The 217,224-nt window shown below is 38.4% G+C and overlaps 16 protein-coding genes, 1 non-coding gene and 1 pseudogene across 28 annotated transcripts; 9 read left to right on the plus strand and 9 right to left on the minus strand.

Moving 5' to 3' along the window:
- Nucleotides 1-9,732: 9,732 nt before the first annotated feature.
- On the plus strand, nucleotides 9,733-22,114 carry LOC137952653 (agamous-like MADS-box protein MADS4). 4 transcript variants are annotated; one of them, XM_068799721.1, is made up of 4 exons: nucleotides 9,733-10,060; nucleotides 16,231-16,309; nucleotides 21,361-21,489; nucleotides 21,566-22,112. In XM_068799721.1, exons 1-3 carry the CDS (start codon nucleotides 9,876-9,878, stop codon nucleotides 21,439-21,441), a joined length of 345 nt encoding a protein of 114 aa, XP_068655822.1. In that variant the 5' UTR covers nucleotides 9,733-9,875; the 3' UTR covers nucleotides 21,442-21,489; nucleotides 21,566-22,112. The 4 variants fall into 4 exon arrangements, with proteins under 4 accessions (XP_068655822.1, XP_068655819.1, XP_068655827.1 ...); XM_068799718.1 differs by having other exon boundaries at nucleotides 21,361-22,114; XM_068799726.1 differs by lacking the exons at nucleotides 21,361-21,489; nucleotides 21,566-22,112 and adding an exon at nucleotides 16,412-17,264.
- Nucleotides 18,095-19,833, minus strand: LOC137959361 (AP2/ERF and B3 domain-containing transcription factor At1g50680-like). The gene is made up of 2 exons (XM_068806762.1): nucleotides 19,787-19,833; nucleotides 18,095-19,154 (listed from the first exon to the last, which is right to left on the minus strand). The coding sequence occupies exons 1-2, from the start codon at nucleotides 19,831-19,833 to the stop codon at nucleotides 18,095-18,097; spliced, it is 1,107 nt and encodes a 368-aa protein (XP_068662863.1).
- Nucleotides 22,115-23,250: 1,136 nt separating the features above from the next.
- Nucleotides 23,251-24,871, plus strand: LOC137949397 (AP2/ERF and B3 domain-containing transcription factor At1g50680-like; annotated as a pseudogene).
- A 37,677-nt stretch (nucleotides 24,872-62,548) lies between these two features.
- LOC137952673 (agamous-like MADS-box protein MADS4) lies at nucleotides 62,549-77,649 on the plus strand. 2 transcript variants are annotated; one of them, XM_068799740.1, is made up of 8 exons: nucleotides 62,549-62,875; nucleotides 69,470-69,548; nucleotides 73,915-73,979; nucleotides 75,677-75,776; nucleotides 76,204-76,245; nucleotides 76,333-76,374; nucleotides 76,812-76,951; nucleotides 77,332-77,649. In XM_068799740.1, the coding sequence occupies exons 1-8, from the start codon at nucleotides 62,691-62,693 to the stop codon at nucleotides 77,408-77,410; spliced, it is 732 nt and encodes a 243-aa protein (XP_068655841.1). In that variant the 5' UTR covers nucleotides 62,549-62,690; the 3' UTR covers nucleotides 77,411-77,649. The 2 variants fall into 2 exon arrangements, with proteins under 2 accessions (XP_068655841.1, XP_068655849.1); XM_068799748.1 differs by having other exon boundaries at nucleotides 73,918-73,979.
- LOC137959393 (AP2/ERF and B3 domain-containing transcription factor At1g50680-like) lies at nucleotides 71,400-73,636 on the minus strand. Its single transcript, XM_068806788.1, has 2 exons — nucleotides 73,551-73,636; nucleotides 71,400-72,459 (listed from the first exon to the last, which is right to left on the minus strand). Exons 1-2 carry the CDS (start codon nucleotides 73,634-73,636, stop codon nucleotides 71,400-71,402), a joined length of 1,146 nt encoding a protein of 381 aa, XP_068662889.1.
- A 6,262-nt stretch (nucleotides 77,650-83,911) lies between the features above and the next one.
- On the plus strand, nucleotides 83,912-87,591 carry LOC137963113 (uncharacterized). The gene is made up of 2 exons (XM_068810292.1): nucleotides 83,912-84,678; nucleotides 87,413-87,591. Exons 1-2 carry the CDS (start codon nucleotides 84,312-84,314, stop codon nucleotides 87,442-87,444), a joined length of 399 nt encoding a protein of 132 aa, XP_068666393.1. The 5' UTR covers nucleotides 83,912-84,311; the 3' UTR covers nucleotides 87,445-87,591.
- Nucleotides 87,592-88,137: 546 nt separating this feature from the next.
- LOC137963117 (succinate dehydrogenase subunit 5, mitochondrial-like) lies at nucleotides 88,138-92,621 on the minus strand. Of its 2 annotated transcripts, none has more exons than XM_068810296.1 (5): nucleotides 92,331-92,621; nucleotides 92,020-92,129; nucleotides 89,373-89,689; nucleotides 88,725-88,910; nucleotides 88,138-88,466 (listed from the first exon to the last, which is right to left on the minus strand). In XM_068810296.1, the coding sequence occupies exons 1-5, from the start codon at nucleotides 92,411-92,413 to the stop codon at nucleotides 88,407-88,409; spliced, it is 756 nt and encodes a 251-aa protein (XP_068666397.1). In that variant the 5' UTR covers nucleotides 92,414-92,621; the 3' UTR covers nucleotides 88,138-88,406. The 2 variants fall into 2 exon arrangements, with proteins under 2 accessions (XP_068666397.1, XP_068666399.1); XM_068810298.1 differs by having other exon boundaries at nucleotides 92,020-92,126; nucleotides 92,331-92,615.
- A 533-nt stretch (nucleotides 92,622-93,154) lies between these two features.
- LOC137963124 (uncharacterized) lies at nucleotides 93,155-94,313 on the minus strand. The gene has a single exon (XM_068810304.1). The coding sequence runs from the start codon at nucleotides 93,798-93,800 to the stop codon at nucleotides 93,591-93,593; it is 210 nt and encodes a 69-aa protein (XP_068666405.1). The 5' UTR covers nucleotides 93,801-94,313; the 3' UTR covers nucleotides 93,155-93,590.
- Nucleotides 94,314-94,908: 595 nt separating this feature from the next.
- Nucleotides 94,909-95,511, plus strand: LOC137963132 (uncharacterized). Its single transcript, XM_068810307.1, has one exon. It carries the CDS (start codon nucleotides 95,086-95,088, stop codon nucleotides 95,293-95,295), a length of 210 nt encoding a protein of 69 aa, XP_068666408.1. The 5' UTR covers nucleotides 94,909-95,085; the 3' UTR covers nucleotides 95,296-95,511.
- A 1,310-nt stretch (nucleotides 95,512-96,821) lies between these two features.
- On the minus strand, nucleotides 96,822-101,997 carry LOC137963134 (uncharacterized). The gene is made up of 2 exons (XM_068810309.1): nucleotides 101,619-101,997; nucleotides 96,822-97,296 (listed from the first exon to the last, which is right to left on the minus strand). The coding sequence occupies exons 1-2, from the start codon at nucleotides 101,813-101,815 to the stop codon at nucleotides 97,062-97,064; spliced, it is 432 nt and encodes a 143-aa protein (XP_068666410.1). The 5' UTR covers nucleotides 101,816-101,997; the 3' UTR covers nucleotides 96,822-97,061.
- Nucleotides 101,998-103,007: 1,010 nt separating this feature from the next.
- On the minus strand, nucleotides 103,008-103,100 carry TRNAY-GUA (transfer RNA tyrosine (anticodon GUA)). Its single transcript has 2 exons — nucleotides 103,064-103,100; nucleotides 103,008-103,043 (listed from the first exon to the last, which is right to left on the minus strand). It is a non-coding gene; the product is annotated as a tRNA-Tyr (tRNA).
- Nucleotides 103,101-105,071: 1,971 nt separating this feature from the next.
- On the plus strand, nucleotides 105,072-111,544 carry LOC137952689 (CBS domain-containing protein CBSCBSPB1-like). 2 transcript variants are annotated; one of them, XM_068799761.1, is made up of 15 exons: nucleotides 105,072-105,440; nucleotides 105,576-105,768; nucleotides 107,126-107,294; nucleotides 107,382-107,514; nucleotides 107,642-107,812; nucleotides 107,986-108,064; nucleotides 108,160-108,273; nucleotides 108,413-108,479; nucleotides 108,558-108,663; nucleotides 108,767-108,825; nucleotides 109,519-109,628; nucleotides 109,711-109,844; nucleotides 110,232-110,317; nucleotides 110,422-110,511; nucleotides 111,112-111,544. In XM_068799761.1, exons 2-15 carry the CDS (start codon nucleotides 105,644-105,646, stop codon nucleotides 111,289-111,291), a joined length of 1,623 nt encoding a protein of 540 aa, XP_068655862.1. In that variant the 5' UTR covers nucleotides 105,072-105,440; nucleotides 105,576-105,643; the 3' UTR covers nucleotides 111,292-111,544. The 2 variants fall into 2 exon arrangements, with proteins under 2 accessions (XP_068655862.1, XP_068655857.1); XM_068799756.1 differs by having other exon boundaries at nucleotides 105,073-105,374; nucleotides 105,478-105,768.
- A 686-nt stretch (nucleotides 111,545-112,230) lies between these two features.
- On the plus strand, nucleotides 112,231-117,164 carry LOC137963137 (uncharacterized). Its single transcript, XM_068810311.1, has 5 exons — nucleotides 112,231-112,420; nucleotides 113,364-113,855; nucleotides 114,508-115,755; nucleotides 115,850-115,956; nucleotides 116,623-117,164. Exons 1-5 carry the CDS (start codon nucleotides 112,280-112,282, stop codon nucleotides 116,987-116,989), a joined length of 2,355 nt encoding a protein of 784 aa, XP_068666412.1. The 5' UTR covers nucleotides 112,231-112,279; the 3' UTR covers nucleotides 116,990-117,164.
- A 10,329-nt stretch (nucleotides 117,165-127,493) lies between these two features.
- LOC137952703 (calmodulin-binding transcription activator 4-like) lies at nucleotides 127,494-178,300 on the plus strand. Of its 3 annotated transcripts, XM_068799767.1 has the most exons (13): nucleotides 127,494-127,727; nucleotides 129,304-129,429; nucleotides 129,591-129,706; nucleotides 137,319-137,407; nucleotides 144,448-144,493; nucleotides 153,513-153,945; nucleotides 154,942-155,087; nucleotides 155,226-155,303; nucleotides 167,084-167,602; nucleotides 168,012-168,706; nucleotides 175,244-175,829; nucleotides 176,355-176,666; nucleotides 177,748-178,300. In XM_068799767.1, the coding sequence occupies exons 1-13, from the start codon at nucleotides 127,712-127,714 to the stop codon at nucleotides 177,841-177,843; spliced, it is 3,258 nt and encodes a 1,085-aa protein (XP_068655868.1). In that variant the 5' UTR covers nucleotides 127,494-127,711; the 3' UTR covers nucleotides 177,844-178,300. The 3 variants fall into 3 exon arrangements, with proteins under 3 accessions (XP_068655868.1, XP_068655869.1, XP_068655875.1); XM_068799768.1 differs by lacking the exon at nucleotides 155,226-155,303; XM_068799774.1 differs by lacking the exons at nucleotides 127,494-127,727; nucleotides 129,304-129,429; nucleotides 129,591-129,706 and adding an exon at nucleotides 130,512-130,576.
- Nucleotides 178,301-186,023: 7,723 nt separating this feature from the next.
- On the plus strand, nucleotides 186,024-189,555 carry LOC137952723 (non-specific phospholipase C6). The gene is made up of 3 exons (XM_068799785.1): nucleotides 186,024-188,047; nucleotides 188,203-188,379; nucleotides 188,973-189,555. The coding sequence occupies exons 1-3, from the start codon at nucleotides 186,967-186,969 to the stop codon at nucleotides 189,266-189,268; spliced, it is 1,554 nt and encodes a 517-aa protein (XP_068655886.1). The 5' UTR covers nucleotides 186,024-186,966; the 3' UTR covers nucleotides 189,269-189,555.
- Nucleotides 189,556-189,727: 172 nt separating this feature from the next.
- On the minus strand, nucleotides 189,728-193,373 carry LOC137952731 (nuclear transport factor 2B). Of its 2 annotated transcripts, none has more exons than XM_068799798.1 (2): nucleotides 192,983-193,373; nucleotides 189,728-190,033 (listed from the first exon to the last, which is right to left on the minus strand). In XM_068799798.1, exons 1-2 carry the CDS (start codon nucleotides 193,277-193,279, stop codon nucleotides 189,959-189,961), a joined length of 372 nt encoding a protein of 123 aa, XP_068655899.1. In that variant the 5' UTR covers nucleotides 193,280-193,373; the 3' UTR covers nucleotides 189,728-189,958. The 2 variants fall into 2 exon arrangements, with proteins under 2 accessions (XP_068655899.1, XP_068655893.1); XM_068799792.1 differs by lacking the exon at nucleotides 189,728-190,033 and adding an exon at nucleotides 190,095-190,419.
- A 2,511-nt stretch (nucleotides 193,374-195,884) lies between these two features.
- On the minus strand, nucleotides 195,885-201,474 carry LOC137963145 (mediator of RNA polymerase II transcription subunit 30-like). Of its 2 annotated transcripts, none has more exons than XM_068810317.1 (3): nucleotides 201,080-201,474; nucleotides 197,312-197,440; nucleotides 195,885-196,518 (listed from the first exon to the last, which is right to left on the minus strand). In XM_068810317.1, exons 1-2 carry the CDS (start codon nucleotides 201,371-201,373, stop codon nucleotides 197,342-197,344), a joined length of 393 nt encoding a protein of 130 aa, XP_068666418.1. In that variant the 5' UTR covers nucleotides 201,374-201,474; the 3' UTR covers nucleotides 195,885-196,518; nucleotides 197,312-197,341. The 2 variants fall into 2 exon arrangements, with proteins under 2 accessions (XP_068666418.1, XP_068666421.1); XM_068810320.1 differs by lacking the exon at nucleotides 195,885-196,518 and adding an exon at nucleotides 199,713-199,770 and having other exon boundaries at nucleotides 197,349-197,440.
- Nucleotides 201,475-205,005: 3,531 nt separating this feature from the next.
- Nucleotides 205,006-212,374, minus strand: LOC137952747 (histidine kinase 3-like). Of its 2 annotated transcripts, none has more exons than XM_068799813.1 (12): nucleotides 211,430-212,374; nucleotides 210,959-211,318; nucleotides 210,116-210,397; nucleotides 209,561-209,730; nucleotides 209,049-209,261; nucleotides 208,759-208,945; nucleotides 208,597-208,648; nucleotides 207,584-207,813; nucleotides 207,399-207,497; nucleotides 206,085-207,217; nucleotides 205,624-205,995; nucleotides 205,006-205,512 (listed from the first exon to the last, which is right to left on the minus strand). In XM_068799813.1, exons 1-11 carry the CDS (start codon nucleotides 211,430-211,432, stop codon nucleotides 205,734-205,736), a joined length of 2,991 nt encoding a protein of 996 aa, XP_068655914.1. In that variant the 5' UTR covers nucleotides 211,433-212,374; the 3' UTR covers nucleotides 205,006-205,512; nucleotides 205,624-205,733. The 2 variants fall into 2 exon arrangements, with proteins under 2 accessions (XP_068655914.1, XP_068655908.1); XM_068799807.1 differs by having other exon boundaries at nucleotides 210,878-211,318.
- Between the last annotated feature and the right edge of the window lie 4,850 nt (nucleotides 212,375-217,224).

A 217,224-nucleotide genomic window follows, 5' to 3' on the forward strand; every position in this document is an offset into this window, starting at 1 on the left:
CCAGAATCATCAAACAGGAGGGGTAGTGGCAACCGGTAAACGATATGGTGGGTTTTATGTGCCGGAGCGCGGCAACTCTGCTTTTCTTTATGTTCTTAGAAATAAATCTCTACTGCTTCATATGATTTATGGCATGCTCGTCTTGGTCATGTGAATCACTCTGTTATTTCATTTTTAAATAAAAAAGGACATCTTTTTCTTACGTCTTTATTGCTTGCTCCCAAACTATGTAGTACCTGCCAACTTGTTAAAAATCATTGTTTGCCTTATTCTCGAAATGAACGCAGGGCATCTAATGTGTTAGACCTCATTCATTGTGATCTTTGGGCTCCTTCCCCCGTCAAATCAATTTCGGGTTTTCTCTATTATGTAATTTTTATTGATGATTATTCTTGATTCACCTGGCTTTACCCTTTAAAATTTAAATCTAATTTATTTGATACTTTTCTTCAATTTCAAAATTTTGTGGAAACTCAACATTCTAGTTGTATCAAGATTTTTCAAAGTGATGGTGGTGCCGAATTTACTAGCAATTGCTTCAAAGCCCATCTACGTTCTTCTGGCCTTCATCATCAACTCTTTTGCCCGTATAGACCTGCTCAAAACGGTCGTGCTAAAAGAAAACATCGTCATGTGACTGAAACTGGGCTAACACTTCTCTTTCACTCTCATCTTCCTCCTTACTTCTGGGTTGACACTTTCAACACTGCAGCTTATATCATCAATCGGTTGCCCACTCCGCTTCTTGGAGGTAAGTCACCTTTTGAACTTTTATACGGCTACTCTCCGAATTATGAAAATTTTCATCCTTTCGGTTGTCATGTTTATCCTTTTTTGCGTGATCATATGCCTCGCAAACTTTCTCCCTACAACATTCTTTGCATTTTCTTACGTTATAGTCCCTCTCACAAAGGATTTCATGGTCTTGATCCTCTCACCTCTAAGCTGTATATCACCCGTCATGCTCAATTTGGTGAAACTCACTTTCCTACAATCCCTAGCTCTCAGGCTCAACCCCTCACTTTTCTTCACATTTTCAATTTATTGGAATCACGTCCTCACCATATTGAGCCACACACCCCTTCCTCTCCTCCCCATTCCCAGCACATTCGTCGATCCAGCTCCTCACCGTGTAATATTTGTTCTGACCCTTTGGATGAGTCTGTGCAAGTTGATATTCCTCTTGCAGGTGCTTCTTTGCCACCCTTGGCCTCTAGTCCGTCTTCTATTGAGACCGTTGCCCCTCCTTCGGGCTCTCATCCTATGATCACCCGAGTTAAAGCTGGTATTTTTAAGCCTCATCATCCAGCGCATCTTAGTGTCTTAGGCTCCTCTGGACTTATTCAGGCTCTTCTTACTTCTACTGAGCCACAAGGATTCAAATCTGTTGTTAAGAATCTTGCTTGGCTTACTGCCATGGATGAAGAAGTTCAAGCTTTACAACAAAATGACACTTGGATTTTGGTTCCTCGTCCTGTCAACACCAACATTGTGGGCTCTAAATGGGTATTTCGCACTAAATATTTTCCAGATGGTTCTGTTGAGCGTCTCAAAGCTCGCCTTGTTGCCAAAGGTTATACTCAGGTACCTGGTTTGGACTACACTGACACTTTCAGTCCGTTTGTCAAAGTTACTACTATCCGTGTTGTGCTTTCTCTTGCTGTTACAAATAAGTGGCCTCTTCAGCAACTTGATGTCAAGAATGTCTTCCTCAATGGCAACCTTTCTAAACATGTTTATGTGGAACACCGTCCTGGGTATATTGATCCTCATTTTCTCACTCATGTTTGTCTCTTAAAGAAAGCTCTCTATGACTTCAAGCAATCGCCTTGTGCTTGGTTTCAGCGTTTCAACTCCTTTCTTCTCTCACTTGGGTTTTCTTGTAGCAGCGCTGCTGACACCTCTCTCTTTGTCTTCCATCAACAGTCTAGCCTTATGTATTTGCTTCTTTATGTTGATGACATTATTGTTACCGACAACAATCCATCTTTGCTTGACAGCTTTACTCGTTAGCTTCATTCTGAGTTCGCTACAAAAGATTTGAGCTCCTTCAGTTGCTTTCTTGGTCTAGAAGTTTCGCCCACTCCTAATGGTCTCTTTATCATTCAGTTAAAATATGCTCGGGATATTCTCACTAGTGCTCAGTTGCTCAACAGCAAACCTGTTCACACTCCCATGGTTATTTCCCAACACTTGTCTGCTGATGGTTCTCCTTTCTCTGATCCTACTCTCTATCGGTCTCTAGTTGGCGCCCTTCAGTATTTGACCATTTCGCGCCCCGATATTGCTCATGCTGTCAATTTTGTCAACCAATTTCTTCACGCCTCTACTGACGATCATTTGTTGGCTGTTAAGCGTATTCTTAGCTATGTTAAGGGCACCCTCCATTTTGGCCTTATTTTTTGTCCACCCATTGTTCCCAGTGCGGTAGTCGCTTATTTGGATGTTGACTGGGTTGACTGCCCTGATACTAGTCGTTCCACCTCGGGCTACTTTATTTATCTTGACAAAAATTTGGTTTCTTGGAGTGCAAAGAAGCAACTTACTGTCTCACGCTCCAGTTGTGAATCTGAGTATCGTGCCCTAGCAATGACTGTTGTTGAAATTATTTGGCTTACGCATCTTCTGCATGATCTCAAGGTTCCCGATTCACGACAGCCTCTGCTCTTATGCGACAACAAAAGTGTTATCTTCTTAAGCTCCAATCATGTTTCCCACAAGCGGGCTAAACATGTTGAATTAGATTACCATTTTCTTCGGGAACTCGTTGTCGCTGGCAAACTACGCACCCAATATGTGCCCTCCCATCTACAGGTTGCTGACATCTTCACCAAAAGTGTTCGTTGACCTCTTTTTGAATTTTTTCGATCCAAGCTTCACATTCGTTCCAATCCGATGCTCAGTTTGCAGGGGGGTGTTGAAGATACTTGAAGATACTTCACCTTGATTCAAGGCTAATCTTTGTATGATTTTCGGTGATTGTAATTAGCCTCAATTACAGGTTCTTCCATTGTAAACTTTCCATTTTAGTTTTAATCAATTACAATATGTAATCTTCTGAATATGAAAATGTAAAGCTTATAAATATATCATACTCACCCACCTTCGAAGTGTGGTGGTTTTATCGAATCCTATCATTCACTACAGGTAATATTCTCTCTCTCTCTCTCTCTCTCTCTCACGATAACGCTACTAATAATATTGAAACATTTATCTCGATAACGTTACTAATAATATTGAAACATTTAAAAACTATGTAGATGGTGCTGAATATTACAATAATTTGGAAAGAAAAGAAAAAAGAAAACATAAATTAGATAATGTTTCAATGTGTCAAACAACATATAAAGCGGGATGCTTCAACTATGGATCATACGTGAATAGAACTTGAGAAGCTCATTGTGTGATGACGTCCTTTACAACAATTTGAAAATATATAACTAGCCTTTATAATATCTTCTCATCCAAAATCATACTTGGGAAAGGGCTTGGGCTATCGTCCATAAACTTTTTGCATCATTCAATACGTTTTCAATTTCGGAGGTACCAAGGTTCCAGGGATCCCATCATTGAAAGTGATCGATTCATAACAATGTCGGATCCGTATCCGTTTCGCCCATGACTTGCCCTATCTCACCTTCTTCCAACAATGCAAAATAACTACAAATAGAACAGTAAGCGGCTCCATCAGACGGAAGTCGGCAAACGTTGCCAGACAATCCATCGACGAACTTTCAAATCAACCTTCGTAGTATTGATCTCAGCGAGAACTCTCAAATTTTGAAATATGGTTCATCAGAAACAGAGATGAAATTTCTCTCCTCTCTCCTCCCATGGAGACAAACCCTTCTCCAAACCGGTCGAAACTTTTCACTCGCAGAGCAAGGCCGATTGCTCTTTGACTCTCGAGCTGTCTGTTTCACCTCCGCAGTAGAAAAGATCCCTCCCCAGCGAAGAAGAACAAATTCGAGTACAAACTGTAAAATTCTTTATTTTCGATCAAGAAATACATTCAGAATACGTTTACATATAAGGGAACGAATCCCGTTTGAAATTAAAATTACAGATCCGTTATTGTCGGATCATGACCAGTTAATCTTGAATCGTCAGACCCGTTATGTTCAGATCTTCAACACTCCCCCTCAAGTTGGAATATATGTTAATGATACCCAACTTGCCGAGTAATGCCTCAAATTGGGATGAACTCAACGCCTTAGTAAATAAGTCTGCAGTTTGGTCGTTGGTTCGTATGTGGGTTGTCTTAATAATCCCTGCTTGGAATCTTTTCACGAACTAAGTGACAATCAATTTCGATGTGCTTGGTTTGCTAATGGAAGACCGGATTTGAAACGATTTGTAGAGCAGCTTGGTTGTCACAATACAACATGGCTGGTTGAGTACGTATGATTTTCAATTCTTTCAAAATATTTTTCAACCAGGTAATTTTGCAACATGTAGCAGCCATGGAACGATACTCTGCCTCGGCAGTTGATTGAGCCACCGATTTTTGCTTCTTTGTTTTCCACGAAATGGGTGATTATCCAAGCAATATACAATACCCTATTACTGACCTTTTTGTGTCCCTACAACAAGCCCAATGTGCATCACAAAATGCATTTAATTGGAGTGTACTTGTAGAGGATAATAGAATACCCTGTCCTGAAGTTTGTTTCAAGTATCGAAGAACTCTATGTGCTGCCTCAAGGTGTGGTGTACGTGGTTTTCCATAAATTGGCTTATAACATAGATGACATATACCATATTTGGTCTAGTGATGGTCAAGTAGATCAATCTTCCCACAAGACACCTGTATGATCAAGGATAATTTAGGAGTTCACTATCGAATTGTGTAAAAGCCAAATTTTGCTCCATTGGAAACCTCGTTGGTTTTGCTCCTAGAAATCATGCATCTACTAATATCTCCAATACATATTTCCTTTGGGAGAGGGTAATCCCCTTTGAAGACTTTACTACTTCTATACCCAAGAAGTATTTGAGCTTATCAAGATCCTTAAGTTTGAACTGCTTGGATAATAATTATTTCACTTCTTCAATATGTTGTAGAATATTACCTGCCAAAATCACGTCAACAACATATACAAGTATTGTTGTGAAATTGCCTCTATGGGATTGGACGAATAAAGAATAATCTACCTTTTACTGATGAAACCCTGCAATCTTGAGGGTTGTGGAAAACTTCGAAAACCACTGTCTAGAAACTTGTTTCAAGCCATATAGGGACTTCTTTAGTTTGCACACTCGAGTCTCCCCCTTTCGTCCAAAACCAGGTGGTAGTGACATGTAGACATCTTCATCAAGATCACCATGTAAGAATGCATTGTTGACATCGAGTTGGTGAAGATGTCATCCTTGAATAGCAGAAACACTGAGTAGGACACAGATAGTAACCAGCTTGGCAACTAGGGCGAACGTCTCTTGATAGTCAAGTCTTTCAATCTAGTTGTATCCTTTGGCAACTAAGCGAGCTTTGTAACGCTCAACGGTGCCATCAGATTTTTGTATAGCCATTTACATCCAATGGGTTTCTTGCCAGGTGGAAGAGAGATGAGCGTCCATGTGTGGTTAGCCTGGAGGGCTTGAATTTCATCATGCATTGCTTGACACCATTTAGGATCCTTCATGGCCTGTAAGAAACTAGTGGGTTCTTGTGTAATGGTTAATGAAGTGGTAAAAACTTAATGAGATGGGGATAACTGGGCATAAGAAAGAACGTGAGAGAGGTCATAAGGTGTACCTGATGTGGTGAACACGTTGGAGGTAGAAGATTGTTCGGGTCATGACGGTAGGGTGGTTTCCACATGAAAATCCTGAAGGAAACTGGGTCACTTAATGGGCCTGGTAGAGGGGCGACGAGTAGGAGGTGGTATGGTAGTAGGAGAAGGTATTTGGGGGGAAGAAGTATGATCAACATGGGAAATGTCAAGATTTGGTGACTGAGGAGGTGTGTTTGATAAAGGTATATCTGGTAGAGAGTCTACATAAACAGCAGACATTATAGGAGAAGGAAACATGAGACTCTTATATGCAGCAAAAAAATGTTTAAAAGGGAATTCTTTTCAAAGAAAGTAACATCTCGGGAGATAAATACTTTATTGAGTTGGAGATCATAAACCCTATATCCCTTTTGTCCATAAGGGTACCCAAGAAAAATGCAACGGATGGCACGTGCATCAAATTTGGATGGTTTGTGGGCGTGAGAAGAGGCAAAAAATAAACATCCAAAAACTTGTAAATGAGAGTAAGTGGGGATAATATGAAATAACTGTTCATAAGGTGTTTTACCTTGCAAGACTGGGGTGGGTGTCCGATTTATGAGATAAACAGCTGTTGAAATGGCATCCCCCCAAAATCTTTTAGGAAGATGTGCTTGAAAAAGTCATGCTTAGGCCATGTTTAGAAGGTGTCAATGTTCGCGTTCGGCTACCCCGTTTTGTTGCGAGGTGTGAACACAACTGGTTTGGTGGATAATGTTTTTGGGCTAAGAGTAAGTGGCAAGAGTGAATTCAGGGTCATTATCACTACGCATAACTTTCACCTTGGAAGCAAATTGGGTTTCTACCATACTAATAAAATTAGTTAGGTGAGTTTGAGTTTCAGATTTGTGATGCATCAAATAAATCCATGTGCATCTAGTAAAATCATCAACTATAGTAAGGAAATATCAGGCCCCAGAAATCGATGCAATATGGTAACCCCCCCACATATCAACATGTAATTTTTCAAAAGATAATGTGCTAGAAATTGTGCTCAAAGGAAATGACAATCTAGTTTGTTTAGCCAAGGGGCAAACTAGACAATTGTTTGAACTACATGAATTTTTAATCAAAAATGGAAATGAGACAGATACTTGATGTGATGGATGTCCGAGACGTTGATGCCAAATACCAGATGGAGAATGTACGGAATAACATGATGATGGTTTTGGACGATCAAGGTAGTAGAGACCCTATCGTTCAGTTCCCGTCCCTATCATCTTCCCCGTGCGTAGGTCCTGTATAACACAAAAATGGGTAAGGAACACGGTGATGCAAAGAGAATGATGAAGAAGCTTGCTGATAGAAATGAGGTTTAATTAGAAAATTGGGACACATAAAACACTGTGAAGAACCAAACTAGAGGAGAAAACAACTTGACCAACATGTGTGACATAAACATGAGAACCATCTGGTAATTCCACTGTTTTGTTCGTAATAGCTCGCCAAGACGTAAGCAATGTATGACAACAAACAATATGGTCAGTGGCTCCACTATCTAGGATCCATGTGGCTTGTTTATTGGGAGAGAAGAAGTAAAGTGATTTACTTGAAAGTTCGTCGTGAGCAGAGGAATTACCCACATGATTTGCCATTGATGGCTTGTTATGACTAAGCATTTGTAATATTTGTTGGCATTGTTCCTGAGTAAAAGGAAAGGAGTTGGATATGTTCTTCTTCTCTGTGGGTTTAGTGGATTCTGCAAACTTGAGTCTTCGACAAAAATCAACGGTGTGACCCTTCAAACTGCAATAAGTGCATTTCAAATGTGCCCGACAATTTCCAGCATGGTGACCGTCTTTGTGACATTTTTTACAGGTGGAGGAGCCACCTTTCTTGCATGAATTTCTGACAGCGAAAGCTATTGCGTCAGGTTGAATGATGCTCCGTTTATCAGATACATCTTTCTGTCGTTCATGTCTGAGTACTAGAGAATAAACCTTGCCAATCTTAGGTAAAAGGTCTATTGTCAATATTTGTCCACGTACGGTAGTAAAAGATTCACTTAATCCCATGAGAAACTTGATGATTTTCTGTGTTTCTTGGTAGGATAGTTCCTTTTTCATAGAGCCACAACGACAGTGTGAGATATGACAAAGAGAATCTCTCTCATCCCACAGTCCTTTGAGTTTTGTAAAATATGAGCTAACAGAGATATTATTCTGTATGCAATCATGTATTTCATTCTCAATGTGAAATAATTGGATGTTGTTTACCTAAGAAAAGCGGTCGCACAACTCATTCCAAACTGCTTGTGCTCCATCACAATAAAATACGCTTGCTGCAATATCTCTGAAGATTGAACTTAATAACCAAGTTTTGACAAGGTTATCACAACGAATCCACTGTTGTAATTCATTGTCGGTATTATTGTATGGTCGTTGGAGAGATCCATCAACAAAATCAAATTTGTTTTTGACTGTGAGGGCCATAGTCATGGAATGACGCCATGTGTTGTAATAATCCTCAGTGAGAAGTTGTGGTACGAGAACCAACCCAAGCTGATCTGAATGGTGAAGATACAGTGGGTGATTCACATTAGCAAAGTTGGATGTCATACTAGCGATATCCTTGTTAGAAGCTGGTGTGCGCAGACTGTGACTCTGGCTTCGGCTCGGGACTTCGAGCTAGACTCCTCAAGTCCTTTTTCTTATGTGTATCAGAACCTTTTTATCACTCGTGGGGCAACCTTTCTTAGGTTATACCTCACCAAACCTAAACCCAATGTTCTTAGTGCATAAAACTAGCTAATGACTAGAATGGGGAAACCAGAGTAACGAGTTGTATATTTTTAGTGGCATGGGAAATCACATTGAAAATTTTAATGGGGGTTAACCTAATTAGGGATTGGAATGGCCCTGGTTATTATCTAATTGTGACTAAACAACTTATAAGCATTAACACAAGAATGTGTGATTGCGTTATCTACACATTTACTTGTAGAAGATCTTACTTAATCTACTTATTTTAGTGCATTTGCTATTAATATGCCAAGAAATCATATTTTGTTTGAATTTAGTTGCACATTGAAGAGGTTTTATTCCCAAATGCAGTGAATTGTCCAATGTTGAGGGTTTGTTTGGAATCCCTAGAAAAGAAAATAAAATAAAATATGAATTTGACCATTATCATTCTCAAAAATATTTTGTAAAATTATGATAATGATCAAATTTTTATTTTAATTAACTATTTTTGGTAATAATAATAGTCAATTTTTTTTCTTTTCTATGGAGTTCCAAACAGACTCTTAAGAACATTGCTTAATGTCAACGAAGAGACCCATCATAAAATTCTCGAAAATCTATAACCCAATATACTGAGCTTACCAAACATGATTAAACAAATAAATCGGTTGTTTCTATATTTTATATGTTATATTTTAGTCACTAGAATATAAGTTTAAAAGTTTTTCTTGAAGGAATCGAAAATTTGATACAAAAAAGAGAAAAATGATAAAAGATATTTTAGATATTTTAAATATCTCTGATTAATTTATATAAATATTTATTAAAAATAAGTATGTGTAAAATTAAAATATACTTTCTATTTGTAAAAGGACGGATGACCTTTCATTTGTCTGTATATAAGTTGGCACTCAAGTTCCGGTCACGTGACTTTCAGGAAATACCAATAGTTCCGGCACGCAGTCCAGCGGCAGACACGTAGCAGTTTAGGGACCCGTGTGGCGAATGTGAAACTTCACCTTGCTCGGCTGTTGCTCCGCGTCTTCCTCCAGTATGCATTCCAAGGCTTCCTTCCCTCCCTCGGTAGTTTTCACTGCTCTGCCCATTTTTTTACACGTCTTATACTTTGACAATAATGATTGAGTGATGTCCGAAGGAGTAACGGGAGGCCAAGCTTCGTCGGTAAAAGAAAAAATAAAAGAAAAACCAAAAGCGAAAGTCCACTGAAGCCTTCCAGATCCTCAAACGACTATAAATACCCAACCAAACCCTCACATCCAGAGCTCTCTTTCTTTTCTCTCCCGAGTCTGATCGGCTTTCTTTCCAATTTTCCATCTTTCGCTCTGATTCGAAATTTGTTCGTTTCTTTCCCGATCGGTTTTGGAAGTTTTTTCTTTTTCCGTTTGGAGGTGACGAGATGGGTAGGGGTAAGGTGGAACTGAAGCGGATAAAGAACAAGATCAACAGGCAGGTCACGTTTGCCAAACGGAGGAACGGGCTTTTGAAGAAGGCCTACGAGTTGTCGGTGCTGTGCGATGTGGAGGTGGCTCTCATTGTCTTCTCTAATAGAGGGAAGCTCTATGAGTTTTGCAGCAGCTTCAGGTAACGCAAGAAATATTTCTTTCTTTTCTGTTTTATGCCTGCTTTCTGCGCCGTTTTTACCTCTCTCTCTCTCTCTTTTATGATCTCTTGCAAAAACAAGTTCATTTTGAACTTTTCCCCCCCTTCGTTAGTGAGGCGTTTAAAGAGTTTTATATCTCTCAAGTTGTGGCCGGTTTCGTGATTGCTGTCTTCATGTTTATTTGAGCCTTTTTCGGAAGGTTACTTCTGGCTAATTGCACTCCTTTTCCTAGATCCTTCTGGAACTAGATCAGTGGATAAAGCAGTTCGATTTTCAGGTCATTTTTGTCTAAGCCATCGACGTCAAAAGAGGAAAAAATCATAAAAATGGAGAAACCGAAATGAAAAAGTCTTCAGTGTGATGTTTAAGCGGCGTTTTGTTGAGTACGTTTCCTCTGGATCAATCTGACATGACCGCTGCTTGGACGGAGCTGTATTTCTTGTGATAAGTTTCAGCCTCTTCATACAAGTATCCTTTCCTAGTATCGTCTGTTTCGAAGATTGTGTCGATCTTTGATGACAATAAGGTCGATCTTTGATGACTATAAGGAAAAAAGAAAAACTGCGAAGCGATCATTTCACCTCAAGTATGGCGTCACCTTTGCATTTCGATCGTCTCACCCTTGTCCTCGAGAACAGGAATTGATTTCTCGAAACTTTCACGATTAGACTCAAATTTCTCAAAGTGACCTAGTTTTAATGAAACGCTAAACTCTTTGATTTTTTGTCTTTTTCATGCCTTCTCCGCTGTTTAGAGTTCCAAACTTCCTAATACCGAAGTTTCTTCGGTCCTCCTTTTATTTTATTTTTCGTTCTGGAAAATAATGTTCCATGCCAAGCTTCAGAGGTAGAATACAGCTCCCTCAAAATCTACAAGTGTAATTCTGTTTCGTTCGCTAAAGTTCTTATTATTAGTTACTCTTCATAGATTATATTTATGCATTTTCTACTTTCAGAGATCTAGAAAAATATAGTTTTTACTGTAAACATGGAAACCCTGAAGTGCTTGCATCTGCGTGATTTCCCTTCCATTCTATTTTCATTAGGTATTTTGTTACTAAGTTTTTCATCACATGCTAAAACACTTCTCATTCCCTGTGCGACTTGGTTGGAAGAATACTTCCAACAACTCCTACAAACTTTGCAACTAGAGGTCACTGGTTCTTTGTCCCCGTCCAATGGCAGAGAGCGTAGTGCATATTTATGTCTCTTCTGCGTGATTGAGGTTCTGGCTGATATTTGCCCGCCCTCGTTGAGTAGTCATTTCGTCGATTAATAATTTATTCCTTAAAACTTTTGTACTTCGTTGTCCTTACTGCGACGGCATTCGTTGTAATGCAGAAGCTGTCTTTTTTTTTTGTGTGTGTGTCAGGAGTAATTTTAATTTTATCCTCTGATAAAAACTTGTAAAACCTTCGTTTTTACCACGTCACAGGCAGAGGAGGAAGATGGTTCCTATTAATTCGGTTGTAACACAAGACAGGGTCCCGTACAACTGACCGGATAAGGAACAAAAACAAAAAAATAGTAACCAAAAGTGATTAAAAAAACCAAAAATGTGACTTTCTTGAGAACTTAAAACGTCGAGAAACAAAATAAAAGAGAAGGTTGTTGCAAATAGGAGGAGAAAACCTACAGGAAATGCCCAAATAGAGAATAATTCAAGCTGGCTCTCTCTGTGACTGCATTTTGTTAATCTCTCTCAACAAATGATGTTTAATTGATACTTTAGTTTGGCAACTTGTGGTAGAGAACAAAATCCAACAGTAAGTCAAGATTTATCATGCCTGCTCATCTGTGCTTGTTGATGTTTACATAAATCACCAAGATTGATGAACCTTTGGACCAATGAAAGGTAACACCTGTGGTCGATCCCACCCTTGCTTCAGGTGGGATGGAAGCAGATCACAGGCACACATACTTGTATGATAGGACCTAATCCAAGAGTTGGTCAACTTATTTCTTGACTACTTGTCCTCTGATCTACGAAGTTTGCACAAAATACCAAATATGTGCATCTCATGGGAGTTTGGATTAGCTTCTTGGAATGAAGCACTAACCTTGCTTTCGACAAGCCACAGTTTGCCTGCCTGAATGGGGGAATGTCAGCCAATTACAGGTGGTGACTCTGATTGTTCCCAAGAATGAATTTTCCCACCTCCAGCACAAGTAGTTTAGTGGCCCATAGGTAATCGAAGTCTATAGATCAATTCCAGGAAGATGTAACAAAACTAACCATATTTGAATGATGTGAATTTTACTGAAAAAAAGAAAGAAAGAATACAAGCAGCAATGGAGGAACGATAAAAGTCAAACCCCACCTAAAAGGAAGAAAAACAATAAAACTAAGGGAGGGACAAGCCAACAAGTTAGGCAATAATCTCCATCTCTAGCTCTCCTCTCCCAACAGAATTTTCAAGGTTATTGGTAGATCTAACATATATTGTTTCAAGAGATTTGTAGTGTACTATGTAAATATTCTGATTACCAAATTGTAGACCAAGGATGTCAAAGTGGAACTAAGCAATTCTCTTAATAGTGGCCAAAGAGTCATCTTTGACCTTCATTTTACGCAATAACATCACTTTAAATATTCTCAAGCTAGCGGCAGTTGATTAAAGGTCTCAACTTTGCCTCAGCAGAACAATTGATGCCCAAGGGACTCGAGTAAATGAAGAGATGGATCAGGAAAATTCCCTCTATTACATATAAGTCTTCTTTTATTTCTCCTATACATGAATCACTTGTAGGTGGAGACCTATTGAACTTGCTCAGAAACCATCTTCAATGTAGCCTAGGTCTTTTCCGAACTAACTAGCAGAAGTTAAGTGACAACTTTGCAAATAAAACACACAAAACCTTCCTAGACCTAGGTCAATATAAGAGTATGACTCCTTAATAGTCTCTAGGTCCGATACTTAATGCCTTGGAATTATTTTGAGAAGTAGAAGAACTTCTAAAGCCAGAGCTTCAGAAACCTACTGAATCTGAATTTGGTAAACTCAAAATTCCTATATTCACTAAAGGTAGCTGCCACTTAGACACAAAGTGCTTTTCAGAAATTGACTCCTGTTGAACTCAAAATTATAAATATGGAGCATTTATTGACCCGCACAAATTTAAACTTAATTGCCAATGGTATTGACACTTCAAGTTCAATTGACTCCTTAAGTCAATTAGTTGTTGCTCCAAGGCTGTTATCTCTGTTCTTCTCCTTATAAGAAAGATCATAAGAGAGAGGAGCTTTTATCTTTTGAGAACCTCTTAACTTTTGTTCCTATCGAATAGTTCAAGACTTGATTATGTGGTTTAAAATGACTAAAATAATATAGGATTTTATAGGAACCCATAGGACTAGGATTAGGTTATAGATGCACGGGATTTATCTCAATGAGTCCTATGGGTCTCTTGATTAAATATTTCAAGAGAATCGTGATTCAATAGTTCATGAATAGATGTTTTCCCTTCTCTTTTGCTTGATCAACTAACTTTCTTGTGCATATAACAAACTATTAAGTAGTAATTATTGGTAGACTCTTACCTCGAACTGATAAATATTCAGTAACTTATTTTTATTAATGAAATATTTAACTCCCATTGCTGAAACAAAAAGGACAAGGATCTCTTTCCTTTCATCTACCTGTTGGAAGGGGACCCCTCCCTCCCTATGTCTGGAAATTCAACATTGCAGAAGGGACTTTCCCACTTTTATTTGCAAGTTGGGAGGGCAAGGGTTCTTCCCTACTTCAAGAAAGAAAGAGGGAGAGGGTTGAAGCTCTCTCTCTCTCTCTCTCTCTCTCTCTCTCTCTCACTCTCAAACACACACACACACACATTGAGAGGCCAAGAAGAGGGGAAGCTCACATATCATCAATGGGTGAGGCTCATATACCATCAATGGATGAGGCTTAGATATCGTCAATGGGTGAAGTGGCAGAAAACCTGGCTAAACCAGGTTCGACTTGACCTGTTCACCTTTCAGACTGATTAGCCACCGGCTGGTTTTAATCACATTGGATTGATTAGAAATTGTGCAATTAAGTAGATGATTAAGCGCCTCATAGGCACACAAATTTCACTTATTTTCTCTTGTATATTTGTTAAAATTCTTTTTGGCTTAGAGTTCTTACTAACACCATCCACGTTATTGAGTAATGCCTTGAATTACATTGATGCTCAATTTCAAGATGCACCAGTGAATTAAGTGGAATTAAAGCCTTTTGTTATTCATCTGAGATTTTTGGTGGTAATGGAGGGATTGGGCCACTAAGTACGGGTCCATTTATCTTATTAGGGATCCGTTTATCTCATTAAGTGGGTGTTGTGGATGCATTTTGTTTTTCTGAGTTGAGACGAACGGCTAGGACAAAAAATTCTCTTATGTAAACACTGCCAAATAGCTTCTGTAATTTCCTAGATTTGATAGGGATCTCTTCTCTTTCTTCACTTGTGGATATAGGTTACGTTGGTCGAACCACTTTAAATCTTGTTTCTCGTATTCTATTTCTTTGCTTCTATTTTTCCTTCTATTTGTATGAATCTTGCTTACATTTTTTCAACACACTAAACGAGAGAGTAAAGTTGGACAATTTGAACTCTTTGTAAAACTACCTGGATATATCAATAGACCAGTCAACGTCAATAGCTGAAAAGGCTTCGATAGGTTGATGTTCGATCAATCTGAGAAAGTCCATGTTAGTTTCAATAAATTGTACCAAGAAACCAATACCACAAATCATTTAGTGGATTTATGAAGAACCAAGGTTGTCATTGAGAGAACATAACCATTGTCGTGCAGTTAAGAACCTTAAGATCTGTGGGAAGTGGTGAAACAATTTTCATTCCTGTTTAAATTAGTGAAATGTCTCAGGTGTAGGACCTAGGAAGAACACTTCGGTACTAGGGAGCCTTGCTTCTGATTTTTCAGAAGGAGAGATCCTCACGTTTACTTCTGGCATATTTTTCTTTATTTGGTCACCTTGTTTCATGGAATGAGGGGAAGTTTGATTGTGGAGCTCACTCTAGCAACCTACATGATGGTCCCTCATGTGATTTTGAAGCTGGAAACAAAATTTTTTGTTTACCATCACATATGGATTTGAATGGATTATATCTTTTTAGGTAAAAACTTCACATTCCTACGCGTGGATGTTGTTTTCTGAAACGTAGTCTCCCTAAAGACCTGAATGAGAACTCCTAAGAATGCGGAGATGATGTGTCCTTTGATAGTTCCTACGTTGGGTTGCACAACACAACCACTAGAATGATTTTAATCTTGCATGAGTTCCTGTCTTTACCTTTCAAATTGTTCATATGTTTATTCTCTGGCTAGTGCACTTTGGCGTGAAACTCAAACAGTATCCTTATCTCTGTCATTGGCCAGCCCTGATACCGCCAAGATGCAGATCTCTTGAAAAACTTAGTTAACGATGGATTGATCCACAGTGTTATATGATAACCATATAAGGAGGAAGTGAAAGGATTTGTAAGGAAAAAAAAGGCAGACTTCTATGTGGCTTCCTAAATAAATTAAGTGCTAGGTGGTTGTTTCGTAAAATAACAGGTTATCCTCATAAGATGAAAAGGAGAAACCAGGATTACAAGATGACAGACTGCAAGGAGTTCCTCTAGATATAGACAAAAACTTGAGCGAATAAATTCATCTACAGTTCCTGGGACCAAGGCCTGAGGCCAGGTCAGACGTCTGAATGGAAAATTTTCGTGTAAATAATGCTAGGCCTTTACACCTCATTTGTAAACTAACATTAAATTTGTTATGTTTGGACATATTTTGCTCAGAGTACAAAGATAAGATGTAATGGTGCAAAATAGGTGTGCAAGAAAACTAGTACATTCAATATTGTGAATGAATTAGATTGAACACCCAAAGAGTAGTATTAGTTTGAGTGACAGACATTGTTAGTTGAAAATCAAATAGACGCCAGTGATCAAGCTCGTTTTTCTTAATTTTATCTGAGATTTATTTCAGCAGGTGATAGGTTCATTCTAGTAAATAAACAGACATCGTTATGATGCATGCAGTCCTTGATAATAAAACGTGTACAATGTATGCTAATGCAAAAAAAAAAAAAAATGTCCCAGTCTATAATTACTCCTTTCGACCTACATTTCATAAATTTTCTCATCTGCAGCATGTTCAAGACGCTTGAGAGATACCAGAAATGCAACTATGGAGCACCAGAAACAACTGTTACAAACAGGGAGACCCAGGTTAGTCAATTCTTTCCCCATTAGCTTTCACTGTACAGTAGACTTTACTTAATACCAGATTATTATCAAAGTAAATTGGTATATACCCATAAACACACACAGAAAAAAAGAACAAAAAAAGGTCAGCCTAGAATGAACCTACTGAGGTTCGTGATGCAGTCGCATGGCTAGGTTGGCAGCTTACTTGGAACATAAAGCGTGAAGGAACTAGAAAGAAATCTGTTTCTGGTTCAACAGAGTTGAGCCTTTGAACTTAGCACTTCACTCAGGTTCTTGGAACATTGTACTCGGGACCATGTCACATATATGACATACTAAAATATTTTTTACTGATGCAATATAGACTTTGACAAAATATTTTTTACAATCATGAAAGAGGGAAAGGATTCCAAAATCAAATCCAGCTGACGTTGGTTATACCCAATTTTTTAAAATCATTTTATTTATAAAATCACCGTTATCTTCATTTTATCATTAAAATTTGATAAAAATTATAAACTGAATTCAACATCAATCATGAATGCATGGGATACGAAAAATAAATTCCTAATGAGGATTCCAGTTTTAGATTCCATGCTTTGCCCATTGCATTTATTACATATTTTGGCCTTATACATAATGACATACCTTGTTTTTATTTCTAAGTTCATTTTATTTTATTTGCCCAAATATGTAAGTCCGTGTCCTACATACACCTGATGGTCTTGCTACAACAGTCAAATCCTGCATACCAAAGAATTGTAGGTATAAAAGAGGCAAGTTCTAATCTGAAAGTGTAAGTTTTTAAGGAACTTTTCTAGATGATACTTTTAAATGCAGAAAGTCTTTAGAGAATTATTAAAAAATTAATTAGACGTTAACATTTCTAAAGAACTGTAGATAATGTTTTATTTTCTAAAACGCAAAAACCAATTAAACAAACATTATTAGGATCTACGCTACTTAATAGAAAATATTTTTTCAACCACTTCCTTTTATAATTAACTAATAAAACATAAATTTCTGTTTATAAATAATAATCTAACATAAGTTTGTGTGCCTAAATAGAAATTCAACAAAATAATGTAATTTTTTTCCCTTTTAGTCTTTTTAATTTTTTAATTGAAAAAGTTTAGTCGTTTTTCTTTGTACTAGCAATTAGGTATAGGGTAAGTAGATAATTTATATGGTTTCATGAAAAGAAACGTTGTTATCCTATATTAGGGCGAACATATACCTCAAAAATTAAAATTTTCTTCTATTTGGGCTTCTATGAAAAGAAAAATTATTTTATCTTCTTCTCGATATGGATGTTTCTTGCTCTCTGAGCAGTTTTAGGTGTCCAAGGAAATAACAAGGATTTTGACCCAAAAAGGGGCCTCTATATGAATATAAGAATGAATGTAGAAGTGGTTATCGAGTTTTGAAAAATATTCCTAGTTTCGGTAGCACTTGTTGGAATAATGTGATCAGAAGTAGGTCCATGTTACCAATAAAGCTTGTTTCCTAAGCGTCGAAGATCTTTTCTAGGCATGGAAGTAGCAAATTGCTTTTGTTAAGATTGTTTTGGTTAAGATCACTGAACATGGGAATTGTCCCCTGGAGTGCACGCTTCAAATAAATTACTGTGAAAGATATCAGATCACAGCCTATTCTCAATGATTGAGGATGCTTGTCAAGTTTATATGAAGAAACTAAGCTAAATAAACTCTAGAAGCCTTTTTTGATATTTTGGAAACACCCTAGGAAAGAAAAGAAAAACATTAGAAGCTCTCTGGAGTCATGACCACCAATAACCAGGGACCTCTAGCCGATCGTTACCCCGAATAATCTCAGACACTTCTTCTTTGCCAACGGTTGCCGGACTATCTGTTGGACGTCCTCATCCTCTTCTCCTTTTTCATTATCCTCATCGTCAGACTTACTCGTATACTGCCTCCCTAATGCTAGCTCCAGTCCCACCATCATTTCATGATTGAAGACCCCAACTGTATTTACATTAGTTTCATTGTTGTAGTTTACGTCAATCATCCAGGATCTATCCACCCCCTCTAACCCTTTCCTGTATTCGCAGTTATAGAATGTAACCAAGTCCTTGGCTTTTAGTTCCTTATCCCTCACAAACCGGTTCCATCCCCTTGTAAACACGTAGCTTTGACTACTCTTCCAATAACAATACCTAAACTTCCACGACCTCAGATACTTATCAAAGAAGACCAACTGAATGTCCTTCGTCTCCTCGCCTTCTTCTGTCTCCGAGACGGGAGGGAAGAACTTAACTGCGTGTTTCTTCGGAATCACTAGTCGGTTTAGCTTCCCGACGTCGCTCGGCGTCAGCTCCTTCAGAAATAGCTCCTGGCATATAACTCCTCCTTGGCTGGCGGGACCACTTCCATTCGCAAGATTATACCCGGCGCCGCTGTTAGCAACCGTCGTTGCGTTCTGGATGGTCCGGATGTATTCAGCAAACTTAGACTCATAGGACCCTTCCTTGATCATGCCCAACACGTCCTCAGTGGTGAAGAGGTTTTGAAAGGCGTGTTCTCGATCTGAATGGGTTGTCCATGGGAAGTTGCGGTGGCAATCGCCACTCCGAAGCTTGATGGCAGAACTGTCGTAGGCCATGGCTGCAGCCTGCTCTGACTTGAATGTCCCGAGCCAGATTCTCTGGTGGTGGGCATAGATTTGGGCTCCCCAGTGGCCATTTTGTTGGAGAACCACACCCTTGAATCGGGATGGAGCAGTCCCACTCTCGTGTCTCTGGCGTTTATATGGTCGATGAGCGCTAGTGGAGTCAGAACTGTCAGCAGCTCCGTGTGTTAGTGGATGCGGAATTACAGCTAACATTTGGTCGTCGCTTGAAAACCTGTGAGGAATGAAGCAGTCATGACCTTTACAAAAGGACAGTTTTTACGACGGGGTGGTTGATGAGAACATGTAAGAATATTTTAAATTACCACTGAACATAAAGCATATAGAATGCAAAACAAGAAGATGAAGCCTCCAGAGCATATAAACAGAGAATAACTTATTTTTGATACGGATTCTGGTTTTTGTTCTTGGAGCATAAAAACGAATGAAGAAAACTGATCAAAGAAAGAGTTCGGTGGCTTTGTAAAGAAAGAAGATGAAAACGTGAAACACAGATACAATATCTATCTGTGTTTCACGTTTTCCGAACTCTTTCTTTGATGGCTCCGGGACTAATTCATCGCGTTCAACACATTTTTTTGGCGTAGTGTAAGCATCCGGCACAAAGATACTCATCCAATGACCGATCAGGAACCGAAATCGTAATTCTGTTTCTTATTTTCAATCCTAAGTAAATAATGCTTGGGCGAAAACGAAAAAGATTATTCAAGAAAGGAAAAAAGGTACAGGCAACGTATAGAAACCAGGAAAGAATTGAAGAAGAAAGGAAACAAGATCACCTTACGATCTATGAATACGAAAAGGAGAAAATGGCGGTTCATGAACAAGTAAACATATCTTACACACCTTCGGGCCGGGCTCTCGATTCCATGGCGGTTGCTGAGGAGCGACATGAGACCTTTGTACTCCTCCCGAAGCTGACCGACACAATACCTCCCTCGCCAGAACTCTCACTCGGAGGCATATATATAGGCCACATGGGATCGAAGCCTCCCGGAGCCATTTCTTGGTAAGTGCTCCTAATTTCTTGCACATGGACAGTGCTCCTAATTTCTTGCACATGGTAAGGATCTCTTGGTAAGTGCTCCTAATTTCTTGCCCATGGAGATACTGAAAGAGGTACTCTCTCCTCTCCCTCTATGTGTAGGGAGAGGAAGTGGGGAGAGGTGGACCCTCCCCTTTTTGCATGTCACAAATGAAGCAAGATGTGGGTGCATTTTTTTCTTAAAATAATCCTGAAAAAAATTATATTGATTCAGAATAATCATTTAATACGATACTTAAAGTTCAAACTATTTAATTTAAGTTCCTAACTCTATCATTTAATTTGCACTACAAGATGACAGTTTCATTTAAGTTCTAAATTTAGAACTTACTGATACGGTAAACTATGATCAGTTAGATTCCATATTTTCTAGATAATCTTTGCAGTGAAAATTTAGTGCCCACGTGATTGTGCCATTAGTTTTAGCTATCATAAAAGTTATATAACCTGCGAAAAATAGCAGATAAGGCATTTTTTTTAAATGTAATAGAATAATTCCCTCTATTTAACAGTTACTATAATGATTTAAACAAAACTAAATTAAAATTTTTGCCATATCTGAATAGTTATATTATCCATAAAAAGACTATTTCAATTAGTTAATATCAAATTGAGCCCGCTGTATTCTTGTTCTTGCCGTTCGTCTCAAGATACTATACTAAGTTCACGCATCAATAAGTACAACTGCGAGATTGGATATTTTGAAACAGGAATTCAGGGTGCCTCTCAAACTCAATGAGCAAATTGGTCTCGTCAATGGGACTGAAAGAGAATGGATCCTAATGACGCCACGAGTCTGTCGTGAAAGGGTTTAGAGGCACGATATGACCTTGTTTCGACAAATCCCACTTCCACGGTAACTAAATAGTAAATAGGTAGCATCACGGTCACTATATTAACTAAATAGTAAATAGCAGTTCATGTTCTCTAAGATAAGAAGCGAAGTAATATGATACGTAAGACATGTCAAATAGCAGCATCTCACCTCTGGGATCGCGGTAGAGCCTCCACACCTGCTTTCAGTTTCAGGTACTCCTGGTGACTGCTCTGCTAGATCATCACGTAAAGATTAACAGAATCGAATAACAGACATAAGATTGATTATTGGAGATACTATAAAACCCTATTTCTGGCAATTTTGACCCAGAAACCTTTATGAAAGACGACAGGAGAGATACAAGTGTTAATAATCAAATCTTTATTTCTTTTTTGGTTTTTTGCTCTTTCTAGTTTAAAACTCAATAAATCTGGTTTTGATTTAGTAAAACTCGTATGGAATACCTGATGGTTCTGCTATTCCATGCATAATAATGGCAAAAACACTCAGTAATGACTGTCGCATCGTACTTTGAAGCAGTCATTCTTATTTATGCAGAGGTTCTTGTCGATCCTATTAGTGTGGGAGCTGATAATAGGTTCATTTCAAACTGATAAAGAAAGCTGCAAGATAGGATAAACTATGAAGACTCGAGTCCTGACGAGGGAATGGCAACGGTCATGAAAGGTCTTGATTCATATATGACTTGGACAGTTCTATTACAGGCTTGAGATAATCACGCTCTCTCATTTCCTGTTTTCAGCATGGTCAATGGATCTGCCCTAATATAGGTGGGTTTTTCGTCGGCGCTAGATGATAGCCACTACGGGCGCCCGTCCTACGATCTGTTAAAAAAAAATGGTCCATTCGCGGAACTGATGTAGACCCAAACGAGGCATTTAAATTACGAAAAATCTGATACGTTGTCAGATGAAAAAAATAAAAGACAGCATATGTTGTGGAAGAAATCGCACATGTGAGTTTCGCAAGAGAGGAATTATTAAAAAAAATAAAAAATAAAAAATAAATAAAAATAAAAAATTCTTCTTTTGGACTATGCGATTCCGTCTGTCCCAGCCGTTATCTTTCTACTAGACGATGCAATTAGGGGTGGCACCGAGCCGAGTCGAGTCCGAACCTGCTTATGTTCGAGTCGAGCTTGATTTAAATATTTCGAGTAGAGCTTCGAGCTGAACCTCATCTCGAGCTTAAAATTGTTATTGAGCTCGAGCCCAAAATTTTTCACCGAGCTCGAGTTTCAACATACATTTAAAACTTTTCAAAAAATATATATCAAATAAATTGTATATAAAATTATGCATACATTTTACATAAAATTGGGCACGACTTCAATATAAAATTGGGAAAAACCTATATATATAATACAGGTATAAGATTGGGCATGACCTCTACATAAAATTGAGCATATGTATAAAATTAACTCATGTTAAAAGTATTACAACTTCAACTATCAAATACTTATTCAAAAAAATTTTATACTGTTTTCTAGCCCATCTTGGTAGAAAAATTTTACTTAAAAAATTATATGATTTTTAATAAGAATTTTCAATTAGAAAAAAGTTTCCAAAAAACATGACGCACTAATAGTCCCAAGAAACGTATTTTTACTAAAATGTATTTTTAATATTTTTTAAAAAACCCACTAATAGTCCCCAAAAATATATTTCTACTAAAATGTCTTTTCAATTTTTTCAAGAAAAATGAGGAAGAGATAGCCAGAGTTTAAAAAAGAGTTTTTTTTTTACTTATTTATAATCTCGCACGTGCGAAATTGTCCTCTCGCATGCGGGGGTCCCCCTTGTAACTTATGTATTTGGTTTTCGATTTTCGGTTTTCTCCACTGAGACGACGCCGAGGGAAGGGGTCTAGCGGCATAGGATCTGTCGGTGGCGACGGAAGTGGCGGCGGTGGCTGCGGCAGTAACAGAGGCAGCGGCGATGGAAACAAAGGCAAAGTCAGACGAGGGGAAGAAGAAATCGAAGGAAAAAATGGAACCAAGCGGCCTGCGAAGGCGGCCGGCAGCTGTCGACGATGGCAACAATAGCGGATAGAGGGCTCGATGGTGACGAGGGGAGGAAGAATTCCCCCCCTCGCTCTCGCTCTCGCTCTCCTGCTCTCACTCTCCTTCTCCCCCTCCCCCGCTCGTTAAATTAACGAGCCAGCTCGCGAACCGTCGAGCCGAATCTGGCTTCGATCAAGCCAACTTTGGATCTTGAGCTCGGCTCGAGTTCGAGAGATACCGAATCGAACCGAGCAGGTTCCAAGCCGAACTCGAGCCGCTCGCGAGCCGGCTTGGTTCGAAGCCACCCATAGTAGCAATTATGTCCACCCCAGTCGTTGCTCCACCCGCCTCCGCTGCTCTACCACCTGATAATGAAATTTTGTCCACACCAGCTGCCTCCAGTGCTACTGCTCTACCACCTGACGATGACATTCCACAGTGTCGCTGCTTTTCCATTGGACAGTGCAATTCCGTCCGCACCAGCCGCCTCCAACGCAACTATTCTTCCACCAGACGATGTGATTCCTTCCGCCCCAGCCGCCTTCAGTGCTGCTGCTCTACCACCTGACGATGAAATTCCGTCCGCACCAGCCGCCTCCAGTGTCGCTGGTCTGCCACCTGACGATGAAATTCCGTCCACACCAGCCGCCTTCGGTGTCGCTACTCTGCCACCTGACGATGAAATTACGTCTGCACTAGCCGCCTCGAGTGCCACTGCTCTCTCCAAACTACTTCCAAGAATATTCTTTTTGAAGATCAATATTGGACTCTCTTGTCGAAGCTCCATCTTGCAGGGGCATGATAGAGATACAGATAAACATAGTGATAGATACAATGATAATGATAGAGATAAAGATAACTAGTGTTTGTATTAGAGATAGACTCAGATTGTAGAGTCCTAATCACCTACAATCTCTTTGTGTAATTCTATAAATAGTTTACACATGATCAATAATAATCATGACAATATTATTCTTCATTCTTATATTCTATAGTTCTTACATGTTCTCATAAAACCCGCCGTAAAAGTTGTCCTTTTGTAAAGGTCATGATTGCTTTATTCCTCACAGGTTTTCAAGCGACGACCAAATGTTAGCTGTAATTCTGCATCCACTAACACACGGAGCTGCTGACAGTTCCGACTCCACTAACGCTCATCAGCCATATAAATGCCAGAGACAAGAGCGGGACTGCTCCATCCCGATTCAAGGGTGTGGTGCTCCAACAAAATGGCCACTGGGGAGCCCAAATCTTTGCCAACCACCAAAGAATCTGGCTCTGGACATTCAAGTCCCAGCAGGCTGCAGCCATGGCCTACAACAATTCCGCCATCAAGCTCCGGAGCGGCAACTGCCACCACAACTTCCCATGGACAACCCATTCAGATCTAGAACACGCCTTTCAAAACCTCTTCACCACTGAGATCAAGGAAGGGTCCTAGAGTCTATGTTTGCTGAATACATCGGGACAATCCAGAACGCAAAGACGGCTGCTAACAGCGGTGCTGGGTTTAATCTTGCGTATGGAAGTGGTCCCGCTAGCCAAGGAGGAGTTATATGCCAGGAGCTTACGCCAAGCGACGTCGGGAAGCTAAACCTACTATTGATTCCGAAGAAACATGCAGTTAAGCTCTTCCCTCCTGTCTCGGAGACAGAAGAAGGCGAGGAGACGGAGGCCATTCAGTTGATCTTCTTCAATAAGTATCTAAGGTCGTGGAAGTTTAGGTATTGTTATTGGAAGAGTAGCCAGAGCTACGTGTTTACAAGGGGATGGAACCGGTTTGTGAGGGATAAGGAACTGAAAGCCAAGGACCTGGTTACATTCTATAACTGTGAATACAGGAAAGGGTTAGAGGGGGTGGATAGATCCTGGATGATTGACGTAAACTACAACAATGAAACCAATGTAAATACAATTGGGATCTTCAATCATGAAAAGATGGCGAGACTGGAGCTAGAGTTAGGGAGGCAGTATACAAGTAGGTCTGACGAAGAGGATAATGAAAAAGGAGAAGAGGATGAAGACGTCCAACAGATAGTCCGGTAGCCGTTGGCAAAGAAGAAGTGTCTGAGATTATTCGGGGTAACGATCGGCTAGAGGTCCCGGGTCATTGGTGGTCATGATCCAGAGAGCTTCTAAAGTTTTTCTTTTCTTTCCTAGGGTGTTGCCGAAATATCAAAAAAGGCTTCTAGTGTTTATTTAGCTTAGTTTCTTCATATATACATGACAAGCGTCCTCAATCAATGAGAACATGCAGTGACCTGATATCTTTTACAGAAATTTATTTGAAGCGTGCACTCAGGGGACAATTCCCATGTTCAGTGATCTTAACCAAAGCAATTTGCTACTTCCATGCCTAGAAAAGATCTTCTTCGACCCTTAGGAAAATGGCTCTATTGGTAACATGGACCTACTTCTGATCACATTATTCCAACAAGGGCTACCTAAACTAGGAATATTTTTCAAAACTCGATTACCACTTCTACGTTTGTTCTTATATTCATATAGAGGCCCTTTTTTGGGTCAAAATCCTCGTTATTTCCTTGGACACCCAAAACTGCTCAGAGAGCAAGAAACATCCATATCAAGAAGACGATAAAATTATTTTTCTTTTTATAGAAGCCCAGATAGAAGAAAATTTTAATTTTTGAGGTATATCAGCTCATACTTATAAAATAGATTATCCATTTTTTGCTCTATTCGTCCTAATATAGGATAATGACATTATTTTTATGAAACCATATAAATTATCTATTTACCCTATACCTAATTGCTAGAACAAAGAAAAACGACTAAACTTTTTCAATAAAAAAATTTAAAAGACTAAAAGGGAAAATATTACATTATTTTGTTGAATTTTCTATTTAGACACCCAAACTTATGTTAGATTATTATTGTTAAACAGAAATTTATGTTTTATTAGTTAATTATAAAAGGAAGTGGGTGAAAAAATATTTTCTAATAATGTTAATCTATGTTCTAATAATTTAGTGTAGTTCCTAATAATGTTTGTTTAATTGGTTTTTGCGTTTTAGAAAATAAAACATTATCTACAATTCTTTAGAAATGTTAACGTCTAATTAATTTTTTAATAATTCTCTAAAGACTTCTGCATTTAAAAGCTTTGTCCAGGTATCATCTAGAAAAGTTTCTTAAAAACTTACACTTTCAGATTAGAACTTGCCTCTTTTATACATGCAGTTCTTTGGTATGCAGGATTTGACAATTGTAACAAGACAATCAGGTGTATGTAGGACACGGACTTACATATTTGGGCAAATAAAATAAATGAACTTAGAAATAAAAACAAGGTAGGTCATTATGTATAAGGCCAAAATATGTAATAAATGCAATGGGCAAAGCATGGAATCTAAAGCAGGAATCCTCATTAGGCATTTATTTTTCTTATCCGATGCATTCATGATTGATGTTCAATTTAGTTTGTAATTTTTATCAAAATTTAATGATAAAATGAAGATAACGGTGATTTTATAAATAAAATGATTTAAAAAAATTGGGTATAACCAACGTCAGCTGGATTTGATTTTGGAATCCGTTCCCTCTTTCATGAATGTAAAAAATATTTTGTCAAAATCTCTATTGCATCAGTAAAAAATATTTTAGTACGTCATATATGTAACATGGTCCCAAGTACAATGTTCCAAGAACCTGAGTGAAGTGCTAAGTATAATGTAAAATTTTTTTTTTTTTTGGCAATAGTATACATTGTACACGATTTATTATCAAGGACTGCATGCATCATAACGAATGTCTGTTTATTTACTAGAATGAACCTATCACCCGCTGAAATAAATCTCAGATAAAATTAAGAACAACAAGCTTGGTCACTGGCGTCTATTTGATTTTCAACTAATAATATCTGTCACTCAACTAATACTACTCTTTGGGTGTTCAATCTAATTCATTCACAATATTGAATGTACTAGTTTATTCGCTCAAGTTTTTGTCTATATCTAGAAGAACTCCTTGCAGTCTGTCATCTTGTAATCCTGGTTTCTCCTTTTCATCTTATGAGGATAGCCTGTATATTTACGAAACAGCCACCTAGCACTTAATTTACTTAGGAAGCCACATAGAAGTCTGCCTTTTTTTTCCTTACAATCCTTTCACTTCCTCCTTATATGGTTATCATATGACACTGTGGATCAATCCATCGTTAACTAAGTTTTTCAAGAGAACTGCATCTTGGCGGCATCAGTGGCTGGCCAATGATAGAGATAAGGATACAGTTTGAGTTTCACGCCAAAGTGCACTAGCCAGAGAATAAACATAAGAACAATTTGAAAGGTGAAGACAGGAACTCATGCAAGATTAAAATCATCTAGTGGTTGTGTTGTGCAACCCAACGTAGGAGCTATCAAAGGACACATCATCTCCGCATTCTTAGGAGTTCTCATTCAGGTCTTTAGGGAGACTACGTTTCAGAAAACAACATCCACGCGTAGGAATATGAAGTTTTTACCTAAAAAGATATAATCCATTCAAATCCACATGTGATGGCAAACAAAATTTTTTGTTTCCAGCTTCAAAATCACATTGAGGGACCATCATGTAGGTTTCTAGAGTGAGCTCCACAATCAAACTTCCCCTCATTCCATGAAACAAGGTGACCAAATAAAGAAAAATATGCCAGAATTAAACGTGAGGATCTCTCCTTCTGCAAAATCAGAAGCAAGGCTCCCTAGTGCTGAAGTGTTCTTCCTAGGTCCTACACCTGAGACATTTCACTAATTAAAACAATGAAAATTGTTTCACCACTTCCCACTTATCTTAAGGTTCTTAACTGCACGACAATGGTTATGTTCTCTGAATGACAACCTTGGTTCTTTATAAATCCACTAAATGATTTGTGGTATTGGTTTCTTGGTACAATTTATTGAAAATAACATCGACTTTCTCAGATTGATCGAACATCAACATATCGAAGCCTTTTCAGCTATTGACGTTTACTGGTCTATTGATATATCCAGGTAGTTTTACACGAGTTCAAATTGTCTAACTTAACTCTTCTCGTTTAGTGTGTTGAAAAAATATAAGCAAGATTCATACAAATAGAAGGAAAAATAGAAGCAAAGAATAGAATACGAGAAACAAGATTTAAAGTGGTTCGACCAATGTAGCCTATATCCACAAGTGAAGAAAGAGAAAAGATCCCTATCAAATCTAGGAAATTACAGAAGCTATTTGGCAGTGTTTACATAAGAGAATTTTTCATCCTAACCGTTCGTCACAACTCAGAAAAACAAATTGCATCCACAACACCCACTTAATGAGATAAACGGATCCCTAATAAGATAAATGGACCTGTACTTAGTGGCCCAATCCCTCCAGTACAACCAAAAATCTCAGATGAATAACAAAAGGCTTTAATTCCACTTAATTCACTGGTGCATCTTGAAATTGAGCATCAATGTAATTCAAGGCATTACTCAATAACGTGGATGGTGTTAGTAAGAACTCAAGCCAAAAAGAATTTTAACAAATACACAAGAGAAAATAAGTGAAATTTGTGTGCCTATGAGGCACGTAATCATCTACTTAATTTCACAATTTCTAATCAATCCAATGTGATTAAAACCAGCCGGTGGCTAATCAGTCTGAAAGGTGAACAGGTCAAGTTGAATCTGGTTTAGCCAGGTTTTCTGCCACTTCACCCATTGACGATATCTAAGCCTCATCCATTGATGGTATATGAGCCTCACCCATTGATGATATGTGAGCTTCCCCTCTTCTTGGCCTCTCAATGTGTGTGTGTGTGTTTGAGAGAGAGAGAGAGAGAGAGAGAGAGAGAGAGAGAGCTTCAACCCTCTCCCTCTTTCTTTCTTGAAGTAGGGAAGAACCCTTACCCTCCCAAGTTGCAAATAAAAGTGGGAAAGTCACTTCTGCAATGTTGAAGTTACAGACATAGGGAGGGAGGGGTCCCCTTCCAACAGGTAGATGAAAGGAAAGAGATTTTTGTCCTTTTTGTTTGAGCAATGGGAGTTAAATATTTCATTAATAAAAATAATTTACTGAATATTTATCAGTTGGAGGTAAGAGTCTACCAATAATTACTACTTAATAGTTTGTTATATGCACAAGAAAGTTAGTTGATCAAGAAAAAGAGAAGGGAAAACATCTATTCATGAACTATTGAATCACGATTCTCTTGAAATATTTAATCAAGAGACCCATAGGCCTAATTTAGATAAATCCCGCGCATCTATAATCTAATCCTAGTCCTATGGGTTCCTATAAAATCCTATATTATTTTAGTCATTTTAAACCACATAATCAAGTCTTGGACTAATCGATAGGCACAAAAGTTAAGAGGTTCTCAAAAGATAAAAGCTCCTCTCTCTTATGATATTTCGTATAAGGAGAAGAACAGAGAAATATTTTCATTTGTCTGTCCTTGGAGCAACAACTAATTGACTTAAGGAGTCAGTTGGACTTGAAGTGTCAATGCCATTGGCTATTAAGTTTAAATTTGTACGAGTCAATAAATGCTCCATATTTATAATTTTGAGTTCAACAAGAGTCAATTTCTGAACAGCACTTCGTGTCTAAGTGGCAACTAGCTTTAGTTTAGGTTTAGTTAATATAGGAATTTTGAATTTACCAAATTCAGATTCAGTAGTTTTCTGAAGCTCTGGCTTTGAAGTTCTTTTACTTCTCAAAAGTTTTCCAAGGCATTAAGTATAGGACCTAGAGACTATTAAGGAGTCATACTCTTATATTGACCTAGGTCTAGGAAGGTTATGTGTGTATTATTTGGAAAGTTGTCACTTGACTTCTTCTAGTTAGTTCGAAAAAGACATAGGTCACATTTAAGATGGTTTCTGAGCAAGTTCTGTTGAATTGGGTCAAATGCCCTATCCCAAAACTAGCCACTTAGAAAACCTCTTTTGCCAACTAATAAATGTAAGATCTTTATACTCACTAATGTATGTGGGACTATCCTTAATACTCCCCCTCACGTGTAGGCTCGTGGATAATTTGGGTAGAGGTCCTCACCTGATAACCTTGTTCTGATATCATGTTGAATAGGGTCGAAGGCCCTATCCCAAAATGACTACCCACTTAGGAAACCTATTCTGCCAACTAATAAATGCAAGATCTTTTTACTCACTAATGTATGTGGGACTATCCTTAACAAGTTCAATAGGTCTCCACCTACAAGTGATTCATGTATAGGAGAAATAAAAGTAGACTTATATGTAATAGAACAAGTTTTCCCAATCCATCTCTTCATTTACTCAAGTCCCTTGGACATCAATTGTTCTGCCGAGGCAAAGTTGAGACCTTTGATCAACTGCCGCTAGCTTGAGAATATTTAAAGTGATGTTATTGCGTAAAATGGAGGTCAAAGATGACTCTTTGGCCACTATTAATTGGTGATGGAGGTGGGAGAATTGCTTAGTTCCACTTTGACATCCTTGGTCCACAATTTGGTTATCAGAATATTTACATAGTACACTACAAAGCTCTTGAATCAATATCTGTTACATCTACCAATAACCTTGAAAATTCTGTTGGGAGAGGAGAGTTAGAGATGGAGATTATTGCCTACCTAGTTGGCTTGTCCCTCCCTTAGTTTTATTGTTTTTCTTCCTTTTAGCTGGGGATTGACTTTTATCGTTCCGCCATTGCTGCTTGTGTTCTTTCTTTTTTTTTCAGTAAAATTCACATCATTCAAATATGGTTGGTTTTGTTACATCTTCCTGGAATTGATCTATAGACTTCGATTACCTATGGGCCACTAAACTACTTGTGCTGGAGATGGGAAAATTCATTCTTGGGAACAATCAGAGTCACCGCCTGTAATTGGCTGCATTCCCCCATTCAGGCAGGCAAACTGTGGCTTGTCGAAAGCAAGGTTAGTGCTTCATTCCAAGCAGCTAATCCAAACTCCTATGTGATGCACGTATTTGGTATTTTGTGCAAACTTCGTAGATTAGAGGACAAGTAGTCAAGAAATAAGTTGACCAACTCTTGGATTAGGTCCTATCATACAAGTGTGCCTGTGATCTGATTCCATCCCACCTGAAGCAAGGGTGGGATCGACCACAGGTGTTACCTGTCATTGGTCCAAAGGTTCATCAATTTTGGTGATTTATGTAAACATCAACTAGCACAGATGAGCAGGCATGATAAATCTTGACTTACTGTTGGATTTTGTTCTGTACCAAAAGTTGCCAACCTAAAGTATCAATTAAACATCATTTGTTGAGAGAGATTAAAAAAATGCAGTCACAGAGAGAGCCAGCTTGAATTATTCTCTATTTGGGCATTTCCTGTAGGTTTTCTCCTCCTATTTGCAACAACCTTCTCTTTTATTTTGTTTCTCGACGTTTTAAGTTCTCAAGAGAGTTACATTTTTTGTTTTTTTAATCACTTTTGGTTACTATATTTTTGTTTTTGTTCCTTATCCGGTCAGTTGTACGGGACCCTGTCTTGTGTTACAACTGAATTAATAGGAATCATCTCCCTCCTCTGCCTGTGACGTGGTAAAAATGAAGGTTTTACAAGTTTTTATCAGAGGATAAAATTAAAATTACTCCTGACACAAAAAAAAAAGAGCTTCTGCGTTACAACGAATGTCGTCGCAGTAAGGGAAGAGACAACGAAGTACAAAAGTTTTAAGGGAAGAGACATATATATATGCACAATGCTCTCTGCCATTGGACGGGGACAAAGAACCAGTGACCTCTAGTTGCGAAGTTTGTAGGAGTTGTTGGAAGTATTCTTCCAACCAAGTCGCACAGCGAATGAGAAGTGTTTTAGCATGTGACAAAAAACCTAGTAACAAAATACCTAAAGAAAATAAAATGGAAGGGAAATCACGCAGATGCAAGCACTTCAGGGTTTCCACGTTTACAGGTAAAAACTATATTTTTCTAGATCACTGAAAGTAGAAAATGCATAAATATAATCTATGAAGAGTAACTAATACTAATAACTTTAGCGAGCGAAACAGAATTACACTCGTAGATTTTGAGGTAGCTATATTCCAGCTCTGAAGCTGGGCTTGGAACATTATTTTCCAGAAAGAAAAAAAAAAGGACCGAAGTGTTGAAGATACTGTTAAAGATATCTCGCCTTGATTCAAGGCTCTATTTCTGTATATTCCGTTGAGGATAATTAGCCCTGATTACAGGCTAATTCTTTGTATAATTTCCATTCTAGATTGATTGTAATATTCTGTATATGGCATTGTAAAACTTATAAATTGATCATCAACTCCACCTTCGATGGGTGGTGGTTTTTATCAAATCCTCTCATGGTATCAAAGCAGGCGTTCTACCCTGTCTCTGTCGAGCGATTCTTAATTTTTTTTCTCTCCGTCGAGTTTCACTACCCCTTTATTTTTATTTTTTTTTCACAGCGTCCCTGTTCATCGTCTCTGTCATCGTGGCCGTTGAAGAAAGACGACAACTTCGCTTTCTTGGCGGAGCCAGTGGCGGTGCATCCCGTTGCTATTCATCTCCCCTGTTCGTTGTCTGCTTCCTGCAATCCGACGCGAACCAATCTACCGTCGATCGCTGTCTGATCGCCGTTTACCGGTTTCTCCCTCACCAATTATTTTCGGCTTTGCTGTTTCTCGCTTCGGTATTTACAGAAGACGTCGTCGCGCCTCCTGGTGAGTCGGCTATCATCCCTTCGTATCCTTCTTCGCCCAAATTTATTTTTCTTTGCTTCGTCCACATTTATTCGCTTCGTCCAAATTTCTTTTTCGCTTCGCTGCTTCTTTCCTCTCTTACCTCTTTGATCAAAGTCAAAGTCAAAGTCAAAAAAAAAAAACATCGCTCGGCTTCTCCCATGGCTTCCGAATCTTCTTCTCATCTTCTCCCTTTTAACACTCTAATCCACATGATCACCATCAAACTTTCTTCTTCTAATTATCTTCTCTGGAAAAGCCAATTTTTTCCTCTCCTTGAGAGTCAAGAACTGTTAGCTTACGTCGATGGTACTCTTGTTCCGCCACCTCGATTTGCACCAGCCACCTCTACCACACTCAACCCCACATTTCTTGCATGGAAATCAGCCGATCAAAGACTTCTTAGTTTATTGCTATCCTCTCTCACAGAGGAAGCCATGGCTGCTGTTGTTGGCCTCTCCACTTCCCGTGATGTCTGGGTTGCGTTGGAGAATACCTTCAGCCATCATTCGAAAGCCCGTGAACTACGACTCAAGGATGATTTGAAACTGATGAAACGCGGCACCAAACTAGTTGCTGAGTATGCTCGTACTTTTAAAACCCTCTGTGACCAGCTCCATGCCATTGGTAGACCTGTCGAGGATATTGACAAAGTGCACTGGTTCCTTCGTGGCCTCGGCGCTGAGTTTTCTAGTTTTTCTACCACTTAGATGGCTCTCACCATTCTCCCCTGTTTTGCAGATTTAGTTTCTAAACCTGAAAGTTTTGAGTTGTTCCAGCGGTCCCTTGAGCCTCCTGCCACCACTGCGGCGTTCACAGCTACTAATCGCAGTCGTACCAATACCCATGGAACTTCTACTGCTTCCCGTGGTAACCACCAAGGTCGTACTCATTCCCACGGCCGCAACTCTTCCAACCGAGGACGCACCCACTTTGGTCAGGGTCGCCGTCCACCCTGCTGCCAAATTTGTCGCATGGAGGGCCATTATGCTGATAGTTGCAATCAGCGTTATGCTCAGACTGACTCCTCGGCTCATCTTGCTGAAGCCTTCAACACATCTTGTTCTCTCTCTGGATCCGAGGCTGCTGACTGGTTTTTGGACACTGGGGTTTCCGTCCATATGACCACCGATCCATCTACTTTGGAACAGTCCAAAAATTACATGGGTAAGGACTCTGTGATTATAGGAAATGGTGCATCTCTACCCATTACCCACACTGGTACCTTTTCTCCTGTTCCAAATATTCACTTATCAGATGTTTTGGGTGTTCCTCATCTCACAAAAAATCTTCTTTCAATTAGTAAATTAACTTCTGATTTTCCCCTCTCTATTACATTTAATAATGCATTTTTCACTATCCAGAATCGTCAAACAGGAAGAGTGGTGGCAACCGGTAAAAGAGATGGAGGGCTTTATGTGCTGGAGCGCGACAACTCTGCTTTTCTTTCTGTTCTTCGAAATAAATCTCTGCGTGCTTCATATGATTTATGGCATGCTCGTCTTGGTCATGTGAATCACTCTGTTATTTCATTTTTAAATAAAAAAGGACATCTTTCTCTTACGTCTTTATTGCCTTCTCCCAAACTATGTAGTACCTGCCAACTTGCTAAAAATCATCGTTTGCCTTATTCTCAAAACGAACGCAGGTCGTCTCATGTGTTAGATCTCATTCATTACAATCTTTGGGGTCCTTCCCCAGCCAAATCAATGTCGGGTTTTCTCTACTATGTCATTTTTATTGATGATTATTCCCGATTCACCTGGTTTTACCCTCTGAAATTTAAATATGATTTCTTTGATTTTTTTCTTCAATTTCAAAAATTTGTGGAAACCCAATATTTCGCTCGTATCAAGATTTTCCAAAGTGATGGTGGTGCCAAATTTACTAGTAATTGCTTCAAAGCCCATCTACGTTCTTCTGGCATTCATCATCAACTCTCTTGCCCATATACTCCTGCTCGAAACGATCGCGCTGAAAGAAAACTTCGTCATCTGACTGAGACTGGCTTAGCACTTGTCTTCCACTCTCATCTTCCTTCTCACTTCTGGGTTGACGCTTTCAGCACTGCAGTTTATATTATCAACCGGTTGCCCACTCCGCTTCTTGGAGGTAAGTCACCTTTTGACCTTTTATACGGCTACTCTCCGAATTATGAAAATTTTTATTCTTTTGGTTGTCGTGTTTATCCTTGCTTGCGTAATTATATGTCTCACAAACTTTCTCCCCGTAGTGTTCCCTGCCTTTTCTTAGGTTATAGTCCCTCTCACAAAGGGTTTTGTTGTCTTGATCCTCTCACCTCTCGGCTATATATCACCCGTCATGCTCAATTTGATGAAACTCACTTTCCTACAATCCCTAGCTCCCAGGCCCACACCCCTTCCTCTCCTCCGCATTTCCCGCACATTCCTCAATCCAGCTCCTCCCCGTGTAATATTTGTTCTGACCCTTTGGATGAGTCTGTGTAGGTTGATAATTCTCTTGCAGGTGCTTCTTTGCCATCCTCGGTCTCTAGTCCGCCTTCTATTGAGACTCTTGCTCATCCGCCTTTTCCCTTGGGCTCTCATCCTATGATTACCCGCGCTAAAGTTGGTATTTTGAAGCATCGTCATCCAGCACATCTCAGTGTCTTGGGCTCTTCTGGACTTCTTCCAACTCTTCTTACTTCTACTGAGCCCAAAGGATTCAAATCTGCTGCTAAGAATCCTGCTTGGCTTGCTGCCATGGATGAAGAAGTTCAAGCTTTGCAACAAAATGGCACTTGGATTTTGGTTCCTCGTCCTGTCAACACCAACATAGTGGGCTCTAAATGGGTGTTTCGAACTAAATATTTGCCGGATGGTTCTGTCGAGCGTCTCAAAGCTCGCCTTGTTGCCAAAGATTATACTTAGGTACCTGGTCTCGATTACACTGACACTTTTAATCCGGTTGTCAAAGCTACTACTGTCCGTGTTGTGCTTTCTCTTGCTGTTACCAATAAATGGCCTCTTCAGCAACTAGATGTCAAGAATGCCTTCCGCAATGGCAACCTTACTGAACATGTTTATATGGACCAACCTCCTAGGTATATTGATCCTCGTTTTTCCACTCATGTTTGTCTGTTAAAGAAAGCTCTCTATGGCCTCAAGCAAGTGCCTTGTGCCTGGTTTTAGCGTTTCAGTTCCTTTCTTCTCATACTTGGGTTTTCTTGCAGCCGCGCCGACACCTCTCTCTTTGTCTTTCATCAACACTCTAGCCTTATATATTTGCTTCTTGATGTTGTTGACATTATTGTTACTGGCAATAATCCATCTCTGCTTGAGAGCTTTACTCATAAGCTTCATTCTGAGTTTGCTACCATGGATTGGGCCTCCCTCAACTACTTTCTTGGTCTTGAAGCTTCGCCCACTTCTGATGGTCTATTTATCAGTCAGTTAAAATATGCTCTGGATATTCTTACTCGCGCTCAGTTGCTCGACAACAAACCTGTTCAGACTCCCATGGTTGTTTCCCAACACATGTCTGCTGATGGTTCTCCTTTCTCTGATCCTACTCTCTATCGGTCTCTGGTTCGCACCCTTCAATATTTGACCATTTCACGCCCAGATATTGCTCATGCTGTTAATTCTGCCAGCCAATTTTTGCACGCCCCTACTGAAGATCATTTTCTTACTGTTAAACGTATTCTTCGCTATGTTAAGGGCACTCTCCATTTTGGCCTTAGTTTTTGTCCATCTACTGTTCCCAGTCCGCTAGTCTCTTATTCGGATGCTAACTGGGTTGGCTGCCCCGATACTCGTCGTTCCACATCAGGCTACTCCATTTATGTTGGTAACAATCTCGTTTCTTGGAGTGCAAAGAAGCAACCCACTATCTCCCGCTCCAGTTGTGAATCTGAGTATCGCGCTCTAGCTATGACCGCTGCTGAACTTATTTGGCTTACGCATCTTTTGCATGATCACAAGGTCCCAGTTCCACAGCTGCCCCTGCTCTTATGCGACAACAAAAGTGCTATCTTCTTAAGCTCCAATCTTGTTTCCCACAAGCAGGCCAAACATGTTGAATTAGATTACCATTTTCTTCGGGAACTTGTTGTCGCTGGCAAACTTCGCACCCAGTTTGTGCCCTCTCATCTACAGGTTGCTGATATTTTCACCAAAAGTGTTTCTCGCCCTCTTTTTGATTTTTTTTTATCCAAGCTTCACGTTCGTTCCAATCCGACGCTTCGCTTGCGGGGGGTGTTGAAGATACTGTTAAAGATATCTCGCCTTGATTCAAGGCTCTATTTTTGTATATTCCGTTGAGGATAATTAGCCCTGATTACAGGCTAATTCTTTGTATAATTTCCATTCTAGATTGATTGTAATATTCTGTATATGGCATTATAAAGCTTATAAATTGATCATCAACTCCACCTTCGATGTGTGGTGGTATTTATCAAATCCTCTCACGAAGAAACTTCGGTATTAGGAAGTTTGGAACCCTAAACAGCGGAGAAGGCATGAAAAAGACAAAAAATCAAAGAGTTTTAGCGTTTCATTAAAACTAGGTCACTTAAGAAATTTGAGTCTAATCGTGAAAGTCTCGAGAGATCAACTCCTGTTCTCTAGAAGGAAACGGACAAGGGTGAGACGATCGAAATGCAAAGGTGACGCTATACTTGAGGTGAAATGATCGCATCGCAGTTTTTCTTTTTTCCTTGTTGTCATCAAAGATCGACACAATCTTCGAAACAGACGATACTAGGAAAGGATACTTGTATGAAGAAGCTGAAACTTTTGACAAGAAATACAGCTCCGTCCAAGCAGCGGTCATGTCAGATTGATCAAGAGGAAACGTACTCAACAAATCGCCGCTTAAACATCACACTGAAGACTTTTTCATTTCGGTTTCTCCATTTTTATGATTTTTTCCTCTTTTGACGTCGATGACTTAGACAAAAATGGCCAGCAAATCGAACTGCTTTATCCACTGATCTAGTTCCAGAAGGATCTAGGAAAAGGAGTGCAATTTGCCAGAAGTAACCTTCCGAAAAAGGCTCAAATAAACATGAAGACAGCAATCACGAAACCGGCCACAACTTGAGAGATATAAAACTCTTTAAACGCCTTACTAACGAAGGGAGGAAAAAGTTCAAAATGAACCCGTTTTTGCAAGAGATCATACAAGCAAAAAAAAAAAAAAAAAAGAGAGGTAAAAACGGCGCAGAAAGCAGGCATAAAACAGAAAAGAAAGTAAAATTTCTTGCGTTACCTGGAGCTGCTGCAAAACTCATAGAGCTTCCCTCTATTAGAGAAGACGATGAGAGCCACCTCCGCATCGCACAGCACCGACAGCTCGTAGGCCTTCTTCAAAAGCCCGTTCCTCTGTTTGGCAAACGTGACCTGTCTGTTGATCTTGTTCTCGATCCGCTTCAGTTCCACCTTACCCCTCCCCATCTCGTCACCTCCAAACGGAAAAAGAAAAAAACTTCCAAAACCGATCAGGAAAGAAACAAATTTCGAATCAGAGCGAAAGATGGAAAATTGGAAAGAAAGCCGATCAGACTCGGGAGAGAAAAGAAAGAGAGCTCTGGATGTGAGGGTTTGGTTGGGTGTTTATAGTCGTTTGAGGATCTGGAAGGCTTCAGTGGATTTTGGCTTTTGGTTTTTCTTTTATTTTTTCTTTTATTTTTTCTTTTACCGAGGAAGCTTGGCCTCCCGTTACTCCTTCAGACATTAACTCAATCATTATTGTCAAAGATAAGACGTGTAAAAAACATGGGCAGAGCAGTCTACCAAGGAAGCCTTGGAATGTATACTGAAGACGCGGAGCAGCAGCCGAGCAAGGTGAAGTATCACATTCGCCACACGGGTCCCTAAACTGCTACGTGTCTGCCGCTGGACTGTGCGCCGGAACTATTGGTATTTCCTGAAAGTCACGTGACTGAAACTTGAGTGCCAACTTATATACAGACAAATGAAAGGTCATCCGTCCTTTTACAAATAGAAAGTATATTTTAATTTTACACATACTTATTTTTAATAAATATTTTATATGAATTAATCAGAGATATTTAAAATATCTAAAATATCTTTTATCATTTTTCTCTTTTTTGTATCAAATTTTTTATTCCTTCAAGAAAAAATTTTAAACTTATATTCTAGTGACTAAAATAAATATAACATATAAAATATAGAAACGACCGATTTATTTGTTTAATCATATTTGGTAAGCTCAGTATATTGGGCTATAGATTTTCGAGAATTTTATGATGGGTCTCTTGACATTAAGCAATGTTCTTAAGATTCTGTTTGGAACTCCATAGAAAAGAAAAACAATTGACCATTATTATTACCAAAAATAGTTAATAAAAATAAGAATTTGATCATTATCATAATTTTACAAAATATTTCTGAGAATGATAATGGTCAAATTCATATTTTATTTTCTTTTCTTTTCTAGGGATTCCAAACAAACCCTCAACATTGGACAATTTACTACATTTGGGAATAAAACCTCTTCAACGCGCAACCAAATTCAAACAAAATATGATTTCTTAGCATATTAATAGCAAATGCACTAAAATAAGTAGATTAAGTAAGATCTTCTACAAGTAAATGTGCAGATAAAGCAGTCTCTCATTCTTGTGTCAATGCTTATAAGTTGTTTAGTCACAATTAGATAATAACCAGGGCCATTCCAATCCCTAATTAGGTTAACCCCCATTAAAATTTTCAATGTGATTTCCCATGCCATTAAAAATATACAACTCGTTACTCTGGTTTCCCCATTCTAGTCATTAGCTAGTTTTATACACTAAGAACATTGGGTTTAGGTTTGGTGAGGTATAACCTAAGAAAGGTTGCCCCACGAGTGATAAAAAGGTTCCAATACACATAAGAAAAAGTTGTTTGGGATGAAATGGGTTATAGGTTGTCTTCTTCCATTCTTAATATAATGAAATCCGTAATCTTTGATTGTGAAACATAATTGAATCGTGTGATCTCCACTTCCGAGAACCAATCTGGAACCAAAATAGCATGGGGAAGAGAATAGATAATTAGAGCGCCGATTTCACAAGAAAAAACAATGAAAGGGTTTGTTACTTTGTTTGTGGTTTTTATGTTTTTCACTTCGTTAAAGGAAAGTGGAGCGGGAGTGACTCGCATGAAATGCCAAGGAAAACAAGCGAGGTGGGGGCCACGGGGACGGGGGGGGGATCCCGGCGTTCCGTTTCGAGCCATGCACATCACGTCGCGGAGGCTCTTCCCGGTGCAGGTGCAGTTTGCCATACGAGGAAACTGAAATTTAATATAAGACGTCAACGTAGCTGTCACTTCGCAGTAATAATCGAGAGAAGGGGTAAATGAATTGAAAAACAGCAATTTGAGGGGGCGAAGGGACGTGGGCGCAGGCAAGTATATCTCTTGGGAACCTGAGGTGGCTTGAAGGCGCAGAAAAGTCTTTGGGCAGAGATGCGGGAGGCAGAGCCCAGACTAAATGCTCTTTCCATCCATTCACTTCTAGGACGGATTTCTTTAAGTTTGTGTGAAGATTTGAACATAACGGGTCTGGGTCATAGGATCAGATATTAATTGGTCATATCCGATAATAGTTGATTTGTAATTTTAATTTTAAATGGGATTCGTTCCTTTATATGTAAACGTATTTTAAATATATTTCTTAATCAGAAATAAAAATATTTACATAGTATCAGAGCGACGATCTTCATATCGCTCATGCTATTTTATTTTTCAAGCTTATCAGAGACGAGAAGAAGAAATATTTACATAAAAAATATAGAATCAACTAATTTATTTGTTTAATCATGTTTGGTAAGCTTGTCAAACGAACGATCCAACAAAACTCAACGGCTGACGGCACAGTGAGCTCACAGACTAACTGAACCGTCCAAAACACCAACGAGAGAGAGCATTGAGCTCTCTGGTTTCACAGCAAACACAAAGAACACAAGCGACGAAGGAAAAATGTTTCCTTTGGGGTTTTTCCCCTTTCATTATGTATTTAAGCTTCTAGTTTTCCTGTTACAAAATGACCCATGTGCCCAATACAATACCACCCATCCCGTTAAACTTAATCTAATAACCCTATGTACATAATCCAAATTATACAACAATTATAAACATAAATTACATATAATATACATTTTAACATATCGTAACATCCCCCCTCAAATTGATGTTGGTGAGTCAACCAACAACAATTTGCCAACCAAAAAATTATGTCGGGATTGAGACAATGCTTTGGTGAAGACATCGACCACTTGAAGATCCGAAGAAATGTACGGAAGAGATATTACCTGGCGCTCCAAAGTGTCGCGGATGGAGTGACAGTCAACCTCAATATGCTTGGTACGCTCATTAAAAGCCGAATTGGTCACAATCTGGATAACACTCGTATTATCTGCATGAAGAGGTGTAGATGAGGGCTGAGGAAACTGGAGCTCAACAAGAAGACCGCAGAGCCAAATAATTTCAGAACACGCAGTAGACATAGCGCGATACTCGGCCTTGGTAGATGACTTGGACACCCAGTCTTATTTCTTACATTTTCAATAAATCAGTGCATCCCCTAAAAACATACACCAACCTGTAGTAGAGCAGCGGGTATCGGGGTACCCTACCCAATCAGCATCACTGTAGGCAACCAGACGTAGCGCGGAGCCGATAGGAAAGAATAAGCCACGAGCAAGGGAGCTGCGTAGATAGTAGATGATGCGCCGAACTGCCGCAAGATGAAGGTGCCAAGGAGATGACATAAACTGATTGACCTTATGAACAACATAGGAGATGTTCGGGCGAGTAGTAGTCAAGTATATGAGATTCCCTACTAGTCGGATTATCGAGGAGAGTCCCTTCATCTTTCCTCTATTCAACATTCACCTCCTTAGGGGTAGTGATGTGAAATTTAATTACATCGGCTTTTACACCTCGCAAGCGTACAAATCGTTCATGTAATCTATGGGGAGGCGAGGGTCATATCTACAGGGAGGACTGAATTTTGTCTATTCTTCAATCAACTAGTCTAACCAAATATGATGAATTAATCTGAACTAAACACGGATTATATCCTAAATTATCAAGCAATGATCTAATTAACTACTTGCACAACAAGAAACGTCAAATCTAGATTTTATCGTGATTCGTGCCTCTCTCGAGTGCCACGTAACCATGAATCTGGATTCTCAATCCTTGCATCTAGCCCCTCTCGGGCGCCTAGAGTTATGGACAAAGATCAGATTATAATACCAGAATCCAACCTAAATTATAATCCTTCCCTAACTAGCTAATTACTCAGAAAATACGGAAAACAAATATTCGATGAACATCAATTCTCAAATCAAATTTAATAAGCATTCAAACCTAAGTTCAAAGTATAGGAAACTAATTAAATTACAAAATAACGAATTACTCCCCTTCTTCTTCTTCTCGCTCAGGCAGCAATTCCGTTCTCATGGTTGTTGAGATTTCCAGAAATTAAGGGCTCCGGGTAGCAGGAGGGAGCGGCCAGAAGTGGAGGCGATGCTGGCAAAGAGGAATCGAAATCGGCGACGGAGGAGGTGGTGCGGCGGAAGACGGGATGGAAGCAAAATCCTATGAACGGCTCTCTCGAGTCTCGGTCGGAGTTGGACTAGGCTCGAGAAGTGGTCGAAAATGCGTAATTGGTGCCGAAGGAGCCCTCTCGGGTCACCTCTCGGCCTGGCGAGCAGAAAATGGCAGTGTCAAACTCGCTGCGATGGAGACTCTCTCAAGCTCTCCTCGGGTCTGTTCTTGGTTGTTGAACCGTGGTGGACGACAGTGGCGTGCGGCGAACGACGACTTGAGGGAGCCCTCTTGGGTCTTTCTTCTTTTGGTCGGCGGCTAGCTTGAGACTCTTCATGCTTTCTTCTCTCTCCTCCTTCTCAAAACGATTTTGCCCTAAAAAATATCTCTCCCTTTCACTAATAGCATTTCTGTAAATATCTCCTTCTCCACACAAAATTCTCTTGAAATTCCATAATTGAATCCATAAAAATTATTTCAGGAAGAAATAAACCCTAAAAGCAATGAAATATAATTCAGGAGAGAAAAATATGCAATATAAGCAGTGATTAATGCCAAATTCAATAAATGCACGTTTCATTTGAAAACCGATAAATAACCACCTATAACACAATTATAAGGGTTATTCTATTATAATTAACCTAGTTCCCACGTCAGAATCTGGCATCTATCAGGTAGCCACCGAAGATGTGTCCTCCAACCCAGCGAGAGTAATAAGATCTTGAATATACTTATGCTAGTTTAAGAAAATACCTTTGGGTGTGTGATGTACCTCCAGCCGAAATAAGTATGTGAGTTGTCTAAGATCCTTCATATGAAAAGTGGCATGCAACACCTTCTGAAGTTTGGTAATCAGTCCAGAGTGAGTGCCAGTAATGATGATGTCATCCACATAAACCAAGAGAATGACCATGCCAGCGACAAACTTATGATAGAAGAGAGATGAATCATACTGACTCTGGGTAAACTGGTGGAGGATAAGTGTGCCGCAAAACTTCTCAAACCAAGCCTGGGGGGACTTGTTTAAGCCCATACAAAGGACGACGTAACTTGCAGACAAGATTAGGAGAGGATGTAGACATTCTCGAGGGAAGCTTTATGTATACATCTTCCTGCAGATGACCGTGGAGAAATGTATTTTTCACATCCATCTGATGCAGTGACCATGATTGAGATACAACAATGGCTAAGATAGTACGAACTGTGGTCATCTTGGCAACTGGTGCAAAAGTTTCCTCATAATCAATCCCATATTTTTGCCTATTCCCCAGGACCACAAGGCGGGCTTTGTACCGATCCAACGATCCATCTGAACGCAGCTTGACAGAGAAGACTCACTTACTTCCAAGAGGCCGAATAGTAGGAGGGCAAGCCACAACATCCCAGGTGTGATTCTCCTCTAGCGCTTGTAGTTCAGTTTGCATTGCTTTTTCCAAAACTCATGTGTCTTAGCCTGTTTATAGCCAGAAGGAATGGAAATAAAAGACAAAGTAGCTACCAAAGATACAGGGGAGGGAAAACCATACCGGGCAGGAGGGTAAGAACAACGCGTGGATTTGCGAAGAGTGATGGAGCAGGAGCAGATGGAGGATCAGGAGCAAGCGCCATATCAAGATGAGGAGAGGGCAACGTGGCAGTGGGGTGAGGCTCATCAAAGCTCGACAAACTAGACAGAGAGGCAGACGGTAGAGTAACTTGAGATGGAAAAAAATATTGGTTTTCAAAGAAGACCACATTTCGAGAAACGCGAACGTGACGCGCCAGGGGATCATAGCAAACATAACCCTTTTGAGAACCACCATACCCAAGAAATACACACATAATTGATTGGGCTGTAAGTTTATGTTGTTCATGATCAGGTAAATGCAGGAAACAAACACAACCAAACGTCCGAAGATCAATGTAGGACGGAGAATAACCAAATAATTTAGCAAAGGGAGAGACATGATGCAAGATAGGTGAGGGCAAGAGGTTGATTAAATGAACGGAGGTAGAGAGAGCTTCACACCAAAACCTAGGAGGAACGGATGATTCAATGAGAAGGGCGCAAACCATATCAAGAAGGTGACGATTTTTGCGCTCAGCAACACCATTTTGTTGGGGTGTCGATAGACAAGAACGTTGAGAGATAATGCCTTTGTTTTGAAGAAATTCCTGGAATTTCGCCGACATGTATTCTCCTCCAGAGTCAGAGCGGAGTACTTTAAGGTGAGCAGAGAACTGTGTTTCAATGAGTGCAAGAAATTTCTTAAAAACGACAATAGGATCAATTCCCAAGACATCACTATGAATATGGTCAAAGCAGTGGGAGGCATGCGAGGCATGATGCGAAAATGGTAGAGTTTTATTTTTGCCAAGTTTAAATAATGAACAGTTAAAATAAGTATCACGAGAAGTGCAGTCTTGATTGTCTAATAAACCTGATTTAAACAATGTACGAAGTAAAACCGAGTTTGGGTAGCCTAGACGTCTATCTCACATCTTAGTGCTAGATCCACCAACATTACAAGCAAAAGAAAGTACAAGAGAACGTAGAATAACGATGGATAAAAAAAATTTAAGTGGAAATAGTCTGCCCACTTTAGACCCCTTCGCGATCACCTTCCTCGACGCTTGATCCTACACAACATAGCTAGAGCTAGGAAACTGAATATTACAGTTTTTATCAACCAATTGACCAACAAATAGAAGGTTTGTTGACAGGTTAAGAGACACAAAGACATCAATTAACAACGGAGAGAGATCACCAACAACACTGATAGGCAGAGTGCTGCCATCAGCAGTGTTGATGTGCAGATTTCCATCATACTTTCTGACATTCGAAAAAGATACAACATTGTTGGTCATATGGTTAGAGGCACCGGAATCAAAATACCATGGGTGCATAGAGAGTTTCTGCTTACTTAAAGTAGAAAAGGCAGATATGATCATTTGTTGCACCATTTCAGGAGTGAGGGTGGTTGAACTTGCAGGTGTTGGTGGAACTGGAATGGTAGTGACTGGGACAACAGGCAGCAATGCTACAGAACTAGAAGTACCGGTGGAGGTATGATAAGCGGTATTCGTCCTCCTTTCAGAGCGTGTAGGACAAACGACGATGTGATGACCCGACTTCTTGCAGTAGCTACAAGACCTCTTGGGGCATTCCCGAATAAAGTGCCCATAAGCTTTACACTGGAAGCACTGAATAGAACTGGTATCCCGACCCTTATGTCTTCCTTGTGTTACATAAGCTACAAGAGCCGAGATATCAACCTGAACTCGAGGTTCCATGCCAGCCTGAGTAGCAAGGCACTGCTCCTCCAGAGAAGTTCACTTAAACAGGCATCCAGTGACGGCACTGGATGACGATTCATCAGATGTGATCGAGCAATCTCAAATTCTGGATGGAGCTTCATCAAGAATTGATCATGTTTACTGGTTTCATGGACTGCTTGCACAGCAGAAAGAGCAGTAGCAAGGACATCCTCATAAACAATGTCAGTGTAGTCAGCCCACAAATTTTGGAAGCTCTAGAAATATTCTTCAATGGAACGACTGCATTGGGTGAAATTTGTCATTTCATATTCAACTTGAAATCGATGGCCCGTGTTGGTTTGACGATAAACCTTGTAGAGGTAATTCCATATATTTGTTGCAGTTTTGTAGGGCCTTAGATTAAGAACTAGGTGAGGCTCAATGGATCCAAGTATCTAGGTCATGACTCTAGCATCCAGGATAATCAATTTTGACAATGCGTCAGCATCGCCAGGATCACTCCCATCAATAAGACCCCATAAACCCTTTCCTTGTACAAATAATCGGAACTGAAATTCCCAAGCACGGTAGTTCTTGCCCGTGAACCGAATAGGAAAGAAATCTAACTTCTTTGTTGACATGATAAGATCGGATCTAACAAAATTCCCGATCTACCCCCACCATATCAAAAACTCCAAATATACCCCCACTTTTGGAAATTCCAAATAGACCCCTACACTTTTAGAAATTCAATATTTCCCCCAAATTATCAAAAATTTAAAATATACCCCCACACCTTCAGAAATTCAAGAATTGCCTCCATATTATCAGAAATTCCAGATCTGCCACCAAAATATCAGAAATACTAAATTGACCCCAAAACCTTTTGAAATTCGAAATTGGCCCCCAATGTTTATGAAAATTTCAGAATGACCTTATGCCAAATAATCTTCCTCTTAATCGCGAAAAAAAAAAACGCACCTTTCGTTTCCCCTTCCGGCGAGAACTCCCTTCCCGGCAACGGAACCACCGTTGGAGCTTCTCCAGCAACGGAACCTCCTGTTGGAGCTTTTTTGACAACTATTCCGAGCTCCAACAAGGTTTTCTGACAACCCCCAAAATCACTGCCAAAAAAAAAGTCGTCGGACAACGCAGGTCGTCGGACAGGATACTTCGGGTGGAAAACCTTTGGACTGAAATGCTTTGTCAATCTTCAGACGAATCTAGCTCTGATACCATGTCAAACGAACGATCTAACGAAACTCAATGGCTGATGGCACAACGAGCTCACGGTGGTGGACGAATCTACCACTACCTCACGGGACCGATGGAACAGTCCAAAACACCAACGAGAGAGAGAGTTGAGCTCTCTGGTTTCACGGCGAACACAAAGAACACGAGCGACGAAGGAAAAATGTTTTTGTTTGGTTTTTCCCCCTTTCATTATGTATTTAAGCTTTAAGTTTTCCTGTTACAAAATGTCCCGATGCCCAATACAATACCACCCATCCCATTAAGCCTAATCTAATAACCCTATGTACATAATCAAAATTATATAACAATTATGAACATAAATTACATCTAATATACATTTTAACATATAGTAACAAAACTAAGCATATTGGGATAGATTTTCGACAATTTTATGATGGGTCTCTTCGTTGAAATTAAGCAATGTTCTTACGAGTCTGTTTGGAACTGCATGGAAAATAAAAGAAAAAAATAAAAATGTGACCATTATTATTCCCAAAAATAGTGAGTAAAAATGAGAATTTAATCATTATCATATTTTAACTAACTATTTTTTAGGATGATAATGATTAAATTCTTATTTTATTTTCTTTTCTAGGGATTGATTCCAAACAGACCCTGAGAGCATTGGACAATTCATTGCATTTGGGAATAGTACCTCTTCAACGCGCAACAAAATTCAAACAAAATATGATTTCATGGCATATTAATAGCAAATGCACTAAAATAAGTAGATTAAGTAAGATCTTCTACAAGTAAATGTGCAGATAAAGCAGTCTCTCATTCTTGTGTCAATGTTTATAAGTTCTTTAGGGGGGGTTAGTGGCCCAAAGTGGATTCGTGAAGATCAAGTCATGTCCAACATGAAGATCATGTCATGTCATGTACATGAAGATCAGGTAAGAATTTGTGTTAGTGTTGACCACTTCATGTGCACTGGAAAACAGTTTCCAGTGTTAATGCCCCAACATGAGAAAAACATAAAAAATAAGAGAACTTCTAAACCTTTACAGTGCACTTAATTACAACATAATCCTTAAACCCCAAATTAGGTAAAACAACCATTATTACTACACGAATAAGTTATTGAATGTATAATTAAATATACTAATATATTTATTAATTGAATTAGATATTTTATTGTACATTAATATGGTAATTACATGAGCCAATGAAATACGTATATGATTAATTACAAATAATAAATAAATAACATTATAAATAAATAAATAAGTAATACATTAAGTTATTAATTTATTGATAACATATGATATATTTTAACCTAAAAATGAATAATTTAAGAGAAAAAATTGATCTAATCATAACTTTAACACACTATATATTTGAACATAATATATTTTATGTATTATTAATTAATAATATATTATCACAAAATTTAAAACCATTGGTTTAATTAACTATAACAATCGGATAATTATGCCAAAATAATTTGTCAAATATTTATTTTAACAATATTTTAATTATAACTATTAAATCACTATTTTAATATAGTAATTTTAAAATAAAAATAATTATTTTATAAATAAAAATAATTATTTTATAAATAAAAATAATTATTTTATAAATAAAAATTATAAATTAATAATTTTTATGAAGACAGTTTAATTTTTCCTAACTTAGGAAAAATTAAATATCTTCGTCTTCCTCAGCAGCGAGCCAGCGGGGTGATGGCGACGGGGACGGCTAGGCAAAGGCAACGGCCGGCGACGGCGGCGGGCAATGCTGACAGAGGCGGTGCTCCGACGGTACACCGAGAGGGAGAAGAGAGGGAGGCCAAGAAGCTCTGCAAATGCTCGACCTCCCGTGTTCTGCGGGAATGAGAGAGGGCTGCGGAAATGAGAGAGGAAGCAGAGAATGAGAGAGGGCTGCGGGAATGGAGACGAGAGAGGGTTGCGGGAACGGAGACGAGAGAGGGCTGCGGGAATGAGAGAGGGCTGCGGGAATGAGAGAGGGCTGCGGGAACGGAGACGAGAGAGGGCTGCGGGAATGGAGACGAGAGAGGGCTGTGGGAAAGGAGACGAGAGAGGGAGCAGAGAAAGAGAGAGGGCTGCGGGAATGCAATGGCAGAGAGGGTGTGCGGCAGAGAGAGCCCCGAGAGACAGCCCCGCGCGAGAGTCATGTAGATGATTCTCAAAATCGGGCGGAAAGCACTTTTCGCCCGTTACTCTTGAGACATGAACTCTTGATTCATGTATATTCATGTACATGACATGAATTTGGGCGCTCCCTAACGACATCAGGATATGACCTGCGTAATGCGCATGAAGATCATGTCCTGAGTCATGTGCACTAACCCCCCCTTAGTCACAATTAGATAATAACCGGAGCCATTCCAATCCCTAAATAGATTAACCCCCATCGAAATTTTCGATGTGATTTCCCGTGCCATTAAAAATGTATAACTCGGTACTCTGGTTTCCCCGGTCTTAGCATTAGCTAGTTTTATGCACTAAGAACATGGGGTTTAGGTTTGGTGAGGTATAAGCTATGAAAGGTTGCCCTGTGATCTCCACTTCCAATAATATGAGAACAAATCTGGAACAGAAATAGTATGGGAAAGAGAATAGATTTTTAGAGCGCTGATTTCATAAGCAAATAAATAACAATAAAATGAAGGATTTGTTACTTTGTTTGTGGTTTTTCTGTTTTTTACTTTGTTAATGGAAAGAGGAGCCGATACCTAGGGTTGAAACTTGAAACCACAAGTGGAGTTTCTGTCCAAAAGTGACTTCCCTCCCTAGTCCATTTCTTGTACCAAAAGTGGATTTTCTGTCCCCTCCACGTCTCCATTTCATCGTCCTTTACACGCATTCCATCACTTTTGTCGTCCACCTCGCATTTATATTCTCCCAAACTTATTTAATACCAATTTAATGCTTCTCCTGAATATGAGATGTTCTTTTCTTCCCATGCTTCATCACAAATATGTGTTTGGTGCCCTTACAATGCAATATGTAACGCGTATCACTATTATGTGTCACATCTTGGTTAAGACGTATGAGATAAGCGTAAAATTTCAGGGTTTTGGATACATGTAATGTCTATCAAAGAATAATCTTACATGAATTAGTGAGTACAAAGATATTGAATTTATTAGTTGGGAAAAAAAGTTTTCTAAGTCAGTTAGTCATTTTGGGATAGAGCCTCTCACACAATTTAACATGGTATAAGAGCAACCACTCAATATGGGACTATTCCTTAACACTGTATCAGAGCAACGTTCTCATATTTGGGCATCCACCCAAATTATCCATGTGCTTACACGTGAGGGGGAGTGTTAAAGATAACCCTTCATACATTAGTGAGTACAAAATTTTGCGTTTATTAGTTAGTACAACAGGTTTCCTAATGGCTAGTCATTTTGGTACAGAGCCTTCAACCCACTTTAACATGGTATCGTCTCACATGGATTAGTGAGATAAAAAATCTTGAGTTTATTAGTTGGCATAATAAGTTTCTTGACTAATAAACTCAAGTTTTTTGTTCTCATCCATATGAGACTATTCCTTAATAATGTCCAGCGAATTGGTTGATATAGAAGTATTAAATTCCGATACATAACTATATTCGTAACCTACAAGAATTAAACGTGTGGATCTCACCTTCTGCAAAATCATAAGCAAAGCTCCCTAGTGCCGAAGTGTTCTTCCTAGGTCCTACACCTCAGACATTTCACTAATTAAAACAAGAATGAAAATTACATTTGATTCCTGTTGGAAGATGGAGATGGGTTTGATTTCCATATGGAAAGAGTGGATGTTGTACTTATATGCAGTCAGGGTGCAACAAATCTAATGCTCATGTGCAAAGTTCACCCACATGTTAGCAGGGTGTACTCTCATATAGCCAACTATTGGTATCTATCTATCTAGCACATCATCCCAATTTCTAGTGATACAAGAGAAAACCAAAACCATCCAAAGGGAGGAAGAAGGCCAAATTCATGTGTTCTCTAATTGATGCTACACATAAAAAAAACTAAAAATATAATTAAAGGTTAAAATATAGTCAATTGAACCACTTATATGTATATGTAAGAATACTCTTATATTTTTTTAGGTAATTTTATATAAAATTTTTATTTTTATCCCTTTTATTTTCTTGTGTTCCAGGTTACTATGGGTAAAAGGGTAAAGAAATGGTCCCCTTTTTGGATGAAAAAAGTAATAGAATAGGATTATGGTAATAGACCATGTAACAAACCCAAAATCTTTCTCCCTGACTCGCTACTCAACTCGGCCACTAACTCAACCAAGAAGTACTCACCCTTGTTGTGGGGGATGGTTGGAAGAGGATGCATGAGCTTAGCCTTCAATGGGACACAATAGTAGCTTAGAAGTAGGACTTTATTTCAGCTTGTGTTATCGTTTTCAAGTAGGAGTTTTAATTGTAGTAGGAAAATATACTGGGAGACTCTAGGAGAGAAATAATCTCTAGTAAAGCCCATGAGTTGTAGGAAGAGTCTATATGGTAGATTGCTTTGTGAGCAAGTTAGATATAATGAGAATTAGTAATCCTAAAAAAATAAAAGAATAAAAAGGGTTTGAACCTGAGCACTATACAAGATGTAGGTCTATGAGCATGCAAATCATTCAATCAAATATAAAATCCCTTTATTTGAACTTTGTTATAAGGTGGGACCCACCTTGACCACACTAGCTGGCATGACGAGTCACCACGTGTAGGGGTGGCTTTGAACTGAGCCGGCTCGAGTTCAGCTCAATTTGATTCGGTATCTCTCAAGCTCGAGATCCGAAATTGGCTCGTTTGAGTTAACGAGTCGAGCTCGACCAAATCAAGGTTTGGCTTGAAAGCTCGCAAGCCGGCTCATTAACGGGCGAGTTGCGGGATCGGGAGCAAGAGCGGGGGGGGGGGGGAGGACATCGAACCCCTCCCGTTCGCCTCTGTCGCCGTCAACAACTCCTCGTTGGCCGCTACATCCCCTTCCCTCCGATTTCTTCCTCTTCCTCCGATTTCTTCGCCTCCTCTGTTTCCGTCGCCGTCGCTTCCATCGCCACCGCCTCCGTCGCCGATGACAGGTCCTCGCCGGTGCCGTGCCTTCGTTCTGTGTCGTCTCGGCGGAAAACCAGAGTGAGAGTCGACGACGGAGAAATAATTTCGCCTCTCGAGACCAAATTTGGGAGAAATAACTTTTCCCCCCTCCCCTGACTATTTCGCGCATGTGAGATCTAACGGACAATTTCACACGTGTGAGATCATAAACAAGTAAAAAAAAAAAACTCTTTTGTCCCTTCCTAGTCTCTCTTCAAGAAATTGAAAAAAGAGCATTTTAGTAGAAATAAGTTTCTAGAGATTATTAGTAGTTTTTTCAATAAATTTTGAAAAGACATTTTTTGTAGAAATATAGGGACCATTAGTGCCTCATGTTTTTTTGGAAACATTTTTAAAATTAGAATTTTTTGTTAAAAATCATATAATTTTCAAAGTAAGATTTTCTTGCCAAGATGGACTAGAAAACTATATAGAAAAATTTTGAATAAGTATTTGACAGTTTATGCTATAATATTTTTAGCATGAGACAATTTTTATAGCAATTTTGTGTTTGATATTTTATTTGATTAAAAATTTATCGATAAGTATAGTACTATATTAGATTGATTATTAATTTTTATTTATTTCCCTAAAACTGGCAATAAGAAGTCCATTTAACTTTCCTAAGAAAATTTTAAAATATTTCTAGTAATTTTCTAGTAAGTCTCTAATAGTAATAAGATTTTATTTAAAGGTTTTTTTTTAAAAAAATGTGTATCCTAGGAAAAACATTTTTGGGTTTTCCTAGAATATAAATTTTCAATCAGGGCACCAAGGAGGCCATAGTAAATTTATGGCCAGATTAAATAGTTAAAATATAAGCTAGACAACATTTGGCCTAAAAAAGATTAATATTGGTGGGTTCTAATCTATTATCAAGATTCAATCCCGAACCTCCCCTATCATTCTTTTTTAAAAAATGTATGCATAATTTTATAGGTTAACCTCGAACTCGGCTAGAGCTCGAGCTCAAACTCGAACTCGGTTAAAATTATTAGGCTCAAGCTCGATTAAAATTTTATAGTTTGTAAATTTATAATGGATTTATAGTTTTTATTTGGGTGATTGTAAATTGATAGTGATATTTTATTTAATTTTGTTCTATTTGATTATTGTATGGAGTTTATTCATAATGCTATGCAATGTATGGAGTGCATAAATAATTTCATGGAGTGTTTATGGAATGTATAAACAATTATATGGAATGTTTATGCAGGCATTATGTATATAGATTATGCCCGATTTTAAGTAAAGGTCATGCCAAATTTTATATAGGTATTATATACATAGATTATGCCAAATTTTATATAGGTATTATATACATATATAGTTTATGCCCAATTTTATGTAAAATGTTTGCATAATTTTATATACAATTTATTTGATATATATTTTTTGAAGAGTTTTAAATGTATGTTGAAGCTCGAGCTCGGCTCGAACTCAGTTAAAATTTTTGGGCTCAACCTCGATAACAATTTTAGGCTCGAGACGAGGCAGTGAAGCTCGGTTCGATGCCACCCCTAACCATGTGAGCTAGCATGTTGGGTTGTCACACGAGCTACAATCCTTATCACATGAGTTGGAAGATTTGGCAATCTTTCTTGATTAATGTAATTGATTTATCTTCCCTTGATTTATGTAGATTTGGATAATCATGATTGATGTAATTAGGGATATTAGGGATCCTAACTTATCTCTTAAGTATCCCTAAATATGTAATAAAAGTAGTATAAATAGGGGTCTTGGTTTGAAGGGTTCAATCAAGTTCTCCACTTCTCAACTCGTGGAAGAATCTCTCTCTAGCCAAAAATCTTTTTCTCTTTTCTCTTCTCTCATCTCTACCCGAGCTCTCTCTCTCTCTCTTTGTCATTTTTCTTCTTCCTCTCTCATCTTGCTCGAGGTTTCAATCATGGGATCCTAAATTAAACATGGTAAAAAAACATCAAATTTAGGATCCCCACGTCAAAATAATGCTCTAAGAAATTATGATCAAAGCTACTCATAGAAGGCTCTTCGTGAATCAAGATTGATGCATGTGAGATAAGTTTTTCATTCTTGTTGTTATTACCTCATGCACTTGGTTTTAGAATCTTTAGAAGATGGTTCAGAGATGATCTTATTGTTTTCTTCATCTTATGAAATTATTGAGGTTTATACATCTCGGATTGGAAGAAGTTTACCAAGGCAATTTTGTCGAGTTGCAAGTTCTTAGCTGAAAGTTTGTTTATGTTGAGATTTTATGCATAAAAAGTTATAATTTTGTGGGAACAAGATTTTCCTGATGAAGAAAAATGTCCTTGAACCTATTATGAGTGGTTTTTTATCCATTGGATTTTAGAAATCTAATTACTTAGCTTTGTAAGCTTCTCCATGAACTGAGTTTTTTGTAGAACTATACTCGATTTTGCAATTTTTTGGAGAATTTTGTGAGAGCCACAAGTTGGCTGACTGTTCTTGGAAAATCAAGAATAGAATATTGTGTTTTACATAAAAGGAATAAAACACAAAATAAGAAAGGAAGTGGTCCTTTAAAAGTCTATTTGACGCCAATCCATTTTATGAAAGATTGTTGTTTTTTAAGATCTCACAATATCATCTTGATTATGCTTGATATTGTTTGATTTTCAATCAATCATATCTTGCCTAATTCACGAGGAAATGAATATAGATTGGTTTATCGCAAGATGGAGTCAAATATATTTTTGGAATGATCTTGGAAATATCTAATTCGGAATTGGTACCTTACATTACTTGATCTCATGCTTATCGATTGATTTTTGCTATTCTCTACAAGGAAGTCTAGAGAATTAATTGTAGACAAATTTGGCCAGCAAGTTGATTGGCCTAAAAGGGTTCCCTCCTTACCTAAAGACTTGATAAGCTCGGGTTCTTCTCCCATCTACCTGAGCTAGCCTTGGCTACACTTGAATCTCCAAGCTGCTTACTTAAGCTACTCCAAATTTGAGTACATTATTACCCTTAAATTGCCTCTTATGGCTGAAGAAACATTACGGTCTAAAGTAGTGGCAGGTTTTCCAATTTTTCCTACGTATTTCCTTGTTATTCACACAAGAAACATTAAGAGTACCAATATGGGAAGCCATGAACTTCAAATGATATAGTTCCTGGCACGGCCTACCAGGTATCCGAGGGGTGAGGGGGGGGGGGGTTGTTAGTTTACAATAGGATTGAGATAAAGTGAAGATTTCAATTTATCTTAAATGAATTTATTCAATTTCAACTCATCCTTGGGTGTTAGTATACATGTGTTCAAGAACACTAGAAAACAAATTCCAGTGTTAGTGCCCCAAATGAAAATTATGGTATAAACAAGAGAATGAGTAATTTTTTGTAATATACTTAAACAGAACATATGCCTAAACAGAAAATTTAATTTATTCAACTTCAACTCATCCTTGGGTGTTAGTATACACGTGTTCAAGTACACTGGAAAACAAATTCCAGTGTTAGTGCCCCAAATGAAAATTATGATATAAACAAGAGAATGAGTAATTTTTTGTAATATACTTAAATAGAACATATGCATAAACAGAAAATTAACCCAAAAAAACATTGTTACTACTACACTTATAAGTGATTTAATGTGTAGTATTAAAATATATTAATAAAATAATTAATGAAAGAATATATTATATTACTTAATGACTACAATATATGATAAATTAATATAATAATTTCGGTTAATTAGAATAAATTATAAAAAATTAAATAAAAGTAAAAACTAACATAAGCGAATATAATAAAGAAATAAATTATTTTTTAATAACATAAGATATATTTTAACATTAAAGTAATTTAATACAGTAATAAAATTTCAATATAATAAATAAATATATATATTATTTTATCATTAACATAATATATATTTTTATGTATTATTAATTAATAATATATTTTCCAAAATTTTAACCATTGGTTTAATTAATTATAGCAATGGGATAATTAAAACAAAACAATTTATCAAATTTTTATTTTAATAATATTTTAATTATGACTATTAAATCTCTAATTTAATACAGTAATTATAAAATGAATATATTGAATGAATAAAAATAATGATTTTATAAAAAATATAGATTATTATTTTTATGACGCTGGTTTAATATTTCCTAACTTAGGAAAAATTAAACTTCGTCTTCCTCACGGCGTGCGTCGTGTTCCTTAGCGCCGATAATGATGGGAGACTACGGGGGGCCAGCGGGCAACGACCACAGAGGCGGCGCTCCAACGGTACACCGAGAGGGAGAAGGCCGAGAGGCTCTGCGACAGAGGATTGGCCTCCCGTGCTTTGCGACGGAGGTCAAGAGGGAGAGGAGAGGGAGGCCAAGAGAGAGAAGAGAGAAAAACTTGGGGGAGGAAGGCCAAGCGAGAGGAAATTTTTTCGCGGGGGCGGGGGGAGCAACTCATGACGCGCGATTCATGTTAATGAATCGCAAAATAGGTCTAAATCAGCTTTCCCCGATTTTTGCCCTATTCAATTACCTGGCGTGATTTAAAAGAAGTGGAATTCAATCTATGCTGATTGCTTATTCTAATCAACTAAGTAATGCGGGAGTAATTCATTCTGGTTCATTTTGGACTAACCCCTCTAGGGTAGGTTTATGGCTTCCAAATGTAGATTTAGGGGGGTTAGTCCACAATGAACTTGTGATGAAGTAAAGATTTTAATTCATCTTATATGAATTGATTCAACTTCAACTCATCATTGGGTATTAGTATAGACGAGTTCAAGTGCACTAGAAAATAGAATCCAGTGTTAGTGTCCTAAAATGAAAAATATAATATAAACAAGAGAATGAGTAACTTTTTTGTAATATAATTAAATAGAACATATACCTAAATAGATAATTAACCAAAATAAACATGGTTACTACACTTACAAGTGATTTAATGTGTAGTATTAAGATATATTAATAAACTAATTAATGAAAGACTATATTGTATTAGCAAATGATTACAGTTTATTATACATTAATATAATAATTACGTGTGATTAGAATAAATTATAAAAAATAAATAATAAAAGTAAAAAATAACTTAAGCAAATATAATAAAGAAATAAATTACTTTTTTAATAACATAAGATATATTTTAACATTAAAAATCACCAATTTAATACAATAATAAAAAACATTATAAATAAATAAATAAATTATTTTATCAATAACATAATATATATTTTTACCTATTATTAATTAATAATATATTGTCACAAAATTTAAAACCATTGGTTTAATTAATTAGAGTAATGGGATAATTAAACCAAAATAATTTATCAAATGTTTATTTTAACAATATTTTAATTATTACTATTAAATCACTAATTTAATACATTAATTATATAATTAATATATTGAATAAATAAAAATAATTATTTTATAAATAAAAATATGGATTATTATTTTTATGACATTTTTATGTTTTGAATAAAAATATTGATTATTATGGCCTATTATTATTTATTTAATATTTAAATAAATCACAGTTAGTTTTCTCTTAGATGTTGGGATATTGGACATGTGGTAAGGGGTAACCACCCATCACTTATAACCCATCTTTTTTCTTTTATGAAAAATATGGTTTTTTTAGAAAATGTATGTGAAAAAAATTTCGCAAAGAGAAAAATGTTATTTGGTCTAACAAGAAAATTTGTGATATCTCTATCAATTGCATGGATTAAAGTCTTGGATAGATTAAACAGAGATTTCTCAATTCCTTTTTACATTTTTGTGTTTATATTTTTTCATAATTGGAATGTGACTGCAATGGTCGGAGGTATGTCTTATTAGGCTTCTGTTTTTAGTTTATTGAAATTCTTGATGATATTACTAACAATTGAGTATGTCTTCGAAATGTACCCATACTCACGCCCCAACCCATCAAAATGAGGATTAATTTCTTAATTTTCTAAGCATTGGGGTCTTATCATTCAAAGCCTGGATTTGCACATCCAAATTTAGTACTTCCTATCGAACGAAACACAAGAACCACGAGATTGCAAATCCAAGAATATATTCCTCTTCAAATTGCAGTTCAACAAAGAGGCAAGCATATATGCATTATAAAGATACTCTACAAAACTCAAATTCATTTGTACGAAGAAGAACCACTGCATCATTAAAACGTACATCCCTAATGGTCTATTTGGAACCCCTAGAAAATAAAATAAGAATTTAATCATTATTATTCCCAAAAATAGTTAGTGAAAATGAAATAATTTCACTAACTATTTTTGGGAATAATAATAGTCAAATTCTTATTTTTTTATCTCTTTTTTTTTTCCTTTTTGTGGGATTCCCAAACATACCCTAATGGAGACATGGAAAGCCCAAAGAAACATCTCAAAGGTTTCGAGAAGAAAATAACAAAATGCTTCAACAATAGAAAAGGATACAGAATCACGAGATGTCAACTTGAAGAACCAGAAAACAAGTCTTATCCCAGCCCCGGGGTAACGGTGAGGGAAACAATGGTCCATTTCTGTGGCATATGCCATTGTTAGATGTCGGACTCGGCATCGCACTAATTTTGATCGACATTTGCAGTGTATTGAAAGACATGTACCACATTCTGAGATAAGTGGTATCTTACGAATATAGTTATGTATCGAATTTTAATACTTCTATATCAACCAATTCGGTGGACATTTGGATCTTTTTTGCATGTATCCAAAGGCCTGAAATTTTACGCTTGTTGTATACGTCTTAACCAAGATGTGATACATAATAGTGGCTTATTGTATACGTCTTAACCAAGATGTGATACATAATAGTGATACGCGTTACGTATTGTTCAATGTCAGACGCCAAACACCTATTTGTGATGAAACATGGGAAGAAAAGAACATCTCATATTCAGGAGAAGCATTAAACTGGTATTAAATAAGTTTGGGAGAATATAAATGCGAGGTGGACGACAAAAGTGATGGAATGCGTGTAAAGGACGATGAAATGGAGACGTGGAGGGGACAGAAAAGCCATTTTTGGTACAAGAAATGGACTAGGGACGGGAGTCTCTGTTTTGTTGCATGAAAATGGGAATGGACCAAAGTCCGTGCGGGCCACGGTATTTATTATTCCACGCACCAAGATAGCTGTAAGCAATGCCTTCGAGTAAACGTAACTGGTGACGTGGTCCTCTCCATTCGCAAATGCATTAATTAACTTTAAACCCATAATAATACTTTTTTACTTCAATGTAAAAAAATTATTATTTTCAGAATTAATTGTGCTATTCACTTGGTTAAATGTAACAAATATAAAAATTAGGCCCTTAAACGTATCTCACTCAAGATTAATCCAATCTAATGTTCATAACACTACAAATAAAATTGGTTACAATCATGGATTTAAGACGGGGTCACATTGTAAATGTTATAGATGTAAGTTCCCCTTTTACGCGGGCACTTCCGATGAGATATAAATTTGTCAGTGGAAGTAAAAGAGAAAGGAGAAAATGAAGTCCTTATCATTCTGGCGGGATCCCATTATTGTTCTTTGTTACATTTATGAATTATAAGTGACATATGGAAAGCTTAGCACCAATTATTGCTATGTAATAGTACATTAGAAAGACCGAAAATCTTTAAACTATACATTTGGTAGGTTGGAAAGACACCGGAAAGATTGACAATTTGTACTTATATTTGTAAATGTTGGGGGATAGATATGCTTAGTACATATGGAATAGCATTGGGTTCGTCTAGCTCCTATAAGCACAAAGAGGGAGAGTGAATGAGACGCATTTCTTTGTATTAATGAGTTTCATTTATCTTCTTCATCTAACTAGGTGGAACTAAGCACATTGTTAATAGACATGTTTACATATTTGAGTCGGTAAATTTTGTAGTAAGAGAGTGAGAAGGAGAGGGTGGAGACAAAAGGAAAATATTGGGGATATTAAAATAAAATAAAATAACATATAACCAAAAGGGCACCGTGGCTAAGTGAGTCAAACGATCATTCTCGAAATTTTAATGCCATGTTAGTGCCTTTTCTAGGTAGAAATATGTTTCCTGGGTTCATTAGTGCCCCATATTTTCAAGAAACACATTTTTTTCAAATAAGGTTTTCTAACCATGATAGGCCGGAAAATTAAGGTTTTCCAAATAAGGTTTTCTAGCCATGATAGGCCTGAAAATCACTAGTGGAAAACACTAAGTTGACCTAATTATTGCTTGACTTAATTCTTTCGTGACGTTGTGACACTAATCTTTCTCTCCATATGGGTTATGGTCTTCTTCTTCGGACCGTGTGATGTTGTCTCTTCCCATCCTCACTGCACGTAATAGTCCTTTCTCTCTCTCTCTCTCTCGATCGATAAGGTTACTAATAATATTGAAACATTTAGAAACTATGTAGATGGTGCATCATAGAACTAGTTCTTTCGTGAATAGAACTCGAGAAGCTCGTTGTGTGATGACGTCCTTTACAACAATTTGAAAATATATAACTAGCCTTTATAATATCTTCTCATCCAAAATCATACTTGGGAAACTTTTTGCAACATTCAATACGTTTTCGATTTCGGAGGTACCAAGGTTCAAGGGATCCCATCATTGAAAGAATCGATTCAGAACAATGTCGGATCCGTAACCGTTTCTCCCGTGACTCGCCCTATCTCACCTTCTTCCAACAATGCAAAATAACTGCAAATGGAACAGTAAGCGACTCCGGCAGACGGAAGTCGGCAAACGTTGCCAGACAATCCAGCGACGGACTTTCAAATCAACCTTCGTAGTATTGATCGCGGCGAGAACTCTCAAATTTCGAAATATGGTTCGTCAGAAACAGAGATGAAATTTCTCTCATCTCTCCTCCCATGAAGACAAACCCCTCTTCTCCAAACCGGTCGAAACTTCTTCACTCGCAGAGCGAGCGCGATAGATCTTTGACTCTCGAGCTGTCCGTTTCGAAAAACGATAACAATCCAGATAACACTCTCCAATTTTTAACTTTCAATTTCACCTCCGCCGCAGAAAAGATCCCTCGCCAGCGAAGACAAACACATTCGAGTACAAACCTAAAGAAATCTCAGCCGTCCTAGAAACGAATGGACGGAAACACAGTACCAGTCTGGGCTCTGCCTCCCTGCATCTCTGCCCAGCCTTTTCTGCGCCTTGAAGCCGCCTCAGGTTCCCAGAGAAACGTACTTGCCTGTTCCCTCCACGTCCCTTCACCCCCTCAAATTGCCGCTTTTCAATTCATTTCCCCCTTCTCTCGATTATTACTGCGAAGTGACAGCTACGTTGACGTCTGATATTAAATTTCAGTTTCCTCGTATGGCAAACTGCACCGGGAAAAGCCCCCCCGACGTGATGTGCATGGCTCGAAACGGAACGCCGGGGTCCCACCCCCATCCCCGTGGCCCCCACCTAGCGTGGTTTCCTGGCATTTCATGCGAGTCACTCGGTTTCAAGTTTCAACCCTCAAGTATGCGCTCTAATTATCTATTCTCTTCCCCATGCTATTTTGGTTCCAGATTTGTTCTCATATTATTGGAAGTGGAGATCACACGATTCAGTTATGTTCCACAATCGAAGATTACAGACTTCATTATATTAAGAATGGAAGAAAGAAGACAACCCATAACCCATTTTATCCCAAACAATTTTTTCTTATGCGTAATGGAACCGTTTTATCACTCGTGGGGCAACCTTTCTTAGGTTATACCTCACCAAACCTAAACCCCATGTTCTTAGTGCATAAAATTAGCTAATGCTAAGACCGGGGAAACCAGAGTACCAAGTTGTACATTTTTAATGGCACGGAAAATCACATCAAAAATTTCGATGGGGGTTAACCTAATTAGGGATTGGAATAGCCCCGGTTATTATCTAATTGTGACTAAAGAACTTATAAGCATTGACACAAGAATGAGAGAGTGCTTTATCTGCACATTTACTTGTAGAAGATCTTACTTAATCTACTTATTTTAGTGCATTTGCTATTAATATGCCATGAAATCATATTTTGTTTGAATTTTGTTGCGCATTCAAGAGGTACTATTCCCAAATCTTGTTAATTGTCCAATGCTCTCAGGGTCTGTTTGGAATCAATCCCTAGAAAAGAAAATAAAATAAAATAAGAATTTAACCATTATCATTCTAAAAAAAAGTTAGTAAAAATATGATAATGATTAACTTTTTCATTTTTAATAAATATTTTTAAGAATAATAATGATCAAATTTTTATTTTTTTCTTTTCTTTTCCATGGAGTTCTAAACATACTTGAACGAATATTGCTTAATTTCAACGAAGAGACCCATCATAAAATTCTCAAAAATCTATCCCAATATGCTGAGCTTACCAAACATGATTAAACAAATAAATTGGTTGATTCTATATTTTTTATGTTATATTTATTTTAATCACTAGAATATATATTTAAAAGTTTTTCTTGAAGGAATAAAAAATTTGATACTAAAAATACTACACTGATAAAAAAGAGAAAATGAAAAAAGATATTTTAAATCTCTGATTAATTCATATAAAATATTTATTAAAAATAAGTATGTGTAAAATTAAAATATACTTTCTATTTGTAAAAAGACGGATGACCTTTCATTTGTCTGTATATAAGTTGGCACTCAAGTTCCGGTCACGTGATTTTCAGGAAATACCAATAGTTCCGGCGTGCAGTCCAGCGGCAGACACGTAGCAGTTTAGGGACCCGTGTGGCGAATGTGAAACTTCACCTTGCTCGGCTGCTGCTCCGCGTCTTCCTCCAGTATACATTCCAAGGCTCGCTTGGTAGTTTTCACTGCTCTGTCCATCTTTTTACACGTCTTCTACTTTGACAATAATGATTGAGTTAATGTCCGAAGGGGGGAGGAATAGGAGTAACGGGAGACCAAGCTTCCTCGGTAAAATAAAAAATAAAAGAAAAACCAAAAGCGAAAGTCCACTGAAGCTTTCCAGATCCTCAAACGACTATAAATACCCACCAAACCCTCACATCCAGAGCTCTCTTTCTTTTCTCTCCCGAGTCTGATCGGCTTTCTTTCCAATTTTCCATCTTTCGCTCTGATTCGAAATTTGTTCGTTTCTTTCCCGATCGGTTTTGGAAGTTTTTTCTTTTTCCGTTTGGAGGTGACGAGATGGGGAGGGGTAAGGTGGAACTGAAGCGGATCGAGAACAAGATCAACAGGCAGGTCACGTTTGCCAAACGGAGGAACGGGCTTTTGAAGAAGGCCTACGAGCTGTCGGTGCTGTGCGATGCGGAGGTGGCTCTCATCGTCTTCTCTAATAGAGGGAAGCTCTATGAGTTTTGCAGCAGCTCCAGGTAACGCAAGAAATTTTACTTTCTTTTCTGTTTTATGCCTGCTTTCTGCGCCGTTTTTACATCTCTCTTTTTTTTTTTTTTTTTTTTCTTGTATGATCTCTTGCAAAAACGAGTTCATTTTGAACTTTTTCCTCCCTTCTTTAGTAAGGCGTTTAAAGAGTTTTATATCTCTCAAGTTGTAGCCGGTTTCGTGATTGCTGTCTTCATGTTTATTTGAGCCTTTTTCGGAAGGTTACTTCTGGCTAATTGCACTCCTTTTCCTAGATCCTTCTGGAACTAGATCAGTGGATAAAGCAGTTCGATTTTCAGGCCATTTTTGTCTAAGTCATCGACGTCAAAAGAGGAAAAAATCATAAAAATGGAGAAACCGAAATGAAAAAGTCTTCAGTGTGATGTTTAAGCGGCGATTTGTTGAGTACGTTTTCTCTGGATCAATCTGACATGACCGCTGCTTGGACGGAGCTGTATTTCTTGTCATAAGTTTCAGCCTCTTCATACAAGTATCCTTTCCTAGTATCGTCTGTTTCGAAGATTGTGTCGATCTTTGATGACAATAAGGAAAAAAGAAAAACTACGAAGCGATCATTTCGCCTCAAGTATGGCGTCACCTTTGCATTTCGATCGTCTCACCCTTGTCCGTTTCCTTCTCGAGAACAGGAGTTGATTTCTCGACACTTTCACGATTAGACTCAAATTTCTCAAGTGACTTAGTTTTAATGAAACGCTAAAACTCTTTTGATTTTTTGTCTTTTTCATGCCTTCTCCGCTGTTTAGGGTTCCAAACTTTCTAATACCGAAGTTTCTTCGGTCCTCCTTTTTTTTTTTTTCTTTCTAAAAAAAATGTTCCAAGCCAAGCTTCAGAGGTGGAATATAGCTCCCTCGAAATCTACAAGTGTAATTCTGTTTCGTTCGCTAAAGTTCTTATTATTAGTTACTCTTCATAGATTATATTTATGCATTTTCTACTTTCAGCGATCTAAAAAAATATAGTTTTTACCTGTAAACGTGGAAACCCTGAAGTGCTTGCATCTGCGTGATTTCCCTTCCATTCTATTTTCATTAGGTATTTTGTTACTAAGTTTTTCATCACATGCTAAAACACTTCTCATTCCCTGTGCGACTTGGTTGGAAGAATACTTCCAACAACTCCTACAAACTTCGCAACTAGAGGTCACTGGTTCTTTGTCCCCGTCCAATGGCAGAGAGCGTAGTGTATATTTATGTCTCTTCTGCGTGATTGAGGTTCTGGCTGATATTAGCCCGCCCTCGTTGAGTAGTCATTTCGTCGATTAATAATTTATTCCTTAAAACTTTTGTACTTCGTTGTCCTTACTGCGACGGCATTCGTTGTAATGCAGAAACTGTCATTTTTTTTGTGTGTGTCAGGAGTAATTTTAATTTTATCCTCTGATAAAAACTTGTAAAACCTTCGTTTTTACTACGTCACAGGCAGAGGAGGGAGATGGTTCTTATTAATTCGGTTGTAACACAAGACAGGGTCCCGTACAACTGACCGGATAAGGAACAAAAACAAAAATATAGTAACCAAAAGTGATTAAAAAAACCAAAAATGTAACTTTCTTGAGAACTTAAAACGTCGAGAAACAAAATAAAAGAGAAGGTTGTTGCAAATAGGAGTAGAAAACCTACAGGAAATGCCCAAATAGAGAATAATTCAAGCTGACTCTCTCTGTGACTGCATTTTGTTAATCTCTATCAACAAATGATGTTTAATTGATACTTTAGATTGGCAACTTTTGGTAGAGAACAAAATCCAATAGTAAGTCAAGATTTATCATGCCTGCTCATCTGTGCTAGTTTATGTTTACATAAATCACCAAGATTGATGAACCTATGGACCAATGGCAGGTAACACCTGTGGTCGATCCCACCCTTGCTTCAGGTGGGATGGAATCAGATCACAGGCACACATACTTGTATGATAGGACCTAATCCAAGAGTTGGTCAACTTATTTCTTGACTACTTGTCCTCTAATCTACGAAGTTTGCACAGAATACCAAATACGTGCATCACACAGGAGTTTGGATTAGCTGCTTGGAATGAAGCACAAACCTTGCTTTCGACAAGCCACAGTTTGCCTGCCTGAATGGGGGAATGTCAGCCAATTACAGGCGGTGACTCTGATTGTTCCCAAGAATGAATTTTCCCACCTCCAGCACAAGTAGTTTAGTGGCCCATAGGTAATCGAAGTCCATAGATCAATTCCAGGAAGATGTAACAAAACCAACCATATTTGAATGATGTGAATTTTACTAAAAAAAAAAGAAAGAATACAAACAGCAATGGAGGAACGATAAAAGTCAAACCCCAGCTAAAAGGAAGAAAAACAATAAAACTAAGGGAGGGACGAGCCAACAAGGTAGGCAATAATCTCCATCTCTAACTCTCCTCTCCCAACAGAATTTTTAAGGTTATTGGTAGATCTAACAGATATTGTTTCAAGAGATTTGTAGTGTACTATGTAAATATTCTGATAACCAAATTGTAGACCAAGGATGTCAAAGTGGAACTAAGCAATTCTCCCACCTCCATCACCAATTAATAGTGGCCAAAGAGATCTTCGACCTCCATTTTATGCAATAACATCACTTTAAATATTCTCAAGCTAACGGCAGTTGATCAAAGGTCTCAACTTTACCTCGGCAGAACAATTGATGCCCAAGGGACTCGAATAAATGAAGAGATGGATCGGGAAAACTCATTCTATTACATATAAGTCTTCTTTTATTTCATCTATACATGAATCACTTGTAGGTGGAGACCTATTGAACTTGTTAAGGATAGTCCCACATACATTAGTGAGTACAAAGATCTTGCATTTATTACTTGGCATAATAGGTTTCCTAAGTGGCTATTCATTTTGGGATAGGGCCTTCGACCCTATTCAACATGGTATCAAAACAAGGTTCTCATGTGGGCATCCACCAAAATTATCCACGTGCCACCTGGTGAGGGCCTCTACCCAAATTATCCACGTGAGGGGGAGTATTAAGGATAGTCCCACATACATTAGTGAGTACAAAGATCTTGCATTTATTAGTTGGCAGAAGAGGTTTCCTAAGTGGCTAGTCATTTTTGGGATAGGGCATTCGTCCCAATTCAACAAAACTTGCTCAGAAACCATCTTAAATGTGACCTCGGTCTTTTCTGAACTAACTAGAAGAAGTTAAGTGACAACTTTCCAAATAATACACACAAAACCTTCCTAGACCTAGGTCAATATAAGAGTATGACTGCTTAATAGTCTCTAGGTCCTATACTTAATACCTTGGAAAACTTTTGAGAAGTAAAAGAACTTCTAAAACCAGAGCTTCCGAAACCTACTGAATCTGAATTTGGTAAACTCGAAATTCCTATATTAACTAAAGCTAAACTAAAGCTAGCTGCCACTTAGACACAAAGTGCTTTTCAGAAATTGACTCCTGTTGAACTCAAAATTATAAATATGGAGCATTTATTGACTCGCGCAAATTTAAACTTAATAGCCAATGGCATTGACACTTCAAGTCCAATTGACTCCTTAAGTCAGTTAGTTGTTGCTCCAAGGACAGACAAATGAAAATATTTCTCTGTTCTTCTCCTTATAAGAAATATCATAAGAGAGAGGAGCTTTTATCTTTTGTGAACCTCTTAACTTTTGTGCCTATCGATTAGTCCAAGACTTGATTATGTGGTTTAAAATGACTAAAATAATATAGGATTTTATAGGAACCCATAGGACTAGGATTAGATTATAGATGCACGGGATTTATCTCAATTAGGCCTATGGATCTCTTGATTAAATATTTCAAGAGAATCGTGATTCAATAGTTCATGAATAGATGTTTTCCCTTCTCTTTTGCTTGATCAACTAACTTTATTGTGCATATAACAAGCTATCAAATAGTAATTATTGGTAGACTCTTTCCTCCAACTGATAAATATTCAGTAACTTATTTTTATTAATGAAATATTTAACTCCCATTGCTCAAAATAAAAGGACAAGGATCTCTTTCCTTTCATCTACCTGTTGGATGGGGACGCCTCCCTCCCTATGTCTGGAACTTCAACATTACAGAAGGGACTTTCCCACTTTTATTTGCAAGTTGGCAGGGCAAGGGTTCTTCCCTACTTCAAGAAAGAAAGAGAGAGAGGGTTGAAGCTCTCTCTCTCTCTCTCTCTCTCTCTCTCACACACACACACACACACATTGAGAGACCAAGAAGAGGGGAAGCTCACATATCATCAATGGGTGAGGCTCATATACCATCAATGGATGAGGCTTAGATATCGTCAATGGGTGAAGTGGCAGAAAACCTGGATAAACCAGGTTCAACTTGACCTGTTTACCTTTCAGACTGATTAGCGACCAGCTGGCTTTATTCACATTGGATTGATTAGAAATTCTGAAAATAAGTAGATGATTACGTGCCTCATAAGCACACAAATTTCTCTTATTTTCTCATGTGTATTTGTTAAAATTCTTTTTGGCTTAGAGTTCTTACTAACACCATCCACGTTATTGAGTAATACCTTGAATTACATTGATGCTCAATTTCAAGATGCACCAGTGAATTAAGTGGAATTAAAGCCTTTTGTTATTCATCTGAGATTTTTGGTGGTAATGGAGGGATTGGGCCACTAAGTACGGGTCCATTTATCTTATTAGGGATCCTTTATCTCATTAAGTGGGTGTTGTGGATGCAATTTATTTTTCTGAGTTGAGACGACAGCTAGGATGAAAAATTCTCTTATGTAAACACTGCCAAATAGCTTCTGTAATTTCCTAGATTTGATAGGGATCTTTTCTCTTTCTTCACTTGTGGATATAGGCTACATTGGTCGAACCACTTTAAGTCTTGTTTCTCGTATTCTATTTCTTTGCTTCTATTTTTTCTTCTATTTGTATGAATCTTGTTTACATTTTTTCAACACACTAAACGAGAAGAGTTAAGTTGAACAATTTGAACTCTGTGTAAAACTACCTGGATATATCAATAGACCAGTCAACGTCAATAGCTGAAAAGGCTTCCATATGTTGATGTTCGATCAATCTGAGAAAGTCCATGTTAGTTTCAATAAATTGTACCAAGAAACCAATACCACAAATCATTTAGTGGATTTACGAAGAACCAAGGTTGTCATTCAGAGAACATAACCATTGTCGTGCAGTTAAGAACCTTAAGATAAGTGGGAAGTGGTGAAACAATTTTCATTCCTGTTTTAATTAGTGAAATGTCTCAGGTGTAGGACCTAGGAAGAACACTTTGGCACTAGGGAGCCTTGCTTCTAATTTTGCAGCAGGAGAGATCCTCAAGTTTAATTCTGGCATATTTTTCTTTATTTGTTCACCTTGTTTCATGGAATGAGGGGAAGTTTGATTGTGGAGCTCACTCTAGCAACCAACATGAATGTCTCTGAATGTGGTTTTGAAGCTGGAAACAAAAATTCTGTTTACCATCACATATGGGTTTGAATGGATTATATCTTTTTAGGTAAAAAATTCACATTCCTACGCGTGGATGTTGTTTTCTGAAACGTAGTCTCCCTAAAGACCTGAATGAGAACTAAGAATGCGGAGATGATGTGTCGTTTGATAGCTCCTACGTTGGGTTGAACAACACAACCACTAGAATGATTTTAATCTTCCATGAGTTCCTGTCTTTTCCTTTCAAATTGTTCTTATTTTTATTCACTGGCTAGTGCACTTTGGCGTGAAACTCAAACTGTATCCTTATCTCTATCATTGGCCAGCCACTGATACCGCCAAGATGCAGTTCTCTTGAAAAACTTAGTTAACGATGGATTGATCTACAGTGTTATATGATAACCATATAAGGAGGAAGTGAAAGGATTTGTAAGGAAAAAAAGGCAGACTTCTATGTGGCTTCCTAAGTAAATTAAGAGCTAGGTGGCTGTTTCGTAAATATACAGGTTATCCTCATAAGAAGAAAAGGAGAAACCAGGATTACAAGATGACAGACTGCAAGGAGTTCCTCTAGATATAGACAAAAACTTGAGTGAATAAATTCATCTACAGTTCCTGGGACCAAGGCCTGAGGCCAGGTCAGACGTCTCAATGGAAAATTTTCGTTTAAGTCATGCTAGGCCTATACACCTCATTTGTAAACTAACATAAAATTTGTTATGTTTGGACATATTTTGCTCAGAGTACAAAGATAAAATGTAATGGTGCAAAATAGGTGTGCAAGAAAACTAGTACATTCGATATTGTGAATGAATTAGATTGAACACCCAAAGAGTAGTAAAGGTAAATGGGGAAAAAAGGGTTATTAGATTGAGATAGTTCGGTTGGTTCAAAAGATTGAACAGGTGTATCAGTTGAGTGACAAACATTATTAGTTGAAAATCAAATAGACGCCAGTGACCAGGCTTGTTTTTCTTAATTTTATCTTGGATTTATTTCAGCAGGTGATAGGTTCATTCTAATAAATAAACAGACATTCGTTATGATGCATGCAGTCCTTGATAATAAAATGTGTACAATGTATGCCAATGCAAAAAAATAAAAAAATGTTCCAGACTATTATTACTCCTTTCGTCCTACATTTCATAAATTATCTCATCTGCAGCATGTTCAAGACGCTTGAGAGATACCAGAAATGCAACTATGGAGCACCAGAAACAACTGTTACAAACAGGGAGACCCAGGTTAGTCAATTCTTTCCCCATTAGCTTTCACTGTACAGTAGACTTTACTTAATACCAGATTATTATCAAAGTAAATTGGTATATACCCATAAACACACACAGAAAAAAAGAACAAAAAAAGGTCAGCCTAGAATGAACCTACTGAGGTTCGTGATGCAATCGCATGGCTAGGTTGGCAGCTTACTTGGAACATAAAGCGTGAAGGAACTAGAAAGAAATCTGTTTCTGGTTCAGCAGAGTTGAGCCCTTGAACTTAGCACTTCACTCAGGTTCTTGGAACATTGTACTTGGGACCTTGTTACATATATGACACACTAAAATAATTTTTACTGATGCAATAGAGACTTTGACAAAATTATTTTTTACATTCATGAAATAGGGAAAGGATTCCAAAATCAAATCCAGCTGACGTTGGTTATACCCAATTTTTTAAAATCATTTTATTTATAAAATCACCGTTATCTTCATTTTATCATTAAAAATTGATAAAAATTATAAACTAAATTGAACATCAATCATGAATGCATCGGATAAGAAAAATAAATGCCTAATGAGGATTCCAGTTTTAGATTCCATGCTTTGTCCATTGCATTTATTACATATTTTGGCCTTGTACATAATGACCTACCTTGTTTTTATTTCTAAGTGCATTTATTTTATTTGCCCAAATATGTAAGTCCGTGTCCTACATACACCTGATTGTCTTGTTACAACTGTCAAATCCTGCATACCAAAGAACTGTAGGTATAAAAGAGGCAAGTTCTTATCTGAAAGTGTAAGTTTTTAAGAAACTTTTCTAGATGATACCTGTACAAAACTTTTAAATGCAGAAGTCTTTAGTGAATTATTAAAAAATTAATTAGACGTTAACATTTCTAAAGAATTGTAGTTAATGTTTTATTTTCTAAAACACAAAAACCAATTAAACAAACATTATTAGGATCTACGCTACTTAATTGAAAATATGTTTTCACCCACTTCCTTTTATAATTAACTAATAAAACATAAATTTCTGTTTATAAATAATAATCTAACATAAGTTTGGGTGTCTAAATAGAAAATTCAACAAAATAATGTAATATTTTCCCTTTTAGTCTTTTTAATTTTTTTATTGAAAAATTTTAGTCGTTTTTCTTTGTTCTAGCAATTAGGTATAGGGTAAGTAGATAATTTATAATTTTTCATAAAAAGAAACGTCGTTATCCTATATTAGGGTGAACAGAGCAAAAATTGGATAATCTATTTTATAAGTATGAGCTGACATACCTCAAAAATTAAAATTTTCTTCTATCTGGGCTTCTATGAAAGGAAAAATAATTTCATCTTCTTCTCGATATGGATGTTTCTTGTTTGGAGGCTTTGTAGACATACTTCTACGTTGTGAGCAGTTTTAGGTGTCCAAGGAAATAACGAGGATTTTGACCCAAAAAAGGGCCTCTATATAAATATAAGAATGAACGTAGAAGTGGCATTTGAGTTTTGAAAAATACTCCTAGTTTCGCTAGCCCTTGTTGGAATAATGTGATCAGAACTAGGTCCATGTTACCAATAAAACCTTTTTTCCTAAGGGTCGAAGAAGAACTTTTCTAGGCATGGAAGTAGCAAATTGCTTTGGTTAAGATCACTGAACATGGGAATTGTCCCCTGGAGTGCACACTTAAAATAAATTACTGTAAAAGATATCACGTCACAACATGTTCTCATTGATTGAGGACTCTTGTCATGTAAATATGAGGAAACTAAGCTAAATAAACCTTATAAGCCTTTTTAAATATTTCGGCAACACCCTAGGAAAGAAAATAAAAACATTAGAAGCTCTCTGGAGTCATGACCACCAATGACTCGGGACCTCTAGCCGATCGTTACCCCGAATAATCTCAGACACTTCTTCTTTGCCAACGGCTGCCGGATTATCTGTTGGACATCTTCATCCTCTTCTCCTTTTTCATTATCCTCATCGTTAGACCTACTCGCATACTGCCTCCCTAACACTAGCTCCAGTCCCACCATCTTTTCATGATTGAAGACCCCAACTGTATTTACATTGGTTTCATTGTTGTAGTTTACATCAATCATCCAGGATCTATCCACCCCCTCTAACCCTTTCCTGTATTCACAGTTATAGAATGTAACCAGGTCCTTGGCTTTCAGTTCCTTATCCCTCACAAACTGGTTCCATCCCCTTGTAAACACGTAGCTCTGACTACTCTTCCAATAACAATACCTAAACTTCCATGACCTCAGATACTTATCGAAGAAGACCAACTGAATGTCCTCCGTCTCCTCGCCTTCTTCTGTCTCTGAGACGAGAGGGAAGAACTTAACTGCGTGTTTCTTCGGAATCACAAGTCGGTTTAGCTTCCCAACGTCGCTCGGCGTCAGCTCCTTCAGAAATAGCTCCTGGCATATCACTCCTCCTTGGCTGACGGGACCACTTCCATACGCAAGATTAAACCCGGCACCGCTGTTAGTAGCCGTCTTTGCGCTCTGGGTGGTCCGGATGTATTCAGCAAACTTAGACTCATAGGACCCTTCCTTGATCATGCCCAACACGTCCTCAGTGGTGAAGAGGTTTTGAAAGGCGTGTTCTCGATCAGAATGGGTTGTCCATGGGAAGTTGCGGTGGCAGTCGCCGCTTCGGAGCTTGATGGCGGAACTGTCGTAGGCCATGGCTGCAGCATGCTCGGACTTGAATGTCCCGAGCCAGATTCTCTGGTGGTTGGCATAGATTTGGGCTCCCCAGTGGCCATTTTGTTGGAGCACCACACCCTTGAATCGGGATGGAGCAGTCCCGCTCTCGTGCCTCTGGCGTTTATATGGCCGATGAGCGTTAGTGGAGTCGGAACTGTCAGCAGCTCCGTGTGTTAGTGGATGCGGAATTACAGCTAACATTTGGTTGTCGCTTGAAAACCTGTGAGGAATGCAACAGTCATGACCTTTACTTAAGGATAGCTTTTACGGCGGGGTTGATGAGAACATGTAAGAACAAGTTAAACTACCACTGAACATAAAAGCAGATAGAATGCAATACAAGAAGACGAAGCCTCCAAATGATATAAATAGAGAATAACTTACATCTGATACGGAATCTGGTTTTTGTTCTTGGAGCATAAAAACGAACGAAGAAAACTGATCAAAGAAAGAGTTCGGAGGCTTTGTAAAGGAAGAAGATGAAAAAGTGAAGCACATATACAATATCTTTGAAAAGATAATGGGAAACTTGATATTAAATCAGAGGAAAAAGATCTTCTTCTTGCACAAAAACAGAAGGTTTTGCAATTGCAGGTTGGATTTATATAGAAATAAGAGAAATTTGGTTAGACTGTGACAGCTTTATAGACGAGATTGACACAACTGAATATAGGAGAAAAAACAGAAAACTTCTTTTCTTATTTTCTCGTTTCCCTTCTGTTTATTTCATTCTATTTGTCTTCTATTTTTGGAAATATTTATTCATTCTCATCTTTACAACAACTTCCTTCAATTAACCGAAATTGAAGGCTAGATTTTTCCTTCAAACTGTTCCACGGAATAGCACTCTGGAATTTGCTACACCTATCGGTGGCTTCCTGGGGCAAATACCACCAGCTGTATTTTACTTTTCTGTGATACAGTACAGGTTGGCTATTTTTTTCCTGCAACATATGCGTCTTTTATTTTCTTCATCCGATAACGTATCAGATTTTTCGTAGTTTAAATGCCTCGTTTGGGTCTACATATATTCCGCGAATGGACCGTTTTTTTTTGTAACAGATGGAAGGACGGGCGCGTAGAGGCTATCATCTAGCACTGACGAAAAACCCGCCTATATTAGGGCAGATCCATTGACCATGCTGAAAATAGGAAATGAGAGAGCGTGATTATCTCAAGCCTGCAATAGAACGGTCAAAGTCAAATATGAATCAAGACCTTTCATGACCGTTGCCATTCCCACGTCAGGACTCGAGTCTTCATAGTTTATCTATCCTATCTCGCAGCTTTCTTTATCAGTTTGAAATGAACCTATTATCAGCTCCCACACTAATAGGATCGACAAGAACCTCTGCATAAATAAGAATGACTGCTTCAAAGTACGATGCGACAGTCATTACTTATGTTTTTGCCATTATTATGCATGGAATAGCAGAACCATCAGGTATTCCATAAGAGTTTTACTAAATCTAAACTAGATTTATTGAGCTTTAAAATAGAAAGAGTAAAAAACCAAAAAAGAAATAGAGATTTGATTATTAACACTTGTATCTCTCCTGTCGTCTTTCATAAAGGTTTCTGGGTCAAAATTGCCAGCAATAGGGTTTTATAGTATCTCCAATAATCAATCTTATGTCTGTTATTCGATACTTTTAATCTTTACGTGATGATCTAGCAGAGCAGTCACCAGGAGTACCTGAAACTGAAAGCACGTGTGGAGGCTCTACAGCGATCCCAGAGGTGAGATGCTGCTATTTGACATGTCTTACGTATCAATATTTCGCTTCTTAGAGAACATGAACTGCTATTTACTATTTAGTTAATCTAGTGACCGTGCTGGTTCCTACTTACTATTTAGTTACCGTGGAAGTGGGGTTTGTCGAAACAAGGTCATATCGTGCCTCTGAAACCCTTTCACGACAGACTCGTGGCGTCATTGGGATCCATTCTCTTTCAGTCCCATTGACGAGACCAATTTGCTCATTGGGTTTGAGAGGCACCCTGAATTCCTGTTTCAAAATATCCAATCTCGCAGTTGTACTTATTGATGCGTGAACTTAGTATAGTATCTTTAGACGAGCGGCAAGAACAAGAATACAGCGGCTCAATTTGATATTAACTAATTGAAATAGTCTTTTTATGGATAATATAACTATTCAGATATGGCAAAAATTTTAATTTAGTTTTGTTTAAATCATTATAGTAACTGTTAAATAGAGGGAAGAGTTATTCTTTTACATTTATAAAAAAAGCCTTATCTGCTATTTTTCACAGGTTATATAACTTTTATGATAACTAAAACTAATGGCACAATCACATGGGCACTAAATTTTCACTGCAAAGATTATCTAGAAAATATGGAATCTAACTGATCATAGTTGAGGATATGTTATCTAACAGCCCCATATTTCAGACTTACCCTTATAATAAAACTTTCATGCGTATCTACAAGTTTACCGTATCAATATGTTCTAAAGTTAGAACTTAATGAAACTTTCATCTTGTAGTGCAAATTAAATGAAAGAGTTAGGAACTTAAATTAAATAGTTTGAACTTTAAGTATCGTATTAAATGATTATTCTGAATCAATATAATTTTTTTCAGGATTATTTTAAGAAAAAAATGTACCCCGTCTTGCTTCATTTGTGACAAGCAGAAAGGGGAGGGTCCACCTCTCCCTACACATAGAGGGAGAGGAGAGAGTACCTCTTTCAGTATCTCCCATGGGCAAGAAATTAGGAGCACTTACCAAGAGATCCTTCTTTTGATCCCCTTTGGCACCCACCATAGAGCCTTTTTTGCTCTTTTCTCTTTCTATTTGTCTGGCACTTTAGGCTAAAGGAGTAGGCAAGTTTTTATGCTTTTAAACGGGATCTTTTGGACTGGTTAGTCTAGGAAATCCTTGGACTCGATCAATCTCCTTTGGCATGAATGAAACCGGGTCTACAGTGTACGTATGGAAACCATCCCCATACGATCAAGTGACTGGTCGTGTTGTCCCATCTAGCCACCTTTAGTCCCCACTTTTTCATGTGCTTAAAGGGAAGAGAGACTTGGGTATCCCCTTTATTTTTAAATTTGTTTAGAAAAATATGTAATTAGTAACGAGAAAAGAATAAACATTTCCTAAAGTTACGCTTCTGTTGACAATATTTGGAATTTATTAAATATGAATTTACAAATATATTTCTGCATTTAGAATTAGACGAAAACTTAATGCTGTATCTCAAAATTGTCTAAGAGTGAAAGAGTGCTTAGCTGTAGAAGTTTTATTAATTTACTTGCAGTGTTATTAATAACATGAAACAACAACTGGACCATCCGTTACATGTTATATGTGCTGAAACTAGGGATGAGTCTGATATCTGCAATATTTTTCATTTTTTTCTTTGATTGAAATGATTTAAAACTATGGTAACTTGTAAAAATGACTCCAGGAATCTTTTGGGCGAGGACCTGGGTCCTCTTTCAGGGAAGGAGCTTGAGCAACTTGAACGGCAGTTGGATGTGTCCTTGAGGCAGATCAGATCAACAAGAGTACTACTCTTTGGTTCTACATACCTGTTTTTATACTTACAGCATGTCACTGATTTAACATTTAACCGAAAGGAATATCATCTTCATGAGGATGACGAGTGACCAGTACGCTCGACGTGCACTCTGGTTGTCAATCTCATAAACAAAGTTGCCTTCCATTTCGAGACTGTGCATCCATATTTCGATGTCCCATTTGGTAATAAGTCCTTCAAATACGTCTCCAATTAGACTGCTACACTTGTTATGTGAGAGTCCTATTTAAGTTCATACGAGACTCATTCAAATTCAAGTACAGTGTCTTATGGGAGGTCATTTCAATGAAGACTTAAGGGACCAAACCAACAATATTTACTAACTTCAAAATTAGTTCCAGCTTACTTGTTATTTTTAGATGAGTACCTCTTACCTTGAGTTTCTCTTTTCGTAGACACAATACATGCTTGATCAGCTCGGTGATCTTCAAAGGAAGGTACGACGTTTGAAAAAACCTGGCAGTCGTCTCTTTGTAGTCTGTTTTGCCTTTATCTTACCTGTCCACCTTGCATTATTTGCACAGGAACAAATGCTTAGCGAAGCTAACAAAGCTCTCAAGAGAAGGGTAAGCAGATTTTTTCGCTTACAATGTTTGCTGCAAATAAGGTTGTGGAGATACCAACAAGCTTACATTCAAATAAAAAGTCTTAAACTGAAAAAAATAAAATCCAAAGCCTATTCCCATGGATTAATAACGTTGTTTATACAGTGTTCCTGATCAAGAGTCAGGAAATCTCTTTCTGAAGTTGAGAGTGACCCATTAATATGGAACGTGAAACATGAGCATCTCATAAACAACATTAAGCTTTAATTGGCCATGCGGCTGGAGGATGCTTCTTTTTATGCATACGTAATTTTATTTTATTTTTGTGCGACCTGCAATGGTTGAGTTTCTTTATAGGTCGCTTCAGGCAGACTGATTAAAACATTTCCCGGAAACAGAATATTGCAAGGCACGTACTTCCTTCTGTTAACATATAAAAGCTTTAATTGGTCATGCAGCTGGAGGAAGGGAACCAGGCGAACCCACACCAAGCATGGGACCCCAATCAGCATGCACTGGTATACGGCAGACAACCCGGACAACCTCAGGCTGATGGTTTTTTTCATCCTCTGGAATGCGAACCAACTCTCCATATCGGGTAACACATTTGTACACTGTTTCTTGTGCAAAATGAGTCTGCCATTGCCCTTTTAGGTGAGTACTTCGAAATCTGGTGACTGGTGATCACGGCCCACCCAATGTTTGCAAATCACACATTGAGCGGCCCTGATTGCTTAGTGCTTTGAGGAAATTTTCACACATCTAGTAGGCCACTGTTCTTCGTAACTTACTCCCAAGATCTTAAGTCTGTGCTGTGCCATTTTCTTGTAAAAAACCTGAGATAGTTTTACCTCATTTCACTTTATTAGGAGTAGCTATTTCAATTAGTGTGTCTTTATTTCAACCTCAGCGTGACTCAAACGTCTCTCTAGTACTCTACTACTACTGACTGGATGTTAAAAAATTGTGGGTTTATAGGTACCAGCCTGAACAAATAACTATTGCTGCACCAGGGCCAAGTGTGAATAATAATTATATGCAAGGATGGCTGGCATGAGAGGGCTCTAACGACGGTATGTGTGCTTCAGTTATTCTTGTATGGTGACGAATGGGGCTGTACAAGTGTATATTTCATTCGACACTGGTGCATAGCAACGAATGTCTCTCTTCAGACAAATTCCTAAAAGAACTCCGTACCAAGAGCATCTTTGAAAGGATACTGTGTGCTTTTATTGAATTCATAGCATGTGATCAGACCATCTATTGCTAATAAACTCCGATGCTCAGTTCTCGCTACTGATGTGCTCTCGTAGAAAAGATTATTCTCCCCACAGCTTCTCATTAATCGTGATCAAAACACCTTTGTCAAAACTTTTTTTTCTTTTTCATGAATTTGAACTAAAGCAGCGTCCAATGGGTTCTGACTTTTGTGATCATTTCTTCTTTCTTCATTTAAAAGCCCTGGTTTGAAGATGTAATTTGTGAGATATTAGCTATTCGAAGCTCTCTTACATGACTGTGAGGTTTTCAGGTTTGATTAATAGTATAGGGGTAACCTGATATTCTATCCTAAATCTTTGGATGAGTAAAAAAAAGTTGTTCTATACCCTCGTGGATAACTTGGTAAGATGAGTGTGTAGTTGGGTAAATTTATCAACCATAACTCCCCTTCCATGCAAAGTGGAATCTCTATCGGTTGTAAGGATGTCAGCCAACCCCTTCTTAGAATGAACACTTGTGTGGTTAGGTGTAAGTAGAAATTTGTTTTAAAAACCTCTCCTTCCCCTCGCTTAACCCAGCCAATTTTTCAAAAAACCTAAAAATTGCTTAGTTTTGTATACCTGAAAGAGGGATCAGGTTTTAACAAACCCGATTTACTCGACCGGTCTCATCTGAGTCAAATAACTCTGATGCTTCATTCCACACGAGATAACAGGTTCGTGAAATATGGGTGCTTACGGCTAGGGTTGGCTTCGAGCCGAGCCGGTTCGCGAGCCGGCTCGGTTCGGCTCTGTTCGATTCGTCATTTTTCGAGCTCAAGCCGAGCTCGAACACCGAAATCGGCTCGTTTACCTTAACGAGCCGAGCTCGACCGAAGCTAGGTTCGGTTCGTTGGCTCGCGAGCCGGCTCGAAATGAGTCGGATCGGCATGAATCGGTACGGGATCGCGAGCGAGCAGGGGAGCGGGAGCGGGAGCGAGAGTGAGGGGGGGAAAAATTTTTCCTCCCCCCTCGTCACCGCCGACCCCTCCCATCGGTTGTTGTCGCCGCCTCTACCGCCGTCGTAGCTGTTCTCCGGCGTCTATACCGCCGTCGCAGCTGCTCGCCGGCCGCCTCTGTGTCCGTCCGTTCGATTTCTTCCTCTCCTCGTCGTCACCTCTGTTTCCGTCGCCGCCGCTTCTGTCACCGCCGATTCCGTCGCCGCCGACTCCGTCGTGGCCGTCATCTCCGACGATAAATCCTCCCCGGCGCCGTAAGCCCCTTCCCTCGGGGTCGTCTCGGCGGAAAACCAGAACAAGGGAGAAATAATCTCCCCCTTTCTCGCGAGAAGATGATCTCGCACGTGCGAGATCATAAAATAAAAAAAAAAACTTTTTCCTCTGGAAAAAATTAAAAATAAATTTTATAGAAATAATTTTCTATAAACTATTAGTGTCTCATGTTTTTTAAACACTTTTCTAATTGAAATTTTTTATTAAAAATCATATAATTTTCAAAGTAAGATTTTTTGTACCAAGATGGGGTAGAAAACTGTATAAAAAATTTTTGAATAAGTATTTAACAGTTGATGCTGTAATACTTTTAGCATGAAATAATTTTCATTGCAATTTTGTGTTTGATATTTTATTTAATTAAAAATTTATCGATAAGTATAATAATATATTAGATTGATTATTAATTTTTATTTATTTCCCTAGAAGAGACAATAAAAGGTCCATTTAAATTTCCTAAGAAAATTTTAAAATATTTCCTATAATTTTCTAATAAGTCACTAATAGTAATAAGATTTTATTTAAAGGTTTTTTTGGGAATATGTATCATAGGAAAAATATTTTTAGTTTTTCCTAGAATATAAATTTTTATCTAGGGGCACTAAGGAGGCCATAATAAATTATGGCCAAATTCAAAAATTACAAAACAAGCTAGACAACAATTGGAGTAAAAAATATTAATATTGGTGCATTTTAATCCATTATTGAAATTCAATCCTGAACCTCCCTTATCATTATATTTTTTTAAAATGTATGCATAATTTTATATATAATTTATTCAAAGCCACCCCTACGTGCGTGATCATAAACAAGGAAAAAAAACTCTTTGTCCCTTCCTCATGGCTCTTAAATAAATTGAAAAGATATTTTAGTAGAAATACGTTTCTAGAGACTAGTTTTTTCAATAAATGTTGAAAAAACATTTTTAATAGAAATATAGGGACCATTAGTGCCTCGTATTTTTTCAAAATATTTTTCTAATTATAAATTCTTTTTAAAAAATCCTATAATTTTTCAAGTAAGATTTTCTTGCCAAGATGGTTTAGAAAATCATATAGAAAAATTTTGAATAAGTATTTGACAGTTGATGATATAATACTTTGAGCATGAGGCAATTTTCATAGTAATTTTGTGTTTGACATTTTATGTGATTAAAATTTTATCGATAAGTATAATAATATATTAGATTAATTATTAATTTTTATTTATTTCCTTAGAAAAGGCAATAAGAGGTCCATTTAATTTTCCTAAGAAAAATTTAAAATATTTCTTGTAATTTTCTAGTAAGTATGTAATAGTAATATGATTTTATTTAAAGAATTTATAGTTTTTATTTGGGTGATTGTAAATTGATAGTGATATTTTATTTAATTTTGTTGTGTTTGATTATTGTATGGAGTTTATTTATAATGTTATGCAGTGTATGGAGTGTTTAGATTATTTTATGGAGTGTATAAACAATTTCATGAAGTGTTTATGGAATGTATAAACAATTTTATGGAGTGTTTATGGAGTGTTTATGCAGGTATTATGTATATTGATTATGCCCAATTTTAAGTAAAGGTCATGCCGAATTTTATACAAGTATTATATATATAGATTATACTCAATTTTAAGTAGAGGTTATGCTCAATCTTATACACATATTATATATATATAAGTTATGCCCAATTTTATGTCGAGGTCATGCCCAATTTTATATAAAATGTATGCATAATTTTATATACATTTTATTCGATATATATTTTTTGAAAAGTTTGAAATGTATGTTGAGGCTCGAGCTCGGCTCGAACTCGTTGGGCTTGAGCTCGATAACAATTTTAGGCTCGAGACGAGGCTCGGCTCGAAGCTCGGCTCGGCTCGAAGCTCGGCTCGAAATATTTAAATCAAGCTCGACTCGAACATAGGCAGGTTCAGGCTCGGCTCGGCTCGATGCCACCCCTACTTACGGCCACCGCCCACCACTAAGGGTGGATTCGAACCGAGCCGGCTCGAGTTCGGCTCGGTTCGATTCATTATCAATCGAGCTCGAGCCGAGCTTGAACTCTGAAATCGACTCATTTACCTTAACGAGCCGAGCTCGACCGAAGCCAGGTTCGGTTAGTAAGTCGGGATCGGTATCGGGTCGAGAGCGGGAGCGAGAGCGAGGGGGGGGAAAATTTTTCCTCCCCTCGTCACCGTTGAGCCCATCCCGTCGGCTGTTGTCGCCGCCTCTACCGCCGTCGACAACTGCTCGTCGGCCGCCTCTGTGGTTGTCCATTTGATCTCTTCCTCCGATTTTTCCTCTTCTCGTCGTCGCCTTTGTTTCCGTCGTCACCACGGCTTCCGTCGCAGCCGTCATCCCCAATGACAGGTCCTCCCCGCCATCATAACCCCCTTCCCTCCACGTCATCTCGACTCTCGATGAAAAACCTGAACCAGTAAGTTCAGGGGAGAAATAATCTCCCCCCCCCCCCCCCCTCGTGCGAAGATGATCTCGCACGTGCGAGATTGTCAAGTAAAAAAAAAAAAAAAACTTTTTCCTTAAATTCTCCTTCCTCATAGCTCTTGAAAAAAATTAAAAATATATTTTATAAAAATAAATTTATATGAACTATTAGTGTCTCATGTTTTTTTTAAATATTTTTCTAATTAAAAATTCTTATTAAAAATCATATAATTTTCTAAGTATAATTTTCCTACCAAGATGGGGTAGAAAACTGTATAGAAATTTTTTGAATAAGTGTTTAACAGTTGATGCTGTAATACTTTTAACATGAAGCAATTTTCATTACAATTTTGTTTTTGACATTTTATTTGATTAAAAATGTATCGATAAGTATAATAATATATTAGATTGATTATTAATTTTATTTTATTTCTCTATGAGAGGCAATAAAAGGTCCATTTAACTTTCCTAAGAAAATTTTAAAATATTTCTTGTAATTTTCTAATAAGTCACTAATAGTAATAGGATTTTATTTAATGTTTTTTTTGGGAATATGTATCATAGGAAAATATTTCTAGTTTTTCCTAGAATATAAATTTTCATCTAGGGGCACTAAGGAGGCCATAGTAAATTTATGGCCAGATTACAAGCTCAACAACAATTGGATTAAAAATGATTAATATTAGTGCATTTTAATCCATTATTGAAATTCAATCCTAAACCTCCCCTATCATTATTTTTTTAAATGTATGCATAATTTTATATATAATTTATTCGAAGCCACCCCTACGTGCGAGATCATAAACAAGGAAAAAAAACTCTTTGTCCCTTCCTCATGGATTTTGAAGAAATTGAAAAGATATTTTAGTAGAAATATGGTCTAGAGACTATTAGTGGTTTTTTTAAATAAATGTTGAAAAGATATTTTTAGTAGAAATATAGGGACAATTAGTGCATCATGTTTTTTGAAAATATTTTTCTAATTATAAATTCTTGTTAAAAAATCATATAATTTTCGAAGTAATATTTTCTTGCCAAGATGGATTAGAAAACCGTATAGAAAAATTTTGAATAAGTATTTGATAGTTAATGATATAATCCTTTTAGCATGAGGCAATTTTCATAGCAATTTTGTATTTGACATATTATTTGATTAAAAATTTATCAATAAGTATAATTATATGTTAGATTAATTATTAATTTTTATTTATTTCCTTTGAAAAGGTAATAAGAGGTTCATTTAACTTTCCTAAGAAAAATTTAAAATGTTTATTGTAATTTTCTAGTAAGTCTCTAATAGTAATAGGATTTTATTTAAAGGATTTATAGTTTTTATTTGGGTTATTGTAAATTGATAGTGATATTTCATTTAATTTTGTTGTATTTGATTATTGTATGGAGTTTATTCATAATGTTATGTAGTGTATGGAATATTTAGACTATTTTATGGAGTGTATGGAGTGTATAAACAATTTCATGGAGTGTTTATTGAATGTATAGACAATTTCATAGAGTGTTTATGCAGGTATTATGTATATAGATTATGCCCAATTTTAAGTAGAGGTCATGCCAAATTTTATATAAGTATTATATACATAGATTATGCTTAATTTTAAGTAGAGGTCATGCCCAATCTTATACATATATTATATATATAGGTTATATCCAATTTTATGTAGAGGTCATACCCAATTTTATATAAAATATATGCATAATTTTATATATAATTTATTTTATATATATTTTTTAAAAAGTTTTAAATATTTATAGAAGCTCGAGCTCGGCTTGAATTTGGTTAAAATTTTTGGACTCGAGCTCGATAACAATTTTAAGCTCGAGACGAGATTTGACTCGAAATATTTAAATTAAATTCGATTCAAACATAGGCAGGCAGGTTCGGGCTGGGCTATATGCCAACCCTACCCACCACCCACCAAACCTCATCGGCTGACCAACAGCGAAACAACAATAACTTTATTAATTTGGTACCAAATGGACTATCCATTTCTGGGTCGAAGACCAGAAATTTCAAATGAATTGATTGATGCTGAAAGATGATGACCGAAGGGAATTAGGTAGCGGACTCGCCTGCCCCCACTTAATTATTGATGAAACAGCTCTCTCTCCAAATCCTCCATTAATAATATCCAAGGGATACCCATCAATTATTTTCTTAACCAAAAATAAAATATCTTCCATCAATGTTCTTGTGTTTGAGGTCTCTCTCTCACTTTAATTTCCCTATTATTTCCTATTGGAACAATTCAAATCACATCAATCCTCCAATAAATTCTACCCTATGAAACTTACCATCAAGGAATAGTCACCCAAGTAAATATTACAAATTTTAGAGTGGCCTTAAAAGCTGGATAGAATCGATCAAATTTTTAACTAAACCAGTTGGGAATTTCCATTGAGTCAATTCAAATCAGAATGAGACTCAATTCTTCCATTTAAGGTGAGTCAGCCTTACCCGCACCAAATCCGGTCACCAAACTCCCTGGGCCAACGATGAGAATGGTGGGAAAACCCCTGTTGCCCAACTAGCAAGTGCTGTACACGCGTCTTATACACTACTCGGTGTCTCCGGAAAGTCTGATATAAACGGATATATCTCCCGATTTTCAGAAAGAAAAAATACTGAGCTTACAATAATTTATCCACATTCGAGAAAGGGTCGAGTCAATCCTTCTCTTTCGTCAGCATTTCATACTTTTGCTACAACGCTTTATCTTTTTCCGACTCGCCTTGCCTCTGCAATCTTACGTACAGACAACGCTTCCAATCATATCCTACTTCCTCTCCTCTTGTAAAGGACAAGCAGATTGAGAGAAAAAACGAGTTTATCCGATCGCATCGATCTTGTAAAACTACAAACCGGTTTCGGAACGGTTTGCCGCTTGCTATTGGGATTCCCCCTTCCGTTTTTTGCTGACTTCATGCCCTCACAGAATTGGAATTGGGATTGGGATTGTTTCGTGGGTTAGTTTTTTTTTTTTTCTGGGGTTTTTTGTTTGGTTTGGTTTTCTTCTTGCTGAGATGAGGGGTCAAGATCAGCAATCCAGGGTGTTCTACGAGCTCTGCGCTCTTCTTCTCAGCATCCTCCGCCCTCCGCCGCTTCCTATACCTTATTCGACATCCGCGTCGTCCATGTCGGTGTCTTCGTCGAGACGGATGGAGGTTTCTCCGGCAGGATTCGCCTCGCTGCTTCTCGGCGTGTCCCTGGCGTTGATGTTGTGTGGATCGGTGACGTTCGTGATTGGGTTCATTTTGATGCCCTGGGTCCTGGGAATGGTTATGGTCTTTTATCTGGTTGGATTGGTCTCAAATCTATCGTGTTTGGGGCGGACCTTGTTGTTAGGGAATCCGTCGCCGACGCATCGACCGGCTAGGAAGGAAATGCAGGGTAATTTCTTGTTAACTTTCATAACTAGGTTGGCGTTCTGATCAATTTTCTTTTGCACATAAGGTTTGAGCTGGTGATTTCTTGGTTCTAAATTTCATTTCATTCTATTATTCGTTGATCCGAAGTGCTTTGCTTTTTACTGTCAACATGCTGTGTTTTCTGTCCGCTCTGTTCAGTGTTTTATTTTTATTTTTGGGAATGATTTCTATGTTTATATTGATTATGATTTCTAAACCACGTCGGGAGATCTAAGTCCGATCCTCAGGAATGATGGAATCGTGATAGTCTGCCTGTTGTGATATCTGGTATAAGCTACATGTCTGTGTAATGATTTGGTTGAGTAAGAGGTACTTATGGCATAATTGAAAGTTGTATCCTGAGATGTGTTGATGTTTGAAACTGTCGTCGGTGTTCATAGTTTTGATTTATATATGGTTAGTTCCTCGGTGAAATTGCTAGAATTATAGCTGCTACTTCCGTTCATTTGTTCTGTTAAAAGGCACATGTTATGGTGAGTCAGATGGGCTGGAGTAGGATGGCAGAGACTTGTATGACTCAACCTGAGTTGCACTTTTCTTTATATGTAGAAAGAAGACAGTTGAGAGGAGTAACAGGGTTATGGAAAATAATGCCAACTTGCGGTTCATTCAAGGAAATTTATATCACCAGTTCTCCTAAGATTAAACGATTGGATCCACATGTTACCCGTGCAAAAAAATGCATCAATTTGATGAGCAGGTGGCCCATGTATGCTGTTTCATTTCTAGGCATCTTGGTTGATCTTCCATTAAAGCATTTCCTGTAGATGTTGCAATATCCTGGATGATATTTTAATTTTTTGAAATGATGAAATTATAAATGTCCAAGATAACTTTTAATTCATCATTAGGAAGTTCTGTTTTTTAGGGAGATGATCATTGTGAATTATCACTGTTGCCTCATACCATGTAAGTTGGGGCTGGATGCATGGGTCCTTCTCCAATCTCTCCCAAACTCTCTTATATGATAGCTCAATTGTTATTTTACTTCTCTTCCTGTCTTCTCTCACCTCTTTCATCCATTTAATTTTTTCGTTCTTTTTCTCATGTAATTGTTTGTGGACTGGATCTTTACCAGTTTAGATTATGGCCACTTGGAGAGAGAGGGAGAAAGAGTGGGAGAGAGAGAGGGGGAGAGGGGGAGAGGGGGAGAGGGGGAGAGGGGGAGAGAGGGGGAGAGAGGGGGGAGGGAGAGGGAGAAGGAGAGGGAGGGAGAAGGAGAGGGTGAAGGAGAGGGAGAGGGAGAGGGAGAGGGAAGGAGAGAGGAAGAGAGGGAGAGAGGAAGAGAGGGGGAGGGAGAGAGGGAGAGAGGGGGAGGGAGAGAGGGAGAGAGGGAGGGAGGGAGAGGGAGAGAGAGAGAGAGAGAGAGAGAGAGAGAGAGTAGCTAACCCGACATTCAAGAAGGTTTACCAACAGCTGAATACCATTCTCACTAACTGCAGGATACAATTGTAGTCTCTTTGAATGATGGCTTAGTGAATAGGTTATCAAGATGAGTAACCTTAGAGAGATCATAAAATTTACTTTAGAAAAAAAGTCATGGTGATTATCATCATTGCCTGATCCCAAGTTTGTAGGGGCTTGGCTGCATGAATCCTCCTCCATTCTGCTTTGGCATTTGATATCTCGATTGCTAGATTTCTTTCGTTTATTCCGTCATTTTTTTTATCAATGTACTTTTTCTGTCTTCCTCTATTTCTCTTATTCCTCCTATCAAATAGAATGCCCATCTTACTGACTGCTGGTGCCAAACCTAGGTCAAGGATGAGTTTTTGAGTCAGGTTGGCAGCCAATGTTTTATCTTTGTCAAAAATTAGAACAGGAAAGACAAATGGAGTGACCATAGAAGCTATTTAACATTTGAAGGCTTTGTGAAAGGGGCAATAGATTTCGAAAAAGTGTTCTGTAGTTTTGAGAGACCTTTATCTTCCTTCTATTTCGTTACCTGCTTGACAGAAGCTCATAAAATGGGGTTTGAGATGTTGAGTTTCGCATATTTTCGTCTTTCGTCTATGTTGTTGTTTGAGATGACTCCTGACCAAGGTGTTTACTTGGATAACAATAGAGAGTCTGAAGTTGTTTCTCTGCATTGCATTTATCAATTATAGCAAACCAGTGTAGATGGCAGACATGAAGAACTGCTTTTAGATGTATGTAATACTTGGGAAGGCAACACGTTTTACTGAACTAGAAGTTCATCTTCTGTAGTGTGTAGTCTTCCAGATTAAGTTCATCTGACTTGCATCGTTGTTCTCATTCTCCTCATCTGCCTCTTTGGTTCATTTGATCTTTCAGCTATTTCTACCTTTTCCAACCACAAGAGGTCTCTTTAAGAATGCAAAACATGAGGATGAAGTTCACTTAAATCAATGATGCTTACAGGAGCAACAATGCTTTTCCCTATTTACTTGAACCATGAAATTGTTTATGCCATCCATCCTAACCATGTGGGGATGAGGCTTTACATTACTATTTATTTCATGTGATTAATGGTACTTTACGAGTGGGGTCATGTGATTAATGCCAATTAAAACTCGTTTAATCTCTTCTGCTTGAAAAGTATATTGTTTTATTTCTTAAATTTCAGTGTACTTCTATCTCTACGAACTGCAAAACAGAGATTTGTTGTCGATAACATAAAGTGAACATTTTTCTGTTTGAAGCATTCTCATTTCTTCTCCCGTGTCTACCTGCAGGCCAGTTTCTGTCAAAACTCCCAATCCTGTAGATATGAACCAGCCAACAAGTGGATAAATATAGACTGTCTTTCTTGTGAAGATTCTACCTCGGTCTCTCTGAATGATCAGCTGCGACCCAGTCCAAGTAATAGAACATCATAAAACTTGATGAATGGGCTTTATTATGCTTTCCTTTTTGTATTCTTGTGTGGAATCGGAATCGGAATCGGTTCACGTCTAGATTAGTTGAAGAATTTTTTTTTTTTTTTTTGGGGGGGGGGGGGTTTCGATTTTCGATCTTGTCATTTCAATACTTCTTGAAAAAGGAAGAGAAATCTCTGCAGCGTAATATACGACCAACTGCAACCCACTGTTCCATGCAGGCTTTCACCATGTACAGCAAAATCTCCGATTCTGGGGTGACTTGAATAGAACTTTACATTGTCAATGAAACGTTGGTTCAGTTAGATTCGTTATTATCACTTCTTTATTTGGCTTTTGAAGAGAAAAGAATACCACCACTTGGAGCTTCAAGACTCCCACTTGTCGCCATTGGTTTGATCGCAAATTCGTATGCATAAAGTTCTAAAAATTACGGCTTACCAAAAGAAAAAAAGAAAATATTCAATGATGTGTCTATTCCATCTTCGACCTTATCATCCCACTTAGAATGTTGAATCACGCTCTCAACGCTGAGAAATCTTGAAAGAGCCCACATATGCCCACCTCTTTTAAGAATGCAATTCACAACCCATTCAGAAATTTATTCCACATAACGAAAAAGTTACAAATAGGAAAGGAAGGTCGTCACTCTGTTGCCTCATATTTTGATCTTATTGCCCTGCAAAAAACAACTGCTATTCATTCCCAAATGTTCTTTGGTCAGAATACAACACAGTGAAAGTAAATTATTAGAAACCATGTTTTTCCGGGATCCCGGAGGCTAAATGGCCAATGCCTCCACCAGTTGCAATCACAACAGCACTGACAAAGCTTTGGCTGCCTCACATTCTCATGGAGCTCTGTGTTCCACATATGACCCAGAAAGCCCAGAGGTTCCAAGAACAGTGACCTGCAAAACAGCAAAAAAGTGAAACAGTATTGGAGTATTTCTGTCCATCTTTCAACAATTTACAAATCAAAATGAAGACAATTCAAACTTCCAGTAGCTATTTATGAAAGACCAATTACTTTACAAGCTCTATCCAGAGTGTCACGGCTGTAGCAGAGAATTTCAATCATACATAATAAGCGGGTATCTTTATAACAAGCCTTAAAATCAGGTACAGTTAGCATTTATGTAATATCTTCACACAGATCATGATTTTACCTTTCCCCATTCAGAACCAAGGCCACCACATCTCAACTTTATCTGAATCATCTTTGTTCCCAACTCTGTTTCAACTTTCTTTCTCAGATATGTTTCATCAGGGCCAAATGCATCCAAATAGGCTGAGTAGCGACTGTATGCTGCAGCAAGAGCATCTTGAAGGTCCTTAGTCATGGGTCCCACATTCTGAAAAATAAACCAAATGAACAATGTTTGATATAACCATTTAAGTTCACAATCAATTGATACAAGGTGCAAATGGTCCAACTAATATAACTTTAATATACACACAAATATTGGTGAACAGTTACATATGAATTTCCAGGTTTCCTCTAAATTAAATTTGCAATAACTGGATTATCAGTGTACTCATCATTAAGGAAACTCCTCTAGGGAGAACAAATAATAGATTCATGGAATAATGCATGCTAAATAAAAATTTTAACCTTCACTTGACCAAACCCAACAGATAATAAGTTGTCCAGGTGGCACAACGTCTGCAGTTGAGGCAACCTTGCTCCAACAGATCTTCCAATATAGTGACTTGATTAATGGTATAGACCATATAACTCCTTGAATATAAAAGCATTAAAGCCCTTTGCTTCATAACTAATACTGTAGCAACAGGATGGTAATAAATCCACTTACCTCACCACTTAGCCCTATGCTATCATCAAGCTCCATTCTCAGAGAAACCAAGATTCCAGAAAAATGTTCAACAGCTTCAGCTGCACGAAGCACGTTTTTCAAAGCCTCCTGGCCAGCCTTATCCTCTGTATTTTTTGAGAATGCCTTTTCAGCATCCTTAATGACAGCATGAGGGAGCTCATCCCAGCTTGCAGCCATTAAATCCTTGAAAACTGCTTTTATCTCAGGGTCAGTAATGGAAGGCAAGGTGCTAACATCTGCACTGAATAGCCTCCTAGTTCTAATGCTTGCTACAGAAGGAAGCTGGCAATCCAAGACTGTTCAAAAAACATGGGGAGGGAGAGAGCATGAGTGAAATGGTACGATACAATTTTAGATATACAATTATATAGATAGATAAATTGATTGAAAGACAGATAGACAGGCAGATTGAGAGAGAGAGAGAGAGAGATAGAAAGGAACAGCATAAATATTAAATACTCTAGAACTAACATGAACCCAGATAAACTAGTGAAAAGTGTGTGCTTTGGATGATGATTACTCACCATAAACTGTTAGCTGCTCTTGCATGTTACTTAAATTTCATACTAGACTTTTATTTTATTCTGTCTCTACTCGGTAATTTGCTCCTTTTCCATACACCATTGACAAAAAGGATTTCAAAGAATAACAAAAATGTATTTGAATGTGTAAGATTGGTCATCCCAGGGGGTACCATCTGCAAGCACATGTACTTAAAAGTAATTTGATCATGATCACCACTAAAATCCATGTGTTTATCTAGATACATGCTTGATTTCATGTCTTGAAGTCCTAAGAAAAGAGAGGCATTTGGAGCTAAGTTTTCCTTTGAACATCAAAATTGGTAGAAAGGGGAATGCTGGATGGTTTCGTTACTAGAAGTGATGAATTTAATCAACCTGCAAACTCAACCATCGAACTGAAATCATGCTCAAAGATCGCTTTTAAATTGCATCTGATTTCAAGAGGCTACATGCAGAGGTGGGAAAAGTGTCAAGAGGAAGCCAAATATTTTCATTCTATATGTATGCTTAAGAGCAATCCATTTCCTCCACATACTATCTTTATAATGCTTAACTTCCTCAACATATTGTCAACATACTATACTTAATTTGCCCACGGCACCGCCTGCTCTAGGGAACTAAATAGACACACATACAAACTTAATAGATCATCCAGTTGACTAAAAGGAACTAAAAAGAAGGGGAAGCTCTCCGGTTTCCTCCAAATAAACTTTCATTCAATAGTCTCAATACAGTTTGTGTGGAACTCAAACATGGCAGAAAGGAGAGGATGTGAATTGCATGCCTGCCCAAGGTAGATTTGATAAGGGTTGCCTAACCAACACACCAGAAGAAGTTTACTTGCGAAGTTAGTAAGCGCTTCTCAAATATCTCTTTTTGAAGGAGATTTAGTTAATCTACAAAGGAATTTGAAGGGAAGACTGTTTAACAGCCAATGACAGGACATATCCTCAATAATACTAGCCTAAAATTGACAGAAAACAATTAAGAATTGACCACCTTGTAATTTGTTTGACATCCCCATCACAAAACAAATAGCAGGACTGGCAAATTTGAGAAAAACAATCTTGAAAAAAAAAAAAAGAGCTAGGAAAGGAAAGCCAAACAATTTAATTGAATTACACAGAATATGGCTCCAAATGCTTCACCAACAACATAAAGTGAAGCCCCCTAATGCTCTTGAACAAGCCACGCTCAAAACTATTAATGAGGAGGAAGAAAGCAAAGAAATAGTACAAGATTTGATTTTTTGGCTAAGTCCTTGGCAATAGTTAATAAGAGCTCAATATGAGGCTTCTCGGTCTTGAATAATTTGTGCCTTCTTCGTTACGGATAAGATTAACGAAAGAAGCTTTCATCTTGTTGAAGTTGATGCTCTTGTAGTAGAGTCATCCAAGAGATCAAAGATATCTTGTCACAAAAATTCGACCTTGTAGAAGTTAGCAAGAAAACTGTCAAGTCGTGGTGCCTTATCAAAGGGCATAGAGGAAATAAATGTTTGAAATTTACTGAGAAGAAAGAGGGCTTATGCACCAATGGAGGAATCCAGAGACACCCAGGAGAGGTTGAGCACAATAGTTCTCCACAAGAAATTGCCAGCACAGAACTATACCATAAACCAATCAAGGAGTCAAGGGAGGGCTTGTGCAAGGCCCCTTGCGCAAATTTCTCCTCTAAATGAGGATGGTATTCCTCAACAGTGTCAAGAGAGAGAGTTTATGAAGCAAGATCTGTTTTCTTCCTCTTTACACTCTCAAAGACATCTCTCAACCATTCTTTGATTTTTGTCTTTAATTGATTACCCTTGAAGTTGAACAAAAAAATCATGAAATTATGATCTTTTTGAGCACATCTTCTCAAAACTAATAGGAGAAGAGCATCGAGGGTTGAAATCGGAATCAGAAAAGTTTACCCAGTGATCAGATTTCAACCAACTGAAGATCACTAATAATCCCAGTAAACTCTTAAAGATGTGCACAAGTAAACGAAACAGGGGATTCATAATTCAGTAATAGTATGCTGCAGGATTAAAGACAAGTGGCAAAGAACCTCCCAACCATGACTTTGACAAGAGCCAATTGAAGTAGATGAAGAACCCCTACCATATCTAGCCGAAGCTCGAGATGCAAATCCACTGAACTGTCGAAGAAATTCAGAAAAATAGGGATGTAGAGCTTTAAAGCCTCCATTAGTCCTCGAGGTAAATTCCCTGCTTGAATGACAAAAACAATAGTGGCATAAGATAAATGGACAAAAGATTTTTCTCATCGCTAAATACAGAAACCATATGAGCAAAATATACCCTTTCCCTCCCTGAAATGAATCTTCAAAACCCACAAAAATTAATAGAACAAAAAGATGGGAATTGACCTCAAAAGGAAAGAGAAAATCGAACAGCTTTGGGATGACATACCGAGTAAGAGCAGTGGAGGTGGTTGACTTAGAGTAGAAAGAATGGAGGCCATTCCGATTCCTGGATAGCGCTCGCCAGGCCATCTCGTCTGTCTCTCTCTCCTCCTATCTCTCGCGACTGGGCTTCGAAATAAAGAGAAAACGGAAGAGCTGCAAATCTGCTGAAACTAGAAAAAGGGTGGAGTATGCAATTTGGTACAGGTGACAGGACTCGCAGCAACCTTTTATGCAGTTTACCGCTATGGGACCCTACGTAGTCCTCTCCATCAGGGGTATGCGTCCTCGGAAACCGACACGTATTAGGTACTCCGATGCGCTATCGGGCAGATGGGACGTATTGGATGTATCAGTTATAAGAATTGCTCTAGCTGCTCTTCACAGAGCATTCTTCACTTCATTCCCTTCCAAACCAGATTTTGTACATGTTCTTCGAATATAATCAACAGAGTCTTACAGGGTTGGCATTTTTGTGGAAATGACAAGTCCAGAATCCATGAGAACCGAAGAGTGCCCAATTACAAGCAGAAATTAGAGGGGGGGACAGCGATTAGAAGAAAAAATTTCCAGCATAAAACTATGCCATAAAGATTTAATTGTTCATTAGATTTAAAGATGCTCTATCATTGTCGTACTTTTTCAAAAAAATTATTTATCCTTTATATGATTTTACTGGTATATGAAAGGTTGAATGATACTCCAAAACGATTTTACATACACTTTGTTTCTCCGCATATAATCCTAATCATATATGCCCCCGCAGGTCGTTCGATTCACAGCTTAGTCAGATCCATGTCAAATTGACCACTTCATCGTCATTTCATTCTGTTCTCGGTCCAAAGGATGTAAATAATAATAATAAAAATAAACAATTGGCTCAATCATGATTTCTAGGTAGAGAGGATAGGCGCGAGGCAGGACTGCTTTGATGGTCCCGCTGAGTTCCCTTCACTCCCAACGCTACCCATTACTCTGAGCTGAGTTTTGCGTATACTGAAAACCCTAGTTTCAAATGCCTTCTCCGATCGCCTTTTGAGAACACCGTCGGAGATTAAAGTTCATCAATGGCTAAACCATCAAAACAAAGAGAGATTTCTACTTTCTACCCTAGAAAAGCAAAAGTAAACTTTTTTCTTTCCAAATGATATTACAAGAAGCAAAATCACGAATCGTGTAGCAAAAGTAGTAACAGACAACATCTACACATTACACTCTTCGAGCTGATTCAGATCAGGAAGCATCGAGCCGCGTGAAGGCTTGGCTGTTATCCGGTGTAGATGTGGACGCCGATAGCGATGAGGAAGATGGTGATCAAACCGAAGTAGATGATCGCATGGACCAGGATGGAGATGCCGCTCGTCTGGAAGTTGTTGAACTCCACTACTCTGCTCTTCCCAGGCAGCTGAAACAGCAGTCCCGGCGTCAGCAGCACGAAGAGCACCAACGCGATAACCACCGGCCCCCAGTCCGCCATTGTCGCTTCTCTCTGTTGATAAAGCCGAGACGACGCGAAGAAGAGGGGAAAAACCAAGGTGAAAATTGGGGCAAACGAAGGTACGGAAGGAGCACAAGTTTAAGAAGGGAACGGAGGAGCGCGAGGAATACGACAAAAGAGGAGCATCGGTAAGGCCGGCGGTCGCTATTCCGCTTCGCGTTTTACTGTTTTTGGCATTTATGCCTTTTCTGGAGTGTCGTGCTGTTTCTGAGATCTGGATTCCGACGGGGACGGCCCTCTACACCACGTTCAACTCTGCTTTCAACTTTGAACCACTCGAATAAACATCTAAACTTCCACACCAAGGAAGCATCGGAATTTGGCCTCAGATGTCGGGCAAGGATGGAGTACCAAACGTAATGTTTTATTGTTAATGGCGCTGCCCTTCAACACTGAATCCCAGTTGGAATCACAACCGTCTGATGACAGAAGCTTTTAGGTGACAAACAGTTCCAGAAATATTCTCAAACTAGCCTTTTTTTCAATTCGGTTTTTATTTCAATTTTCCTGATGATCCTTTTGCTTTCTTCTCTATGTTTGAATCTGTATTTTCCACATATATTTGATTCATTGTTTTCTTTACTTGGATGGGAAGTAAAGAACTGCTGTTGCAGTGTTAGGCAATGCACTCTACTGGTTTGACAAAATACCCCCAAAAAAACCAGTACCTTCTTAGACAACCCCACTCATGAGAAGTCGAGTCGGTAATGTAGGAGTCACGATCAGATACGTGATCAATGTGCTTTTTTAATGCAATCATACTTCTCTTTGATTTCCGAAAGACTGTATATCCGCGCGAACCAATTTCTTACTCCACCTTTATCTCAGTGCCACCTACCTCAAGCTTCCCTACCTCCTTTAAACATGGTAGTACATCTGCAGATACATGAAAAGAGCTGCGTTTTGCTTTCTGTTTTCTTTCCATGAAAATTTGTCTACTTCTCTTTCATGGATTCTAACAGGGCCAAGATATTTGCCAGTTGGTTGTGCAAGAAGATGATTCATCTCAGTGGAGGATTTTAAAATAAAGTAACAAAAAGCATATGTTTTTATCGCTACAAAAGTAGCCACACCCCATGACGCCTTTGTCTTCCTCATCTTTAAGTTTGGTATCCTTTTGTGCATTAGCTCAATCCATAAATACCATTATCTCCAAAGCCTTCTGCTCTGTCTTCCGAAGCAGTCGTTTCTAAATTTGAATCCCGGTAAGAAGCTAAGCCAGAGAGTGCCTTCGAGAGAGAGAGAGAGATATCAGTGGGAGAAGATGACTGACTGGGGTCCGGTGGTCATTGCAGTCGTTCTATTCATCCTGCTGTCGCCGGGGCTCTTGTTCCAGATGCCGGGAAGAATGAGATGCGTAGAATTTGGGAACATGGGCACCAGCGGATTATCCATTCTAGTCCACTCCATAATCTTCTTCGGTATCTTCACCATCTTGGTCATTGCCATTGGTGTTCATATAGAGACGAGCTGATCTTTACTGCTTCTCGGGTCTCTTTACTTTTCTTTTGGTTGGCTTTGTTGTTTTGATTGTTGAGTATGTAGTCTTCTGTGCAACTTCTGGGATCTCATACCATTTCCCCCAGAGGCTTCAACTCGAGTCTTCGTTTGGGTATTGGAGGTTTCATTTGTTCCGTCTGAAAGGGAGTTGTGGTCTATGTTATTTTCATTTGCTAGGATTGATTTTTATCAGGAGAAGTTTTAGGTCAAGTTTAAAGAGTAGTTTATGTAACCTACAATACTTGATTAGTACAATTTATGCATACTAATTAAATAGATTTTTAACACCAAGAACTATAAAAAGTTTCTCCTCATTTGATATTTTAAAAACATCAATATTAAATAGAAGGCGAGGATGGGAAAGCCTATCCTCTCCAGTATCGGTATGCCTACTGGGTGAGGGCAAAGCAAAAACTTTGGCCCCATTAGAAATTTGATCTTCTGAACTAGGAGTAACACCTAGCCAAATCGGTTCACAAAATCGTTCAAATTCGGCTCCACAAAAAGCTAAATAAGGTTCATTAAGTATAACTGGCGACATTTTTCAAGTTCAGCTTGTTAACTCGTGAGTTAATTCGTTAGCATAATTTTTTTACAAAAATATCATTTATTTTAATTGTTCTCATTAATTCCTTTTTTAGTTGGTTGATAATTATTCTTATTTACCTCAAACTTCAAAGACGATCGATAGTTCAAACTTTTTGGGTCTCTCAATATCTAATGTTATTGTTTGTTAATAAAATAAACACTAATAGAGGTATTTTTGTGCGTTCATTTAGGTTTATTAAGCTGGTTATTTTATTTTAGTATGTTCTATTGTAAAGTCTTAGATTTTTTTTACGATAACTTGCACTTGTAGTTCAATGGTACTAAGTTCATCATAATATTCCCTTTATTTAGTTTTTGTAATTTATTTATTTTTATAATTTTAAATGTACGTTAAAGCTCAAAGTGGATTCTAATTTTAGGCCAAACATAAACAAATTCGAGTTTGGCTCAGTTCCATGTCACCCATGTAACCCCTATTCTGAACCATCTGGACCTTGTAATCTAACAAATCCTTGAATAAAACTAATTACCATAAGAAAATACATTTAGAATGTAATCAATGAATTCCATGATCGAATTCCACCATGTATAAAGCCATCAATGGACGCAGAACGGCGCAGTCCGCCCACCGGCGGAGAGGTGATAATCGAAACACATTTCAGTAACCACTGAAAACACGTCTCACTCCCTTCTTATATGAAGAGAGGAAAGAAACCACATTTCACGGTTACTGCTTAGTTAGTATAAAGTATTCCATCCTCGAGAGACGCCCAAATTAAAAAGTTTTCCGCTTGACGGAATCTGCGCAAAAATGTAATGCAAAAACAAGCGCGCAAGGAATCAAACAAGGCGACAAAGCTGAAACCGATAGGTGTTAGGAAGAGAATCCCAGAGGTGACTCAGAAACGCGTAGCAGCAACGCAATGTGGCACAATCGTAAAATCCAGAACATTGGAGTAGCAAAAGTAGATTGATTTTCTTAGAACAACAAAATTTTGTGTTACCAACTTTTTCAATTTCCTGTTCGACATTGATCATCTTACACTACATCCACACAAACAATCTTCTTCCTCTTCCTTCTTTTCTTCACTCAACGCTTTTTTTTGAATTTTTTTTTGTTCGAATACATGTTAAGAAACCACCAGAAGAAACGCAAAGTGAAAATAATAGCGATTATAGCGGATGCGATGACTAACCAGTGTAGATGTGGATTTTGACGGCGAGGATGAGAATGGTGAAGATGGCGAAGAAGATGAGGGAGTGGACAGTGATGGCTTTGCCGTTGGTCTTCAAGCTGCCGAGCTCGATATGGCGGTGGTTCCCAGGGAGGGTGAAGATGAGCCCCGGCTGGAGGAGAATGAACAGAACCACCCCGATCACCACCGGTGCCCAGTCTGCCATCGCAAGCCGATTGTAGTTTCGATTTCTGAAGACGTCAGGGAGGCCAAGGCTTGGATAGATCCAACTTTTTATTGGCGAGACTGACGAGCTTCTTCTTTTATTACAGGAGGGTACGGTGGGGAATGCCCGTGTTACGAATCTGCCTACTTGAACGAGGGATATTACGGAAGAGCCATTTAAGTGGATTGGATCTCAAACGGCTCAATCTCTTGTTTTGACACCAGGGTGGACAAAGGAAAACGCCGCGTTTAGGTGATCAAGTAAAAAATAAGTAAGCCAGTAAAATTGACACCCCAAAGACAAGGGGAAGGGAAAGGACCGAGATAAAGACTCTGGACACCTCTTAGGACAGAATACCAAGAGGATAACAACATTCCCTTCCTCTTTCTTATGACTCCTTCAAGGATTATATTGCTTCCATTAAAAACCAGTCAAGATATGCTAAAAGCATCCGGCTTCACATTGAAAACAGCAGAATTAGAAGTAAAGAAGTACACCTGTTTACATTTGACAAACCAGCACAGGATCTGCAATGGGAAATGCATGAAAAGCTTAATATTATTATGATAACAACATAGGAAGGAAAAAAAAACACAATACCGATGGTAATCACAAGCTCAGTTATGATTCACAACCGGCTCTTACTTCCATGGAATTCCTGCGGACAAAGCACTAGTTCCCTGGAATAGGGTGGCTTCTATCCCACTTGTTCATGCTAACTGAGTGGTGGCTATCACCTGATACTCGGTTGCTGTTTTTACTAGGACCCTTGGCATCTTTAGCGTTATCCACATTTGTCAAGTCCATTGTTGTTGACGTTTTTGAGCTACATTGTTCAAATTCTGTAGCTGCTTCCCCGTAGCTATCGCTCACGTGCCTACTATCCACTGAATTCATCAGTTTCTGGATGCTCACTTTGCCGTCAAGTGACTGCATTGCAACTGCAGCTATTGTAAGAGAGACAAGGAAAAAGATCGAGCTCAGCAGCTTCATTGTTGCAAGAGAAAGTTGTTTTTGCAGTACAAACAGGAAAGAGCTATTCAGAGACATGTTTATATACCAATGGAAACACTTACTGTGCATGCAAGTGGGGAAACAGGAGTGTTTTCTAACTGGGAAGCCACAAACTCCAAATGGGATGGTTCCTCATTGTAATAGCTATCGTAAGGTGGATTTTAAGCCAAACGTCAACTCACCACATGATTCAATGTGGTGTTAAATTCTTAAGCAATCTGGCATGGATAAAATAAAATATTCTTACCCACTTGAAGCATAAAAATTCGAAGCATAATGTTTCAAGGCTAGAGATATTGCAACTTTGCAGCTCATGGAACATTGCCAAGCTTGGGCCTAATCAAGTTACAAGATATATAATGATAAGATAATAAATAAGCACCATCTGGCCTTCAAATTCACTGGAAAAGTAAATCAAACCATGTTAATTGTAAGCATGAACATTGTGAGAAAAAAAGATTGTAAGTGGGGAAGCACCAACTAGTAGTGGGGTATTATGCTCTTCACAGTAGTTTAAGAAGGGTTTTAGTAGGCAATTGGTGATAAGAAATGATGATTGTCTGGCAAATGCTCAAAAAAGTTGCAGTGTTTAGTAACTTTTTTTTTTTCTTTTTTCTTGCTGAAAATGATCCACTTATTAGTGGAGAAAGTGGTATCCACAGCCTGTTCTGATGTAATGAACCTGATTTTTATTTTCAGAAGTGATCTCAATGCCTATTTGACTCTCTCATTCCTAGTTATGGGAGAGCTACTAACATTATGCTGGTATAACATTCCTCATGTGAGTTCCATTTGTTCATAAAGCCCTTAAAGGATGATAATTCCATCCATCTATCAGGCAAAGCAGATCGCTAACACTTAAGGAAGCAGTTGCCAGCATGAATTACTTGATGAAATAAATAGCTAGAAAAGAGACAATAAAGTAGATGGTGCTCTCAGGCTTGTGATTTTCTTCAGTTACTAAGCTCCTCACCTCTAACTGTAAACAAACAGTAACGCAAAAAATGTTCTCAAAGAAAAATGATGATCCAAAATACCAGAAAGAGTCACTTCCACAGACGATAACCATTTGCAACTAGAAATCCAGCCACTTCTTGTAATAATCACAGTTTGTAGGTGAGATGATACCATCCAGTGTACATTGGTAAATTACTGGACAAGACCCACAAGGTAATGAAGACGTAGCCCCCATAGTTTCCTTCTTTTCCGTAGCTCGGTAACATTTCTTCCCATTCCACTGCTTGTCACCTATTCGGTCCAACCATCCAAGAGTAATACCTGAATCATCTCATTGATCTGTGTAGAACTGCATTCAACCTTAAAGATGCCTGATTTACGGATTGAATCTTATACCATTTCAATAGTTGCAATCTTAAGTTTCTCAATATGATTCAAACACAGGGTTTTCACAATACTAATAAAATCTTATAAATCTTAATATATCACTTTTCCTGGAAAAAATTGCAAAAAATGACACCAATTGTAAAAATCAATTTCATAGCATCTTCGAGAGCAGTGGCATTCTCATCGATAAAAGATAACAGATGACTGGTAAAGAAAACTGTACAAAAACAAGTTGGTCACTGACCATTCGATAATTCTATGAAACGCCGAAGACTAAAGCATGATTCGTTAACAGATAAAACCATATGGACAATTTTTTATTACCTCAACAAACACGCTGAAAACCTACAAATTAAGAGATTATGGAGTATGCTAAAAAGAGAAGCATTCTCGTTTGTTAAAACCGAAACCAGCAGTGCTTCAGTCCATGGAAAAGAGAAAAGAGTCGGCGCACCTGATTGTTGAGTCACTTCTGGAACAGGACTTGAGCTTAGATGCGAGAGAGACGAAATTTCACCTTCCTAAAAAATGCGGAAACTACGGTGTTCGTCCTAACTCCTAACAAAAGGAACGAAACCTATTGTCCAAAAATTGAGCAGAAGAGGAGACCATTTTGATCCTTCCCCCTCTTTTTGAATCTTCAAACCGGGCCCATATTGACCTGGGCTATTATTCATTAGGAAAGGAGAGATGCCATCATTGGGCATCTCGCCCCACTAGCATCTTCTGCTTCTCTTTTAAATCTTTTCTCCATACCTCTCGTTGTTTCAAATTAATGTCATTGTCTCCCCTTCCTCGAGGAGCTCCTGGTGTTTCTTCAATTAGAGAGCTGCTGCAGAATGAGAGATTGGGCGCCCACACTGTGTCTCTGGCTCTCTTTGCATTGCTGACTCCAGGGCTGCTTTTCGCTTGCCTGGGAAGCACAAGCCTGTTGATTCCATGCTGCTTATGCTGTTTCAAGTTATTTTATGTGTTCATGTCTATGTTTAGAACTACTTCCTCGAGATGATTGGGACATTTCCCCAAATGGGTTAGTTTGGCTTCATCTTCTTCAACTAAATGCAATAGCAAGTAGTTTGAAAAGGGATCTCTTTTGCTTCTCTTCGGTTACAAAGCCTGCATCAATTAGCGAATGTAGATTGGGGCACAATTAGCACCCAACAAGGGCGTCTTATGATTAAATGATGAAAACTCCGAGCATACCACAGTTCAATGTGTCAAGGTTTCTGGTTCTCCTCATCTTTTCATTCTCGACACTAGAAGACACAGCATGGATGATCGAAACATCAAGCATACCACAGTTCAACGCGTCAATCATTTCTGGTTCTCCTTATCTTTTCATTTCTGGAGTACTAATGATGTCCCACAAACCACCCTGCTTCCGGCAGAATTTCTTCATCAAGTTTCTTTCTCCATCTTCTTCACGATCTAACTCAGCAATTAATATGCAAAGAAGACTTCCAATGTTGCATTTCCTATTATATATCAACAGTTCACATGAAGATCTACCAGTATGGAAGAACCATGTTTTACCAAATTTTGTTCAAGTCCTTGTTAAGATCTACCAGCATTTATCTGTTCCTTGTAAAGTGAAGCAGGGAGTAGTTGATCGAACGATTTCCCACTCCAAAGCCACACAATTCCAGTACATCCACAGTTCAATAAAATTTACAGACCCATCAAATGGGAACACACCCAGAAGAGGAAAGCCTTTGATACCTCAGAAACTATGGGAACAAAAAGCAATCATTTTTCAGAACTTAAAAAGTTACGATGGACAAGATTTCATTTTTCAGAACTTCCAGAACCAAACGTAAGTAACAAAGCAATTGCCAGATCCTTAAAGATTGTAAGCAAAAATTGTAACCAGAGACAGCAAAAGCTGACTATTATTAAGGAAAAAAGAATCCAATGACACTACAACCTTACAGAACCCAAAAAAGAGAGGAACCTAAAACAAGAATCCCATTACATCAGGAGCCAATGTACATGTGAACTCCAATAGCAAGCAAAAAGATGGCAATGAAAGCAAAGTAGAGCAAGGCGTGAACAACGATGGAAATGCCGCTGGTCTGGAAGTTGCCGAACTCGATGAACTTGTTGCGACCCGGGAGTTGGAAGAGCAACCCGGGCGAGAAGAGGATGAAGAGGATGACGGCAATGAAGACAGGACCCCAGTCCGACATTTTTCCTCCCCCTTCGTGTCTGTGCCGATTGAACCCCAGTAACGACGAATGAAATTTAATAAAGGGAAGAAGAAATCCAAGCGAGTACTGGTGTGAAATGGAAGGAGAGGTGGGTTTTAAAGAGGCCAGAGTTCAGTAGAGTTCAAAGAAGTGAAGGAAAGATGCGGTGGAAAGGGAAGATTAGCGAATCAAGTCACCACTAAGATTCACACATTGCCTTCTCTCGTTTCTATCCATTTGTTCTTTAGTGCATGACAGACAAGAGAGCAAATAAAGGAGGTTTTTTATCCAGAACAGTAAAGGTACTAATCAGGTCTTTCACTTGTCCATAAAGTGTCTGCATTCTGCATACTGTACGACTGTATCTGCGACTGGAAATTTTTAAACCATATTCCAAACCCGAGGAGGAAGACTCGCGTCTGAGATAAAAGTCACAGTAAATTAAACTCTATAGTCATTAGAGAAATTACTCAAAAATGGTTTTTCTACACTAATTCATCAATGATTTTTGACAAATTGGGCAATGTTGCAATTACAAAAGGCAAAAGCTCTCTTGAATAGATAGCTTAAGACTTAAGCTATTTGATCTTAGTACCAAACCGAGGAAGATGATGCTCCGCATTGGACATCTTGAAGCATTATCTTACTTCTTGTTAGGGAAAGCAGGATCACGTTAGAAAGTTCCAAATGGGAGTTGGAAGTTAGAACTTTTCTAAGTAGATGCTAAAGAAGCAGTACAAGAATTACAAGGGAAGGCAAGAATTGTCAAGGAATCTATTGTCTCGCCGCCCATCTCAAACTACTTACTTTACCCTCGTTCTCTTATCCCAAATCCCAACATGATTCAGAGCATCAAGTGTTGAACCCAGCAATCTGTCTCTGCATTTTCTTTAAACTTTCCTTCCAACGAAGAACAGAAGCTTATTTGTAACCCTGAACAGAAGAGAGGCCAATTTCCTCCTTACTCTGTGGGGACGACAATGGCTGCTGTCCTACTCCTTCCTTGGTCACCCTCTTTTTTCCAGTAAAACCTCCACAATAAAGAGTAATCTACTAATTGAGACAATCTCTAGAACTAATCCTAACTTAATAATTTATTAAACAAACGTGTAGGATATTTTTCATGTTAATTTATTTTTTAAATATTTAAAATAATTTTTAAATAAAAGCCAAATTGATTAAAAAAACAAAATCCGACCTGCCGGATTCGAACCAGCGACCTAAGGATATCCTGAAGGCATATGCCAACTACAGTCCTCCGCTCTACCAACTGAGCTAAGGTCGGTTTCTCTTCAGGAAAATTGTTTTAATATACTAATATTAGTGTAGTCGTACTTGTAATGATTTTTTAGTTTTTTAAACTTGGTGGTGACTCCAGGGTAAGTGATGTAATTATCTATTTTAACCCCTTTTTTATTTTTTTAATATTTTTAAATAAATATTAAAATTGTCACTTTAAAGATCTCCTTGGCTATGTGAAATTCAAATGTCATAAAAGGATGTATTTGTGTCAAATGCAAAACAATAGGGAAAAAAAGTTTTCTTTTGACTAAAATTTATAGCATTTGGGATGGTTTTAGAGAATTCAAAATTTTTAACGTAATTCCTCTTGTCGATGAAAAGTGTAAAAGGGATAAGAAAACAAGTTTTTTATTACTCCCAGGAAATGATGTAAAAAAAAAAAATAAGGCATAAATTTGAAGTAATTTATAATTAGTAACTATTTTCATACTTAATAATTAATATTACACTTAATATTTATTACTTATTACTTCTATTAAAGTATTTATCAGTGATTGGTTTATTTAATTACTTTTTATTATTATTTTTAACTATCATTATCAATAATTATTGGTCCACATTATTGATTAATCATTCATTTATAATAGATTGTATTATAAATTTTTTATCTTTAATAATATTATTTAATTTATAATAAAATTAATTTTATTATTATGCATTAACAACTTAGGGGCCTAAGTAAGGGCACATTGTCCCCTCCCTAAAGAGATTTTGTTTTTTTATGATTGACCACTAGCAAACAAAGTTAAACATTTAAACACATGCATTAAACAATTAACAACATTAAAAGATGATTAAAAGAGTGGATGTGTTTGGATTATCAGATTCCAACACCTATTCATTATCCTTTTCAAGTTCTCTTTAAATGGGAGAGTTTTTCAAAATCAAGTATTTAGATGAATATACATAAAATATAACATTTAATTGGCCGTATTTAAAAACTACAAAAATTAAAATATTTATTAGATAAATACTGACGTTGTTTTTTGTAGCACGTGGATGATCAAACTTCAACCATCAACCCCAGAAGACAAACCAGAAAAAATTTGTGGCCGAACAAATCGTGTTTTTCCGAACGTCACCTGGTGCTTGGCACACCCACGGCCAAGAAAAACTGGATAGGCTTTTACAAAAGCATTACCGAGTTCGGAATTTTCTTCTTCTGGACGTCTTTCTGTGGCCCTCGGGATCACCTAGAATCCGCCGTTCATTATCGAGTTATTTTCTAATTGTATCTTTGTTGTTACACGCTCAACTTAATTTATCTATTATAATGAAACCCAATAATTATTAAAATAGGTATTATTTATATATAAAAAATATGACAAATTTTATAGTAGAATACCATTACATTAAAAGTCAATGACAAGAGTATTATAGGTTAACTAATAAAAATAATATATAAAAATAATAATTTTTTTTTTTTTTTTACATATGCACGAAGGACATAGCGAGTGTAGGACCCTTAGCAAAGTCAACTAGAGAAACCATAGTTGAGGTGCCCCATCGACTCCCTAAGAGTTATACTGATTTATGCCGAGGGAAGGCTCTATGTTTCGGTTCACCAATAGGAGAAATTTTCTAATGTCACGCACAGAGTTGGGTTTTATAATAGTTCTTCAAATGTCTCATTATTTAAATAGGCCAACAATCACAATTTATTTGATACTAAAAATCATTTATTGTGAAACTAGCCCTGGGCCAACAATTAATCTCAACTAGAAAAAAATTAATTATAAATATTTTTGGGGGGATTGAAGAGACCACAGAATAACTGTACTCCCAGCGGCTACTTTTTCTTCTGAAAAAAACATCAATGATTAATGAGGTTTTCCGGCTTTCTGTGGTAAGCGAAGAAGGTTGCCTCCTGGGAAAGTGGAGCCCCCCACCACGCGTGTCTCACTACGTCAAATTTTGTGGCGTTCGCTAAAGCCTTCGTGTACATATCGTATGGGTGGCCTTTTGAAGCTGTCTAGTGTCTTCCAACGACGAATGTCGGTCCCTCGGTAGGGTTTTGTTCGGGACATCAGACGGCGATCGTAGTTCTTCGTTTTTCCATCGCCGGAACTGTAGTTTCCGATCAAAATCCAGCTGATATAATCCGTTCCTCAGTTGGAAAGAACTTTTATGTGATTCCTTGTTTTCGTTCGGATATCATTTGTCAGGGTTAAACGTAGCTTCCATTTTGTCGCCGCGACATCGTTATTGTTGGAAACCGGAGACGGAGCGATCGATTTCATTGAGTTTCCACATAACGGTTATAAGATAGGGGCTTCTGAGCCGACGCATGGGTTTTTTTTATTAGATTGATGAAGCAGAGAGGGTAACGCCGTCTTCATTGTTGTTTTGATTGTGAACAGAGTAATTACGTATTGGATTTCGGGCTGAGCGCGTTTTGTCATTTTGGAACTTGATAATTCGGGGGAAATATTGACCGTTTCGTGTGTCGCTTGTGAAGCTGGTTAAGGACCTTTTGGTTGTTCTCATCTGAGGACGGATTAGCGTGTCTGTATTCCAGACAACGGAATGAACAGTCAAGGCGGTAGAAGGAGTATGACGCTGAACGCGCCGGCACCTGGGAAGAAGAAGCTTTTAGAAAACGGACAGGGCGATGCGGGACGGAAATCTTTCTCCTCTGTCTCTCGTTCCGGGTATCGGTTTTGATTTTGCCTTCTACATATTCGAATTGAAACTGAAAGGATTTTTTTCTTGACTTCATGATTGAAATGCGAGCGCACCATGTTTTTTGGTTTCCTGGAGTCATTGCAGTAAACCCATAACGCGTATATGGCATAAAATTCGCCTCTGGAGTTGGAATATCGCCGTTCTTTTTGCTTTTCTTTTTTGTTTTAATTTTTATGAAACTTTTCTTTGTTGGGCAAAACATTATTTTATTTTTTCGGTCGCCACGTCTGGTTCCTTATTATTTAAGTTCTTCCTTTTCCCTTGTTTTTCCAATTATCGTACGCTGAAGCTTGATTATATGCAAATGTCATTGACTGATGGGAAATTTTTGTGTCTCACTGTGATAGTTTTGATAGGTTCGTGGTTTCTTTTTGTTATGTATTTGTCTTCAGCTCATATTGATGTGTCCCTTTACTTTTAAACATCAGGTTCTTTTGCTAGTTGTAGGACTGAAATCAATAGTACCGAAGACAGTTAGTGTACCTTTGTTATTTTACATTCCTATTAGATGTAGAGACGCCTGCTGACATTTTTGTTGTGAAGTATCGATATGTCCTTTTGTCAGAAGACATCTGGTATTTTGAAGATGTAAATGTAATTTTGTGCTAGCTCCTCAGAAGTGGAACTGGAAAATAAACATATCTAATCTTTTCAGCTTGAGTAAAATTTGTTTTCGTCAGCTATCCATATAAATTTGCCTGTCATCTTTCTAATTTCTTGCTATCAATATATTGAAGAGAATTTGAAGTAGTAGCTGCTGAAATTTTTGTGCTTCTACGTGGCATCTTCTTAGTTTTATGGAGATTCATAAATATTAAGTTGTTAGGTAATTGGATACATCATCAGCATCAACTATTGGACAATCTCCTCACTGTTCCTATGCCAATACTGGTTTACGTATCTGTAGTGTCCCTCTTGAGGAGTCCAAAAATCAAACTTTCTCTGTGCAATTTCTCATGAGTGCCAACTTATAAACTTTGATATTGGATATGTGTTGGGGAAACATTTCATTCTTTGACTTCTTATAGTCTTCTGCATGATGAGCAATCTTCACTGCAAAAAAATTGGCAATCTGACACCTATGTCTTGTCATTAGTAACTTACTCCAGAGTTCAGAATCAATCCTATCTCCTGTAGATATGATTTTTACCAATCATCACATGTAGCACCTAGCGTTGAATTTTCAATTGTGCAAACCCATGCTTATTATTGGAGAGTCCAAGCAAATCTTCTTCGTTGTGCATCTGCTAGAATTACAATTCCCATTCTACCAAGCTATGTTTTAGATCCTCATTGTTTTTGTTGCTCTCTCTTTTGGAGCAGAGTAGCTACTGGTGAGAGAACAGTCAAGCGCTTGCGATTGTCCAAGGCCCTGACAGTACCAGAAAACACAACTCTGCTTGAAGCTTGTCGAAGGATGGCTGCTCGAAGGGTTGATGCTGTATTGCTCACGGACTCTAATGCTTTGCTTTGTGGGATCCTAACCGACAAGGTCAGTTTCATGCTTATATAGGTGATGTGTTGAGCATTTACTATTTCTCCTGCAGTAATTTCTATTTCTGTCTTGTGATTGTTGAAGGACATAGCAACAAGGGTTGTTGCCCGTGAATTAAAACTTGAGGATACTCCTGTTTCCAAAGTCATGACAAGGAATCCAGTGTTCGTTCTTTCAGACACCCTAGCTGTGGAAGCTCTGCAGAAGATGGTGCTAGGTCTGTAGTGGATCTTCAGTACTTACTGGTTTTCCTTAACCCAGATAAGGAATATATATATATTCCTCTATGACACTCCTTGCTGTTTAATCCAGACAAATCATGCCAGTTGCATCCGTCCTTGCAGGAAAATTTAGGCACCTGCCTGTTGTAGAGAATGGCGAGGTCATTGCTTTACTTGACATAGCAAAGTGCCTATATGATGCCATTGCACGCATGGAAAGGGCAGCTGAAAAGGGTAAGGCCATTGCTGCAGCCGTGGAAGGTGTGGAAAAACACTGGGGAACTTCTATTTCTGGTGGGCATCTTGGTTATGCTAACTATATCTGTCCATGCATTTCTTTTTTCTTTTTTTGAAATTTCTGTCCATGCATTGCTTGACATCTTTTTCTTATTTCCTGAGATATAAAACCTTCTGTTTTAATAAATTTTCTCCAGTTTCAATTTGTGTTTGATGCAAATTTTTGTCAGGTCCGAATTCTTTTATTGAAACACTGCGTGAGCGAATGTTTAGGCCTGCTTTATCTACTATCATTTCAGACAATCCAAAGTAGGTAATATCCTCTTTTGTCTATTTTTTAATTTGATTTTGGTATCTGGGTATTTCGAAGTCATTTTTATTTGACTAGGATTTGCTCTTCTCAGATTGGTAACAGTCTCTCCAACTGACTCAGTATTAACTGCTGCAAAGAAGATGCATGAGTTTCGATTGAGTTCAGCTGTTATTACAGTTGAAAATAAACCAAGAGGAATTCTAACGTGAGCATTATTTCTTCTTCTTCTTTTTCGAAAATTGAGGTGGTAAATTAACTTTACTTTACATGAAGTAACTACTTATTGTTTCTTTACTGAATGTCATGAAGTAACAATTTCTTTTGTTTCTTGGTATTGTATTCAGTTCAAGGGACATTTTAATGCGAGTTATTGCACAAAACCTTCCACCGGATTCAACACCTGTAGAGAAGGTGTGTACTTTGAAAACAGAAAGATTTTGTTAAACTTTTTGTAAATAATTATCTATTATTTTCCAATTTCCTCTCCAGGTTATGACCCCGAATCCTGAATGTGCATCAGTTGATACACCTATTGTTGATGCTCTGCATACTATGCATGATGGAAAATTTTTACACCTTCCAGTTGTTGATAGAGGTAATTCTTGCCTTGAAATGTATAAGATAAAAGTTAATTATCATAAGTGTTATAACTATGCCTTCACCAGTCTTTTCTGACTTGTTTAAATATATTTCAACAGAAGGAAATGTTGCTGCCGTTATTGATGTTATCCACATAACTCATGCTGCAGTAGCCACAGTATGCCTCTTCCTTGATTTCCTTTCTTCATGAACTGATTTCATTTTTATTAGGCAGAAATATAAAAGAAACTTTCTTTGATTCTTGAGTCTACAAATGTTAATTGATAATAAATGGCTGAAGAAATGACTATGAAGTATTTAGGTTGTTGCGTTAACTTGTAGATTATACCACATCTGCTGAATGTTAGCTTTTCCATTGCTTAGTGTTGTTCTGAACTACATCTTAGAATGATAGTCAAATGTGTATGCTTTATCTCATGTCTGCCCTTTCTGATTATGCCCAAAACTGGGATTGTTCTCCAAAATGCACTCCAAATGTTTTCTTCAATATCTTTTGTGCAGAGCGCATTTTGGTTATTTTCTCTTCCAAACCCTATTTTTTGAATCCACTTCACTTGTGAACATGATCTAAGGTCTTGGAAGTTTATTTCACTGACATTGATTTTTTGAATTTGTCTGCTCTCTGAGCCTCATGCTCATTGTGTTTCTAAACCTTTTGTCCTTCCACTACTTTCAAGTAAATTATCACAAAGCCAAAAAAATATCTGGATTCCGCTTGACAGTTATGAACATTGTATAGTTAACACCTTGCAAAATTGTTCAGGTCTGATTTAGTTCCTTTTGTTGTTCAATTTAGAAAACCCTGCTTTTACAGGGATTGTTTGATATTTTGTCCCTGTCATCAAGTTAGGTTGGAAATAGCGGAGGAATAGGAAATGAAGCAACAAGTGCTATGATGCAGAAGTTCTGGGATTCTGCTCTGGCCTTGGGACCTTTAGATGAAGAAGAAGATTCACGAAGGTTGTACCCTCTCATTGGCTATTGTAAATGCACAAAGAATTGCAAGTATGAATTTCTGATTCACATCTTACCTGTTTAACAGTGAAGGATCTATGAAATTAGCTTCTGAAGGAACAGATGGGGGCAGATCTGCTGCTTATCCAGCCTCCGGTGTTGGTTATGCCTTTGGCTTTAAGCTACAAGATAAAAAGGGTCGTATGCATAGATTCAACTGTGGTATGCAACTAGATATAATAATCAAGATTATGAGAATGTCATGAAATTGAAGTATCTTTGATATCATAATATTGTCAATGTCTATGACATCTCAATATAATTTTCTTTAACTTTTTCCTTTTCTGCATTTTCTTAAAAAATCATCACATATTATATGCTTTTCTTTTAATTATTCTGAGCATGTCATTTTTTTTTCTCCCTTTTGGCTTTTTCACTGGTAATTTGGTGTTTCCTGTATTTCTCAGACGAAGCCTTAAGTGATATTCTGTAGAATGTATTTCTCAGACGAAGCCTTAAGTGATATTCTGTAGAATATTTTGTATTTCGAGTGGTGCACAGTCTTCTGTAACTTTATTCTAAGTTGTACCATTCCTGTGCCTTGATCAGATACACGAAGTTTGACAGATCTTATGACTGCCATTCTTCAAAGAGTGGGGGATGACATAGATCCAAAAGAGCTACCGCTGATAATGGTACTTATAACAATGAATAATTTCACATCTCTATTTCATATCAGCTTCTTACCTTTAACAGAGAGCTGTTTCCCCCTGTTTTCTGATTGCATTTTTATATCTAGTATGAAGATGAAGACCACGACAAAGTTGTACTTGCATCTGACAGTGATTTTGCCGCTGCTGTGGATCATGCCAAATTAGCTGGGTGGAAGGTAATAGAGTTCCTATGATTGTTCTCTGCATGTTTTATTTATTTAATTGTCTTTTTTTTGAGAAAGAGCGCTTTAATGTATTTATTTAATTGTTTTATCTGCTTTTCTATTTGAATTTGAATTGAGCACTACTTCATATGTATCTTTTAGTTAAGTACATTGGCCAGAACAAAAAAATCAGCTGTTTTAATGAAGACACAAAACTTTTTTATTTGGTTTTTTGTTTGTATAGAACTACTGCATATTGGGTATGGTCGGTATATGGTGATTATCTTGTTAACGTTCGTATTACCCTTCAATAACTTGTAAAATTTGGTGATTATTATCTTTTAAATTTCACTATTTTGGTTTGTCGATAACCATTTTTTAGCATTGATGTTGAGCAGTGGTGTTACTGCTTTTAAAGCCTTCGATTTTAGGGTGAAGATTTATATTTTTTATAGGCATCTGTCTGCTTACCTATTACTGTAAGGCAGGTTCTGAACTTTCATTGAGATTGTAAGGTTCTCGTACCATTGATAGTACTGAATCTGTCACTCTACAGTCTCTACTACTTTTCGTTGTTGTGGGAATTGATTCTGGCATGTTGATTTGTGATAGGGCTTGAGGCTACATTTAGATTATGCTGCCTCGGGTAGTCATAAGAATCATGGTGGATCCAACAGCATGGAATATGCACACAAGGATGCATGGGCTGCTGCTTACCGAACAGTTGCAGCTGGTGCTGCCTTAGTTGCAGGACTTGGTTTCATGGCTTACTTGAGGAGATCTGGTACCTAATCGTGCCATGAACAGAGATGCCCCTTTAGTAATGAAGAAGCCAGGAAAGTAATTAGTCTCATCAGTGAATGCATATCTTTCCAATCCTGTAGCATTTGTCGTGTGAGATCTACACATCAATTGTATTGGGCAGCAGAGTTGCCAAACTTTTTTCTTTTTACGTTTTTGTAAAATTTGGAAACAGATTCAGAATGGCTCCCCTCTTACAGAATAATGCCAGCAAAGTGATCAAGGCTAGTTTTTTGTGGCCTCAGCTTATAGTGCCAAGATTTTATTTTCTCTATGAATAAATAATATTTTTAAACAGGTTTGTGTTGAGAACTGATCGAAAAATTATTTGGTATAAAATATGTGAAACGAGATCTTAGCCATCCAATTATGATTAACGATTATGTCAGTTATCCGATTATGATTAACGGCTAGGGTTATGTCAGCTATCCGATTATGATTATGATTAATGGCTAGATGCATGATTCTCACATCAGCCGTGGGATATGGGCCAAAAGCCATAGTTTTGAAACTAGGGTTTTGGAATCAGATTGGCAAATCAAAAGTCTCACTTGTGTATTACTTGTTCTGATGCCATTTCTACTATCATGACAACGTACAAGGCGAGAATGTTAAGCCCATGACCCATCCCCGCTCCTCTTGGGGAACCCAAACCGGCTATCCCCACGACAACAGCGTCAACCCAGCTCTTTCCCAACTCTATGAAGTGACGTTTTCTGGATCCGCCTCGTACCATTTTCATGGGTCAGCCCAAGCCATTTTGGTTCTGGACACTGGATCAACAATGGGTCCATAATTTTTGCAGGCTTGCTTTAATAACCCTCAAGGCCGAGAACCCAGCCGGTTTCGGATTCTTGTCTTCCTCTACTTCGCTTACCCGGGAAAGAAAATCTGTGCGTTTTTTTTTTTCTTTCCCTCCCTTGGTTTGAATCTGAACTGAATCTGGCCTCCTCGTTCCCGGACTGCTCTCTCACTTTCCATGGATGGCAGCGAGTGGAATTCGACCTTATTGGAGAAGTTAACGTCTCTGCTAAGCGATTTCACGGACTCCAACATCCAACCGACCGATTTTTCTCCTGATCCGAGTTTCCAATTCCTCAATCCCTATCAAGCTTCACAGGTTTCACTCTAACATGTCTTTTTTTAGTTGTAATTGCCTTTCTCGTGTTTTCTTTTACGCCAATTTGAACGTTGTGTGAAGTGCTCTTTGATTCTCCCTTTTAGTGGTCTAGATTCTGTAAAATTCACCTCTTGGCGTAGAAAAGAACTTCATCCGTCTTAAGTTCTCCTTATTGAAAGGCATGGATCGGTTCACTTCTGGCGTTGATACTCTTTTCCCCTCTCATATACAAGATAATGGCACTCGCAAATGGTGGCGAGTGAAATAGAGATTCATTTCTGGAGCTATCATTGCCAATAGTTGTTACCAACAGAAGAACGGATATAAAGAAGATCCCATCTCAATGGGTGCTTTTCGAAGAAAATTATCTTTCAAATATATCTCCATTTTTTTCTGTAAATGTAAATATAGCGCGAATTTGGATTATATTACGCCCTTTTACTGGGCACTCTTCCACTGTGTCTTCTTGATTCTTATCTCATCTTTAGCAAAATTAGTTTGTAAAAGAAGGAACCTAGAAGTTGTAAACAACAGTAGATTTTGTTTCTAAGACATTTTCCAGTAACTTCAGAGTAACTTTGACCATTTCGTCTTCTTCTTGGTGAGACCTTTTTCTTTGTACTATTAAGTTTTGTGCGTATTGACGAAGCATAGAGTCCAGGAGGAGAGTAGTGCATTTGTTTCTGCTATTACACTTTTGCTGTACTTCTTTTTCCTTCTCTTCTTTGGTGCACCTACACTAAAGCAAAAACCTTTCCGGGAAAGTTCAGCATCAAAGTGCATAATGACGATTTCTGTTATTTTATTGTTCATAACTTTCCAATTCATTATGTTTCTGGTAATCATTCAAGCTCCAGTTTAGTATGATGTTATCGATTTCTGATTTTGCTTTATGTAAATCAGCATCATCAAGATAGTTTAATTTTGATTTTTTGGGATACAGGAATTTGAGCAGTTACAATGGAAGCAATTGTACAGCCTGCTGTTGCAGATTTCTATATATTCATCATTATTTCAGCACAACTTTGGAGATGATTTAAAAGATTTTGCACGTGAAGAACTAAAGCTTCAAGATATTGCAACCTTGTCTGGTCATCTGTTTGAAGAAGTCCACCAACAATTTAAATTTATTAGTGCTGTTGCGGCATCTGAACAAAAACAGTCAGATATTTTAATCCCTCTGAATGATTTTATTTCACTGCTAAGATGCTGTTTGGTTATTCTGCCCTTGCTGGAGTTTGATCCATGTATCGTTCCAAAGAGATGCCAAACCCTTGTTGCAATTCTTGAGAAGTCATGTCATCCTGGTCCAATGTTGTGTGATTCCAGCACAACAAGTGCTCCTATAACTACTAATCCTGCGGGGCTAGATACTCCTATCTACGGTGCTGATCAAGCTGCAAATAATGTTCTAGTTTTCTGTTCTGTACTTGAGGTACATTAAATCCTTCCAACTATTTTCCAGTTAGTGATTTCCTTTTGTGATGTATTTCACAGACTTATCATAGGTAAACTGTAAGGAAATAAAATCTATGAGGTTTCCTCGTTCTATTTCTTTTAGTCGTAATGAATCATCAAATATTATTGACTTGTTGGGTTTTACACAGCCTATGCATCTATTCCTCCGAGAGAAGATCTCTTTTACTAGTTTTATGTGTATTTTGTGCTGAATTTACACACAGCAGAAAACTATTCTTTCCAAGCAAAAGTAGCATGGTGCTACCTGTTAAACCTGGGGATCCAAGCATCTTGTGCAGGGGTTTCCTTATGTTTATAGTGTATCCTACACTCAAAGAGCAGAGGTAAATCCCCTAAAATATTTACCAGGTAACAGGTCTGATAGGATAAGAAACAACCATGAGAAGATATTTTATTTTGGCATTGTCTTATTTTTGGTCCTTTAAGCAATTGTATACTGGCTTGGCCAATGATAAGATTCATTCTTGTGGTCCCGTCAAAATTGTTTCCTATTCAGTAAATGGGTGGAGTTACTCGTATTTTTGGATTTGAGTTCTATGTTTTTTGTTCAATTAATTGAGAGCTAGAAATTTACTTTGGAGAAGTTAAAGGTTACCTTTGCGCTTCAGGTTTTCATTGATGAACTTCTAAAGGACAAGCGATTGAAGAAGTACTTCATCAGACCAAAATATTTTTCTCCGACAAAAGACAAGGCCTTTCATTCTGTTCATGATCGCATCATTCTAGAGGTGGTGTGCAGTCATTTTCTTCTGTCAGTATCAAATGAATGTTCCCTTAATAACTTTACAGACACCCTATTCTGGTCCCATCTAAATCTCAGAACTCCAAAACTAACACTGGCCACAGGCTTAACTTTACTCGGATCTTCTATTATACTTTCTGCACCACTAATGCTCCTGGCTCATTTGGTTTCCTTGGTCTCGAGTTGTGTTGGTATCAACTTGACTCCTTTTGAGACAAGAACATCTCCAATACTGTTGGCACAGTATATCTCAGCATTTGAACTATCAATTAATTTGTACAAAAGGGAAATGTTTCGTTTACAGAAGATTTATCAAGTCAATGAAGAAGTCAGTGACTTGGGTTTATATGATATGGAGCAAGTTTTAGGTGGAAAGGGATATCGGTTGAATTTTGAATTTTGCATTTTACCAATGACATATGACAAAATTAACTTCCAAGTTCATGAGCTGGTGAAGTCAAGTCAACCTTCCTCTGGTAGTGTAATTTCTCAAGCCCTGGGACGTGACCTTTTGAGCACCTCTACAGCTTTCATTCAAGAGAACCTACATATTCTGGATGAGCTGCACAGAGATGAGATCAGTTCAATACTGAAATTGATAATAGAAATGATTCTCTCCAGGGAAAACTGGGTGAATGCAGCATCTGCCTATGGAGAAGTAAGTCAACCAGAAATGTATCTTTTGGCGGCGGTAATGAAGCTGATGAGCTGTTCACTACTACAGATTGTTGGTTATATGAGGCAAAGTTGGAGCACAGTTCTCTTCAGAAGTGATTACTCATCATGTAGAGAATATGATTTTATGATTAGAATCATTGGCTGCTTTGGGCAGTATAGCAAAACTGTGCCAATTCAAAAGGCTTTGCTGGATGTTTTAGGGATGGATGCTATAATGCACAAGGAGACAAAGATGATGCTGATTCATTTAGCAGGCTGGCTCTTGTTAGCCTTTCAAAGTGGGCATGACTTTTTATGGAAAAGCTACATTTTCATGATGATGGCATTGATGAACCTAGTTATTTTTGAAGAAGGTAATATAGATGCACTGAAACCAATCATTGTTTGTGCAAAGGAATCTTCCTGTTCTCCGCCGTCTTTTGCTAAAGTTCCTCAGGTGAAGTATTTCTCATATGAAATGTTGATATTACCCACATCTTTAGTTGGATTATTTGTCTTCCATGATTTAAAGTTTATAAGAAATTTTTCAGGATGGAAAACACTGTAGGTCAAGTCAAAATATTGCCTTGAACTTTCAGAAAATTCAAATGATACACATGAAGGAGAGTTCCAAACATCTGAAATACGAAATACAAGGGTATGCATGATCTAACGTCTGTTGCAATGCTAGAGTAATATTAGTCTTGCAATGATTTCGTTACTTACAGGTTCTATTTCAGTTTTTCATGTTAGTGTGGTTAAAAAGTAACCACTTTACCAGTTTTTCTGTAAAGTCTCGCATTTATTATAGCTTAGGATTTCTTGAGTTTTTGGGTAGTGTACCTAACTTATCTTGGTCTGAGAGGTCAAGCCTGGTCTGTGCCTTGTCTGTGTGATCCATCTCTCAGGCTTGCTTATGTCTTCATTCTATTTGGCCTGAAGGTGAAAAAGATTTTAGAGTTGGCAAAGTCCTACATTTGTTTTGGGATCTCTAGGGGTTATGAGTTGCACAATAGGCCTCCTAAGGTTGCTAATCATTTATAGTCTCTCTTGGTGAAATAATTTTTAGCTTTCCAATTCTTAGTTCTTACATTTTTGCTTCAAAAATGGTATTTGTGTTAACTGTTTGTGACTGTATGAGTTCATGAACCAATTAGAGACTGCTAGTTCATGACAACATCATATAATTTTGCTTTTGACATGCGATTGTTCTAGGATATGAGAGTCTCATCTTCACATTGTATATTCTACGCTTTTTGGATTTTCCCCAAAAATCTGCTTGTCACCATCATTCCTTTTTTTACTAAGCCTTACTTCTGCACAGATTGGACACTGAATGTCCTAGTTTAGTAGAAGCATCCAATAATATGTCAATATCATCCTACACTGCTCCACATGTTGAGAAAGCAAAACTGTTGGACTTCAACACTGAGGATGAAGGTACCTGCAATGGACAGGTTTTTATTAAATGTTTGAGAAAATCATCTGATTATGATGATCTGGTTGACTTCATTGCATGCACACCTGGAAAAGACTATTCCACTTGGCTGAAGAATAAGAAAAGATTTAAGCAGTGGAAAGAAAGTAAGCGTCAAGCTTCACTGCTTGCTAAAAAGAAGAACTGTTGGAACTCTATGAACGGTAGGAGTTGTAGGTTCTTTCCTTACTCTTCTAATCAAAGGAAAAGATGAATTTGTTTTTTATGCCAGACTACCAGAATGGCAGGAACCTTTTGGTATTGTAGATATGCATACTTGTATCTATTGCATAGAAAATTTTGCAGTCAAGAAGTGGTTTCTAGCTTCCCAAAGTTCCTTTATGTTTCATTTAGTATTTTCTCTGAATCAAAGGTAAGGGGTTCTTGCACGGCAGCCCTTGCATCTCGTCTATGCCTTCACTGAGCTAACATCAGTTTCTGTTTCAAGAGTTTGAGAGTTTGAACAAGGTGATAATGTTTTGTTCTGCTCAATTTTATAACTTATTTAATTTTTCTTGGTTTAGAAGTTGCTGAGTTCTTTTACGTTTTTTCTGCTCTCTAATCGTGAATCTGTAAGAAAGGTTTCATTGTGTTGGTTGATCAAGTGGTAAAAAATGGAAGAAAGCCTGCAGGTAAACTTGATAAAAGAAATTTTAAGACTTTTAAAGAAGTATGTCAAGCAATGGAATTAACTAACAATAGATTGGATGGAAGATGATTTTAAAGAGCCTACTGCAAGCAGCTAAGGCTGATCGTGATAATAATGTTATCTGCTGTTCTTTCAGAAAATATGGTACAGTTCTCATAGTCAGGTCACTGTAAAGACCTAAAGAGTAAAGATTGTTAGCTCTCAGGAGATGGTGAGAGCTGAGGCTTTCCTTCTTGTAGAAATTGATTTGATTTTGGGGTGTTGCATGACCTCTCTTCGTTATGTCATTTCTTTGAAAGAAAAGAGTACACTGAAAATAATCCCCTCTATACTTGTAGTCAATAAAATGGTTGATATAAAATTCCAACTTTATAATGCCAATGAAAGGGCTTTTACATATGTACCTCAATTACTACCATCACCAAATTACCTTTGATAGATAATTATCTTATTCTTGTCAAGCTAGACTATCTCAATTAGTTTTTTAAAGAAAGCATTTTCTTGTTGAGGGCTTTGATAAAGAAATTTCTTAGCTAGTATATAAAGTACACAAATGGAGTTTTGATCTTCCTACTCATGACAGTTCTAAGAAAATGTTTTTAGTCCTCTCATAGAAAACAAGATTAATCGCAATGAAAACAGTTGCATATTTATCACACATTCACCACAAGTTTTTCCACAATAAAGTCAAATTCATTCTCTATTAGATTTAATCCACATTGGTTTGCATGTTGTGTTAGTCATAATCATGTATTCTACCTCTATTGACATAACTACTATTATTTGTTTATTATTTTCCAAGTGATGAGTTTTCCTCTCACAAATATGTAATAGTTGTAATAGCCATCATTTGCCAACCTTAAGAACAATGTAGCTGCATCTTCTACATCCACACTATCCAAGTGACTATGAGTTTTAGATAACAATTCTTTGGCTTGCGGGTTTTAGCCACTAAATCTTGATGACTACGTTGTAAATTTTCATAAACTAACTTGTAATGCTAATTGCACAAGAAAAACGAGGTCTAGTTATTGTGGCATGGATCAATTTACTATCAAGTCTCCTATAATGAATTTTGCCCTTAAGTAGAATCTAATAATCATGGAAGTCCACTTTAGTTACCATAAAATTCTCTACTAATTACCCTTAATAATCTCATTTAAAGCAAAATAGTGACATACTTTCTTAAGACAATACAATGTCAGATTTACTTCTAGTGGCTTTAATGTCAAGAAAGTACTTCAAACCCCTCCAAATCTTTGATTTGAAAATTTTCAAGTATGCATTAATGTCATATATGGAGTTTGGATGTCCACAGTTTGATGCAGCACTTAGACACATTGTCCCTAACTAGAGCATATATAAGCTCATCTACCTAAGAGCTATAGTAACCCAAAAACACATAAATGAGCTCAAGAGAGAGTGAGGAGGAAGATGGATTTCCACTATGGAATTGTTGAGGAGATGGTTCATGGTGCTCTTTATGAATGTGTAATCGATCATTATGAGATGTATTGACCCTATTTGAGCAGTTATATAATTGTACAACTCTCATATAAATATTATCATCACTACACTTAATTAATAGAGCCCCCATTCCTCTTGTGGACATAAAAGAGCTCCAAACCACACAAATCAGCCATAATATTTGTTTGATTTGCATATAGTGCATTGCTAATGTATTTTGGATTTATTAAATGATATCAAAGCAAACAACTAGGGTCCAAAATCTGGTTAATTTTCATCTTGATTTGCAATGTAGCTTGCTCAATGAAAGGGAACCGCTTGATTTATGCCAAAGACAAAGTAGGTTCATTCTATCTCATCTGTTGCACCTTTTTTAAGTGTCAACGGATAGATTTGTGGAAATTTTGACAATCAAAGAATTTTCTTTGGGTTGAAATTGGAAACACTAAAGTTTGATTGGAGGAGGAAGATGACGGTTTGAGTCAGCTGAACATTCTTGGTGTCAACTTAAGTTCACCAAATTCAGCCATGAATTTTTTCATGAGCCTCGAGTCAGTCTGAGCTTACGTAGAGTCAACTTGACCCTCATCAGAGATTTCAAGTAGGTGTTTTTTTTTGATTGAAGGGGGAAGATGACGGTTTGAGTCAAATAACATTCTTGGTGTCAACTTGAGTTTACCAAATTTAGTCATGAAATTTTCCCTAAGCCTTAAGTCAACTTGACCCTCATCAAAGATTTCATGTAGGTGTTTTTTCTTCAACTTTTCTTTAAAACGAGTCCTAAAATTAGTGATTTGGTCACAATGATTAGATTTGGACAATTATTTACTATGAAAGAATTTAATTGTCCTTTTTAATTAGTTGGCATGCTATAGGAGAAATAGATGGTACTATCTTTCCACATGAAGCGCATGTAGATGTTACAAAAAAGTATGCATCTGTCATATCTCAAATATTGCAAAGAAAGACATTTTTAGCATTCATCAAGACTTCAAAAAGGAAATTAGTTCTAATAATGTATTTGTGACATAAGAATCTAACCCGAGATATAAAACTTGGCAAATTTGGAATATGAAAGTTGTTACTTGGATCAAAGCCTAAGCCACATTGTTTCTTGTCAAGTTTTGACTCGAGTATGACATGTTCTTACTGCATATGAGTTATAGGAAACATTAGAGAATTATTTTTCTATTTTAAACAGATGTTAAGATTTTTCAACTCAATAATGTTAAGAAGGGATAGATCTATGACTTATTTTTATGACCATGTTAAAGAGTTGTGTCTTCAGATGGCTTATGCTACTGAGCATATTTAGTCTAGTAATAAGTTTATGTTACAAGGGTAGGTGAAGAATGGATATCAAGTTTTTGTGTTGTCTTTATTAATTCAACTATTTTTTGCATTTGATATATTATTATCTAAACCCTAAACACTAAATTCTATTGTAGAAAGTACATTATTTAGTCAAACAAAATGTTGTTCTGGTTGACTCTTCATATAAGGCTCTTGTGGCTCATTACCAAAATGCTTCCTTATACCCCAAATAATTCAATCGGAGGTTGTCAATCTGGTAATAGAGGTGGTAGAGGACAACCATGAAATAGGGGTAGAAAACATTGATAGAACAAATAATGAATGAAGTGTCATTTTGATTCTGAGATGAACCATTCAACTATAAATTGTTGAACTACATAGAAGGAGAAGCAATTCCATGCCCAAGCTCTTGCAGCTAATTGCAACGTTTATAGATTGTCGAAGCGCTTGACTAAGTGTAAGTTATTGGTAGTGAGGTCAAACAACATGTTTCTAAATATCTAGCTATGTTCCTTGACTTGGTTCCCTATTTTTGTCCTGATACTATCATTACTAGTGATGGAAAAGAACGCCCCATCACTAACATTGGGTCAATTTGTATCCGTACTCCTAAGGCCCTTTTGTTTTAGAATATATTTTGTTAGTCTCATCTTTACAATATGTTTTTTTTTATCCCTTATTTATTCATTTAATACCAAGTGTATATTTATTCATAGGACCACCTTTCCCAACACATTCTAGCTAAAGGGAACAAGATTGGATGCCTCTACTTCTTTGAAGATGATGTCAATTTCAAAGAAGCATTAGAATCCTTGTTAATATGTTTTGAAGTCTAGATTTTACTATCAAGTCCAAAGGAGATTCCTTTCTCCATATCCCTTCTTTTATTTCAACACAACAACATTTTTTAGGACATTGTAAATTGGAACATCGTTCTCCAAAAACATTTGGAATTTTTTTTGGTATAGCTACAAGTTTGAATAATAAAAATTCTTGAAATACTTTGTGTTCTATTTGTCATTTTACTAAACACACTCTATTGTGCTTCTTTTCCTCTTCCAGCTGGCTCCTTCCTTCCTCGAGTCAACTCGACATGTCTCCAATAGTCATGTCTTAGATGGTTTACTCCCCTTAACTCTCCACATATTCTTCAACATTCTCAAAAATATCCCTCCCTTTATTTCTCCTCGTTGACCATTCCAATCTTTTGTTTCCCAAATTGTTAAGCTTCTACAATAATAACCTTATATTGATGTTCTTAAGGATCCCATACAGGTACATATAACGGAAGGGGAAATATCTACATATAAAAAAATTGTTTCATGGCCTTAAATAAGAATTTGGGGCATGGTTTTATAAATTATATAGAGTTGATGAAATTTGGTTTTAAACGGTCTAACCCTTATTACTCTTCATTTGTTAATAAATCTCATGGATTGCTTACACTCGTCATTGTTTATTTGATGACATCATATTGATAGGAGATAATATTGTTTTCATTAATAAGATCAAAGAGTCGCTTAAGATGCATTTCAATAAGACATATTTGGGACAAATGTATTTTTAGGGCATTGATTGCAAAGATGAGATTATTACTTTGTCTCAAGTGAATCTGCCACTAAACTACTCGATAAGGCAAATATGTCAAATTGTTAGTCAATTATACCTCATGTTGCACTCTCAAGCAGTTTGCCTCTTACCTGACTTGAGCCAATTTACAATGCTTAATTTTAATAAGCTTGGAGGGTGCTCTTCAATACTTAACAATAACCAAGTAGAAATTGTCTTTATTTTTAACTAACTATATATGAGCTCTCTTTGTTTACATCTTATTGAAGCCTTGAAAGAATTCTAAGTAACCATTGTTTTTACATAGTTGGCAACTTCCCTTACTTTGTCATAGTGGATTACATATGCTTAGATTGGGCTAGTAGTCAGTTTAAATGTTATTTTTCTTGGTCCAAATCTTATCTCTTGGGTGAGTCCTTGACAATATACAATGACTAGAGCAAGTGTGAAGGCTGAATATTAGGCAATGGTTATGGGTCTTAAGGAATTAGAATGGATTCAAAATCTCTTTCACTTCATTCTTAGTAAATAGATAGTTGGCTTTTGGTTTTATTAGGTTTGTTATAATCAAAGTGTTTTATCCGTGGCAATCTAATCCCCAAGATAGATCCAAGCATATTGAATTAGGCTACGTGTGCTTTCTGTGGATTATACTCCTACTGAGTATTAGCTAGTAAATATTCTCACAAAATTACTAACTACTCAATAGTCAGTTTTTTTTTTTTTTTTTACAACAAACATGTCATGGCTTAACCCATGCTCAGTTTGAGGGGTTAATACTTATGAGATGTATTAATTCTATATGGTCATTTATGTAATTATACAACTCTCATATAGATAATATCATCACCCTAAACAAACTCTTGAATTAGCAAAACCCTCATTCCTCCTGTAGACATAGGAGAATATTTTGAACCACATAAATCGGCTTTTGTGTGTTTGATTTGTGTTTCATATGTGGCATATTTACTATGTGGCATGATGCACAACCTCTAAGTGCCTAGGGAATGTTGGTGCAAGTTGAATGGTAGCAAGTTGTGTTCCATGCACAAGAATGAATGGGGCTAATTTGTTGAGCTTGTACAATTACTATCCTTAATGCCCTACAAATATGTAGAAATTACAATATTGTCAAGAAAAAACAATTAACACAACCACTCTAGTATCTCGTTGGAGAAAAAAGTGATTAGAATGATTTTGTTTAAACACAAAGTGATACTATGAACCGAGCCCTTCACTCTATTTTAAGTCACACAAGGCTTTTTTTTTATCCTTCACACTTTACCTTTGTATCTTGATCAACAACCTAGAAATTTGTTCCATGTTCGTCTCTTCTTAGATATTCCCATAAAAAAAGACATTTTTTACATCCATCTAATATAGCAGCTAACCCTTATCTATAGCAACAAAAAAAAATGCAAATAACTTAAATAGACAATAGGTGAAAACGACACAATAGGTTTGGTTATGACCTTTAGACACTAGCCTAGGCTTGTATCTCTCAATTGTCTCGTCAAGATGATAAATCATAAATACCCAATGGAATCTATGACTTCAACACTAGTAAGGGGATTACAAAGAATTCATGAATGTCAAGATTTCTACCTTCAGTCTCCATATTCTTTACTTGTGTCTACTTTAAACACACCAAGGCTTCTTGATGAGATTGTTACTCCTTTGCAAACAAATATAGTAAGATCAAGATCAGCAAGGTGAGTAGAAAATAAATCTCCATCCAAAGTTGATGATAGCAGTAGAACTACACTTGATGGATCTTTTGTAACTCACCTTTTGTATTGCCTTTTGTAAAACTTTGAAGGCTTTTGTAATGGCAAATGTGTCTAAAAGTAGAATATCGTAATGGCATATATGTCTAAAAAGTAGAATATGGCAAATCTATAATTGAAGTAGGAAGAGTAAGTAATGGATGCATGGATTCAATAGTGGACAAATATAATTTAGAGAACTATAGGATATCAGAAGGTGATACTAATAGACGCATAAACTCCGCTTGCAAGAGGATCATCAACTTGTATTTACTTTGAACACGAGAGTATCTTAAAAATACACATTTGATAGATCATGTTGATAATTCTTTTATAAATAAGTTAAAGAGATGCACAAAAGAAACAAATTCAAACACCCCATGGAGGCAATCCTAACCAAGGGAAATCTTACTTTAATACATGAATAGGGATTTTATTCAAAGTTGAGTATAATTTTTTGTACTTGAGAGAAGCTAAAGGAAGGAAATCCCATCATCTCTATAAAGGTAGAGATCTTACTTTGTTACGACTTAATGATACCCGGTTTTTTAAAATCATACCAAAATATTTACTTTAATCACTTGGTTTTTACATTAAAAATGGTGCAAGTATTTAAAATAAGAAAAAATAAGCAACAACATCTAGACTCCAACTAGGTTTGAAGCATGAGGTTATTCCTTCATTCAACTCGTTGTGATCCGTGAAATAATATATGCAACTAGGAGGTACCTCCTTATTGCAATTTGAAAAAAAATTTATAATTTTAAAGGGCTAATATTACCAAATTAAGGTTGAGAAAGCAATTTTGACTAAACTTTATTATATTATATCTCTTAATTAACCTTAAATTTCATCTGGTTATATTATTTTGTAAGTGAAGATAGGGTTAGTGCATAGAGAATATAGATCACGATGGAGAAAAAGAAAGTGAAAATTCATCTTATGATGATTTACTATCTCAATAAAACGTGCTTTCTTTTTTAGACCCTATGATTATTAAAATAAAGAAATCAAAGCATTAAAAGTGTTTTTACTACCATACTCAATGTTATTAGAATTGAATCGATCATCAAGTTTGAATGATGATTTGTTTGATTTAACCAATTAAAATGTAAAAAGAAGGATGTGTAAACTTATATAGTATCATGATAATATTGTATTTAGTATTAAAATTCAAAAATTAGCGTGCAGGGAGGACACCACTCTTACTCACAAGGGAGGGATTGACCTCTTCCATCATCTTTGAACGGCGAGGAAGGTGAGAAGACTACTTTGCATAATTTAATAGGAAGAACACATTTTTCTTCCTCCATTCACTTAATAGACTTAAAGAAAGAGCAGTTGTCGTTAACCTAATTTAACTAAGACTAGTTCAATTTCAACCACACCTAATTATTTTCTAATCTAGTAAAGTTGGTCATGTTGGTAATTCCAACAAATAAACCTTCCCTACATGCATCAAATTTATTTGGTTTATTTATCAATTCTAACTTACAACAAAAGGGTCATTGGGCCCTTGACAAGTGAAAGAATGAATTCTTTATGCAGGTTATTAATATTTAAAATGAATTCATAATTTTTAAGAAATTATAATAAATTTCATTAAATATAAGTGAGTTGTTGACTGGATAGTCTCAAGTTGCTCTGTCCACCAAGTTTTGATAATAAAGAACATTTAAAACCAATTGTATATTTTGAGTTTGGTAACTTTAAGATATGGAGACACTTTGAGAACAGATCAACTACTCGAGTTTAGGTTGTAAACCACCATAAAAACCATAATTTTTGATTACGGCTGAAAGATAATTTTACTGTGTTTGCACGCTTACTCATTAGGTTTGGGCGCGAATTGTTTTGTAATCCCACTTGTTGTAAAGTTCAATAAATAACCTCAAATTGTGGCATAAAGGAAGAAAAACAAGTACTCATGTAAAATGATATTGAACTTTTTTATATTGTTTGCTTGTGCCATTTATTCAACATGATCCAAGACCCACTTAATCACTTTCTCCTAGATGATGAACATTATTCTAATACATGGTTATGATGTAAGCCCCCACAAAAGTTGTTGAACACTGAACATTTATATATTATAGGTTTGTAAGCGTGTTCTTATCTTATTTAATGTCATGATCAAAATTATTGATGATTTCACAATAAATGTACATGATTTTTTTATATATTTCAATAAGTATAGTAACTAATCTAGAACCTAGGGTATGTGAATGCTTATGCATATTTGAGGGAGATGTTAGTTGAAACCTAATGCTCCATTTGATAGGGGAATTTGCCCCCAGTAGAAGCCTAATGCTCCTGTTTTTCTTTCTTTTTCAACTCATTTTAGTTTTTTACTAGTGATACTTTTGAGTCCCCCTCAATCTCTATCTAATAAAGAAGATATTTTCTTCATTTTTGGAGGGACGTAGGGTTCCTTGTGACTTTAACGATAAGAATAAGGTTGATCAAACTTAGGAAAATGGACGCAGGGTTCCATTTTTTATATTTTTTGGGTCTATTCGTTCATTTCTTAGTCTCCTTCAATCTTTTTTTTTTTTATTTTCTATCAGAGACGTTATGAAAAGACATCCATCCACCTGCTCATAAAGCTTCTACTTCCTTTTCCCATTTTTTTTTAGTAGTTTGAGCTTCCCAATTTACCCATTACTTGCCAAAGCGGACCCAGCTCTGTGGCTGTACCTATCAACGGGTTAAGGAAAGGCGAGGGTCGAGGGACCTTTCGTCACTGTAAATGAGATTCGTTTTCCGAGGTGAGGGAAGTTCCACGAAGAAGACTTTATCTGCAACAGAACGGGCGGCGGAGCAGAATTACACAGAAGTTGAGGGGCAGTCTCAGCATGCGGAAAGACGACGACGAGGCTTAGAATGATTGGCGGGCTCGTACGACCACGTGAACCGCGAGGCTCTCCATCATCGTATACGTCTCTGACGGAATCCTCCTCGGTCCTCTCCACTTCTCTCATTAAAAAAATAAAATATCAGGATTTTGGGACGTTTTTTTTTTTCATTTTAACTTCAAACCGGACCCATAAGGGTTCACCTATATGGTCCATTTCAAAAATAATATATAATTTAATAATAATTTTTACTTATATTTTCATTATAATAGATTATTGTAAATTATGTATTTTTTAAATATTATTATGTAAAACCCTTCAACATGGTGTGGATAAGATTCGATTTTCATACCAATGATCGGTTATTATCGTAATCTTAATTCTTTTTTTAACTTAGTTATCCAAATGCACAATTGAAAGATTCCTAACGGGAACACTTTGAACAAGTCTGTTACACGAGACACGACTTTATTAATTTACGTCATTTTCACATTAACTTTAGATTACTCACGATTTTATTAATTTACGTCATTTTCACATTAACTTTAGATTACTTGAATATAAAAACTTTACAATAAATTATTGATTGAGGAGGATGTAACTTACAAAAGATGGTGAAGTAGAAGTCAAGTCCATCTATTTCAACTTTGGGCTGTAATTTACACAAATGTGTGGTAAGTCTATTTTGTTGAAAACGAACTCGTAGAAAATAAAATGAGATAATAATTAAATTATTATTTTTTTACTAACTATTTTTTAAAATAATAATAATCAAAATTTTATTAATAATCAAATTTTTTATTTTAATTAATTTATTTTATTAATTAAAAATTCAATAAAACTATGGTTAAATCTATCAAAATAATTTATTAATAATATTTTTTTTTCTTTTCCTCTATATTTTCTAATGTGTACATTAATACAAGAAATTACTTTGCAACACTAATGGAGAAAGGTATGGTCACGGTCGTCCGCCGTACGCTTCTCGCTACTAGTGGACTTTTAAGTGCTGAACCAAGGCGGGCGAAATGGGAAAATAACAGAAACCAAGCTAGAAAAAGACCTGTGAGTCCACTACTCCCGACATTGGTAGACAAACTGAAATCCTTGTATATTTTTTTTTTTCAGTTGCGAAATGCTCTTTGTCTCTCCTGCTGTAGCTCCTCCGAGGTAGACCGCGAGTTTCGAATTAATTTCTTTGCAGAGCGATACGGAAGCTTCATTTCCGTGACTCTGAGAATTGACGGCTGGTAGGTAAGGAGTTTGGTCCAGGGGTTTCAGGTTCATGATCTGGCATATGGTAGATACCGGGGACGATGATGGCAATCGAAGGTATGTAGTAGACGCATGTTTTCTTTGCATTCGTCCTCTTTCTCCTTGTTTAGTTTTATTCTTTTTTTATTTAAAGTTTGTGCAATTTAAACTTTGTAATCTTGATTCACCTGGGTTTTAGGTCTTGAGTTTTTTCTGTTTTTCGTTGTTGTGCTTCTTTTGGTTAAAATCAAAATTTGAGTTCTATTTGTGTTATTGTGTTAGAACTTTACTGTCATCCACGTGCCGTGTTTGGTACTTTTTAGTTACCAACGTATGTGATGTTCGAAATAAATTTGTTATTCGTCTGTAGCATATTAGAACTAGTTTAGTGGGTGCATGTTTGAGCTTGGTGAAGGAAGTAGCAATGAAAGTGGCAGTGGATGGTTGAGGTTTAAGATTTTGGCTTCACAGCCAAAATGAACACAACTTCCTGTTTTCTGTTTCAGCTCGGATCTGTCAGTGGAATAGGTAGAACTGGACTACATTGCGTTTGTCTTAATATACATAAATTGATGCACAACATGGTTAGAATGATATGCAAGATGAACAACAAGGCAATTGAAGAAAGGATCACCTTATAGTTTGCAAAGTTAAACCATAGTTAGAGTTAAACTCCTCATATCATAACTTGACAAAAATGTACAGGAATTCATTTTTTGGGTTAATTTAATGTTCTAACAGCATTAATTTTTTTTTTCAAACAATTTAACCAAATTTGTCTAATACCAAGTTTTGTAAATTACTCAAAACCAAGGAAGTTTTATACTATGAAAGAAAGAAAGTCTTCTCAAGCCCATTGTTTTCTTGACGTGAGTGGATTCTAATCAGGAGTTTCCTGCTTGACAAGAAACTAAAACAAGCCTTGAGAGACTGGTCAAAGACATATTGTAGCCTGCACATGGCTTTCATAAGGGAAGTCATACTCTTAACTAAAGCCACAGTTCATGTACCAAAAATTGCATTATTTTAATCATATGAAATTTGTATAATAAGTTCATCTTCTGGTGGCAAAATGCTCATTCTCTTGCTTTTCAAGAGTATGGCTGGAAAAATGAAAATATGTAGAAGGCCCCCAGAATAACTTTGGTACCTTTGGATGTTCTGCACCATGGAATCAGTTTGATTCAAAACAGTAGGAACATATGGAGATGTATCAAAGTTTCATGATCCTGATGTTCAATTGGTCTATGGAAGAATGAAATCTTCATTATGACCAGATATTCATTTAAGAAAAGGCTGAACATGAGTGTTTCATGAATAACAAAGGTCAACTTACTAGTTACAAAAAATTGAAAACATTTCAAGTCAGGGAAGGATGATATTATGTAAGTCCATGTTACAAAAAAAATCTACTAATTACTCTTGTTCTTGAAATTTATGCTATTATTTCTGACTATTTTTTACTGATGAAGTAGTACATGATTATTATAGATAATTTAATATCTGGTTATTATATAAAAAAATACTATAGATAATTATATTATAGATAATATCTGGTTATTATATTATACTATTTCAGTACATGATTATTATAGATAATTTTTTTTCATTTAAAAAAATATAATTTTTTTATTTCATTCCTTATTAACTCCAGAATTGGATATCGATAAGCTATATCAAGAAGCTCAAAACCGGTGGTTGAAACCTGCAGAGGTGCACTTTTTGCTGCAGAATTATGAAAAACAACATCTTATGCAAGAGAATCCCCAAAATCCTCCAAGTAATTTTTCCTTCTCCTCTTCTTTTGTTTTTCATTGCCTTTCTAGTCTGATCATTTGATCAGAGTTTACTTAATTCAAATATGAAGTGCTTTACTTTCTGCATAATTATCCAGCAGTTTTATTGAAAAGACATATCACTATAGGCTGTGTACATTAACAGGTGGTTCCCTGTTCCTTTTTAATCGGAGGGTCCATCGATTTTTCCGTAAAGATGGTTATGCTTGGCGGAAAAAGAGAGATGGGAGAACTGTTGGCGAAGCACATGAGCGACTCAAGGCCTGTTCTTCTTCTTCTTTGATTCTAGAGCACAAAGTGTGACCTTGGGTGATGTAAAAAGTGTTGCATAGTAGTTGATGTTGAGTAAATGGCATAGTTTTAGATCTGGCTATTTAAATATTGTATTTAATATCATAACATTAGATATTGAATTTTTTGAAAAAAAGACATTGAAATTCATTTAATGATTTAGATAGAGAAAGTGTGTGCTGATTTCTTTATCATTTAAGCTGTTGCTTTCAATAAAGTTTTAACAAATTTCTAGTTGTAATAGATGATCCTTAGACTCTATGAATGAATAAAATAAACTGTAGATTGATGATAGGGTAATATCCCCCAGCATAAATTTTTTTCCTGAAGACTCTGACTAGAAATGTCTTCCCATACCTCTCAAAGGAACAAAAAAAAAAGGAAATGTTCGTCATGGCGAACACTTTGCTGTTGCTTCAGGCTTGTAAATTGGTCACAATCTTTCTCTCTATTTATAGACAACTAGATCTTCTGTAACTGATGATTCCAAGCCTTCACTGCCTTATTATTAGAAGCTTCTGACCTCAGTCTTTCTCTTGGAACTCTCTTCATTGGAGAGTGGTACCTCATGGTTTATTATTATATTGTTGTTGTTGTTGTTGTCATTGTTATTGTTATTTTTCTGAAAATAAAAAATCCAGTGTCTTAAATGGATTTGTGATAACCAACTATAGCATGACACCCCGTTGACCATCACAGTTATTCCTGCATTGGACGGTGTGCTAATTTCAAGCGAACTAGAGACAGTCCTCTGTAAATAATTGTCTGAACTCCAAAAATGTCCTTTAGCCTCCATCTTCATGTACTACTCCAAAAAGTTGTTCAATGGGAACAACCCTGGTATGTGAGCTTCATATGATTTGTCTTCCTACAGCTACTAGGTAATTGAGTGCTACGTTCTTCAAACTGCAACATTGTGGCCATTGTCTGCTAACTTTATTGTCTTATGCTTTCTTTATGCTTTTTTTTGATTGGCTTCAATCTTTCACTGTGTTGTGTGGGGTCAAGGTATCTTCTAGCACTGCCAAAGATCACTCATTTTATTTGATGTGTATCTCTTCCTAAGATTCTCATTAGCAATCCACTTTATAGATCATAGTAGTATTTCAAATAAAAACTAGCAACTTGTGCACAATCTTCTCCATTTTCTTTTTCTTTGGAAAATTTGGGTGCCTTGCTGGGTAAGTTTGATTTTTTGTGTCTCTTGCCTTCTTAATTATCTGGTTTCTTGGAAGAATGTTTTTTTTTTTTTTTTTTTGTTGAAGAAGATGTATTAATAAAGCAAAAGAGAATTACAAAATTTGAGGGAGCACGTCCCTTACAACTAGTGATTGTAGGGTAGCTCCCTGCCTGGCAAACACATCAGCCGCCGAATTAGCGGATCTCGGAATGTGAGACCAAATACAAGGAACAATTGAGGTAATACCTAAAATTTCTTTAAAAGTATCCCAATGCCTCCACGGAGGAGAAGATGCGTTCTCACACCAACCTCTCACCACTTTGGAGTCACCTTCAACATGGAGAGGCCCCCTACATTTATCTCTGAAGATACGAAGACCGGAGAGGAGACCATGCAATTCAGCAGACGTAGAGTCTGATATACCAAGGGGTACGGCATAAGTGAAGAGCTGATTACCGGAATGGTTTGAAATAACTCCTCCGAAACCAGAAATACTAGGGTTGCCAAGAGATGAACCGTCAAAATTTAACTTTAGGAAACCAGGATCAGGAGGAGACCATTCTTTCATGAGCGGAGGCTTTTTCCCAATGTGCATCAATGCCAAGTTTCTCCAATTTTCACGAATGGAGGAACCCAGATAAGGAGAGAAAACTTTCTTGGTTAATAGCCAAGTTGATATTTGCCCAACCACTCTGTCTGCAACTCTGTCTAAAGATTCACTTTTTGCATCAAAACGTCTTCTATTTCGCTCATTCCAAAGACCTCACGGGATAAAACTAGTACATGCAAAGAGCATCATCTTTCCAAGACTCGGCATAGGAGTACCCATGAGAGATTTACTGAACGAAAGTAGATCAGCTGCCATGTAGAACTGAAAACCAAACTTTCCAAGAATGCTGATCAACACCTTCCAAGAAAAGCTGCAATGGAGAAGAATATGGCTAGGTTTCTTGGAAGAATGTGCCTTCAGCCTCTTGGCAACTTTCTAGAATTATACTCTTGTGCACATGTGGAAGAGCATAGTAGAAGACCTAACATTGGGACTGTAGGGGGGACTATTGAGCAAGCTTTCAGCTGCATATTTTTTGGGACCAGCAAACTCCCAAACTTTGTTTGAGCTCTATCATTAGGGAGAAACAGAGGACAATGATCTCTCTCTGGTAATTGGATGGACATTTGTCCTCCAGTGGTCTCTCAAGCAGTCAGGTAGGCTTAAGCTCATCTTTCTTGTTTTTTCACGTGGAAATGTGGGCAAGCAGAGAGGAGGTGGTTCCATGTAATGGGAAAATTTCTATTTAATTTTCTGCTTCTTTTGGCCATTGCAACTCTACTCTGCCGTCTTCATTGCATTAGAGAAAATCAATATAGGTTCTTTCAGCATCAGCTTATTGAGGGTGATTTGGCGGAGTTGTTTCCCATAAAAAAAACTTGTCCTTGGTGCTTTCTGAAGATCCATGTAGAGATCCTTTGCCTTTTTCAGATTTTGCCCATTACTTGGATCACCTTAATGTTCGGTAGTTAAGTAGAATTTTAGGCTAAAAATGAAGGTTTCTTAGTTGTTGATATTTCCCTTCTTGATTCTTATTTTATTTTATTTTTGTTTTTTTATCTTTTTTTTCTCTTTTTTTATTGGTGAGCTTTATTTAGAAAACCAAGTTAAAGTAATCTTAGTTGTTTATTTATGACTTGGTTGTTTATTTTATTATATCTCCTCTTTTGGTGGAGTGTCCTCTTGCCGTTGTGACATCTTTTATCTTAATATAATATTTTTTAGGGACAACAATGGATTTAGGGAAACCCTATCTCACTCTGGAAACCCACCCATAGACCCGCTACCGAGAAAACCTATGATTTGTTGAATTTCCAACTCTATCCCAACCTTGCCAGGTTGTCCTAGAATGCCGCTAAAAAAATTAAGAAGAGAGAATGAGAGGGAGAGAAAGTGGAGAAGAGGAAAGCTCAAGAGAGAGTTGCATTAGGGGACGTGCACATCCCCCAATCTCTATTTATAATGCTGGGTAATATAATTTACAATAATGCCCTTACTTTAAGTGAAACCCTACTCTCCATGTATCTCCCATTCTCTATGTCCTCTTACATGAAACTTGGACCATAGACATAATTGGACATACAAAATAAGATTACATGAAGACATATAAATAAAGATAAAGTGAAAAGACTGAAATATCCTTGATACTTGTTCTCAACACTCCCCCTCAAGTTGGAGTGTATATGTCAGAAAGTCCCAACTTGCCATAGAAGCTCAGAAATTCACGCTTTCCCAACACCGTAGTGAAAGACATCATCGAGTTGATCACTAGACCGAACATATGGGGATGTCACCTCCTTCTTCATCATTGCTTACCCGATGAAATGAGAATCTACTTTTATGTGATTCGTTCTCTCATGAAACATCAGATTGTTTGCAATGAAGATTGTTACCTGGTTATTACAATACATAGTCATAGGATCCTTCTGATAGAACCCTAACTCCTGAATGATAGATCACACCCACATTAGCTCACTGACGGTGTGGGCCATTGCTTTGTATTCAACTTTTACACTACACTGAGTAACTACATTTTGCTTCTTACTCTTCCAACTGATTAGGCTTCCTCCCAGAAATACACAGTACCCAGTAGTTGATTTTCGGTCAATCTTGGAACCTGCATAATCCTTCTTCAATCAACAAAAAATGTTGAGAATCCCTCTTCTTGGAGAGTTTGCAAGATGAAGAAACTTGTCAAAGACGCACAACAATTAGATGATTGCTCTTTTTTTTTTTTATAAAGTTGTTTTTATATTAACAAGAGAAAAATTACAAAAGAGGAGGGAGCAGATGCCTAACAACAAGTGATTGTAGGGTAGCTCCCTGCTTGGCAAACACATCTGCGGCCAAATTTGCGGATCTCGGATTGTGAGACCAAATACAAGATAAAATTGAGGTAATTTCTATAATCTCCCGAAAGATGTCCCAATGGCGCCACGGGGGAGGGGATGCACAATCACACCAACCAATGACCACCTTTGAGTCCCCTTCAATGTGAGGGGACCGCTGCACTTGTCTCTGAAAACACGTAGAATCGGAGATGCCTAAAAGGCCGGCATATGAGAAATGCTGATTATCGGAAGGATCTGAAATAATACCTTCGAAGCCAGCAATCCCGAGATTACCAAGAGAAGATCCATCAAAGTTCAACTTAAGGTAATCGGGTTCAAGAAGGGTCCATTCTTGTATGACTTGGACTTTTGTCCCAAAGTGCATCATAGCCAAGTTTCTCCAGTTTTCACGGATAGGGTTACCAACAAAGGAGGAGAAAGACTTCTTAGTCAGAAGCCAAGAAGAGATATGTCCCACCACTCGGTCCGCGACACGTACCGCTGATTCACTTTTTGCATCGAACCGTCTTCGGTTGCATTCATTCCAACCCCCCCGGAATGAAACTAGCACAAGCGGAGAACATCGTTTTTCTGAGACCAGGAAGGGGAGTACCAATGAGCGACTTGCTGAAAGAGATTAGATAAGCCATCATGCAGAATTGTAACCCCAACATACCAAGAATGGAAGTCCAGACCTTCCACGAAGAGATGCATTGTAGCAGAATTTGGCTCGTGGTTTCAGCTTTAGTGTTGCAAAAGGTGCATGGGAGGTCGATTGAATGGTGTCCTCTTCTTCTAAGCACGTCTGCCAAGAGAATCTTGCTTTGACAGGCGCTCCACATGAAGAATTTATCTTGGGAGGTGCACAAAGATGCCATACAAAGTAGACCTCATGCTCCCTTTGAGACGAATACTAGCCATTAATGTATCCGAATGCAGATGATACAGAGAAAGTACCTCTTTTGTTTGACCACCAAATGAGCTTGTCAGCCTCCGAAGGTCGAATTTTTACCGAGTTCAAAGAATCCATCAAGTGGCTGGCTTCCAAAGCCTGTGTTAGAAAGACCCCTTTTGGGATGAATGCTCAGACCACCCCCCTCAAAAGCATCAACTACTGATATGTTTCTACGTGCAAAGAGGAGAAAAAGACTTCTGAAAGCATTATGTAGCGGCTCCTGCCCCATCCATAGATCATCCCAAAACTTGAGGGATCTGTCGTTTGCAACAAAGAATCTACTGTCAGAGGAGAATTTTGGAAGAAGTAGATATAATGCTCTCCAAATTGAAGATAGACATCTCCGATTATCTTTTGAAATCCACCAAGGAGAGCCACAACCAAGCTTAATAAGTACCATTTCCTTCCAAAGATTGGAAGAAAGTGTATTAAACTTCCATAACAATTTTAGGAGCAACGCTCGGTTCATTTCCTTGGATTTTCGAATCCCCAGGTCACCCATATTCTTTAGCAAACAGACTTCATCCCATCTGACCAGATGATATTCATAGGTCATCATTCGATCCCCTCCATAGAAATCTTCATTTGAGCTTATCCATGGTTTTATATATGGTTGTAGGACAGGGCATAAAAAATAGTGCATAGCTTGGGATGCCCGCAATGCAAGACTTGAGGAGGATGAGCCTCCCAGCCTTACTGAGTAAATGCCCTTCCAGGTTGCTAGCTGGGATTCAATCTTCTCAACCACCGGATTCCAAAGGCTTTTGCTTATGCGGCCATTGAATAAGGGCGGTCCAAGATAGGTTGCTGGTAGGCGACTTGTTGTGTAGCCAAATATACTTGCCATCTCTACAAGGAGCTCAGGATTGACGTTGAAACCCATGAGAGAGGTTTTCCCCCAATTAACTTTCTGCCTTGATGCTAATTTGAAAAGACCCAAAACCACTTTTATCCTTCTAGCTCCATCAATATTACCGATTCCAAATATGATGGTATCATCCGCATACTGGAAGATGGGAATATTAAAGGCCTGTTGGATACTAATAGGAGGAAGCCACCCAAGATTGACCGCCGAGTAAAACATTGAGGAGGAGAATTCAACAACCATATTGAATAAAAGCGGGGATAGCGGATCACCCTGTCTGATCCCTTTAAAGTACCAACAAACTGAGTCATTGAGGATGAGAGAATCAGAGTTCGAGCCCACAACTTCTGATCCATAATCTCCATTTTTCGCCAAAACCCATTTTTTCCATAATCTCATTAAGCAAGATCCAATAAACTCTGTTGAAGGCCTTTCCAAGATCGAGCTTCAAGGCAATTCTTGGATCCTTGTTACAACGGAAATGATCAATAAGCTCATGTGCTGCCATAGTGGAGTCCAAAATTTCTCTTCCCTTAAGGAAAACACTTTGCCCTTTGTGAATGACGGTAGGGAGAAGAACCTTTAAGCGGTGAGCCAAAATTCTTGCTATGATCTTGTAGGCACACTTGTGATAAGATTGATTGGCCGGAAGTTCTCTGGCTTCTCAACATTAGCTTTCTTTGGAACCAAGGTAATAAAAGATGCGTCAATACTGCGAAAGGTGATACCATTTCTGAAGAAGCCGTGGATCATTGCTATGATATCCTCCTTCAGCTGAGACCAAAACCTTTTTAAAAAATCTCCATTGAAACCATCACGGCCCGGAGCCTATCACTTTACAATTAGATGATTGCTCTGATACCACTATTAGATTGAGCTTGGTTCCATCCTAAAATGACTTGCCACTTAGGAGACCTAGTGCTCAACTTTATAAGTCATTCACTTTTTTTAATATTTCTCAATGTGGGACTTTTTCCAACTCAAGACTCCCCCTCACGTTTAAGACATAACGGGCCTAAGACATGTGCACAAACTCCACCTCATGGAGCTGACAACACACAAACTCCTATTTCATGGAGTCCAAAATACCCAAATAACTTGGGGACACAAACTGGGCTTCGACCCACGTACACATTCTGCTCTGATACCACAGTTAGATTGAGCCTGGTACCATCTCACCACTTAGGAGGCTTATTGCTCAACCTTATAACTCATTCACTTTTTTTAACATTTCTCAATGTGGAACTTTTTCCCACTCAACACTAATCTTCTATCATCTTCCTGTTATAAACGGTTGTAACCTCCAGAGTTTCTTCCTCTTTGTTTTCTTGCTTTATGAAGTGATTGCCTATGCTTTCTCCCGTCTTTCTTCCCACGTTCCATCCCAAATTTCCTTCTTGTACCCAAACACCATGTCTAGAATTTGGCTTTGTCATAAAATTGGATAACTTATACTACACATTTTCTAATAATGAGACTGAAAAAGAAATGCCTTGAAATGGGTCTCGTTTAGTAAGCAAAGGTAAATTTTAGTCACCATGCCAATATAGAGGACAAGAAATATAGTTACAACATATTTGCAAGGATTCCATGGCTATTATTTTCATTTTTTTTTGTTTTTTGCTTTTTTGGTAAGTGGACATTCTATTTTGTTTCATCTTATGTTTGTTGGTAGAATGACTTTCTCTATTCTTATGTTCAGGTTGGGAATGTTGATGCTTTGAATTGTTATTATGCTCATGGAGAGCAAAATCCGAATTTTCAGAGGCGATGCTTTTGGATGTTAGCTCCGTAAGTATCAACATTGGTCACTCTCCACTCCATAGTCCACCTTGCACGAAAAGAAGAATTTTTTGTTGTGATCCTTTGTTGATATTGTGGTCCCTCCTTTGATACTGCAGTGGGTAAAAGTCATTTAATTAAGTGTGTCATTTGCTTACCTTTTCACTTTTTATAAGTTCTTTGAAGAAGCTGGAAGGTTAACTCATTCTTTGTAAAAGAAAGTACCTTAAATCATTTACAAAAAGTTGAAGAACTACAGGTTTTTGATAATTATTTCCATAATAGGTTAATAAAAGTTTCTTGAAAGAGTTTTATATATCTTGTAAACATAAGAAAAATAGATGGAATATGGAGTGTGTGGCACACTTCACGAGGTCAGAATTCTGCCTCTCTCTTTATTAAATAGTTTTCTTAAGTGAAAACTATTTACTATGTAAAAAATGCCCTTCTAGACTAATTTGCTTGTATCTCCTAGAATATAAAGCATATTAACCTGAAAATTGAACCTCACATCTACTATAACTTCTTTTCAAAAAAAAAAAAAAAAAAAAAAACATCTACTATAACTAGACAAACACTCTTCAAGTCTTAGAGGGAAACAATGTAAAGTGACCAAAAAACCTTAACTCCCACAACTTTAACACTACTTCTCAAGTTGGAGCTTATATATCTAAAAGCCCCAGTTTGTTACAAAAAATCACATGATCTCTTTTTCCCAAAGCTTTGATAAATATATTACCAAGTTGATATGTATATTTGACATAAGGTGTGACTATGATTCTATTCATCACAACATCTTTGATAAAGTGGCAATTGACTTTAACATGTTTATTCTTTTCATGATGTTGGGTTGAGCCTGGTTCCATTTCAAAATGACTAGTCAGTTAGGAGGCCTATTCCTCAACCTTATAACCCAATAATTTATTTTAGCAACCCCCCCCTCATGTCTAAGCTTACACATAAAGGGGCTTCGACGTGTTCACAATAGACGAACAACTTGGCTCTCCAATAATAAAAATAACCTGGGGAGTAAATATTGAGCCTCGGCCCATACACAACTTGCTTTGATACCATTGTTAGGGTGAGCCTTGTTCTGTCCCAAAATGATTAGCCACTTGGGAGACTTCTTCCTCAACCTTGTAACCAAATCATTTTTCTTAACACTTCTCGATGTGAGACTTTTTCCCACTCAACACATAAAATACATGATTACTCACAATGAAGATGGTAACTTGATTGTCATAGTACATTATCATTACCTCTTTAATAACGAAGCTCAATTCTTGCAAAATAGATTTAATCCACAAGAGTTTGCTACTCACCCTCTACACTTGAACGAGCAACTATAGTCTTCTTATTACTCTTCTAACTTAGTAGATTGCCTCCTACAAACACACTATATCTAAAAGTAGACTTTCTATCCAATTTGGACCCAACGTAGTCAACATCGGAATATCTTGCAGATTTAAATGTCTATATGGCTCATACAACAGTCTTTTCTTATAGCACCCTTCAAGCATCACAAATATTCTCAATGCAGCTTGTCGGTTTGTCTTTCTTGAGTATTCCATAAACTGATTGACCATATTCATTGCAAAAGTTATATCAGGTCTACTCACCTTTGCCATAGATGAGTTCGCCTACCTACCTACCTACCTACCTCTTATACTGTCTTTGAGCTCGTCATTGTCCTTTTCATAAAGATTATTGCCAACTTCCATAGCAATCTCCGTTGGTTTATCTTCAAACAACTCATACTCATGTAGCATATCAGTCTCATACTTTCTGTGAGTCAGAATAATACTTGCTTTGCTTCTTGCTCCTTCAATCCTGAAGATATGTCTAAGTGTCCCTAGATCTTTAGGAGGTTAGTGTTTTGGGAATTGGTTTGGAATTATAAATTTTAGAATTTCAATTATGTTTGTTTTCAAATTCCAGTATTAGTGTGTCTAGAATTAATGCTCACAAGTATTTTGTAAAGAAGAGATTTTTTTTTTTTTTTTTTTTTTTGAAATTGTGCGTAGTTATATTAAAAGGCTCAAAAGAGCAAGATTACGAGGAGGGGGAACCATCCTAAACAATGAGAGATTGCTGAGAGGTTCCAAATTTAGTTAGCCTATTAGCCACATAATTGGTTGACCTAGGAATGTGATTCCAAGTACAAGAAATGAAAGATACAATATTTGCAATAGATGAAGTAATTGGCCAATTCCATCAAGGGGGGAGGCTGAATTAGAGCACCAGCTGATGACCACTTTAGAGTCCCCTTAATCAGTAGCTTTCCTTGAAGTCGGTCTTTGAAAATCTTCGACCCAAAATGAAGTGCATTCAGCTCTGCTGTGTGAGAAGTAAAGAAGAGGATTTGAGAAAGAAAAAAGGAGAAAAGTTTGAGAGAGGAGAGGAAGAAGAAGCAGCCAAGTCTGCATTGGAGTTCATGCCTGAAAAGCGTGAGCTCCTCCCCTTCCATTAATCACTTTTGTAATTACTAGAAAGGATGAAAATGCCCACAATTACAAAAACTCCTATAACTCATACATTACAACTATGATATGAATGAAACTTTAATGATAAGTGCTTAATGAAATTATCTATCTAAAGGAAATATGCTAAGATAAATTAGTATACAGGAAATGACCAAAGTACCCTCGGACTGGTATTTTAACATATTCCAATGGTCAAAAAATTTATTCAACTTGTGGAACTCTATTTCCTTTCTTCAGCAATGGAAATAAACTCTAGAAAAAGAATTTTCGTAGTAAACATCTCAAAAAAAACTTTTCTCTTGAAACAACTTTTCATGCATCTCAAAAAAAAAAAAAAAAAAAACACAACAAAGAACAATAATTTTTTTTTTTTTTTATGAGAAGTGTGAATTTATTAAGACAAGAAAAAGGAAAGAAGATACAACCTAGAAAGGGGGGCTCCAAATACATCTAGGGCTTGAAGAGTTGTGCCCTGTCTAGCTTGAGAATCTGCAAGGAGGTTGGCTGATCTGGGCACATGTGCCCAAGTACAATTGAGGGAGGAGGTAATGTTACATATATCTAAAAAGACATCCCAATGCCTCACGAGGGAGTTTTAGAGTTGGCGCACCAATCAATGATCGCCTTGGAATCCCCCTTCAATGATAAGAGGACTAGAGAACTGGTCTCGGAAGATGGTACGGCCGTGGTAGAGGCCAGCAAGCTTAACCGAGGTAGCATCCGAAATGCTCAAGGGGCCGGCAAACGAGAGTAGGAGGCTGCCATTACCCGCGTGGATGACACCATCGAAGCCTGCACGGCTTGGACAGCCAAGGGTGCTGCTATCAAAATTCAATTTGAAGCTACCGGGTGGAGGAGGATTCCAGATTTTCATAGCAGGGGAATGGGTGGGGCTAGACATGACTGCAAAAAGACACTAGTTTCCACAAAGATGAGAACTGCGTAAGTGGAGGAATTCTTTTTTCATAAGGAGCCAATTAGAGACCTGGCTCGCAATAGAATCAGCAAGCGTAGAGGCATAGGAAGCCTTGAGTTGAAATTTCCGTTGTTTCTCTCCTTCCAGAGTGCCCAGGGGATATGACCCGCACAATTGGAGACAAACATTTTGCCAAGCATTGGAAGCCGAGAGCTAGTGGGAAATTGGATCATAGATGGGAGGTCACAAGAGACGTACTATTGGATGCCAATTCGGTTCAGAAGGCTGGCCTAAATTTCCTGAGCAAAGTGGCAATGAAGGAGCACATGTGTGGTTGATTCCGGAGAGGTGTGGCAGAAGGGGTAAGAAGGGTCTGGTATCTGAGCTCCTCGCCTTAGTAAGGCATCTGATGTGAAGATTTTATTCCTGCAAGCACACTAGACGAAAAACTTGGTGCGAGAGGGACCAAACCGAAACTGTTGGGTGGCTAGGCCGAGGAGTAGTGCCGCTATGAATACTGTTGTAGGCTTAAGTAATTGAGAAGGAGCCCTTTGGACAAAGGGTCCAAATGAGCTGATCCAGAATAGGCTATGATCGTGACTTTATCAAGGGTGGAGAGAGGATTTGAGGCCTCCATTGCCTGAACATCCGTGAGTCCCCTCCGGAATTGCAAGTTCCAATTTTCCGATTGCTACCAAATATCAGCAACCAAAGCCATGGGGTAATTAGAGAGACTTGAGAGAGAGCTGAAGGTAACCTCCAACAGTTTATCACCCAACCACCAATCAGACCAGAATTTAGTTTGAAGACCATTGCCGACAAAACATTTGACAGAGGCGGAGAACTGGGGGAGGAGGAGAAGGATCTTCCTCCAGATTGGTGAGAGTCTATGCCGACTGCCACCTTCCAACCACCAGCCCTCACGCTAACCAGCTTTGGCAGCAACCAGAGAGCGCCAAATCAGCAAGGGAGAAGTGTTGAATCTCCACATCCACTTGAGCAGGTAAGCTGAATTAGTGCTTGAGATACTTTTGGTGTCGAGATCTCCAAGGAGAGTTGGATGGCACATGTCTGCCTAGTTCACAAGATGGTATTTCCTTTCTCCATTGAGCCCATCCCAAAGAAATCTTCACTTCATAAACTCTAACCAGCTGGCAACTGCAGCTGGGTAGTGGAATAGGGAGAGAAAGTAGCTCGGAATTCCATGGCGGCAAGATTTTATAAGAGTGAGTTTGCTTGCCTTTGATAGGAACTTGCCCTACTAGGTTTCTAAGCGGCGCTTCATTCTTTCAATGATTGGATTCCAGCAATGCTTATTCAGGGAGCAATCTATCAGCGGGAGACTAAGATAAGTGCTGGGAAGGTTTGCGGTTTTATAGCCAAGATAAGAAGCCATGGATTGAGGGTGTTCGACACAATGTTGTATCCTGTGATTGAGGAGTTGGCTCAGCTGACTTTCTTGCCAGAGGAGAGCTCGAATAGGCTCAACAACACTTTGAATTTGGTAATTTGTGCCATGGTGCCTTCTCCAAAGAGGATCATACTGTTGACGTATTGCAGAATAGCAATTTCTTGATCAAGCTATTTTGAGATGGGGGAGAGCCATCCAATGCGCTTGACATGATGAACCATCATGGAGAGATGTTCAACAACAATGGTGAAAACAATTATGACTTTAACCTTTTTCAAACTACATAGCCTTTTTGAAATGACCATGACTTTAACCTTTTATGGTAATTCTACAGCCACGCTAAATCTGGAATTTTGTATTATGAAAATATTTATATTAGAAAATTATATTCCAGCAATAGAATTCAAGAAGGTATATCCTAGAAATATTCTTAACACACACTACCCTCCCCTTAGTTTGAAAATGGTGTGTCAAATGTTCTTGTACTTTGTTAATGCCCTTTTCATCACTTTCGGACAACATTGTATCATTAATGTATATAATCGATAGAAGAAGTAATCACAGTGGCTCCTCTAAAATCCCAAGGATATCACCACATGGTTGAATTTATCGAACCAAACTCTAGGACTCTGCTTGAGGTTATAGATTGCTTTATGCATTAGACATACTTTTCCAGTCTCCCCTTAAGCAACCTATCCTGGAGGTTGCTCCATAAACACCTCTTCAGTCAAATCACTATGCAAAAAAACATTCTTGAGATCCAATTGGGTATAATGGCTAGCCTTGATTAACTGTAATAGATATCAAAATCCGAAAAGATGATAAGCGGGCAACAAGAGAAGAGGTTTCAAAGACAACTACCCCATAAGTCTACGTGTAACCTTTTGCCACCATAGCCTTATAATTTATTATGTACAGCCATTGACATCCCGCTATTGTCGCATCCAATAGTGGCTCACACAAAGTCCATGTTTCTCTATCATTTAAGCTTTCTATCTCAAAATCTATGCCTGTTTCCAATGAGGGACACTAATGCTTTTTGCACTAAAGAAGGAATGGAGTAGGAGGACAAGGACCTACAAAAGTTTTAGAAGAATTTGACAGGTTGTCTAAGGAAACAAATTTGGAAATAGGATGCTCGGTACCTTTTTGAGTTCAAACACAAATACCCTTGTGAAGAGAAATTGGAAGATCCAAATCATTTACCTTAGGAGCTGTAGATGAGGAAGGTGCTAGCACTGGTGGCATAGATTGCACTGTAGTGGAAACCTTGGTAGGCCTTCATCGCTTTTATATGTATAATGGCTTTGGTGATCCTGGAACAACTTCAAAAACTAATACAACACTAGGAACATCCTCCACAGAAAGAGGAGTTACAACATCAATTCCCATAGAAAGAGAATCAAACTCAACCTACTTGGAGAAACCACCACTAAGGAACTCATTCATAGGGTAAACTTGGTAAAAAATCATACTTGCATATTGTGTGATAATTTTGGTAAATGTCTGCATTTTCCTCCATTGCCCTTTTATTTTGGGAGCTACGGTGCTGTCCTTCTCTGCAAATTTAGATTTCAATTTAATTTTCTCTCCTTGGGTTTTGGCTTCCTAGCACACGCAAGTGCTCTCTTGGGCCATGGTAAAAGAAAACTATGGGGTTGAGGTTTGCGTTCATGTGTGGGAGGAATTATTGAGTGTATCCTTCACTTTGTTCTTTTTTAGGCCAATAAATTCTCTGGTCTTTATGCTCCAGAGGTGAAGCTGAGATTTGTTTCTTAACATGGTTGGAGAAATTGTGGAACATTTGGGGCTGCAGGTCGATTTGTAGGGGAAATTATTGAGTCTTTTATTCACTTGTTCTTTTCTTGACCAATAAATCCTACATTGGTTGACTAGGCTACCATGTACTGTTCAAGGGTTGACACTTAAACCTTCTGGGCTAGTCTGCTTTTTTCTACTTTTAGACCAGCAGTAGGTACCGGCTCTGATTGAAACAGCCGGAGTCTGATAAAGTTGAAGATACCTTATTGGAGAGATGCTATATGATAGGCACTAGTTTAACCTTTTCTGAAAATCAAGGTGCATTAAAATAATTTGTTGTTATGCTGATTTCTTTTGGCTTATTTATTTGTTGGTACTCCATCCTTTTAAAGATCAGTTTAAATATTCAACCTGTGAACTGCTGTTCCCATGTAAATATTCTGGAGTCACAGGGTTTATATACACTTTTGCTTTACAGGGCATGGGATCACATTGTTCTTGTTCATTATAGAGAAGTCACAGAGGTGAGTTCACCGAATCCTGATTGTTTAAGATGCAACAGTTACTATATGTTGTTGAGTGGGAAAGGTCTAAAATATTCCAACATGTATGTTACAATAAACTTGAATGTAACCTGCTTGATAATTTTTTTTTTTTTAACATTGTTGCTTGTCTTTTTTATTGTTGTAACTCAAACATCATCTCTGCATTGATTGTTGAGAGATTTTAGTATAATTCCATAACTGAAAGATTCCCTCATCTTATCTAACTTAAGGGAGGCCAAAGGTTGGCAAATTGAGAAACAATTGGCATGTAAAATGTAATGCTCTTTAAATTACAAAAAATGAAAGGATCACTTTCATCATCCCCTAATTGAGTTATAATTCACGAGTCAATCAGCAGTCTTACATTGCATTTATTCATGGATCCATATTTTTTTGAAACGGTGTGATTTTATTATGAAGCAAAACAAGAGAATACATCAAGGAAGGCCTCCCCTTATAACAAGAGATTGCAGGGAGGGACCCAATTTAGCACACAAATCAGCAACCGAATTGGCTGCTGATCCAAGAACATGAGACCAAGTATAAGAGGTAGTGGAAACAATGTCCATAATACCAAGAAAAAACTGCTAGTGACACCATGGGGGGAAAAAGGCAGTGGAACACCAGCCGATAATGACTTTGGAGTCTCCCTCCACAACAAGCGGACCTCTGAAGTGATCCTAGAAATTGTGAAACCCATGGAGAAGATCAGAGAGCTCAGCAGTGGTCGAGTTCGCAACGCCTAGAGGACCAGAGTAAGAAATAAAGCTGTGCCTCCAGGATAAAAAATCACCCCACCAAAGCCAGCCAACCCACCGTCAAAGTTAAACTTATAATAGCCGGTAGGGGTAGGCTCCCAAACAGTAACCCGGTGGGGCATAGAGGAAATGGACATTTGAGCAGTAATCTTCTTGTTAGTGCGGGAAGGGGCACAGGAGAGGCAGGCAAATTCTTTTCAAGTGCGAATCCAGGTGGAGATGCGGCTCGTAGCATAGATCACCTCAGTGGTAGAGCACGAAGCACGGTTAAATCGTCTGGAGTTCCTCTCCGTCCAGAGGCACCAAAGGATATAAGCGACACATGCAGCTAACAGGAGTTTACCGAGGCTGGGGAGACGAGTCCTAGATGAGTAGCGGCACATGATGCTCAAATCAAGGGTGATGCAGAAACTGAGGCACATGCTATCAATCATAGAAGTCTAGACATGCCAGGCAAAAGCACAATGGAGGAAAAACCACCTTTTGATCCATTGTGTTTTCGCCTGGCAGGTCTAGGTGACTTTTCCTTTCTTCCATTATTATTATTATTATTGTTCTCGTTAGTTTGGAATTATGGCGTTTAATTTCTAACATTGGCGACCACCGTGGGTGAGGGGGCCTCAGAGTGCGAAAAAAGGGAGCAAAGTGGCAAAGGGAGAGGGGGGTCCTGGTGTTGATGTGATGCCATGTCGGGGGTAGAGATGTCAAAGTGATGGGGGTTGATGGAAAAGGCCGCCAAAGGCATAGGGGTAGGGGGTTGTCAGAGGACTCAGTGGTGGGGTGGAGGGGCACCTACTTGTCAGTCAGGCAGTCTATAGGGCTGGCCGTGGGTCGGGCTGTGTGCTGGCCGGGAGAGGCGTCGCTGCCGCTGCCACCAGTGAGAGAGACAAAGTCTTCCACAAGACCTCCAAATGTGATGCCGAGTCAGAGGGGAGACTGCCCGACATCGATCCAGAGGAAAGTCTTACTAGAGTGGATGCAACTGGGACAAATGAAGAGTCGGGCTTCGTCGAATTGCCGGTGTTCAGCGGTGCTTATGTCCGGGCTGATTAAAGTACCGAAGTGGCTGAGAATGAGGCGGAAGATGGTTTCCTCCCAAAGCTCGGGTGGGAGGCCCGTAATTTGGAACCATTGACCGAGACCCCGTTGATGCAAGGAGGGATTCCAGTCCCGGACAAAAGTGATAGTGGCAGACGTAGGGAGTTGGGTTGCCATCTATTGATCCCTGATTGAGCGAAACATAACAATCCACTCGCCCATCCACAAATAAAATGTCAGCGGGGAGTAGTCCAAGCACAAGTGACATGTGAACCAATCCGAGATGCATTGACCCTCTATCGGCGGAGTGCTGGAGGTGACCAAGGCTGTGCAGAGGAGATGATCGAGGCTGGAGGGGGGGGGGGGGGGGGGGGGGTTGGATTTTGTGAGGTTAGGGATGGAGGGACAAAGGCTGAAACAAGGGCTGATTTCTGGGTTGGGGGTTGGACAGGGGATGGCAAAAGCTGTTTTCTGGGCTGTTGGGATCGGGAGCAAAGGGGGGTAATCTGGTGGACGGGGAGATTTGGTGCTGGGCAGTACCATGTCTGCAAGAATTCCCCTTACTTCCCCAGTCTTGGGGCTTGGAAGGCCTCATCTACCTGGAAAGCTACCAGCTCTCAGGTACGTGCTTCCTCTCATCATATTCGGCTGGGCATCCTGTTAGAAATGGGAACTTGTTTTTGGGAGGGCATCTGGTCTGGCCACTAAAGCTTCACTTCTGAATCCCCCCTTATGTATAACCTTTCTTGTGAAAAAGATGCACTGGTTAGTGCTTTGTTGATCACTCTGGACCACCTGCTTATATGGACTGCGGCACTTCTGGAATTTTCATGGTGCCCTATTGTTATAATAAGATCACCAATTGTCCCAGTGGGAGTTCGAATTGCCCAACAATCTCTTGGAAGATCGTGCCCTCCCAAGGTAATATTCTTTCCTTGGTGCCTTCTGAAGAGGAGGGTTCTCACATGTGAGCAGCTTCAGCGCAGAGGTATGATGATTGACAAACTTAATTAATGCCGAGCCAGAAGACATGGACCACCTTCTTCTTTTATCTTCGTTGGCGATGGAGGTATGATGTTCTTTCTTTTTGTAGGTTTGGGATCTCTCTCCCCACCAAACTCTATCTCAGATTTCATTGGCAGCTCTTTCTATATTCCCCTGCTGAGGGTTGGAAAGCTTCTTTAGAGACTAACTATAACCGCTGGCACCTGGTTTATCTGGATCAAGAGGAACGATTGCACCTTCTCAGGCTTAATTGGTTTGGTGGGCTGAGTTATTGAAAGACCGGTTCATGCTATTCTCCTGTGGTCAAAGCTCTCCTATGAGCTTCAGGAGCTCTTGACTGCTGTCATTCATGAAAATTAGAGATTGGTGGCCTCCCTTGACACTACTATAGACCGTGGTCCACCCCCCCACCCGGACACCTTAAGTTGAACTTTGACAACATAATCTGGGTCATACTGGTTTTGGTGTAGTGATAAGGGATCATCGTGGCAACTCCTTATTCTACACTGGCCTGCTGGGAATAACTGACTCTAACATGGCAGTGGTTCATCCTCTGCTAAATGGCCTCCAAATCTATATAATTTTTTTTTGTCTCCCCGTGATTATTGAAGTTGACTCCAAAAGTGTCACTGCATGGGCTTTTGGAAATTTTCCCTATAACTGGAGATTTGATCAGGAATTCACCTAGATTGAAGACTTATCCTGTCGGCTAAGCGTCTCATGGTTGCATGTACCTAGAGAAGCCAATGGTTTGGTTGACCATTTTTCAAAGCAAGGGCATAACCAATCTGGTCTTTATATTACTACTGATTTGGGCTGTTTAATTCCTTAAATGGGCTGTATTCATTTGCTGGCATCTGTTGTGACATCGTTTATTAATAAAATTTTCAGCCCTTTAAAAAAAAAAAATCTCAGAAAGTGGTCGAGAGTTTCTTCTTTATCTTTTATTGTTGCCCAATGTACTATTTCAGATTAGCAGCCCCTTGGAAATCATCCTAAAAATAATAATGTTATCAACATAGGGAAGATAACTGGGAGCAATTTGCGAGAGGAGAGAGATCATGAGAGGAGAGAGAAAGCTATGTGCACCGAAGCGACGCATAGCTTGCACCGGAGAAATGCGTAACGTGCACCGAGAGCTTCAAGTGCGCTAACGTGCGCTGATATTCGAAAAGGAGCCGGGACCCTTCTCCGGTCACCATCCCCACGACTGGTGGCCAGGACCCTTCTCCAGTCACCATCCCCACGACCGGTGACCGGAATCCACGACGACGGATTTCCGGCAAGGACACAGTCACCTTCTCCGACGCCAATTGACAGAAAGACGACGCCTCATCGACAAGACACAGAAAATCCAATCTAGAAAAATTCACTCCAAACGCTCGGAAATCTCGGAGCTCCCCTCCGACGAGTCTCCGGAACCTCCTACGGAAGGTTTCGACGCCAGCTGAAAGGCGATCTCCCTGCGAAAGAAGAGGAGCCAACCTTTCCATTTTAGTTACAGAAAGAACATAGCTACAGTGGAGATAGTCGCTCGGAGCTCTGGACAGGTGATTCGCATCTCCTCTACCGTCGGATCGAAGATGTCCTTCATCTGTGTTCCAATGGAAGCCATTTCAAGTTTCGTTCTTCAATTCTAACGAGTCACGAACGAAGCCAATTGAACCCGTGAATTTTGGACACGGGATTCAATTTTCTTCTTGTCGGTGAGCTCCTTTCGGGGACCAAGAGAGTGCCGTGTCATCCATCGTCGTGGCTCAACAGTGCTTGCCATGATCTATATTCCCAAGGCCACCAACTCAGGTTTCGGCTGGAAGGAGTTCGCATAAGCCAAAGCCATCCAGAGCCTCTCTCCGATGCCAACTCCGCCGACAACACCCGAGCCTCCCCCCCCTTTATTTCGGAGCCCCACCAGAGACAAAACACTCCCCTGAGCCCACCTCTCCCTCCAATCAGCCCTCCCCTTCCTTTGAAATCCCCTAACCTAGCCACTCAGAACCTTTTTCCAGGCCACCATGTCCCAACACACTTTCTTCACTCTGAAACATCCAAACCGTCCAAATCCCTCCCAATTTGCTCCATAAGGGGCAACAATCTCTGGCCCGCTCTATCCTAGTCCACACCTCCCCCAGTATCATCAAAACCAACATCCTTCAATGGCTAACCGATGAGCTTCACCTCCCCTACACACCCAAAATTTCCTACCTCCATGAGGCTATTTGTAGACTTTATTGGCAACTGGGATCTTGATGAGATTACCCTATCTGGGAAGACCTTCACTTTGTCAAATGGCAGACACCCCCCGTCCTATCCAGTTTGACCGCTTCTTAGCTAACAATGACTGGTTCTAGTTATACAGCAATGCCATAGGCAAAGTTCTCAATAGGGTCATTTCTAATCATTGGCCGATTATGGTTGATACCCACTTCGGCAATTGCCCCCCCCCCCTCCTCTTTCGATTCAACAATGCTTGGATGACGGACCCCTCTATCTAGTCCTTTTGGGAGAGGATGGTGTGGCTGTCTCAAGTGGGTGAACTTTCCTAGCCAAGCTCAAGATGCTGAAGCCGTTGCTGCGATCCTGGGCCTTTGCGAGAAAGGCCTCTTCCTCAGCTAAGAGAGCCTCCGTCCTTTCTTAGATTGCCACTCTTGACTCTGAGGAGGAATCTGGAAGCCTCTCTTCCTTGGAAGTAACCCAGAGATATGCCCTCCAAGGGCAAATGCAGTCCTTCGCTCATAGTGAGCTCGTGCACTGGAAGTAGCGTGCAAGATTTGAGTGGCTCGCTGATGGGGATGCCAATACTAAATTCTTCCATACAGTTGCCTCTGCACGGAGAAGAGCCAAACGCATCACCACGCTCAGCGTCAATGGTGAGATTACCTCAGATCGATCCCTTATTTCATACTCACTGATGAGTTTTTTTGCATATTTATATTCTGATTGCCAGCCAGTCTGCTCTTTCTTCGAAAGGGTTCATTTCTAGGCCATTCCTTCGGCTGCAGCTAGTCTCATCGAGCTCCCTTTCTCCAGTATGGAAATTGAAAAAGCAACACTGGGTCTTCCTTTGGATCGCGCTCCGGGCTCAGATGTTTTCAATGGAAAATTCTATCGCTGATGCTGGCCCTTCATTAGAGACGACATTGCTTGCATGGTTCACTCAGTCTATCAACATAGCATCAGATTTAGGAGCATTAGAGCTTCGTTCATTGCCCTCATCCCTAAAAAAGAAGGGGTAGAACTTCCATCTAACTTCCGATCAATCAGTCTCACCACCAATGCCTACAAGGTGCTTGCTCGCCTCCTTGCTAATCGCCTCAGGGAGGTTCTCCCTATTGCCATTCATCATGGCCAAAGTGCTTTTATCAAGGGAAGGAATATATTAGATTCGGCCATGGCATGTCACGAGCTTATCCACCATTTTAAGGCTTTAAAGCTCCCCAGATTCATTCTAAAGCTTGATTTCAAGAAAGCCTTTGATAGAGTTAATTGGAAGTTTCTGGAGACTCTCCTTGGGAAGATGGGATTCGGGGAAAAATGGTGCTTCTGAATTCAAAGTTTGGATCTCCTCTGCAAGCTACTCCGTTCTTCTCAACGGAATGGCCTGCGGGTATTTTAAGGGGTCCAGGTGAATCAGGCAAGGAGACCTCCTTTCCCCTTTGCTCTTCAATGTGGTAGCGGAATATCTATCCTCTTTGATCTATTCGGCCAAGAACTTGGGTTGGCTCCTCCCCATGACGGACTGTGCAACCTTTGATGTGCCGATCCTTTAGTTTGCAGACGATACCATTTGTTTTGGGGTCGGTACAATGGACCAAATCCGAAAATTGCTTGCTTTATTGGGACTATTTGAATTGGCTTCTGGTCAGAACATTAACTGGAAGAAAACCACCCTTCTTGGCTATCATATTGACTTATCTGTGCTTTTGGGTATGGCTGACCATTTGGGGTGCTTAGTGGAAAATTTGCCAGTTACATATCTAGGACTCCCACTCTTTGACTTACGACCTTCGGCAACGCTTTGGCCCCCCCTTATTGAGAAATTTGAAAAAAGACTAGCTACTTGGAGGGGCAAACTTTTATCTAGTGCAAGGCGACTCAATCTTCTCAAGTCTTGTTTGGCAGAATTGTCAAACTATTTATTATCCTTCATGCACTGTCCAACCTCTGTTTGCTACAGGATTGATGCCATCTATCGGCGTTTTCTTTGGAGAGGATCAGATGACACCTACATATATCATTTGGTGAGTTGGAAGTTTGCATGCCCCGCAATTGGGGTGGCTTAGACATCCGGCCTACAAAGGAGATGAACAATGCCCTTATGCACAAATGGATTTGGAACTTCAACATCAAGCACAACAACTTATGGGAGATATGGTCTCAGGTTCTATCTTTAACTTTCGGGTGCTTGGTGGAGGGAGGATGGCGCTACTTGCCTACTATCCCTGATATGAAAATCAATTCAAAAGCTCCTCCCAATTTTCAGAGATGCAACTTCCTTTCACATAAGCAATGGAAGGACTTTCCTCTTTTGGTCGGATGAATGGTGCGGTCCCCGCCCCCTCTCCGAGGATTTCTCGGGGCTCTCTAGGGTGGCGAGGGACCTCTCTTGCTCAGTGGTCGATTCTTGGAGAGATCGCTCATGGAGTCTCACATTTCGTCGAGGATTAAATGATGAAGAAACTTCGGCTTTTTGCTCTCTCCTCTCTAGACTCAGCAACATTACTATTCATGACCATACAGTTGATAAACCAACACGGAAGCCCAACATTAATGGCTGATTCACAGTTGCATCTGCCTACTCTTGTATTAGAAAGCAAGATTACAACATGCATGAGCACAAGGCAAACTTGGCATGGAAGCTCTCAACGCCTAGTAAAATCAAATTCTTTGTGTGGACGGCTATCAGGGAACAAATCCTCACCTCTGACAACCTCGAGGCTACACAACATCCGATAGTACTTGTCCCCTTTGTGGTGTGTGTGACGAGACAGTCCAACATGTTCTCTTACATTGTGATTTTTCTTGGCGAGTCTGGATGAAAATATTTCAGAAGATGCGACTCCAAATGGGGCTTCATCAGGACCCTTTTGGCACCTATGAGATGGTTATGGGGATCTGCCTTCCTAGGTTGGGCAAGATAATTCTCTTGGCATGCCTTGCGCATGTCCCATGCTACCTATAGCTCGAGTGAAATAATCGGAGATTCAACTCCAAGGCTAACACCTCGGATAATACAACTTCCCAGGCAGTGGGCCTTATCTTGAGTTGGTTATATACTAGGAAGGAGTTTGCTTCTCTATTGGGCGTTTCCCTTTGGAAAAATTGGGGTTTGATCGCGCATATGGTGGACCCCTGCAGGAATCCGGTTATGGCCACCTGGGATCCTCCCCCTTGTGACTGCATCAAACTCAATTTTGATGGCAGTGCTTTAGGCTGTCCTGGGCCGGCTGGAGCTAGTGGTGTTTTCAGAGACAACAGTGGAGACCCTATTCTATCCTATGCTGGGCCGGTGGGTATTGCTGACTCAAATACTGTTGAAGTGAGTGCTCTTCTATTCGGCCTCCATATCTTCAAAGAGTGTCTCCATGGCAAGCTGCTTATCGAAGGAGACTCAAAGACTGTCATCAACTGGTGTTCAAAAGATAGCTCCTCCCCCCCTTGGCGCCACTGGCCAACCATTGATTGTATTGCTGACATTGTGTCATCCATTCATTGTAATCGAAATCTCGTTCCTAGATCAACCAATTCTTTGGCTGATAAATTGGTAAAATTCGGAACCTCCCAGCAATCTCTCATTGTTTGGGAAGGCTTTCCCCCTCGTAATATACTCGTTTGAGCTCTCTCTTAATAAAATTCAGCATAATTTTTTAAAAAAAAAACATAGGGAAGATAAGAATATGATTTAGTGTTTCTATGCAACTCAAATATGGAATGATCAACATCATTTTCTTCTAAATTGATATCTCCAATATCACATTGCTATATGAAAAAAAGGTTTTTTGTGGTTAATGAGATGAATTTGTGCATATTATGTGATTTTCACATTCCTAAGCTGTGTAATGTGATGGTGTCTCCTTGGATGATTCTTCTTTATCCTTCATGGCACTGGTGCTCCCAACCAATAAATAAAAATAACTATCTGGTTTCCCTTTGCAATCACTTCAAATTCTCTGTAATTTTGGGTTATTTTTTTACAGGGAAGACACAATGGTGGATCCACGTTAAGCTTCTCAACAGAGTCTAGTTCACCATTCAGCCAGAGTGCTGTATATAATGCTCGAATTCCAAATGGACAAAATTGGAGTTCACTTAGTCCGGGAGAATCTGTGGGTGAAGTTAGTTCTAAGTTAGCTTCTGGCAACATGTACTTGGAACCACATGATGTGCACAGCGATATTGATATTGGTGCTTCATCAGAACAGGAGGTCAATCATGCATTGCGAAGGCTAGAAGAACAGTTAAGTTTAGATAATGATGCTGATGCCATGTCTTACATGGAAAAGCTTCCTCCATACTCCAACCAGGATGGGAATTCAAAATATTCTGGAACATTTAACAAGGAAAGGGTACGAGTCAAGCACAGTAGTAAGCAAGATGACATTAGGAATATAATGCTGCCTCAGTATGAAGGTTGGTTTACTGCTAATTTTGTTTTGTTTCTTCTTCTTCTTCTTTCCTGAATGGTGGTGGTAAATAAAATAATAAAAAAAAAGGCGATTTACTATTATAGGTTCGTGGTTTATTGTTGCTGTTGATGGTGTTATGGTTTGATTTCTTTTTTTGAAATGGTGATGATTTTATTTCAAAAGTGAGTAAGAAAATACATCAAGGGAGACCTCCCCTTACAACAAGAGATTGAAGGGAGGGACCCAATTTAGCACAAAAGTCTGCAGCCGAATTGGCTGATCTAAGAACTTGAGACCAGGAAGAGGAAATAGAGGAAACAAGGTCCATAATATCATGTTTTGATTTCTTGTACTTAATAAATATGAAGGGACTTTCTCTTTATTATCAAGAAAGGACAGAAACAAAAGTAGCTATTTTTCTTACCTTTTTGGAAAAATACGTGGAAATGCCAGCTGTCAATGGTCTTATACCCCAAGTTAGTGAATAGAAAAGGGAATAAGCAACGGATAGCTGTGTTTTGTGAAGGCAATCCTTATTTCTGGAGCGGTGCCATAGACAGCAGTCTTGCTTTCTGAGTGCCGTTTGTGGTTCGAAACACACTATACTAGGTGTACGAAGCCCAAACACATGGTTACCAAAATTCATAGCAGGAGAAGGGAAAGATGCTTCAACGAGTAGGTATCTATTTTCAGAAACTGGAATTGTGGATCTTATAACCATTAGCATCTCATCTGAACTTTTCCTCTGTATAGTAGCAATGTTTGGCAATAGAAAGAAGGTCCTTGTTTAAATCATTCAAATACCGACCACTCTTTTGTTTTCTTTTACATGATATTCTTGGCTGGATACTGAATTGAGCACTAAAATTAGTGTGAAGTTTAGTATTCTGAATTTAAAGTATTACTTATATTGAGCTTAATTCTCTCCTCTTTTTGAATAAAATTTCTCACATTTCCTTAAAAAAAAAACTTATACTGAGCTTAATTGCTTTCTCTGTAGGTGTCAAAATGGACCTTTATGGTCAACATTCTACTGTAGAATCCTGGACAGACATGCTTGAAATGTTCCCAAGTCCATCTGGCATTAATCCCCAAGGTCAAGGTTTTGATAAATTGCTCCTGAAGGGTGTCCTTGACTCTTCTAAGGTAGGAAAGCTTGAGTTTGAATCAGGGTATCTTGCCAAAGTTAAAGTTGTTTTAGAAAAAGTGAGGATGTTCCTGTTTTGCTAATATAATTGTCTCCCTGTTGTCCATCGTTCTATTTTTTGCCTTGTCAAAACCCAGATTTCCACACTTGAGAGGTTTAAAGGAAGAGCAGAAGAAGCGGAGAAGAAGAGAGGAAGAGAGAAAGAACTGTTGCAAGTCAGACTGTCTTTTTAGGAGCCAAAATCATCTATTATTTATTACTTTAAGTGAAGTTACATTACAAAGACAATTATGCGTCCTCATTATAATGATGCCTGTTAATGTCTAACTACTTGCTAATTACTTACACAACTCAACTACAATGAAACTAGAGGCTCTTGTAAACCAGGAGGGACATAATTTCACATAAATACAGTGTGTGAAAAGACATAAAGAGCCTTAACATCTGATGTCTCAACGCACCTTATAAATTAAAAAAAAAAAATGAAATCGATTTAATTAAAGAAAATTCATTAACTTTGACTAAACCAAAGAGATTAGGCACTCAATATGGGCCCCATACTTCAGCTTGTACTAATTCAAATGGACTCACAACTGATTACTATTGGACGGAAATGATGTCTTATGGTGCTTCCTGAATACACTGAAAAGATACATTTGAAGGCAACGAAGAAGTTGCCTTGGGTATTAATGAAGAACCATCCTCAAGGACAATTGACTTAAAATACGAAGACTGTGATATGGAAGAAAAGTAGGAAGACATAATTGACATACACGTAGATGTGCTAGAGTCAATCACCCAATTATAGCTAGGAGACACATGGAGAGGAGACACTTGAGTTGGCTAACTTGGTTCTATCTATGACAAAGATATAGGCTGAATTGTGGAGGATGATGATACAAACTCACCCAGCTTCGGCTTATTAGCTTTAAAGACCTTTTTACTTCTTTTTTTCTTCAGAATGTTGAGGTTTTTGCTAGACTCGAGGGCAAAGAAATATTACAAATTAGGGGGGAGTGTTCGTGCTAATAGTCCGACCATAGAACCCGCTTAACTACTAATAGTCCCTTTAACACCTTCAGGAACACTTCACCCATGGTGGCTCCTTAAACTTGTCCTAGCATTTGTTAGAATGGTGGCTGTTTGGACCACAATGAACATATCATCTATCACTACTTCTACCAAAAATTTGAAATGTGTGACAGCGCCTGTGTGCGACTGCAAGAGACCGAGAGTGTAAGGGTGGCCCCGGCCCCACCCTGCCCCCACCTGCCGGCCACCACATTGCCAGAAGCCCCACCATTGTCAACTCCGACGTCGGCCACCGTCGCTTCGAGCCTGCACTCCGAGCGTCTCCAAGCAACAAGAAGGTCATCCCTTCCAGCAACGGTCAGAGCTTCGGCTGATGGTCAGAAAACCCTGGAAACCATGCTGACGAGCATCCGAAGGCCTCGACGGAACCTAACGACGCGGAATGGACCGCTGTCTCTCGGCGATGGTGACAACAACATCTTTTTCGTTTCTCTTACAAAAATAGCAGAGTTACAGTTGAGCGGGTGAATCATAGCTCATGTCTAGTTATTTGCATGATTTTGGCGAGCAAAATGAAGTTGTCTTTCATCTACGTATCAATCGTGGCAATTTCTGCCTTCACCCAACAATTTCTGCACTGCACGAATGCGAGGTCGGGAAGGTCGTGTGAGCTCTGGTTGGGCAGCTCGGCCTTCACCTTTTCTATGACCACATTCTGTGGTGGCCGAGACTACCGGATCACCCAATGTCGGGGGAACTCCATCCTAGCTCAGCTCTTCATTCCGAAGAGCACTAACCCCGGATTTGGCTGGTAGGAGCTGGCGGAAGCCCTCTGGAGTTTCTCCCTGGCACCGACTCCGGCAAATGTGTCGTCTCCCACTAGCAGAAACAGTCAAATGTACCCCCCTCTCCTTCCCGAGCCCCGCCGAAACCAAATCTTCCCCCATAATCCATTTTTTCCCCTTGTCTCCCCACTCCTAAAACTTCCCGAGCCAACTCCCCCAAAGCTTCCCACACTCGTGAGCTTTTCTGAGTCAGCACCTACTCCCCCCCTGTTGAGTTCCCAGAAACCATTTGCCTACCTTCTTCGTGACGGGCGTCTTGTGCTGGCGTGCTCAATCATCATTCATACCACCTCAGAAATTGACAAGTCCATCATCCTCCAGTGGCTGAGTGCTGAACTAAACCTCACATATACACCCAAAATTTCCTATCTCACCTCCCAAACATGGCTTGTACATTTCTGCACTCAGCCGAAGACAATGGCGGGCCTCGCCCTCTCACCTCATCCCCCTTTAGGCATCACAGGGATCTCGGAATGGCTTCCCTTGACGCCATCCAGCCAGTTCAGGCAATGGCCAACTATAACTGGCTTACCAGTGGAGTTATGACAATCTTTGGTCTTCTCGAGCATCATTACCGAGTTCGGGTCCATTATTGCTTTGGACCCACTCATGAGCATTGACATCGACTCGATGAGGCCCGAATCCTCATTAATCCACTCCGCTCCTGTGAAGGGCTGCATTTCAGATGCATTATGGTAGACAATGCCCAATTGTGGGTCTGGATCGACATTGGTGCTATGACAGATTGCCAACCTGTGGAGTATCCCGCTGTTGATGAGCCATCTGGAGATGCCCCTCACAACTTGGCAATGCATTGAGAGAAGCATATTCTGATTCCACTTAATGAAGTGCGGTCTCCCCCTTGCAGCCCTGGCATGAGTCATGTTGCTGACCCTGCATGGACTCCCCCCTCCCCCACCCAGCCCCACCACCACCTCCACACCTCGCCCCCTAAAACTACCACTCAGACGTTGAACCAGGGACAAGTGAGCAAGCCCCTCAAGGCCGCCGCCAAAACCACTCCCCACCCCCCATAGCCACATACCAGAAATGGAATAGAGGTCAGCCTCGGCAATTGCTTCAGGGGGAGCCTAATGCTCAAACCTGCTTCCCCTGGGATCTAGCAATGGGCCTGTTCATTTTCCTGGACATGGGAGAAAGATCCCAGTGTTTTGTGGAAGCGTTTTAGTCCGAGCAATATAAGTTCAACCTGGAAACCTAGGCTCAAATTTTGGAATTAGCCAAAGTGATGGGCACTGTCTTCATGGGGCCTCTTCGGGGGGGAGAAGGAATTGGCTCGATGTAGTGTCGTGCGTCTATTCAATGCCTCTTTGCCTCTACTAAATCAAGCATTGTTGTGCTTCAAGAGACTAAGGTTGCTTCTCTTACCCTCGGTTTCGTTCGTGATATTTGGCCTCTGAAGGAGCCCGATTTGATCATTGTGGATGCCGTTGGCTTGGAGGGAGGCATTCTTCTTATTTAGGACAATGGCACTATTAAGGTGATTGATAGCTTCCGGGAAGCTACTCTCTTGGCATTAAGCTGTGGGACGAGTGCTCGAGAATCATTTAGTGTCTTGTGGGGGTCTTATGGGCCTACTAGACATAGCGAGAGACACCTCTTCTGGGATGACCTCCTACCGGTCTGTCAGAGATGGCTTGTTCCTTTGTTGCTTGTTGGGGACTTCAATGTGACTCTTTTTTTGCCATGGTTGGCAGTTGCCCCCCCCCCCCCCCCCCCCCCCCCCCCTCGCCATTCCAATTTAACAATGCTTAGATTAATGACCCCCTCTTTTGATTATTTTGTCCAATCCTTTTGAAAGAAGATTGATGCTATCAGTCCGAGTGGGTGGTCCCTCCCGGTGAAACTCAAATTGCTCAAGCCCCTTTTGCGCTTGTTAAGGAATAGTCCCACATGGATTAGTGAGATCAAAGATCTTGAGTTTATTAGTTAGCGGAAAATGTTTCCTAAGTGGTTAGTCATTTTGGGATAGGGTCTTTGACCCAATTTAACATGGTATCAGAGCTAGTACTCGTATGTGGGCATTCCACCCAAATTATCTATGTGCTTACACGTGAGGGGGAGTGTTAAGGAATAGTCCCACATGGATTAGTGAGATCAAAGATCTTGAGTTTATTAGTTGCCAAAAAAGGTTTCCTAAGTGGCTAGACATTTTGGGATAGGGCCTTCGACCCAATTTAATTGCGCTCTTGGGCCTTAGAGTGCCAATCCACCCATTCGGCAGAGAAAGCCTCCACCCTTGATCTGGTGGCTACCATCGACACTGATGAGGAGTCAAGAAGCTTGACCTCTGCTGAAATGGCTCAGCGCTATGCCCTCCAGGGGCAATTACAAGCCTTCGCTCATTGAGATCTCATGCATTGGAAGAAGCGGGCTCGGTTCAAGTGTCTTTCAAAGGGAGATACAAACACTAAATTTTTTCATGCCGTTGCTACTGCCAAGAGAAGAGCCAACCGTATTACCTCGCTCTGTGTTAATGGCGAGGTTACCTCAGAAAAATCCCTTATTTCTAACACTTTGGTGAGTTTATTTTGCAGGTCTTTACACAGAATGCCAGTCAGTTCGACCTTTCTTTCAGAGGGTCAATCCTGTTGCAGCCACCAATCTTATTGAGCTCTCCTTCTCCAACCGAGAAATTGAGAAAGCTGAAATGGGCCTCCCTTTGGATTGAGCTCTGGGTTCGGACGGCTTCAATTGGGAATTTTACCGTCACTGTTGGCCGTTCATTGGTGAAGACATAACCCATATGGTACACTCGTTCTACCATCGTGGCATATCTTATAAGAGTATAGGGGCTGCTTTCATTGCCCTTATTCCCAAGATAGACGGGGTGGAGCTTCCTTCTGACTTTCGGCCTATTAGCCTCACCACCAACACTTATAAGGTGATTACATGTTTCCTTGCTTTGCCAACCATCTCCGAATAGTGCTTCCGGTTGCTATCCATCAGGGGCAGAGTGCTTCATTAAAGAGAGGAATATTTTGGATTCAGCTATGACCTGTCATGAGCTCCTTCACTACTACAAGACTTTGAAGCTCCCCAGGTTTATTCTCAAAGTAGATTATGAGAAGGCATTCGACAGTTAATTGGAAGCTTTTGGTTATTCTTATGGAAAAAAAATGGGATTCGGTATCAAGTGGAGGTTCTGGATTCAAAGTTGCATCTCCTTTGCCAATTATTTGGTGCTTCATAATGGAACAATGTGCCGCTATTGTAAAGGAACTCGGGGCATCTGTTAGGGGGATCCCTTATCTCGTTTACTTTTCAATGTGGTGGCAGAATATCTTTCCTCCTTGATTTATTCGGCTAAGGGTTTAGGTGGCTCCTCCCCATGGCTGATTTTGAGGCATTTGATATTCCGATTCTTCAGTTTAAGGATGACACCATTTGCTTTGGTGTGGGCACCATGGATCAGATCAAGAAGTTGAAGGCTGTTCTTGGTCTATTTGAATTTTCTTCTGGGTCAGAATATAAATTGAAACATCTTTAAATAAACTTTGTTAAGTTGTGGAGCCTAATTAACGCCTTACACTGAGTTGGTCACCGATCAACCTTTGCGGTAAGGTTGCCGTGGGGGTTGGAAGGGGGGCGGAGCCCCCGTTCGATTTATGATATATTGACTGTTGTTTCATTAAGGGCATTTTGGAAATTTCACTCTTGTAATGCAGTTGCCCTGGCTTTCTCTTTAAATTGGGGGGCGTCGCTATTAAGTTTTTATGATCTTAATCCGAGGAGCATCTCAAGTTGTAGCCCAAGAGGTTAGAGAGAAACACATGTAAGTGTGCGACTTCTCTTGTAAACTATTTCATTTTCATAGTGGATTATTGTAGCGGCGGAAGACAGGACGTAGTCTCACCTTGAGGTGAACCTATATAAATTTTTTTGTGCTTTTCTGTGCTTGCTTTTCCTTTCTTCTACATTTATTATTATTGCTCTTGTTAGTTTGGAATTAGGACATTTAATTCCGAACAAACTCTTCTATGAGACTTCCTCCTGTGAGACTCCGCCATATTAATTGTGGCTCTTGTGAGACTTCTTGCTGTGAGAGTTATGTAAGACTCTTTCATACTTGTTGTTCAATACTCTCCCTGAAGTTGGAGTTTATAATTTCAGCTTGCAATAAAAAATTCTTGGTCTTCAATTTTCATTGGCTAAAATTTTTCATTGATGCCAATTCTTCATCTTATTTTGTCTTATTTTTTTGAATATTCCAGTCACATAAAAATTACCACAATATATGAAATAAAATACCTATTTTTTATAATTCTCCCCCTCAAGCTGGGGATAAAAAAGAAATAGAGACCTAGCTTGGATAAACCACAATATGGAAGAAGAAAATCACTCCTAGTTGTACAACAAATCTCCATACACCAGTCAAAACCGTTATAGTCTGAAACACATTCCGCTCAATTTCAATGCCGGAAAAACAATCCAACTTCAGGGCATAACAAATAAACTATTCACTTTTTAAGGGTAGCTCAAACACAAAACACCTTGTGGGTGAAGAATAAAAAGACGTGACTCAAGCTGGAGGTTGGGGAAATTGGTTCCTAACGAAGAAAGACTTTTTCCATCTCAGAAGCTCCCACCTTTTGGGAAATTGGCGTTTTGTTGCTGCTATGGCTGGGAGATACCTTGTGGGTGAAGAATAAAAAGATGTGACTCAAGCTGGAGGTTGGGGAAATTGATTCCTAACGAAGAAAGACTTTCTCCATCTCAGAAGCTCCCACCTTTTGGGAAATTGGCGTTTTGTTGCTGCTATGGCTGGGAGATACCTTGTGGGTGAAGAATAAAAAGACGTGACTCAAGCTGGAGGTTGGGGAAATTGGTTCCTAACGAAGAAAGACTTTCTCCATCTCAGAAGCTCCCACCTTTTGGGAAATTGGCGTTTTGTTGCTGCTATGGCTGGGGCCTATCTCCTTCCTACTATGGTTACCTGGAACTCTTCGTCTTTTGGTTACCTTAAACTAAACTTTGATGGTAGTGTCTTTGGGTGCTTTGGGCCTACAGGATTTGGTGGTGTCATCCATGACGACCACAACAACCTCCTCCTCTCCTATGTCGCCCCCTTGGGCATTTCGGACTCCACCTCGGCGGAGCTTGCTGGGTTGCATCAATGGCTGATGTCCTTCCGTGATTGCTTCTCTGGCCCCCTCATCATTGACTGGTGCGCCAATTCCAGGTCTCCTCCCTGGCACCATTGGGACATCGTTTTGGATATTTGTAACATCTCTTCCTCCCTAGAATGTATTTGGAATCATGTTCCTAAATCCGCTAATCATCTTGTGGACGCTCAAGCTAAACGGGGCACATCCCTCCAAGTTTTTGATGTGGTGGGAGCCCCCCCCCCCCCCCAGGTTGTAATTTTTCTGTCTTTATAAATTCACACTTTACATAAAAAAAAATGGCTGGATCTATGCATTGCTTTGAAGTGATGAAAGCACAAGATGATAAACTGAAAAAGTACTAGAGGAAAAACAACTTTAAAAGTACAAGATGATAAACTGAAGAAGTACTAGAGGAAAAACAACTTTAACTTGGAAGGAGGTGACTATGCAATACTCATACTTCCAAATGAATCTAGAATGTGACCCTTTTTTAGTCTCACTACTAATTATTTGATTACTCACCTAAGGTTCTATGTTGTTCACTAACCAGGTCATCACTTGGCAATTGTCCATCGCCTTATCTTTAGTTTTGGGAGAAGAGAGAGCGGGGGGGGGGGGAGTCTCTGAGATAGATTGAGACCAATCCAAATAGTTGTCCTTTCAACTTAATTGATGTGATCAGAATAGAACTCCTTTGTTTCAGAACTCTCCATAGATTTGGTTGGGGTAATTACTCCTTCTGAATTAGCCATTACTGCACAATAACATTAAACCAGCAACCAAAAGATCATACAGCACATGAAATGACTCAATTACCTTCACCTATCGCCTATAACCACCAATTCCCTTGCACACCATACCTGTGGGTCCTACACTAGCAAACAATCTAGGGCAAAGATAAAAGACTATTTCCACCACCAGAATTCAACCAACCAAAATCAATTTAGACATATAAGCTCGCATAAAACATCAAATCCAATCTAACCAAATGCACAGGTAATATAACAAACCTGGAAAGGTTTGTGCCATCGTAAGTCTAGGATTAGACTTAGGAACAGCTAGAACACAACCCTCTTGGGGCACATAAACTCATAACAAATGCTTAAGTAGCAGCACAAGCTATCAACCAATGGGTTATGACACAGAAGAGGTAGGACCTAACATGTAATGCTGGTCAGCATAAGAAATTGAAAATTTTCCCTTCTTGGAGAAGTTGCAGGTCCTAGAGATGACTACAACACTTGAAAACTCTTCCTTGATCGGATTTTAATGCTTTGACACCATATCAAAATTCATGAAAGGTGGTCTCCTTAGAGGACTTAATCGGCTCCTAACCTTTTTTTTTTTTTTAAATGATGCTGAATTTTATTAAGAGAGAACTCAAACGAGTAAATTACAAGGGGGGAAGCCTTCCCAAACAATGAGAGATTGTTGGAGGTTTCGAATTTTGCCAATTTATCAGCCAAAGAATTGGCTGATCTAGGAACGAGGTTCCAATTACAATGAATGGATGATACAATGTCATCAATGCAATTAGTGATTTTTCAGCGGCGCCAAGGGGGGGAGCTATCTTTTGAACACCAGCTGATGATAGTCTTTGAGTCTCCTTCGGCTCCTAACCTCTTTTATCCCATCACTTAAGCATAATAAGGGGTGTAAACAATATAAAGATGAAATGGAATAAGTTATTCCATGTTCCAATTACCATTTATTATTTCATTTCCGTTTTGTTTGATTAAAAATAGGTGTATTCCATTTCCATTTGTTTATCCAATTATCTATTGGATAAACAAGTGAATGGGTAAACAAATGGAAACTAGTAAATAAGAGTATTGCTTTTCCATTTATTTACGGTAGAGATGCCCACATCTTTTACTACACATCATAATGTGACCATTGATATGTGGTTCTATGCTACTTACCATCCATGTCATGACCTAACAGTTTGTAAAGATTGACCCCAATTCCATCCCAAAATAATTAGTTTCTTAAGAGACCAATTTCTCAACCTTTTTATCCAACAACTTTTCTTAACACTTATTTATGTGGGACTATTCCCACTAATACTCCCCCATACATCCAGGCTTACACATGGGCTTGAGACGTGGACAACATAGGCAAGGTACACATTTAACGGGGCATAAATTGGGTCCAATAGCCCCGTTCCATCCCAAAACGTCTGGACACCTAGACGGCCTATTGCTCAACCTTATAAATCAACAAATTCTTTTAATACTTATCTATGTGGGGATATTTCACTAACACAACTATTTACCGACCTTGTCATGCCCTATCAATTATCAGCTTCTCAGTCTTCAGTCATAGGAATAGGAGGGTCATACCTAATATATGTTGTCTTTCTTTTGGCTTGCAAAAGCATTTGAATAGAAGCACTCAAGTTCAAATAGTTCTTTCCGTTCAATTTTACTGAAGTTATTATGGAATTAGAGTCCTTTCTATCAGAATGTCTGAGAAGCTTTACATAGGGTAATTACTTCACCCTGATCAGTCATCTCCATAATTAACCAAAACACCAAGTTCACCACAATACACACTTAGAGATGCACACACAATTACACCTTCTGCATAAAACCAATCTCCCTTCAAACCAATCCAATAAAGAAACACAGGACACCAAACCAGCAAATTAAACCTGCACACCAAATTCAGGATAGCTCCAACAAAACTGGCAACAGGCTCTTGGTAATCTACCACTAGCACCTAATGCTGAGTCAAAGCAGTAAAGCAATTGATGAATCCCACACAAATTTATCTCTTCCAGCGAGGATAATGAGGCAGCATATGACAAAACACTTCTCTACTGCCTTAGAAATATTCAATTGTACCAAATCAGATATCATTGATACCTATACATCAACTTGGACAGTCTGTGTAGATTTAAGTTGCACTGGGACACATCACGACCCTTGTTTGGGGAACAAAACGTGAATTACACTAAGCAGCACTAACAGCCAACCAATTGGTTATGACAAAAAAAGAAGTAATCTCTAATTTGGAAGTCGACCAGCAGAAGAAAAATCAAAACTTGACCCTCAGGAAGTTGATGTAGATCTGGGATAGGAGAAAAAACGGAGAAACTCCTATGGCTTGGACTTTCATCGCTTTGAAAGTTATTGGGGATAATCTCACATAGGTTAATGTCTGGAAAGATGTTGTGGTTATTAGTTAGGAAACAACCTCCTAACTTCGACTAGTCATTTTAGGATGTATTAAGAAGGCTAATTGCATTGCAGATTCTCTAGCTCGGTTGGGAGTTGACTTACATATTATTATGGGTAGTTCATTCCTTTTATATGTGGGATGAGTTGCCTACTTTGATTTTAGGGTTGCTTGATGTCCTCCTATTGTGGTCCTAGTACGTTCTTTCTTTAATGAATTTTCTCTTTTTAATATAAAAAAATCATAAGAACTGGAAGTTTGTTGTCAAATTGTTTTCTTGGTTTAAATATGTATGTTGACTGATATTCGGAATTCAATTTGAAGTCCTATTAGTTTCCCTTAGTTGGATTAAAATTGTTGGTGTTATTTTTTTGCTACGATGTTAACATCATGGTTATAATAGTAAACACATCTATCAATTTTGATACAACAGACTGACAATTCATTTGAGCTTCTACTGCTACAAAACTACGAAGTAAAGTTGGGGGATAAGACTGGAATATGAGTGGTGCAGCCACTATTCTTTCAACTTCAAGAAGTTTCGGATTTTTCAAGTTAAAAGAGTAAAACTTGAACTTTCAGAGTTGTTTATATCTGTGGCTAATCACAATAGAAGATAAGAAACCGTTCTTAGTTTAATGAAAAGATACCAAGAGTTAGCAACTTTCTAAAAATTAGAAGATACGACTAATATGATGTTTTATTTTTTGTCTTCTTCTTTTCTTTACCTTATTCTATAATTCTTCAATTGTTTTGAATAGCTTTGTCTTTCTTCATATTCTTCAGCTATTCCTCCCACATTTGAGACATACTACATCAGCTTTTCTCATGCAAAACACTGCATTTCTCTTTTAACTTTCCTTTCTTCTTCCTACAACTCTAAATCTATTCCTCATCTTTCACTCCCTTTTTTTTTTTTTTTTGTGTGTGTGTGTGCAGTTTAGCTTTCTATCTCTTTTTTTCTATTCTGATCAATTTCTTATTTTTATATTCATGTGACTATTTTTATGAAGGGATAACGAATATAAGAGAGCAAGAAGAGCTTAATGCCAAAACAGCAAAATATAAAACAGAAACAACTGAAAGTGGTTCGCCATACAACAAAGTCACAACACAAATAGTGATCTTAATGGAGTTAGCTACCTCCCTTTAAATCAAACTTAAATTTAACTGACAATTCGAACCATGGTTGGCCTCAGACAAGCTTCTTTATAATTCAAGAATGTTACTGCAAACTCCTATAAGCATGCACTGACTAAGCCCTTAAGTCAGCAAACTGCTTGCAGCAAATTATTCTTAGTTGAGAAACTTATCTAAAGTTTAATTTCAGCAGCATGTCTTAGCTACATTTTCTGAAAAGTAAGAACATCCGATCTCCTGAGGTGACTGAGTTTGAAATTATGTTATTGGGATTTATAGTGACATCATCTGAACAGTTCTGATTTGTGTAAATAATCTCACAGAGGGTCTCATGCTTCAGCAAACAAGTTCCCTCAAACTTTCAGCTATTTGCAGTCTGAAGCATTATGTATCTCTGCAGTCTTCTTGGTGCTCAAAAGAGCTTCAATTTAAAACATCTGTATTGACGCCGCCATGTCACTGCGAAGCCATTAATCTCAATTTATGTCAGAATTATGAAAAGGAAGTGTTTGGCATGGATTTGTTAATATTTTCATACGCTCTCCTCATTAGTGTCAATTAGTGAATTATTCATGATAGGCTAATTGACTTATCTGTTTGACATTCTTGTTGTAAATTTCAGTCCTCTGGTGTTGTTTCTCATTGTGCTTATCTTTGATTTATCTATAGGGTAAGTCCTTATCTTCCTCAGAAAAGTTACAACACTCGGCCAATGTTGCGAAGCACCATGAAAGAATGACGAGCAAGTGGCATCAAAGTATAACTAGTGAACAAAATGGAAATGTTTACTGTTCTTCTTCTGAGAAGAGTTTAAGTCGACAACTTTCAGAAACTAGAAGATTCTTATTAGAGTCTGATGATCCAATTGATTCTTCACAAAGTGAATTGCTTCAAGAAGTAGAGAATACCTTCTCTACGTATTCCTCTGGAGCAAGTTCTCATGAAGCTACTTCTAAAGGATTGACACCCCATGAGGTCAACAGTGTTAACTGGATGGAAGCCAGGCCTGGATTAATAGGTAGCAGTAATAAGTTTTCTCCTGGTTATTATGAGACGTGGTTTGACCAAGAGAGCCACCTTGGAACTCCCCCTCTTGCACCAGATGTAAGTCTGACTCTTGCAGAAGTTCAAAGATTCCATATTCGAGAAGTATCCCCTGAATGGGCTTATAGTGGTGAACAAACTAAGGTATTTTTTTCTTGGTGATTCTTCCTGTTATCATTGAAATATCAATATTTCCTACTCCTGACTTGGGAAGTCTTGTTTGAAGGCCTCTGTGTTATATATATATCACCTTAATTCTATTGGTTCCATTTTTTGCTTCTAAAAGTTGTCAGTGGTTTCGACTGGACAATAATGTCTTCACTGCAACATTCTATTTTAAACTTTTAAGAATCTAATGGACAAGTTATGTATCAGAAAATCAAAATTCAGTCATCTCAGATATTTGCTTGTCAACTAGATCCTGTAATCTTCACTAGAGAAATACTACAGTGCTCTACTAGATGGGCTACCTGTGGAGGAGGAAAATTAAATGATTCTGACAAGTGAAAAGTGTACACTGAGGCTAAGCTCTTGTTTCATACTTGTATTTCAGGTTATTATAACTGGAGACTTTCTATGCAGTCCTTCAGAGTGTTCATGGGCTTGTATGTTTGGGGATGTTGAAGTTTCTGTGGAAGTAATTCAAGAAGGGGTGTTGCGATGTCTTTCTCCTCAACATTCTTCTGGCTGGGTAAGTTTCTGTTTAACATCTGGAAATAGGGAAGCCTGTAGCGAAGTACGAGAGTTTGAGTTTCAACCTGAGCCTCAGACCTCATCTTTGGGGTCCATCTTCCAACAAAGAGAAGAAAATAAGACTAAAGAAGAATTAGCTCTCCTACTTAGATTTGTGGGAGTCTTACGTCATGGATTTGATAGTGTAACTGTTCAGAAGGAAGACTCTGTTGAATCAGGAACTGAACTTTTTAAAAAGTGGATAGTTGCTGATGATCCATGGGGCCATATCATAGAGGCACTTATTGTTGGCAATGCAACCTCCATCCAGACATTGGAATGGATGGTGGAAGAACTACTAAAGGATAAGTTGCAGAGCTGGGCTTTATCAAAAGTCCAATATTGTGATGGGGTAACAGATAGTTCCTTATCCAAGCAAGAGCAAGGCATGATACACATGATAGCTGCTTTGGGTTATGAGTGGGCCTTAAGTCCAATTTTAAGTTCTGGAGTTGGTATAAACTTCCGTGACATCAATGGCTGGACTGCCCTGCATTGGGCTGCAAGATTTGGAAGGTAATCCCAGTTGATTTTTTCAATTATCTTGTAGAGAGCTTTTTAAACAAGTAAAAGGTACTCTTAGGTATGTCCTTCAATGTTATAAAACATTTTTTGTTATAATACTTTATAAGCTACAATTAGGATAGAGATTTGAGTAACCTCTCCAAGAATACTATATATATATATATATATTTCTAGTATTTTAAAAATAGCTGCCTGTCACAATGGCCTCGTGCTATTTTATTTACAGGAGTGGTAGACTTAAGTCAACCAACTATTTGTTGCATCCAAATGTTTTACTTTTACAAAAAAAAAAAATCTAAAATTTGCAATACTGCCATCTTATACAAATCCTTTGTCACCTTATATCATTCTTTTTTCTAGAGTTAAAATCTGAAATAGATTTTGCATGGGCCCTCGAAAGTGAAATAAAAACATGTAGAGCACGAAGTTAAAAATTAAATTTAGGGGGTACATAATAAATGCATGCACCTTACGTCCATGGATTGGAGTCTGTGTTCTTTTTTTTTTTTTTTTACTAGCTATCCCAGATGGACTTGGAAAGGACTGGTGTGCTCATCTTAGTATACTTTTGTACATCATATCTTGCCAGGATCAAGTATATGCTTCTTACATTTATACAATTAACTACACACTGGTACACATGTCACATTAACACAATGAAGCATGAAACTTAGAACTTTTCTTGAATCTCTATATTTCCAATGAACTTTAAAGGAGGCTGGACTTGAGTCCAACCTCAACTTGAAAAAGTTGGCTAAACCCAACTTTTTCTTCTTTTAAAAGCTGTTCTACTTATAAGAATATAATTTACTTCATTATATGTACAACAATGCCATTCATTGGAAATTGAAAAAAATAAGAAAAAATTTCAAAATAACATCAACATGATTGCATACAATAATCAGTTATTTTAGAACACAAAGAATCAATTTCTAAGTTATTCAAATAAATTTATATAGTGAAAATGAAAATCGGGTGTACATAAGCTTATATGGATTTAGGTCTATACTTCTTTTCCCATGGAATACCATATAAAACTTTTGCTTTTTCTGCCTTAATAAATAATTGTTTTCCCTTTTCTAATACTGATTTTATTATTTTAAAGTTATTTGTTTAATATTTTGATCAAAGTGGTTCTCTTTAAGCTAAATAGTGCCATATGCCTCATAGTGCTAACAATTTCATGGATTCCTCGCACGGTGGGTGTTCAGTTGTAATTTGTTGAGGCATGTACGTTTCTTGCTTTAGGGCTTTTGTGTCACTTGTCTATTTTATACTTGAGTCAGGTAAATCAAGTTTTTGTATGAGCCTAGAGGTATTTTTGTCTATTAATACTTGTCTATTATTGTCACTTGCCATATGCCTCATGGAATGCACGTGGAATTGGATCCTCCCGAAGGCGGGATACCATCCGAAGCCTCCTCTCTGCCTCCAAGACCTCCATTGCCACTCTCCAAGAAACCAAAATTCAAAACCTCTCTGACCCAATTGTCTGTGACCTCTAGCACTCCCCCAACCTCAGAATAAATGCAATATGTCACTCCGATGGCATCTTGGCTGTTTGGAACAACAACAACATTTAGGTCCTAGATTCTGCTGTTGGTTCCTTTGCAATTAGCCTGAAAATCCGAGGCAAAAATTCCGGCCATTCGTGGGGCCTTGTGGGGGTCTATGGCCCCACCAAGTATCAGAACTGACAAGCATTTTGGGATGAGCTATTCAATCTCACCCAGCTCTGACCTCGTCCCTTCCTTAATGCAGGCGACTTCAATGCTATAAGATTCTACAATGAGAAATCACCTCTAGCTAGCCAAATCACCTCACCTCTTCCATAAGAATTTTTGCTGACTTTATCGAAAGTTGCGAGTTGGAAGAAACTGCTATATCCGGCAAATTCTTCACATGGTCGAAAGGTCTGATCCCCCCCCCCCCCCCATCATGTCCAAATTGGACATGTTCCTTGCTACTAGTGATTGGCTACGTTTTACGAGAATACCATGGGAAGAGTTCTCAATAGGGCAACCTCTGACCATTGGCCCATCCTCCTTGACACCCATATTCGGCGATAGGGGTTGTTCCCCTTCAAATTCGATAACACCTGGCTGAAGGTTAAAGATTTTTATGTGACACTCTTTGATGGGTGGCGGAATTTCAACGTTCAGGGGATTGGCTGGTTGGGCTCTCCCTTTGAAACTCAAAATGCTCAAATGCCACTTGAAGAATTGGTGCTCGGGAGGGCTCTTTGCAAACACTACTGAACGTGCCTCCCTTCTTCATCAACTTCCCGACCAGAATACTACTAAAGAGCGTAGGTGTCTTTCCTCCACTAAGTTCTTTAACCGTATTTCCATTCAGATTCAGCTCCAGTCCTTTGCACATTGTGAGCGGACTCACTGGAAGCAGTGTGCCCGATTTAAGTGGTTGGTTGAAGGCGACACAAACATAAAACTTTTTCATGTCATGCCTCAGTCAGGCCAAGACCTCGCTATCTGTCAATAACGAGGTACCTTTGGATCAACCCTCCATTACTAATGCATTGGTGAGCTTCTTTTCAGATTTATATACTGAGTGTCAAAACCGCCCCAAAATTCTGAATATCAGATTGGCAAAAATTTCTCCTAATGTTGCAGCTTTTATTGAGCTCCCCTTCTTTGAGCCACTCTGAGCCTCCCTTGTGACCATGCTTCGGGCCCGGATGGCTACAATGGGGAGTTCTACATGAGGTGTTGTGCTCAAGCTCGACTTCAAGAAAGCCTTTGACAAAGTCAATTGGAACTTACTAGATTACCTCCTCGACAAAATTGGGTTTGGCTCTCCCATTGTATTTAATATCATTGTCGAATACCTCTTTGCTATGGTCTATTCGGCCAAGGATTTGGGCTGGATCTGCCCTGTGGCCTCTCAAGCTGAATTTGATATCCCTATACTTCAGTTCGTCGACGACACTATCTGCTTTGGGGAGGGAACTGTGGACCAAATCCAGCACTTAAGAACTTTGTTTGGTCTCTTTGAGCCAAAACATAAACTAGAGAAAAACTACCCTCATCCAGTACCATATTGACCATGTTGAGCTTCAACTGATGGCGGACTACCTCAGCTGCTCTTTGGCCTCCCCTGCCACTACCTACCTTGGGCTACCTCTCTTTGACAACTGACCCCAAAAAAATCTTTGGATTCCCTTGGTCAAATGGATTGAAAGGCGGCTGGCCACATGGTGTGGAAATTTGGTCTCAACATCTGGAAGACTCACCTTGCTCAACTCTTGTGTCGCGGGTCTGCCAAACTACTACCTATCTTTCATATTTTGCCTGACCTCCATCTCCAACCACATTGATACCATCGAGAAGAGATTATTATGGATTGGCACCGATGATGCATTTCGTTATCACTTGGTTAGTTGGACAGAGATATGTGGGCCTGTCTCTTGGGGGTCTTGACATTCGGCTTACAAAAGACATGAAACGGGCCCTCTTACTCAAATGGCTCTGGAAATTCAACACTTGCCCGAACAGTTTGTGGAGGTCCATGGTTGCCTCTAAACTCCGTTGGCAGAGCGATTGGTGGCTCAGGGGGAGTTCTCGCTACAGGCTGTCAACCATTTGGAGATCTCTCAAGTCCCTCCTTTCTATCTTTGAGTTGGCGATGCATTTCTTCATTGGCAATGGTTGTAGAATCAAATTCTGGTTGGACTGGTGGTGTGGTGAAAAGCTAATCAAGGATGCACATAGCACTCTCTTCCCTGTCACCCTTCAGCAGGACGTGTTTGTCAGTGTTACCCGATGCTCCAATGCCTGGAATCTCCATTTCAGATGTGGGCTTAATGACATTGAAGCTGCTGAACTTTGTCACGACATGGCTGACCTTGACTCCATCACAATCAGGCCTCATGAACCTGACAGGTTGATCTAGCTCCCGGCTGAGAATGGCTAATTTTTGGTTTCCTCGGCAGATGGGCCTCTACTTGTGTTGTTCAAGATGCGGATATTGCCTAGAAGCTGTCAGCTCCTCCCACAATCCATTTCTTTGTGAAGAAGATTCTCACTGTGGACAACCTGCACAGGAGGGGCAACCTCAGCCCTTGCAGCCTCTGCCCCCTATGCCATTCTGTGGATGAATCCGTTGATCATCTCCTCCTCCATTGTGCTTAGGCTTGGCGGGTTTGGATGGCTATCTTTTAGCGTATCGTCCTCAAGATTGGACTCCATCACGATTTCATTGGTTTCGTTTGGCTTGCCCTGGAGACCTCCCTCCCCGAAATTGGCAACCTCCTCATATCCACCTGCCTAGCACTTGTCCTCTGGTGTCTTTGGCTTGAAAGAAATTGCAGGCGGTTCAATGGTAACTCTTGCAGCGTTGATGACACAGTTACCAGCATAATCAGTCTTGTCTTGCTCCACACTAGGAAGGAGTTCACTGCCCTTGCTGATGACCCCCTCAGGATTAATTGGTGTGTGCTCTCAACTCCATATGTTTGGGTGTAACCCTTGGCCACCAATCACGCCTTATACTTCCCATCAACATTATATTTAATGGTACACACCGAAGATAACCAACAATAACCAACAATAATGGCATCTTTAGGAGGATCAACTAAGTTTTCTGGTCCAAGTTTGCCGAGTCTATAAAGTGTCTATCTCATCATCCGTAGCTTTTTTCCACTAAAACGAACACAATGCGTCCTAGACTTTATTAGGGATAGAAACACTGGACAATGAAGTTGCTAATGACTTGAACGTTGGAGACAAACTATGAAAGGAGACATACTTGAATATAAGGTAATATGTACCTTTTCTAATCACCCTATTAAAAGCTTTCTCAACTGTAGGGATATCGTCATCAGCCAACATTTGTGCTCATGGAGCCTCATACTCAGGTCCTAATCCAACCAGAAATCTAGCCACTTGAATTTGTCCTTCTTTCTCTCATAATTTTATAGGGCTTCTAGGAAAAGGATGTGACATTACCATTTCTTAAAACACTCCATGAATTTCTATGAAATACTTTGTAAAAGTCTTTTTACCCTTGCTCATAATAAAGAATTTCACATACAATTGATAGACACAAGACCAATTGCTTTTTTGATAAAAGATAGACTCGAGAATGTTCCCCATCTTTGGCAATGCCACAGTTAATTACCCGGTTACTAACAAATGGTTGTGCAAAATTCAAAATCCAAATTTGATAAAAGATAGAATTGATAGACGCAAGATCAATTGCTCTCCTTATAAAAGATAGCAGTGCCACAGTTAATTACCCGGTTACTGACATATGGTTGCAGAGAATTCAAAATCCAAATTTGAACCTGATGATCCTCTGCTTCCCAATCTCCAGTTATAATATCAGGAAGATCCTCTTGTACATACTTTGCTTTTCTCTTAGCTATAAAAAATTTCTTAACAGCACATGACCATTTCGGATAATTCGACCCATTAATTTAATCAATGTAATCTGAATATAGTCTTTATTTTCTGTAGACTCAACATTTTTAATGGGAGTGCTTACTTCTCTAGTATCTGCCATAGAGATGCTCAACAACTATTAACTATTTCAGTAATAATATCAGCAAACAAACTACCAAACCACCTGATAAATAACCCTATCAGACCCAAGGTGTGCTAAGACTCTTGTTGGCCCCTACTTCACAAAATTCACTACTTTAAAAAAAAAAATAATAGATTTCATACTCGACAGTGTTCTATAAACACCAATTGCAGTAATTAATCAAGAACAACACCATATAAGAGTTCAATTAGGTCTCTGTAGATACACTTGTGTCAAAGACTTGGTGACACAGGCACAAAAACTTCAGAGTACTTACGACTTCATCAGATCCTTATAAGATAAAAACGACAAATAAACCCTTTAGGTTAAGGCACAAAAGTGGATAATAGAAGTAACTTTTAAGTTCTATTAGTAGAGGCTATTTAAAAGTCCAACCTGGACAGAGCTTGCTGGCTTCATGAAGGAAGAAAATCTGAGTTAGGCTTCAATTTATGGACCAGAATGCTCTAATACCATGTAAAATAGATAGATTGAAGAAGAAATAAGAAGAAGGAATAAGAGGAAGAGTGAAGAAGAGTGGACAGCCTTGAGCAGCCTACTCGACAGGGGACTTATTTATCAATGCATAAAAAAACTTAAAACAACCAGAACTTACAAGTTCAACCACACCAACCATAAACTAATAATTTGGGCAAGCTTGACTACAGTATTATTGAACTACCCAAACATGAATTACTGAAATACCCCTGACTTCTAACAAAAGTCCTAATCTAAGCCCTAGAAAGGGACTTTTGGTAAACCCAGGAATGGAATTTCACCAGAGCCATGTAATTGAAATTTCTTAGGATGCGATACCTGTATACGTTTAAGAAAAAAAAGTGAAGATATGTATTTATGTGCAAAAACTCTTTGGCTAGCTGGCATTCCAAAAAAAAAATAAAAAAAATCTTTAGACTGTATCGAAATATAGTTTTAGGTTTTATCAGTATGACTGAATTTCACTACTTCACCTATTTGACCTTACAGGGAGAAAATGGTTGCTGCACTTGTGGCTGCTGGTGCTTCTGCTGGGGCTGTGACAGATCCCACTTCACAAAATTTGTCAGGCAATAGCCCAGCTACTATAGCAGCTACCAGAGGTCACAAAGGACTAGCAGGATACCTTTCAGAGGTGGCACTAACTAGCCATTTATACTCATTGACACTGGAAGAAAATGAAATTTCTAAATGTTCTGCAGCTGTAGAGGCAGAGAGGACCTTGGAGATTGTTTCTGATCGTAGTGAACAACTACCTATTACTACAACTGAAGATCAACTTTCACTTAAAGATTCATTGGCTGCTGTTAGAAATTCAGCTCAGGCTGCTGCTCGTATACAAGCTGCCTTTAGAGCCCACTCATTTCATAAAAGGCAACAGAGAGCTGCATCAAGCTTTGATGAGTATGGTTTAACTCCAGACGGAATTTCAGTTTTGTCAAAGTTCCAAAGAGGTTTCAGGAGTCTTCCTGCTCACAAGATAAATAATGCCGTGCTTTCAATCCAAAAGAATTATCGTGGATGGAAAGGGAGAAAAGAGTTTCTCAACTTGCGCCGAAATGTTGTGAAGATACAGGTACTTATTTTTCTTTTTAAATTTTACATTTCATCAGTTACCTCAATAGAGATAACTATTCAAAAATAGAATCAACCACGAAATTGCATACAAGATGGGTAGAGCACCAAATATCGTAAATGAAGAGGTATATGACTATTTAAAATGTTAAACATATGCAAGCCATCAGGTTCTCCATTTGAAAGCTTCAATCACAGAAGGGCCATTAGCCTGAGATCACTTTAATTGGATGATTAAGCTCAGTTTGCCTTAACTGGTAAAAAGCTGGCAATGCATGTGTTTTTAGTAAAACTAGTGGATAGATTGTTGATATATTACAAAGACCTTAACCATGGAAAGGCCCTATAGGTTGTGAGTATAACAGCTGCACCCTTGGGAGTCCTAGTATTTGTTGAGAGGAGTGCTTATTGCTTTTAGGCGAGCATTAACCCCTTTCATTAATAACTTTAAAAAGCTGGAGAGTCACATAAACTATTATTATATTCAGTTATGCATATTAATTTTATTCTTTATTTATTTCTGTAGGCTCATGTACGGGGCCACCAGGTCAGGAAGAAGTATAAGGTGGTTATATGGGCAGTCGGGGTCTTAGAAAAGGCCATACTAAGGTGGCGCAGAAGAGGAATGGGCCTAAGAGGTTTCAAGTCTGAACAGGAACCCACTGAGGGAAATGTAGAAGAAGAAGAAGAAGAAGATATTCTTAAGGTGTTCCGGAAGCAAAAAGTACATGCAGCTGTAGATGAAGATGTTGCACGGGTGCTATCCATGTCCGACTCTGCAGAGGCTAGACAACAATACCGGCGCATGCGCATGCTAGAAAGTTCTCAGCAAGCGAAGGTACACTGTCTCGTTGCTTGGGAAATCAGTGTATTTGTCTTGATATGCAATCAGCTGTGCTTGAAGTTTTGTTTATTAATCTCGCTTACACAGCATGACTTGCACATTAGAAAGTTGGTGCAAGATAGGAAAATTACATGTACTCTCATACTAGCTGCAATATCAGAGTGAATCTCATTTTTAAATTAACGACGTCAGTTCCATTCTAGTCACAATTCAAAGGCTCTCTCATATTTTAGGAAATTGCTGAAGCTATGGTGATTTTTTCAACGCTAAGACAGTGAAGACACCATTGGATTTTGAGAATCTTCAATGTTATTTTAGGTTCTCTTTTGTGTTTTTACTAAAAGTTATTTATTTATTTACTTCTTTAACCAGAACTGCACTCTTTTAATTTGAAAAGAAGCTAATAATTGATATTTAACAGATCAACAAAGCACCATGTGAATTTGGTTTTAGTTTTCTGACTTTTCCTTACTGGTGGAGGTTTTTGACTTTTTTTAAAAAAAATTCTGATTATTTCATGTTGTGTATTCCACATCCTTCAAGATCCAACTACCTACTATTTTTAGGTTGTTTTCCATACCCTTCAGATCTCTCTCTTTTTTGTAGATTTTCAGTTACTTTAGACGCTATACAGTGGGGTGGACAGACATATATAAAGAGGCTTGAGATGAAAGAACAAATCAACTATTGAATTGTTTTCCTGTGTAAAATATTTGACATTTTCAGTGTGAGGAAAGTCCATAAATTCTTGTCTTTCTTTAGTTTTTTTCTTTTTCTTTGTGTCCATATGGATTAGATGTTCTATAGCATGTTTGTCCTTATCTCTGGTGGCTCAGCCAGCTTGCCAATCAATTTTCTAGGCAATTTCTCAAATAATTTGATCATCTTCAGTAACACTGTAGACATGCTGTTACATGTTGAGTGCACTATACTCTGCAGTGCTTACTGTGTATTTCTCAGTTACTATGGTTGGGCCTCTAGATGTGACATGTGCTGAGCTGAACAATAAAACATGCTTGGATGTCTAGCTTCCTGATGTTTGTGCCCTAAATGAGTTTGTCATGGCTATTTTCAGGCTGAATTGGGCAACCACGGCTGTGAGAGCAGATTGACATCTCAAGGCAATGACGATAATATGGAAAATGAAGACTACATGTATCATTTTTCTTAGAAAGAATTGGCTTGATGAGTTAGCTCACATGGGTTACACTGAAACGACCTTAAAATTTCTTATTTGATGAATTTTCTCCCTCTAGATTTAAGTACATATAGATTGCTTAAAATGTTGTTTATTGCTCATTTTCAGTTTAAGTTGTTTCATATGATAGTTGTTGTTAGTAATGTTGTTGTAAAATTCTTCTGTAACTACTTGTAAAGTGATTTACACAAGGAAATATAGAACTGGCTTTATGGTGAGGACCACAACCTTTGGAAGACCTGTTGGTAAGGCACATCTTTAAAGCTTTTGGATTTTCTGTACATTATTTTCTTCAAAAGAAACAATGAAAGTGATGTGACACGAGAAATGGACTCCACAAGGTACTGTTGAGAGGCTATACTCAAGCCTTTGGAAGACCTGTGGGTAAGGAGAAAAGAGACCACTTTTCCAGTTAACGTACCCCTTGGTGGTTCTTTGTTACAGGTTCAGACCTCTGCCTTCCCGAAATAAGACTAATTCCAACTTATCTTTTTTGGCTGCTCATTCCTGTGTTCCATTTCTTTTGGGTGGACTCAACTGCTTGCTTTATTTTCTGTATACGAAGGATACTGATCCATTGACCGAAGGCAGGTCTCGGAGAAATGGCAGACTGGGCTCCTGTTATAGTCGGGTTCATCCTTTTTGTTCTATTATCGCCCGGCTTGCTCTTTCAGTTTCCAGGTGGCAATCGTGGAGTAGAATTTGGGACTCGCAGCACCAGCCCGATTTCTATACTTGTGCACAGCTTCATCTTCTTTGGTATTTATGCTGTTTTAATTATTGTAGTGAAAATGAAGTTCTCCCTCGATTGAGGACAGATTGCATTGAGTTATATTCGGTGTATGTGAGGTCCAAATCTCCTTTTCTATGCTCAGTTTTTTTGACCATTTTTTGACGTCCTACTATGAGAAATTTGAAGTCAAGAGAGCATCTCCTGCCGGTAGACTCGTTACCCAAAACCTCCGATGACTGACTGAAGCAATAATGGGGATATAGCCGTCAAGACGAGTTCATCGGGTTTGAGATGTCGAGGATAGAAGACTTTGGCGTCTGTTTCTTCTTTTTTATTCGTTTATGTTTAAATTTGCCTCGACAGAGGTGCTCGAATTTCAGAGATCGAAGCAGGTAAATTAACTGCGTCAATCACAACGTAGCTTAATTAGGCTTCTCAAATCTCTGTTGTTGTTCGCAGTAGTTCACATGGTTACCTTGCCGTATACCTCGTGATCACACAGAGAGGAACGGATGACCTAAACAGAAGTTATCGTTATGAGAAGTCTCTCGTGATATTGGAATGGAGGATACCGGTTTGATTTGATGCTTCTATGGAAGACAGGTTTCAGACTTGTGTACATGTTTTGTACCCTTTTACAAAATCACGGCAAAAAAACTAGGAACACGATAAAATAACGTTTTGGTCCGAGTCTCGTGATGGTTTGGGGGTGGGAATGGAAAATGGAAGTGTATTTTTTTGTGTTAGTGTGTATAATAAAAAATATAGTGGAAAGTGGAGAATGAGTTTATTCATAAAATACTCTGATAGATTTAATTTTATTAAGATAATTTTATTTTATTTTTTAATTAATAAAATAAGCTAATAATTTTTAAATTGAAAATAAATATTAATATAATAAAATATAAAAAATAATATACCTAAAACAACCATGGTATATTAGATCCGCCGAACGAGGGACGCATCTTCCGGGTGAGAGAAGTGTGTCCAGTGAGCAAGTGACAGTGAATGAACTGGATAGGATATCGGTCGACGTATAGTAGATCCGCAGAACCAGGTCCACTCCTGCTCAGTGGCTTCTGCATCTCCATCCATTCGGTTCATCAAATTCCTTATCTCCAACATTCCAATTCCAATCATCAGCTCTATTGCAAAACCCTGCCTTGGTGTTTACCAAGCAGTAACTTGCTACTGGATGCCAAGGATGAGAAATTTCGACTTATTAACCGTGCGACCGAGCAGCTCATCGAAGAGATAACAAATGCGTCCATCGGCATGGAGGAAAATCGACTCCTGCTCACCAGATTGCTCTCTCAGGTACTCCACTTCACACAATTCCACCTCCAACATAATTTACTTGAATTCCTTAAAAGTGCTTTCTGTTGGCTCTCAACTTGTTGCAGTTCATTCTGCTTCTTTTAGTGGAAATTGGGGCTTTCTGCTATCGAATCTCAAGTAAAACGATGCGTAAATGCGCGTAAGTGATAGCCCTTTTCCTTACTCCAGTTTACTACAGTTGGAATCTTTAAAGGAAGATTCAAAAGGGCAACCTGAACCCCTTGCTGAAACAAATGAGAGATCATGTCCAAAATCGATGCAGAAGTAAGCCAGCAAGAAGCTTCTAAACATCAAGAAAATACAGATATGATGATGACAACTAAAGAAATGGCCAGAGAGCTAAGAGAGGTGAAGAGGCAAAACATGATTACGCATTGGCTGCTTTTTGTTGTGATCGTTATAACAGCAATTTGGCAGCTATCTGAGGTTTCCCTTGTCCTTTCCATGAAGAATAAAGTGATCAATCCATTAAGAACAATGGAAAGTATGTTGACTGGCTTTTTCAAGGGCAAGAGGCCTTTCTTCTAATGACCGATTCGGATCCGAATTCTGGCCAGATCCGACGTCAGCATCAGCAGAGGCGTACTGATACACATCCAACGGCTCTGATAAATCTGCATTATTCAACGGTTTGAGATGAAAATTGGGTTTGTTTCTGGAGAAATAAAGTTTAAAAAGAATTGAAGCGCCAAGTCTCCTTCCTATCTCTCTTCTTCCTCTGTGCTTGAGCGGCAAGAAGGACGAGAGGCCTCCAAGAAATCGAATTCAATACCTCTATCCTTCTTCTTCCTCTCTCCCCATAATCATGAGGGAGAAAATCAGGCCTGATGAGAGAGGGAGCATGGAGGATTGAGATATTGAATTTTTCCAAGACGGTCTTCATCGCGCGAGAAGGTCCTATCCTTTCTTCCCTTTTGTCTTTTTCGTTTTCTCCTTTATGTTATTCTTGATCGTCACCTTGCATACCGGTGTTTTTTCTTTTTCAAAATTTCGCTGCACCATCCAAAGATTCAGCGTGCTGTTTTCTTTTTCCCTCATTGGTGTAGAGTTTGAAATGGCGTCGTCGATGTTGCATTGTTGTATTCACTTCGCCTTTCTTCCGGCCTCTTTTCTCTGGTCTTTCTTTTTTGCGTTTTATGTTTTGGTTTTTGTTCTTCCTTGTTGAGTCATGCAGAACCGCTATGCTCTGTTTTCTTTCTTTTTGTCTCTCCCTGTTTTCTTTCTCTTGTTTTTCTTCCTTTTTATTTTTTATTTAATTCTGTCTTCTTTTTATCTCGGCACAATGAAGAGCTTTGAAGCCCTCTGTTTCTTGTTTCTTTTATTTTTTTCTTTTTTCTTGTTCTCTCCAAAGCGCTCCGATCCCTGATGGAACTGTTCACCGCCGTCGTAACATTTCCTCGGCTGGGCCTCGGGACCCCTTCCCGCAGAAGAGAACGCCTCAAGGGGGAAGAAGAGTATTCATACTGGCACCTACGCTTTATCTTGGAATGTCTTTAACTAGTTTTGTTTTTACGTCTTTCTTTTCTGTTTTTTTTTTTTTTTTTTTTTTTAATTCTTGATGTCTTAATGCTTCCGCTTGTTCTGCTGTAGGGAAAGAGCTGTCTAATGTGGATTCCAAATCCCATTTTCTTTGACATATGCTTGGATTTGAGGCCCTTTGAAAAGATCCATTAGATTGGTTCAGGTTTTGAGATCAAACTCTTCATCAAGTTGAATGGTACGTGAGTGTCTTAAATTTGTTTGTAGCAGATAAAAAATAAATATATATCTGTGGAGTTCGAAGGCTTCCTTGTGACTTTTCTATTGCTTTAATATAAATTGTTCCCCCTACTTTATGAGTCTGATTTTTGTAGAATACTGCTGTCATGATTTGGCAGGGCATCTGTAGCAATTGCCTTCAGCTCTAGTATTTGCTAAGAGTTATAAGGAGACTTTCTTATGTTGTTTTAGACATCAGAATATGTAATTAGAGTTCACTACAATACACACTTAGAGATGCACACACAATTACACCTTCTGCATAAAAAACCAATTTCCCTTCAAACCAATCCAATAGAGAAACACAGGATACCAAACCTGCCCAGGACATTCAGGTTAGCTCCCACAAAACTGGTAACAGGCTCTTGGTAATCTACCACTAGCACCCAGTGATGAGTAAAAGTGGTAAAGCAATTGTTGAATCCCTCACAAATTTATCTCTTCCTGCAAGGATAATGAGGCAGCATTTAACAAAACAGAAGAATCTTTTTTTGAGAATAGAAAGAAAAAAAAATTATGATTATAATCTAATCACAGAGATTAGTATTGGGTATACAACTAAAGTCCCACATTGACTAGAAGTGGGGTCCCTTCCCGCAGAAGAGAGCGACTCAAGGAGGAAGAAGAGAATTCATACTGGTACCTACGCTTTATCTCGGAATGTCTTTAACTAGTTTTGTTTTTACGTCTTTTTTTTCTGTTTTTTAATTTCGCTTGTTCTTCTGTAGGGAAAGAGCTGTCTAATGTGGATTCCAAATCACATTTTCTTTGACATATGCATGGATTTGAGGCCCTTTGAAAAGATCCATTAGATTTGTTCAGGCTTTGATATCAAACTCTTCATCAAGTTGAATGGTACGTGAGTGTCTTAAATTTCATTGTAGCAGATAAAAAAATAAATATATATATTTGTGGAGTTCGAAGTCTTGCTTGTGAGTATTCTATTGCTTTAATATAAATTGTTCCCCCTACTTTATGAGTCAGATTTTTGTAGAATATTGCTGTCATGAATTGGCAGGGCATCTTTAGCAGTTGCCTTCAGCTCTTGTATTTGCCAAGAGTTAAAAGGAGACTTTCTTATGTTGTTTTAGACATCAGAATATGTAATTAGAGTTCACTACAATTCACACTTAGAGATGCACACACAATTACACCTTCTGCATAAAAAACCAATTTCCCTTCAAACCAATCCAATAGAGAAACACAGGATACCAAACCTGCCCAGGACATTCAGGTTAGCCCCCACAAAACTGGCAACAGGCTCTTGGTAATCTACCACTAGCACCCAGTGCTGAGTAAAAGCGGTAAAGCAATTGTTGAATCCCACACAAATTTATCTCTTCCAGCAAGGATAATGAGGCAGCATTTTGACAACGGCTAGCCAATACAACCCAACAGACCGATCTGTTAGGTGCGGAAAGCCACCGCCTACAAGAGTGGATAGAACCACTCTGACACCCACCCTGCCCATTCTTGACCGCCTCTCACGGGATTCGAATGCAGGACGTGGCGTGCCCAGCTCTGATACCATGACAACGGCTAGCCAATACACCCAACAAACCGATCTATTATGTGTGGAAAGCTACCACTTACAAGAGTGGACGGAACCACTCTGACACCCACCCCGCCCATTCTTGACCGCCTCTCACGGGATTCGAACGCGGTACGTGGCGTGCCCAACTCTGATACCATGACAGCGGCTAGCCAATACACCCAACAGACCGATCTGTTAGGTGCGGAAAGCTACTGCCTACAAGAGTGGACGGAACCACTCTGACACATTTGACAAAACAAAAAATCTTTTTTTGAGAATCGAAAGAAAAAAAATGATTATAATCTAATCACAGAGATTAGTTTTAACCGTTTTATCATGAGAAACAGTTTCTCATAAGGGTGGTCTCAAACTGCTACCAGTTGCAACTGTTTTGCAATTGCAACTCCCTCAGTAACACGAGGCCATGAAGAACCTTGATGGGAGGTCAGTTTCAGACAGTTGTTTTGGTCCCCTATCTCGTCACTCAATCCCTCTTTAGTTTAGCCATTGCCAAGAGTGTTTAGAGACTGGAAGCGCCAAACAGAGAGAACAAAGACTTACAGAATCTGAAGCGTATGGAAGGAGGTATGATCTTTGCTACCGTTTATATTTATCGTATAAATTTCATGCCGTTAGAAATTTATATATATTTAAGTCTTACAATTAGAACTCCAACAAAAGAAGAAAAATAGACCCCAATGTGTAGCATTTTCATATTAAAAATTTCCCCGAGCTGACAAACATGGACCGATTCTACAAAACTATGTGGCCACGCGGGTGAACAACAAACGTGCGGTACTAAAAACGAGGAAGCTTGGATTTCAAAGGGTCGAGAGAGGAGGGAAGTATCTTTTGGGCGAGAGGAGCATGTCGAGTGTGCAAAGGTGAACCCTCGGAATTCACTTTCACTCGTGTTACACCGGAGCTGAATTATATTGTTCATTCACTTTCACTTTTCCTCATGGGTGCGCACTAACAATTTTGGGTAACAATTTTGGGTAAGTGAAAGTGAATTTTTCCTCAAGGTGCACTAACCTGCCCAGTATTAATATTATTATCTAAGAAAAATTATTAAGTCAGTATTATAAAACTTGACCAAATATAAAGTATTAATTAGAGGTTTAGGTTGATATGACCCCAACTTTATTATATATTTAAGAAATATCTACTTATATATTGAAGGTGAGTTATTATTACATACGTGACACAAAGACGAAGATAGGTAGCACCCCTTGAGGATCAAATATAGGCCAACATATATTAGATCCGCAGACCAGTTCGACTCTTAGTGTTCACTCTTGGTCAGTGGCTTCTACATCTCCATCCATTAGCTCCAACATTCCAATTCTAGTCGTCTGCTCTATTGCAAAACCCTCCTTTGGCATTAATGGCAACAATCAACATTCGACCCCTTTTGTCCAGCAATAACCTGCTACTGGATGACAAACTGCGACTTATTCACCCTTCTAATATATTTATAAATATAATGGATATTAATTGGAGTAGAATATAAAAAGTATAAGGTAATATAAAATTAATACTAATTACAAAAATAAGCAAGGAAAGAAGAGAAGGGCCTATGCTCTCCTTTCCATTTTCTTTTCTATTTCTTATTTAAAATTTAATAGTAATAATATCATCAATATTGGTTCAGTCAAACTCGAATATTTTATCAGTTTAATGATCGAGTTAGGTTTAATAGCATAGATTGAAAGCCAGAGATGTTTAATGAAAGCCAATAACCAACCTCTGAAGCAGAACACAGGAAATTGTTGTCACTCTCGGAGGAGAAACCAATCCCTTAACAAGCTCCAGACTAAGAGTCGGAGAGAAAAGTAAAGGAAATACACCCCTGGAGACGCTTAACCTGACCTCTGTGATATTATGGTAATGACCCATTATCGACATTGTGACAGTAATAAAGGGGAATAATGATTAATGAAGATGAAGAGCTCATGAGGTCATCCATGGAGAGAAGACAATCAAGACCGAATGAAGCAAAACTATTTAGGAGAAAATTCCTCTTGACTTGACAGGGAGACGAATAATGATATCCCAATTCCCTGCTACGGTGCCACAGTAGAGACTCCCTCTTCTCTTGGACAAAAAACCAAACACCATTAGTAGATGGGAGACGCTCCCGTCAGTTCTCAGCTGAGGACAGAATCGCATCCATCCAAGAGACGTTCAAATTTAATACAACACTTCCTTTCAATCTCTGGGTTCGTGGCGACTAAGCTCCGACATCAATCATTCTGTTATTTATCTCTTTCTGCGACGGTCTTTGATCAAGCAAAGAATCCGAGCGACAGTAGCAACAGAGAGAAAGAAACCCTGAAACAGTTGAAAAGGAAAAAAGTGGAGGAGAAATCTCAGACGCAAAGAATCCGGAGCCAGATGCAGAAGCTGACATAAAGGAAGTGAGAAAGCAGTGGAAGCTCTTTTTGTGTTCAACTCTCCGTCCTCCTACTTTTCCAAAAGAGACCCATCTAAGTATTTTACACATGGACCAATTAACCTGCTCAAATGTCACTGTAGTTCACTATAGTGGTCACTAATCCATCATCTGATTTGAGATTTGAGTTGATAAAGATCAAAATTAAGAAAGGGGAAAGCAGAGGAGATTTTATATTATTGTATTGGGCGTAGGCACATGCACAAGCTGTAGAAGACCCACTCAAATACCAAAGTGGGTGGATGGCTCAACTTTGTCCAACACTCCATGTGTGAACCACCGACTCAGACCCAAACCATTCACACCCAGTTGAATCAAAATTACCCCATCATCTCATATTCATACACCCAGATTTCCTTTGCTTTCTGGCAGTGGGAGACGATACAGAGGAATCAATGGGTGGAGACTGCGGTAGTGGACCATTTTCTGGAGTTGAACTGGACTGGACAAGACAAATTTTGCTGGAGGTGAGGAACCGATTTGAAAGCCATGCGTTGGACTGATGATTATGGGATTAAATGGAAGTTAAGAGAAGTCCCTTCTTTTGTGGAAATTTTCGAATCGTGGAAATAAAATACCGGAAATGTGGCAGATTTCTCGTTCCAAATGCGAGAACATTTCCGAGATGTCAACCACCATTGGCATTTTCTTGATCGTTCGTTTTCTATAAATTACAAACTGGGAAGCTGAAACGGAAACTCTGCAATTAATTCGACAGGAAGAGGGATTTGTGCAAAGTACCGACTACCCACTTTGCAGTCTGAAGACTCTGAACTGAGGGGTATAGAAGGTGTTTGATGCCGGCGGACCTCTGCTACTCACTCTTCCACCACAATCTGCCACATACCCACATTACGAAATCCGTCCTTTGTTTCAGAAATTACGTCAGCTAGCATTTTGGTATCCAGATTGGAGTTCTTCACCGCAGTTTTTTATTGAAATCCGGGTACCCAGATCAGAAGAGTGCTGTTTTCTTCGTTACCTGTCCCATCTCTTCTCGTTTTACGCAGCGGAGTGGTTTATCTTTCTTCAGATCTTGTGAAGAAATCGTGCCTGTTTTTTTTTCTGAGGCTGGTCTATTTAGAACTCTCTCAACGGAATCTTGAGAAATTGTCTCTGAAACAGTCGAGTCGTCATCATATCTCATTTCTGCTTCCATATCATCGGGAGTAGATCGTTTCATCACTGTGTTGGTCAGCTTTGGTTTTCTGTTATTGACAATCTTTTAAAGCCTTTTCCCATCATCGTTTTCTTCGTCTTCTTCTTCCATCATTGAAGATGAAACCCCCGTCGTCCCTGGCAACTTTACTAATTTTCCTCATTCTGTCGACTTCTCTTCTTCGTTCTTGTAACTCTGCTCCAGCTGCAAATCAGCCCATCAAAACCATAGTAGTCCTCGTCCTGGAAAACAGATCCTTCGACCACATGCTCGGATGGATGAAGAAATCCATCAACCCATTAATCGATGGCCTCACAGGAGCCGAATGCAATCCGAAATCCACAAAAGACCCACATTCCCTTTCGGTCTGCGTCTCCGATGACGCCCAATTCGTGGACCCCGACCCCGGCCACTCCTTCGAAGCTGTGGTAGAGCAAGTCTTCGGTTCCAGTCACGAGCCCTCCATGGACGGCTTCGTTGAACAGGCATTAACCATGGAGCAAAATCAATCCGAATCAGTCATGAAGGCATTCAACCCCAGCTCCATCCCTGTATTCGCTTCCCTGGTGCAGGAATTCGCCGTTTTCGATCGATGGTTCTCGTCCATCCCCGGTCCTACACAACCAAACCGGTTGTTCGTCTACTCTGGCACTTCCCATGGAGCCACTAGCCATGTCAAGAAGCAGTTGGCAAAAGGTTACCCGCAGAAAACCATTTTTGATTCTTTACACGAGAACGGGATGGACTACGGCATCTACTACCAGAACATTCCCACCACTCTCTTTTACAGGAATTTGAGGAAGCTCAAGTACATTTTAAAGTTCCATCTGTACGATTTGAAATTCAAGAAACACGCCAGAGAAGGGAAGCTGCCGAGCTTGACTGTGATTGAGCCGAGGTACTACGACATCAAGGGATTTCCTGCAAATGATGATCATCCTTCTCACGATGTCGCTAATGGGCAGATGCTGGTGAAGGAGGTTTACGAGACCTTGAGGTCGAGTCCCCAATGGAACGAGACTCTTCTGGTAATTACTTACGATGAACATGGTGGCTTCTTCGATCATGTCGCTACCCCTACCACTGATGTTCCCAACCCTGATGGAAATACTGGTCCTGCTCCTTTCTTCTTTAAATTCGATAGATTGGGAGTTCGCGTCCCCACGATTATGGTGTCACCATGGATCAAGAAAGGAGCGGGTATTTAAAATTTTCTTCCTCTCTCTGCTTTTTCTTTATGATTTCGAAACTGCCATTTCCGAGGTACTGAGTTTGAGCTGTAAATTGTAATTTTTCCCGCAGGAATTTCTTATTCTTCTCTTCTAATTGCGTCTAAATTCTGTATATTCGTGCAGTGTTCAGTAGACCGACTGGGCCGACCAGCAGTTCAGAGTTCGAGCATTCTTCCATACCTGCAACTATAAAGAAGATGTTCAATCTCAACTCGAATTACTTAACTCACAGAGATGCTTGGGCTGGGACCTTTGAGCAAGTAGTCGGCCAAGTTACCTCTCCTCGAACGGATTGCCCAGGTAAATTTATTCCTGTGCCTGTTGGATCTGTTCTTCCGAGAATTAGAAAATTAATAACGGAACTCAATTCCGTGTAGTATACAGCAAATCACGAGGTGGATTCATCATGAAGGAAATATTAGATTAGGCGATTAAAATTCTCTTTTAGCCTTTTTTAAATTAACGTCGGTCCATCCTGCTTTTGGATCGTCCAGACTCCAGCTAGAGTCAAGATTTGTGAACGCCACAAACTATTTTTTTATTTTTCAAAGGATATTAGACATCAAATTCATATTATGTCAGAAGCTCTGTTCCATGAACCAAGTCCCTTTGAATCTCGATTTCTTTACTTGGAAATTGTGTCTGCAACTCGAATTCATGCAATACCCAGAAGGAAAACAGAGTCTGGTAATCGAAATACTTCATGGATCTGTCACACAGGCATCTCCTTTTTTTTTTTATGTTTTTTCAATATCACTTTCAATTTCTATGACAGTGATACTGAAACTAATTTCTTGAAAACGAAAACTTGAAATTCTTTCTTAGACTTTAGACTGATGATGATGTTTGACTTTTAAGTAGTCTTAACAAGTCGGTTGTCCATTATCTTTTAGAGCGCCTACCAGAAGCAGTCCAGCTGAGGAGCACTGAAGCACAGGAAGACAGAAAGCTATCAGAATTCCAAAGCGAGGTAGTTCACTTGGCTGCTGTTCTCAATGGAGATCATTTCCTGAGCAGCTTCCCAGATGAAATCAGTGAGAAAATGAGCGTCAAGGAAGCTCACAACTACGTTAGAGGCTCTGTGTCAAGATTCATTCGAGCAAGCAAAGAAGCAATCAAGATGGGTGCTGATGAATCAGCTATTGTGGACATGAGAGCTTCTCTCACTACCAGGACGACAGTTCCTTGATGGCTCACTCTTTCTCGTTCTTCTTCCCATTTAGATGTTCCCATTGGAGACAGTTCTGAACCGAGGTTGTCTGTAGATGATCATAATGTAAGTTTAGGAAGATTTTCATGGCTCCATACAGATCAAAGGTTAAAGATGAGGGGGTTTGTTAATGTTTGTAAGTTATGGTTTGATGATAGGAACTCCCGATTCACATATACCCCCTGCTGCATTTAAATAATGTACATTGACATCTCCTGTTGCAAGCCAGTTTTATAAATTGCTTCGGCACAAAATAAGAAAGAAACGGTCTCTCCAACACAAATGGTTGACGATACAACGCAAAATGATCCCTTCAGAACAGCCACCTGCTTGGGAATCAATGACGATACAACGAGCTCAGAAGAAAGATGACAGCATTCATTTACCTAAAATGTTTTATACCTTTGGGATTTAGCCATTTAAGATAGAGAAGAACAATTTGCAAAAAAGGTGACAGAATTGGTTTATAGCAAATGTTCAAGCTAGAATTTAATACACATCATCCACAGATCATATTTCCCCGATCACAGTCAAATCAACCAACTGATGATTCAAAGACAAAGAGGTAAAAAATAAACAGAAGAAATCTCCCACAATTTAACAACAATTCTGCTAACATGAGCAAGAAATCATCTACCATCATTGATGCCGCTTTTTGCTTTGGCTTTTTTAGGCATAGTTCAACCGGAATATGTCGTTTAGCACGAAGAAGCTTCCTTGTGGAGTAGGCATCAAGTGAAACATCTATCAACCATCATAATAATTGTTTATCAGTATAATAACCCACAGGTGACAAAAACAAAGGTACAAATAAAAAGCATTCGAACTAGGAACTATATTGATGCATAGGAAATAAATACAGCTGACCACCTATAGTTTGCAGAAATCAAATTTATAGGTTTCAATCGTAAGCCTACTATTATTACAGACAACATACGCGCTGGCTTACGCTCTCACACAAGCTTGCAATAGCCCCTCCACAAAAGTTGCCAGACAAGGAACATATCCACAATCTGAATGTCTCAAAGAACGCTTTTATTCTCAGGGAAGATGACTATATCAAATGCATCCAACATTTTGTACTTTTTCCTTGATTTATCCCTTTGTGGATACCTTATTTCAACTAGTACCTGCAGTGTCATGACCAGTGTTTCATACAATGTTTGTTCAAGTCTATGATTACCAAGAAGGTAATTAGACAGAAAAACTTGAAAGACATTTAATCGGACATAAACACAATAAAGTGAAAGCACTGAAAATAAGGAACAAAGACACAAGCTGTCGAGACCTGGAAAGACAAGAACAAAAGAAAAAAGTGATTTGCCTCTTTCTAAATGGTACAAGACGTGTACTAAACTTCCAAGTTTCATATAGTCTTCAAGAATACAGTTTCATCTCTTGGGGCAGCCAAATACCGTCAAGACCAAATCCTTATTTTGATGGACTGCCTGTGGCTGGTCCTTCAACAGACATCCACCTCTAGCATGCCAAGAAAAAATTGTTTATTAATTGGAAAATGTCACAAAAATTGTTTCATATCTTGGAGCAGCTAAATACCGTCGAGACTAAATGCTTATTTTGTTGGACTGACTGTGGCTGGACCTTCATCAGACATCCACCTCTAGCATGCCAAGCAAAATTTGTTTATTCATTGGAAAATGTCACATAATTGATCTCTATCTTTCTTTTTTTGAATGGTGATCACTGCCATATAGAAGGCAGTGCCAGAAAACACAGAAGCATTGCTATACTTTAGCAGCACCATGAGAGGCTACTAGAAAATTCAATATGAGATAGAGCATGCATTGCAAGAACCACTCCATGGTCACAAGATATTAAGGTACAGTTAACACAACAAAAGGAGAACACCTGAAATGGGATGCAATTTCTTAAGTTATGAAGGCCACAACAATCACCACTAAAGTCCGACCTCTTTATCAAGAGATACTTTTCTTGGAAACCTAAGGTCATTAAATAAATAAAAAATTGTAATGATGTTAAATTTAAAACTACCATTAAGAAAAAATTCCAATGCCGATATCCACAGCATTCCAAGAAATTCATGACTCACAATGAGTTCTTGAGGCAGCAAGCATATTAATGGTTCTACATGGCATCATTTACAGTATACATGTGTACTAGTTTCCTCCAATGCTCAGTAAGATGTCTGGCAGAGAATATGATTGAAGAGCATCTATTGACAGGATATCAAGAATAGAAATATGATATAATGAAAGCATCAACAACCACATTGAGGGTGTCATGTACTCAAATATCATATAATATGATTCATTTAGAAAATAATAAACTGTAAATCAATCAAATCCTATGGTTCATTCAGAAAATAATAACCTGCAAATCAATCAAATCCTTTGTGACACAGGAAAAATGGAATATCTGCCAGATACCAAATTCTAAAAGTTCAAAACAGTTCAAACACATGACGCACAAAAGGCCTAAAAAAACATTAGTAATCATGAATAAGAAGTCCAACCAATAAACAGTGTAAAAATAGTCACAATAGTTTCTGAAATAAATATAGATTTTATATATGCAAAAAAACAACATAAAAAGCATATAAATCAGATCTGGCTTGACGATTACAAAAGTTAATAATGTGCATATCATTAAAACTGCAATCCAGTCAAGTTCAAGCAGAACTACGAACATGATGTCCAAATTAAATCATATCGATATGAGCAAGTTTCACTAAGAAGGCCAGCCCGATAAACCAACAACACCTCAATCAAGAGAGATTCAGCTAAAAATCATGCTTAGCAGAACAAGTTCAAAACAGATAGATACCTCATACTTGTTTATTTTTCCATTCACTAACAAATGCTTGAAATTTTTCTAAATAGAAGAAACAAAGCTCAAACCTCAAAAACACCTCCATATAGGATGTCCTTTACCATAAAAGACATATTGATATTGGGTATCCCAATAACATTTGAATTGCAACAACAACACGAATATCAAAAGGAATGTTAGCTAAGCCCCCATGTCAAAGCCAACAATAGCAGCTCAGGAAAAGATCCAACTAGCTTATAAAACCTGTGACAAACTATTACCTTATCAGTCTCACCCTAAACAAACACGAGTCCAACAGAAAACACATGCCAGAACATAACCTACATTTTTCTTTTCTTTTATTTGGCGAGTGCCACAAGTTTATGGAAATAAAATGAGTCTAATAAACATAACAACTTCATATCTCTATGAATCAATTGAGGTCTTCAAGTCACAACACAGAAATGACAAATGCCTATTAAATGGATCATGAAAAGGAGAAACCACGAGGAATAAAGACAAGAAGAACACTAGGATCGAAGGACAAAGTCCATAAAATACATGAATCACGCAACCAACCACTAGCCGCCGGTTGTAATCCTAGATGTAAAACCAAGACCACAAAAGAAATTAAAAATGGACGGCTCCTCAAATAATCAACTCGAATTAACACTTGCCAAAACCCTATATCCTTCGAGCTCAATAAACAAAACCATCGTCAGCGTAAGAGTTAAGCGAGAAATCTCGAATACCGAATCCAAATAGATCCGTGCACAAAAAACATACAAACCACAAAAGAGTATCACATAATCGCGTTTCTCGCACCGAATCCAACCAGATCATCACATGCGTCCAAAGTTCATTCTCCAAAAGAGCTGTGACAGATCGCACACGAAACAATACCTGACTAAACTTCAGCGCGTGTTGCTCTCCAGCTAGTTGGAGGTTGCCACTGACGAAGACAAGCATGCCGCCGGCGGGGCCGGAGGGCTGGCAATCGACAGTGGTGATGTTGTGCTTGCACTGCTGGAAGGGGAGGCTGGTGAGCTTGCTGACGATACTCTGGGAGCCCTGGATCTTCTCACCCTCGAAGGTGAGCATGGAGGTGTCCTGGTAGAGGTTAGCGAGGCCGGCACGATTGCTATCGAAAGTGGAGTAGTAGTGCTCAACAAAAGCCTTTGCTACGGCGTTGGGATCCATCGGCGGTGGTCGTACGATAGTCGTTCTCGCTCTGTTGCGAGCGCAGAGGGCGATGACAGGAAAGTGGGGGGGAGGAGACAGAGAGGGGGAGAGAGAGGGGAGGTAGGGGTTTTTTATACGAGGAGGGAGACCTTTTAAATCTCTTTCGGGGGATTGGTCTTAACTCTTTACAATTTTTTATTTAACAAAATTGATTTTAACTCTTGCAACTTATTTTTATTAAAATGAAAACAGAGAAAACTGAATTTTTTAAAAAAATAAAAATAAATAAAGGATAAGACACCTCAACAACTCAACCAACTCAGGAAGAAAAAAACTAAAATTACACCTAATGTTAGATCACTCACAACTCTCAAGTTTCATTTCCCTTATTTTAAAAATCTTTTATTATATTTATAAAAAATAAATCTTTTTTTAGTAAATATAAAAAATAAATATATAATTTTCAAATATGGGACAACAAGAAATACCAAGATTAGTATAAGAATCTTAGTGACTAGGATTGGAGAACCTCTATCTTGTTCTTGGTGGCATGAGGACGGATTTTCTTTCATAAGGGAAAACTGAGCAATCTTAAGACCATGTTAGTGCCCCTGATTGAAAATTTATAACCCAGAAAAAACTAGAAATATTTTTTTTTAGGTTACATATTTCTAATAAATTTTCATATAAAAACCTATTAGTACCTTACTAGGCAATTACATGAAAAATTTTAATTTTTTTTAAAGAAAATTAAATAGACCTATTAGTGTCTTTTTTAAGGAATAAATAAAAATTAATAATCAATCTCACATATTATCATACTTATCCAATAAAGGAGAGGGAGATAATATTACCTAATTGAGGACAGTAAAGAGTGTTGAGAGGAGGAAAGAGTGTCAAGGAGAAATCCAGAGAAGAAGCAGTTTTGCAAAAACGAATTAGGTCGAGGCGTCGAACAAATTGGAGCCCGATGTTTTTCCAAGTAGGAGATTTATGGCAGTGATGGCTAGAATGATATGTGTTTCCAAGAAAAAATGGGACACTGATGAATCTAGGAAAGACCTGGAAAGGCTTTTCTTGTTTTTCCTAGAAAGAGCAATAGTAGGGCCTAAGTTTTCTAATATGCAATTATGTAAAATTAGGCATCTATAGAACAAAATCAAAAGGAATTCATGTAAAGAAGCAATTTTGCACATCTAGCTTGGGTCAACTAGTGGAATTCTGGATTTTTAGGCCAATAAGTTTTCTTGTTATTATTCATAAACTCGGAGTTTGCTAACCCTAATTCTTACTAAAACGTGACTAAACGAATCTATTAGGTTATTCATGTCCTTTTAGGGCTACAAAACTAGCCCCTTTGTTGATTGCAATGTTTCTTTGAAGAAGTTAAGAAATTAGAAACATGACTCAATCTGGATGCCCCTAATTGTAAATTGGCAGCAATAAGCTGAATGTCCCCAATTGTAAATTACTATTCGATGAAATTTCCCAAAAAATGTAACTACCCAACCCACCCAAACACATTCCCAAGTTGACTCAGCAAGTTATAACCTCATGGATCCAATTTGGAAATCCATGTGGGTTACACTAATGCCTTGGCAGCACCAACTAAATCTGTCTTAGGCCCTTTCCTATACCATTCTGTTTCCTCTCACGAGTTTAAGAGACTTGTGGCTCCCATTGAAGAAACTTCCCAACCCAATGTGATTTATATTAAAATTCTTAAGAAATTAGAAAAAACTTCAGGAAGACAATTCCCCCAGTGAGGTTTTTACTCTTTCCCGGATTTTCCTCTAATAAGATCTGGACAAGGAATCAGATCAAACCAGCCATTCTGAGGTTCCGTAGGATATCTTCTGACAAACCAATACCTGAGCAGGCTGCAATTTCTTTGCCAATATAGCTCTGAAATAAAGATAGGTGAATGCTGTTGAAGTCGGCATCTTCCTTTATCGGAAATGAAGCTCACCTGCAACCAATTGCTTCAACATTACGCACCTTCTAAAAGAAGAGAACAAAGCCATCAGGTCGCAAATGAACTGCATAAGGTGACCATCGATAAACATCTTTTCCTGCCAGGTCCACACCACTTTTCAGAATTCCAGAAAAACATAGATCCCAGAAAATAAAATATTCAGTTAACCTCCAATGAAGCAACTCAAAACCATATTAGCAGTTGGATATATGTCTTCAGGCAGAGTTGTTAAGTGTCTGATCCAAGAACATCTCCAGAAAAAAAGTAAAGAGAGAACAACAATATATCCTCACCGCCAAACTATCAAATCAACCGTATAACAACATAACATAAGTCCTCCCTACTCAAAAATCAAACTGATCTTCGGAAAAAAGAAATCTTTCTTTGATCACAGCTTTGATGACCAGCAAGTATAGAATCAAATTACACCCACTGCATACCTGCTATGACCTAACCAACCTGGACCAAATTGCACCTCCACCTTGGAGTAGAATATTGAGAATGAAATCTTTGGGACACCAATGCACCTGTTAGTGGCAAAACGACCATTGAGTAGTTGCAGTACTAAACTTGTAGAGAGTAGAGATCATTATAAGCATCATAGTACCAGGTTATCCCATTTTCAGAACTTTAAGAGACCTTCGAAAAATTAACTAAATTCCAAGGTAATCTACCTTCTCTTGGACATTTGCTTTTTATATTAGTCAGCAAATTAAAAGTACAGGGATATGTGTCGGATCACTTCGCTGGGTTGAGATTGGGAATGAGAACATGGCGCCTCACTTCACCAAGCTTTATCGAGAAAAAATGTAACACCCTTTTTGGTACATGATTGTCAAAGGAAAAGTTCTCCCTAATACAAACAATATTTGAAGGGATAAACATTGTCAACTAGTAAACCAGAAAAAGCCAGCAGAGAAGAGACAGGAAGACTGGTATTTACAACTCCAAGGTCTCTTAGTTTTACAAAGTTCCATGTAGGCAACAAACTGAAATTAACCATCCTTGTTAGTTGGTTGAATTTCACCACACTAGGTCAAAGAATGGGCTTACTTCCGAATTCTACAGAGAAAGATACATGGTATAGGATGTAAAAGGGTGGCCATCAGCTTGATGACTTGATGCTCAGACCATTGAAGCAGAATGAAGCTCTGGAAATATCCAATGAGATCCTTTCAACTTCAAGCATTACAATAACCAATTGAAGGCCACAACAAGTGTGTCTCCCAAGCTCATGAAAATGATGAGTCCCCAGCCTTGAGCTGCACCAACTGTAGATTACCTGACCAAAAATGGATCCTAATGCGTTAATAATTGATCGACTACATTAACCATATAGCAATTACTTCAGGTCAGTGCCTCAAGTTTCAAGGTATCCAAAAGAAAACAATACTAAGGATTTTTTTTCTTAAAGAGGAGAAATTAGAGCCCATGATGGTTGTCTTAGCAGACTTGTAGTTCCATGAAGCCATCATAATAACAGTTGAGGGAAAGGATGAAATCGTCATGTTTAATTATCAATCCACCACATGTTTAATAAAAAAGAACCAAATTTCCTCATAGCTGAAAAATGTTTAAAATATCCCTTTTGATCAACCACACGGAGGATTTCGGCTTTCTCACCTCCACCATGTACAACCTATACCAGACATCGTTTAACAAGAACAAGGTCTTTGCCACCAAAACACCTATTTATACTGTTAGTGCAAATCAAGAGAAGCGCTACAGAAAATATCACCTTTTCTAAAAAAAACAAAAAAAAAGAGCTCTATTTGAATATGAATAGTGGAACCTACTCTTTATTTAAGGCAAGCTTATGTTCCTCCTTTGAAATGGTTTAGTATAACGGCCTGATACATAAAAAACCTCATAATCTATATAAAACCATTAAAAGCAAGCTTATGTCCTCCTGTTTGAAATGTTTTAAAACTTAAGGCCTGATACATAAAAAACCCCATAGTCCATATAAAATCATTAATCTAAAGAAACTTTAAAATTAGAGAGGACTTGCATCCTGTAAGTTCTGGAATATCACCTAAACTAAATACTAATCTAATTGCAAAGGCTAAACTAACCTTCATCTTATAGATATCCAATTCCTGCTTTCAAACAGAGCAAGGACTTTGCCATGTGGATATGTCTGTTACGAGATTACGTAGTTGATCAATAAGAAGCTTGAGATGCCTGTTCTTACCTGCAAGTTCCTGCATCCACGGATGATTGACAAGCTTGAGATAGACACAAACATATGAGTGGTGCTACTAAATCTGGTTTAAAAGATCTAGTCACTAGCTCATTTTTAGTATTTAACATAAATGGCAGGCATGCCCATGAGTACCAAGCACCAGAGCAATCTAAATTACAAATCACAACGTCTACAATTAAATTAATAGAATAAATCCAACAAATCGTAGGGCATGTTCATCAATACAAAAATTCAGAACGTTTGCAACAGAGGATATCAAAAACAGATAAAGCTAGCAATTGTTTGATTACCTGTTTATCCAACAATATCAGGTGTGAATAAAATATCTTACCTATCAAATAGAACTGATTTAGATAATTGGCATAATATACCCATTTACCTGTCCATTTTGAAAGTAATGTGGCAAAATTATCTCCAAATAAGATGGTTGAATTGTGTTTTATTAGTTTAATTGTAATGAATAAATTGTTTCGTAATATGTTTAGTAAAAGATAAGTAATTGTATGTTTCGTTGAAATTTCTATACATTTTTATAATCTTAATGCTATTTTGTAATTTTCAAGATTATTTGAAGATTTTCTTTTTGAAATGGTGAAGGGCTTTATTGCTGGAAACAAAGGGGAAACCCCTTAAAATACAATTGGGAAGGAGTTTCCAACCACAAGGGAATGGCGAGAAACTCCTTCCTTAGGCAGTTTATCAGACATAATAATGGAAGATCATAATGAGTGCTCCCAAAAGACCAATTAATGATTTACATGTTTAATTTCTTCAAATACATAGAGGAATCTCCAAGGTGGAGGATAGATTCTTTCATCCAACTTATGATTATTGCTGAATCTCCATTAATGTGCAAGGAGCTTGAAAAATGCTGACTGAAGAGCTTGATGCCTTGGAGAAGAGCTATGATATCTGCCTCAGCGGAGTCACAATGGTGAATAGGACCAAAAACAAGAGCAGCACTTCATCCTCATGGTTCCTACTAACACCACTGAACCCTGCTGGACTCAGGTTCCCTGTGGAGCTCCTATCAAAGTTTAATTTCATATAAAGAAGAGAGGTCGGGAGGGGGAGGAAACCAAGGAGGCCGCTGAGTATGATTTTGGATGGTGAATTTGGAGACCTCTTTCCTATGTTTTCTGATAATTGAGAGGTGCAGAGCAGGAAGGCTCTTAAAGGTCTTGCCTATATGATTGCAGTCTGATGGATATTTTAAATAATATTGCCAACGGAGCTTGAAGCATGATGAAATGTTCTGTTGTTCTTCTCATTCCAGATCATCCAAGGAATAGTGGACAGGACTTGCCTTCCAGAGAGACTTGCCAATTGATGGGAGCTTGAAGGATAAAATTTGGATAATGAATTCAGGAAGGACCTCGGAAACAGAGCTGGACTCCAGATTTGTTAACACTTCACCCAGTACAATAGACGACACTGGGCAATGCAGTAAGAGATGGTCCATGGTTTCCTCAACTAATCCATGTAGTTTGAAAGAGAAGCAAACCAGGCATCCACGTTTTTGGAATTCCTCATAGGTGATAATTTTCTTGTGGACAATTCCACATAAGAGAGCAGCTTTCACCTCTGGACTGTTGGAGTGCCCAAGGAGATGGTTATAGAGAGATGAAGTGGAGAATGTTCCTGCTGAGGTGAGAGTCCAGATTGGTTCATCTTTACCTTCTACGTTGAAATGGATTGAATCCAATAGGTTCAGCAACTGTGAGGCATCATTACTTTCTTCATCATTCAATCCTCTGACAAACTGAAGGTCCCGTGAGGAACAACCTTCGGAAATAATTATGGAATCAGAAACCGGAGCCTTTCCTTTGAGTAATGTTAAAGAGCCCCATGCTATGTGTCAGACTAGAAATGGACTTCATGACCGGACCTGACATAAAATCCGTTGCATGGAAGAATGATGCTCATATTTGAGGATCAATTTCCATATGTTTGACGTTCTGTAAACAGGAATTTCATTTGGTAGTCCTCGTCAAAGCAATATTTGCTATTCAAAACTTACCTCCAGACAGTATTTTTCTTAGAGGCAAAGCGCCATAACAATTTCAACAGTAACGCTTCATGAACTAGCTTCATCTTTTTAATGCCCAAGCCCCCAACTTTTTTCCTCTTGCAGACATCTTCCCACTTGATTAAGGGGTATCTGAATTCTTCCGACACTCCCAAACACAAGAATTTCTGTTGCATAGCTTCAATTCTATCAATTATACTTGTCGGACAAGGAATTAGGGAGAGGCAATAGATGGGAATACCTGCTAGAGTGGATTTAATCTGTGATTTCTTGTTCACCAACCTTGACTCAATCGCCACCTACAGATATCCAGTAATATAACTAATTCAACATTTAAGAAATAATTCATGATTTCAGGATGCCCCAATTTATGATTAATTTATCAGCTACATCCTCCATTTCAGTAGTCAACTTCACTGCATAAGCTGTAGGCCATGTTGGTAATTCAATATGTGAATGTTTATTAATCATAGTACAATAACAACAGCAGTTATTCTGTGACTCTTTATCATGTACATAATAATAGCCCACAATGCATTATCCACACTAAAGATTAGTCCTATAGCTTTTGAGAAGCAAGCTTGACGCAGATCCATCCCAGTGTTGCCTCCCATAGAATTAATCACAATAACATGGACAAAGGATGCAATACCACATCAGTTTGACATAATATCAACATATTTCTGCTAACGCAGATATTGGATGACTTTTTAGAAGCTTCAGGTTTTAGAATCAAGATTCAAATTTGAACGCTTTTTAATAACTATTTACAGTTGATATGAGGCAAGAAGAGCAATACATTAAATTTCTCTATTTAATTTTAATTCTAAAACACTTTTGAGTACCTTTCTCAACTCAGCAATGTCCTCTTCCAATCTCTTGATTCCGACTTGTTCTGCTTTAGAGTCCATTGCATCATGAGGCTTGCCCAGTATGAAGTCAATTAACAGGTGTAAGAATTGAATGGGACAAGCTAAATCACTCTTGTGGGACTTGGGTACACCATATTCTTTGGTCATAGAGAACTCCAATCAAATTCACTAGGCACTGAACAATAATACGTCTAACTCAGACCATCAAGCACTCATTTTCATTCATGAATAAGTCAATATAATATATATATATAGATATATATATATATATATATATATATATATAAGTCTATTATAGAAGCATTCTTGCAACTCCGGTATATGCAATAAAATTAACATCAACTGCCTCTGAGGATGCAGAAGTGATGCAAATACATGCTATAAACTACCAAACTCGATAATCACGCATCTCCCTTTTAAGTCAAGCTAATTGTAGTGGCATTTACTTCAAAAACAAGAAAGTGAATTCCACCCCTGCCCTGTGGAAGAGAGCGAAATCCATATATGGAGGAATTTAACTTTTCGTTTCAATTAGATAAGTCAAATGAGTTTAATTTAATAACATGGTCAGATTTTGTCACACAAAAAAAAAAAGTGTGGCATCACGAAATGTACTTTGTTAGAAGACACCTGGAATTAAATTCACTTTCATCTCCGGGGTGATTAACTTTCTCTGTACACTAAGTACCACAATGAAGACGAGGCAAACTATCTTCCTCTACAACGCCTATATTACCTTCTGCGAGTTAGGAATTGCTGCGAGCACAGATCGCAGAGAACCGACCGCAGATTTGTAACGTAGACGTGCTTCGTCCAGAGCACCTCCGCCCATTTCCAGATGGTGGGAAGAATCTGGAGCATCTCCACCGTTGGATGAATGAGATGCAGACCACAAAGCAGGGTTGCATAGCTCGTCATTCATGGAAGAAAGAATCTGAAATGCAGCTTCAACCGTATCCTCGAGATGCTTCTGCCCTTTCGCCGCCAATTCTTGAGTGGTTTTCCCGTTTGCTGTGCCTTCCTGTTCCATTTGCGAATTCCCAGAGACCCTCAGCCAAAAGCCCTAAACCCAGCGATTGAAACCACAACTGCAGACAACTGACCACAACTTTGAGATCTCTTCGAACTTCCTGTACTAGTATCTCACCGCTACATCGAGCTAGAAAAAAAACGCACACTTCGGGCTAAAAGTATCTTAAGAAATTAAACTAAAATAAAGAGAAATAAGTCTTTTATATAAATACACGAATTTGAAGATATCTACCTAGATTTACCATGCCCTATCCCTTATTCAAACTTTAACGAATGAAAAATTATCAAGGTAAATCTCAAATTTTATCAAATTCAAATAAGGCATTATCATATGTGCCTAAAATCCAAGTCCGTTTGGATAGGCACTCAACTTCAAATTTCAAATTTTGAACCCGTTAGTCGGATCGGCTTGCGTGCCTAAGCAACCTTGGGCTGCACACTTAGGTTGCACGCTTGCGTAACATTCTCCTGCCATAATAATACAGAATCCTTTGTCACATTAATTTCCTTGATGATTGAGAAGAAACAATTACCAAATTGATGTGCTCCCTCAATCGTTTGGCAAAACATACGCCGATTTGGACTCCTCCCAAACTTGTTCGAAAATGTGTCAAGTGATATAAGGGTTTAATGTCCCATCACAAACGCCTTCTCCGTTGCATACTCATTTCACATGAACACTAACGTGCCCAAGTCGAAAAACCAATCCTTTGGCTCCTCCTCGAGTTGCTTCTGATGCACCTTTGGATCAAAATGGATTTGTGCCAAACTTGATGTTTTAGCACTTTGACCACCCCCGATCATATTTGCACCTCCCTACATGGTGGCAAACTCTTTGGCAAATCTTTTGACATAAAATCCTTCTTTAGGACTTCCTCTTATTCAACATTGACATTCAACCCATTGTTCATCACCTACCAAAGGAACAAGAAAATTGGACTCTCCACCTTTAAGACCCCTCTTGAATTGGAGTGCTGAAAGCATTGCCACATTCCCCTTCACATAGTCCTCTACACCATAAATTACACAAGGTATTTCCTCATTCGTAATATCTATCATTCTCATATAGGGGATTACAATTTTTTTGTTTTAACAAAGGAAATCCATCCCAAAGATTATATTTAAAATCGTCCAAATGAGCTACAACGAAATTTAAAAAGCCAACCCCCTTCCCAACGACAACACGAACATGTTTGGCCACCCCAAGCACATCTTTGGCTTCGAAATTGACGACCCTTATTCAACTGTATCCCACTTCCCACCTTAAGTGTAATCATCTTGATTCCTCTTCCATGATGAAGTTTTAAGTTGCTCCCGAATCAACAATAGCTTTTACCTGGCTATCATTTAGCAATGCATAAATAAAAATCAGTTTAGGTCTTACCGATTTCTCAACCATTGCTTGGATTGAGTTGAGCAATATCAATGAACTAACTCGACATTCTTCAACATGTTGATCGTCATCTGATTGCCCAACTTCATTGTTCACTTTGATAGCATTTAGTAACTTCTTTTTACTTGGACAATCCTTCACAAAGTGATCTCCTTCACAAAGAAAACAAGTAATCTTTCAATTTTTAGGATTTCCTTTTTTCGTGTAGTTCTTCTTCTTTTCTCCATTTTTATAGTTCCCTTTGTCTTTCTCAAAAGTCCGTCTCTAAGAAAACTTTTTTTTGTCGTTCTCATTGTTCATGTTTCTACCCATAGATGTAGTGGCATTATCATCAGATTTTCTCTCAAAATCTGTTAACTTATATGTAGTGGCTAGAGCGGTTGCAAGCGTCTTTACCTCCCGAAACCTCAAATTTTGTTGAGCCCAAGGATGAAGTCCCGCAAGAAAAGAAAACAATCAATCTTTATCAGTCATGTTAGAAATGTTTAACGTTAAATAAGTAAATTACTGAATATACTAAAAAATTATCCTTTTTTCCTCTAATGTAGGCAATTCCTTTTGAACTAGGTAACCGACATCTTTGGGAAAGAAATGGTGCTTCAATTCACTCTTGAAACCTTCCCAAGTGTCAACAGAGTTTTCACCATTCTCAGCATCAACAAACCTCTTTCTCCACCACAAGATAACATTATCAATATGAAACATAAATCATGTACTAATTTTTACTTCCTCATCCGTGATATTTGAGCACTGCTCAACTTGATATAAAAAGTTCTCAATCGCCTTCGGCTCTCATATGCCCCCGTACGGTTTAGGCTCAGGAATCTTCATTTTCATCTTCATGTCCCTTTCCCATTCTAAATGGTTCACTCGAGAATCTTCATTCTCGTTTGCATCTCGTCAAGATCATTGTGAGTATCCGCCTTTAGAATTGTAACAACAACATTTACATCATCCTTTTGCCCTTGAACTGCTTCAAGGCTATGTTATCGGGCGTTCGCCACTTCTTGAATTTCTTCCTCCCAACTTGAGCATTGACACTCCACTTTCTTGAGCCTAAATGAGATTCAATTTTGAAGACTTTCTTCTTACCCTTGTTCACTTGAACCTCCAACGTTGGTTTTAAGGAAGCCCTTGGTGGAATATCTTTGTTTTGATACCAACTGTTATCACATCCATAAGTATTCAAACACAACCTCAATCACAAACACAGAAAAGATGAATATAAACATTTTTACATTTTTCCTAATAAAAATATTTACTTCATTGGAAATATTAATTTGCTCTACTTGAAAGACAACATCTAATAGATCTAATTGAGAAATTACCCAAATTTCAAATATTATGGTCAAACAACTTTCAATACAACCACTAGAATCCACTAAATCTAAAGGTAAAATTAAAATTTTGAACAAAAACCCTATGAGAGATTAAAATTAAAAATAGAACACATTCAATATTTAATCGCTGTTAGAATCCAACCGTAGAACAATTCCCTTATGCCAATGCTTTATTTTGTAATTAGTAAATCAATATCAGAACAGTATATTCAATAATATTTTATGGAATTTTTTAGAAGATTTTTACCAATTCTCTCATACTCGGAGTGATCGAATCAGTATTTTCAGATTCCGAGACATATTTTGAGTAATAAATGGACGCCTGATTGCAATATCACGCTACTGAATCGCATGGACAGGGTGGACGGTAAAACTTTTTACGTAGGGTACCTGTCACAGCTGGATTGATAACAAAGCCGTCTCCTCCTCTCGCCGAAGCAGCAAAAAAACATCATTGTCGATAACAAATTTCTCTGCGACGAATTAAAGAGAGAGTTGTTGGTTGTTGCCCAGACACGTAAAGGAAGATTAATTGACTGAGATGATAGGGAGAGAGAAAGTGAGAAGAGAGAGCGAGTCGCTTTAATGATAGGCTGCTTTTGTAGTAAAGGGGTCTTTCAGTTATTGCAGTCTGAGGGACAAAACAGCTCTGCTGTGTTTCAGAATCCATTGCATAAATTTCCTGGAAAGTTCATAATTTTCTGTACATTCAACAGCAAATCTATCAGACACAGGGTCACGAGGAAAGGTGGGAAATCATCTGTTTTGAAAACAGTTTTGCGATTTGGGATGGAAGAGGGTAAAAAATTCAGTCAGAAGAGATACGGTGTAGATTGGGTAATTTGGCTTGCTGGTTTCATTAGTGAATATTCTTCCTGCTCCAGATCCTGATATACACTAAAAGCAGCCAAAACTAGTATTACCCAGAACTGGTAATCTCTATTACATTAACAAGACGATGATGTTTGAAGCCATACTGTCAACAATAAATTGAGGACTTCAATCATTATTAAGAATGTTATTTACAAAATCTCCTTCAATGCCAAAACTACGCAGTCATACTAAACGAATTGAGAAATTCGACTACGCCAATCTCTATACACTCTAAAATTACCAAAAATGAATTTCTACGTTTTCCTTGTTTTATTTTACAACATTGACAGCTTTTCAATTGGCAACGGCATAGCTTTTCATCTGAGCAACTTGTCCTGGTTAAAGAAAGATATTTACCCTTTTGAAGAATCTTCAGTTACTGAAACAAACGAAAGCCAATACTGAATTGGAACGACAAATTGGTCGTTCCCAGCAGCTTGAAAGCAAACGATGAGTTGCCATCAAGAAATAGGCATATGGCAAGACACTCAATGAATCCAACTTCAACGACAAAGAGTGGAGCAACTTTCCCTGTAAAACACCGAGTAACAAAGAATCATTTGCTCCTCACTGAGATTATGCAGGCTGTGAACAAAGCATTTAACGTGCCAATGTGTAAATTGAGCTAGAGAGAAATCTTACCGGCTAAACAACACCAGCACAGCAAAGTAAAGAAGATTTGTCCACGTGAGCAAGCCTGCCTTTCCAGAATCGTCATCCGTTTTTTATCAAATCCCAATTTTATGAGCTATTTAATCAGATTTTGTGGCTGTTAATTTGAAAAATTTTGCTACTTCCCCATACAGTTGTTCCCCTTCAAATGGCTTAGAAACGTAACCATCCATTCCACACTGCAAACATTTCTCATGTGTGGCCTGAATCACATCAGCTGTCATGGCCAATATGGGTATATGAAAGAGAGGCACTCTCTTATCAGATTCTACAGATGCTTGATGTTGAATCTGATCATTCATCTCATGTTCCATTTCACGTATCTTCCTCGTAGCCTCAAACCTGGAAGAGTTTAAATAATACATTGAACTTCACTTAAAGAAAAACTAAATTTCAAAGTTGGAAAACTACATGAACAAGAGGATACTTACCCATCCATTTCCGGCATTTGAATGTCCATGAAGCAAGCATCAAAACTATGTGGCGGCTTAAGCATTAAGATGGCTTTTTTCCCACTGACAGCTAGAACCACTTGTGCCCCGTATTTCTTCAAAGCACCCTCAGCCACCTTTAGATTAACTAAATTGTCATCTACAACAAGAATCTTTTTCCCACGAAGAAGATCATGGAGAGACGAAGGAGGGACCTCACCATTTCGGCTATTTGCTTTACTTCCAGCTCCCATTGCTCTCTGTAATGAGGCAGCTAACATACTCGCCCTAAGTGGCTTCATAATCACTGGGGGCACATATCCATCAGCTTTCATGGCACAGACTTTATTCAAACTGATAGAGTTTGCCAGAAGAAAGAGTTTTGGCATATTAGGTGAGCCATCCTTCCTCAATTTGTTAATCAAAGTTGGTGGCAGATCAGTAGCTTTGGACCAGACTTCCTTTTCAATGAGGATCATGTTAACAACCGTGGTACCACTACTTGCAAAGGATAAAGCAGAGCTAAGATCAGAGAATATTTCTACAAGAATTCCAAGCCTTTGCAGATGATACTTTGAAACCTTCGAACGCAAAGGTCTTGTATCAACTACTATGGCTTTCAACCCTTGAAACTGTGATGAAACTGACGCTGACTTGCTGTCTGAATTTTTGAATTCACTTGGATTATTGCTTCCATTTGAAAACACTGCAGTGAAGGTGAAAGTGGATCCCACCTGAGGTTCACTAACAAATCCAATCTCTCCATTCATGAGACCCACCAAGCATTTGCTAATGCTAAGTCCAATACCAGTGCCACCATGAGTGCGTGAAATGGAAGGACCAACTTGCATAAAAGGGGTGAATACACGAGATTGAGCCTCTCGAGGGATCCCAGAACCTGTATCTTCAACAGATATGATTAGATTGACAAGATCAGAAGCTGAGGAAAAGCTCTGATGAAAAAGGGGCCCATCCTGGTTGAAAGCCCTGAATTTTTCCCAGCTCTGTCTTCTGTCTGCAACTGGGAAGCCACTTAAGGTATTTGATGATGAAACTTCTGTTTCAACTTCAATTGGGTTCATCACTTCCTCAATTAAACGGACAGTCACAAAGATATGTCCTTTGTCTGTGAACTGCCAAATGTAAACAGTGAGGATGGAAGAAAAGCAAAAAGGAAGACAAGGCATTTACGAGGCCAATTGCATGTGTCCCTTTCTTCTTTTTTTTAATTTTTTTTAAAAAAATTACTGGTTATTTCAAGCAAACATGATGACCCTAACGAAGTATGTAAGATCAATAATAACAGAAACTTACTTTGATGGAATTGCCCATCAGATTTGTGATGATTTGTCTGAACCTTCCAGGATCACCAATTAGAATCTCTGGGACCCGTTCAGATATATACACCGCCAACTACTCCAGATTACAAGGCACTTAGAGACCATAAAAAGACATTAAACCTAAAAAATCAAACATGGTAGGAAGAGCAGGCAAGTTACCTCAATTCCTTTATCTTGAGACTTTCCTGAGAAGAGAGACAAAACATCATCGAGGACCGCCTTCAGGTTGAAACTGATGGCCTCAAGCTCAAGCTTGCCAGATTCAATCTTAGCCAGATCTAAAATCTCATTGATGAGAGAAACTAGAGTTTTACCACTGCCTTGTGCTGTCCTAACATAATCTTGTTGTGTTATGTCGAGATCTGTATCCATAAGCATTTGCAGCATACCTAAAAGTTGAACATATTTCACATTCTCTTAGTTACAGGAATGCTTTACTTCTAAATAGATTTTCTGTAAGAGGAAAAAATACCGTTTATAAAATTAGTTATGTAACTACTGAACTAAAACTTCAGATGTGTTTCAATGACAGCAGTAAGATGGTAGAGGCTAGGTGCAATTATTAGGCTACCTTAACACACGACAAATTTCAAAGAGATGCATTGCATCGAAGTGAACAGTATTGCTAGGTCCAAAGGAGATTGGTATCCGATACAATATGCCTCCATGCCTCCATGCCATATACCAAGGGAAAACTTTGTAGCGGCAAATGGCCGCTCATGTACAAGGAGTGTTGGGAATAAAAATGTTAAAGTTGGGTCTGTTCCTCCTAAAATGATTAGCCGAAGTCTCTTTCCTCAATAAACATATGATCTTTTAAAAGCCATACTGATATAAGGCTAATATCCTTCACAGAACAACTCTCATTTTAAACTAACTGGCCTGTGAGACATGGAGCACAAGTACAATGATAGATTGGGTGGACTGCTTTTTACCAAATGACAAAAAAACATAGTTTGTTAGCCACATATATCTTCTATAGTCTAAATTTGGCACACATCTTTTATTTTTTTATTTTTGAGACATGGAGCACATGTAAAATTATGCGATATATATTTTTTTTGCTTAACAAATGGAACAAAGACCCCAGAGCCTCTGCTGAATCATCACTCACCTAGGGCAGAAGTATTGAAGCTCAAATAGTTGTTTAGGTAAACTGAATCATCACTCACCTAGGACACCATTCATTGGAGTTCTGATCTCATGGGAAACAGTTGCCAGGAACTACAAAAAGATGAAATAAACCACTCAAATTATGAGAACAATAAACAAATAGTTGATATAGAAAAGAAATTTAAACCACTGGTCCATCAACTGAGATTTAGGAGAAACACCCGTGACTTTGCAATATCTGCTGCCTCTGCTTGCCTTTTGAGCTCTGTCATTACACGGAAATCCTCTTCCACTTTTGCAATTCGATTCATAGTTGCATAGAATATATACCCCACCAGCAATGCAATCACAAGAAACCCAAGCAAAGTGGTTAACTCCAGTATTGGCCATGGTGGCTTTTGCTTGAATCTGCCATGATACGGTTCCTTCAGCAAGACACTAACATTATCTAGTAATCTGAAGTATATCTGTAATTTCATATGTTAACTTAGAATTTAATTTTTCTTATTACCTGCAATGCATCTCATGGCTTCTGAATGGATCTCCAAAATTAAGGGTGCTGACATGGTGCATCCCTTGATCTGTCACATTCTGACCATACATACTTATAGGGTCAGAAGCATTGGTGGTGTCATAAACATTAACAAGAATAGTTTGTTTGCTAGCAAGTTGGTGAAGTAATTTATCTACAAGTGATTCGATGTCAAAAATTCCACCAAGATACCTGATAAGCAGAAAAAATCATTAGCTTAAAAAAAACCCTGGATGATTTCTAGGATAAACATTAATGGTCAATCAACAAACTGACGTCCAGTTTCAATCACTTGCATACCACCAACAGACCAGACACATATTACAGTTAATGGTTTCCAGCAATCAACAACAAGAATTTAACTCTGATGGCTAGATTGTGCAGTCAATACAAGTTTTGTAAAAGTGCAAACCAGTAATAATAGTCTTTACTAGAGCTGCACACAGATTGAGATAGGATAACAAAGTAAAATAGCTAATGAACTCACATACCCGTCTGTGACTTGAATTCGCTCCTTTGGTGTAGCATTAGATGGAAGCTCTGTCTTATACACAGCAAAAGTTAGAATAACACCAAGACGCTTGGATTTAATTAGTCTGAAGGGAGCAGTGAGAACTCCTTTTCCTGATGCTCTAGCTCGTAAAATATTTTCTCGATCCTCCTGTAGATGCATGCTTATTTTTAGTAATTTTAGCAAAACACGATGATCTGAAAATTCTTTGTCATCAGTTTATGTAAAAAAGGACAAAACTCAATGTCAACGTTACGTGCAGATGTGCCTATCAGTTACTAGTCAAGAATTTAATCTTATAGTAATACTGAGCAGATATATGAACCTTGATTCCAAACAGTAGCAAAGGAGAAAAGCAGATTATTGTTTAGAATATAAAGCTGCAAGGTGCATCCAGAAACATCCTATACAGTGAATCTTATCAAACCAAGGAGAACAAGACTTTCCCCATGGTTCAAATAAAGAGACAATGAGAAGCAATTAGGCCTCTCGTCACCAAACTAGTAAGCAGTCCAAAAGATACACGGCCATCCACCTTTCCAGACAACATATCAAGGGAGATCACATGCGAAACTGTATCTTGTGCAAAGATGACAGGGGCATATTCCTCTTGCACAGAAGATGTCTGATGTGATTCAGCGACATAATCATCCTCCCGAACAGGGGATTGTTCTTCAGCATCCATTCTTTTAATGGTCCAACCTTGTTGCTTCTCAAATTGCTCTCTTTCATGGCGGAAAACCTTCACAGCATAAGCTACTCCACTTGTAAGTGGCCTCTCAAAAGCTGTTCGCTCGGTATATTCTGCAAAAGTTGCCTGTAGATTAAAGGAGTCATTAGCCAATGTGGATTTGAAGAAGCACTAGAACAGGATTTAAAGCAAGAAAACTTGCTATTTTTGGTAGCTTTTATTGTTTCTACAGTACTTAATAGAGGGAAAAAGCAAGTAGAGTTGCTGGAACCTCCCTCTCAAGACCAAGTGGGAATGTCTCAGCCCAAAACTCATGACATGAGCCGACGAAGTTAATTTATGATTATTTTTCTGATAACAGGATCTAAATCAGATACCCTAACAATCTTGGTAGTCAGATAACAGAAATTTCTGGCAATTCACCATTGGTTACGTTGACCAGAATTCCTACATTGTGTTCTATACAAGTAGAGTGGCTTCCACAGCCCATACTACTGTTTTTGCTCCATCTTTAAAAGATTAGGTGTAGAACGAATAAAGAATTAAAAGATTCAAGCGACTAAAGAATAAACGTAACAAAAGTAGCCAGATGCAGAAATCAGGCACCTGATTAATTGCAGATGGATTCTTAGCATGGTGAAAGGTTGAAACCAGAATAGCCAAGGATTGAAGATGGTTCATGCTTACGTTGAACTGGTCCTGTAACATCCGGGAACGTTCGTCACACATGCTCGCAAGCGTCGCTCCTCTCTTTTCTACTGCCAGAGAGTTCATGTACCAGAAAATTGTAGAAGATATCAATATGGAAACAAGTACCCATGTGACCACGACTTTTCTCAACCAATTTTCACGAAGCTCCCTAGACCCAATATACTGATAGTACTGGCATGCCCGAAAACCCTTTCTGGAGAACTTATCCGACCAGTTCGACAAAAGTTTATCGAAAAATGAGAAACTCCTTTGGTTCATAGTTTCACCATCAATAAACCAGTTCATAGGTATCTCAGACAAAATCCAACAAAAGAGCATAAAAAGCAGAGAAACTACCTACAAAATCAGGAGCGAGTAAAAGAAATAAGTAACCGAATTTCTAAAACAGATACTAAAAAAATAATAGTAATAACTTTGCGATGCGGCACACTTGACCAAAATATTCACCATTAAGCTCTCATGAGCATCCTGTTAACCTGCAACTCGTTTGAGATATCATCGAAGCCGCGGAAAACTACAACAAGCCATCTTCAGGCCCCAAGCGGCCTCCTAAAAGAGGAAACTTCGAGGCCTTCTATCTATTTTTAGTTTTGTAATTTCCTCGATACCGGTAAATTAAATCCCTGAAGAGGAGGAACACATCGGCAACCAGAGTTTCCGGTAGCTGTCAATAAGCAAACGCAAAACAGGAACGCGGCCTCAGATCCTCCCAACTTGTCTTCCGCGACTGCAGCAAAAATCTTATCCAAAGACCGCCCACTTCGTTCTGTAATTCTAGTCCACAACCCGGGATGTGTTACGAAACCCACACAAAATCAGCCAAAAGCTTCTCCGAACTCAAACCAGAATCCCCTAAAAAACCACTACCCATGAACAGCGGGCGCAAACTAAACACTAAAGAGTTGGGGAGTTTCTAAATACTTCCCAAAACCAATAAAGTAAGATCCCTGTACCTCCAAATCCAACACAAATCTCCCAGATCCAAGGATTACCCAACAACCAAAAAGCACAAGAAACAGTCCCCAGAAAATAAAGTTCCTCGCAACCGAATGTCCTGCTCTACCACCTACAAATTCGTAACATCAAACAGGAAGAAGAAAGAAGCCAGCAGGGGAATCCAGTGTTTGACTCCGAAACACGAGTTCAACTGCAGAGATCGAGGTGGAAGCAGTGATGAAACAGACGGAGAAGAAGATTGAAACAAGCCCGGATTCTTGGGCTCCGTGAAAGCAGATTCTGGGGATGGATAGATGGGAATATGGTGGTAACAAATGCCTGCTTGCATACACCATTATCTACCCGATCAAAATAAAAAATTAACATCCATTTCATCTCCTCATAATATTTTATTTGCCAATTTCTACAGATTTATCAGATTGCGATTAAAAATCAATAAAATATAAAAGGGCAAAAAAGTATCTCCCACTCAGCGGAAGCCACTGCCTTTTCCAAATTCACATCACCACTAATCTACTGTTCCAGCTTCCCTACGCTAACTCCTTTTGTCCATCAGTTGTGACCAAAATACCCTCACTCCAAATTTCGGAAATTCAGCACAGATAGGAAGTTTTTTTCCAATAGAAATCTGGGGCGTTTTAGTTTTTAACTTTTAACCATTATATTAAACATTTTTCTATTTTTCTCCCGGGGGTACATTGGTAATTCGCAAGTCAGTTCATCACAGTGGTAATCTGGTAATTTGTCGAAAACGAGGAAGGCAGAAGCGTAAAACGGTGGATCGGATCAGAACTCAGCGCTGTATGATTAGCCCATCAGTGACTGCTCCAGACGAAAGCGACAGGCGACGTCATCGACACCGGCGATTCCGCAGATCCAACAGTGGATCGACACGTGTAAATTAACAGATCGGTCCTCAACGACACGTGGGAAGCGGAATAGAAGTACGGTCAGGGATCCCGGTTCACACGTGGAGGAATTGGAGTAGAGCCCGGCCCAAACTAAACTAATGCGCATGAGAACAAAACGGGTACGGCTCCTGTCGGATACAAGGGGTCAATTGCTCCCCTATTTTCTTTTTTTTTATCCTTTTCATATATTAAATATATTAAATATTAACTTAAATAGATAAAGTATATGGCGTATGTCCTACGTATGGCACATGATGGCCCACACATACATATACATGTCTCCCATTCAGTATTTTAATATACTTATAAAGATTATAATTTGTCCTAATCCAATGAAACACAGGGTTAGACTCACCAAGTCGCCTGAAATTCATCCTTAATCGGGTTTATTGGGCTCGGCTCTAGTGATCGGATTTTTACGAGAACTATTACCTTAATTCACCCTTAGAGCGGTCTTTGAGTATAAGAGATTCAACCTGAATAATTTAATTAACTTTATACTAATCTTTAATTAATTGGTGAAAGGGTCATTTTTTTCCCACCATTAGGTAAACTACCACTATAATGTAGGGTTTGAGCATAAAAGCAAGCCCACCATGTCATTATCAATCATATAGTTTTATATACATGAATAAAGGTGGTGCACTATACAAAAGGTGTGTTAGGTGTTATGCAATATTCTTGTCTCACCTTTAACTTCCTCCCTCAAGCTTTTCTTAACCCCCATGCATTCTTGGTCACTTTTTTCTTTAGATTAAATTAATTCAAAGCCCACATCTCAATCAACCCCATGCCGGCATTCTGATTAAAGTATTAGAGTGTTGTTTTTGTTCATTCGTTTTTCTTCTGATGACTCAGGTGGGAAACAAAAACTGGGGCAACCCCATTGAAATGAGTATGGATTCAAAGCTCCAAATTTGAAAAGGAGTTTTCTGATAGAAAATTTGGCTAGATAGAAGAAAAAAAACTAGAGAATTTTAATGATTTATTAAAAAATTGAACCTAAGGGGGTGACAAGAAGAACAGTAAGAAGGTGAAGGAGAGTGACACAATATTAGAATACAAAATAACATTAGAGAAACAAATAAGCTCTTTATACAACTTGTGTTTTGTGAGTTTTTGTCCGACAATAAACCTACATAAAGATGTATAAGATTTTTCTTTTCTTTCTAGCAAGGATGGGTGGCTGACAACTACATGGACAAAGAACTTACCATTTAAATCTCTCCATGAAAAGTTTTTTTAATCAATTTGTACTATCGAACTGGTAGCTTATCCGTTTTTTGTTTTTTTCAACTAGTTCAACCAAGTTAAGTTTTCTAGATTTTGCATTGAAAGAGATACAAAAGAAAAAAGAACAAAAAATCTATGGGGTTAGTGTTTGCAACTATGCATTAGGACAAATGAAAAACCCCAAGAGTGCTTGGCCAAGACTAGAGGATTCAATTTTCTTTCTTATTGGTTTTCTTTCTCTTGCTTGAATCAATTATACTTGTTGTTTGCTCAAAGTATCTCAAGCCACAGATAATTTGGACAACTAAAGAAAATTAAAAAAAAAACCATCAACTTCATTCCTCTTGGTTTTTTCTAGTAATAAGACTTCTTACAAAAACCCTACACCAAGCCAGTATTAATGAGGTTTGGATCTACCGGTCTATAGGTTAAGATTGTGATTAGTCATTCCAATCACTTCCAAAGGGTGAACGAGAGTCATTCACATTGGGAGACAGCCAGACAGGTCTCTTTCACCCTCTTTATCTGATTGGAAGAGACTACCTCCATAGTAGTCCAAGGACAAACAAATCTCAACAAGTCTACAATACAAAAGATTGGAAATTTCTCAAATTTGGCTTCTCAACTTCTCATCCATCCACACAAAAGGGGTGATGTTGCTTATTATGGATGATTTGTGGCAGTTTGTTATAGTCACAAGTAACTATCTATTGGTGCAATGTGACTTACTCATCTCTATCTCTTTACTAATGACAAACACATGGACCAAATAACTATAAGTAACTCTTAGTAAATATATCCTCTAGAAAACTATAAATCGGTTATCAAAATTGGGAAGAAGTACGTCAGTCAAAACTCAAAAAGATTTGAGAATTATGATCTTTGATATGCTAGGTAAGATATCTTATATGGCTGACACAGTTTGTATGGGATACAGATATGAGTTACCATTAAAGCTTTCTTAAGCAAGTTGGAGGCCATGTTGTAGAGACAAAAGGTAATGGCTAGCACCCAATATAGGACTTGGTAACATGTCTCTTTTCAAGTTGACATGTTGGTGAAGTAAAACTTTGGCAAAGTTTGAAAATAGGGGGGGTTATTGCATTTACAATTGCATTGCTGGAATATATTTACTGAAATTATATTATTATTGTATTTTTAATGTAAATAATTTTAGAATACAAGATTTGATTATCAACTTCATTTCTAAATAATTATTCACATTTCAACAAACTTGTTAAAATACATTTTTGGGAAGAAGATGGAGGGAGGTTTTCGGAAAACAAGAAACAACCCCAAACATTCACTCACTTTTCTTCTTTTTAGCTTCCAAGGAAAAAAAGAGAAGGGTACCAATAACATATGGATACAAAAGTCAACCCGGTGACGTGACTAGGTCTGGTTGAATTGGGTTTGACTATTAGTTTACGTGGAGATGAAGTCATCATAATTTTATAAATTTAAAAATTAAAAAAATTATCTAGGAAATTTTTTTTCCCAGTATTTAGTTTCATAGAGAGGGAGAAGGGGGCTCCACCACTACCATTGCATTTTCCTGATTTTTCTAAGTCGATCAACTTAAAGGGGGAAAGGGTAGCCACCCTAGGGGTGGCATCGAGCTGAGCCGAGCCCGAACCTGTCTATGTTCGAGCCAAGCTTGATTTAAATATTTCAAACTTGAGCTCAAGCTTGAGCAGAGCCGAACCTGAACCTGTCTATGTTCGAGCCGAGCTTGATTTAAATATTTTGAACTCGGGCTCGAGCCGAGCCTAGCCTCGAGCCTAAAATTGTTATCGAGCTCGAGCCCAATAATTTTAACTGAGTTCGAGCCGAGCTCGAGCTTCAACATTCATTTAAAATTTTTCAAAAATTACATGTCTCGAGTTCGGGCATTAACATATATTTAAAATTTTTCAAAAAATTACACGTCAAATAAATTGTATATAAAATTGGGCATACATTTTACATAAAATTGGGCATGACCTCAACATAAAATTGAGCATGACCTCTACTTAAAATTGGGCATTAGGGTGGCATCAAATCCAGTCGAGTCTAAACGTTCCTATGTTCGACCAGAGCTTGATTTAAAGATTTTGAACTCGAGCCTAAAATTGTAATCGAGCTCGAGCCTAATAATTTTAATTGAGTTCGAGCTCGAACTCTAGCCGAGTTTGAGGTTAACCTACATTTAATACTCTACATAAAATATATGTCAAATAAATTATCTATAAAATTATGCATACATTTTTAAAAAAAGAATGATAGGGGAGGTTCGGGATTGAATCTCGATAATGGATTAAAACTCACCAATATTAATTTTTTTTACCCCAAATGTTGTCTAGCTTATTTTTTAATTTTTGAATCTAGCCCTAAATTTACTATGACCTCCTTAGTACCCCTGATTGAAAATTTATATTCTAGGAAAAACTAGAAATATTTTTCCTAGGATACATATTTCCAAAAAAAACCTTGAAATAAAATCCTATTATTATTAGAGACTTACTATAAAATTACAAGAAATATTTTAAATTTTCTTAGGAAATTAAATGGACCTCTTATTGCCTCTTCTAGATAAATAAATAAAAATTAATAATCAATCTAATATATTACTATACTTCTCGATAAATTTTTAATCAAATAAAATGTCAAACACAAAATCACTATAAAAATTGCCTCATGCTAAAAGTATTATAGCATCAACTATCAAATACTTATTCAAAAATTTTCTATACGGTTTTCTAGCCCATCTTGGCAAGAAAATCTAACTTAGAAAATTATATGATTTTTTAATAAGAATTTCTAATTAAAAAAATGTTTCCAAAAAATTTGAGGCACTAATAGTCCCTATATTTCTACTAAAAATGTTTTTTCAACATTTTAAAAAAAAAACCACTAATAATCTCTAGAAACGTATTTCTACTAAAATGTCTTTTCAATTTCTTCAAGAGCCATGAAGAAGGGACAAAGAGTTTTTTTTTTACTTGTTTATGATCTCGCACGTGTGACTTTCACACATGCGAAATCGTCTTTGCACAGGTTTATGATCTCGCATGTGTGACTTTTACACGTGTGAAATCGTCATTCCGCCAGGACGACGCGAAGCGAAGGAGTGGCGCTGGCGAGAACTTGTCGTCGACGATG

The sequence above is a fragment of the Aristolochia californica genome, unplaced genomic scaffold (assembly GCF_029961685.1).
Source record: "Aristolochia californica isolate CCGP_79_NKW_82.1479 unplaced genomic scaffold, dmAriCali1.0.hap1 SCAF_1, whole genome shotgun sequence".
Taxonomy (NCBI): domain Eukaryota; kingdom Viridiplantae; phylum Streptophyta; class Magnoliopsida; order Piperales; family Aristolochiaceae; genus Aristolochia; species Aristolochia californica.

Excerpts from the sequence above, each read along its gene's own strand:
- LOC137952653 (XM_068799718.1), top strand. The coding sequence starts at position 9,876 with ATGGGTAGGGGTAAGGTGGAACTGAAGCGGATAAAGAACAAGATCAAC. Across the intron at positions 10,061-16,230 it reads GAGTTTTGCAGCAGCTTCAG|CATGTTCAAGACGCTTGAGA; the intron begins GTAACGCAAGAA and ends TCTCATCTGCAG. Across the intron at positions 16,310-21,360 it reads TTACAAACAGGGAGACCCAG|AGGTTCTTGTCGATCCTATT; the intron begins GTTAGTCAATTC and ends TTATTTATGCAG.
- LOC137959361 (XM_068806762.1), bottom strand. The coding sequence starts at position 19,833 with ATGTCGCTCCTCAGCAACCGCCATGGAATCGAGAGCCCGGCCCGAAG. Across the intron at positions 19,155-19,786 it reads ATCGAGAGCCCGGCCCGAAG|GTTTTCAAGCGACGACCAAA; the intron begins GTGTGTAAGATA and ends CATTCCTCACAG.
- LOC137952673 (XM_068799740.1), top strand. The coding sequence starts at position 62,691 with ATGGGGAGGGGTAAGGTGGAACTGAAGCGGATCGAGAACAAGATCAAC. Across the intron at positions 62,876-69,469 it reads GAGTTTTGCAGCAGCTCCAG|CATGTTCAAGACGCTTGAGA; the intron begins GTAACGCAAGAA and ends TCTCATCTGCAG. Across the intron at positions 76,375-76,811 it reads ACAAAGCTCTCAAGAGAAGG|CTGGAGGAAGGGAACCAGGC; the intron begins GTAAGCAGATTT and ends TTGGTCATGCAG.
- LOC137959393 (XM_068806788.1), bottom strand. The coding sequence starts at position 73,636 with ATGACTGTCGCATCGTACTTTGAAGCAGTCATTCTTATTTATGCAGAG. Across the intron at positions 72,460-73,550 it reads AGTGTGGGAGCTGATAATAG|GTTTTCAAGCGACAACCAAA; the intron begins GTTCATTTCAAA and ends CATTCCTCACAG.
- LOC137963113 (XM_068810292.1), top strand. The coding sequence starts at position 84,312 with ATGAGGGGTCAAGATCAGCAATCCAGGGTGTTCTACGAGCTCTGCGCT. Across the intron at positions 84,679-87,412 it reads GGCTAGGAAGGAAATGCAGG|GCCAGTTTCTGTCAAAACTC; the intron begins GTAATTTCTTGT and ends GTCTACCTGCAG.
- LOC137963117 (XM_068810296.1), bottom strand. The coding sequence starts at position 92,413 with ATGGCCTGGCGAGCGCTATCCAGGAATCGGAATGGCCTCCATTCTTTC. Across the intron at positions 92,130-92,330 it reads ACCTCCACTGCTCTTACTCG|CAGGGAATTTACCTCGAGGA; the intron begins GTATGTCATCCC and ends TTGTCATTCAAG. Across the intron at positions 88,911-89,372 it reads GCATAGGGCTAAGTGGTGAG|AATGTGGGACCCATGACTAA; the intron begins GTAAGTGGATTT and ends TTTATTTTTCAG.
- LOC137963124 (XM_068810304.1), bottom strand. The coding sequence starts at position 93,800 with ATGGCGGACTGGGGGCCGGTGGTTATCGCGTTGGTGCTCTTCGTGCTG.
- LOC137963132 (XM_068810307.1), top strand. The coding sequence starts at position 95,086 with ATGACTGACTGGGGTCCGGTGGTCATTGCAGTCGTTCTATTCATCCTG.
- LOC137963134 (XM_068810309.1), bottom strand. The coding sequence starts at position 101,815 with ATGTCGGACTGGGGTCCTGTCTTCATTGCCGTCATCCTCTTCATCCTC. Across the intron at positions 97,297-101,618 it reads CTTGCTATTGGAGTTCACAT|AAATCGAAACTACAATCGGC; the intron begins GTACATTGGCTC and ends TGACGTCTTCAG.
- LOC137952689 (XM_068799761.1), top strand. The coding sequence starts at position 105,644 with ATGAACAGTCAAGGCGGTAGAAGGAGTATGACGCTGAACGCGCCGGCA. Across the intron at positions 108,274-108,412 it reads AAACCAAGAGGAATTCTAAC|TTCAAGGGACATTTTAATGC; the intron begins GTGAGCATTATT and ends TATTGTATTCAG. Across the intron at positions 110,512-111,111 it reads CCAAATTAGCTGGGTGGAAG|GGCTTGAGGCTACATTTAGA; the intron begins GTAATAGAGTTC and ends GATTTGTGATAG.
- LOC137963137 (XM_068810311.1), top strand. The coding sequence starts at position 112,280 with ATGGATGGCAGCGAGTGGAATTCGACCTTATTGGAGAAGTTAACGTCT. Across the intron at positions 112,421-113,363 it reads ATCCCTATCAAGCTTCACAG|GAATTTGAGCAGTTACAATG; the intron begins GTTTCACTCTAA and ends TTTGGGATACAG. Across the intron at positions 115,957-116,622 it reads CTGAAATACGAAATACAAGG|ATTGGACACTGAATGTCCTA; the intron begins GTATGCATGATC and ends ACTTCTGCACAG.
- LOC137952703 (XM_068799767.1), top strand. Across the intron at positions 155,304-167,083 it reads GAGAGAAAGAACTGTTGCAA|GGTAAGTCCTTATCTTCCTC; the intron begins GTCAGACTGTCT and ends ATTTATCTATAG. Across the intron at positions 167,603-168,011 it reads ATAGTGGTGAACAAACTAAG|GTTATTATAACTGGAGACTT; the intron begins GTATTTTTTTCT and ends CTTGTATTTCAG.
- LOC137952723 (XM_068799785.1), top strand. The coding sequence starts at position 186,967 with ATGAAACCCCCGTCGTCCCTGGCAACTTTACTAATTTTCCTCATTCTG. Across the intron at positions 188,048-188,202 it reads ATGGATCAAGAAAGGAGCGG|TGTTCAGTAGACCGACTGGG; the intron begins GTATTTAAAATT and ends ATATTCGTGCAG. Across the intron at positions 188,380-188,972 it reads TCCTCGAACGGATTGCCCAG|AGCGCCTACCAGAAGCAGTC; the intron begins GTAAATTTATTC and ends ATTATCTTTTAG.
- LOC137952731 (XM_068799792.1), bottom strand. The coding sequence starts at position 193,279 with ATGGATCCCAACGCCGTAGCAAAGGCTTTTGTTGAGCACTACTACTCC. Across the intron at positions 190,420-192,982 it reads ACGCGCTGAAGTTTAGTCAG|GTACTAGTTGAAATAAGGTA; the intron begins GTATTGTTTCGT and ends ATGACACTGCAG.
- LOC137963145 (XM_068810317.1), bottom strand. The coding sequence starts at position 201,373 with ATGGAACAGGAAGGCACAGCAAACGGGAAAACCACTCAAGAATTGGCG. Across the intron at positions 197,441-201,079 it reads CAATTCCTAACTCGCAGAAG|GAACTTGCAGGTAAGAACAG; the intron begins GTAATATAGGCG and ends CCGTGGATGCAG.
- LOC137952747 (XM_068799807.1), bottom strand. Across the intron at positions 207,814-208,596 it reads TCCAATGAATGGTGTCCTAG|GTATGCTGCAAATGCTTATG; the intron begins GTGAGTGATGAT and ends TTCAACTTTTAG. Across the intron at positions 207,218-207,398 it reads TGATGGGCAATTCCATCAAA|TTCACAGACAAAGGACATAT; the intron begins GTAAGTTTCTGT and ends TACATTTGGCAG.